Below are 233,871 nucleotides of genomic sequence, written 5' to 3' on the forward strand. Positions count from 1 at the left end.
TTCTCTGTTTACTTTGGTGCAGTAATGGACCCAAATGCATCCTTCAGGCTCCTGGGAGCACTTAGCCCACACTTCAGTCGCAGCCCTTTTGTGTTTGCTGCATTTGCAGGGCTGGCTCTGGGTCACATCCCCAGCCTGATGCCGTGCCACGGGCTCCCTGTTCACGGCCCTGTGACTGCTCAGCTCTGCCAGGGGCAGCTGGAGGCTTCAATATCTTTTAGGGTCAGATCCATCACCTTTAGTCCCCGCTGTTTTAAGATTTGCAGGCCTCTCACCAGGCATTGTTTGAATGCCCAGTGATTTCATCCCGAAGACAGGAGCAATAAAGGACATTCAGAGTTTCCTAAATTCTGCCCAGTCATCCATATCCCAGCCCTTTCACAAGGCTGAGTGCAGCACCACATGTGCTGCTCTGAGGGATTTTTAAATTACTCCATCAAGGTTCCTCTGAAGTCAAGGCATCTTTAAATCACATTCAGTACCAGCCAGACCCTGTTTGGGGAGGGATCCTCCCTCCTTCCCAGGAAGGCAAAGGTGGGAGCAGGACCCCAATGAGCCAGAGCTGGAGGCCCCAGCCCCGTGGCATCATTGGGTGACACTGCATGAGTCACTGGTGGCTGGGTGGAGGTTTGGGATCAACAGTCCCTCATTCCTGGATGACATTTGGGATTTTGGGGGGAGGGCTTCACCTCGGGGCACTGCTCTGCACTTTAGGCTTTGTTTCTTGCTGGCTTTCCCCCCCAATTCCCTCCCTCCACCTTTTTTCTTCCAGCAAAATGAGTTACAGGCTCGTTCAACAACACAATTAAGGGTTTAATCACAAACTGCTCATTGCTCTGGATCCCCCCGGATGCAGATCCATGTCTGCACATGCTCCTGCACGGGGGGCTTTCTGTAGGAGCCTGGGTCCCACCCAGGGCTGAGCATCTCCAGGAGGGGTCCAAGGGCTCCTCTGTGCCAGAGCAGAGCTGCCCATCGGCTCTCCGGGGCAGGGATGATCTCCATCCCTCAGTGTGAACAACAGCCACCATGAGAGTGGTTTTGTCGAGGTGGTTTAATAAACCTTTGTTATATTTGTATAACTCCTGGGGCAATATGATCTGGAGTTAATTACTGGAGCTGGTTTTCTTTGTGAATACATCTGAGGAGTTTGTCCTTTGCGCTCCTGTTTAGCACAATACAAATTTGGGTGGTTTGGTGCAAACATTGGCACCAGGGGGGCTGGGACCTGACACTTGGAGACCTTAGGCACTGAAGGGGAAGGTGGCCATGAGCCCTGAGTGGCTTTGCCAGGGGCTTCATCTCTGCATGGCAAAATCCCTGTCTGGGATGTGTGTTCCTGGTGATTTTCGGGGTATGAATGCAAAGCTACACAGTGTCCCAGCCAGCCTGAGATTTGGAGGGAGAACACCAGGAAACTCCCAGTATGGAGCATGCAAGGCAAGGAGAAACCTGGATATTTAGGGATAGAAGCTGAGGCTTCACCAGCAGCCAGGGAGAGGAAGGAGGAGGAGGAATCCACTGCAAAAATGTTCTAAAACATGGTGGAATGAGGCTGAGTAGCTCCAAAAGTGAGACTCTGAGAGCAGCAATGCTAAATAAGGACAGGTAGTGCCTCTGTCTGAAGGGATATTTTTATTGGGATGGCAGCAGGAAACATAATTTTCTTTAGCTGACATGTATATCTGGAGTGTGCTGCAGTACAGAGTCAGCCAGTGTTGTGTTTTTTTAAAGAGGGAAATCATATTTCATAAAACATCCAGAAAAAAATCACTGGGAAGGGAACACAGCTGGAGGTGGGCAAGTGGCCACTGGCCCAGGGGATGCTGCCATGGACAATGGCAATTCTGATGAAAAATACCTGTTTTCTGGCACGTCCCCATCAGGGTTTGGACATGTTCTCCCCCTCCAAACTCTGCTGGTTTAAAAGAGGCATTTTGGTTTCTTTTTTTTCTACAGACATGAGCTATTATTCATGGCCAGAATGAATATATGTTTGTACCCATATGGCAGTAATTACAGTATTCTATGTGCATTCCATACAATGTATATATTGTATATTGTGCATTATACTGCTGGCAAGGCTGTTGTCCAGAGGCTGTTGATTCTTCAGCTTAAAGCCTGTTTTTTTCCAGAGGTTTCACTTCCCGTAAAAGTCTATTCTGGGCTGAAACTCCCTGTGCCAAGTCTCAGGCCAAGATTGAAATTTCTTGTATGAAATTTTATTTTGAGCCGGTTGGAATGTTGTTCCAGAAGGTGGATAAGGGCTCGGAGTGAAGGCTGTGTCTTGCATGGTGTGAGCAAACCTGACTCCTAAAGAACTTAAATTCTGGGTAACCATTTATAGAGGTGCAAAATGCTGCCCTTCTCAGCTGGGTTTTAACCCCTTTCCTTTATAACCGAGGACAGATTGCTCTTGATATTGGCCTGTACATGATCATCATGGCCTGGGTTGGAGTATTGGGAAGGTTCTGGTGTCCAGGAGGGTGCAGCTGCAGACTTGGAGCAGTAAATGCTGAAGGGAGTTGGGTTTTGCACAGTTTATTTTAGTCCCTCTCTGGCTCCCAGAAAAGGTAGGTCTCTAAATTAGGTGTTCTGAATTACTGCTAAAGGGCTTCCCTGGCAGGGAATCTGGGCTGTAGTGTTAGATGATGCAAATGCATCATCCTTGTGCTTTTCCACAGGTTTATTGATTCAGGCACATGGTTTCCAGTAAATACACCGTGTATCTCCTCAGCCTGCTGCCTGCATGAGAAAAACAGATCCAAACAGGAGCAAGAGATGGGCACAAGTGGGACTCAAGTTGGTTGAAAAGCAGATGGTAAGTCCAAAGGGAAATGTAAAATAATTTGGTTTTGTCTGTGCTTGACCTTGAGTGATTGATGTGATTTGGCTCCTGGTTCCCAAAGGGATCCACAGAGCTTTGATAAAAAAAGAAACAGTGAAAGAGCAGCTGCTTTACCTGAAGCTTCTGCATCAGTGCACAAAATCATTCCAGCGTTCCTGGGCTTCCTGAAAATTCTCTGCAGACTGGGAAGAGCAGTCAGAGCAGGCTCTTCCCAGCTGTGACAGAAAAGACAGAGCAGACAGAAGGGTCACATTCACCAAACTGAAACCTGAGAACAGTGTTCCATCTCTGGCCACTTATTTGTTGTCTTGATACTGAGCTTGTTCTCCCCTCTCTGCACAGCATAAGAAAGGATGGGCAGGACCTCCTGTGTTTCATTGCAAGAAACAGCCTGCTCTGATGGAGGCATCTCCCTCCTGCTCTGCTCCACATCCAGGTGCAGCAGGTTTTGTACAGGATGCACAGGGATGCTCCCAAAGAATTTGGAAATGGTCCTCTGTGATTTTAATGCTTACTTCTTTTTTTTTTTGTTTTGTTTTTCTTCTCTTTACTTTTGAAAGGCTGAGTCACACAAAGAAAGAAAAGGAAGAAAGGAAAGAAAGGAAATTCAGTCAGTCATGTTTCCTTTCTGGAATGTTTTCTTTCTGGATGAATTAATGCATTACCACTGCAGTGCATTGAACTGTGCTTCCATAATATCCTGTTTACTCAATTCCTTAGGTGAGCACCTGTGCACAACTTTCTTTTTCAGTGAAAGGAGACCCTTTAAACAGAAAGTGGAAGAAATGGCACAGCCTGGCAGGGAGGAAGTGCCATTCTGCATGTGCTGCTGTGGCTTTGGAGCTGCTCCCGATGTGATGCAGAATCCATCAGCCCAAAGTGATGAGGGCTGGAACAAAATGATCTTTAAGGTCTTTTCCAACCCAAATCATTCCAGGATTCTGTAATAAATCTTTGCTCAGAAGTGTAATCTGGACGGGTTTGTGGTGCCCACTGCTTGCAAACACACCACCCATCCCAATCTCAGTGCAGATTCCTTTTGGTCTGGAACAAATTACATCACCCTCAGCTTTTTGTGCCTATAAAGGGAGATGATGTTTAAGGCACCTGAGCACACAAGGCTGTTGTAAAAATGAATTAGATGGTGGTTTTAATGTGCTTTGAAGATGAAAAGCATCACAGTGCTTTAGGTGCTAATTGCTCTCTGGAGTTTCTCTGCCCATGGTGCAGGTTGGGTTTGACTCTCAGGTGCTGTGGTTGGTGGTTCTCTGGCTGCAGCAGCACCCAGGGCCAGGGGTGTCCCACCCATCTGACAGTAAAACACCTTTTAGGGGATGTCATCCTCCCATATGACACAGCCTGATGTTTTGGAGCACCCACGTGGGAAACCCTTCCCCTGCTTTGTGCAGACCCTCCACATTTCCTGGCCAGGAACTGTGCTGGGGGGCCATTGCTGCAGATCCTGAGCTCTGAGCTCTTCCCTGCAGGGACAGAGCTTGAGGTGAGTAAAGCTGGGAACCTCTTAGGGAGGAGTTGTTGGGCTGAAATATCTTAAACTCCAAGGAGTTCCAAACTTGGCAAAATCATGGAATGGTTTGGGTTGGAAGGGACCTTGGAGACCACCTTATTCCCACTCCTTGGAATGGGCAGGGACACCTTCCACTAGACCAGGAAGAAGTAGAATATGAATATGAGCACTTAAAACTTTTGAAGTATAAACAGAGACCACAACAAACATCAAAGCGACCAGAAGAATTCAGCCCCAGACAGGCTTCTATTCTGTGTAATGCTTGATGGATGAAGATAAGAAGTTTTGGGGTTTTTTTCTTAATTGAAGTTCTAGTTATGTCATTGTATTTATTCAGTATTCATAAGGCAAAACTGAAGGGCATTATTTAATTGGAGGGCTTTTACCTAATTCTCTTTTTTAAGGTGGGAAAAAAAAAAAAAAAGGAAGTTTCCATGAGATTTGTGCTGCTGTGGGGCTGCAGCACAGGGTGCTTGTGCCTAATGGGGGCTCTGGGACCAGGCTGGGGCTTGAATCCTGGATATTCCCAATCACTGCTGGAGGTGAAGGTGTGCATGGCTGTGATCCCTACTCCTGCAAACAGCGCTTCTCACTTCAAACCGTGCCGCGAGACTCCATCCTTCCTTCCAGACGAGGACACGGTCTCCTGACTGTTTCCAAGGAAAAACGTGGATTCCATACTGCGGTTACAGAGCTGTGCATCAGCACAGCCGGGCGTGACGCTCCTCAGGTGCACGAAACAACCGCGGACAAGGAATTCCAAAAATTCCAAACCCTCCTCCATCCTCCGCAGGGACCCCCGAGCGCTCGGTCCGAGGCGGAGCAGGAGCCGCGCGGGGTTTTCCCGAGCGCTGTGGATGCAGCGACTCTGCGGCAGAACCCGGGATGCTCGGAGGCACCGCCGGGGTTGATGTTGGGCTCTCAGCCCTTCCCAGCAGCTCGCAGGAGGCGTTTAGGAAAAACGAGCACGTCGGATTGCGCTCCCGGCGACGGGAACGGGGTGATTAACATCGCAGTGGGTTTGATCACATCCCAATGTCAGCGAAAGGATGGTCACGGACTCAGGCCCGGCCGGAGGGGGACAGGGACACTGGCCGGAGGGGGAATAACTCGGTGGGAACCAGCAGCCGCCCGTAAATGACAGGAATTCGGCGTTTGTATTCAGGGCAGCGTTTTCAGTGTTTTAATTATATTTTTGGGTAATGCAATAAAATCCTGGCGACCTCCTGGATGCAGGCAGGAGACGGCAGCACTGGATGGAGGGAGGTGGCTCCCACCCAGCCCTAAATCCCTGAGCCCCTGGGACTATTTTCCAGCCCCTTTCCTCTGCTCCTCAGCGAGGTTGTGCTGGGAGGTAGAATGGGGGTGTCCCTGTCCTGTCCCCAGATAGGAAGGGGTCTCGGGGAGGGGGAGGTCTCCTGGAGGATGGGGTCTCCGAGAGGGGGGATCCCTGGGAGGAGGGAGTCCTTGGAAGGTAGGGTCACTTGGAGGATGGGGTGCCTGGCAAGGTGGGTCCTCGGAGGATGGGGTCCCCGGGATGGGGGGGTCCCCGGGAAAGGGGTGCTCAGGAGGGATGGGGTCATCCGGAGAATGGGGTCCCCGGGAGAAGGAAGACCTCGGGAGGGGTGGTCACGCATTGGATGGGGTCACCGGGATGGGGGGACCGCGGGAGAGGTGGTCACCCGGAGAATGGAATCCCGAGAGGAGAGTCCTTGGAAAACGGGGGTCACCCGGAGAATGGGGTCCCCGGGAGGGGAGTCCTCAGGAGGGGAGTTCTCGGGCGGGGAGGGTGGGTCACCCGGAGGACAGGGTGCTCGGTAGGGGGGTCAATGGGTGGAAAAGGGGGTCCCGGGAGCGGAGGTATCCCCGGGAAGGGAGGAAGGTCACCAGAAGGGAGGGGGATGTCCCGGCACTAGCGATGGACACGGCAGCCCTGCCCGGGTGCCGCAGGGATGCGGGGCCGGGGGCGGAGAGTGGGGAGCCCCGCTCCATCCCGCTCCATCCCGCTCCATCCCGCTCCATCCCGCTCCATCTCGTTCCATCCCGCTCCGCTCCGCCCCGGGACAGCGGTCCGGCCCCTCGGAGCGCCTGGGGGGGGTACCCAGGGGTACCAGAGGTAAGGGGAGATACCAGAGGGTACCAACACCCTGTCGACCCCGCTCAGCTGCGGAGGAAGGCGGGACCGGGGCGGGGGGAACGGCCCCGCCCGGGGTGGGTCAAACGGGAAGGGGAAGGAGCGGAGAGGAAGAGGAGGAGTTGGGCTGCACCTGAAATGCGCGTCATTACTCCGGAGTACGGGCTGGGCTGGTGAGGGTTGTCCGTGCTGAGGTTCTGTGGCTGCGCGGAAAATGGTGAGAAAACCACGTTTAAAGGGGTTTGGGCTGGGGAAAAAAAAGGGAGAAATGGAAATCCGAAGGAGTGTCCTCCCCCCGAGACCTACGGGGGCCCCCGGAGGCGACGGGCTGGGACGCGGCGGGGATGCGGGAGGATGCTCGGGGATGCGGGAGGATGCTCGGGGATGCGGGAGGATGCTCGGGGATGCGGGAGGATGCTCGGGGATGCGGGAGGATGCTCGGGGATGCTGCGGGACCGGGAGCTGTGCTGGAACAGCCCGGCCTGGCTCTGCTCCGTGTCATTCCTTGACCCCGCAGTGGAACCAGGATGAGTTTAAAGGGAAGCGGGGCTCCCCGGGGCTGTGCAGCCCCAGGCACGGCTGAGCTTCCCCTTGGGGGTCAGATAAGGGGGAAAATTGAGCCCGGTTTTAGAGATCCATAAATAGAGCATCTCGCTTTATTATTGTATATTATTATATTCGCAATTTAAATAATTGAAGAGCAGTAAAGAGCACATCAGAGTTTTGCTTAAGTACCATTTCAGCTGCCGTCTTCTTGCAGCAAGATCAATAATCTTATTTTCTGACCCTTCTGCAGGTGTTGTTCACTGATAAGTTGTTTTTTCCTCAAGCCACGGCTCAATTAGCTGAGGCTCTCATCCTCCTTGTTTGGTTTTCTTTCAGTTTTCTTTTTTTTTTTTTTTTAGCTTAAAAGACAAGGAAAACATGATGTGCAGCACTAAGTCATCATCTGACCTTTAAAGACCGTTGCCAGGCTGAATCTGGGGAAGGGAGGAGAGCCTTCCCAAGTATCAGCTGAGCATTATTTAAGAAGCATTGGCATCTCCCATGTGGAATTAAAGCCTAAACCCAGTCATTTCCTTGAGATTGCTTTGATTGAGATGCCCACAAGCAGTTGTGTGTCACCTGCTTCCCTTGTCAGTGCAAATCATAAGTCTGTGGCTAAATTCGGGGAGCATTTCATAGGTTCAGAGTGTTTTCATTTTGTCCAGAATTATTCAATTAAATGCCTTGGCAGCTTTTTCTGCTCAGCCTACGTGCTCATTTTCTTCATCTGGAGTTTTATGGAGGATTTGGGGTTGTCTTTTTTATCCCAAATACAATTTTTCATCGTACAAGCGATGCTTCTTCAGTGTCCTTCATCATCATGTAGCTTCAGTTGCTTACATGGAGGTGGCAGGTGTAGTATGAAAAGTTAATTAACATACTTAAAATGACCCTTCCTCCAACCTAGGTGATATAAATTAAAGCGTGGCAGCGTTCCAGTGAAGATGTGGGAGTGTTTTGGTTTTTATAAGTGGATAGAAAATAATTAGAGAAACAGAAACTGGCACTGGTGATTGAATGTGATTAAATCATCTTGGCCAAATTTTAGATTTCATTAAAACAGAGAAGTGTGGCTGAGGGAAGGGGTTGCTGTGTCAGACCATCTTGTGGCTTTGAACAAGGACTTCACTGGAGCTTCTTCTCTGCTAAGTGCTTTTGAAATGTGCTCCTGAGAGCAAACAGTGGCAGTCCAGGCACTTGGAGGACGTGCTGTGAGCAGAGGGGAGAAAGAGAGTGTTTTTTATGACCTGTAAGCAATAACTGCTGCTTTTGATTATTTTGAAAACACTCTGCTGTCAGTGTGAAGCGTTCCTTCCTCGAAAATATCCGGAGGAGTTGTACTCATTTTTCCTGCAGGACTTAGTTACTATCACGGGTTGGTGCTTAAGCATTTTGTGGTTGGATTTTTCCTTTTTTTCTTTTTTTTTGGAGCAAAATATTATTTTTTTTTCCTTTAAATTTTATTTTCACGTTTGAAGTAGATTTGGTGTGACTTTAAGGGCAGCACTCCGTGCTGGAGGTGGGATTCTTTCCCAAGGCTTCTCTTTCAGCAGTGGGCAGCTGTGTCCCACGTGGGTCCTCGTGCTGCCGGGGGGGGGTCACTGCTCCCTGGAGGATCCCAAAATGCAGCCAGGGGAGCTGGGAGCAGGGGGGTTTGGTCCCTTTTAGCCCCTCTCTCCTCCCTCCTGCACTCAGACACAGGCTCTCAGTGCTGTCTGTGTGTAAGGTGTTGGTGTGTTTGAAGTTCTCCCAACTCAGCTCGGCCGTGCTGACATCTGAGCAACCTCTAGTGAGATGCTGTCTGGGCTCCAAAAATAGATTTCCGTATTAAAATACAGCCAGGGCAGGAAGTTTGAGCCATGTGGTGTCTAATAGATAACACAGAAACCAGGTCCTGCTGTTGCCAAATACCTCCAAAATCATTGGGATAAATAGAATCTCTAACACTGTCTTTTTAGTGTTAGAAAGCAAGGCGTTATTTTTATTTTCAGTGCTGGGCGTGTACGTGGCCAACAAAACTCCTGCCTCCACACAGACATCAGTACATCACTTTTCCACCTATTTGTACATTTTTAGCAAACAAAGAAATTAATGTTCATTGGTGCTTAATTACAGAATTCTCTTTCATTAGTTAGTATTCTGCCTTCTATTGGTTATTAATTTCTCAGTTTCTGTTCTAATTAAGGACACATTTGTAGTCTTTTTAGTATCTTTTTCCCCAGTAGGGACTTTCAGCACTTACACTGAATTCTTTGTTAGTTCTTTCATCTTCTGGTTTCTGCAAAAGGACCTTGTAGGTCATAAATCTGTGTCCCAAATGTCCAATATTAACAATACATCTTTCTCTCTCCCGGGCTTTGTCCATTGAAGCATATCAAGGTTAACTTTAGCAAAACTTAAGAGTTTTAGTACTTTTCCCAAGCTGTGTCCTCACAGAAGTCGCTCATGACAACTTTTTGCTGTGTGCTGGCTAAAAGTGATTTAAGGCCTGACACACAACCTGTGATTAATTAAAGGGGAGACCTCCTCACTCTCTGCAACTCCCTGACAGGAGGTTGTAGCCAGGTGGGGGTTGGTCTCTTTTCCCAGGCAATGATCAGCAAGACAAGAAGGCTTGGTCTCAAGTTGTGCCAGGGAGGTTTAGGTTAGATATTAGAAAGAATTTCTTTACAGAGAGGGTGGTCAGACATTGGAATGGGCTGCCCAGGGAAGTGGTGGATTCTCCGTCCCTGGAGGTGTTTAAGGACAGACTGGATGTGGCATCAGTGCCATGGGCTGGGAACTGCAGTGGGGTTGGATCAAGGGTTGGACTTGATGATCTCGAAGGTCCCTTCCAACCCAGCTGATTCCGTGATTCTATGAAAGCAACTTACCGATAGGTTAATTAGGGTCATTAAAAAGTTAGAAAAGCGATGTCATTTCCAACCGCTGCTGCAGAGCTGCCTGGAGCACGCAGGCACCAGGAACATCAACCCGCCTCTGGAATGAGTGTTGGTGGCTGCAAAGCCTGGAACATGGACGAATTCCTGAAATCTGCCCTGAGTTTTGGCCGAAGAGCCGAGGAGTGACTCAGTTGTTCTCTGGGGGTGTGTGGGTGGCACTGGAAGGGTGGCGGCCGCGGAGCTGTGCTGGTGCTCTGCTGTCCCTGCCGGGCAGCTCACGGTCGTGTTCCACCTTCACAGGTGAAATATTCCAACGTTCCCAGGTGAGGAAGCAGCGGGAGATGCGGATCGACCCATAACTCCAAACCTGAGGCAGCAAAGTGGTGACAAAACCGGGGAGAGAAACCTGCCTGGTGCCCGGCCCGCCGGCCCTCAGCGGGTATGTGCAGGCCGCTGCCTCCCGGGAAAGCCTTTTTTAATTGGATTTAAGCCTTTTCCCCTTTCCAAAAGGTTACCCTGGGCGCTGGTGTGCTGTGCAGCCGGGCTAATGAAAAGGTTAAAATGTAAGGGGAAGGGAACTAAGCAGTGCTGGCCGTGCTCCAGGATGGAAGGGGGTTACTCACGGTAAATTGAACAGCTCGCCCGGGGTGAGCTGGCTCTGGCTCTCGGATGCATCGCCCTGGCTGGATGCCCTCGGCTCCTGCCATGGATGCTGGAATTCTGCTCCCAGAGAAGTGCTTGGGTTTGTAGTTTATGTGGAAAAAAACAAGCCCGGGTTAGGTCAAGTCTGGCGAGCTCGCCTAGAGCTGGTCCTGCCCTTGGGTGGAGGGTTGGCTCAGGGGCATCCCGAGGCATGTTCTGCCTGGATTCCCAGCTGGATTCCCCGGCTCTAAAGGAGCATTCCCGATTTCCCCATGTAACAGACACCCAGCATATGTATCAGAAGGCATTTGACATATGAAAAACTGAAAATAAAACGCTTCTACGAAAATGTAAAAATAGGAGGCCCCGAAAGCTGCAACCGCCCGGCTTTGGATTTTTAAATTTTATTGTCGCTTAATATTGATTTATTTGCTTTTCCCAAACTAGTCTTGAAAAATGGCACCAGCTGCTCCCAGAGAAGCAGGAGTATGGAGACAGACCCGAGCTCTCCTGTTCAAGAACTGTCTTATTAAGGGAAGGACTAAGAAAAGCAGTGTCCAGGTAAGGGGGAGTCCTTGGATCCTGCTACTGGTGCATCCACAGTTATTCTGTGCTTAAATAACTCCCAAATCAGAGACAACACTCGCTTTTGTTGTGATGTTTACGAAGCTTCGTGGTCTGCATTGAATTTTGGGTTGAAATAGGCTTTTTCAGAAGATGTTTTGTGATCCTTTGGTTGAAGATGTATCCTAATGTGTAAGGCTTTATACAGGAAAAATAAAATTATAGATACAGGCAATATAAAAATATTAGTTAATGTGTTAATAACTAGTTAACCTATTAATACTATATATACTGTAGCATATATCTATACATATTTATAACATAATATAATTAATAGTAATTAAAATGTCCTTAAGTGTTGCCATCTTAGTGCACCTTGACAAGCATTTGTACCTGTAATTACACAGAATAGCAGAGTGAGACCTCCCCAAAAGATTTTTACCTTTTCTAACAGTTCAGCCCTGTGTGTGGGTGATGTGATGGTACTTGAGGATGAATGTTGAGAAGAAGAGACAGTGCAGTGCTTGGCTGGGCTCGTTTAGTGGTTCACAGCTTGTGTTTTGCCTCTTCTCAAAGAGCATGAGTTTGCAGATGTTTAAAGCTTGTTAGAATTGTCTCTTTGGGCCTTAAAGTGGCTTCTTAGGTTACTAATGCAGGTGATTAAAATCCTGCTTCAGCGCCAGGGAAGGATTTGGCATTAAAGTTGCTGTTGCATTGAAAACATCCAGGGAATTTCACAGCCAAGAAACTGAGCTCACGGTCCCTGCTCTGAGCTTGGTGCAGGAGAAACCCAGGGAAGGTTTTATTTCCACAGCTGCTCTTTGAAATGCTCATTTTTTTCCTTTGTGCAGGAGGTCCTTTTCCCCCTGTTTTTCCTGTTTTGGCTCATCCTGATGAGCATGATGCACCCGCACAGGAAGTACGACGAGGTGCCCAACGCCAACCTGGGCACCCTGGACACCTCCCAGCTGGTGAACTTCATCATTGGGTACACGCCACCCACCCGGATGGCACGAGAAATCATGAAGAAAGTGGCTTCTGATAACTTTGAAGATGGTATTCACACCCTAAACGTTGCATTTTTCTCCCTAAATCCCTCTCTGTGACTTGTGTTTGGAGAGGGAGCTCAAGGGTGCTGCTAGTAGGAAAAATCCATTTATTTTCCATCCGAGTGAAGGCGTTGGTGGGGGGGTTTTTTTGTTGTTTTTCCTTGAGTGACAAATGTTCTGGCACTGCCATCTCGAAGTGATTCCCATTCTCTTGGTGCAGCCAGTGTTGTGTGGCTGCAGGGAAAGGTTTGGGTACAAAAAGCCCCTGAGCAGCTCTAGGGCTGATTGACACCTGTCCTGTCACACCCTGGGGCAAGCTCAGGAGGTGGTGCTGTCCCAGGTTGTGTCACTATGAAAACAACATTAAAAATGTTTTTTAAATGCTTATTCTCATTAACACTTTGTCACCTCTTCTCTTGAAAGTGATTTTCCTTTTCTTTTACCTTTTTTTTTTCCCCTGATTGGTTTTTTCCCCCCTGTTTGTTTTTTCCTCTTTTTCTCCTTGTTTGTTTTTTTCCACACTTGTTTGGGTTTTCCTGTTTATTATTTTTCTTCCATTTGTTTGTGCTTTCCTTGTTTGTTTTTCCTGGGTTTTGTTTATTTCCCCCATTTATTTGGTTTTTTTCCTATTTGTTTTTCCGTTCGTTTGGATTTTTCTATTTGTTTGGGTTTTTCATTTCTTTGTGTTTTTCCATTTGTTTGGGGTTTTCTCCTTGGTTTTTTTTCCTTTTTTTTTTTCTCCAGTATTTTGCCTGCACACCTCACACATGTAACAGAAACTTATCTCTCCAAACCCACTGATGCATTTTTAGTTTGATATCTTTGGTTCTCCTCTTTGTGTTCCTCCTGCTTCAGAGGAACTGGACACTTGGACACTTCCAGCTTCTCTGGGCAACCTGTGCCAGGGCCTCCCCACCCTCACAGGGAAGAATTTCTTCCTAAAATCTATTCTAAACCTACTCCCTGTCAGTTTGAACCATTCCCCCTTGTCCTGTCATACATATATACATTTATATATCTCCAAACTCAAATGATTAATGATTAACACGATACTTCAAAACCGTTGCACGTTTTTTTTCTCCCTGCTGTGCCAATACCTAAATCAACATAATAATTTCTTAATATCTCTCAGGCATCATCACTGAGGAGTATTTGAGTGAGGAGGAGCTGCAAGAGGCCAGTGCTGTCAAACCCCCCAACTTTGTGGGGGTTGTGTTCAAGGATTCCATGTCCTACCAGCTGAGGTTCCACGACTCCATCGCCATGTCCTCCGTTTATACGGAATCCAGAGGTAAATGTGAGCTCTCTCACATGTGCTCTGCAAGGGGATGAACTGGAAAATCATTTTCTATTTTTGTTTTCAGGCCTGGTGTTCCATATATTGATTTATGGAGGTTGTTTGCAGCACTGTCGGGGGTGGCCTCGAGCTGCGCGCTGGGGACAGGGCAGGTGTAACTCTGGGTTTTGGCATTTTAACACAGAACCAGGGAATCTTAGAGTGGCCTGGGCTGAAGGGGACTTTATGGATCATCATTCCCTGCTTTATTCTGCAGCCAGCTGCTCCAACCTGGGGAAGGGCTGTGAGTCAGTGACCTACTGGAGCTCGGGATTCACGGCGCTCCAGGCCTGCATTGATGCTGCCATTATACAGGTAACTGGAAAAAAACATCGTAAACCCAGGGAAGGTCAGCTCCAGGGGCTGCCTTGGCTCTGGCTGCTTGTCTGATGTTGGCTGTTAGTTGTGGGAAAGGCCATCTCAGAAATCATCTGGACCCTGATGAGAAGGCAGAATGTTTTGGCTGTGCTTTGCTGTATTTTGTGCAGAATTGCTCTCGTTGGGCTGAAGAATGTGGATGTTTGTCTCTAACTGCATCCAAATGAGCCTGAACACCCATCACAACAGTCCTCAAAACACAAAGGCTCACAGTGCTCACCCCAAAATGCCATTTCAGGTGCTGTCCTAAAAGGGCTGCAGGATTTGCCTTATTTTGGTGTCAGTGTTGACCAGCAATTTTTCCCAATTCCCCTCCCCTCATCCCGCTCGTGGAGGGAGCAAATTTCATCTTTTCAAGGGCTAGAAATCTCACATTTGCTAATTTTGTCTCCAGGAGTTCAGATATTCTCCAGTTTTCCTGCTTTTGGATTGGGATTTGGGGTCTTCAGATCCCTCCCTGCCAGCGGGGATGGAGATGGAGCTGAGCTGGAGTCTGGGATGGGGCTGAAAAATCAGGAGCAATCCCAAAATAACTCTTCCTTCTCTTCCTTTCAGCTGAAGACGAATCAGTCGGTTTGGGAACAGCTTGAACTGACGAGAGCAGTGGTTATGGGAGAGGCTGCTGTGGTGGAAATAGATAATTTCCCCCGTGCAATCATTTTAATTTACCTGGTGATCGCCTTCTCCCCGTTTGGGTATTATTTGGCAATTCATATTGTGGCAGAAAAGGAGAGGAAGTTGAAGGAATTCCTGAAAATATTGGGACTCCATGACACTGCCTTCTGGTATGTGAGTGTTTAGTATAACTTGTTCTTTATAGTAGAATTATATATATATAAATAATTATTAAAAAAAAAAAACAACAAACACTTTCTAGGAAAACTCTTCCCTCCTTCATTTTTAAAATTATTTTCAGTCTGATTAACTGAAAACAACCAGAAAGGGAAATATTCTGTTATATCAAAGATAGAGACACTTGCAGTATCATGAAAATATGAATATTTTAGTAAGTAAACACCAGAGTAATACTGTTGCATTTATGCATGTAAAGCTGTGCCAGACTTAGAGGGATCAAATCTGATGATGTGTGAGATTTTTATGTAGGTTTTTCATTCTCTTTAAATATTTTTGGCTCAGTACCTCCTTTCCTAGAGGCTCAAGAGGTAACCTGCAGTCTGTTCAGAGCCTAGCAGCAGTTTCCCTGACACGTAATTAAATGAATCCAACTCTGTAATTTTAACAAGACAGAGTAGTCGAAGCAACAGGTTTTAATTTGTTTCCTTACCGTCATGGAAATTGTCCTGTGCAATACAATGTTTTATTTTTTCCCCACCTGAGAGGATGTGCTAATTTGAAATCACTGATAGCTGAGGAGATAAAACCAGGTCTGGCTTTGCCCTTTCCTGCAGCGTTTTCACATCTGTCCCCACTGCACCGAAACAACCACCTGGGCTTGTTGGAATGATTTTTTTTTTCTCTACTTCTGAGGAAATGTGTCATTTTTTTACTACCTGTACACAAACCACCCTTGCTTCCTGAGGTCAGAGTTGCTCACAGCTCTGCTTTTCAGAAGAAAAGGATTTTATTACCCTGCCCGGCGACTGGAATGACTAGTGGATTAAATTTTAAATAGAATTTCTTGAATTATTGAAACCTATGACTCTGTTACTCTCTTTTGGTTATACCAGGGAATTAACTATGCAAGTTTAAAAAAAAAAAAATAGTGAATCATCTAATTGTGTGTCTTTAGCTGCTGTGGGTATCTGTGTGTGCTCTAGTGCCAAGAACAATTCCAGGGGTGTTTACAAGAGCTCTTTTATTTGGGGGCTCTTGTTTTGTTCCAAGCTTGGCCTTTGGTGCAGCTGTCTGGAATATTAAAGAATGGTGGGTTTGGCTATTTGTGTGGCCGGTTCAGGCTGGGGATTCATTGCCTGGTTTCTGTTCTTTCCCCCCCTTTGTTCCTAGGCTTTCCTGGGTGCTGCTCTACGTGAGCCTGATTTTTGTCATGTCCATTCTCATGGCAGTGATTGCCACGGCCTCCTCCCTCTTTCCCCAGAGCAGTGCCTTTGTGATATTTCTCCTTTTTTTCCTGTATGGAGTCTCCTCAGTAAGTATTCCTGGTCTTGTTAAATTCAGCCACCCCATCCCTGTGGGTTTTGTTCCTTCCCCACCTGTTCTTGTTCTCTCTCCTAAAGCAACAAGCGTTGCTTCTGTAGGACCAAACAGTGCTGGGTGTCTGACCTTCCCATCCCCTTCCTTGGCTCTTCTCCAGTTCAGGATGTTCTACAGGTGTCACCCATCACTATGGGAAAGACATTTCCCTACTGAAATATCTGGGTTTAAAATAATCAGTCTTTGAGCTGAAGACGCTGTACAGAACCATTTTGCAGTCCCAACCCACATCCTCTTCAAAACATTTGTTGTTACTATATAGTGTAATGCTAAAACCCTAATTAAAGCTCAGAGAATTATGTTTGAATATGTTATAAATATATTTATATAGTCTGTCTGAATTTATAAGCAGCCAGTGCCCAAGTAGGTATTTGTTTGCTGTCACTGGCAGAAGGGACACTCACCAGGGTGGAGGTGCACACTCAGCTCTATAAAAGAAAAATTAGGAACCATCATTATTTTCTGTGCTCTGTCTCCTGGCATCTCTGGGGAATCTGTCCCTCCTGATGCTCTGGAGGGATATAAAAGCTGTGTAGATGTGGCACTTAAGGACATGTTTCAGTGGTGGCCTTGGCAGTGCTGGGGAAGCAGTTGGACTGGATGATCTGAAAGGTCTTTTCCACACAAAATGATTCCATAATTCTGTGTGGGTGACTATACCAGGAAAACGATATCAAGAGGCAAAATGGCATTTCACCTTAGTTTTTCTATACCTGTATTATTAGTTTTAAAACAGTACCTTCCTCTCTGTTTTTTTGCCCTCAGGTTTTCTTCGCCCTTATGCTGACACCTCTATTTAAAAAGTCAAAGCACGTGGGTATAGTGGAGTTCTTGGCCACGCTGGCTTTTGGGTTTGTGGGCCTGAACATTGTCCTGCTGGAGGATTTCCCCAAATCTTTTGTGTGGTTTCTCAGCCCTTTGTGTCAGTGCAGCTTCTTGATCGGTGTCGCGCAGGTAAAGAACCACCAGCTCCTCGTCATCCCCTTGTCATGTTATTTTATTTCTAATAAACTGATGATGGGGGGGGAAAATGCCTGTTTTAATAACTTCCCCTGGGAGTTTGATATCAAGCCCCATCAAGGAGCTGTTATTCTTGGTGTTTGTTGCTGTGATCTCAGTCACTTCCTCATTATTTTTGTTTCTTTTGCCAAGTTTACCCTGTGCTGTCCTGTCTTTCAGGCTGGCCCAGTGCTGGTGTGTAACATCTCCCTCTCCCTGTGCAGGTCATGCATCTGGAAGATTATGAAGATGGGGCAACATTTGCAAATATAAATGATGGTCCTTACCCACTCTGTATCTCTCTTATTTTGTTGGTGCTGGACAGCATCTTTTACCTGCTTGTAGCTGTGTACCTTGACCAGGTTATCCCAGGTATGTTCCCAAGAGCTGAACTGTGCAAGGATCACCAGTTCCTGCAGTCCTGAACCCCTCTCCCAGGCTGGTGGCACCTCTCCCTTAAATTCAGCTATGGAGAAAGGAGGTGATGCTGTTTGCACATAGATTTTTGTGCTGTGACTCAGAATACTTTAAGCTGAAATAATTTATTTTCTGTTAAAACTGTGAGGTGTGAGGGGGGGGTTTTGGCATGTTGAGAATTGCTGGCCCTAAAAAGCAAAATTTTTCCCTTTTTCTAGAGGAAAAACTTCCTTACTGGGCTAATGAACGCTTCAGCCTTTAAAATTTGCTCTTTGAGGGTTGAAAATCAAAGACTCCTCTGCCTGTTCCAGACCTTTCCCTGTGACATAAGTACTTTAACATGAAACACAGAATAAAGTTGTTAATCTTACGACTAAATCCTGGTTAAGCCCCTCAGCTCCGTTCGCCTCTGATCCCTCTGGATTTGTATTACTGTGTTTAAGTCACCATTTTTTCAGTCCTGGGGATTTTTCTTGCACAGAAGGAGATTTGCACATGTATTTAAACTCCTGGCCAACCTGGAGCCTGCCAGCAGTGTTGATGGGAGCGGTGGCTTAAGTGCAGATGGTTAAACTCTGCTGAAGGATATTGAGGTCCTGGAGCAGGTCCACAGGAGGGCAACAAGGCTGGTGAAGGGACTGGAGCACAAGTGCTGTGAGGAGAGTCTGAGGGAGCTGGGGGGGCTCAGCCTGGAGAAGAGGAGGCTCAGGGGAGACCTCCTCACTCTCTGCAACTCCCTGACAGGAGGGGGGAGCCGGGGGGGGTTGGTCTCTTTTCCCAGGCAACCATCAGCAAGACAAGAGGGCTCGGTCTCAAGTTGTGCCAGGGGAGGTTTAGGTTGGATATTAGAATTTCTTTACACAGAGGATAATCAGCCATTGGAATGGGCTGCTCAGGGAATTGGTGGATTCTCCATCCCTGGAGATTTTTAAAAAGAGACTGGATGTGGCATCAGTGCCATGGGCTGGGAACTGCACCGGTGTTGGTTCAAGGGTTGGACTTGATGATCTCGAAGGTCCCTTCCAACCCAGCTGATTCTGTGATTCTATGAGGAAACCCCTCTGGAACAGAGGTGCAGGGTGGCTCGTGGACCTCTCACGGGAGAGCTCGCGGCTTTTGGAGCTAAAACCCAAAAGCTGAGGAATATCTGATGGGAAGCTGTGGGTTTTCCCTGTGTTCTCCAGGGGAGTTCGGGCTGCGCCGCACCCCGCTGTTCTTCATGAAGCCCTCGTTTTGGTCCAAGCACAGGAAGAACTACAAGGAGCTGTACGAGAGCAGCATCAACGGCAGCTTGAGCTTCGGCGAGATCGTGGAGCCCGTGCCTTCGGAATTCCAGGGGAAAGAAGCCATCAGGTACAGCCCCACGTGCAGATGAGCAGATCACCTGGGTTCCCCGGGAATTTTTTTTTTTTTTAACGTGGGATTTGAAAAATCCCCTCTCAGTTCTGCGCCCGTTGGATTCAAATAGCATATGGTATGCATTGCAGAGAGCCCAGCGCGGCTCCTTCCCGGTCAATCCCCAGCATCAGTGGATGCTCTCCAAGGGTAAATCTCTGGGCTTAAAGGGAGGGTTTGTTTGTGGATGGTTTTCCTTTGATTGGAGTCCTCTCCAGCCCGGCTGGTTTTCCGTTCCCTCCGTTTCGCTGAGGCCACGGGCGGCGTAAGCAGTTGCAGATGTTGGAGCGTCTGCTCTGCTGGGAGGGTTTAGTTTCTGGTAACACATATTTTAGGACAAAGGGCCGAATTCTAGGGTTGTGTGAAGGCTGTGGTGTTCTCCACAGACCAGAGGGGAACTTCATGGTGGTTTTACCCAGCTGCCACATACGAGAGTGTAAAAGGAAACTGAGAAATAGATGTCCCCACTCTCATCTTTCGTGCTGTGCTGTGTGTCACCTGCTGTCTTGCATCTGGACTGTCATTGCTTTGTGGTGTTTCTCAGATGTTATTTTCAATGTCTTCCTTTAAGCCCTTGTTGCCATCATTTTCCAGTGGCGTAGCCTGATGGGAGATGGGGAACTCTGCATCTTTACTCCTGGTTGGCTCCACTAGTCTCAAATAAATATTTGAGCTCAGTGACCAGACTGAGTCTTGTTCACACCATCCATATCTCTTTGGGCACCTACCATGGGTTCAAGGGTCTGGTTTTAATCCTGATGTTCACATGAGAACGTTGTGACCGTTGTTGCATTAAGTCCATCCAGCCTGGACTCTTCCCATATCATCCCTTCAGCAGCTCTCTAGAATTTTCACACTATCTTGTCATCTTTTACATGTGCAGGTTTTCTTTTCTTTCATACCCAGTTCTCCTCCCTGCTTCTCAGCCATAACCCACTCCCATCCTCATTTCCAGGGCAGCCAGGCTTCCAAAGCCCATCCTGAAGGATGGGTGCCTTCAGGTTTTTCTCATTTGGGAAACCAGTGGGGCTGGAAGGAAGGTTTTTACCTTTCTTGGGGAGAAAGATACCTGCTTTCTTTTACCTAATTTTGATGAGGAGCTGTCAGTAATCACATCTTTGGAGTCTGTTCTACTAATACCTCTTTTCTATATCATATCTGTGGAGTCTTTTGTGGTATTGTGCAACCACTGGGGAGTAGCTGTTCCCTTTTCTACCTCGAGAAACCTCTAGTGTGTTGTTCTACCATGTGAAAGAGACACAGATTTTAAATAATTCAAGTTGTCAACAGAGGAAATACCTTAGAAGGTGATCAGAAAAAGCTTTCTGATGCCAGGGTGGAGATGGGCAGAGCTCATCAAGATGTCCTGTCTCTTGACATGCCTTGATGGGCCTTGAACATGTCTGGTGCCACTTTGATCTGATCATCTTGTTGTGACTGTTGCCAAGTATTGATCATTCAAAATGACATACTAAGATCCTGAAACAGTTTATACAATGACATGTCTTCTTTCAGAATCAGCTGTGTTCAGAAAACATTCAGGAAAAAGGGGGAAACTGTGGAGGCTCTCAGAAGTAAGAACATTTTAGCTTTTTAGCTGCTTGTCAGATGCAGAGGAGCAATAGCTGAATTGCTGAGTGATCTTTTGTGTTTCAGTTCAGGCTTTTTGGTTTCTTTTAGAGGGGTGGGACCTTGGAGTGTGAATGCCAGATGTGCCTGTGTGTGTATTCTCTCACAGCTTGGGCAGTAATCTTTAGAACAGTACCCCAAGAAGTGAACCCTTATCACTAAGGAAAACCTACTGGTATCATCCCTGTTATTCCTCCTGTGGTGATATGATCTTCCCTGCCCCTTCTCCCTGATATTTTCATTTTGTTTCCCTGTGTGGCTTTTAGATGTGGGTGCAGGGCCTATCCCATGCCCAGCCATGGAGGTAAGGTGTGCCCCCAGCAGAGTGTAAATGCATACCCCATATGTTAGTATTTGAATTTACCTCTGCCTTGGGAGCTGGCTCCAGGTGCCAGGAGCACATCCCTGACATCTCCTCTCCCTCTGCCCCGGGGACCAGATTTGTCCTTTGACATCTACGAGGGTCAGATCACGGCTCTGCTGGGGCACAGCGGCACCGGGAAGACGACGCTGATGAACATCCTCTGTGGGCTGTGCCCACCCACGGATGGTGAGTCCTCAGGGCTTTTGGGTGCCCTGCTTTCAAAACCAAAGCTCAGGATCTTTATTTCAGGGTGCACCAAACTTTGAAACAGAATCATAGAATCACTGGGTGGTTTGGGTTGGCAGGGGCCTTAAAGCTCATCTCATTCCAACCCCCTGCCTTGGGCAGGGACAACTTCCACTAGCCCAGGTTGCTCCAAGTCCCATCCAACCCGACCTTGAGCACTTCCAGGGATGGGAAGTCCACAACCTCTCTGGACAACCTGTGTCAGTGCTTCACTACCCTTATAATAAAGATTTTTTTCTAATATCTAATCTATCCCTGCCCTCCTTCATCTTAAGGTCTTTCCCCCTTGTCCTGTCACTCCCTGCCCTTGTGAAAAGTCCCTCTCCAGCCTTCCTGTAATGCTCCCTCAGACCTTATAAGGTCTCCTAAAGTTCACCTTCAATTCATAGCCACATTCACCTGCTCTCTGACTGTAAAGACCTTCTTCCTTGATTGCTCCTGGATTTGTTTTAATTCTTGTTTCAGGGTTTGTCTCTGTCTATGGGCACAAAGTCTCTGAGATCGATGAGATGCTGGAAGTGCGGCAGATAACGGGGGTGTGCCCTCAGTCTGACATACACTTTGATATTTTAACTGTGGAGGAGAATCTCTCCCTCTTTGCTGCCATTAAGGGAATCCCTCAGAATGATTTGATACAGGAAGTAAGTCACCTGGGCACAGGTGTTGTCTTATGTGTTCACTTCTAACCTGTAAATCAAAATATCCTTTTAGACAAGTGTGGAGGGAAATATTATTTTATGGTATAATAGACAAGAGGTACAGATATTTTGGCAAAGATAAACTGTTAATTTTTCCTAGGAGATTAAAATGTTCATGGCAAAACTTTAAATCCTGGCATTTGGGTTCAAGCATAGGCACCTTTAAACTTTGTATGCACAGGTTGTGCAGTTCACATACAGAATAAACTGGGAATTAGCAACAGTTAATTTGAATGTTAATCGTTCATAATCTGGTTTAAAAACACTTTACAGATTTATTTTTTTTAAGACAGTAAATGTGTTTCTTGTGTTTTCAAGGTGCAGAAGGTGTTGCTGGATTTGGAGATGCAACCCATCAGAGACAATCAAGCTAAAAAACTAAGTGGGGGGCAGAAGAGGAGGCTGTCAGTGGGAGTTGCTGTTCTTGGGAACCCCAAGGTGAGAGTGATGGAGTTGTTCCCAGCTTGGCATCACTGATACATTGATGGTTTGGTGTCTCTTGTCTAAACTAATTCATATATATAATAATATGTAAGATGCAGTAATTGTTACTCTCAGCATCTGTTGCTCCTTTTTTTTTTTCTTCATTTATGAAGAAAAAAAAAAAACTTAATTAAACAACTTTAATGACTCAACCTTTGTGCTCAAGGCTGTTAAAGGCTCAGGTAATGGCAGTAACTCTGGATTTGATCTCTTTGGGAAATAAACAGTGTGACAAGTTTTCTGTAACTTCTGGCAGGTAACATTTAGCCCCCAACAGTCAAATTGTTGGATACTTTCCTCACAAAGCCATCCAGGAGCAGGAATGGAGCCAGAGAGCTCTTTTGTGTTCCAGTTCTGTAATTTCTGGCCTGTGAGGATGAGGATTGCTTTGAGATCTGTATTTAAAAGTGATGTGTGTGACAGTTCCTGGGGATTTTAAAAACAGGTGTGTGTATTTAACCACCCCTTAGGAGAAAAAGTGAATCCACAGCTAAATTGTTAATTCTAATATGTAATTGTGTTAGAACCAGAATAGAACAGACTATGGCATTAAGTTATTATAGGGTTTTTCCATTTGTCACAACAGGAGATGGATTTATTCAAAGTGTAGTGGCAGCAGCTGCATTACTTAGTGTGGGATGTTCCTTATGTGTTTTAGAGGAATAACTAGCAGGCTTCAGACAAAACCCCCTGGATCTGTAGGGGTTCCTGAGGTCAGTGCACATGGATGTGGCTTTGAAAACACTCTTGGTTTTGCCCCAAGGTTTTGCTGCTGGACGAGCCCACGGCCGGGATGGATCCCTGTTCACGGCACATCGTCTGGAACCTCCTGAAGAACAGGAAAGCCAATTGTGTGACCGTGTTCAGCACCCACTTCATGGACGAGGCAGATATCCTGGCTGGTGAGATCTTGTGCCACCCTGGGTGCCAGCCTGGGGTGCCAGACCACAGAATGCACCTTTGTTTGAAATATGTCATTGAGCTTTGGGGGAAATTCTCGATCTTCTGCTTCAAAGGGGCCTTCTTGACTTCTGTGTCTAGATCGTAAAGCTGTGATTTCTCAAGGGATGTTGAAGTGCCTCGGATCTTCTCTCTTTCTCAAAAGCAAGTGGGGAATTGGTTACCGCTTGAGGTAAGTGCTTTGTGGTATTTATGTGCCATCAGCTATTTTCTTTTTATTGTTTTCTGTTGCAATCTCTTAAGATAGCACCCTCTGTCCCCTCAAAAAAGAAAATCCCTTTATCATCTTGAACGATAAAATTGAGTGTTTGGTGACTGTGGTGCCCTGCTGGCTGATTGTTGTAGTGCAGTGTCAGGAGAAGGTCAGGCTTTAACCCCCCAGTTTCTGGGGCTGTGTTTTTAGCATGCACATCGATGCCTATTGCAACACGGAAGCTACGACCTCTCTGATCAGGCAGCACATCCCTGCAGCCACCCTGATCCAGGAGAACGATGAGCAGCTCGTGTACACCCTCCCCCTCAAGGATGTGGACAAATTTGCAGGTATTGATGGGTTTTTGTGCTGCAGGGATGAGTGGCTGCAAAGGGGAATTCCATCAGGCGTGGCTGTAGCTGCACCTCTTGCTAAAGTGTCAATTCTGCAGTTACCTGTGATTATATATGTTATTATTTGGCTGCTGGTGAGTCAGTGAGGTCTTTCTCAGGTGAGTGAGGACCTTGTTGCCTCCTCCAGGGGGGCTGTGGTGTGTCAGAGGGATGTGGGTACCTGACAACAAGTGCTGGGCTGATGCCTCTGTGGTGAAGAGACCCTTTCACCCGACCATCCCTTTGTCCTGCAGAAGCATCATCTTGTTGCAGAGGGTTTTAATGGGCCAGGCTGGCCTCCAGTGGGAATCCAGCAAGCCCCAAATCCTACAAAAATCAACAACCCTTGTGTGAGCTGCAAAAGCAATCTGTGAAAGACAGTAAAATGATAACCTCTAAAACAGTAATGCTGTCCGTGTCACTGCCTTAAAATTCAGTGGTGAGAGGGAGCATGGAGCAGATGTGAGGATTTCACTAGATGGCAGCAATTATCTGATCAGTCCTGTGCAGAGCTCCTTGTTCACCTCCCAGAAATAAATGGAATAAACACTGTGTCCTCTGTGCCATGTGGAAAGCTAAGGGAGAATCAACACCGATGGGAATATGCAGCTGATATTTCATAAGTGGTTTTTTTTCCCCTGCTGCATTTGAGTTAATAATTTATTAGCCTTGCCTTTAGCAGCCACATCGTGTACTTTTGAAAACAGGCACCTTTTATGTAAGATGGAATCAATTCCCCCAAACTGTTGCAAGGAGAAGCCAAGGTTGGGAATGTGCCTTGGTCAGTGGGGCAGAAGAAATTGCAGAGATTAGAGCAGCAGCATCAGGGATCCAGCTGCTCTTCCCATTTTATACATTAGCATTTCCCTTCAGCCTGACCTTGGCTCTAAGCTCCTCATTTTAGGTCCTTTATTTTATAGGACTAACAAGAGCCCAATAGCATTTTTATCCAAGGATATTAATTAGTGCTCTTTCTGAATCTCTTGTTGGTCCTCAAGCTCTGCTTGCTGTCCAGTTAACCTTGCTTTACACATCTGGGAATTCTTTATATATGCATAAAAGTACCTATCTCATATAGATATCCAATTACTCAGTGGTTTTATTTGTAAAATCCCTTTGTGCCTGGGCAGGGATTTAGATAGGATGACCTGTCCTGCAGACACTGGGTATGATGCTACCAGGAGAGTGGCTCCTGAAGCTGCTCAGAGGCAGCTCTCAGCCCAGGAGCTTTAGGATGCTGAGGTGATTTTCATCAACACCACAGCTTCAGGAAAACCTGCCATGTTTCCCTGACCACAGAGATTGAAGTTGGGTGCTAAAAGGAGCTTATCCCAACCTTGATTCTCAAGCCATGACCTGCGTCTTCATCTTTAAACATCGATATTTCTATGTTAGTGCTTTTTCCGAGGCTTTAGGGATGTGTCTGGTGTACTTGGAGCTCTCTCAGGAGGTGGTGGAGCACAACTGCAGAGTTCTTATGTGTCATGTCTGTCCCCAGGCTTGTTTTCTGACCTGGACACCCACTCCCACCTGGGTGTTATCACCTACGGCGTGTCCATGACCACGCTGGAGGACGTCTACCTGAAGCTGGAAGTTGAGGCAGAGATCGACCAAGCAGGTGGGGTGGGCCAGGAATGTTCTCTTGTTTTAGTTTAGTCTCATGTTTGTTTTAATCTCAGTTAGTGTGGAATTGTCACTGCCAGCAGGAGGTAAGAGTAACAATTCCCCTCCCAAGGTGCTGCAACGAGGTGGGGTTCCTTTGGCCTCGTAACATTCCAGGCTGTTGAAATATTTAATGTGAAAACTGGGAAAAAGCAGTGAATTGGGCAGGAGGTGGTTCTGGGAGGATCCAGGGGAAAAGCTTTTCACTTATTAATTTTTCATCCAGCACACTTACATCTGACTCCTCTGCTTTACAGTCACACATTTAATGGCTTGCTTTTTTAAAATGTCCTTTATTTTCCTAATGGACTTTTTGCTTTCAAGAATTTATAAATGCACAGCGTGAAATTAATTTCCAACTTTCTGCAACATTAGTGGCTGCACTTAAGGCTGAAACAGCTCAACTTGTCTCAATTCTCCTCCTTTGAAATTAACTTTCAATTCAAATGATAAGCTGAATAGGCTTAATATTATTCCAGAATTAATAAATTCTTTTTTTTAATGTTAACTTTAATCGTTTAAGCTATTTTCATAATTCTAAAGCTTTCTGTGTGATACAGATTTACTAGTATAAGTAAGTATATATACTCTATAGTGTATATATAGTATACTGATATATAAACTTACTAAGTAAGTAGAATTACTACCCTGCTCCACAAACTGTGTGAGTGTGGGAGGGTTTAACAGCTGAATATGCTGGTGCTGAATAATACAGGTGCATACACAGGCCAGTGGTATGAAACTGGGGCAAGTCTGCACCTTTTGAGTGGCAAAAATTTGTCATCTGCCTTAAGTATCTGCCATGTGTGTGATGGGGGTGGATCAGTGTCAGTGGTCTTGGGATTAAGTTGAGAAATTGGGATGGGGTGGGATGGGATAGGATGAGATGAGTTCTTCAGTAGGAAGGACCACCTGGCTCCTCCACCTCTCCCATTTCAACCCTGTAGCTCTGTCAAAGCATCGACTCTGTAGAGTTCTCCTCTCCCCTTTTTCAGATTACAGCGTGTTCCATTCCCAGCAAGTGCAGGAGGAGGTGGATAACAAATCCTTGGATGACATGGAGCAGAGCCTGCTGATGCTGTCAGAGACAAAGGCTCCAGCCATGAGCAACACAGCCCTGTGGAAGAAGCAGGTTTCCACCATAGCCAAAGTGCATTTCCTTACCCTGAAGAGGGAAAATAAATGTGTGAGAGTTATGTAAGTATTGAGATACAGAAGTCTTAAAACCTGTTTGAATGACACCAGAGAAAGGGCAGGATTTGCTTAATTTTTTTCACATACTTACTGTGTTTTAAATGTAAATATGAAGCTGTCATTTCTGTTGAATACATTCTCTTTTGGGGGGTGAGGGAGATGTTTTAATAACATGCACATAAACTGGGCTGGCTTTCGCTGGATTTTAATGAACCCCAAACTTTTTATTTCTTTTCAGGTTGTTGCTTTTTCTGATATTTCTTGTCGTTCAGATTTTATTGTTTTTCATACACCACATCATCAAAAATTCTGTAGCTGCTATCAAACTTTCCCCAGATTTGTACTTGCTGAAGCCTGGAGAGAACTATCACAAGTACAGGAGTCGACTCCTGCTGCAGAACTCCACAGGTAGGGGAGCAGCTCCTGTCTCCACCTCTCTCTTCAGTGTAGCTACTTTGGGATTGGGGACAAAATTTTCCTGCCAGTTAACCCAGATGAACAGTTTCCAAGTACCCAGAGATGACAGAGAGTGAATATCATTTGTGCCATAGGGTTTAGTTCACAGATCTTCCTCCTCCTCCCATATCCAGTAACCTTTTTCTTGCTGTGTCAGAGGATGATCCATATGAAGGAACTGGCCAGAGAGATTTAGATAATCAGCATTAAAATCCTGCTATAAAACACTTGGGAAAATTTGCTTTTTGTTTCAATTTAAGATGTTTTAAAAGTGCACAGCAGTAATCCAGGCAATGGAAAGAAGCATCTGTTCCAGCTGTTGGGAATTTGTGCTTAATACAATTTACTTTTCCTGCTTTTTATTTTTTTTTGCTAATTCACTGTTCAACTCAAACTTTGACTATCCTGATAATGCTTGTTGGCAACTCTGCTCCCTCACTGCTGCACTTGAGTTGCACAAACTAATTGGAGAACACAACAAAAAAATTTTTCCTGAGTTCTTTGGAGGCTGTTGAGCGGGAAACCAAAATAAAATAATCTGTTTTGTTCAGAATAGCAGAGGACTCTCTGGTGGGCATGAGTGAAAGGAAACAGTGATCCTTTATGGGGTTATATCAGTGAGAAAATGCATCAATAATTTTGTGTAAAATACTACAAACTGGTGATAAGGAAGGATTTCAAAGTCGTGGAGATGTGGCACTCAGGGACATGGTTTAGTGGTGGGCTTGGCAGTGCTGGATTAATGATTGGACTTGATCTTTAAGCTCTTTTCCAACTTTAGTGATTCTGTGTTTTCTCTGTTCTCGCCAGAATCGGATATCAATGACATTGTCCACTCCCTTGGGAGCATGAACATACTCCTGGAGATGTTCAATGACAGTGATTATGTCTCAGCTGCACCCCACAGTGCAGCTTTAAACGTGTTTGCCCTTCAATCCAGGCAGGTGAGATGGACAGACTGGCTGGGTTGTGCCCCAAAGAGCCCCCAAGCAGCTGCTGGGGGCTGGTTTGTGATGCTCTTACCTGAAAAAACAACTATTGAGTCAGAGAATCAAGTAATATTACATTGTATTCCTTATACAAAAGGCCTGAAAAGAGGACTTGTATTAACAGAATGGAAATATTAACAAAATGAATGTTCTTCCACAATTATAATTACAGTAGGGCAATCAAACTTCCATCCTCCTTTCTTCCCCAAAATGACACAAAAAACCAAGAGAAATGTTTTATTTCACAAGGGACCTGACACAGGAATTCTTTCATCTTTTTTTTTTCTTTTCCTTGTACTGACTGAATTACACAATCTGACAGAAGTACAATTCTGTGGTGCTCTCATGTGTAAAGAAAAACGAGTTTCATGGATTGTACGTGCTCTTTTCCGTATGGTCACTGAAGGGCTGTTGGGAAGATGTGAGCTTTGGGGTTGTATTTAATCCCCAGCAGAGGAACTGCTTTGCAGTCTGCCAGCTCTGGCTCTTGTTCCCATTTTTGCTCATTGACACTGCTCCCATCAGTGTGCCAGTGCAGCTCCTCAGCTCCTGTAAATTTTTGCCTGTCTGGTTTTTAAATCCATTAGCGAGAACATCCGAGTGTGGGTCCTTGTGTGTTTTGTTTTTTCAGGCTGTAATTGCATGGAGTGTCATTTGTCATAGTGTCACTGTTCCATAAAACATGCTGGGAATTTATTCCAAATAATTTGTTCTCTTTGTGAACATGACTGTTTTCCTGAATTAGGTTATGTGTTACAACCACTCTGAGCAGCCCAGAGCTTCCTGCAAAGCAGACTCAATTATGCAAAGATTTTTCCCAATGCTCAGGTTTAATTAAGGAGAGCCCTCTCAGGGAATTGCCCTTCGTGCAGAAGAATTAATACAGCACGTACTTTTCCTCCTAGAATTACGTTTTCGCTGTCATATTCAACAGCACCATGGTGCATTCCCTGCCAGTTCTGATGAATATTGTCAGCAACCTCCTGCTGCGCAGTTTAAATGTGACTGAGAGCATCCAAATCTGGAGCAACCCCTTCATTCAGGTGAGCAGCACCCCAAAAGTCACCCTGAAACATGGGGTTGGGCGGCAAAGCATCCCTGGAGTGAGAGAGGGAGTGTAGAAACACCCCACAAAACAAGGGAAAAGCTGGTTGGGATTGTTTGAGAGCTTAAGAGGACATGAAAGGTGCTGGGGTTTTGCTCTGCAGGTTGTGGAAGTGGAGGAGAAAAGGGCTTGGAAAGAGGACATGGTGTTGGGAATTAAAGGTTGTACAGGGCTTGGAGTAACCTGGTTTAGTGGAAGGTGTCCCTGCCCATGGCAGGGGCTGGAACTAAGTGATCTCTTAAGATTCTTTCCAGCCCAAACCATTCCATGATCCCATGAAGCTGTTGTGGTTTGTTAGAGGTGACCTGCAGGTGTGGGTCTGCTGCCTCCTGTGCCGAGCTGGGGTGGCCTTTGGGAGAGGAGATGACCTGCAGCAGGAGATAAATGCTCTAGAAGTTCATTAGCTATTATTTATTCCTCATATAAATACTCCCAGAACTTCCATGGCTGTTTCTCTTCATGCTGCAGCTCAGGTGACGTTGCCATAGACAGAATTTATATTTTAGCATTTACAGTCACGTTCCAACACTTAAGGTGGTGTCTTGGTCCTGCACATGCTGGCACTGAAGAAATCTGGTTTATATTCCAGAATCTTCCAGACACGATTTTCAGGATGGAGATCTATTTCGAAGCCGTGTTGCTGGGGATCATCATCACCGGGATGCCGCCCTATTTTGCCATGGACAACGCGGAAAACCATAAGGTGCCTCCCAGGTGTTGAGCCAGAGACACACAAGAAGTTAAAAATCTTGGGATTTGGGGGGAAAACTTGAAGGGGGTCTAAAAATAGTGCCCTGAGAGGCAGCATGGATGGGATGGCTGTTTGCTGCCTGGGGTGGAGCAGGTTTGGGAAAAGCTAAAATTGGCAGTAACTGAGTAACACGGGGCCAGATTAACATGGCACTGATTTTAATTACTGTGCAATTAACACTGTTTTCTTCTCCTGTTGCAGATCAAGGCCTACACACAGCTGAAGATTGCAGGGCTCTATCCCTCTGCTTACTGGATGGGCCAAGCCGTCGTCGACCTCCCGCTGTTCTTCTCCATCCTCGTCCTGATGATCGGGAGCCTCTTTGCCTTCCACTACGGGGTTTATTTCTATGTGGGCAAGTTCCTGGCTGTGGTGAGTGTGGTGGGGAAGGGAGAGTCTGGTTACCTTGTTTTCTACGAGTGTTTATTTTTCTTGGGTGGTTCAGCTGAATTTTTCCAATGGATTTACGGGGAAAACACCCAAATAAAGCCGCCGGCGCTGAGGCTGCACCAAAGGCAAAACACTTTTTGTGGGGAAAATTGTTCAGATCTTGGAGTTTCATTCAGAGCTGGAGTAATAAAGCTTTAAAATACCAGCTTTTCCAAGGAAATGCTCCTTCCTTTTTTCCCTGTTTTCCCAGCCTGCTTTGTGCTCTTTGCTGTGACTGATAATTGCTCTGTTTGCATCAACGCGCTGCTAATGACAAGGTCACAGTGACTTTGAGCACAGCCCATCTCTGCAGTGAGCTGCAGCATGTGATTCAACTGAAGACACCACAAGACTTCGTGTCTTTGATATTCAGAGCGGGCTTCCCTGTGAGATTGGCTGTAATTGAGAGGAATCAGCTTTTCCTTGCTGCTTTCCCAGAAGCTCTGAGATAATCAGGTTTGGGATGTGCTGCAGGGCTGGTTCTCTCCCTTTGTTTTAATTTCTACACAAATGCCAAGATAGAATTCTTACTATTTGCCAAAATCTTGAGGTCGGCATTTATGGGATCCTGTGTTATAAAAAAAATGGGGAAGAGTTTAAAGGAGGGAGGTTCCTGCCTCTCCTCACACTCTTGCATTTGTGTCTCTAATAATATACTACCAAGGCAGCAAAATAAATCAAATTAAGTGACAAAGATGAATTCAGAGTTATGTATCACACCAAAGTCGTTCCAGCTGATACTTAAACAAGAAATTCTTGCTTCACATTCCTGAGAAACCTTCCCTGTGTTTGCAGATTTTTTGCCTGATTGGTTACGTCCCCTCAGTTGTGCTCTTCACTTACGTGGTCTCCTTCACCTTTAGAAAAGTCCAGAACACGAAAGAATTTTGGTCATTTATATTTTCAGTGGTGAGTAACTTGACCTTGAGTTGGGATAACAGGGAAGATTGGTGAGCTCCACAACAGCTTCCCAGTTAATTTATTTAACTGTCTGCCCTTAATGCACAGGAAATGTGAAACATTTACCAGCATCTCTGTCTTCCTGTCACATCCTAAATGATAAAAGCTTTAAAAAATATGCCTCAAATTAGTTAACTTACGCTTAGAGAGTCTGAACTGGATGAAAATGGACTTTTTTTCCTTTTCTTTTGTACAGACAGCCTTGCTCTGCACAGTTGTCACTGAAGTGGCCTTTTTTCTGGACTATTACGTGGTAACCACCATCCTGCATTATGTCTTCTCCATCTTCATTCCTATTTATCCCCTTATTGGCTGTCTGATTTGTTTTATAAAGGTAAGGGGGCACAGGGGATCCTTTTCAGAGCACTTGTAGCTGGCTGGGATTGGGTGGATATCTTTAATGTGTCATCTGTAGCCATTTAGCATGTGAAGAATAGCAATTGCTGGGGAAAAAACCCACCTTTTTCCTGTTAAGCAAAGTGTTTCAGTTTTAAAATGAGGAAAGCAGCAAGTTTTCCATTAAATTTTTTTCCAGTACCCAAAGGGAGCCTACAAGAAAGATGGAGAGGGACTTTTTACAAAAATGTGTAGTGACAGGATGTGGGGGCATGTTTTTAAATTGAAAGAGAATAGATTTAGATTAGATATTAGGAAGAAATTCCTCCCTGGGAGGATGGGGAGGCCCTGGCACAGGTTGCCCAGAGAAGCTGTGGCTGCCCCATCCCTGGAAGTGTCCAAGGCCAGGTTGGACGGGGCTTGGAGCAACCTGGGCTGGTGGAAGGTGTCCCTGCCCATGGCAGGGGGTGGGAATGAGATGATCTTTAGGGTGCCTTCCAACCCAGCCACTCCATGATTCCGTGATATCCAAAGGAAAACCATGTGTTTCTCAGTGAGCAAACCCCATGATGGGGTTTTGGGAGTTGGTGGCTTGAAACCAGGAGCAGCCCCCGGGGTTTGGATGGAGTTTTATCGGTGTCAGACTCGTGCAATCAGAGCAGAGCTCTGAAAGTGCTTGAGCACCATAACTTAAATAGCTGCTGGAGATTAAATACACAGCCTCTGGTAGGTGGTTATGTGTGTTTTTTTCCTGAATTTTCAGGTCTCCTGGAAAGGCAAGCGGAAGAGTGGGGGATACTACGACCCGTGGGACCGGCTGCTGGTGGCAGTTCTGGCTGTGAGCATGGCAATTCCATTATCTGCCTTATTTGCCCTAGGGAATTGCTGGCTCCTGCTGGGAGCCCCTTCTGTTCACATCTCTGTTAATAAAGATTTGATCTAGTGCTCAGCACTGCTGAGCCTGCAGCTCCTGCAGCCTGTTGCAGCACGAGCAGAGTCAGTAAACCTCAACATCTGCTGCCTCAGTGGCCTGAGTAACACTGCCAGCATTAATTCTGATTATTATGGGAGTCTGTGCTGATGGAGCAAGTACCCCAGAGCAGGGGCAATCCCTTGTCTCTCCAAACCCCCCAAATAATTGCCCTTAAATCTGAGCAGACTTTGATTGTGCATCCTCAGACGCGTTTAGTGATGTATTTAACATTCTTGGAAACACCAGCACTTCTGTGGTGGTGCAGAGCTGGAGCTTCTCGTCCCTCATCACACTGGTGGGGTCACCTTTGGGGTCACCAGCCCTGGAGGGCTGGCAGTGCTCCCAGTAACCAGTGTTTGTCTGCTTCAGCCCTATTTGCAGTGTGTCGTGTGGCTCTTCCTGCTGAGGTACTTCGAGCTGAAGAACGGAGGGAGGACGGTCAGAGAGGATCCCTTTTTCAGGTGTGTCTCTTAAACAGCCTTTTTTTATTATTTTAAAGCAATAGTGCAAAGAAGCTGCTTTTAAAGGTGCTGCTGGTGGTGAAACCGGAGTGTGCAGTGAAAGGAATACAATAACTTTCATTATATTCCATCCCAGGTGTCTGAAAAATTCGTTTTCCTCACTTCAGTTGTGTGAAATTCAGGCACAGAAGGGCAGAAATAGGGGTTTTTTTTCTTTTTAAGTTATTTCAGTGCAAAATCCAGAATTTTGTAAGCGTGTTCCCTATATGAAAACAGGGGGACTAACCCTTTCCCACTGCATGACTAGAGATGCTCAGCACAAAGGTGACACGGTGACAGTCCCTTTCAGCTCCTCCTGCTCTCAGATGAGCTGCAGGAATCTGTCCCTCCTGGGCTTGGCAAACACAAATGGCTTTCAGCATCAAAGCCCTGAGCCAACCTCAGCTCAGTGTTGTGTTCTTCCCCTTCAGAAAATGCTTTACAAAAGCCAGAACCTGGAAGTTCCCAGATGTGCCACATGAGGAGAACGAGGATGAAGATGTGAGGGCAGAGAGACTGAGAGTCAAAGAGATCCTGAGCAGCCCCAAAAGTGAGGAGGTAAAGTCCTGCACACCCCCAGGCACTACCCAAACCCCACATTTGGAGGTTTCCCAGAGCTGCTGGGATCTGCAGCCACTTCCCTCTCCCCTACTAGATGCCAGCAATCCTGGTCAGCAGCTTGCACAAGGAGTTTGATGAAAGGAAGGAGTTTCTTCTGGGGAGAAAAATAAAGAAAGTGGCAACAAAACATGTTTCTCTCTGCGTAAAAAAAGGTTGGAGTTCAGTGACTTGCTGCTGAGCTGTTCTATGTACAAAAACAACCCTTGGATCCGTTTATCTGACCTTGTGGGCAATGGTTTGTGTCATCCTTTCTTTAGGAGAAATACTGGGTTTGTTGGGACCCAACGGAGCTGGGAAAAGCACGTTAATTAATATGCTCGTCGGGGAGATTGAACCCACCAGTGGGCAAGTATGTTACATGCTACAAGTTGTATAAAAAATTAACTTTTATTTAGATTTTATTATTATTGTTATTTCGAGCATTCCTGAGTGCAATGTGCAAAACCAGTTTGGAAATCTGTAATGTTCTGGGGCGAGTTCTGTGCATTTTCCTTGCAGGTTCTGATGGGAGATTATTCTTTGGGGCTGAGCAGTGAAGATGACTCTGTGAAATTTGTGGGGTACTGTCCTCAGACAAACCCTCTCTGGCCAGATATTACACTGCAGGAGCACTTTGAAATTTATGGTGCTATCAAAGGAATGAGTCAGTCTGATGTTAAGGAAGTCGTCAAACGGTGAGTAGTTCATTTTAGAAATCCTTGAGGTTTAGCTGGATTTTTCTTAGGGTTTTTTCAGGTTTATTGCTGGAGGGGTTTTGGCCCTTTTATGGTGTTTTATTCTTCACCCCAAGTGCAATTTCTTTTTTTTTTTTTTCGTTTAAGTTGAATTGGATCTTTCCAGCAAACTCAGCAAGTGTGAATATTTAGGTGAGGAGATACAGGTTCAGCCACACAATTCAACTGGCATTTCTAATTTTTGTATATATTTTTTTTAAAGTTAGGAAGTGCTGACAATGACCTTTGGAGAAGCTGCAAGGGCAGGGAGTCCCAGGCTTGGAGCTGTTTCTGGGTTGTCACCACAGGCTCCTCCAGGACGTGGGGCAGGTGGCTTTTGTACGGAAGGGCCCACCTCCAATTCTGCATATTGCTCTGCTGTTTTTTTTGTACTTTCTATACAAATATTTGTAACTGAGCTTTTCAAACGGGGCTGTTTGCTCACTGGGATGAGGGGGAAGCTGAACCATCACCCTTTCTCTGGTCCTTCCCCTTCTGCAGCATCGCGAGCGCCCTGGATTTGAAGGATCACCTGCAGAAGACGACGAAGAAGTTGGGTGTGGGGCTGAAACGCAAGGTATGGAGGCTGTTTGGGCACCTGTGCTCGGGGTCAGCAGCACCACCCTGTCCTCACCCTGCCCCTTTGCCTCCCTACCAGCTCTGCTTTGCCCTCAGTATGCTGGGAAACCCCCGGGTCACGCTGCTGGATGAGCCGTCCACCGGGATGGATCCCAAAGCCAAGCAGCACATGTGGTGAGTGCCCCCAGGGCCAGGCTGGCCACAGGGTGCTTCCTCCTTGGGAATGTGCCTGAATTTGTAGAATTATCCATGTTAACACTAGGGAGAGCCATAGACAGGGAATCACAGAATGGTTTGGGTGGGAAGGGACCTTAAAGCTCATCCAGTTCCACCCCCTGCCATGGGCAGGGACATCTCCCGCTATCCCAGGTTGCTCCAAGCCCCATCCAACCTGGCCTTGGACACTTCCAGGGATGGGGCAGCCACAGCTTCTCTGGGCAACCTGTGCCAGGGCCTCCCCATCCTCCCAGGGAAGAATTTCTTCTAGTATCTACTCTAACCTGCCCTCTGGCAGTTTAAAAACATTCCCTTTTGTCCTGGCACTCCAGGCCCTTGTCCAAAGTCCCTCTCCAGCTCTCTTGGAGCCCCTTTAGGCACTGGAAGGTGCCTAAGGTCTCCCTGGAGCCTTCTTTTCTCCAGGTGAACACCCCCAGCTCTCCCAGCTTGTCTTCCTACCAGAGGTATCCAACCCTCAGAGCATCTCCATGGCCTCCCATGCTGCTCCAGCAGCTCCACATCCTCCTGTGTTGGGAGCCCCAGAGTTGGACACAGTGATCTGGGTGGGGTCTCACAAGAGGGGGAGAATCAACCCAACCTCAGTGCCAGGTGCACTGTATCTGTGTCCTTCCCCAGAACAACTTGGGGATTAAAAGCTTGAAAGCTGAAAGAAATCCTTAAAATAATACAAGGAGTACAGATTTGAGTCATCTTTGGAAAATTCAGGTGTTAATTGTTGCTGTGGGAGTAGCGTCAGTCCCTAGAAAGAGGGTTTGTGTTGGACCATCACAGCCTTCTTTTCCTACTAACCCAGGAATTACTGTTACCTGCCGAGTGTTTTGTTCAAGGATGTTTTTTGGCTGTGTTTTGTAGGAGGGCAATTCGAGCAGCCTTCAAAAACAAGGAGAGAGCAGCCATCCTGACCACCCACTACATGGAGGAGGCAGATGCTGTGTGTGACCGTGTGGCCATCCTGGTGTCTGGGCAGCTCAGGTACCACCAGAGCCTCCCGTGGGGCAGGGGGGACAGGACAGCTGTCAGCCAAAATATATTCCTTTGAAAATACAGATAGACAATTTTTTTGTACCTTAAATCCAGAACAAAATTAATCTTAAACTGCCAGAAGGGTCTGTTTGAAGTTCAACTGCTCCTTGAGTGTGGTCTAACATGTACAACTGGTATTTTCTCTCTGCAACTGCCAGATGTATAGGTACTGTCCAACACCTGAAGAGTAAGTTTGGCAGAGGATACTTCTTGGAGATGAAACTAAAAGAAACAGCAGATGTGCAGCAGGTGGAGTATCTGCAGAGCCAGATTTTGCACATCTTCCCCAACGCCAACCGCCAGGAAAGGTGAAGTTTGACAAACACGCAGAAAATTATGTTAATAAAAGCCTCTGATTTCTCAGCAGCAACTTGGCACCGGGCAGGGAATGTAAATATTTACACACAGCAAAAAAGAGGAAGGGTTTTGGGAGCCAGCAGAGCCCAGGCTGCCAGGGCAGGGCCGGGAGCCCGCGCAGATGTTCGGCACGGGGGAAGCAAAACTCAATTTCTGCATAGCTGTTGCCTGACAACTTCCTCCTTGGTCAGGGCCTCTGGGAACTGGGGAAAAGCAGAGTCACTGGCCCTTACCTAGAAAAGCCTGAGTGTTCTCTGGGGCATCTCAGAGTTTGAGGGTGGGCTGGTTGGTTTTCCACCAGCAGCTTTCTTTGAACTTTTGCCGTATGAACCCGAGGGTGACTGCTGACGAGTCTCTCCAAAAAGTGCACTGCAGGCATCATATAAGGAGTGTTCCTCAAATGTGGGGGATCTGGAGGGGGGAAAGTTCCCTTTTCAGCAGCAGATGTGTGGGGCAGAGCAGCTCCCTGTCCTGGAATCTGAGTTGTGGGAGCTGCTGTGTGGTGCAAAGTTCCAGGAGATGCTGTGACCTCTAAGCTCATTTCAAAGGAAAAAACCTCAGAACTTTGGGACTTCCAGGCAAAGAATCTTCCATGAGTAAGCAGAATAGGAATGGTTGAATCAAAGCTGAAGAGCATGTAAGTCATAGAACAGTCTCTGGGGATCTCAGCTGGTGCACCTGGACCTGCATCTCTGAGGTGAAAAACCAACTGGAGCTGCATCATTCCTCCTGTCTTTATGATCATGATGAGTCAAAATGCCCAAAGGAACGCTCAGAGAATGGGTTTAAATCCATTCAGTTGGATATTAATATTTTTACTTGGAATGATTTTGCTTGAAGCTAAATTAGTTTTGTCTCTTTGTTCCAGTTTTGCTTCTATTTTGGCCTATAAAATTCCTAAAGAAGATGTACAGTCGCTTTCACATTCTTTTTCCAAGCTGGAAGAAGGTAATTAAGCACTTGCCATAGTTCACATACAGAAATCCTTTTGTCTCCTATAAGTGACACTTTTGCCATGCAGTGTTGCTGCTCCATTTCTGTTCCACATTTATTTAATATACTTTTCTTTTATCATTGTTGTCCCCAACTCTGTTTCTTGTGAAATCACGAGTAAGCACTTGTACCAGCTTAAAATCCAGTTGTGTGAGATAGTGAAGTACCCTTAAACCTGCTCTTATTAATTTTTTCCACAGTAAAACACACCTTTAACATCGAGGACTACAGCTTCTCTCAGGCAACACTGGAACAGGTATGTTAAATGATATTTTGTGGAAGTAAACCCTGCCAGGTGAAGGTGTCAGACAGAGGGAAGGGTTAGATTGGATGTTGGGAAGAAGTTCTTCCCTATGAGGTTAGTGGGACACTGGCATAGGTTGCCCAGAGAAGCTGTGGCTGCCTTATCCCTGGAAGTGTCCAAGGCCAGGTTGGACAGGGCTTGGAGCAACCTGGGCTAGTGGAAGGTGTCCCTGCCCATGGCAGGGGGTGGAATGGGATGAGCTTTAAGGTCCCTTCCCACCCAAACCATTCCATGATTCTGTGGTGAAGGGCCCTATGCAGGCAGCTCATCCCCCATGCCTGGCTTTCAAGCCACTGGGGCCACTTTGCTGATGCCTGTGTGGGTATTTTTGGGAAACTGAGTTCCCCTTTTTCCAAAGTGAATAGGAATTGCCAGTTCCCCCTCTCCTCTTTATTCCCATTTTCTCCTTTAAAAATAAGATGCCAACTGCAGTGACTGGAGGAAAATAAATTTGTGGCATTAATGGGAAAGCTGCTCTGATTTATTCCGAGGTCGAGCATCGCTGTTCATGGCTGAAAAGAGGGTGAAGCTGAGGCTTGTTATTGCTTATTCTTGATTAATTATTGCTGATGATAAATGTCCTTCAGAATGTTCATTTTTCTTTTCACTGTGCTTCTAAAGAAACAAGGTGGGAGGGTACAAGCAAGGAGAAACCTCCCAAAATACTGAAAACTTGGAGATGAAGCGATGCTTTCAATGCTCCTGAGGTTTTTAGCATGAGTTGTATTTATGACTGAGAATGTTCTTACAAGGAGCACACGGGGTATCCATGTCCTCTCTATGTGTTCCAGGTGTTTGTGGAGCTTGCTAAAGAGCAGGAGGAGGAGGACAGCAGCTTTGGCACCCTGAACAGCACGTTGTGGTGGGAGAGGACGCAGGAGGACCGAGTCATCTTCTGAGCTCCTCGTGTCCAGATCTGCTCAGAAGCTGCTGGTGGTGCCAGCAGTGATCCTCTACACACACGCTGGGGCACGTGCCTGGAAAACACTGGAGCTGGGAAGGACAGGGAGAACAGTGTTTGGAAGCCCTGAGCGTGTCCCACCATCCTGGCCTTAGGAATAATGTCACGGTGTGAGCATCCCCAGCTGACCTGGAATTCCTCCTCCCCTCGCTGTTCCCTGGTCTGTGTTGGGCAAGAGGACACTGGTCGTCTCCTGGTGTTAGTGGCTGGTGCAGGAGCTCCCACCTGCCTTCCCTCAGCCCTCCCATGCCTGGTGGGTGCCAGAGGTTGGGCTGTCTTAAAGGAGACCCTGCATCTGAGCAAAGCCAGGTGCCACTGGAGCATCCTTCCCTGTGGGGCTGGTTCACAGGGTCCTGCTGTGCCTTGTACCCTCAGCTGGGCACTGCTGCCTGTCCCACAAGGTGCCCTGCAGACACAACCCTGCAAGGTCCTGCTCCTCCACCAGCTCATCCATCCCTGCTTATGCTTAGAAGAGAGGGGGGGAAAACCACTCCAGAGTAACTGCATCACTGCAGAGAGGGTCCTGAATTCCCAAAAAACCCACTCCAGAGTAACTGCATCACTGCAGAGAGGGTCCTGAATTCCCAAAAAACCCACTCCAGAGTAACTGCATCACTGCAGAGAGGGTCCTGAATTCCCAAAAAACCCACTCCAGAGTAACTGCATCACTGCAGAGAGGGTCCTGAATTCCCAAAAAACCCACTCCAGAGTAACTGCATCACTGCAGAGAGGGTCCTGAATTCCACCACGAGCTGGGCTTGGCGTCCGACCAACGTGAAAATGTTCATTTTACAGGCATAACATGGCACTTGTTGGCACTTCCATTCATTTCTCCTGCAGGTTGGCAGCTGTGGCTGAGCCCTGCTGCCGTTGTGGGTGGCACTGGTGTTTGTCCTGCATGCACTGGGGGTGGCAGGGGGTGCACAGAGGGGATCTGTTCCTTCCCCCGCCTGGGGAAAGTACAAAGACATAACTGTGTAGTCACGGGATTTGCAGAGATGTGAGTATTCCTTGTGTTCATTAAAAACAGCCTGATTCTTTCCTTGGGTGTAACAACATGTGTCCTGCCAGCTGCTCTCAGACACAGTCCTTTGGAGATGTTTTCATTCTCCTTGCCAGTGGATTCGTAAGTACATGTACCAGTGTTTCCTAATCCCTCTCTGTTGGGAGAGCAGTCAGTAACACAGGGACACTTGCTTCGTCCTGGCCTGGCAATTTGTCACTGACCTTTGTGAAAACCAAGCTCAAATGATCCCAATTCACAGCCTCACCCGCAGGAATGGTGCCTTTTGGTTTGCACAGAAGCACTGAGAGGAGTAGGATAGGTGATCCTTCAGCCTAAGAGATGACAGATGTATGTTGAAAATATTGTTTTGGTTTTTCTACACGAAGATATCATCTTTTTTTTTTTTTTTTTTTAGTTTTATAAGGTGAAATTAAAGGTTGCTCCCAGTTTGTGCTCTGCAATGAACAGGTACAGAGATGTGTTTATATTGAGATGCTGGCTTCATAAGTCATATCATTTATGTTTATTCAAAGTAAAGTTAGAAAAGATCTTTTGTTTTTCTTGTGAAAACTCAAAAAACTGGGTTAAGGTGGAGTTGTCTCAGCTGTTTGTAATTATCAGGCAATAATGTGTGTGACGTGTCTGATAATGGTTTATCATTGTGTTGAGCCAAAACCTGTTTTGATTAGTTTCTTAGTCCACTGTAGGGAGATGTGAGCTCTTTATGTACCACTTTGCTTCCTCTTCTTTTGTGCCTGTGCATTGCATATGAATGTGCAGCTTTGGTTTTGTGGTTAAAAACCAGCCCGAGCACTGCAGAAAGCTTGGACATGCCATTTCTTCCCCAGGCAACCACAGCCTGTGGTTCTGCCTGTTTTGGTGAGCCCTGGAAGTGAAACAGAGGTAAAGGGTGGCATTAAATCACCAACCTCTGAACTGCAGCTCCAGTGGAACCTTCTAGGGGTGAATCTTCCCTGTCAGAGAAGAAAATGCCCCAAATTCGGGTGTTTTGTTTATTTAGCCCCTGGGCCCCCCAGCCCATTGCTCCCAGCCTGAGCATTTTCCTTTATTTGGAGCAAAGGTGGGACCCAGGATTTTGTCTGGTGGTACTTTTCCCACGTAGGTAGGTACAAGTTCAGTGTGTCTTCTCCAAGTCCCACATTTCTTACTTTGTAAGTGGTGTGTCAGCCAAGTGTCACATCAGTCCATCAGTGCACAGCACGTTCTTGTCACGTGAACTTATGGAAGCCCAGTGTGACCTGTGAGCCTTGGTGTCTTCTTTTCTTTTTATTCTTTGACTTAGAGTTAATAGCCTGTAAAATAGTTCTGTACTGTCTGGGTGACAACATCCTGGTTTCAGATAGTTCCATATTATCTAACTTTTCAAATGGATCATATGAGAACTTGGCTTAGCAGCCAGATGAGCTCGGTTTGGTGCTGTTGTTTATCCTGGAGGAACCCAGGGGATGGTGGCACTGTATTTGTGCAGCTACATGGACAAAGATTTTTTGGCTCATATAAGTGACTGTGCATTTGGGTGGGATCTTTTGACATCGTGTGTCAGTGGGGGGTAAGATGCCACCCCCAAACATCACTGTCATCCTAGTGTGTTGTGTCAGAAGTGTTTCAAAGCGTCACACAATGTCTGTAATTGCCAGGACAGGGGGGAAACACGTGCAAAATTAAACCAGAGAATCCCCTGGAAACACAAGAGCTTTGCTGCTGTGCTTTTGAGTCCCTTTGTTCAGCTGTTATCAGTGACATACCAAGTCCCAGGTGTACAACACACACAGCGTGTGCTGTAGGAGATAAACTGGAGCCAAGGCAGCTGGATTTGGGGCAAATCCACCCCGTTTGGGTCACCATTCCCAGGTGTGATGGTTTTAGTTATCTTGCAGGGTTGTTGTGAGATAGTAGCTGATGCATCCAAAGCTTGGAAAAACACGTTTACTTTGTGGTGTTGTTACAAGGTTGTATTTTTCTATGGAGAATTTTATGTGTCTTGAGTTTTGTTTACACTCCTGAGAAAAGTCCTTATTTAAAAATATCTCTGTATAGTGAGTGAAGTCTATTGCATAGCCAACATCCAGAACTTTGGTAGCAGAAGCAGAAGGTGTTGGGCCTAAAGGTGCCACGTTTGTGATGCTCCTCCTGGTGTTGAACCACGTGCAGTTCATTTTATACACTTGCCTTTCTTTTACCACTTGGCTGTACTTGTAAAGGTACTTTCCCTGCAGAAAGTACTAGCAAAATAAAGATGGGTTGGATTGTTAAACGCTCGGCTTTCTGTCATGTGTGTGTTTTGCCAGAAACAAAGGGGTTGTTTTCAAAAGCTTTTGGCTGTTCTTGGGCTTCAGGTGAGTGGGCTCAGGCAGAGCATGGGGGGCCCCAGAGCTTGGCTTGGCTGGGAGGGCAGACTGTGTATTCTTAGCTGAACTTGGGGAATTTTTCAGGATTGCAACACTTGGGATTCGACCTCCCGCGGTTGTCTCCCGTTTTGCAGCCGGATTGATTCAGCCCAACTTGGGGTTGGAAGTGCCCCCCCGGCAGCTGTGAGCTCCTGGCACGGCACGTCCTGCATCTGCAGGGATGAATCACCTCCAGCCACTGGAAAATTAACCCCACTGAACAAAAAATAGTTCATTTTTCTGGTTGGAGCTGTGCCCCGGGCGAGCTCGCTGGGTGGGTGAGTGGGTGCTGGCTCTGGGGTAACAGGGAGGTTTGGCTGAAGATGGGACATGGAAACATGGTCTGCAGGGATGGAGGACCCTGTCTGCTCCTTGGATGTCCTCTGGGACTGCTGGCTCCCCAGAGTGACCCTGCTGAGGAGGAGGAAGAGGAGGAGGTCACCTCCAGCCCCGTGGATCAGTGAAGGGTGTAGCAAACTGAAAGAGGTTTGTGCTCTCCAGACCCATCACTGGAGAGGAAAATAACCCCAAAGAAATCTAATCTCATTTTGGTGACAGTTCCCAGAATTTCATACTTGTTTGTCTTGCATGGTGTGTAGGGGCAGTGTGCCATGTATTTTTTTTTTTTAAAAAAAGCTGTAAAATTAATTCATTCCTTTATAATGCTACCTTTAAGAGACCTTCAGAAAGTCCCTAATTTAACATGCAGAATTTCTCTTTGATAAGGGTTTCCCGGAGCTCTCACTGTTCCCTTTTCCTGCAATTCACAGCTTGGTATGTCCCTCTGGAAGGGTCTGGCTCCATTCCCAGCCCTTCCACTCCTCCTGGCAGATATAAAGGATGGTCCCAAGTCCCCTTCTCAGAAATCCTATGGAGCATCTGCTTGGGGATTTAATTAATGGTATTTTGTGTGTTCTCCTGCTGCTTTTCAGTGAAGCCCTGAGGGTTTGCCTTGGACTGGGGTCCAGCAGCAGAGCCATTCCCAGTGCCCAGGATGGGAAACCCCAAGAAACACTTTGGAGCAGGTGTTATTTTTATGTTGAAAAGCCTTTTCTGTAGCTGATGTGCAGTCATACCAGGGCTCCCCAGGGCTGGGTGCTGCCAGCACACTGTGGGCATGGTCAGAAACGTGCTATTTTTTAGTGAAGTGCATCTCAGAAGGGCTTTTTGCAGTCACGAGGAGCCTTCCCCATTTCCCACTTGTTGCCCAATGGGAAGTGATGCTGGAAAACACTCTCCTAAATGAGCTCATTTCTTGAAAATGAGTAAATCAGCAGCTGCAGCAGAGCTACAGACTTTTGTTAAGCAACAACCAGACAGCTCTTGTTTGGGTCAGCTCTGCAAATTAGATGCACAGTTCTCAAGCTGTTGAAATTCCAGGACAGTCAAATTAATTTAACTGGTTGAGTTATCGTGTGGCCATACACCCTTCCAGCTCATTTGGATTTCCTGGCTTATCTGATTTCCTCACCTCCCTGTTTTGAATGCAGATCCACTGGAAAGATGTTTTGTAAAAGCCCAACACATTCCATCCTGATTCCAGCTGTGTAGCAGCTGCTGGAAAAGCAATTAAAAGGAGTGGAAACAGGAAAAAAAATTTCAAAAATTACGAAAAACAACGACGAAAGGAGGAACAAGAACTGAAATCCCCTTGGTCCTGCAAGGCAGGATTCACCTCGGCAGAGGAAGGAGCGTTTGCTGAGTCAGGCTTTGAGCAAGATGGGGAGAAGGCAGCAGAATTTTCCCTCTGGAGAAGCTGGGGCAGTGAGGAGGTGGTTCTGCCGGCACTGAGGAGCTCCTGTTCACCCCACCTCAGGGTGAACCCCAACTCTCCTGCCTGGTGGAAACGTCGCTGTTGTATCGCACGCGAGGCGCATGAGTCGTGTCAAATCCTGCAAACTCTGGTGTGCAAACATCTCCAGGCTCCGGGCCAGCAGGTTGTAGGGATTGCTCCATGGCTGGGTCATCACTCCAGAAGTTCTGGAAGTGTTCACACCCCTGGGACAGGGCTGTGACGTCTGGAGAGGGGCATGGCCACCGGGCTGGGCTACGGCGCTGAGCCCTCGCCGGGGCTGCAAAGGGACCAGGAGCTCGGACACCTCAGAGCTGGGGGGCACCTAGTCCTGATGGAAAACACAACATCAGGTAAGGAACCTCATATTTATCTTTTTTTTTTTTTTTTTTTTTTTTAAGGAGAAATTGATTTAGAAATAGAAAAATTCTCCTCAGGGCGTTTTCATGCACAGCTTTTGTTTGGTGATCAATTTTTTGTTTCCTGATTATTTAATACAGTGTTAGACTGAATGCAGGGGAGCTGCCCCTTCCAGCTCATGTTCTCTGACAAATTTTAAGCTTTGTGACAAAATGTTTAAGAGGCAAAGGAGCAAAACTATTCAGCTTTTCTGGGTGTGTGTGGATTTTGATTCTCATCACGGATGTACTTTGGCTGCAGGTGAAGAGCTGCAGATTGATCACTGGGTCTTCCCAGATGATAATCACTCCCTCCACTCTCCTCCTCCTGCTTTGCTGATGCCACTAAAGCCATCTAAAAAATTAAAAACCCCAAGTTTCACTTCTCTGTAAGAGTTAAAGTGTTGAAATTTGACAAAAGGCAGGCTTGGAGTTGTTATTTTCAAGTTGAGAGTAGGAAAATAACCCGTTTCAAAGTCTGTGTGTTGAAGAGTGGAGTCGGTGCAAATCTGTCCTGCGTTTATCAGAGGGTCAGATGCAAACAAAAAAACTGCAATAACTGATAAACAGAAGGGTACAGAAAGAGCACATTCACCTCTGCACTCCCCATGTGCAGGGATTAATCCTTGGCTCCTGGAAAACCTGTGGCTCCTCTGGGAAGTGGGAGATGCAGCGTTCATTGCTTCCTCTATAGGCAGCATGGAGAGGCTCCTGACAGTGCTCCTGAAGATTTTTAGGAGTTAAAATCATCAACTCACAGAATATTTTGGGTTGGAAGGGACCTCGAAAGGACATCTAGTCCAACCCCCCTGCAATGATCAGGGACACCCTCAGCTAGATCACAAGAAGTTGATTTTTTATTAGAGGGAAAGAAGCCTGAGGAGGTGCCAAATAGGAATTCTCAGAGACAGTAAATAAAGGAAGGGGTTATATGGGATGTACCTTTCTGGGACAACCTTTGGGACAGCAGAGCTGCACACACAGGATCCCATGGAAGTTACTGCAACATCTAAGCAGTGTGTTCCTGGAGAGCAAGAAGTTTGGGTGTATTTAATGAACCCTCAGAAGGCAAACACTTCCAGACTCATCCAGTTTTCCAGGGGATGCTCTGAACTGGCTTAAAGCTTCTCAAACACTGCTGCCTCCAGAGAAAATTCTGATGGGTTTTATTTTGCCTTCTGAGCGTGAAGTTTTGTACCTCAGGTCTTGCCGAGGGTTCTCTCTTGCTTTACCTTTTTGATCATTATCTAATGACTTAATTACGTATCTAATTAAAAGTTAATAATATCTAGTATTTATTAAGTATCTAACTGAAAGTTAAATACCTCCTGATTATGTTCATAAAACTTTTCTGGGCAACATCACTTGTTTGAATTCCTGGCTTATGTTTGGCTTCCAGTGGTATTTGCTTCTTGCTCCACAGGAAAAAAAAAAAAAATTAAAACTGGTGGAAACTCAGTTGGAATTTTCTAAAAAGTTTTAGATGTGCTCCATCAGTTTTTAAATGAAGTGTTTGTCGTGCTTGTAGAGATTCGGTGCAGTTTGTACAAGACCATCATGTTTTCCATGAACCTTTGTTTACTGCCCCAGACATCCTGATTTCAGTTCACAGAGCCTGAAATCCAGATCTGGGCAAAAAAAGGTAACATTTCCTAGAAATCCCTTCCTATTTGTCTTTAACCTCCACTGCTGGCTGGGATGGGGAAGCACAGGGGAAGGGAGAGCACCAGGAGATAAGCCCTGTGATAACAGTCAGAGGGTAAACAGGGATTCTGGATCCATCACCCTTGGAGCAGGCAAATACGTAATTATTCCAAAAACAAGCAGGGAAGGGAACAAAGCAGTGGAACCATTTATTAACTCCAGCTGCCCAACCTGTGAAATCAGGAAGTGATGTCCAAGGGGAATAGAGCACTGTGCATTTGAGGCTGCTTTGATTTGGGGTTTCAGGCCGTTTGAAAGGATTAAAACACAAAAACATGCTGGGAGGTTCCCTGCCCTGCTCTCCTCCTGGGAAGGGGGTGAAACCTGTCGCTCTGAACTCGCTGCTGTTCTTGTGCAGGGAATTAAACTTAGAGCTGAAATAAACATCCCTCATAAAAGTATCCCCCAATAAATATTCCCTGCTCAGTATTTAGGAGCATATAAAGGAACACATGGAAGGAAGGAGGGGTGGGAGGAAGTTTTTAAGATGATTTTGCTTCTCGCTCTTTTCCTCTGATCCTGCTGGTCATAAATTTTATTAATATCCCCACTCAGAGTCTGTTTTGCCCGTGATGGTGATCAGTCAGTGACCTCTCCCAGCTGCCATCTCAACTCTGGAATCCTTTGTTGTTTTTCTCCTCTCCTCTACCCAGTTGCAGAGGGGAGGGAGAGAGTGGCTTTAGTGGGTACCTGGTGTCCAGCCAGGGTCAACCCACTGCAGCACCTTCAGCATCTCACCAGTGTTTTTGGTGGCCTCCCCACCATGGATGATGTGGAAAGAGGGCATGTGTGTAACAGGGATGATTTTAGGATTGGTTACAATACCTGGAGCAGGTGAGTGGTGGTTTACCAAAAAACCACATCTAAGGCAAGGCATAAATGCTCTTTCTGCAGTGAATTGTAGAAAGTGAACAGTTGTCTCATTCTACAAAGAGGAAGAAGGATGAATCTCTGCACGTGGAAGAGGCAGCTGAGCCCAACCCAGCTCTCTGTTCCCTTCCACGATCTTGGGCTATTTCCTTTGAACTTCACCTTTGTTGTCCAAACTGTAAAATGGAGACAAGTTCTCAACCTTTGGCGTGTTATTGGCTTCCCCCAAAATGCTGTTTACACAAGTAAATACCTTAACTTCCAGTGATCTGTTTCATTCTAAATTTTATAATTTTTCTTTCTCAGCTGGAAAAATGCAGGGGATACTCAAGAAAGCCTCAAAAATATTTCAGCAAACCCGGGCTCTCCTGTGGAAAAACATCCTTCTGGTGTGGAGGATGAAGATTCAAAGTTTTCAGGCAAGTGTCGGTTCTTCCAAAGGGAAATTAAGATTTCCACTACAAAGTGTTTTTTTTTTTTTTTTTTTACATTGCATGGTTTTTATGCAAGGGGGTATGAGAAGCCTCAGCTGGTAATGAGGTTCCCTGGGAAATGTCAGCAGTTGCCCTTCTTCCTGTGACACTGGAACATCCCGGCACAATAAGGCCTTGTGACAAAGCTGGATTTGTTGCTTTTGGTTGTTGCTCCCACCCTGCACTGGACAAAGGAACACAATGTCCGATTCATGGCTACGGTGTACAATTACCAGCAGACCTCCTTGGCTCCAGCACTAAGAAAACATGTTTTCCACTTGAAACGTTCCTCGTGTTTTCAAATCCCCCACACCTGTGGAATGTCCTCTCCCTCGTGTGAGGAGCGAAGTCACCCTGTAATGGAGAGAGAAATTCAACTACAACAACTCCAGCTACGACTGCTGCATTGAAGAGGAGAGACACTGCTGCCCTGAAAGTGGAAAGGATCTTTCCTTCTTCCCTTCTGGACTTTTACTGGAGGGAGAGGAGATTTGACCCAATGTAAATATTGCTTTACCATAGGAGAGATAGTTAGGATTGTGCATATAACGTATTATAATATTTATTTGTGTAATAATTGTGATATAATTCCCTTCCCCCCATACTGAGTCTTGTGTTGTGTCTGGAAAACCCCTCTCACACCGGGGTGAGTTGTGGGAGGGGGGCTTGGACTCGGAAATTGGATTTTTGGGGGTCTCAAACCACAGCCAGAGGAGCTGGACGGTGCAGAGCTGGGTGAGGAGGGGCCTGGAGGAACCGTCCCACACCCCCAACCCCTGGGCTCCACCTCAGCTCTGCGTTTCCCTCCTCCCCTCCAGGAATGGGTGACGGCGGCAGTTTTCCTCTTCATGCTCCATGAGACGGCGGATATGATATGGGAATATCCCAGGGCAGATTTCCCTTACAAATTCCTGGGGCAACTGGATGATCCAGCCTTTAATGCCACGGGAGTGACGCTCATGTACACACCTGTAACCAACACCACCAGGAGAATAATGGGCAGAGTGGCTTCGGATTCAGTGCTGAGGGGTAACGCTGCTCTTAAATCCCTGTTCCACGTCTGAACTGGCCCTGGGGGTGGGGAAAAACCTTTGGCCAGCGTGATTTTTGAGGGTACAAATTGTAGTGATGCCCATTTTCATGTTGTTGCCCGGCTACTCAGAGTTTTAGCTGTGATGGTTTTATTTTTATATTTTTTTTTAAATATTATTTATTTATTTTAACGACAGGTATAATAATAGAAGAGGTGGAAAATGAGGAAAAAATGGAAACGAAAGGAACTTTTGAAGATGAAGTTATTGGTGTTGTTTTCAAGGATAACTTCTCCTACAGCCTCAGACTTCAAATCAGCAAAACTGTGTTTCCAAATGATGTCTTTGACCACATCGGTAACAAACCAAATGTAACCGTAGAATCTGATTTTATATTAAAAGCTGCTTAGTTGGATCTTTGTGCTGCTGTGCCACTCCAAAGGGATGGAGCTTCCATGTGCTGAACGACTCCAGAAAGACGTTGATTAAAATCTGAGAGTCTGTTTCTTGTGAAAGGAAACAAGGGTCAGAGAAAAAAACTTCAGGAACAACTAAACCTTATCCACAGATATAGAATCGTGGAATGGTTTGGGTTGGAAGGGAGCTCAAAAGTTGTCCAATTCCATGCCCTGCTGTGGGCAGGGACACCCCCCACTAGCCCAGGTTGCTCCAAACCCCATCCAACCTGGCCTTGGACACTTCCAGGGATGGGGCAGCCACAGCTTCTCTGGGCAACCTGTGCCAGGGCCTCCCCACCCTCACAGGGAAGAATCCCTTCCCAATATCTAACCTAAATTTCCCTTCTTCCAGTTTGAACTCAATAATCCCCCTTGTCCTGTCACTCCAGTTCCTGATGAACAGTCCCTCTCTGGATTCCCTGTAGCCCCTTCAGGTACTGGAAGGTGCTGTGGGGTCTCCAAACAACCTTTTCTTCTTCAGCCCCAGCTCTCCCAGCCTGTCTCCACATTAAAACATAAAAGGCTGAGTAAAACTAAATCTTGATTTCCTGACTCTTGGGTAAAAGACATTTTCAACCCCACGCATTATACATAAGTATTTATACACACATACATATGGAAATGTATTAATTCAATTTTTTTTTATTTGTTTCCCCAACAGAATCCTGCGGGGATTATTCGGAAAGATACTGCAAAGTTCCTTTGTACTGGTACGGGGGTTTCCTCTCAGTGCAGTCCAGCATTGATGCAGCAGTCATAGAAGTAAGTGACCACGGTGGAAAACATGTTTTCTGTTCTTTGCAGAGTTATCTGTAAATTTAAAAAAAAAAAAAAACCAAACCAAACAGCAAAAAACCCACACAAAATCCTCCCCACCAAACCAGTTCATTTTCCCATCCCTGGAAGTGTCCAGGGTTAGTGTTTATTGCAAGACAGCACAAAAAGATACTAAATATTTGTTATTTACCACTTATAAACATAACTTTATTGACAAACTAATCGGTTTATTGCTTATATAAACCTGTTTGTTCTGATGCTGGCTCTTTCATTACAAAAACGAAATTTACACCTGGTTTCTTTTCTCTAGATGAAAACCAACCATTCTGTCTGGAAAGAAATGAAGTCAATCGCTGGGGTTCGTCTGAAATCACCCCTGATTAAACCTGTGTTTAGACTGGATTATGTTATGTTCATTTTTTGTGCTATATTGTGCTACTCCCCATTCGTGCACTTTTTATCAGTGAAAGTTCTAAGGGAGAAGAAGAAGCTCAAGGTGCTAATGGGAGCAATGGGTTTGCAAGATGTTGCCTTCTGGTGAGTCTGGCAGAAATTCGCTGTGTGATTACAGGGGTTACATTATCTAAGGTATGCAGGATGTGCTTGGAGCAACCTGCTCTGGTGGGAGGTTGGAATTAGGTGATCTTTGAGGCCCCTTCCAACCCAAACCATTCCGTGATTCTGTTTGCTGGAGAACCTCTGTTTCCAAGCAAGTTGATCTAAGACAGGTGGTTTTTTTTATTCTTGCTGTTTGTTATGCTCAGGTCTGCTCTTCTCCCCCCAGAAAAGGGGAAGAGCACTCCTCGTGTGTGTAGCAAGGCTCTTGGGCTTGAGGTGTTGTTTGCCTCCAGAAAATGGGTGGGTTCACACAGACAACACAAAAAGTGCAGAAACAACAGGTTTTGGAGAAAACTGCCAGCGATGAAGCACAGGAGGGACACAGGGTCTGTCCAAAAAGGCTTCCAAATCCAAATGTTTCACATCATTAGGAAAAGCTCACAGATAAGGGCTCCTGGCTGCAGATGCTCTGTCTCTCTTTGCTGGCATTGCTGCATCTGCAGAGACCTGGGGAGGTGCAAGACCTGAACGTGAGGAAGAACTTCTCTCCTGTGCAGTGACCCCTCACCAGAACAGGTTGCCCAGAGAGGGAGTGGAGTCTCCCTCGCTGGAGATATTCCAGAGCCATCTGGACACAATCCTGTGCCATGTGCTCTGGGATGACCCTGCCTGAGCAGGGAAATTGGACCAGATGATGCTCTGTGGTCCCTTCCAACCTGATCTTTTGAGTCTGTGATATTTGCACCTTTCCAGTCTGGAAGCTGTAAATACACTTAGAATTGTGAAACATTTGAATTACAGAGTGTGTCATCTCAGGGCCAAAAATAATTGTGCTTTCCTTTGTAGGTTATCCTGGAGTTTGCTGTACACTGTGTACATCTCAATATCAGCCAGTCTGCTGGCACTGATCACACTGACAGATGTTTTGAATCATCGGAGCTTTTTAGAGCTATATTTGTTTTATTTCTTTTATGGCATGGCTTCTGTAAGTCTGCTTTTGTCTTCTTAAATGATGCAACTTCTTTTTTTTTTTTCGGTTTCCTAATTAAAATATCTGAAAGTCAAAGACTGCAGAGTTCTCCAGGGCTGGGCATTATATGAGAAAGTAAAAAAAAGCTTCTCACTACTGGAATTTATTGTTATAATTTATATCTTTACATATTTAAACATATTATATACTTTATATATATGAAAATTCACCTATATTTTAATATAATTTCTAAATATATTACTCCCGTCACATTTTGAGAGATTCTGACTTGAAATCAGAGTAAAGAGAGGTGTAAACATGAGGCTGGGAGTGATTTGTCTGTCCCTATAAGGCTGCCCTAACTCTCAGAACTGTCTGCTAAATCACAAACTTTGTGATGTGCATCTTGTAGGGGACAACTGAAGCTCAGCTGGGTCTCTAATTTTGCTCCTATTTTCATATTTGTTTTGTTTTGTTTTTTTTTAATTACCAGCAGAAATGCATCCTGCTAACTCCTGGTTTTCTCTGCTGCAGATTCACTTCACTTTCATGATCAGCTCGTTGTTAAGGCAGCCAAATATTGTCAGTTTTGTGGGATTTCTCCTTCACATCCTCTTTGGGTCAGTGGGCTTTTTGACACTGTTCGACCTTTTGCCACCATCTGCAGAATGGATTTTGAATCTCTTCAGTCCTTTTGCCTTCTCATCTGGCCTTGCAACGGTAGGTCCAAAAGAAAACCAGTGCACCACAGAAGTTCAGCCCACAGCAATCCTGCTGCAGAATTGCACAGCACCACCCACAGTCTGTGTTGTCAGAACAACCCAGTCACACCCATCCATCCGCTCTAAATGCTTGGAAAGTTTTACTCCAAAAAGTCCATCCTAATTTGTAACAAAGATTGCTGGGCAGTCCACTGCATTATGCATTTTACAGCCTCTGTATATGCAGTATATTGAAATCTCTGTCATCACTGCAGCAGTGGGGTGTGCGTGGTGGGCACTGAGATCTTCAAGAACCCTGAGGTCTGGGAGTGCTGCCTTAGCAAACCCCACGTGCATCACTCTGCTGCTGTAGAAACTTCTCCACAGCTTAGAATTCAGCTTACTGAAGCATTTCTGATGCTTGTGGTCACAATAAAACCCTTGCCTCCTTGGAAACAGCATCGTGATCGTGAGTGGACTTGGGTGTTCAGTGAAAGTGGTTGTGATGACACAGCAGGAGGTTGCACATAGTGTTTCTGCCTGAAGGAAGTGTCATATCTGACCCTTCCAACTTGTCCTTTTTTTTTTTTTTCCCTTAGATGGTAAAATTAGAAAAACATGGACCAGCATCTAACCCCAAATTGTACCCTTTGTATAACTTCTACCTCGCACTGAGCCTTGACAGTGTCTTGTATTTCCTACTGGCCATCTACTTTGATAAGGTTTTGCCTGGTAAGTGGAAATGTGAGGGGGGGGGGGAAAAAGTAAATTTCCTTGCATTTTATTCTATAATTCTCTCCCCTTGTAGGGGGAAAGCTACCAAAGGGGTGGTGGGGTGAGAGAAGACTGTAACCCACGTGGAGCAACAAGAAAGGTGTCCTGGTAGCTGTGCTGGTCAGGTTGTGGAAGAGCATCTTAACAGCCTTGACAGGTTACATCAGGGCATGAAAATGGGATTTACTGCATTTCTCAGGAAATAAAGGGTTGGGAAGAATCCTGTTTGCCCAGAATCTGGGTGTGTGTAACTGCCTTGTTTGGCCCTGCCTCAAAAACAGGCTTAAACCCTGCAGGGAGGCACTGAGATCCTGTTCCCACAGCCCTGAACACTGGGTTTGGAAGGATATTGCAGGACTTGACCTGGTATTTTTGGACCCAAGAGGTTGCAAATGGGGTCTTTGCTGTGATTATCCTCCACCTGCATTTACAGATATGAATGAATGAGTGGACAACTTAAATAGCAGAATTTATCAGTTCTGTTACTCTGCTGAGAGTCTACATCCTGCGGCTGTCGAGGAAGAGATGGCTGGGCAGTTTGGGGCTGATATTTCACCTTCTCTGTTCCTGAATTAGGCAAGTATGGGGTGCCATATCCTCCTGCCTTCTTCCTGAGGCCCTCATACTGGTTCAAGCCCAGCAGTGGGTACGTGGGGGTGAGAGCTGGCAGTGAGAGCACCCACGACCCCGTTCTCAGCGGTGACGCCGAGCCGATGCCCCCGGGCTTCGATGGGAAGGAAGCAATCAGGTGAGGGCTCCTGTAGGCATGAAAAATACACCTCCACATGCAATATTTGACTCTAGAGAGCACAGTCATGTTGCACTGGTGAATGCTAGACTGAGTCATGTTATGTATAGAGATAAAGTTTAATAGCAATCGTGTGGAAGGGAGGGTTTGCTCAGGGTCTCGTTCTGCTCCAGAACTGGATTTGAACACTTATTGGACGTGGTGCATCCTCCAAGCCAGGGCCAAACTCACTGCCCTACACTTTCCTCTCTGCAGAGCATCAGCAGTGACTCTGTTCCCCTTCACCATCATCCTGTGCAGGGCTCAGTGGGACTCAATGATCCTTGTGGGTCCCTTCCAACTCAGCGCATTCTGTGATTCTGCGATCTTTAAGCACAAAGCTGATGGAGTGTGGTGAATAAAATACTTCTATGCACAACCTTCCAGGGCTAGTTGGGCTTTTTGCTGATGCTGCCTGTTGCTTGTTACCAGAACACAAACATAAATCTGCTAAATTAATAGCTAAGTCATCACTTTTAATTAGATAACCAGGAGTTATCTCGTTCCCTAGGGCCTCCTGCTTCCTTCACTAAGTGTTCCTCGAGTTTGGCTTGGAAACCTTTTAAACAGCTTTTAGAAAAGTAGAGTTGCTAATTCTGCTTTAGAGGTACAAGAAATGAATTCCATAAAGTGATTCCTTCAGAGTGAGCAGGACCAGTTCAGGGAGGAGGTTGGGAAATATTCTTCTATTAGGTTTCAAAGGTTATTTTGAGGAAACATGTCCAAATTGTGAGATTCCATAGTAATGGCTTGCTTGCCTTTCCTTTAGGTTAAACAACATCAAAAAGACATATAAGAAGAAGGGCAAGAGCACCGAAGCTTTAAAGGGTAAGAAGAGATTCTGTAATTCCTTTATTCCTTTTTCACTAGATAAGAACTCAAAATGTTTTGAAAAGTACTGGATGTACTGAATTTTGCCTCTGGTACTGTTAAATTACATTGTGCAATGGTTATTTCTGCTGGGGTAAATTACTGGCAAATTTTTACCAGCTTGTTTGTTATCACCCTTTTCCCTCCAGGAAAATCACTGTTTATTACTTTTTGCAACAGCAAAACTCTCCTTAAAAGCTGTTTGTTTTTTCCACCACTCTAAAAATCCCCTCTCAAACTTCCCTCTCAAAATATAAGTTATTTTGGGAAAAGAAAACTTGGGGTTTTTTGGTCCTGGCTGTGGCCAAATCTGCTGTCTCTGCCTGAGTTGAGCTCTCCAAGCACTTGCCAATGCAAATAGTTGACATAGTCACAGCATAGTTGTGGGGTATTTGTTAAATGCCTTTGTTCAACAGGAACTCCAAATGAAAATATAAAAAATGAAAAATATGAAAAATATTAAAAATATCAATATGGTCCCAAAAGTCTAAATTGAGTAAAAAAAACCCAACAAACCCAACCCAAACAACCCACAGAAAGATAAATTAAGTATTTTTTTAAAAAAAGAAAATGAGGTAGCAAAGTCTGGCTGCTTTGAAATCGCTCTTGAAATCTCCCATGTTGGGAAAGCTGTGGGATCTTCTCTTCCTATGGACACTCTCTTGAGCCACACTAAAATAAAAGGTTGTGAACCTTGTAGAAAACTGAAGTCAAAATTCTTTAAATATTGAGGTTAATACACTAGTTCCCTCAATTCAATAAAGACTTGGCAGGAGGTTCCTTACCAAGCCAAGTCCCAACTTTTGAAGACCCAACCTGTGCTTTTGGATCTGTGGTTTTGCCCCTCGGCTTCCAAACAAATGTCACTCTGTCACTCGTGGCAACAAGCTACAGGAACAAGTCCACTTCTCACAAACCTCCATCCTAATGTTCTATTTCTACTCCAGGTTTGTCCTTAAATATATATGAAGGCCAGATCACTGCATTGCTTGGCCACAGTGGGTGTGGGAAAACTGCCCTTTTGAATGTGCTCAGTGGATTTTCCAAGCCTTCAGCAGGTAAGATCACGGACCTGAGTGCTCAAGACAAGGAACTGTTTGGTTTTTTTCAAGTGTAAAGGGGAAATATGCAAAAAACCCCAAACAAACGAACAAACCAACCAAACAAACAAAATATTTTCCCTCATGCTGGTTTGTTTCAGTGCAAATTTCTCCTTCCACGTGAGCTCCAGGGATAATGTACCCTTTATGGGTATATTCACGTGTGTCAGCATGCACAGATGGTTGTTTCTCCATCTGGATGGCCTGATGCTTTCCAAGGAAAACACCTATAGGAAATATGTTTTTATTCTCAAGGGAGAGACCTGGTGCTCTGAAATATTTTTGAGGGGTGTTAAAGCTTTGGACTGCACAGTTATTTTGCTTTTTTAAAAATATTTTTAGTTTCTATTTTATCACTTGAGAAACACCCACAGTGCTGGGATTAATGTCAAAGGTATGAACACAAACCACTCTGTTTTCTCCTTGTAACTGGGAAACAAGATGAAATTTGTTTCCTTCACCCCCCTGTGCAGGTTCTGCAACGATATACAACTACAACGTTTCTGAAATACCTGACAGGGAAGGAATTCAGGCAATGGTTGGGGTTTGCCCCCAACTTAATTTGCATTTTGAAGCCTTAACGGTGAAGGAAAACCTCAGGAGTTTTGCCCACATCAAGGGGATTGAGCGGAAGGAAGTAGAGCAAGAGGTTGGTATGTGCTTGTCAACCACTGACTTCTCTTTTACAGCAAAAGATCATCACCAGCATCTGGTTCTGTGGAAATGAGAACAACCCTAATTTAGGGTGAAGTGCTTTCTCGGCTCTTTCTTATCCTCATGTCATGAGCTGGAACTTGGATTTGCAGCATTTCACTCTAAGAAAAGCCACTTAAAGTAGATAAGTTTGAAATCTTGAAGCTGTGCTCTCCTGTGCTGTGTGTAGCCGTCTGGGAATTAAAATGTGAGCAGTGCTTTGGGAATCTGACTCTTGTCTTTGTGTCTCACCAAGGTGCAGAAAGTCCTCGTGATGTTGGACCTCACTGACCTTCAGAACGTTTGTGCTGATGCTCTGAGCAGGGGCCAAAAAAGAAAGTTGTCTCTTGGAATTGCGATTTTAGGGAATCCCCAGGTAGGAATTTGATTTGTACACACACAGTGTGTACTGTTTGAGCACATAGCTTTGCATTTTGGCCTGGCACAGGGACAGGTGTAATCTTCTCCTGGCATTCCAAGGTTACTGACCTCCTCACTCACTTACTGGAAGGATGGAGGGATCTAGTTCAATGAGAACCACGTTTTTAATTAAAAGAGTGGTAATACTGCAGCAGGAGAAAGAGCAATAAAAATGGCTGACACTTGAGGATGCATTTCATTCTTCGAGTGAGATCATCAAAAGAATGAAATGGGGTGATGTGAACGTGGAACTGGGCCATGGGAACATGGTTCTGACCTTGGTGGCCTTTGCAGGTGTTGCTTTTGGACGAGCCAACAGCTGGGCTGGATCCCTGCTCCAGGCACCACGTGTGGAGCCTCCTGAAGGAACGCCGGGCTGGGCACGTGACACTCTTCACCACCCAGTCCATGGAGGAGGCTGATGTTCACGCTGGTGAGCCCAGACTTGCACCTTGTGGGTTTGCAGAAGAGGGTTTTCCATTGCAGAACCCACATGTGGGTGCCACCATGGTGCAGTCTGTGCCCACGGGGCACGTTCTGTCTGAGAGCAACCACCCAACCCAGGCTGAGCAAAGGCTAAACCTGGACTGATGTGTCCTTCCAAGACCTTGCTCGTGCTCCTCCTCAGGATAAAGCGCTTCCATGTCGTCTGGATATGTCTCTAACAGCACCCACAGACATTAGTGCTGCTGTTTGAATTAATATCTTTCCTATTTCCTTGTTATTCCCGTGCTGTGTGGGAAATTCTCCACGAGCCCAGAAGAATTCATAATTAAAAGGGTAACCTTGATGTTTAGGAGAAAGGCGGTGGTTTAAAAAGAAAAAAGACCTTCAGCACTTGGCCTGGTTTTACTCCTCTCAATATATTATTAATGTGTCTGTTGAGTTCAGAAGGAGCAGGGTGAGGTCAGTCTACTGCACTCTTGTAAATCCCCCTAAATCCTTTGGTTTTGTACCTCCTCAGATCGGAAAGCTTTCCTCTCTAATGGGAGATTACAGAGTGTTGGCTCATCCCTGTACTTGAAGAGAAAATGGGGAATTGGCTACCACTTAAGGTAAATCCTTTTCTTTTGGTCATCACTCTTTTTGGAATAAAAAAAAAAAAAAACAACTTCCAGTTCTCATGAGTGTTTTCTTGTAGAGTCTGTGTTTCTGTACAGTTTCTATGCAGAGTACTAGGAATCTCAACTATTCACTTTAAAAGACTTTTGAGGGTGCCAAAAATACCCTGCTTTGGGACAACAAGCTGCTTTTCTTTGGAACCCAATCCTGAAAGCTCTGAACAGGTAGCTAAAATGACTTTGCAGCCTCCTTTGCAGCTGAAAGGGGACCAGAGTGGAGGTGATCTGTGGTGCCAGAGTGATGTGCAGCAGCTTTAATGGGAAGCTGTTTTCCTTTGGATTTTAATTTCTGTGTTCTTGCTTTAGCAGTACTGGCCAGGATCATTATTCCCAACCTCAACTCTTTTTTTCCATGCATGGCAAAATCAGGGGCACTGCAGGCACCTATAAAAATTCCCACTGAAATGCTGCCCAGTTTTGAAGGTTTCCCTGGCTTTGGATTTGAAGCAGATGATGCAAACATTTTTTTTTCCCCCCTCACTTAACATTCTAACAATGTTTTTTTAACACAAACAGGATGCACACAAATGACCTGTGTGACCCAGAGCTTATCTCCTCCCTGGTCAGACAGTACATCCCTGATGCTGTGCTCAAAGGGAAGAAGAGGGATGAGCTGTGTTATATGCTGCCTCTGGAAAACACTGACAGCTTCCCAGGTAAGAAAACCTGTCACTGTGCCAGGGTTTTAAAGGGAAACCAAGTGGTGGGAAAAGCAGAGAGCAAAGTTGCTGTGAAGGGAGTAACTATTCCCTAGTCCATACTGTGTGGGATTAGGAAGCTGCATAAACATAAGTCTTGCAGAACGACTCCAATGCACATGTTAATATTAATAATGCAGAGGGTTAAAAGAAAATCCACCAACTAATCTCCAAACTAAAATCCACCAAGTCTCCTCTGTTTTCAGGATGGCCCACGTTAATCAAAACCTCTGAATTTTCCACTGCTTACCTCTAAAGAGCACGATAATGTTGTGATGGTTTTTAAGTTATGGAGATGAACGATGTGAATGCTGGAACACCCAACTTTAACCCTGCCAGTCTGAGTTTGTGCTCAGCACCAGCCTTGGCCACTGGGCTGAGCCTGGTTGTCCCTGTTGTGCAGATCTGTTCAGCCACCTCGAGAGCAGCCTTTTGCAGGGGGTTGTTAATTATGAGGTTACCAGGACAACCCTGGAAGATGTTTTCCTGAAGCTGGAGGGTGAGGAAGCCGTCGATGGAGAAGGTAAAGCACTGACTCCAATTTGCACGTGTGATATTATTAAGGTCCCACATACACAGATGTTTTAATTGAACACCTAATGAGTTTCTGTTAACTGTGAACTTTGGTAGGTCTAGAGTAGCAGCTGAATCCCACTTTCCTTTAGTGAAGAATATCTTCTTGGAGAAGTCTGGATGATTCAGTCTTGACTTCCCATAGGCTTTTAAGCACAAGGACTGAAGGCTGATGGCTGATGTTGGAAGGGTATTTACCTTTGAAGGGTTTTGCTGCCCAGACAAGGAGGTGGGAAGAGCTAAACTGGGCAGAAGGCACTTCACAAGGCCAGTGAAGATACTGGATGTGTTGCCATACAGGTCCAGCCAATCTGAATTCAGCAATGCAATTTACATTCTGGATAAATTATGGCCCCTTTTTACTGCCCTTGTTTCTTTTCTGACTTACAAAAAGCCAAAGCATTCCTCAGTTCAGAGCAGAAGATCCTTGTTTATTGTGATTAAAACGTGTCCTTTAAAGGCTCTTTGTGGATAATGGCATTTTTAAAACACAGGAGACAGAGACCTGGAGGAGAGGGACCAAAACCTCCCGGGGTTTCCCAGACAGGGGATCCTGGCAGGGAGTGGGATGGGGCTCTGGAGGCAGCAAGTGTGTGCTGTGATGAGAGTTCGCCTCCTCAAACTGCGGCACGACGGGAAGCTCCTCAGGGCCGTGTAAGTACAGGAGCTCTCCCCTGCCCTGCAGCCCCTGTGCTGGCTCAGTGCTCTCCAAGGGATTTGATCATTCCCTGCACTGACTCGTGGAAGGCTTCAGTACTGGTGGAGATGTTTGGAAGCAGAGGATTGGGTGGAAAACGTTTAAAAGCCGGGGTAATAAGGGCAGTCTGAATTTACTGGTAGAGCTCTGAATTGCTTAAGTTTTAAGTTTCCCCACGTATCATAATATTAGTTAGGTTGGAGTTCCCCTGGACTCGCTCATGGTTTGTTTCTCCACCTAGATTGCTGCTGTTTGGAACATTCATGCTTCCACTGATGATGATTGTAACCCTCATTCAACTGTGGCACAGCTCCAGCAGCTGGGAAATCACAGCTAGTCCATATTTTCTTCCCACTAGGGAGAAAATTCAAAATAAGTCCTCAAACCTTCTCATCCTCAACGACACAGGTAAAGAAGAACATGTGATGCTGACTCACTTTCTGCACCAACCTGAATCTTACTGCAGTTGACAGACCAACCTTGCCTTACTCTGTCTGTACATTCCTTTCTACATTTATGCCTTTGGGAGGTGTTTCCTTTTGGGCAAAAGCAAATCCATTCTTAGTGACAATAACTGAGTAGATGATATGTAAAAGAGTAATGAACCAGGCAAATTAAAAAAAAAATGCAATAAATAAGATAAGAGTGGAAACACACATTATATTTAATCAGTTTAATTAAAATAGAAAAAAATATAGCAAATACATGTTTGCTTAGAATCTCAGTGTTTGGGGTTTTTTTTTTAACATCCTCTGCTTTGCAAGTGGGAACTTGTTTGTATGAAACTGTTTATCTTTAAAGAAAAAAAACCCTCTCTAATTACTCTAATTTCTGTTCTTGACTTGATCTCAGGATCAGAAATGGAAGATTTCATTGCTGCTTTGAAGACTCAAAGCATAACCCCAGAAATAACTCTTGAGAAGAACATCACAAGCCTTCCACATCATAGTGGAGCTATAAAAGTATCCCTGGAAGGCAAGGTGAGGGATTTTTTTTATTTCTTTCATCCCATACACCAACAGGATCCTCTGAAAAGTACTTAAACGAGGTGCAGAGAAATAAACACACCAGGAAGGGAGGGGTTTGGGGTTTTTTTACCTATTAAATAATATTTAATGTTATCCGAGTGCTGCTCACGCTTCTCAAGGGCGTGAAGGTGACATCTTTTGCTCTCACACCTTCAGAGCTACCAGTTCACGGTCATGTGTGGTGCAGAACCCGTCAACTGCTACCCTCTGCTCGTGAACATCATCAGCAACACCTTCCTGAGGCTCTTCAACTCCACGGCACGCATCCGCCTCTGGAGCGAGCTCCTGTCCAGGGTGAGTGGCCTGGCCTGCCTTCCCTGCTGAGAACTAACGGGAATGCTGAAGAGATAAGGACTGTGCAGGTTGGAAACCTGGTTGGGTGAGCAAGTTCCAAGGGTTGGGGCCAGTGGTCTGACTGCTGCCAGTCCCTGGGGGATTTTAGGGACAGTTTCTTCTGCCGTGTTTGGGAGCTCTGTGGGGTTTCAGTGCCATGGCCTTCCAGCACCCGAAGGGAACCAGCAAGAAAGATGGAGAGAGGCTATTTACAAGAGCCTGGAGAGACAGAACAAGGGGGAATGGCTTCAAACTGGCAGAGATTAGGTTTAGAATAGATATTAGGATGAAATCCTTCCCTGTGAGGGTGGGGAGGCCCCGGCTCTGGACAGGTTGCCCAGAGAAGCTGTGTCTGTCCCACCTCTGGAAGTGACCAAGGCCAGGTTGGACAGGGCTTGGAGCAACCTGGGCTAGTGCAAAGTGTCCCTGCCCATGGCAGGGGGTGATGAACTCCAAGGTCCCCTCCAACCCAAACCATTCTATGATGATGAATATGGTCTGAATACAACAGTGATACTTGCAAACCCCACCTTTCTCCAACATCCATTTTGCAGGAATCAGCATCAAAAAGTTAGTCTCTTTTCTCAAAAATTTACAATTGTTCAAATACTTTTTGAAAATTCTAAGCTGGCAGACACCTTTTTTTTTTTTTTTAATTTACCTTGTTTTCTGTTTTTATCCACAAATGGTTTACCATTAGTGTTCTTGCTCACTTGCATGTTCAGCCATCCTACGAGCCAGATTTTCCCTGGATAGCTGTTGATTACGGATGACTCTGAATTTCTCTCCACAGGTAGAAAGCTCAGATTTAAAGAACTATATTTTTTTCAACTGTCTCAGCTACCTGCTGATTTTGGCTGCTGGTTTACCTCCTCTCCTTGCAGTGAGCAGCATGGAGGATTACAAGGTAAAGAGCACGAGCTGTAGACAATCTTACACAAGAAGTGAATGTAAATTCAATATCTCTGGAGACCAGTTAAAGATGGTGATGCCCTAGCACAGGTTGCCCAGAGAAGCTGTGGCTGCCCCTGGATCCCTGGAAATGTCCAAGGCCAGGTTGGACAGGGCTTGGAGCAACCTGGGCTAATGGAAGGTGTCCCTGCCCATGGAAAGGGGTGGAAAAAAATGGACTTTAAGGTCTCTTCCAACCCAAATCATTCTATGATTTCTAGAAATACAACCGCACAAGCAGAGTGTTGTACCAAAGTGCATTTCTCTGCATCCCAGGGAATCAGCTGGGGCTCAGAATAATTTGGATGTCAATAAAGATTTTGAGATCGGAACGATTTAATTTCATTTTTTTCCTTTTTAGGAACGATGTGGTTTTAAAAACAGCAGAATTAGAAATGCAAGTGCTTGGGAAGGGGAGGAAAGCTCAGCCAGGGAAGGGAGGAGCGGGAAAGGTGTTTTAGACTCTTCTAACTCAGCTCCCTGTTCCCACTGGCAGCTCCAGGCTCGCTCCCAGCTGCGGCTCTCGGGGCTCTTCCCCTCGGCATACTGGTGTGGGCAGGCCCTGGTGGACGTCCCGCTCTTCTGGACCCTGATGTGCCTCATGTTTGGGCTTTTGGTGGCCTTCAGCCGCACCTGCCCCTTGCACACCAGCACCACCCTGCTCCTGGTGAGCTCTTTGCATGCAGGAAAACAGGCAGACACAAATCCCCCTCCCTTCCTCCCTCCCTCCACAGCCAGCTTGTGCTTTGATTATTGGATTCAAAGTGGGCTGCTCCAGGCAGGTTCCCACATGTCCACATGCCCCTCCTTGTCACTGATGTTGCTCTCTCTCATTCCAGATCATTTGCATTATTGGTTATGGGGTATCTCTTGTCCTCCTCATCTATTTAATTGCCTTCAAAGTTGGCAGTGGGCGAAGCAACCGTCACGTTCGGTCTTTAGTCTTCATTCTGGTAAGTGAAGAGCATCTTCCCTCTGAAATATTTGGTTTACATGTCTTGCCACTTGAGGCTTCGTTTCAAATATATCAACACACAGCAGAATAAACCCAAATCAGTGACAAAGAGCCTGTTTTTTTAGCAACAATACATTGATGTTGGAAATTCTTTTTCCTGCATTGTTCCAGGTGAATTATGTTCTCTATATAATCAGTAACCAGGATGAACCAGTTTACTACACCTGTTGTTTGATTCCTGTGTTTCCACCTCTGGGCTGGATGATGTTCTCTTCACTAGTAAGTAAAACACATCCTACTAAATTCCATAATGGTCCTAATGGTGCAAACTGCAAAGCAAGAGGCCCTTTCCAAGTTCCCTGTCTCGAAGTGCCAACTGCCCAAAAGAGAGTGAGGGAAGACAAGAGGAGAGAGAAGAAAAGGTCTGGGCAGGGGAGTGAGAGAAGGAGCCAAGATTTGAGTTGTTAATCCTTCATTTGGTGGGGATATTTTTGGTTTGTTTAGTTACCAAGAGCTGTTTCAATGGCTGTATTTTGGTAGCATGGGAGGGGAAGGAGGTGGAGCGGGAAGACCCAGAGGGAGGAAGTGAAGCTGGCAGGAGGTAAAAGAACTGGGAAGAGAGAAGCAAGGATGGGGAAGGTCAATCTAACCTGATCTGATCTGAGGCCCCTCTGAATCACTGTGGCCAAGGAAGCCACAACCCTTTGAGCAGCATGAAGCAAAACCAAAGTGCAGCTCAAAGCTGCTTTATTCCATCCTGAAGAAAAGCTAAACATTCCTACCCCCCCCACTTGCCCTGACCCTGCACTCAGACACACCGTGCTAAGGAATTTTCCTAATTGAGTGACATTCTTTTCTTGTAGCACTTTGCAATTTTAGAAAATGACAAACTCCTTCGCTCCGGGAATCACATCTACATGGCTGTCTTTGCAGTAAGGAGCAGCTGGGAGATGGTTGCTTTGGAAAGGGTGGCTGTTGTGATGCAGTGGACTTGCACTGGGCTTGTATAACTCTCCCCATAAGTAAACCACGGGTTATGTGGTCAAAGTTTCACGTTAAGGGTTGGCAGGGGAGGCACATCCAAGGAATCATGGGCTTGTGCCTCATGTGGCCCCTGGATGCTGCACCTTCTGTGCAAAAACTGGGGAGGGAAGGGGGTTGTGAAGTGGAGCTCATGTCTAAGGGAGAGACAGTATTAATCAACTAATCAGTTTAATGCTGCTTCTACAAAAGAATGATGTGATCCCCGATCCTGTAGGATCTGTTGGGGTGCAGATTATCTGGGCTAAAGCTGCAGAAGGAAATCAAGGCTTTTGCAAAAGATCTGCATGTCAGATGGAAATGTATGGGAAGCATCAATCTAACTTCTTCCCCTTTTAAACCTTTTAGTTGAAATAAATGAGAGAGGTTCCTGCTTCCCCTTATCATTAATATTAATCAAGTGTGTTGTTACCTTGTCTCCATACCAACCTAATTAATTTCTGGTGTTTTAGCCATACCTCCACTGTGTGATTTTTGCTTTCCTCCTGCGCCGTTTGGAGATGAGATATGGAGGAGTTACAAGATTTGATCCCATCTTCAGGTGTGTCCCAGGGGTTCCTTGTGAGCCAGAAGTACCCCAATCTGCAGGGTGGGCTTGGTGCTGCTCCTGGCTCACCCCGACAGCAGGAGGAGAGGAGGGGGGAACTTAAAAAAACTTTGCAAAATGTGCATAAACCTTGTATTTTTAGTTTTAACCAGTTTATCTGAAGGGCAGAAAACTAAGGACAAGGGGAGGGGTTTTTAATTCCTTTGGGTCATTGCAGTTTACAGCTTAACTTACTGGAGTTTCCCTGAATGTGTCTGGTGGCAAATTCCCACCCAGTGTGTTGCAATAGAAGATCAGTTGAACTACAGTGTCCTTGAGATGATAAAAATTGTGATTTGAGCTTTTTTTTATTAAGGTTCATAGTCGAGGTTTCAGAACATTTCACTGCAGCTGGAAAAATTATAGTTACAAATCGAAACACAGCATTTTAATTCCTTTTCAAACATGTCAGTATTGCTCCTGGTAGGATGGAGACTCCCCCTGCCAATGGGGTTTAGTTTCTCCCCCATGGATAAATGTTTGAGCAAACACTGTCTGTGGAACAGCCCAGCAATCCTCGTGGATTCCATTCCAGCTCAGGACATTCTATGAGCTCCCTGAGCTCAAATAAATTGTGCAGTGGCTGCGTTGGCGCCGCCCTGGGAACAAACCTGGAAACACCAGCCTTTTTGGAAGTGACTCCCAGTGATGCCACCTCTCCTCCTCCACTTGTAGGATCCAGCAGAAGAGAGTGGCCCAGCAGAACAGGGACCACCCTGGGGAGGAGCCCCCAGAAGTCCAGGCAGAGAGGGAGAGGGTGCGGAGCTCGATGGTCTCCCTGCAGCAGGACGAGGTGAGTCCAACCCTCTTCCTTCTTCCCCTTTTCATTCTCCATCTCCAGGTTGCTTTCTTAGCTACTTTACCTTCATCTCTGCTTCCTGAGCTCGTGCACTCAGATGTCCTGACCTGATCTCACCCTGGCACCAGAAGGAGTTTAGCTGACATTATTATTTTTGTTCCCATTCTGCTTATTTCCCCCCCCTTTTTTTTTTTTTTTTAAATTCTCCCTGTTGCTCTCTTTCCTGGATTTTTAATTGAGAAATCTTCTTGTCTTTTTAGAGAGTCATACTTAATGGTAAGAACAGACCAGCTATCCCATGGGACAGGAGGAGAGTTTTCATTTCCCTCTCTGTCTCTTCACAGGAGTCCGTTGTCGTTGTCAACAGTCTGCGCAAGGAATATGAAGTCAAGAAAGCCAATTCCATCTTCAAGAAACAGAGGAAACTTGCTGTCAAAAACGTCTCTTTTAGTGTTAAGAAAGGTTCAAGTATTTGGCTGCACTCCCTATAATACAAATGACTAAAATCTAAAGTGAAGGTCATGTTTGGAGAAATATTTTCATCAGAATTTTCTTGTGGGCAACCAGACCCAACATCCCGGGCTCCTGCACTCAGAGTTTGAATTTATGGGGATAAGTTAATGGACAACCCCTTCCCCTACTGTATATTTAGATATTGCCCAGCACAGATGAAACAAGGTCTTATTAATAGTAATTATTATTAACAGTCGTTGCATATTTGTTCTAGGAGAAGTATTAGGTCTGTTAGGACCCAATGGAGCTGGAAAAAGCACAACTATCAACATGATTTCTGGAGAAGTAACAGTGACTGCTGGGGAGGTATGTGGTTCCTTTGGAGATACCCTTGATGCCTTTATAAATTAAGGATATGATAAGGCAAGTCAGCAACACAGCCCTTCAGTCAAGGAATTTATGGACATTTATGTGCAATTTATATACTCTGGATATTTACAGAAGTGAGAAGAAAGTGCTGATTTACTTCAAGCATGTTCTAGTTTTCATCGAAGTCAATGTTATAGATTTAAGGATCTGAGCTACAGAAAATCTTTGGTGGGCATTGGAAACCCACTGTTAAATTTCCCAAGCCCTGCAGGAAATGTTGCCACGTAAATAAAACCCCAAAATAACCCTCTCCATAAACAGCCTTGCAAAACTAGGAAATTGGAAACAAATGTGGACAGTGTTGGGCCAGTAACAATCCATCAATTAATTATGTGCAGAATGATTAATGGCATGTGCTGGGGGAGGGGAAATGCCATTGCTGTTACAGATTTGGGACTGAATGTTGGAAACAGAAAAGTACTACCAGGAAAAGGGAGTCTCATCTTGGTGCTATTAGCAAAGTTTCGTGGTAGTGAAAAGGCAGATGGAGCAGGATCCCTGGATCCCTGAAGAGTGATCCCTGTCCATGAAGCTTTCTGGGCAGCCACATGGTGACCACTCACCAGTGTCTGCTGACTGCTCAGCTGGCTACTGTTTGACTTGGCCAGGGCTAGTGGAAGGTGTCCCTGCCCATGGAAGGTGATGGAACAAGATGGGCTTAAGGTCCCTTCCAACCCAAACCATCCCATGATTCTATGATTAGGAAAAAATCCTTCCCTGTGGGAGTGGGGAGGCCCTGGCACAGGCTGCCCAGAGAAGCTGTGGCTGCCCCATCCCTGGAAGTGTCCAAGGCCACGTTGGAGCAACCTGGGCTAGTGGAAGGTGTCCCTGCCCATGGCAGGGGGTGGGATGAGAGGAGCTTTAAGCTCCCTTTCAACCCAAACCATTCTGTGGTTCTGTGACTCCCCCAGCCCCCAGCTGTCTGTGTGTGTGTGTCTGTGCAGGTGCTGCTCAGGGACCACGATGCAGCCCCCCTGTCCCCGGGGTGCCTGGGCTGTTGCCCTCAGCAGGACCCGCTCTGGCCAGACCTGACGGTGCTCCAGCACCTGGAGGCATTTGCTGCTGTGAGAGGGATGAGGAAAGAAGATGCAGCTCTTGCCATCAGCTGGTATGAAGCCAAATGATCTCAGCTCTTGGTTCTCCCTCCCTCCAGAGGCAGGGTCCCTCCCAGCCCAAGCCAAACCATGAGTCTATAGGGCAGGGAAAGGTTTTTTCCTGATAACAAACCTGGTTGGTGGTCACAGCACCAAGCCTGCCAGAGATCAAGGAGCATTTGGATGATACTCTCAGGCAGATGGGGTGACTCTTGGGGATGGTCCTGTGCAGGGCCAGGAGGTGGACTCAATGATCCTTGTGGGTCCCTTCAAACTCAGCATCTTCTGTGATTAAGTGACAGAGCCTTCAATGCCTCTTTACCTCAGAGAAATGGGATGTCCTGATAAGATCTGCTACTTTATACTCTTCTCAATCCCTTGTCAATGAAGATTTTAGCCTAAGTTTATCTAGAAAACTTAAGGAAAAAATTAAAACTTGCTCCAGTTCATGGCCAGTTATATGAGCAACTCATTTCTCTCATTAGCTGCACTTATTGCCTTGAATTCCTGCAAAAATTCCTTAATTTACCATCCAATTTAGGAGTAAAATCACCTAGTAACCCAAGGTGATATGTGTAGTCAACCAAGACGGGTATGTCTGGTTTCTCAGCTCCCCTCACCACAGTGTTTGCACAGAGAGATGGTCATTTTGGCATTTTCCCTTTCCATTTCCCACAGCATAGCCAAGGCCTTGGACCTCCTGAAACATTTCAAAACCCCAGCCAGGAGTTTATCTGCTGGAGAAGCCAGAAAGGTACGTGTTACCTTTGTCTTTGCTACCTGAGCAAACCCTGCTTGCTCTTCCTTGGACATTGTGCACAGAAAACCTTCAGCTGAGTGGATTCCTGGCATCATTTATTTTCATCAATAGCCTTGGAATTGAGCTTGGCAGGTTCCTCCCTCCCCTTCCCCCTACTCTCCCACACTGTGTGTTTAATAAGTGCTAACCACAAATTGGATTTACAAGGTAATCACCTCTTCATGCCCCACCATGTGCATCTGCCAGCAAATGGGATGGAAAAGCACTTTCTCATCTTTGGCAGGCTTAGGAGTTTTGGGGAAATCTGATTTTGAGAGATTAAAATGTTAACTGAGAACACCTGATGTGTTTGTTTTTTTTTTAATCCCTGTTCCTCCTGCGCTTTGGAATCAAGAGCTGCAGCCTTGAAAGATGCACAAGGATTAAGATATATCAGGACAACTCACCAGTTTTGCAGGTGAAGTAAAGCAGACCTGACCTCGTGCTGTTCCCATTTCAGCTGTGCTTTGCTCTGAGCATCCTGGGGGATCCGACAGTGATGCTTTGGGATGAGCCATCCGTGGGAATGGACCCGAAGGGGCGGCGCCGCATGTGGTGAGCGTGACAAAAAAGCAAAAATTCCTGTTTTCCTCAGAGAAAAACTAAAAATTATAGGCAGTTCTCCCTTTAGTCATTCAGCCCTCGTGTTTGCTTTGGCTTTTCACCAACAGTTTACACCAAAAGTGTAAAATTTGGAGGGGGTGCTGCCATGACAAACTGCAACATGACGCTGGCACCCACGACATCTTCAAGCGAGATAACTGAAGCCTTTTAAATAGTCGTGCTTTTAGGAAGGGAGACACATAAACCAGATTTTCTTTGGCTGTTTCTGGGAGGTAACTGTGATCCCTCTGTCCCCAGGAAGGTGATCCAGAGCTGCATGAAGAGCAGGGAACGAGCAGCCATCCTGAGCACGCAGTCCCCGGAGGCGGCGGCGATGTGTGACCGCGTGGCCATCCTGGTGTCGGGGCGCCTACGGTGGGCACTGGGTCACACCCAGCACCGGGATGGCACCTGGTTTTCAGTCTGGGAGGGGGCTTGTTTGGCTTTGTTTGGTTTTATTTCATTTTGCTTTTTTTTTTTTCCCCTTCCTAATCTAAGGGAAAATACTGGTTTGGATTGTGGCGAGTGTGTAACCAGCGGGTTTTGTGCGTTCCTGCTGCCCAACCCCAGCGACTGCTTTATTTGCTGATTGTGGTGGGTTGAGCAATGTTTTCCCTCCTCTGCAGGTACATTGGTTCCCCTGAGGATCTCAAGAGTAAGTTTGGCACGAGTTACCACCTAGAAATCAAGCTGTCAGACCCGGAGAAAAGCGATGCTCTCCACGCTGATATTCTAAACCTGTTCCCCAGCGCGGCTCGGCAAGGAAGGTGAATGTCCTGTGGGATTTGTGCTGGGATTCTCTGGTGCTCCCACTGACCTTGCTCAATAATTTACCTGGGAGCACAGTCGCCCTACAAGCCCCTCAAACGTTGATGCTGAGTTACAAAATGATGAATTGATTTTTTTTTTTTATTGCCTTTTCAGGACTTCCTCCTTGCTCATCTACAAGATACCAATGGCAGATGCACTACCCCTGTCCCGGTCTTTCTCCAAGTTAGAAGCAGGTAAAAGGAAACAATCAATTAAGTAAAGAGATGGCTTTCAAACTGTTTATATGGATTTGGGTTTTAAGGATATTTTCTCCACCCCTCTGCAGCTAAACAGAATTTCAGGCTTGAGGAGTACAGCTTGTCACTGAACACTTTGCAACAGGTACGTGGATGTGGGAGTTCCAGGTTAGAAACCACCTGTATAAAAGGAAGAAATAACCCATGACCAGCACAAAAACAGTCAGTCTTTGGCAATAATGGGGTTGCTTCCTCTGTGCCACGTTGCAGGTGTTTGTAGACATCACCAGGGATGCAGAGGAGCATGACCTGGATGCAGCATCCAATGGGGCTGTGGAGCAGAGACCCCTTCAGCCCTGACTCTTGGAGCCACAGTGAAAATATTCAGTGTATTTCATCAGTGTTCCTGATCCCTGTGATCAGCTGCAGCCCCAGAACTTGGTTACTCACGCCACAACACAGCCAACTCTGCAGGTGTTCTGCCTCACAAAGAGAAAAATAATTATTATTTTAATAAATAAAGCTTTTATCCTTTGACAAACTGATGCCTGACGTTCATCTGTACCCCTGCTCCGACTGACTTATTTGTTGTGCTGAGGAATAACCCTGCTGGGACGAATTGCTGGTCCCCAGGCAGAGAGGGAGACTGTGGCTGTGTGTGTGTGTGGGGGGGGGGGGCTTGTTCAGACTCAGAGGAGGCTCTGACACCTCACTCACCCATGGCAGGAGGGCAGCAGGGCTTTGCCTTGCTCAGTCCTGAAAAGCATCTCTGAGTGGTGTAATGTGGGGAGACTTTTGTGTTTTGACCCAAAAATCTGCTGTTGCTGTGTGTTCCAGCTCAGGTCACCTTGGAGCCTCTCTGGTCCCCACCACTGGAGACACAGAGACAAGGAAAGGACTCAGCAGTGCCTGGAAAAGTGTCATGAAAACTGGCAGCTCTTGTATCATCACCTGTAAAACCCCAATGATTATCAAAATGAGATGAGCTTTGACCCAAAGGAACAGTGCAGAAGGACAGCAGGCTGAACCTTGCTCTGGTCATTGAGAAGACAGGGTGGGCTTCTTGACAGCACCCACCCCTGGGGGAACTGGGGGGGAGAGGGGGGCAAGCCACCACCACCCTGACCCTGTCTGAGCAGATCAGCATCTCCTCTTAAACAACTGCCTGCCAGAACTAGCTTTGAAGAATAAATTTACAAGAAAAAAATAAATCTGAAGAAAAATGAAACTCCCTAAGTCCAGGCAGCCAGGTGTTTTCCCTGGTGCCCTGCTGTCCTGTCCCCCAGCATCCTCAGCCTCAGGGAACGGTGGGCTGGAGACCCACTGGAGGACAGGGGCAGTGCCATCCCATGGGATGGACAGAGCAGCAAGACCTTCACGCATCCCCCTGGTTCCTGTGGTGCTACAGGGATGGATGATACAGGCAAGGAGAAAGCAGGTGGTTCAGGCAGGCAGAGGTGCACGACCAGGCAGTGCAGGCAGGGATGTGGCCAAGCAGGTACCAGCAGGTGGCTGCCGTGGCTCAGAGATGGGCTGTTCCTGCCAGGAAAAATCCCCAAAGCAACCACCCACACCCCCAGAGAGCTGCTTTCCACGTGGATCTCCAAACATCAGGGCTCTGTCAAGGAGCTGGGCAGGGAAGTGTCTCTGCTTGAGGTTCACCGACTGGGAACTGGCATAGCCACCTGAGGGTTGGGGTTTTTTTCTCTTTGAAAGAAGTGGAGAAGGTTTGGACAAGCAGGAGATGTGCTGGGGACAGGTTTTAACCTCATTCTATGCCCTGACTTACTGCACCTCTGCACTTTGCCTCGCTCTGAAACATCGGAGTGTTATTTAAATCTCAGGGGTTGTTTTTTTTCCATCAGGCAGAGCAGAGGGAAGCAAATCCAGCTCCTCCACATCTCCAAGCCCAGCCTCTGTCCCAGCTGGTCATGCTCCCTCCCACCACGGGTCCCTCAGCCGTGCTGCTGCCGGGGATGCTGCAGTGGCACAGCCCGGGGATGGAATCAAACCCACCCCCTTCAGAAGCTCAGAGTTAGCCAAGGGAAGTTTGTTTCAGTGTTTACAACATATTTTTTAATCGAAAGAGCTGTTGCTATCCAGGAGGCAGCGCTTCACTGCTCCTCCTGCGCCGGGGCTGGAGGCACAGGAGCAGTTTTCCAACACAACCTTTGCCATTTGGAGAGGAGGGAGAGCCACCGTTTGCCCCCCTGCCTGTGCCGTGGTATCGTTGACTTCAGCCTCTCTTGCTGCACTGAGAAACACAATGGAGTTTGCCAGAGGAAGGTTTTTTTGTGTGGTTTGTTGTTGGGCTTGTTTGTCTTCCCTTGGCCAAGACTCAAGAATTTCCCGAGCAACTTTTCAGAGAATCCGCTCCAGGGACTCAACAGCAAAGTGCTCTGTTTGCTTTTTATAACACAAATAAAGCTGAAACTCTGCCAAGGAGGAAGAGGGAAGGAAGCCAGGGAAAAGAGAAGTGATGGTGTGAGGAATGCCTTTTACAGAAGTGCCTGAGTGAGGAAAGGATTGTGTGGACAAAGGAGCACTGAGAGCCACCAGGACAGCCAGCCAGTCCATCCCAGGGAGCCTCAGCATCCCCACTTCCACAGGCATACAGTGAAGGACAAGCTCTGGATCCCTTCCAAACCTTCCCCTTAAGGTAAGGCTTAAGTATTCTTCCTAAAGCAAATAAAAAAAAAAAAGTTATTTTAACGGTATGAAAACATCCAGTAAATCATAACCCCGTTAATAATACTGGGAGAGGATGTGTAGGTGGGGCACTGGGTATCTTTCTAACAGGCTGAGTTAAGCTTGTGATTAAGTTTAGGGGCTGTTTAAAGGCAATAGACTCTTTTTAGCCTTACTTTGAGATGAAATAACACACAAACAGAGCTCAGTGTACAGCAGAGGTTTATTTCCAGTGTTTCTGGGCATTAAGAGGATGCTGTAGGTTCAGCTCAGCTAAGTACTTTAATCCAGCACATACAAGAAGCAGGTTTCTTTCCCTACATGCAGTGTAAGCTAAAGGCTGAATTTTAAAAGCCCTGTCCATCTTACACTCTTAAAAATTCCCCCTGAAATACTGCAGGAGCAAAGAAATCAGTCCTACCTCATTTCCCCAAACTCTGCAGCAGTGGGGTCAGTCAGCACTGAGGGGTGACCAGGAGGGGAGACACGTGGGATATCCATGATGGGAACCTGGATCTCCTGGGTGTGTCAGCTTGTCGAGGTTACTCCATGTGACAGAACGAAGGACAAACTGGAAACCTGCTTTAGCTGTGACACAAACCCCTTGCCAGGGTGGAAATGCACAGGGGTGACACACGACATCCTGCACCTCCCTTCTGCTGGGCGACAGGGTGACCACGGATTTGCAAGTTTTATTTTGGTTTCCCCAGGGAAGTCTGGTCGTTGCTACACAGGCTAAATTCCAATTTTTATGCACTTGGATTTAGTGAGATCGTCTGTAAAAAAAAAAAAAAAAAAAAAAAAAAGCCAAAAAACTGTTTAGAGATGCTGGCAAAGGAGCAGATTCCTGCCCCTGAGCTGGGTCCGTGCCCTGTCCTGCTGTGCCAGTGCAAGTGTTTGCAGTGTGTGCCCTGGGAAGGACATTTGTTGCAGCTGCTTTTCCAGCATTTCCCTGCCTGCTGTGTCATTACTCGGGGATGTGCCTCTCCCAGCAGTTGAATGTAAATATTTGGGAGAAGATGATAAACTCCATCTTGCCTGTCAGCACTGTGAAGCATCATCCCCCAAGGGAACAGGAAAACACAAATCTTCCTTCAGTGTGACAGGAAGGCTTGAAAGGATTAGATCTCTAAACTGCTCTGGTATTTCTACCTGAGAATCACTTATAGAAGACAAGGATCTTGTTTGAAAGCAGATTTTAGCTACAGATGTGACAGCAGAGCAGTTTGGCTGTGTGAGTGGAGCCGTTTTGCGCAGGGGTACTTAATCCTTTCACTCATTAAAGGCACTAATAAGTATTTTACTCACAGTTAATATGCCCATATCTCAGCTGCAAAGCAGTCTGACAGCCAGCTTTGTACCTTCTTATTGCATTTTACACCACCAGCATTAATCCAGGCAAAAATCCCTTTTAATTTTTTTTTTAATCAGGTCTTTTTAAGGACGCTCCCATGTCTTTTGGAGCGACACACCAGTGCACGCTCACAACTACCTGTTTTTCTCTCATTTTTCATTAATATCCCAGCACTGACATCCCTCCCAACGCACTTCCAAGAATTTGTTCTCTCGTGGCTCCGAGTTGCCTTCGACTGACGCCGTGTTCCGAATGATCTCAGCTCACACCACAGCCAGGAGTTGCTCAACCCCTCTTGGTGTTGAGCCTGTAGCACATTAAAATGACATGCAAGAGGATTTTAGTGGCTTTAATTCACTGTGGTGTTGTCATTCCTTAGATACGAAGCCCACCCAAGCCAATTAGGTCATGTAGTATAATATTCCCTTTTTTTTTATTTCTTAAATAACTCCTCCCAACCTCACCATGCCACAGCATGGAAGCCTGGAATTCTGGTTATAAATCAGTGTTTGCTGCTGAGCTGGGAGGGCTGGAGTGTGTGGAGGGTGATGAGGTCTCTTGGACCCTGTGCTGCGGGGGTGGCTTGTGCTCAGCACACAACATCTGAGATGCTTCAGCTCTCATTTTTGCTGTAAAAAGGGAAAGAAAGTGTCACTGGGCACATCTGCAAGGACTGTGCAAATAAAAGCAATCTCTGCTGCTTTAGCAAGTAATTTTTTTTCAAAAAGAACTTGTCTGTAGGTTCAGAGATGAAGACACTGCAGAGAAATATGAGTGTATTCCAGCAAACGAAAATTCTCTTGTGGAAAAACGTCCTTCTCAAGTGGAGGATGAAGATGCAGAGCTTTCAGGTAAGAAAAAATTAAAAATGACAATAAAAAAAGAGCAGCTAAGCACTGAGAGTGGCCAATCCCTGCCTGCCCCTGGACACCAATTTCTTTAGGTAAAACTAGAAGTTAAAGTACTTTTGTAAGGCATGACTGGTAGTGAACACTTTGAGACTTTACTATTTTAACTGATGGTTTTTATGCCTGGTTTGTGACATGTGAGAGCTCAGATGGGCTCTTTGGAGTCATTTCCTGAGGTGATGGGCACAATGCAGAGAGAGTCTTGACATCTCAGAAACTGGAGTGACCGAGTTCCTCTGCTTATATTTTAATCCCACAAAGAATCTGCTCTTACCCTGCTGTATCTAATATGTTATTTATTTCTCCCCCCTGCTCTGCCCCGTGCCCAGGAGTGGATGCTGTCCCTGCTCTTCCTGCCCATGCTGTTCATCGTGTCCCATTTCATGGGGCACATGCAGTACCCTGAGGTGCCCTTCAGCCACCTCGGGCACTTGGATGATCCTGCCTATAACACCACCGGGGTCACCGTGGCTTTCACACCCAGCACTGCCACCACCAGGCAGATCATGAATAAAGTGGCCTCCAGCTCCGTCATGAGGGGTAGGTTTTGCTTTTTAACTGTTGAGTTTTGTCATTATTTAGCCTCAAAATATTTCTCCTCTAGTATTTACATTACTGGTGACACCAGTGTGTTCCTCTGAACTGTAAAGCTCTACCTTACCTGATATTCCCTAATTCTTTTAAGACATCTTGGTTCATTCTTTTGAGTTGCACTGCTTAACTGGTAAAGCATAAAGTATTTTAAGGTAAATATCTCAATGAGAACTGGAAAAAGAGGCGTTGAAATGCTGAAAAAACAGAATATACCCCCAATGCCCGTGGACACATTTCCAGACTCACAGAAACTCATTGAAACATTTTGCTTACACACCACAGGTATAAAACTGGAGGCACTGGACAATGAGAATGCCCTGGAAAAAGCCTGGATTTCAAATAATGAAATTATAGGGGTTGTATTTAAGGACAACTTCTCCTATCACCTCAGGTTTCCTACTGCAAATGTGATTCTTCCCAACGAAATCTTTGGACACATAGGTAATACAAAAGGAAAATTCTTGGGCTGGTCATTGCCTGGCATGGACAGGCATCATTTTGTCAGAATAATCCATTTATGTTCAGTGATTTAATAAACTGTGGGGGTTTCTTTGTTTTTGTTTTTTTTTTTTGTCTGTGTGTCACTGCCCATTTGAAGAGTTTCCCATAGTGCAAATGTATTCTTTCCATCCCCTTCTGCAGTGAAAATCAACTCCCTTTCTCTGCTCTTACCTGTGATGCCCTTAACCTTGCAGACAGCTGTTACAATTTCTCATGGACTCACTGTGACAGCCCAAAATACTGGTACAAAGGCTTCCTGTCCCTGCAGTCCAGCATTGATGCTGCCATCATAGAGGTAAATCCAACTTGGGAACTGATGTAGGCATCCTTTTATTTTAAACTTGACACAGGGAAGGCAAACTGTACCGTGGGAACAGCAAGGGGTGGGTTCGTCGGCAAATAAAGCTGCCTTAAAAAGTTGATCTAGGGAGGATGAATCAGAAGGTTCCTTATACAAATACATCCCACTGTAGAAAAACAAATGAAATACTGACACGTTGACCTTGAATTCCTTTAGGTGGTAGCAAATCACTCTGTTTGGGAAGAAATGAACTCAATTGCTGGAGTCCGGATGAAGTCCCGGAGCACCATCATCTCGATCACACTCGACTACGGTTATTTCATGATCACCATCGTGATGTGCTTCTTTCCCTTCATGTATTTCTTATCAATGAACGTCACAAGAGAAAAGAAGAAGCTCAAGGTACTGATGAAGACGATGGGGCTGCAGGATATTGCGTTTTGGTGAGTTCTTTTCCAACTAAAGTGAGTCTGCCAAAAAATCGGTATGTTCCAGGGCACTCGTGCAGTCAGGTAATAAGTTAAATGGGTTCATAAATTTTCTCCAGCACTCTAAGGACAAACCAGAGGGTTTAGCATGGCAGTGGTGTACCCTTCTCCTGTGGGTATTTCCTCCTAAGGTGGATCATGCTCTGTGTTCTGCCTTGGGATGTAAAGGAGTTGACCGTGGGAAATAACCAATATTTAAATTTAAAACGGTTCTGACGTGGCAGATGAAGTTATAACAACACTTCTTAATTAACCAGAAGTGTAATGGCCCCTCTCCATCCCCAGGCTCTCCTGGAGTTTGCTGTATTCCCTCTATGTGTTGATCTTCTCCTGCCTGCTGACAGCTCTCGTGCTGAGGGATCCATTCTACATCAGCAGCTTCCCTGCGGTCTTGCTGCTGTTTTTCCTCTATGGCCTGGCATGTGTAAGTCAAGCTTTAAAGCCAGATTTTCTCACCACATGATTTATCACCTTGCTGATATGCTGAAGTATTACTCCAGAGCTCTTTGCACAGTGCTTTGCACGGCCTTGCTGACTGAAGGCAGCTGAGTGGCTCCTGTGACTCAGCAGCAGTGATTTGATTTGCAGCCTGAAGGTCGGACAGGCAGTAGGTTGGCCACAAAAAGCCTGATTTGAAAGTCAGATCAACCCACTAAGAAAGACTTTATTGTGTTATACTAACTCACCAGAGACCTGCCTGCCTGGCAAACGGACGCGCTGCTGTTAAAGGTTTTTATTTCCTTCAGTGATTGAAGGAAACCTCTGTTCTTACAGATCCACCTGGTTTTCCTCCTCTGCTCCCTCTTAAGGACCTCCAAACTTGTCAGCTCCGTGGGGTTCCTCATCACCTTTATCTTTGGATGCCTGAGCCTGGCGGTGCTGGTAGAAAACGTCCCTGAACCTCTGAAGTGGTTTCTGGGTCTCTGCTGTCCTTTCGCGTTTAACGCGGGTGTTGCCAAGGTAAGGGCCCCACCTCTGCAGCTGAACCTTCCCCTGCTGGCAGAGAAAGGCACGGGAGGGCACATCCTCCTTTCAAAAGTCCAGCTGTAAAATCCCCAGGTATTTTTTCACTCAGATCCACGTCCTGTTTTGAAACCTCCCTGTGACCTGAGCTGCTGTCGGGCAGCAAAGAGGGGCTCCAGTGCCCCCCCCATCCCATCCCACCGTTTGAAAAGCAGATGAATGCAAAGGCAACACGGCCCTGGTCACAAAAAAATCTGCTGTTGTGCACTTCTGTCACTTCCACATGACCCCGAGGAGCCCATCCCTGCACACAACAGCCCCATTATCCTCGGGGCCGGGTCCAGGGGGGCAGGAGTCGACTCGGGGACATCAGGGACATCATCTCTTGGCTGCCCCATCATTCCCCTCTCTCTGCTGCAAGTCTTCCTGGCAGCAGAGACTGTGCAAATACAACTGGAGATCCCTGCTGCTGTCCTTCCTCCATCCCCACTTTGTGCAGCTCCCCAGATTTCCATCAGTCATATCTCCACAGCTCTGAGTGATGTTTTCTAGCTTCAGCAATCTAATATTTGATTTCCTGGTATATATATTTAAAAAAGTCTGCCTGGGAGAGGAGATTTATGGACCAGCAGAAAAAGAGACTGAATTTGCTGCTAATTTACCATATGGTTAAATCAACCACTATGTAAAATTATACCATTTTCATCGTGCCTCTGTCACATCGAGGGTGCCAAAATCATGTTTCTTGAATGATCTCCTCTAAAACTCTGTTATTTATTTCTGTTTCTAGATTATTCTGGAAAAAATCTGGATTAAAGCTTTAAGATCTCTGCACAGAGCAAATTTACCCCCTTAAATGTATTCCCCTCTAGAAAGTAAGAACAATTGGTCAATACTGCAGATGATTTCCAGGTTAACAAAGACAATTGGACCCATTGTTCGATGGCATGTGCATCATTTTCCAGCCTGAAAAATTTTTCTTCTTTGTCCTTTTTTTTTTTTCCTCAGATTTTCTATTTGGAAAAATATGGAATGGGTTTCTCTTTTTCCAACCTTATGGAGGAAGCATACTTTTTATTTTCAACTTACATTATGCTGGTCTTTGACTCAATCTTGTACATGCTGTTGGCTCTGTATTTCGACAAAGTTCTGCCAGGTAACTCTGATTTATGCTTGTGATCCTACTATCTTCTTTTATCTTTTATATTGGTGTGGATTGCATGGGATACATCAAGGAAATGATGGGCTGCTCTGAGTCAATCAAAATAGGGTTTGGGTTTTGACTGTTCTACCCCTGGCAGGTGCAAAACTCACAGAATCAAAGACAACACAGCATTTAGTGGTTTTTCTTTCTAATAATGCTGCTGTTGAAGTGATTATGAGATTACAGTGTAATAATGTGTGGGGCAATATTTTAATTCATTACACGAAGTATTGAATTCATTAAATAAACCCCTGAAGCCAAACTTCTTGTCTCTTCTACCTCTGCTCCAAACCTGTTTTTTTTAAAAGGACAAAGCACCAGTTTTGAGGCAGCCAAGCACTTACTAGTTTAGTTTAGTTAAATGTTTAGCCTTGGATGGTACCTTGGTTGTGGCTCTGGTTAATGACAGGTCATCTTTGCTTTCCTGGCAGGCAAATATGGCATTCCAGACCCTCCCCTTTTCTGCCTGAAACCCTCCTACTGGATGAGGAGCAGGAGAGGCTCCACCAGGGACATTCCCAGACCCACAGCCAACCCCGAGGAGCTCCTTGGTGATGATGTAGAGCCGGTGCCCCCCCAATTCCAGGGGAAGGAGGCCATCAGGTTAGGGAAGAAGTAACTGCTATCCATGCTTATTGAATTGGGTACTTGGGTTTAATGCTCCACAGATCCCAGAGCCTTCCATCAACTTGGGTTTGACTTATCCAGGCAGCTCTCATGTTTGTGAGGCTCTTGTAAAAACACTTGGTTTCACAGGCAAAAAATTAGAGACAAAATGCAGATGAGATAATTAGGTAATTCAGACTGGTGCTAATGGTGAAATTTAGATAAATTAATAAAAAAATAACAGGGTGGGGGTTTTTTTGTTGTTGTTGTTGGTTGGTTGGGTTTTTTTTTTGCTATGGACTTTAAATGTTCTTTAGGGACAAAAAGGAGAATGTAGAGAGCAATCCATTGGAAATCTGCTGCAATGGGTTTAGCCTTGTCTTTGCAAGGGTTGGTGCTCCATTATTGGTGCCAGACAGTGACATTCACACTTGAGCACAGGGGATGCCAAATCTATGAATCTCAGGGTTGTTTCCCAGTACCTCTTGTTATTTTTTATGCCATTTCTGTAATTTTAACTGAAGGCCTACAGAAATGTAAAGGGGCACCATGGAAATGCATTTACAGAAATCCCAAAATAATGACCTCCTTACTTTTCTTTAGACTCCACAATATTAAAAAAGCATATAAAAAGAAGGACAAGAAGACAGAAGCTTTAAGAGGTATGAGAGCTGTGATATTGATTCCTGTTAAAGACGAGGGAAAAAACCACTTGTGCACAAGCATTTCAGTCAGTCAATGAAATAAAACACTTGCATTACTTGAAAATTTAGACCAAATATTAATTGATGTGATTTATAAATATTTTTCTCAGTTTTTACCAAATCTTCCATTTTTAATAAAACTAAAAGGAAGAAGGATTTTTTTTTATTGTTGTATTTCTGTCTTTTCTGCTAAATTCAGAGCAACTTCTTAAGCCTTTAGTTAAAGGTTTGCAGAGCTTTTCCCTACACTGCTTAATGCTCTTTTAGCTAATTATTGTCTCTTACTTCTTGTGCTTCTTGACTTCTCTTGACTTTGACAATAAGTGGAGGCAAGTCAAACCTCATTTCTCCCCCAGCTTGATGTTGTTTCCATTCTAGGTTTGTCTTTGAATATTTATGAGGGGCAGATCACTGCCTTACTTGGCCACAGTGGGGCTGGAAAAACAACCCTGTTAAATGTGCTCAGTGGGCTCACCTTCCCCTCAGAAGGTAAGATGGAAAATGGGGGGACGGGGTGGCCCTGATTCAAAAGCTGTAAACACCAGCTCATTCCACCTCTTCATGTTTATTCCTGCAAACAGGCTCTGCCACCATATACAACTACAAACTCTCCGAAATAGGAGACAGGAAGGAGATCAGAGAGATGATTGGCATCTGCCCCCAGTTCAACACACAGTTTGAGGTCTTGACGGTGAAGGAAAACTTGAGAACTTTTGCAGAAATCAAGGGCATCAAGTCCAAGGAGGTGGAGAGAGAGGTGAGTGTGTGCTCCCCTGAAAAGCATCACCGTGCAGCAGCACGGGGCTGTTGGAGACCCCACAATTCCATAAAGGCTCCTTTTGCACTGGGAAGCTCAAAGAACCCACTTGGATGCTGTGTCTTCTGAAAATTGAAGCTCAGAGCCTCACCCAACCTGAACATGGACACTTCCAGGGATGGGGCAGCCACAGCTTCTCTGGGCAACCTGTGCCAGGGCCTCCCCACCCTCACAGGGAAGAATTTCTCCCTGATATCTAATTTAAATCTAAGTCTACCCTAATAAAGGATGAAAGGACAACTGTTGCTGAGAATGGACATCCTTTGTGCTGTTCTAGGTGCAAAACATTTTGGAACTGCTGGATATCAGTAACATTCAAGACACTCAAGCTGAGAAACTGAGTGGTGGGCAGAAAAGGAAGTTATCCATCGGAATAGCCATGCTTGGAAACCCCCAGGTAAAGCAGCAGGCACAGCTCTGTAATACAGGGAATATTCAGGTCCAACACAACTAAAACTTTGTCCATGTATTTGGCTACAAGTTATTGAAATTAATAAATTTAATGATTTATTTTTTTTAAATTCACAACCCACCTTGCTAGTGCAGTTTGGAAGCTGACAGAGAGTTCCCTGACCTCCCACAGCTCCCAGGACAGCTGCCCTTGCATAAGAGCTGACCCGGGTCTCTTGCCTTCGGGACCTGAGGCTTCCAGAACACCAAACCCAAGGGACGTGCAACTGCTCCAGGGATGGGGAATGCCTGATTTCATCCCCCCTGCAGGTCTTGTTCCTGGATGAGCCAACAGCTGGGTTGGATCCTCTCTCCAGGCACCAGGTGTGGAGCCTCCTGAGGGAGCACCGGGCGGGACGGGTGATCCTGTTCAGCACCCAGTTCATGGACGAGGCCGATATTCTGGCAGGTGGGAAGGGGCTCAGCCTGGGGCACCTCTGCAGAACAGCCCTGGAGCAGAAAGTCAGTGGTCAAAAAAGTTTGGGGCGACTGCTCTGCACTATAAACCCCTTTGGCTCTTCCTTCCTTCAGACCGCAAGGCTTTTATCTCGCACGGGCGGCTGAAGTGTGTCGGTTCCTCGCTGTTCCTGAAGAAAAAGTGGGGGATTTGTTATCATTTAAGGTACCTACTTCAGCTCCATGACCTGATATGTGGGGGACACCAGAATGAGTGTAAATGGTTGAGCAGGTGCCATCAAAACCAGCAAATTCACAGAATTAATAGTCAGTTAAATTAACTGAAACAGCGCTTTACCCCAGAGTAAGGAATGAATGAAGTATTCTGGAGTTTTTTTAATGCATCCTAGGAAATAATATGGTGGCTGTTGCTTGTTTGGGTGGGTTTTGGGGGTTTTCATTCCAAAACTAAGCATCTGTGTTTTTTCAATCCAACAGGATCCACGTCAGTGAGTCCTGTGACTTGGAGAATGTGACATCCCAGGTTAAGAGGTACATCCCCAATGCCACGTTCTCAGGACACAGTCAGTATGAGCTGAGATATAAACTGCCACTGGAAAACGTGAATAAATTCCCAGGTAATGTCTGCTAAAATAACTGAGAATTCCCCACAGAGAAAAAAATAATCACAACTGGGGGGAAAGTGAAATGAAAAGGGAGATTTTTCTACAGGGGTCACATCAGGACTTCAAAACTGTTGCATTTTGGCTTTTCTGCACAATTTTATCATCCGTGTGTTTAAGATCCAACTGTGCAACAAAAGATTTTTCTACTGCTTGTAATGACAAACCCAGCAGGCTAAACTGTGTCACTGAGAGTTCGTTTTTCTTTCTGTTAAATGAAAAGACAGCGATTAGGGAGAACCCCACAGAACCAGCCCCGCTCTGTGCCTGCAGTGGCACCAGGCAGACCCTCACCCACCCTGTCCACCACGTTCTGACCATCCCACAGCCCAGCTCCTCAGAGGATGCACAGCCTGAATGCTGGTGTTAAGCAGAAAAAGATCTCCAGTGGGCTGTGGATCTGGCAGTTTTGTGTTCCTCCAGACCTTCATTGCTCTGTTGTTTTCTCCCTCATGGGAGATGCTCCAGGTTGACTAAGCTGAACCAAAGTGGTCTGGAGACACTCCAGTGCTCATGCACTTGTTTCATCTCTGTCCTGCAGATCTGTTCAGTGGCCTCGACAGCTGCTCTGAGCAGGGAATTATCAACTATGGAGTCAGCATGACGACCCTGGAGGATGTCTTCCTGAAACTGGAGGAAGAAGACACGGCGGACCAAGAAGGTACAATCGTGGCTGTGAATACACAACCCACAGCCAAAGAGATCAACTCCTCTGAGATAACCCCTGGACAGGCCTCAGTTTTCACAAATGACAGCCCAGAAGGTGTTCTTAGCCGTAAATGTGCTCGTGGGGACTCTCTGCAGATGAGCACGTCCCCGGGGACGAGTGGGCAGAGGCAGGACCGCGAGGCTCCAACGAGGCCAAGCCAGGCTCCCTCCTGCTCTCGGATGCTGGGAAGGTGACAGTGGATGGCCTGGCTCTCTGGAGGCAGCAGGTCTCTGCCATGGCATGGGTGCACTTCTTAAAGCTCAAGAGTTCGGTGAAAAACCTGCGGTCAATGTAAGTACCGAAGTGAGTCTGCCTTGGAGACCTGGAGCTGGACACGGCCACACTTGGGGGGGCAATTTCCACGCCCCTGTTTTGATGGAGTTTGGCTTAATTGGTATCAGGTCTTTTGGGCATGGACGATCTGGGTAATCTACACTCAGAGGAGAGGAAAGCTTCTTCCTTTCCAGCACCAGGAACACAAAATCTCCCTTTTGTGTATTTCATTTCTGTATGAATAATTTATGTAAGAGAAATCCATTTTCTTTCTGAAGAAAAGAATCATTTAGAAACACTTATATTTCAGACGGAGGAGGGGGTTTTAAAATAAGCCAATGTGTACAGAGAGTACCTTCAGACTTCCTTTGCAATTTTTTTTCAATTTCTATAGTGTTGCCAGTGCCTAAACTCATTTGACCCCATTGGTGTTCAAGCTGTCATTTCCTGGTGGAGCACAAGAAACAAAAGGAAGATGCTCATTTATTAAAAACTTGTATCTAAAGGAAGTCTGAAAGGCATTTCATGGCCCTAAAAAGTTGGGTACTCCAGATCTGAGGTCCTCTCCCTGTTAAATTTTGTGTGTCTTTGTGAATGGTCAAGGTTTGAGACTTCTGGAAACAAAATTCTCCTCTCTGGTGACCAGTGACAGGACCCAAGGGAACGGCTGGAGCTGTGGCAGGGGAGGGTTGGGGTGGATCTCAGGAAAAGGTTCTTCCCCCAGAGTGTGGTGGGGCACTGAACAGGCTCCCCAGGGCAGTGGGCACAGCACCAAGGCTGCCAGAGCTCCAGGAGGGTTTGGACAATGGTGGGATTGTTGGGGTGTCCTGGGCAGGGCCAGGAGTTGGATTCCACAGTTATTGTGGGTCCCTTCCAACTCTGGATAGTCTGTTATGATTTTTACCAGAAGGAGTTTTGGGCAACCTGAACATCACCCACCAATTCCAATATGCAAATGCATTTCTGCCGAATGTCTGGTTTCAGAGTGTTTATTCATCTCTTTCTTAATGTAGTTTGCTGCTCTATGTGGTTTTTCTGCTTCCTCTGGTTTTGCAACTGTCCCTGGTCGCTGCCTGGCAGAGTGTGAGTGTCTGGGAGCTCTCGTCTGCACGGTACTTCCTGCCCCTGGGGAAGAAATCCTACCTGGAGACGACCACCCTCCTGGTCCACAACAACACAGGTGAACCTTTCCTCATCCCTCCCTGTTCTGGGGCTTCTTCTTATTCCAGAGAAAAATACCTGACAGAGCAGCTGGCTGTAGGATGTCGGGGATCTAAGGAGGGCTGAAGGTTTCCATGGCAGAGGAGCATGGGGATTGTCTTTGAAGGGTTGTGAAGGAAATCCACTTTGGCTTCAGCAGCTGGTGAGGTCCTGATGTGAGATGAGAAAAGGTTCATCAGAGCACATGAGGTTAGATGGGACACAGTTCTTTCCCTGCCTTAAATCCAGATCTGTATCCAAGAAATAGACACCCAGGCAACTTCTGCATTTTCAGAGTGTGGGACTCTCAAACCAGGCACCACATTCCAGAAAGGGCTCATTGATGCTGAGTCAAATTAATGGGCTACTTGCAGTTAGACCTTCAACATTCCCACGAGTGGATGCTATTTCATGTTACTTGGCCAGAGTGGGACACTCTTACCTTCATCAGACAGTCACAAAGGAGAATACATTTTGCAGCACCTCAGAAGAGGCAGGGGAAAAAATGACAGTGCAAATATTCAGTCAGTGAGACAGAAATCCATTAACTTCACAAAAGTTAATGTGCAATGATCCACCACACATGTGCTGGCTGATGTCCACAGTTATTAGAACTTCCCCTGGTTTCATTTGGTGGTCGTGGATTTGAAAATAAAATCAAAAGTCAAACCATCAAAGGCTCTTTTGTTTTTCAGTATTATGATTCCTCTGCTTTTGGCCTTCACACCAGGCACAGGCATTGACAGCTTCATCCACGTGCTCCAGAGCCAAGATCTTACAGTGGAAATAACCAGCGAGGAAAATATCACAGAGGAACTAAAACACAACGGGGCTATAGAGGTGTCTCGCGAAGGTCAGGTGAGGATTTGTCTTCTCTCCCTCCAGTTTCTTCCCAACAACTGAATAATAAAGCAAGATGCCTCCATCAGCTCTCCCTGTGGGATGGCCCTGTTGACTGAGGCTCACAGGTACAAAGATTAGAAAGTGTTTTAAGTAGTAAACTACATGCTAGAGGAGACCTCATCTCCCTCACTCTCCACCTCAAAATTTGCATTTTTTTAGCACAGACTTCTAACACCTCATAATTTGGTGTTTAGCAAACAAGGTACAAACAAAATTATTCCGGGCCTGGATTCTCCCCGTGTGCTCCTCTTCCACTGCTTCCCTGCAGATGAGAAAAGCCAAGAGTTTTCATCTTGTTTCCTTGCCCTTTGAAGAGCTACAGGTTCACCGTGCTGTGCCACTTGGAGGCTGTGAACTGCTTCCCTGTGCTCGTGAACGTCATCAGCAACGCCCTGCTGAGGACCCTCAACTCCACCGGGCACATCCGGGTCTGGAGCCATCCCTTTTTCTCTGTAAGTGATGCCAGAAGGGGTCAGAGAACAGTTTAAGGCCTCAGTAAACCTTCAGGTTTTAATGGGGAGCTGTGCAGGGCTGTCTGTGCCTGCAAACACATGGTCCTCACTGGTGACTGTTCGACACCAGGAAAACTGACTGATTTTTCCCTTGTGGGTCTCGAGGGCTGCTGATCAGAGAGGGTGGCTGGGAGGGCTTCTCCAGGACGTTCCTTATCCTCTACATCACATTTTTCAGGCTGTGGCTCATCCCAAGTCTGGGATGGAGGAGTAGGACCTGCACCACCCATCTCTCCTCACCAGGGGCAAGCACTTTGTAGAGCTATGGTTTGGGAAAACCTTCCTCCTCCTGCCACTGTTTGGTTTCAAATCCCACTTTTTGTTCACAGTGCCCTGTAACCCATGAGAAATGCAGTAAGATGAATGGTTGCATTACGTTGCAGACCATTTTCTCCAAATGCTTTGTTCTTCTGTTTTCAGATCTACAATCCACGATACTGGGACTACTTTATTTCCTTTTACCTCATTTATATGCTGTTGTTATTCCCCGGGTTTCCTCCTCACTTTGCAATGGGCTACATGCAGGACTACAAGGTAAATTCCTTGAAAAGGAGCATATTTGGGGTGGGGGCTACAACTGCATTGCCACAAGGATGTTTGAATATGGAAGCAGAGCATCGTTTAGGCTGGAATAGAATCATAGAATCATTCACATTGGAGTAGAAGCACAAAATCATTTAGGTTGGAAGAGAAGCACAGAATCATTTGGGTTGGAGTAGAATCTAGAATCATTTAGGTTGACTCCAAGGTCATTGATGGTTAGCTTGAAGGGTTTTGATCTGTATTGCCACGAGCAGCTTCGCAGCCACCACAAAATGTGAAAAGACAAAAAGAGGTCGAATTTTATTAGATTTTTTTTTTTTTTATTACCTTTTCATTTCCTGGAGCCACTCCCATGGGTGCAGTTGGCCAACCAGGCACTGACAGCAGACTCCCCTTTGCATTGTGCCTTCCCAGGTGGGAGCTCGTGCCCAGCTGAGGATCTCGGGGCTCTTCCCCTCGGCCTACTGGTGTGGCCAGGCCCTGGTGGACATCCCACTGTGCTGGATCCTGCTCTTCTCCATGTTTGGGCTCCAGTTTGCAATGAGCACCAGGACTACTGGGACCATCAGCATCTTCTTACTGGTACATCCCATTCTGGTGACTGCTGGTTCCCTGGGGAGGGACTGAGGGAACATTTGGAGGCAATATGAGTGGGGGCAACTGAGACACCATGGGGTCAGATGGTGCTGGAGCACCTCTGGGTCCACTTACTGACCTTCTCCTTGTTTCACCTCTTATCATTTGGGTTTCTCCAGCTGGAAATAAAAGGCAATAAATCTTGATGTACTCCTTTACACCTCGCAGTAAAATTGGGGTAATTACTAAATGACCTTAATATATGATCATTTACACTGAGCCCCATGGCTGTGTGTGGGTTTCTGATGGTTTAGATCACCCCATTTTCTCCAGTGAAAGCCTTTCTTTTCTGCAGGTCGTAGGGACGTTGGGTTATGGAATTTCTATCGTTCTCTTAATCTACTTGATCTCCTTCACCTCTCGCAAAGGATGGAACTGTGACCTTTGGTCTTTTATCCTCATAGTGGTAAGCACATGGTTGGATAATGGACTGCAGGCTTTACAGAAGGGTATTTTGAGATCTTAAGGATGAACTAGATGTCAAAACACCAAGTGTACACGTGGAACATAAATATGGGCATGTGTTTTGTAGCAGCCAATTCTGCATTAAACTTGTGCTGCTGTGTTCTGTTCCCACAATTCTGCTGTGACATGGGGAAATACTTGGGTCCATCTTGAGCTAGATCCTGGTGCAGGAATGGAGGCAAAAAAAAGGGTATTTATCACTCTGCTAAACACCTCCCATCCAAGAGATGTAAGGAGTTGAGATAGGAACCATCAGGTTAGACTCAGATCACCCGAGCCTGGAAGGAGATGGATTATTTGGCATGAATTGGAATGGGAATGAACAGAATGGGATCCCACACTTCATTCTTCTGCCTGAAGCAGCCCTGTGTCTGGGAAGAAGTCTCCCTAGCTGGCCCAAACCAGCAGCCTACTCCAGGCAGAGACAGCTGAGGACCTTCTGAACCATCACTGTTTCTCATCTTCATATATTTAATCCATTTTTATAAATTCCACAGGGAATTGCAAAGCTAGACCCACACAATTTTAAAGACCAGTGAGCATAACCCTTCCCACCAGCTAAGTTATCCTCCTGTTTTGTTTTCAGGTGTGCTTTATCTCTTTTGTAATCAGCAGAATCATGGATTTTACAACGGACTCTCGGAACTCCCTCTACATTATGTCTCTCTTGATTCCCGTGTACCCCCCGATGGGTTTTGTGGTCCATCAGGTAAGTGGTGCTGCTGGGCAAGGAGAGGCATAGAGCACAACTCTGGGTCCTTGGGAGCCAGGTCTGGGGGGCCTCATTCCAAGTGGGATTTCCCAAATGGACAGAGTCCATCATTAAATGACCTTTTCAGATCAGGTCTCGTTTTTCCAGCTGTTCATTAAGGGCTGGGGGGTCCTTCTCAGGCTGCTGAACTGTGACTGTGGGTTGGGTGAGCACTCTTAATTCTTTCCATGCAGAGTCACAGAATCACAGAACAGAAACATGGAATAGTTTGGGTTGGCAGGGACCTTAAAGCTCATTGTGTTCCACCCCCTGCCACGGGCAGGGACACCTTCCACTAGCCCATGTTGCTCCAAGTCCCATCCAACCTGGCCTTGGACACTTCCAGGGATCCAGGGGCACCCACAAAGTCAAGCAACTTGGCTTGAAAATTCACAGGAGGAAATCTGAAGTCACACATCTGACTTTGTATGGAAACAGAGTGAGAATTACAAATACTCACCAGGTGCTTTACTCTGTGTCAGCTGAGGGTGGTAGCGGAAAGTCAGCTGAGAATTCAACAAAACCCTCCAGCTCTGTGCAAGACTGCTTATAAATGATGAATGACTTAGGGGTGAAGTCCAAGTAGAAGAGACTCCTCCACTGTCCTGCCCCACTCACCTCCACCCCTTCTCCTCTGGGACCCAAAGGAGAGGAAACCAGCTGTTTTCCTGGGATAGGACATCACCCCTGGAAGGAGAGCCTGGTACACGTACTGGAGGCTGGGACATTTTCTGGTGTAGGACTGGGGTGCCCAAAGCCAAACTTCTGTATTTGTTCATCTGTATGGTGAATGTTTGGGGTTAATCAGAAGCTTTTGTACGTTTTTAAAAACATATTTTCAGTGTTACTGGATTACCCAGAATGATACTAAAGAATTATGGCTTTCATTGTGTACTTTTTTTTATTCTTACAGCTTTTTAAGGACTACTTTGACACGACTTCTGGCAATGATGCACTAGTCTCTGTCTTTGCAGTAAGAAAACATTGAACATTACTTTTTTATAGGAATGTGGGTCTCCTAACCAGCCTCCCTAAGTTATGAGGAAGCAGGAAAAACCTTGAGCACACAGGAGGAGGATCTGGGTGGGTCTGGCTGACAGACCCTGTGCTAAAATAACCTCATACTTTTGAAATGGGAAAGGGAGAAGGGAATAAACCCAGATCACTTACTGCTGCCCTGTTATTCTATGGTTTGGGGGGGCTTTTTCCTGCCCTGAGTATCTTCTGCAGTGTTGATAAGTGATAATAGAGTTCACAGCCTTCAGGATTACCCTGAGTTTAGATGGCAATGGACTTCATTTTCACATCCTGTGTTTTCCCCCATGTATTTTGTAGCACTGCCACCACCTCAGTGCCAGCTGCAGTAGTAGGGAAGGCAAGTCTGTTAATGTGGCAACCTCTTTTTTTTTTTTTTTCAGCCCTATGTCCATTCTGTGACTTTTATTTTTCTCCTTCGCTATTTGGAGTTAAAATATGGAAAAGCAGTTCTGAGAGAGGACCCAGTATTTAGGTTTGTATAAACACACACTCCCCACAGGCACATGTGAGATCTAAACTCCCACCACACTGCTTTTCCTTGAAGACATCATTGCTCTTGTGTCTTTATTTTTAAATAGAGTTTTTTAAAATACTGATGATTTTTTAATGACTAAAGTAGCCCCTTAAATACCACAGTGCTGTGATAACATAAAACAGCTCTCAAGCTTGTAAGTACTTCCACATGATGTTGTCTGTGCCCTGGGAGGTACCAGCTTGGTTCTTTGTACAACATAGAAAGATTATAAATATTTTAATAATAATAAGAATGATGATAATAGTAATAATTAATAATTTAAAAGTACAAGGAACATTGAGTCAGTGTGACATTCTCTCTTAGTCTCTCCAAAACACACTGGCAGAGAAAAAGGGTAAAGAACAAAATCCTAAGACAAATATGATGGGTTTTCAGGATTACCCCAAGAAAAGAAAGCAGCCACCAGCACCCCAAGGAGCTGGAAGAGGAAGATGAAGATGTTAAAGCTGAAAGAGAAGCTGTGAAAAATGCCATAGCAGCTCCAAGCCAGGAGGAGGTACAACTGACTGTTGTCCTTCTTGTTTTGTTTTATTTTATACCACAAACCACCAACTATCAATTAGAGCAGGTCAGTGCTCTGGCTGTGTTGTTCTCACTGGGAAAATAAAACTCCCAAAAGTACAGTGTGGGTTCCATCAGGGTAGAGGAGAAAACTGTTCAGGGAAAATGGACAATAAAGTGTCCTGTGGCACCTCATATTCCTGGTGAACTATAAAACAAAGATCTTTAGAAGATTTTCTGCCTTTTTAATGGAAAAATACTACTGAAGGATTAATGATATCCAAGATAATAAACTGATCTTGCTTCTTCCTCTTCTCCTGCAGAAATCAGTCATTATAGTCAGCAATCTGTGCAAGGAATATAAAATAAAGAAAGCTGGTTCTGTTTTTAAGAAGAAGAAGAAAGCAGCCACCAAGAATGTTTCCTTCCGTGTTAAAAAAGGTGAGAACTGGGACTGTTCTCCCAGACCTGTTTTAATCATACCCAGAGAGTTAATTCTCTGCAGCTTCTCAGTTATCTGAGCAAGGACATAAAGGTCAAACATATTTGCTCAGTCATTAAGGCAGGTTTGGTCTGTGTTAATGAACCATGTGATGGGGGTCCATCCTATTAGTTACCTTTGACTACCCATTATCTAAAATAAGGTAGATCCTGGAGAGAGAGTCCCCTTTAGCAGTGGCTTCTGGGATCAAAGCTCAGACTCGCAGCATCAGCTAGAGCTGGAATGCTGTGGGCTCTCAGAGCATGTATTGCATAAAATAAACCAGTTTATTTTATATGATCTTTGATATTTATATTTTTTCTCTTGGGGGACTGTGATATATTTCTTGGATGAAGACTATTCTTAAGAAATTAAATGTACTTGTTCCAGGAGAAGTATTAGGACTTCTGGGGCCCAACGGAGCTGGTAAAAGCACAGCTATCAAAATGATTACTGGAGAGACAACCCTGACTGCTGGGCAGGTAGGAGACATCTGGAGAAAAGGGATGGATCCGTGATAAAAGAGCAAAACTTGCACCTAAGCTAAGCTATAATTTTTGTCAAACTGATAAAGGTTTTAACTTAATTCACTGTGCCACCAAATTAGATAATGCGCTAATAAAAAATACTGAGCTACTTGTAATTTTGACAAGCAGCTGCACCTACCCCAGTTGGCCATGTTTGTACTTAAGAACCGTGCAAATGAGGGTTGTGAAATCACTCCTTGGGGTCTCCTCCCCCGAACCCCAGCGAAGCCCAGCGCTCCGAACACACCCCTGAGCCTGGGCAGGGCTGTGCGAGGGGAAAACCACCACACCGCCCCGGTTGTGCAGGTGCTGATGAAGAGGGGAGATGGAGGAGCAGCCCCCCAGGACCACGGGCCCGCCTTCCTGGGCTACTGCCCCCAGGAGAACCCGCTCTGGCCGGACCTCACCGTGCACGAGCACCTGCGGGTGTACGCGGCCGTGAAGGGGCTGCGCAAGGGGGACAGGGCGGCCGCCGTCACCAGGTACCGAGGGAGCACCCCCAACCTCTTACCCACTAAAGGGGAGGGCACCAGAAGGTCAAAATCCACCCTGAGCCACAGCAAACCTCGAAAGAAGCTCAGGAAATGCGGCGGCAAAAGTGGTTTTCGTGCCGAAAGCCGCGGTTGGGTGGGTTAAGGAAACTTCCAGTTTTGCCGAGGGCGTTCAGAGGGGATGTTTTTCTTTTCAGTTTAAATGTCCTTTTAGGGGTGTTATCTTTTACGTGTGTTATCTTCAGGCAGAGTTCTAAAATCTTTAATGTTACGGTTTGGCACAACAAGAAAGGGTTTTAAGCACTGCCTGCTCAGCTGACTCTGGCAAGGTGGAATGGATTTATGATGCTCTTGACGCTAATGATGGGTTTAGAAAAGAGCTTGTGGCTTATTCAGTACACTTTGCTTCAAATATTCACTTACATTTTAATAACAAAATAAATGTTTAATGAAAACAAGCAGGAGTCAAGAGCAAGGGGAAGAAAGTTCCTTTTCCTTGTCATTTTGGGAATCCTTGATGAGCTATTGATTTGAAATAACAAAAATGTTCTTTTTTTTTTCACTTGTTCCTTTTCCCCACAGAATAGTGAATGCTCTGCAGCTTCAAGACTACTTAAAAAAAAAAGCCAGAAAATTATCTGCTGGGATAACCAGAAAGGTGTGGGTTTGGTTTACCTGTAATGGGAACTGCAATGCTCACAGCACAAATTAAAAACCTCCTTCATGAGTGGAGGGGCCTACCTGCGCTCTGAGCCTGGGAGAGCATCGCGTTGCTTTCCCCATGGTGGGGTGATGGGAATAAGCCTTTTCCAAAACGACTTTTCCTATAAATCAGAACATTAATTCCCAAAAAACAGGCAAATTTTGTAGAGTGCCAAGGGTTGTCAAAGCTTTGACTGAACCCCTTTCCCTGCCCTAGCTGTGTGTGGCCATGTGTATGCTGGGCAACCCCTCCGTCCTGCTCTTGGATGAGCCCTCCACGGGCATGGACCCCAACGGGCAGCGCCGTGTCTGGTGAGTAGGAACTTTACCCCAGTGGTAAAGGGGTGGGAAACCAAAAAGCAGATGCCTAACTTAAGGTAAGGAGTGTTTTACCCCCTCCACAGTTGGTGCTGCTCAGCACGTGCCAGCGGTTTTATTGGAAACTCCCATGTTCTTGGTTCTCTCTGGATCAACCACGGGCAAGGAGAGAGAAGAACCATTTTACCTTCATCCTTTTTTACAGATTTAGGACAGTCATACGTGGGATTTGGAAGAATTTCTAATGACACTCGAGTCAAAAGTATTTTTTGTCATTATTTCAAAGTACTACCCTGTGCTCATCAGTCTAAACTCGCTGTATGTGAAGATTATACACTTGCTTTAGGGGAGAGGCATTTGGAGGGACAAAGGCATAGGGGAAAGTGTCTGATATTTCTAGGGAGCGTTAGACTTTAATTTTTTATCTTTTTTTTTTCTTTCCCCTCTGATCCTCAGGAAGACAATCCGTGATGCCCTGAAAACCAAGGAGTCGGGAGCCATCCTGACCACGCACTACATGGAGGAGGCAGAGGCCGTGTGTGACCGTGTGGCCATCCTGGTGTCTGGGCAGCTGAGGTGGGTGACAGCACAGCCAGCACGTGGCTGAGCTGGGAAACCATCCGTGTTCCTCCCCTGGCCTCACCTGCCCCACCCCATCACCGTGGGCTTTATGAAGTGCTCCCCGTGGTTTCCCCAAATGCACCATTTGGGAAGGAGCAGGCAGTGGGGTTGCAATGGTTTCACACCAACTTCTCTTCTTGTTCCTCCCTCCTTCCCCTGCAGGTGCATTGGCTCCATTCAGTACCTGAAGAACAAATTTGGCAAAGGGTACCTGCTGGAAATCAAGGTCAAGGATCCAGAGCATACAGATCTTCTCCACGCTGAGATTTTGAAGATTTTCCCAAGTGCAGCCCGCCAGGAGAGGTAACTAAAAAATACAGGATGAATAGTGGTTTCAACACTGCCTCATCCCTGAAAATATGCCCAGTGTGATGGCCAGACACAGGATGCCAGGTGGAGAAGGATGAACAGCTCAGAGTCCCAGTATGGAGACCTGATCTGATAAAGTCCCCACATCCAACCCCGCTGTGATCCCAGCAGCAAAACATCCAAACAACCATAAAGTTTTGATCCCAGAACCTTATTACAAAGCAAGAATCACATTTCCTTCTTTTTCTTGAAGGTTCCCCTCTTTGCTTGTCTACAAGGTCCCAATGGAAGATGCACTGCCCCTGTCTCAGTCTTTCTCCAAGCTGGAGGAAGGTAAGAGCAAAACAAGGCGACTTGTTGAAAGGGTGGAAAACACAGACTGCTGATTTTTGACTCTCTTCCCATTTCTCCACAGCCAAACGAAGCTGCAACCTCGAGGAGTACAGCTTCTCCTTGAATACTTTGACTCAGGCAGGTGATTTCAGGGCTAGTTGTGCTGCAAAGGCCTGAGAAGGAACAGAAGCTGCAGTGAAACCTGGGCTGGCGCAGTGGCAGCTCCACCAAAAAGCTGCCAGAGGGTGCTGGGTGGGGGGTTCTCAGATGGGAGAGTGGTGATCAGTGGTCTGGGATTTTTACTGCTGGGATTTTCCATGGTGGGAAAAAGTGTGGGTGAAGTCTCAGTCTCCACTCACCTGAGATAGGCACACATCACACCCAAGGCATGGATACCCCTGGTAGGTGCCCATGCCCAACCTCTCCAGTTTCTTTGGAAGCAGCAGGTTATTGCTGCTTGTACAGGGCTGGTGGCAAAGATGAGGAATGTTTATGTCAATTAATTGGTGAGTAAAACCTACCGTATGGATCTACCTATGGGCAGGTGGTTCCTCTCAGCAGGTTATCCCAGAGAACACGTTGAGTGTCAGCTGCCGTGTACCTGCTCCCCACATAAAGCTGCTTCTCACACCTCTCACAGGGGCTGCAGAGCTGTAAAGGAGCATCACAGCATCTAGTGAAAGCCAGGAAAATCATCTGAGCTTTATCTTGCACGTTTCAGGTGTTTTTGGAGCTCTCCCGAGAGCAGGAAAAGGATAATTTTGATCTGGCTTTGGACGGGACTTTCGAGTGGAAACAGCTTCAGCAGGAGGAGTGTTGAAGGCCCAGGATGCTCATTTATGCATTACTCAGTATTAACCAAATGCACATATTTACTGCCACTATCAGTGTATCACAGAGAGGGGGAACAGGCTCTGCCATTCCAGTGACCAGCAGCTGAGGGCTCCTCTCCACAGCAGAAGACATTCCACCTGGACTCTGCAGGCGTCTAAGCCCTATCCCAAGCTGCACTTCCAAAGGGTGGTTGATTAAATAGTGCCTGACTGGTGAGAGCTCTTGTCAAGCAGAGCAGGGTGCAGCCCAGGGACTGAAGGTTTGCAGAAAGGAGGGTCATAACCCATCTCTGGGGATGGAGTCTCTCTGGATCTGGGGGCATCAGGGAACCCCGACACGCTGCTGACCTTCTGGGCTCCTCCCCCACCAGTGTCTGGGACTATCTGCCTATGACATGTCCAAATACATCTTATTGAAATTTGCACTCTATTTTTATACCCTTCCAATAAATGTCTCTATAGAAACTGCAGTTACATCCTCATCTGTCATCATTGCTGGGGACCATCAGGAGCAGCTCAAACTCCTCCCCCTGGGGTGGAGGTGCTGCAGAGGGCTCGAGGTGATGGCCAGGTAGTTTTAGTCCATCACGTTGAACTATCTCTGGCTTGGCAAGTGCTCCTCCTGCCCCCTCTCCATGCTTGGGCAAGTGACTGTCAGTCCTTCCCCTGGAAACCCCCCCGGGCTTTTCAGCCTGGAGAAGATTCCAGGGATATCTCAGAGCCCCTTCCAGTAGCTAAAGGGTCTGCAACAGATCCAGAGAGGGATTTTTTACAGGGGCATGTAGTGATAGGACAAGGGGGAACAACTTCACACTGACAGGGGGCAGGGTTAGATCAGATATTAGGAATCAACTTTTTACAGTGAGGGTGGTGAGACCCTGGCAATAGGTTGTCCAGAGAAGCTGTGGCTGCCCCATCCCTGGGAACGTTCAAGGCCACGTTGGACAGGGCTTGGAGCAACCTGGGATAGTGGAAAATGGTCTTACTCACTGCAGAAGGGCTGGACTAGATGACCTTCAGTAGTCCCTTTCAACCTGAACCTCTGACTCTGTGATTTTCCTCCTGTTATCCCTGTGCCCAGATCATTTGCAAAGGTTAAAACTCTCACAGAAAATATTGACTTCAATTCTCTTCATCCCAGTGGTGGCTGTGTTGCAATCACTGCTTGTGTACGTTCCCCACTCAGCTTCAAAACATATTTTGGCAGTTGGAGGACACACATTTAGAGAGATCCTGGTTCTTTCCATCCCAGTTGCACAACAGCTCCCTTTCTACTCCTCAGCCCTGAGAAATGGGTAAGTGAAGTCATCAAACAGTTTTGTCACCTGTTCATACACTCAGCACCAGGAAATGGGAATTCTGTGCAAGGGAAAAGTTTTATTTAGTGCCCTGGGGATATCAGTGGTGCTGAGGAACTAAAGGCACAGGCCTCCTGAGATAAACACAGTTTATATGATCCATTGCTGTTAGGGGTTTTTTATCAGCATCTTATGGTCTGTGCCTCTGGAGATGCTGCTGGTGATGTTGGTCCCTTTGCTGCAGTGGCTGCTGGTTTGAGTGGACTTGTGAAATACTCTGGCTTCCCTCTGCTCTGCTCTCTGTGCCTCTGCCCTTACACAGAGACCCTCCAGGAAATCTCTTCTCTTTACCACCCAGCATGATGGAACCAGGACCCTTTGGAGGTCTTTGGATGATGCAAAGACCCAAACAGCACTAAAAGGCCAGGAAAACAAGTCCTGTCTTAGAGAGAACATCTCTGGAGCTGGAAATGAGGAGTTCCTTCTGACAGCACTTGGACAGTTGTGTCTTCCAAGGAACTGCCACCAACACCCTCCCCTTCCACAGGTTTGACTGACTATTCCCCATGATACTTGACATTTTCCATTGCAGAGGAAGATGAAGCAGCAGAGCTTGCTCCATCACATCTGCACATGGAGGAGAAGGAAAAAGACCCACAGGGAGTCCCCAGAGGGGAGCTGGTTGGAGCTGGGGCTTTGCATCAGCCTGGAGGGAAGGGGGACAGGGCTTGTGGCACTGCCAGCTCTCACTGGAGATTTCCATGTCCTGGCCCATGGCCAGTGCTTGGAGAAAGGGGTTCTGTCACCAGCACAAAGCAGAGCTTAGCTGGCAACGGGGAATGAACAAAAGTTCTCAAAAAGTTCACAAGGACTTAGCTTTTCCATTGGAAAGAAAAAAAAAAAAGAAACAAAAAAAAAGAAAAAAGAACAAGAGAGAGATTTCCTGGAAATGAACTGACTTATTGAATACTCCCTTTGGAGTTCCACCCCTCTCCCTTCCCCTGCCCGGAGCTGAAGGGCTGCAGGAGGAAAATCATCCCCAGCAGCTGTGGTTGCTCTACCTGCTCTGGGATTGCAGGGGCTGACAGTGTCACCTCCAGCACAGAAGCAGCCCCAGAACTGCCCTGCCAGCCTGGTTATTGCCCTTGTTTGGCAGCAGAGCAAGAGCCCCCCGTGCCCTTTGCCGCTGAACCCGGAGCAGAGCGGCCGTGCCAGAGGGTGTATCCATCATCCAGCACAGAGTGGGTGAGGCAGCTCCTGCTGCAGATGCCACATGTTCCCCACAGTAACTCAGGCAATAACTTGATCTTATTAACAGGAAGATTCTTATTTAATAGATGGAATAATGCCCCCTTTATGCAGCAAAGCGACGAAGAGCACAAAGGGCCATTCACCAGCTGCCTCCAGCTCTGATCCCCAGGCACCAAATCCCAAACAGGCATCCTGACAGCAAGGAGCAGCCCAAACCTTACAGGTTACTGAGAAAAACAAGGCCAGATAGTAGTTTTTGAGTGCTAGGGACCAGGGGAGCAAGGCACATGTGTGCTCAACATTTGGGAGCTTGGGGACAGTGTGTCACCCCAAGATTTGGGGAGCAAAGCAGTACTTGAAGTTGAAAGATAGTCCCTAGGAATGGACAGGAATGGCTTTCCAGGTCTCCTCAAAACTGTGATAGAGATGGACATTGTCTAGTTCAAAGGCTAATTAAGCAACTCCCCTTTAAGTGCAAGTAAGCAAAACCAGCAAAAAAAAGTGGTATTTCTGAGAATTCCAAGGAACTTCCAAGGAAAGCGGTGACACAACTTCTGTGAGTCAAACTTCTGCAGGGTGGGGGGAGGGTACAGCTGAGAGATGACAAGCAAAGGGCTGGTGTCCTGCAGAGGAAACCCAGAGCAGGGCTGTGAGATGGTGCCCTGCCTGCAGACACCCTGTGGGGTGAAGGAAACATCCCCCAGCCCTGAGCAGCTCCTCACAGCCCCTCCTGTACCCCCTTCCCAGCAGCAGTGCCACAACCATGGGTACCTCCTCTGGGCAGGCACCTCCAGATCTTGGAGCTTGGCTGGACAAAAAAAACATCCTTTTTTTTACAGAGCAACCCAGAGGGAAAAGAAAAAACAGGAGGCAGGACCAGCATCAAAGAGAAAGTTATTTGTGTGTGTTCTGGAAGGAAAGGCACCATGAATACGGAGTGTCCCCTGCCAGGATGGCAATGAGTGTCTCCAGCCAGGCTTCAAGAGGCTTCATCACAGGGCACACAGCTCCACTGGCCATGCGTGGCTGTCCCAGAGCAGAACCAGATGTTCTTCAAGCAGAAGAAATGAGGCAAGGCAGGTGCTGGCAACCTCGGCAGCACAGGAACCCAACTCTCTTTTTCCATTCGCTTGAGACAGAAGAGGAAGTCAGAGTTGGATCCCATCTCCACACGTGGAGGGGTGAGCAGGGTGTATCAGCTCCTCCAGTGGGACCCAGCACAGCACTGGAGCACCAGGGTGTTGTAACAAGCATCTCCCAGCATTTAATTTTTAAGGCCTTTCAGCCTGAATTACTGTGCACGGGGAAGCTGAGAGAGGAGGTTTTTCTTCTCTTGCACTGGTACTTCCTGATTCGACTCAGCACCTCAGAACCCTTTTGAGACTTTTCAGCTCAAAATAATTCTCCTCAGCAGCAGATGGATAAAATATCAGGCAGAAGACGATGTGTGGCTGTGACAGCAGCCAAACCCAACAAAATATTTGCTTCAAAGCAGGAAGAGGGATAGCGTGTCCAGCTGGAAAAAAGCAGGAAATGGTTTTTAAAAGAGTGAAAGAAGGGGACAGAGAAGGAGATGGTTGTGTAAGACATGATGTTTCAATTAGAGCAGGCCTGAATGATAACAGAAGTTCATGAACTCGTGTTCTAGGCAAAAGGGAGGGGTTTGATTTTTTTCCTGTGCATCTTCATCCTGGCACAGGCATCAGATGGTGTTTTATGGACAGGTAAATGGATGCAGCTACAGGAAATTATAATGCCTGTAAATAGGCAGCTCTTGGAGCCTGGCCCTTGCTTTGGGCAACTTCTTTCATTCTATCTATCTATCTATCTATCTATCTATCTATCTATCTATCTATCTATCTATCTATCCATCTATCTATTCCTCTATCTCTCTATCCCTCTATCTATCTCTCTATCCCTCTATCTATCTCTCTATCCCTCTATCTATCTATCCATCCCTCTATGTATGTATCCATCCATCTATGTATGTATCCATCCATCCATCTATTTATCTATCTTATCTTAATTAATTAACTTATCATAGTGCCCCAGGATGAGGGGAGGATTTGAGGCAGTGTTCAGCCTCACCTTGGACACCTCCTTACTGGCACTGGCTGCTGGCATGGGCTGCAGCTTCCTCCACCCACAGATCTCAGTTTTCTTTGGCCTCATTGTGAGAAATTCATTCCTTGTTCTACATGCAAATCCTCTAAAGGGTTCTCAGGATGCTAAGTAGGAATTCAGAAAGAACAACAGAAAGAAGTAAGAGGGGATTTTTTTGTTGGTTTGTTGGTGGTGGTGGTTTTTTTTTTTTGCTTTAATTTGAAAAATAACTGGCCTTGAAACCGCTGTTTGTTTCCCTCTGAAGACAGGAGAGAAGCCTCCTGCCAACCTCATGTCACAGGCCTACACCACATTTCACAGGGGGATCTGTGATTGACTCTCACGAGGGACTGAGAAGGAAAAACGGGCTCCGGTGAGTAAATTATTGCACAACATCCCCTACATCTGATTTCTTGCATTTACAGAACATCTGTCCCTGTCCTGGAGCTTTCCTGGAAGATGCTGCAGCAAGTACAGGGAGAACAGATGTGGGCTGTGAGTGGGAGGGTTGGAGAGCAGCAGCTCCGTGTCCCCCTGGGCACCTTCACAGGGGTGTCCTGCACCAACCCCTCCAGCCTGAGGTGGGAGGGCAGCACATGAAGTTACTGCACCCACGAGGAAAGCTAAAAGTTGAGCTGGCTTTAAAAAGCACCTGGAGAAACCCATGCAAGGAAAAGGCACCCCTGGGGAGCTGCTAAATCCTTCCAGCTTAGGGACCCCTGAGCCGGGCAGCAGCTTGGGAAGGGACAGTGGTCACTTGTCACTTGTCCTGTCCTCCTAAAGGACCCCAAAAAGCAGCCAAAGGAGGTGCTGGGTTGCAGTTCTCTCAGGACTCCATTAACTCACTGTGAACTATTTCAGTTAACTTTGGACACATGAACCCATAAAGGAAAAACTGGGAAGAAATTTATTTCTCAGGAAATAAAAATTTATTTATTGGGAAGAAATCACTTTTTTTCTTTTGTTACAAGCTGGGTGTGGGCTAAGTGGCCTGGTCCATGTTGGCCAAGTGGCCAAGGCCAGGCTGGATGTGGCTCTGCCTGATCTAGTGGAAGGTGTCCCTGCCCATGGCAGGGGTTGGAACAAGATGATCCTTAACGTCCTTTCCAACCCAAACCATTCTGGGATTCTGTTTTACCAACAATAGCAATGCACTTCAAAATATTTTTTATTTCAAGTGAAATATAGGCCATAACTTTCTTGAAGTGCAATGTTTCCAGCAGGAGGGCTGCAGGTCAAATGCTTCATTCAAAACAAACACTTCTGCTCTGCAATCATAGAATCATTAAGGCTGGAAAAGGCCTCTGAGATCATCAAGTCCAATTGTTGATGGCTGATCTCCTTCTTCTGCAGCCTCTGTTCTGCCTTTTCTAGGAAAGGAAAATTGCCATTGTTGAGAAAAAAAATGCTGATTTGCCATTTCCAGGTGTCTCACCTCAGACTCAGGTGCCCACAGAGCAGGGATTAAACATGTCCTGTGGGGAAAATGCTTTTGATCCCATGTGGATGGGATTCTCAGAGGCCACAGGACACCTTGTCCTCTCTGCTCCACGGAGCCCTCCCGGTGTTGTGCTGCTGCTGGATCTGCTTTTGCAGGACAAACCTCTGCGAGCTGCTGGCTGTTGATGTGCTACAAGCCACGAATGGAGTTCCCTCAAGGAACAGACCGCTGGGATTTGGAGCAGGGAATGAGGGCACCGGGGAGGGATCAGGAGTCAGTGGAGGCTCTGCTCGTGCGGGAAGGCCACGGGGACACAGGCAGTGGGTGTCCAACAGCTGCGTGCTCTCAAAGCAGGGCTCATTTTTGCCTTCTCTCCAAATCAAACGCGGAGTTCGTGCCTCTTCTTTTTTTTTTTTTTTTTTTTTTTTGTCCGTTTGTTTTCCGTGCGTGCGGGTTTTGCACAATGGCTTTCCGAGAAAGGAGACGCGAGACCCTTTTTCCTGGAATCCCGCCGCTCGCTTTTTGGGGGGTGCCGGGATGCGGGTCCAGCCCGGGATGCGGGTCCAGCCCGGGATGCGGGACCCGGCGCGACATCCCCGCTCGAGCTGTGCCACCTCCTGGTGACACCGGGCGGTGCACGCCCCGAGCATCCCTGCATCCCTTCCCAAAAACCGGCCACCCCACGGATTTGCATCTCTAGGGTTGTTTTGGGGGTTGTTTTGTTGGTTTTTTGGTTTTTTTTTTTCTCACATTTTACCAGCCGGATCCCTTGTTCTGCAGCTCAGCGCTGCCGTCCAAAGGCGTTGGATCCACACCGAGGGTTCACGGATGGAAGGAGAGGTCAAAAAGCTGGATCGTGGCTGATGTGGACGTGGCTGCAAAGACCTGGTCCAGGTTTGGAAGCAAATGGTTCCCGGGACTCCCCTTTGCCAAAGGGACACCTCAGGATCAAGTATATTGATGACACTGAAGAAAGAGAGAGAAAAAGTAAACAGGTGTTATTCCAATATATTCCTTTCTCTCCTCCAGGTGCCACCTTCACTGAACTGGCATGGCCATGCCAGGGGGCTTGGAACTAGATGACCCTTAAGGTCCCTTCCAACCCAAACCATTCCATGATTCTGTATGATGGAAAGGAAGCCCAGCACTTTTCTCTGCAGTTTGGGATGACAGACATCTGCAACCTTTAATCCCTGCTCAGCCAAGGTGTTTCTGGTCACCTGTGCCTCAGTGCTGCCAAATCACACTCTCTTTTTTTACAGTCTTAACACTCCACCCTGTCCTTCAGCAGCCATAAGTCTGTGCCTCCTTTCTCCTTCAAGGGGCTGAGGATGCTCCCAGTTCAGGGTAAGGGGAAGCATTTAATTGATACGAGAAGAAAAACGAGTGTGGGCACAGATCCGAACCCAGGATTTATTTAGGAAGATTTTCTGGTTATTATCTACTTAGGAACAGAGGATTTGTCAGAACAGATCAGAGCATTTTAATCAAATCTGGCATCCTGTATCTAGCAGAGATAGTGAGAGGGTGTCCAGAGGGAAAACTCTCTTCAGCCTCTCCCAGAAGTGCAAGTACAGAGTCCAAAGTTGTTGGAAGGGGAGCAGAGGCAACACTGGGTAGAATCAGAACCAGCAGCACGTGTCCGGTTCCTGCCATACTGGAACCAGTAAAGGCAGCTTCATCCTGCCCTGAGCCTCAGCCTGAGCTGTCCCAGTGGAAGCAGAGGGGATGCTCCCCTGCTGCAGGGTGGTGAGAGCTGGCCTTGGGCTACAGCACATAAACACAAATCCTTCTCCAGCTGAGCCCCAACACTGGCCACGTCCAGCTGGCTCGGCCAGAAGGACCCATCGGAGTCACATCTGGAGCCAGGCAGCACAAAATCCCCAGGCTCCACCAAGAAACACATTTTGGATATTCCCACTGGCATTCCAGTAACCATAACATCGTCTGAGACACGGAGTGCCTGGGAAATGTTTGGTTTACGAAGCAGGGCAGGAGCTGCTACAAAAACAATCCCTGTTTTTAAAAAGAAAACATTCCCTTATAAACAAGAGGAGAAAAACCATGTGTGTGTATCCAAAGGAAAGAACCCTGGGAAATGCCCTTTCCCTTGCAGGATGGGGCTCTGGCAGGGCTGTGGGATGAACAGCTCCATGGCAGAGGGTGAGGGAGCACCAGGGCCGTGGTGGCCACATGAGCCGAGCTCCTCGATGTTGCTCTCATTTATAAATAGAAAGGCAGTTCATTATTATTATTATTATTATTATTATTATTAGAGCTTGTTGAGTACCTAAAACCTTTCCAAAAGAGCTGCTTTCCAGTTCAAGCAGAGCCCCTGGGATCATGCCTGGAGCAAGGACATCACAAGAAGCACCTTGAGTCTTGGAGACCGATCTGGGCTGGTGTCGGAATAAAGGGCTTCACTGGGGTTGGTGTAGTGGCACCCTAAGGACAGTCTGCCCTCACCCCACTCTGTGCACCCATGTTTCCCATTCCTATAACAAGGCAGGGCATTAAAGAGCAACTTTTCTTGTGTTTTTTATCTCCAGCCCCTTCCCCAGGGACTCGGAGGACACAGCCAGCTCCTGCACTGTCACACCGTCCCCAGGCACATGAGGAAGGTGTTTCCCACACCAGGTACAAGGACACATTTTCATCACATCTTCCAGCTGCCCCCAAACCTCTGTGGGCTCAGGGATGGGCACGGAAAGAGGAAGATGCACACCTGGAAAACACAGGAGGTGGGTCTGTTCTCCCGGCTCCGGCAGAAGGAACACCATCAGGAATGTCAGGGTGGCTTTGTGTGGGTGTGTCCCACATTGTCCTTCATGCCCAGCCCCTGCCACCCTTTTCCAAACTTCTCCTGACAGCAGCACACAGGACTCTCAGCCACGAGTTTCTCCTAAAATCATGGAGGATGAGCTCTTCCAATGGCATTTTTCTCCTGAAAGATGCACGTGGGCACATCATAGATTATCTTATCTTGTCTAAGCTCCTCTGTACCCCCTGACTGTAGAGCTCCTGCTTTAATATCTTATTTTTCTTGTCTGCCTCTCTGTTGAAAGCCACGTTTTTCTTTTATCTTTACATTATACCTTCCAAAATATGTTCCTTAATCCACAAAACTGCACCCAGTAATGCCCAGGGATCCAGGACTGAAAGCATTTCCCTGGCAAATGTCCTTTACAGAGCCAGCAGTGTCAGAGGGAAAGGAAAACAACACACACATGATCAATATTTTTTAAAATAGGATTTGAAAGCAAAGCATGAGAAGCCTCTATCTGGTTTTAATTTCAACGGAAAAAAATATGGCTATTAATATGTGGTCATGTCACTCCACTGTAAGAACAAAGTGTAGATAAAACCTGCAGGCTTAATGAGGCTCAGGAAAAATCAAATTGAAAGCAAATCTTTGAAAATCTCTAGGTAATCTTTGTTCCATTTATCATGCTTTGGCAATCAGAAAGTAAAACCAGGCTTAACATAATGAGGAAAATCAAACAGGCTTCTTTTTTATTTTTTTTTCTTTTTTGTATTTTTCCCTGCTGCCTTAAAATCACAGAACATCATCATCACAGAAAGGGGAAAAAAGGAAGAACTCCTGCCCTCCTGCCAGTGCACAGGGAATCTAATTGCAAAGGTTTCTTCCTGCATGTCTGAGGAGATGATGCAAGGCAGGAATTTTTTAATGACGATGTTTAAGCTCTCCCTGGCGACACAGAGCTAAAGCAGTGGTTCTCTCCTGAGCTGACAGATGTGGAGGGAACAACGGTTGTTAACAAGCTGAAAATGTGAAAAAGCCAAAAAAAAATGACTTGCCTTGGCATCTCCACCTGGCCAGGTCAGCAGCACAGCACTGACCCTGGCCAGGCTGGGGGCAACAGTGAGTGGGTAACACTGAGGAGGAAAAACCTGTGGGTTTGGGGTGGGATGATTTCAGACCCCTGAATCTTCCAGGCACTGGAGGGGGATCATATCATGCACCCATGGAGCTGCCACGTTCCATCCTGGCCAAGCCCTGCCCCCCTTGCCCAGGCATTTTTGGGGTAGACAAGGGTGAAGCCCAAGGCATCATAGCCAGGACTCCTGGTGAGTGCTGCCCCCAGCACTGGTCATCTCTTGGCCCAGTGGAAAGGGCTGTGAGCACAGAAGGGAAGCTGCTGTTTGGGAATTAGGTCTCCAGAAGCCCCAGAAGGAACTGCTGGACTCTGGGATGGATCTTCCCAGTTCTGACACCACAGCTCCTGCAGAGCTGGAGGTGGCACAAACCCAGATGGGGTGTAGGATTCCTTTTAGCCCTGTCACCCCTTTGCCCTCACAGATTTCCCATCTAGACCCCTGAGATCTGCAAAACTGCAGCTGCAAAACAGACTCACAGCACCGTCCTCTCCACCTGCCTCCACAGTCCCACTGCTCTGTCCCATCTTTTATTCCTCTGGGATGCAAAGGGTCATGCAGGCACCACAAAGCCCTTGGGTTGGGGCTGCTAATACACCTTGCCTGGCTCCTCCTTTCCCTCTGGGGAGGGATGTTGAAGCAGAACACGATCCTGTGGCTGATCCATGGTCATGATGTCGTGGGTCAGGCAGGAGGTCCCTGTAAAGCTGGGCACAAGTCACTGGGTGATCTCACCAGCTGCTGGTCTGGCCTTTTCCTCCACAGTTCCCTGATGCTCTCCTGGGAGACTAATTATGACAATCCCAAGCTGGCTAAACCTGCAGCGATGTGATCTCTGTAAGCACCACCTGATCAAAGCACATAAAAAAATAAAACAGAGATATAAAACTGCCAGATGCCCACAGAATCAAATAAAATTAGTTCAGCTCAGCCTCCCCCATCTTTCCTGGGTAATAAAACCACTCACTATGCAAATATGTAATTTCAGGTGTGTAGGAAAGCAAGTCATTGAGCTCAGGGGTTGTGTGGGGCAGTGGGAGAGCTCTGCCCAGGGAGGGGTGTTCTGGGCTCTCTCATATCATATTTATATTATTTATATGACCCATAAATAAAACAACAGCTCTCCACCAAGAGATAGGCAACAGGAGTAGATCATGAGCTTTCTTGGAGCTGTGGTGGCCTCATGCAGCAGCCAAAAGTCTTCTCCTTCCCATCCAGTGGGTACCAGAGTCAGGGGAGGTTTTTCCTTCACCAGTGCACATCCATCCTCACCCTCCTCATTCCTCACCACCTTGCAGGACTGTGGAAGGTCCAGAGCAGCTGCCAAGGGTTGATGTGCAAAATATCCTGTGTGAACCAGGCTGGTTAATGAGCATCTCTCCTGCAGGTGAAGACCTGTGATGAGAACACGCTCTGCTCCACTAATGCTGGGGACAGAACAGCCCACCGAGGAGGGAGCTGGCAGGTGAAGTGAGACAATCATCTCCCCTCAGCCGGATCGCAGTTCCAGCCAAGTTCATCTGCATTAATCTTATGCTCATTAAAATCAGTTGTTCTCTTTCTAATTCAACCAGTGCTGCCAAGCTCAAGAATTAAAAATTGATGAGCCAATGTCCCCGGAAAAAAGAAAAAAAAAAAAAGAAGAAGTAAGTTCATCCTCTCTAGAGCAGTGTGGATTTTTAAAACAATCATAAAAAATGCCTGGCTGCTCCTTTGTGCTTGATGCTTTCATGAGGGATGGGGAAATGTCCAAAAGATGAGGCTGTAACAGAATTGGGTGATTCCAGAGGCTGCTGCTTCCTAGAGGCAGCCTCACAAATGGCCTCACTTATGGGGAAAACCAAAGACGGAGTCATACGGGACAGACGAGCTCTTTCAGTTCCTCTTATCCTGCCTCAAAAGCAGTGTGATTGCTGCAGTGACAGAGCCCACCCTGCAGAGCCCGGGCCAGGCTGTCCCCTGGGTTTTCCTGCAGCGAGGGCAGGAGCCTGGGAACGCTGTCAGCAGCATTTTGCAGCACACAGAACTCTTGGCCACCCCCAGAGCCACCAGAGCAGCATCAGACCTACAGCAGAGATGCAGGACCTGGTGCAAACCCAGCTCTGAGCAGTGGGAAAAGCAGAGGCACCACATCACACCAGGTCATGCTCTGGGTGGCCTCCAGCATCCACTTCACCCCTCGTGCCACCTCTGTGCCAATCCAGCTTCCCAGCACCCATCCAGTTATTCCTGCCCTTGAAGCCTCCGTGGATAACGAGGACTGTCCAGAGTGCAGAGCAGCACCCAGGAGGAACATGTGAGTTAACAGGAAAAGTAAATAATGACTTTCTAATTGTGTGTGTGTGTGAGTGACAGACTCGACATGATTTCTGGTGTGTTCCTAATTAAGGTCATCGATGACAATAGCTGGGGAGCTGCAGACAAAGGCACTAAACACCATTTATTGGAAGCAGACAAGAACTTGGAAAGGGCTCTCCCATAGCCAAAACTAATATTTCACAGAGAGCCAGAGCCTTCCCAGCTCACGAAAACACCCACAGTCTGCACTGGCCTTTGCTGACCCAGGCTGGAGTGATTATGCTGAGTTGTCTGGGTCTCTCTCCACAAAAGCTGACATTTTTCCCCATAAAAAAAAAAGCACCATGTTTACAAAGTAAAGCTCAAGTAGGAAAACACTGAGTCCAACCCTGGGAATAGGTCAAGATTAACTCCTCTAGAGCCCAGCAGAGTTTGTTTCCTGAAGAAGAAGGAGCGTAAGTAAAGATGGGTTGTCAGTTATCACAGTTATTTATAGCAGGCATTAATTTCCTTCACGATCTGGATAAATACCCATTAGCTTTTGAGGTGATGAATCAAGTATTAATTAACCTGCCAGGGGAAAAAAATAATGTGGATATTAATGTTTTAAAGGGAAGCTTCCAGCTGAGCAAAACAACAGAAGAGAATTAGTCTGAACTTTTCAAGTAAAACTTTATTTTATTAGAAAGGAGCAATGGGCAAAGAATGAACCTTGGCCCTCAGATCCCACCTTCCCTCTGTCCCACTCAGGGATCAGCTGAGCCAGCTCTCCAGTTCCTGTGGAGACCAGCGGGGCTCAGCTTGAAGAAATAAAAAATTAAGAAAGGAAAGAGAAATATTTCTGAAGAACGAGACTGTTTTCTAAGCAAAAATGCCAAAATGAGATGTGACACCAAACTGGACAGCAAAAAGAACCCAATTTCCTGGTGGCACCAATACAAGACCTGCAAGACCACCACACCATCCAGCTCCCTGGGACAGCCTGGCTGCATCCCTCCTCCTCCCTGCAGAGCAGGGCAGCTTCCAAGGGACGTAAATCAGAAGTTTGGATGATTATTTTGCAAACTGAGACACAGCCCTCCTGCAGTGAAGGGGAGTATGGTGCTCAATGAAGCACAAAATATCCTAGATTAGATGTGGTCTTCAGGATCACCCTCCTTTGCCTGTGTTCCAACCCCACAAACCTCAAATCTTTAACACCTTCAAGATCTTCCTTAATTATTTTTTTTATATATGGGGGGGGGGGAAAGCATATGCAGCCAGCCTGTTCCTGCCCATTTTTAGCTTTTTCTTTCCCTCTGCATATTTCCCAGCTCTCTACCCACACATACCCACACTACAGACAAACCATCCTAAAAAAAAAAATTGAAAGAGGTCTAAAAAAACAACAGCAATCCAGGGTGTCATCAACTTCCAGAAATGAAAACTGGCTTGTGAAACCACAACCTCTTTCTGTTGTTGTTGTTATTTTTTATATGGGGATTTTTTTTTTACAGTCTTTTACGATCTTGTTTTAAAAAATGGCACGAATTTGCTCCTTCCTTACCCTGCTCAGCCCTCTCTCTCTCTCTTTCTCTCTCTCTCTCTCTCCAGCTATATTCAGAGAGCATTTCTCGCCAGCCTTGCTCATCTCACATTTCAGGGCAGAGCAAATGTTTGTGCACCGAGGGGGGGCAGGGATGATGAGTCAATTAGACACCTAATAAAAATGTGATTTAGAAAATTCCCTTCCCGGCTGTGAGCGTGGCAGTCACCAACCAGCCCGCCCAGCGCCCCCCTTGCAGGCAGAGAATGGTTCCCTACGGTGAAACCTCTCTCAGCCTGCATTAAATGTCATGTAGGATGAGGCATCTGCCACTGAATGTGAGAGACACCATCACAGCTTAATAAATCACGCTGCCAGAAGGACTTTTGTGCCATCACCACTGCTCTTTTAACCAGCCAGCCTTCCCCCTCCGTATGCTCCCGTTCATCACCGTGCCCTGCAGCCCTCACGTGTTCCAGCTGATTAACTCCTCCTGGAAAAGGCAGCCAAGCTAAGCTCCCTGAGCCCTCTGGTCCTGCAGCCACCTCTTCTGTTGTTGCCATCACTCCAGCCACGACTTTCCAAGCCTCCAAGGAAAGCCCAAGGGATGGACCATTTGTCATCCATGTGCCACTTATGATCCTGACAGCACCCACCACTGCCTCTTCCAGGCACGCACTAAATTGGAGGGTGGATGGGAGGGATGGTGCCTATTCCTTCTCCTTGCAGATGGCCAGGCCACAAAGCACCCAAGCAGAGCCACATCCTTCCTTCCAACCTCCTCTCCTTGGACCGGACCCAAACCACCCACCAGTGGAGACGTGTTGGACCTGCACGTCCTCCCACGGTGCATAACCTTCTCTTACAGTCCACAGCCCTCTCTCCTAGTGCCTCCACCCTGGCAACACCTCGAAATGTGCTCATTTCCCATGCATGAAGTGCAATCTGAGCAGTTTTAGCATTTTAGGTTAGATTTTGATTCCGTGGGACTGGTCGGGTTTAGACGAGGAAATGTTCAAAAGCCTCCCCGAGCTTTGGCGCGTCAGAGCAGCATCACTTCAAGCAGAACACAGCACTGCAATATTCATGCCACCAGAAACCAGTTCCATATTAAAAAAGGGCTGAATTTTTAAAAATGTGACAGTAAAACCAGCCGTTTCATAACCAACACCCCTGCAGGATGCAACCCAGCTGGATGGATGTCACAAAGGAGCACAAAGGCACTTCTGGGGCTGCACCAGCCCCCTGTGAAACCTGCCACCAGGCACGTCAGCCAGCCATGCTCACCAGCAACTACTGGGGCCAGTAGCCAGCAGGACTGGGATGAGGACTGGTCTGGCTGTGCTGATCATAGTCTGGAGTAACCAAAATCACAGAGGAGTGGAAGGCCATAGGATCATGGAATGCTCATTTCCATCAACAGCTTTACACCCTTCCCACAATGGAGCTGGTGGTTTCCTTTGTAGGACAGATGATTTTGTTGCACCAGGAGGGCCCCTGTTTCATCTTGCTCTGGATAAATACGCCCAGTTTTGTGGCTGGGTAAAGTAACTAAACTCATTATTCAATCAAACTTGCCTGGATTTTTATTTTCCTTTTCCCCAGTGATCCCAGGGGACACCAGGAGGGGTCCAGGCAGGAGAAGGCTCTGAGAGGGCAGCAAACTGTGGCCAGAGGGCTCCAGACCCCAGACAGGATAAAGTTCCTGGATTCAGTGGCAATGCCAGGAAAACAGAACAGGGAGAGCATGAGCCAGGTAAGGATTTATCAGCCATCCCAGAATAATGCATGTATTTTCCAGTAGACAAGTCCCCTCCTTTCCCCAGCAGAGTCCAGCCCATGGGAGTGCTAGAACAGATATAAAACCCAGGCTTCTGGCTGCTTGCTGGAGATAGCACATCCCAGAGTAGCCAAATGCAGGGGAAGGAAGGATTCTGCCCTTGGATCCGTCCTTTGCAGCCATGAAAACAAGTTAATGTTGGTGCAATTAGAGAGTGACCATTATTTGCCATTGAGCTTCATAAAAACGTGAGGAAAGATGTATGCATTTTAATTAAGTTCTGGGAGAAAAAAATGTATACCTGGCTAGACTGCAGAGAGATGAACTCATTACTTCATCCATGTCTCAGGCTGCTGCCTATTTTCCCCTGCAACAGAACGATCAGCCTGGGCTGCAGACAGGGACTTTAAAAAGCAAATAATCCTCCTGAAAGAGCCAGGCCAGCACTCTGCAATTCCTGAATCCCTGAACTGGGAGTCTTCATACAGCCACATTTCTAGTGAGACCCCTGGGCAAGCACTCAGAAAGCCAAAGGGGGGATCTCCCCAAATCGGGGTGGCAGGAGGGGGTCACTGATGGAGCTCACTATGGATTTTTCCAGCAGCCAGACGGCTCCTGCAGCTGCCAGACTTTTCCATGGACTGGATTTGCCCAGGTCTGATTTTCTGCTACAGGACCAGCCCAGGCCTGAGCTGCCCTTTTCATCTCAGGAATGCACAGCTGCAAAAGTGAGGTCGAGGTTCCTCTTGCAGGACGTGGCTCCAGGAGTGGGGATTTTGTGCCCAAGCCGTTGGGGCCACGCTGGGATCACATTTGTGCTCGGGCTGCACACGATGGGAGGGATGGGCAGGTGGGGGGTGCAGACACCCAGCTGTCCCTGATTTAAAAAAAAAACCAGCAAAACCCATCCAGTGCTCGAACAGCGAAGTAAAAACAAGTCAAACAACCTAAACCCTCATCCAGAAAGTTTTTAGGGCATAAAGAAAGAAAGAGCAATCAACATCAGTCTCCTCTCCCCCGAGAGCCAGCTGAGCAACCTTCCATGCTGGAAAACACTCAGGCAGAACTCCTGTGAAAGGCACTGCTCCTCTAACAGTCACATTTGGTGTCTCTGGGCTTGATAAAGACTCAAAAATCTGTTTTCTGCTATTGCTCCTTGTATGATGAGACCAGAGCAGGCAGATCTCACGCTTTGAGGTGCCAGTCAATAGTCTCAAGTGTTGGGTGGAAATCCCATGTTCCCCTTGCTGGCATCACACAGCCAGACCCACCAAGACCCCCCCCTGTGGAAGTCAGTGAAACACATCTATATCCTTGGAGTTAAGCATTTCTTTAAGTGTTCTGCCAGAGTTTTGTGGAGCGAGGCACAAAGGGGGCCAACGGTGCCACAGCCTGGGGCAAAATCCCTCCACTTCACAAAGAGCTGACAAAACTGGGCAGCATCTGGTCTCTACCAGTGACATGGCCTTTGCAGGAAGGGAGTTGAAACAGTTCCTAGAAGCTGCAAGACCCGGGACCACAGCTCTGAGAGCTGCTGGCACGTCAAAGCCGCGGAGCTTCAGCCTCGCCTCGCACGGACAAGGCTCCCTTGCCTTCCCCATCCCGCTGGGAAGAGCTTGGCTCCAGCCCCAGAGGGCTGACCACAAACCCCATCTGCATGAATGTATTTGTTAAGACACTCATTCACGCTGTAGCCACGGCGCTGGCTGGAAGGACATACATCAGGCTTTTTGTCAAACAAAACCCATTCCAGCTGTCTGGGAGGACGAGGAAATCTGCCCTCGCGCTGCTTTGAAGGGTTTACAGTTCACTGCAGCACTTTATAGCTGCAGTTGTTTCCATAACCAAGTCCAAGAGAGCCTGTGAACAGGAAGGAATTAGGCACTCATGCAAAGACCATTAAAGTCAGGGGGAATCTTTCCATTGACTTGAGAGGGTTTGGCTCCCAGCCCTGGATATCAGGGTCTGCTGTGAGGGATTTAGAGCAGGAAATGGGAGCAGGACTTTGCAGGTTTTGTCAGCATTTGTTGTGGAGTTTAGCACAGGAGCTTCCTGGGCCCGTTTCCCTGCATGTAAACTAAGGAGTGAGTGCTCATTTGAGGTGCAAGGCCCTCAATGACACTTCCCAAGGAGTGCCTTCCCAGGAACCCAAAACTGCCAGCACATGAACCACAACACACTCGGGGAAACTTCAGGCTCTTTTAAAATACACCTGAGACTCTGATTGCCTGCTAAGAGGAGCAGTGGTGCTTCTCTGGGCTTGCAGGAAGAGAACTGGTCAGGTGAGTTCAGGGCAGGGCTGTGCCAAGTGTCTGCAAGTCAGGGTGGAAGGCACTGGCACCTGGGAGATGCTGGGTCATTTTCTGCCTCAACCACCTCATTATTCCTGGAGGAATAATGAAGGACATTTCTCCACTCCAGGTGCCATGGGAAAGGTCACACCACAACCCCAGAGGGAGTGAAATGAGGAGGTTTTGAGCCTGGCCAGCACTGCATTCCCATCATCCCAGGCTGTGGGTTCACAGGAGGCAGCATCCAGTGGTTAGAGTTGTCCTTCCCGCTCCTCATGGGCAGCATGTGCCTGGGAGAGGAGCAAGGCTGCAAAGAATGAGTTATTCAAACCACAGGCTTAGGAAAACCTCTGTCTCCTGGCAGATGTTCATTGCTTGGGCTGGGTTTGGAAAAATAGAGGTGACCAAGCCCTGCTTCAGCCTTCAGTGGGAAACAGAGAGACAAGAGTAGCTCAGCTGTGAGAAACTTGATCCCAGAAAGAGGAGAAAGGAGGGTGGAGAAGGAAATGCATCCTAAACCAAAACCAACTCGGTGACCCGAACGAGCTCTAATGGAGCCAGAGGGAACGGAAACACCAAAAAACCAGATGGATTGTGGTGGCTGCAGCCTCACACAGCCAGCAGGACAGGCTTCCCATGCCCAACAGGACAGGCTTCCCATTTCCAACAGGCCAGGCTTCCCATGCCCAACAGGACAGGCTTCCCATTTCCAACAGGCCAGGCTTCAGGCAGTGAGTGTCACCTTTCCAAGACGACAAGAGTGATGTGCCAACCCAAATATCATCTCTGTGGAGTGCTGGTGTCCAGGTTTCCTGTGCAGGAACATCCATCCCCACACCTGGAATCCCCCATCAGCCCGGAGGGAGACACGGCCGCCTCACCACGGGAAGTCAGGTGGGGCTTTTTTGCTTCCAGGGGGATGTGGTTTTAGGAAATGAGCTTTGCTACCACCTGCTGCAAGTTCACTGGTTTAGAGGGACAGGCTGCCAAATTCAGCAGGAACTGGGGTCTCATTAACATGACTGAGGCTTTGGCAGTGGGAAGCTCCTCCGCTTCCATTTACAGGACGCGCCGAGGCCGTGGCAGGAGTTCAAGGCACCGCTGCATTAGGGAGTCTAGACAGAGCCCTGCAAGCCTGGAGAATCCCTCTTCCCTGCCCTCCTGTGCTATTCAACACCCAGCAGCATTCCTCAGGCAGGAGGGATGCAGGGAAGTATTTCATTCCCTCCTTCAAACAGACTCTTCTGCGTCACTGTGCCCCTCCAAAAACCTCCTCCTCCAAAGCTCTGCCTGGAGAACAGGAGGTTGCCAGCCTTGCTGCACATGCCAGCATGAACCCTTGTTTGACCAAACCCTGCCAGGCTGCTCAGAGGAAGAGAAGAAAAATTTTAAAAACTGCCTAAACCCCATGTTTTTATTCCTACCTGGAATGAAAACAGCAGCTTTGGAGCGATTCTTGAAATATCTGCTTTTAGCTGGATTTATTCCTCCTTTTTTTTCACTCTGAGCTGAGCAGGGAAACCCACCTGCTGAGACTCCTCTGCCCCCAGAGACCTACAGGCAGTGCCCAAGCAGCTGTGCTCACTGATATCTGCCACCACCCTCAGAGGGAGCAGGAGACCTCTTGAACCTAAACCAAACATTAAAACAGAATTAATTTTAATTCATTGGAAGACTTCTGTTGTGCTAAATGGATTTTCATGGACTGAGGAGAAACTTGAGCTGGGAGAGCGTTCCAGAATCTCCTGCAAGACAACCTGGGAGAAGGCTGGGGGAAACTGGGCAGCATTTTCCTACCCATTGTCAGAAACTGGGATGAAATCTGGGCAACGTCTCCCCACCTCCAACTGCTCACCCTGCAGCAGGTCTGGTGGCAAGGACTCAGTCATTCAGCAGCAATTCAAAGCAAGAAAAATAGGATTTAGTGATGCTTTAGAATTTCCAGGCTGCCTTTTGCCTGCACAGAGAGCACATCCACGCTCTCCTAAGTGGATTGACAAGAGCTCTGAATCAGTATTAACACATGCCAGATGCTGGGGAATCATCTCCCACTCACAGCAATTACGAGGATGTCCCAGAATCCAATAAAGCAACTGAGAAGATGAGCATCTGGTGGTGGTTGTGGGGCTCTGCCACAGCGAGATAAATCTGTGTAATAAAGAGGTGTGATTTTCCTCCCCTTGAGTCAGATGGCATTTGGCACTGGAGGTGTGTGATTCCTCCTCCCCGTGGTGGCTCTCCTCGGGAGGAGATGAGCAGAGCATCCCTCCTCCAGCAGGGAGGATCCCCTTATCCTGCTTTTTCTCTGCTGATACCAGGGATCACATGCTGACCCCCCAAACCCCATCAGCATCCCCCAGCCAAAATTCTTCAGAGGGAACCATGAAAATCAACTCTTCACACCATCAAAGAGCATCTCCAGCCTGAGAAACCACCAGGTGAGACCTTCTCCCTCTCCCTGATCTTGTTCACTCCATGCTCCAGCCATGGCAAAACTCCTCAGCTCCAGATAAGAGAATCATGGAATCATGGAATGGTTTGGGTTGGAAGGGACCTTAAAGCTCATCCAGTCCCACCCCCTGCCATGGGCAGGGACACCTTCCACTAGCCCAGGTTGCTCCAAGCCCCGTCCAACCTGGCCTTGGACACTTCCAGGGATGGAGCAGCCACAGCTTCTCTGGGCAACCTGTGCCAGGGCCTCCCCACCCTCACAGGGAGGAATTTCTTCTTCATATCCCATCTAACCCTGCTCTCTTTCAATTTGAACCCATCCCTACCACTACAGCTCCTGATACAGAGTCCTCATAGCTCTCCACACAACCTTCTCTTCTCCAAAGAATCCGCAACATATTCAGATTTAGAAGCCACACAAAGTGGTGAAGCAGTAAAGGCTTCTCCCTGCATAAACCAGCCAAAAAATATTCCCAGTGCAGAGGGAACACTGTGGATGACACAACAGTGATCCCATCTAGCACAAACACGGGCGACCGTGCTGCTGAACAGCGCCTTGAAAATGAGGATTCCTGGAAGAAAGAGCCAGCACATTTTATTTGTGGGAAAGGCAGCAGAGCTGAGCTCCATTTAATGGAGGGAAGAAGATAAAAGTAATCCCCAAGCATCTGAAAATGCAGGCTCTGTGTTGGGATAGACTTCAGCACATCCTCATGCAGTAAATGCCAGGGATGTTTCTCTCGGCGTGGGCAGCAGTTCTAGCAGTTTGGTTTTAAGATCAGAAGCAGCCATTAAAGCATCTCCTGTGAGCTTCTCTTCACCACAAGCCAAAATGTTTCATCCAATAACTGAAGAGGGCTGAAGGTTTGATAACTTAGAGCTGTTTGCAACGAGTGACACAGCACAGGCCAGGGCCAGCTGAGCTCCAGCCACTCCTGCCTCCAGGGCCCTTCTCCCTCCTTAATTCATTCCCTGCCCTCACAGACAATTTTTACTCCCATTTTCCTTCCCAGAGCTTTCTCAGACAACATGGAGAAAATGAGCTGAGGGAGAACAGCACGAAGCAAAGTCTGAGCAAACGTGGGGGACCCTCAGTACCAGCAAACATCACCCACCTGGGACCACTGCTCACCTCTGGAGCATCCTCCAGACTCCCAAACCTCCCACCCTGCTGAAATCCTCCTGCCAGGAAGGCTTCCAAAAGACCTCCAGACTCAGTGGTCCTTGAAGAATATGCTCCTTCTTTTCATTTCATTTTCCTTCGGGCTTTTCCTAAAGAAGAGCTTTTTAATCCACATAATTTCCCACAAACATCTGAAAAACAAACACGACCGGAATCTGTTGTAGCAGCAGCATCCATTTAAAAAGCATTGAGCGGCCCCAAAGTCACCCAATATACTTACACAATGTCACAATGTTAACACTGAAATAATTTTACAAGTCGATTTTTATGTAAATTGGTGCTCACTGTTTACTTCTGCTAAGATTAAAATGCTTGGCATCAGCTCCGGGTTTTCAGGACTGTGGATTCAATTTGCAGGGGGCACCTGGGAGAGAGGGGGGATGGTTTTTTTTTCCTGGGGAATAATAGTGCTTGTTTGAAACATCTTAAAGGCTATGAAACCATCATTCCTGGATCCTGGCTTGTGAGAAAGCCGAAGTTTTTAAAACAAAATTACATTTGGAGTCAAACTCACCTTTTATTCCTTTTTAAAAGATGCTGCTTTTCTTCTTAAACCTTTAACTTTGACCCTTTTGTGTTTGAGATCTTCCTGTTTCTGTGTCCCCAGTACCTGGGCTGAGTTCCCCTTCTATCACTTGGGATCTTAGCACAGAATTACAACTATATCAACTCCATCAAATATACTTTTAATGTCCCCACTAGGGGACTTTAAAAATGAGCTTTAAAGTACGAATTTAATGACTTAGGATAAAATTTAGTTCATATGCAGTATTTGACTCTAAAAGCTCGTGTAAATATTTAATCAATTCATGCACCAAGTCCCCTTGCAGGGAACACAGTTAAGATATTTTGGCTCCTATTTTTTTGGGAGGTAGATCTGTGATAGAGCTTTCCTAAGGGTTAGTCAAAGTGCTGCCAGCAACACCAGCTGCAAGGCTGTGCAGAGAAAGGTGCTGGTTTGGGGGGCCAAAAAGGTCCCAGTCACAGAAGCCCAGGGCCAAGTCACACAGGAACCCTCAGTTTAACTAAACCCAACCATTTCACCTGGTTTAGGGACTCTACACCATTTAATAAACTACTTTTTCATATAATCACAGAAATATTTAGGTTGGAAAAGACCTCCAAGACCATCAAATCCAGCTTTTGACCAATCCCCACCCTGTCCTCCAGTCCAGAGCACTGAGTGCCACGTCCAGTCATTCCCTGAACACCTCCAGGGGTGGGGACTCCACCACCTCCCTGGGCAGCCCATTCCAGTGCTTAACCATCCTTTCAGTGAAGAAATTCCTCCTGATGTCCAACCTGAACCTCCCCTGATGCAGCTTGAGGTCATTTCCTCTTACCCTGTCGTTCTAATGTGCCTTTCTGCACTGTAACTTTTCTGTCATTAATAACAAAAAATACCCTGCTGATGTGAGCAAAAATGAATGAATTCCCAGCCTCCTACTCCAGCCATCTTCAGCCCTTCCTCCCCACCATCACCCAAAATTCCTAAACAACAACATGGATGTGGCCAAACCCAGAGTTATTTTTGCATTGCTAATGCCTGTGCCAGCACCCAGAATAACATGCAGAATATAACAGGAGAAGGCAGAGGCCAGACAAAAGAAAGAATCAGTTGTCACCTTATTTTCAAGGACATTTTGCACTTATGCTTCCCTTACTTAACTGTGCCTCCAGTAAAGCTAAACATTGCCACACCAGCAAAAAAACCCAGCCCTGAGGAGATCTGGATACTTGAGGATCTCATAAAATGACAGCAAGTTCAGCTATAATTATTGCCCTGTAATCTGCATGTCATGAATAAGTTGGTAATTCAGCAATAGCTGCAATCACTGCACACAGTTATTTGCTCCTTGCATTGAACTAAAGTGGAGGGGAAGATGGACAACAATTGAGTCCTGTGTAAATATTCATTTTTCAACCCTTTTTGGTCAACAGACCCTTAACATTTTTATTGTGGAGGCCCCACACAACAAAAGGAGGGAAGGAGTGCAGGGTCTTGCCTCCCTGAGCTGTTGTCTGCACACCCCAAAACCACCCATCAGCCTCAGTGTGAGCTGAGGGCTGGGAAGAAAGGTGGATAATTTGGAAAAGGGAAAAAAAAATAATCTTTAACCACAACTAAAATTGAGGCTTTTCTCTTGCTGTTCTTTGAGCCATTTGGTTCAAAGATGTTTTTAACAGCCTTCAGAGTGTGGGAGTCAGAGCCAGCAGGGCACCCACAACATGGCCAAGGGGAAAACTTGCTGTTCTGATCTCATTTTGAGTACATGGACTAAATGTTCATGTTTTGTGCACGGAAAAATACTGAAAAAGTTGATTTGGAAACCACAAGTAGCCCCATCTGCCCACACAGTGAATGGATGGAGTTCCACCAGTGCCAGGGTGGAGAAGGAAAACAAACACCTCTTGTACCTCCCAGATCTGATGGAGGAGGTTGTTGCTTCGAGCTGCCCAACATATTTTTGCACATCAGGTTTGCTCCATGACTTTCTTTTGACAAAACAAGTCAGGTTATCTCTGCAGCCAAACTCAGCTCTAGAAATGCTTGAGCCATTGGTACCTTCACAGAAGTGAGTTTGCTGTAGGGTGACAGACAGACCCAGGGGAACATCTGGAGCAGCAGAAAGCAAAGGGACAATTTCAGCAGCTTGCAGGAACAGCTGGGGCTTCTCTCACTGCCAATTAAACAGTTTCCATGGCAGTTTCTTATATAGATTAACCATCCCCACACATCAACGTGGACACAAGGAATGAGAGCTCCACAGCCTTTTGCTTCCCACCACCACAGAAAACCAACTGCCAAGGGCAGGAAGAACCTTATATATAAAATAATAACCTCTGTGGTTATTGCACACAGCAGATGAACAAATCTAGTTCATTAGCATTTGCCTCTGGATGAGTAACAAAGGCAAAGGAACAAAACACCCCAAGGACAAGCACAACCCCCCCCAAAAGAGCCCTTGTGTTACACTCAGTAGCTCACTGGAGAAATGTGATACCATAGAAATGCTTTGGCTCCAGCTGAATCCATGTGTGAACACGAATTAAGTGGAATAATTCACTGTGCACTGACTTTCACCACAGGCTCTAAGATTCAAATCCATGTTCTTTCCAAATTGCTGTAATTTCCAGCCCATCTCCTGTGATGAGGTACATACAGCCAGCCTGAAATCCCCCCCTGGCACTTTAATAAAGAGTTTAACCTGAGATATAAATTACTAAGAATTTAAATGTGTGCTCAGGAAGATCTATTTCTGCTGCAGGAACTTGGGCTAAAATTGGCATCAGCTCCCTCCAAGGTTTTCTCCACGGAGCACACTGGGCTTGGATGGAGAAGTCTACCTGTGCCCTTTCCCATGGACTGCAGGGGCTTGAAAATATGGAGAGAAACAAGGTCAAAGATGTTTGCCACTCTTGGAGGTCCCAACACCCATCCTGGCCCTTTCCTGTGCACTCCAGTCCACTCCAGTCTGTTGTTCAAGATTTTTTGTCTCAGGGGCTGTGAGGATGGGGAGGCCCTGGCACAGGTTGCCCAGAGAAGCTGTGGCTGCCCCATCCCTGGAAGTGTCCAAGGTCAGGTTGGACAGGGTTTGGAGCAACCTGGGCTAGTGAAAGGTGTTCCTGCCCTTGGCAAAGGGTGGGACTGGACGAGCTTCAAGGTCCCTTCCAACCCAAACCATTCCATGACTCTATTAGGAAAACCTGCTAATTTGTTGATGTGACTGAAAAATCAGAGCAGTTCAAGCAATTCAAGTCCTTCTGTACTCACCTGATTCTCCAGACCAACCTTTTCCCTTCAGGCAGTGACTCCCTTTCTGCTCTACACAGCATTCCCTGCCCTGGGGCTCATCCTTGGTGACAAGGGGTTAATAAGGAAGGCAAGGAAGGACAGAGTGGGAAAACAACTGAATTTTCTGCTGATAAGAGACTCCTCCTCCTGAACCTCATTAAAACTACCCTGATTATTTTCTTGCTCCAAAAAATATCTTGCTGCTGGTTCTCCAGCAGGACAGTGAGTTTTCTGGTGTGAAAGGGGTGAATCGACTGTAAGTGACCCCTAAAGCAGTCCTGGAGGGCAGATTAAGTCAAAGACCATTGCTCTGGTGCAGGAACCCATGTTTAAAATGCTGGAGGCATTTTACACAGAGACAATTGATCTACATGAGGTCCCAGTGCCATAATTTCATCTTAATTTGATATGCACACACGATTGCGCTGCAGACAGATAAAGACCCCTGGGAGAACACACCCGGGCTCAGCAGCTCTCCTTTAGTGCAAGGCCTTAACTGGTCCTCCTGATTTTGTATCCTACTGGTGAAAAAAAGCCCTCAACACTGGGGCTGACTTCCAACAAAGTGAGAAAACAGGAAGCAAAGCTGACAAGCAGCTAAGGCCCAAATATTTCAATATTTGATGGTAAAAAAGACAGAGGAGGAGGCAGGTGATCGATCTGGGTGTCGATTGCCCAGATCCAGCAGGCACATCCATCCTGGAAACACTAGGAGTGGAGCAGTTGCCCTCTCAGGGTCCTTCCTAGCTCTTTCCATTTGTTCTGATTTTTGTTTTATTCATTTCTAATTTATGCTGCATTTATTGCAGAATAAGCTGTTTAACAAATCCCCGCCGCGCAGCTCCCTGTGCGAGCTCCCTGCTCCAAAATCGTTGCTTTTATTACCAAATACTGTGCCCACAGAGAGCTCCCCCAGCAGGGCTAATGCCAGCAGCCCTTTCCCAGAGCCAGCACAGAGCCAAGGTTAAGATGACCCCGAGATTAATATGTCAGGAAGGGGAAAAACAAATAGAAACACACACACACCAAAAGAACCCCTCCGGAAAAGCTGGGCAGGGATGTGGTGCCACAAAAGCTGTCTGGGAAGGGGAAGGATCTTCCCCACTGGCTGATATTGTGGTTATAACCACACCTACAGCATCTTTACTAGTGGGAAGTGACATCTTGCTGCTCTGAAGTTTGCTTTTGACCATCCCAATTTACTGGTGCTTTTTAATGAACAATTTCAACTGTGGATTGAGCATAAAAGGGCTTCTCCCCCTCCTCTTAGTATAATAAACACTGAAAACCAGTTTTGATTGAGAAGTTCATTCCCTTTCCTTTTCTTCCCTTCGTAGTTTTGAAACATGAAGGCATTTCCAAAAAATCAATGTATATATAGAGGTGCTGGAATAAAACACCAATGATACTTGTATTATTAGTATTATTAGTATTAGTATTAGTATTAATATTAGTATTATTGGCCCTTCTAAAGCCACCCAAGGTCCTTCTCAAATCCATGATCTTGCCCATAACAACATGCCCCCAGGATATCCATCCTTCCCTGCTTTAACAGTTCTACTTTATCTTCCTGCTAAAAAAACAGCCATAATTTCCCAGCCTGTCTGCCTGTGGTTTTCCCTGGGACAAGATGCACCATCATAGAGCAAACAGCAACCAGGATTGTATATTTTCCTCTAAATAATTGAAATCAGTGTTCTTGCAGACACAGAGGAGTCAGCCAGCCTCCTCCATGGAGGGATCCGATGTGCAACAACAATTAACTCATGAGATACTTATTAGCTACTGATAAATTAATGCTGCCTTTTTTTTTTTTTCTCAGAGTATTTACTCTTGGGGATAAAGGTGTCCCATCTTCCATCACAGCTTCCAAATGGGAGATTGGCTGTTCTCTTTTGTGGTCTGGGTGAACTGGTGCTGGGCTGAGAGCTGGAAGTTTGGGATCCATCTGTGATTTTCCCATCGATGGGAGGAAGTACAGAGCCCTTCATTTTCTCTGCTTTGTAAACTATCCTTGTCCCATCCACTGTCACGCTTTCAAATTATTATACAGAGAGTCCCACACCAGCCTTCAGTGATTTTACTGGGAAACTGGTGGGCAGAGGAGCTATTGCAAGTCTTGGAAAATGTTGCAGCAGCTTTGGAGGGAGGTTCAAACCCTCTGCCTTGGGTTTGGGTGCCTGGCCCAGCCAATGGCAAAGGGAACATCTGTGCCTCTTCCCAGCCCTTCTGCTCGGCTTCCACTGCACTGTCTGCTAAGAATAGACCAAAAAAATAATAAAATTTCCTCTCTCTGAAAGCCACTAAAATAAAATAAAAACCCTTCCGCAAACAATCTGCATTTTATCTTCTTAATGCCTCTAAAGCCTCCACTCGTCTCCAAAAATAATTGCCATCAGCAAGGGTCGAAGAATATTCTTTCCAAATCATGGACCAGATGTTCCACTGAGACCACTACACAGTTAACTCCCAATAAAAGTAATTCAACAAACTAAACACTGATTAAATAATGTGCACACACAGCCCGGCACGAGAAATGTGATTTGCTGTTATTTAACCTTTAACGACACCGACTGTTCCCTTCCTCCTTGCCAAGGGCGAGTCTGGCCATTGGACAGGGTTGTTTTGGGTTTTTCCTATCTTGGAAATCAGGTCTTATAAACTCAACACAAGCTGAGCCACTGCCCGGCCGGCCAAAAACCCCCCCAGTGTTGCTCAAGAGGTCAGCGCTGTTTTCCAGCCCATCCCAGCACGTCCAAGACAAACAGCCCCGTGTCACCCGCTCTGCAGGGACGTGCAGGCAGCCCTGCCCTTGTGCTGGCTCTGTGCAGGTCACCACCACCTTCCTCCACGAGCTCTGCTTGCTGCAGAACTTTTTTAGGCCCCCAGGGTTGGTGTCCATCCGTTGGATTTCAGGTGGGAGCGTGGGGAGCGCAGCGGAGCCTCCTCATCCCCCACACACCGTGAGAGGGCTCACGGCTTGCTCATCCTCTCGGGACAACATGCTGTTGGGATTGATCATGGGAAGCTGCCACAGCCCCTCAAGGCTTTGTTCTAAACAACACACCAGCTCCAGAGATGCTTAGAGGGAGAGAGGGAGGGGGGAAGCAGAGCTGTGCTGGAGGAGGCGGCCCCGGCACACGACGGCCGCTCGCTTGGACCGTGGAGGTGGATTCCTCCGGTTTGTGCTGAGCAGTGCAAAAGCTCATTGCCAACTGGGATAGCAACCACCCAGCCTCCTGAGCCTGGAGCAGCTGGGAGCTTGCTGAGGCCAAGGGATGAGCCTGGAACAGCAGCTGAGCCTGGAACAGCAGCCAGGAGAGGTAGACGGGAGGGAAATGAAACCGCGAGTTGATGGGAGCTGCTGCCAGGGCTGGCAGGTTGGAGGGGAAGTGTTAGGGGTGTCATGCCTGGGGCACCTCTTACCTTCTGCCTTCCTAGTCCTGCAGCAAAGGAGGCTCCAGACTCATTCCCGCTTTGCATGTTTCTAAATGTTCCCTTTTATACCCTATAATTGCATTTTTGTACCAAAAAATCCCCTGGAGTGAACAGAGGCTTCCTCTCTCAAAAGACTCATCTCCAATGCAAGTGGAGAGGCACTAATTGCCCTATCAGGGTCTCCAGGGTTTTCCTCTGTATTGTTAGCTATCAAAAATGTGTTCTTAATTTCAGCACTTAGCCCAAATATTTCATTTTTAATTACAAGCCGAGGCAGAGCGTGAGACGGCCCAGAGCAGCAGCGAAGGCTTCTCCCACCAAGCCAGCCCAGCACAGGCTGGGGAGGGATCTCACACAACCCTGGTGGTGGGAAATCCTCAGTCCTGGGGGGTTCAGGCAGAGGGGACCCCACCAAATACCTTGTGAGAGACACCACCTTCCCTGGGAAATAAACCCCAGCCCTGGCACAAGGGTGGGAGATGCACTTTGGGGACCACAATGACCATGACCAACAAAATAACCACCACCACCACGACCATCACCACCATGACCATCACCACCATCACCATCATCACCACCACCACCATCACACAGGAAAAAGATGGACCTGGTTCTCTGAGTCCTGACTGGACCAGCCAGACCAGGAGCAGGACTGGAACTGAGGGATGTGCTTCTGGCACATGATGTGCTCAGACATATCTTGATTGTGGAGCAGTAAATGCAGAACTTGACTCCTCCAACTCGTGTTTTTATTTTGTCTGTAATGTTGTGTAGCTGCCTTGGTGTTTAACACTTGTAATTAATGTCAGTGAGAAAGGGATAGTTCTCATCTCCTCCCTTTTCCAAACATTGCAATCTGCAGGGTGGGACCAGGGCAGCCCTGCAGCATTTCAAGTGAAAAAGACAAAAAGCAGCAGACAGAGGAATTTACCTTTTGGCAAGTAAGAGGCATCTCTAAGGAAGATGATTTTTAAATCCACCCTGTGTGAAAGAATTCAAATGACATACTTACAACTCCAAATATTGTAAGTTGCGTGTCTGGAAAAACAAGAGGAATATCCTTTGTTAAAACACGACTCTGAAAAGGATTCCTGGTTCCTATCTGAAACACAAAGGGAGTCTTTTTTAACACGAGATGTCATCATACATTTATTTAAAGCTTTAATGATATGTTTTGGGACATCATCTACGCCTGAACATTCCTCCACTGCAGTTGTGTGGAAGAGGGAGGGTTTTTTCCCCCCATCTTTAAATAGTAAATGAGGTCAATTATCTCATGGTAGTTCCAAACGCTAATTTGGTTCCGCTGTAGCTGTCAGTGGCCTATCAAAGCAGCATTTCCAGGTTAATTTTAGGAACACATCCACCCTTTCCAAGCTGCAGAGCCCTAGAGTGGGGAGTGATGCTCAGCTGCAGCCCAGGGACTGCCGGGGCTACGCACAGACCAGGTACAGCCTGGCAGCAGAGCCACCAGCCAAGAAACCAGGACACAGAGAGATGCTGAGGGATGGAGACAAACTCCAGAGGGATCCCCCCTGCTCCCAAGGGACTCCGAGCCATGGATGGGCAGGGAAGCATCGCTGGGCAGGCACGGCCCAGGTAGCACTGCCATTGCTGAGTTGTTCTAAATAATAACAGTGATTTTGCATCCCAGCACGTGGGGAGCTGGCAGTCACTGAAGGCTTTGGGAAGGACCTCAGCGCTTCGATTTATTACAGATTAATGGGATTGATTTATTACTTTTTGTTTCTTTTTTAAGTGGGTTCATTAAAAGCGAAACGATCTTCCTGCGGAGCGTGCAAACAGCAGAGCCACGGGTCGGGCACTGCTGGTTCCTGGTGCCTTTGTTCAGAATCAGCCTTGCAAACCAGGCAAGATTTATTAATGGTTCCTGGGAGAGATTAGCAACGGGGAAACAGCTCAGGGAGGATTAGGAGCCAAGCAAGTATTAGCCAGTTTTTTTGATGGAGTGTTTGTCGAAAGTTGCTCTTTTGAGTTTGGAGTGAGGCAGTGAGTGCCCTTCAGCGGGCTGGCAGCCACGGAGCAGGCTCTGCTCCCGGTGATTCATCCGGGTTTGCTGAATTCCAAGGTTTGTTAACTTCAGCTGGTCAATCTTTTTTAATTTTTTTTTTTAAATAAGAATCCTATTGTTAGTCCCTGTTAGGCTGTTGCTTTGTATCGGGCTTATGATGACACTGGTTTGGGGAAGCTGCCAGGTCACCTGGAGGGACTGAGGACCTCGGTGTTCCCAGACAGAGTGTGCAGCTGCAGCACAACACGCTTTGCTCTCTCCTAAGCAACCTCACCAGAGAGCCAGAGATCATTTCCCCCCTTATTTACATCCAATTTTATATCCTGAAAGTTTCTTCTCTCCTTCTCTCCCTCCCTCTTCCACATAACTGCAGTGGAGGAATGTTCAGGCGTAGATGATGTCCCAAAACATATCATTAAAGCTTTAAATAAGCTCTCCACAGGATCAGCTCTGTGGCTTCCCACCCTGCAGACCCCAACCCTGCACCCTCAGCACCTCTGAGCAGAGCCACTGCCTGCCCAAGTGCCCCCCAAGCCTTTCCAATACAGGCAGGACCCTAAAATTTTCCCTCTTGATACCTCTTGTCTGGTTTGGAGCCTGAAGGAATCCGAGTGCAATCATTACACCAGTTTTGTCCCCAAAGGGCAGAGAAGGACAGGCACAGCCAGTGCCCCCAAAAGCCAAGCAGTGTGGGGAGCACCTCATTTGCTCCCACTGATCCTCACTGGCCACAGAAGCACCAGCTGCAGTTTGTGCTTATGATTTTTCTGACACTCTGTGGAAAACACATAAAGCTTGGTATTACAGAAAAAAAGTTTAGAGCAAACCCCAAAAACCTGAAACCCAAATATCAAAAGATGAAGGAATTTTGAAATTGCATTTCTAACTGAGAACAGCCCCTGACTTCCAAAGATCAAGAGACCCAGGGGACAGATGTGCTCCACCTTCCTCCAGCCACAATTCAGCCCGGGATCGTCTTCTCTCCCCTCCTCAACCAAAGGGCCCTCTCAGGCTCCAGGACAGATGCTCAGCCAGCAGGTTCACCCTGTTTGCACAGTCCCAACCCCTTGATCCCAGGACACTTCCCCGAGCCTCCCCTGGCCGTGCTGCACGCAGATCCGAGCCCTGCTCCAGCCAGCTGAAAACATAATTGGCTTTTTCTGCAGTTTATTTTTTGTTCTGCCTTCAGCACGGTGCTGGAGCCAGGCTAGTCTGGTCACGCTCCCCTTGTTTACAGCCAGTTTCTCCTCCGTTCCCCTCCCTTGGCCTGGTGCTCTCCAACCTGTCCCTTGCTGGGCTCCCCACCCCGCTTGAAGCCGGGCTCTCCATCCCTCCAGGATGAGCCCGATGGGTCCCAGCCCAAGCACATCCCCACGGCCCAGCCTCTCCCAGCGAACTGCAGGGAGGAGTTTCCTCAACTATATGGGGGTTTTTTAGGAATTAAGAAAATACAAGCAGTGTCTGAACCGTCCACCAGAGAGCACGGCAGGAGGGCTGCCAGCCCAGCTGTGGGGGCACAGACCCCCGTGGGGCTCAGCCCGCAGCCACACAGAGCTGTTCGAGCGCCCCATCCCCGCACCCACCGCGAGCCCTCCCCGCAGCAGCGACACCCGCCCCCCTCCCGCTCCTGCCAGAGGTTCCGCCGGGAGGGCTTCCCACCTTTCGGGAGAGGGGACGAAGCCCCCGAGGAGCCGAGGGCGAGGGCGACCCTCCACCTGCCCGGGGGGCTGCGCTGGGCGGCCGGGCGGTGCTCCGGGGGGGCGGGCGGCTCTGCTCGGTCCCCGCACCGCCTCGGGAGCATCCCCCCGCCAGCACCGCGACCCGCACCCCTCGCCGGGGGGTGACTCCCACGCTCCCGTCCCCCCCACCCCCGATCCCCCGCCCCGGGCCCCGAGCAGCCCAGCCCGGTCCCCGCCCCGAGGTGCCCGCACCCCCCGGCTCCGCCGCTCGAGCTCCCCCGTGCGCCCTGCCCCGGGAGCCGGCGGCGGCGCGCCCGGCGCTGTCCCCGTCCCCGTCCCCGTCCCCGTCCCCGTGCCCGAGCCCGTGCCCGTCCCTGCCCCGCAGCTCCCGCACCGGCCATGCCGGGGCCGCGCCGGGACCGCCCGGCCGTGCTGCTGCTGCTCGGGGCTCTGCTGGCCGCCGACCTCTACTTCCACCTCTGGCCGCGGGCGCGGCGGGAGCTGCAGGGGCAAAGGGTTCCGTCCCCGTGGGGCTGCCCCTGCCGCCGCCGTCCCCCCTCCGCCGGGACCCCCGACCCGCGCCCGCCGCCCCGCGCCCGCGCCGCCCCCGCGCTGCGCCGCCTCTTCGCCCACCCGCTGTACCGCACCGCCCCGCCGGGCCCCGCCGAGCCGCTGCTGGGCGCCCGCGAAGCCCTGCGCTACTACCGGCGGAAGGCGGCTCGCTGGAACAGGTGCGTCCCGCCGCCGCGGCACCCCCGCTCCGGGCACCCTCTGCGCGGGCATCCCCTGCGCGGGCATCTCCTGGGCACCCCTTTCCTGGGCACTCCCTTCCCGGGCACCTCCTGCGCGGGCATCTCCTGGTCACTCCCTTTGCAGGCATCCCTTGCATGGACACTCCCTTCCCGGGCATCTCCCGGACACCCCTTTCCTGGGCACCCCCTTTCCAGGCACCTCCTGGTCACTCCCTTTGCAGGCGCTCCTTTTCTGAGCACCCCTTTCCCGGGCGCTCCTTTCACGGACACCTCCTGCATGGGCATCTCCTGGGCACCCCTTTCATGGGCACCTCCTTCCCGGACATCTCCTGGGCACTGTTTTCTTGGGAACGTCCTGGGCACTCCCTTACCAGGCACCCCTTGCATGGGTATCCCCTTCCCGGGCGTCTCCTGGGCACCCCTTTCCCAGACACCTCTTTCCTGGGCATTTCCTGGGTACACCCTTCCCAGGCACCCCCTGCATGGGCATCTCCTGGGCACTCCTTTCCTGGGTGCCCCTTTTCCGGGCATCCCCTTCCCGGGAATCTTCTGAGTACCCCTTTCTTGGGCACACCCTATACCAGCACCACCTTCCCAGGCAATCTCTGCATGGGCATCTCCTGGGCACCCTCTTCTCGGGCCCCCTTTGCATGGGAATACACTTCCTTGGCATCTCCTGGGCACCCCTTTCTTGGGCACCCCCTGTGAGTGCATCTCCTGCACGGGCATTTTCTGGGAACCCCTTTCCCGGGCACCTTCCCTGCTCCTGCATCTCCTGAGCACTCCCTTCCTGGGCACTCCCTGTACAGGTGCCCCTGCACTGGCATGTCCTGGGTGCACTCTTGCCAGGCACTCCCTGTATGGGCACCTCCTGTACAGGTACCTCAGCTCTCCCAGCCCCCCCTCCCCTGCTTAAGCATTCCATGCCTGGGAATGGCAACAGAACCCCCTGGGTGTCCCCTGGCACCCCCAGTCGAGCTTGCACCCCATTTCTGGCTCTCTGCCCCACTGCCCTCCCCATCACCCCCCTCCCCAACAACCAGCCCCCCATGGACAGGCAGAGCTGGGAGGCACCTTCCTGGGGTGTGTCCTGCCCATCTCTGCTGACAGATTCCCAGGGAAAGGGATCCCCAGCTCAGTCCTCCTCCTGCTGCCTCTCCCAGCCCCAGCAATGGCTGCAGGAAAACTCCCCCATCTCCTACCCTTGGGGTGGGACTGTCACAAAGTGGGGGGACAGTGACAGTGACCTTCAACACCAACTCCAAACATCAACCACGTGAGCATGATCTGACCGCTGGGCCCTGGACCCCTGATCTAACCCCCCTTGCAGGAGGGCTGGGACCAAGCTGGAAACATTCAGCATCCCCCAGGACCCCCCAGCTCCTCCCTGCACCCCAGCAGCTTTTCCATTCATGCACAAACTGGGATACAACAGAGCACGGAGCTCCCAGTGCTCACAGCATCACCTCACCTGCAAAGGGACAGCAGCATCTCCTGGGAACCACCTCAAGGATCCCTGTCCTGGAACTTCCCCACTGCCAAGTTTGGTTTCCAGCACCAGAGCGGCCCCTGCTCCTCCTGCCACCTCTTTGATGTCTGCTGAGCTGAGTGAACAGGATTCCCAAGCTCCCACTTTCTCCGCTTCGGTACCTGTCCCTGCTGTTTCTGTGGGACTCACCCAGTGCTGGTTCCATGTGAGATTCGCAGGAGGAGATGATGGGAAGTGTTAATGGAAGGAAACAAACAACCTCCATGGTTCAGGGTCTGGAACTACCCCGTGTGCTCAGTCAGGATCACCCCTATGAGGCTCTTCCGTGGCTTGAGTCAGTCTGGAGCACGTTGGATCCTTCCTCACATCACTTGAAGTCCACAGATGGTGGGTTTGGGCATCCCTGGCTGTGCCACAGACCTGCCTTGGGTGCACCTTCTCAGAGCTGAGCAGTGCCTCCTGAAGACATCAGGATTTGGGTACCGAGATGGACATTTCCCAAGATGGGCATTTCCCAAGAAAAATCCTGGTGGGAACAGGGGATTTAAACTGAAACAGCTCACGGTTTGATGGCTGCACCATCAGAAACCCTGAGCCCCTGGTGCTGAGTTCTTTCTGCAGCACTGGCATTGTGTCCACACCTCACCTGCAGGACAGCCCTGGCTGTTCAGGTAGAAGTCTGCATTCCCTGATTTTATTTACCACTTTGTCTAAACGTGGTGTTTGCGATGAAGCCGTGGCTGCACCTTCCCTCTCGCTCCGAGGTTTTGGTTGTGACGTGTCCGGGAGGAACGTCGTGGTGCCGTTTGTCCTTGACTGACTTCACTTTGCTCCTCCAGGAAGGAAAGGGAGGCAGGGTATTGATTATTCCTCAGTCACCTTGAAATAAAATAGGTGGTGCTCATAAGCGGGTAGAAGCTCCGGGGAGCACGGACGGGCTGAGGTGACACAGAGCGACCTCTGCAACGACCTGCCAGCAACCACTGGTGCTGCAAATTGAACAGAGAATCAGGTGGCACTTGCCAGGGCTGGTGCTTTTCAGAAGACCATCAGTTTGCTGTGGGGATGGAGGAATTCCTCCCTCACCAGGAGCACTGCAGAGCCCGTGTCCTCTCCAGCTTGGTCAGGGAAGGAGCCATCTCTGTAATTGCTGAGAGCCAAGGGCAGTGTCCTCGTGGGAGCCAGGAATTCATGGCTTTCCCTCCCAATCCATGGGTTTAGCAAAGCTGCTGCTGCTGTTGAGGACTGAAGAGCGAAGTCCACAGCAGCTCCACACCCAGGCAGGAGAGGGTGAGAGCTGAGTGTCCATGTGGATCCTCTCCTGCAGCGTGAAGAGGTGACGGGGTGACAACACGTTTCTCCACCACCCGTAGGTCTGGCTGTTGGCAGAGCAGCTTTTGGAGCAGCAGGATGCTCCTCTTGAGTGGAACAAGCTGCAGCTTAACCTCCAGCACAGCGTGTCTGTCTTCATTTCTGCAGCCAGATGGACATCATCTGGCCGGGGACTCTGCCAGCTCCTGGAGTGGCCCCAGGACATGTCCCATTCGGATACCCGTGGCCAAGGGGAGCACGGCAGTGCTTGTTCCCCTCCACGGAGCTCTCTGGCTGCTGCCCATCACTGTGCTGTTCCCCAGCACTTCAATCAGGACCAGGAGTTTGATTGCAGGATGCAGAACCAGCTGCAGAGACTGATGGGGATGCAGGAAGGAAACGGCAAAAAAAACCCATCCACACCTCTTCAAAACCAAAAAAAACCAACCCAGAACCCTTAAAAACTCCAGAGATTATTTTTATCCTTGAAGGAGCAGCTTTGAAACCCCAAACTCAGCGCACTGGTGGCCTGAGCCCAGTGTCACCTCACTCTCAGCACCCCCCCCCAGCCCAGCTGAGAGCCAGGGCAACCCTGTGGCTATTTATAGCAGGGTAAAAATGAACCCTGTTTTTATATCATTATGCCTTTTTGCAGAGATCTGTTTTTACAGGGAAATATTTCAGGAATCCTGAAGGAAACAGGGAGGCAGAGGGAGCTGTATTTTGGGTTTAAGGGCTGGGAAGGGGCTGGCTCACCCAGGGCAGGGCCCATGTGGGTGCAGGGCTGGGATCTGCCTCCCCTTGCATAACCACTGCATTTTTTTCCCCACTGGTAATCCCTTGCTCACTGCCACCCTGGGGGAACAGCCTGTGTGCATGGGAGGCAGGAGAGCAAATATGGTAAAATATTTGGGCAGCTTCCCTAGGGAAAAATCCTGAGTCATTCTTCTACATCACACTGGGGTTTAATGTCCCTGGCTGTGGTGAGGGTTAAGGTTGTGCCTCAAAGAACTGTCCACGAGGAAACCTGGTGCAGGGCAGCAGCATGGAAGGGTCAGGGCACATCCACTGGAGCTGACAGCATTCCAGGGCCACATGCCTGTGCACAGGGGGGCTTCTGCCTCCTTTGCAGACAGCCTGAGCAAAGAGCTGGAGCAGGAGGGAAATGCTCCAGCACCATTCCCTCTGACCACACACACGTGGACTTCATGCTGTGGCTGACCTGGTCCAGTGGAAAGACAAACAAACTGGGAGAGGGAACAGGCTCCCGTGACCTGTACATGCAACCTGTCTCTCCAGTTCCTGGATGTTTCCCAGGATACTACTGAAATATGTCCCTCACCTCCGGAAGGTTCATCCCTTGCTTGCAGTTAGCCTGGACTAATCACGCTGTTTAACCTGCTTGGATGGAGAAAGATGATGGAAAAAACCACAACCACCACCCAGGAGCCCTTTATAATAATATGATAAATGCCTTGTGATAAATGCCTTGGTGAATGGTCAGCAGCATTTCCCAGAGCTCAGGCTCTGGCTGAGGTCTGGCCAGGCGTGTGGGACTTCCCTCTCTCCAGCCACTCCATCCCAGCCTGGGTTAGTGTCCCACTCCTTATCAGCCCCCAGCTCCTGTTTGCTCTCAGAGATGTGTCCTGGCACTTCCAGTGCAAACTGAACTTTCCCTCTGTCAGGAGTGGCTGCTCCATGCACGGCCTGGGCAGAGTTAATGGGAAACTGTCACTGCTGGGTGGAGTGAGTGACCTCTCAGTTCCAGAGTGTGGGTCCCAGCCTTGGAGGTCTTGAGGCTGAGGAAAATGCTGACTGATTGCAGAGATGGTTTTTGGATCATTGCTGAACTTGGGAAGCCCCTTCAGCTCCACCTGCCAAGAAAGGCCTGGGTAGGACCTTGATTTTAAGAGATGATGGGCAGGATGCTGCTGGATGGCCTTGTCACATCCCTACTCACCAAGCTGAGGGCTGTGAATCTGCCCATGGAATTGCAATTTGTGGCTCTCAGTGACTTTTTTCCCTGCCTGGGACCTCCAGCTTCAGGAAAAAATTCTGTCAGAGATGTAATGACTACAAAGACTGTCCTCTGTGGACAGACAAGACCCCGTTGTTCTCCTGGGCTTCCCAGACACCTCACTGAGCAGTCAAGACCCAAGTTACCTGCTGTCACATCACCTCCCCTCCTCGAACCCGGCCGGGAGCCTGTAGTTCCTCTGGGAAGCACTGCATCCATCCCACACCAGCTCTTTGTGATGCTGGAGATGCAGTTGAGCTCCATGGTCCTGCTGGGATGAGGAAAAGACAACAGAGTCCCTTGTGTTTCCCTGAGGTCGCTTTCCAGGGCTTTCCAGAGGCAGAAGGTGGCACAGTTTGTGAGACTGACCATCTCAATCATTGCTCCCTGCCTCAGTTTCCCCTCGGGTGGCACCCAGAGCCCTTATCCACCCCATGTCCCTCCAGCTCTGCTCCTGGCACCCTCCCCACTCCCCAACAGACTCCAGGCTCAGAGCACTCGGGTTTCCCATCCCGTGGCTCATCCTCATCACCCTGTCACTGCTCTCTTCCAGGAGACACAAGCTCTACAGGGAGGAGCTCAACCTGACCTCCCCGGCAGCGCCGGTGCCGCTCCGGCCAGAAGCCAGCTGGCTGCAGTTCCACCTGGGCATCAGCAGGGATGGGCTCTACCCACGCTCCAGCCCCGTTGTTAACAGGCTCCTCCGGGACATGCAGGAGTTCCCCACCATCAGTGCCGGTGAGCACCTTCCTGCCACAGGAGCTGGGATGGGCCTGGTGGGAGCTGCTTAGGGCTGGGGGGCTCCAGCCCCCACAGATCCCTTCTGCAAACCTTTGGAGCCTGGGAGGGGGGGGTCTGCAGCTGGAGATGGAGCCCAGCAGGGTCTCACCAACTGCTCCTGCCCTTGCAGATTACAGCCAGGATGAGAAGGCACTGCTGGGAGCCTGTGACTGCAGCCAGAGTGAGTGTGACACTTGGGGCTCACCCCTGCACCCCGTTGCTTCAGCTGGCCCCATCCCCAGCTCCTCCATCCCAGCCTCAGCCAGGGGAATGCAAAGCCAGGCAATGGCAGGCCCTTCTCCCTCCCATTAAACCCCTCCACCCCAGCAGAGGCTGGGATTGTAGACCATGGAATCCTTAAGGTTGGAAAAGACTTCTAAAAAATCATCCCTGTCCAACTGTTCCCCCAGCACTGCAAAGCCCACCACTAAAGCATTTCCTCAAGTGCCATGTTTAGATGGTTTTTGAGCCCTTCCAGGGATGATGATTCCACCACTTCCATGAGCAGCTTGTTTGATATCAGTGGGTACCAGGACACTGGTGTACCACTGGTTTCTACTGGGGAGGAGGAAAGAGCCCCCGGGGGGGACATAACAAAAGGCTGTTGGGAGAGGGGCTGGAAGGAAATCTCTGTGGTACAAGAGAGAGGGGGAGAGGAAAAATAACTAGAAAGAGAGGAGCAGCTGGAAGGGGTGATGGGATGCACTTGCTGGGGTGGAAAGCTGAGCTGTGCTGGAGTGTGTAACTGGGGCGTGCCCAGCCCATTGACATCTTGTTTCCTCCCCAAGTCGTGAAGCCCAGCGGTGTCCACCTGAAGCTGGTCCTCAGATTCCAGGATTTTGGGAAAGCCATGTTCAAGCCCATGAGGTAAGAACACCATCAGAGCCCCCTGAGCCCCCTGCAGAGGCAGAACCCTGCTGTGAGTGAGGGGTGTGAGCATCCTTGGCAGGCACAGCCACACCAGTGCCACACCTTCCCCCTGCTGCACTCAGCTACCTGGACAGCTGAGCAGGTTTAATTATTCTTGGCTGCTCACACCATCCCAGGAACACACGAGGGTAAATACCACTGTTCCCACACTGCTATTGATGTTGGATATTTCTCAGTTCACAAATGCCAGACTGCAAAGGACCTCAGGACACTTGTTCTCCTGAGAGCTTTGCCATTAGGGACTGCTCATTTCCTCCTCTTCCCCAGCTGACTTTGGGAGTTTACCTTGTTTTTCCTTGGATTCCCAAGAGTGTTTCCAAGAAACAGCCATCAGTCCAGCTCACCTCAAACAGTTTTAAATTGCTTCTGCACTTATTTGCAGCCCCTTGGGACTCTTCATGTCTGTTCCCCCTCACTTCACTGTCCATGCACGGGCAGGGCACCTGGCAGTGTGGTTTCCTCATTCAGAGGGCAGCCAGCTCCTCTCCTGTTGGTTTCCATCCACCTCTGCCCTGTGTCCATCAGTGTCCAACAGGTCCTGGAGGGGAAGGAAAGCATCCCTGCACTCAGCTGAGCCAGGAGGGCTCCACAATGCCCATGGGCTTTCCTGTTCCATGCAGCTGCTCGGGAGGCTGAGCATCAAATCCACGTGCTGCACATATTGGGCCACTGTGTGGCAGCCAGAAAACTGAATTAGGTGAGCTGGTTTCCCACCTCAGGGACATGAGAGCATCAAACCTGAGCCTTTCTCTGCCTCTCACAGGGTCAGGAGAGGCACAGCACAGCCTCCAGCACCCCTTGATGCTGTACCCACCTGAAAGACTGTCCCAAGGGGGTCTAAGCTCTGGCACAAGCAGATTCAAAGCCCACAATCAGCCCTTCTGCCTCCCTCACCCACCTGGCACTGAGACAGGGTGCAAGTGCTGCTCCCTGGCACAGCAGGCGATGGCTCCAGCTCGGCACTGGGCACTTTGGGTCCTGGCCTGGGCACCTGCAGCTCTGCCCCGTGGCCACACAGTGTCTGTCCCTGAGCCCACCTACTGCCCCTGTGTGCCACCAGTCTGTGTCCAGGCTGCCTGGCAGCTTGGTGAGGTTCACCCCCTGCTCCCTCCCAGGCAGAAACGCGAGGAGGAGACTCCCGAGGACTTTTTCTACTTCGTTGACTTCCAGCGGCACAACGCGGAGATCGCCGCCTTCCACCTGGACAGGTGAGCACCTGCCACAGCAGCGGCCTCCTCCTCCTCCTCCTGCTGCTACCAGGGCCTGCTCCTCTGCCCACGGAGAGCTTTGGCACGGGAAAATCCGTGCTGAGCCCTGCTTGGCCTCAGGGAAGGGATTGCTCTGGAGCACCGTCCGGGAGCTGATGTGTTATTTGGGGATGGGGCGGCTCTGGCTCTCACCAGAACCTCCAGGAGTCAGCTTTGCCTTGGCCACTGCAAGAGAATAGGTGAAGTCCAGGTTGGAACAGATCAGATACTCACCTGGCTGTCACACAGCTACACACACACATCCTTCCCCTGCAGCCAAGTGCAATGCTGAGCTCAGGGCACAGCCTGGGTGCCCTCCCAGTGAGGGAGTCACACGCTCAATCAGCAATCAAGATGTGTTTTGGATGGAGATAAACTGCAGAGATGCAGTTTTAAGCCCTCAGCTAATGAGCAATTAACCTGGCACCTCTTTCCAGCAGGGTTTGTGTTTAATAAAATCAAATACACCCTTCTCAGAAGATGAGGGCAGCAGCCTTTCTCCCCTCGGTGGGATGAGTACTGAACATCAAGGGAAGGTGATCCCTGATGGTGATGGTGGACAGGGGTCTCTAATTCCTATAGGATAAGCAGGACTAAGCTAAGTCCTGTAGCTCAAACTCCAAGCAAGGGAAAGAAGGGAGCTGAATTCCCTTCCCCGTTCTGCCCCGACATCACCACAGTGACTCTGCTTGACTCAGCTACCACCAGCTCCCTCTGCAGCTCCACTGCCACAAAAATGAGGCCAGACTGCTTTGCTGAAGTGCTTTGTGGTTTTTAGAGCTGAAAGATGCTGGATGAAAGCAAATATTTTTTTTTTCCCTTTAAATGTTGCTCAATAAGTAACAGGCTAAATCCTGTTTTGTGCCTGATTCCCAGGAGCAGAGGGCATTACCCAAGGAGCAAAGCAGAGCATTAGCTGGGTTCACCCCGTGTTACTGACTCAGCAATCAGCAGCAGCTTCCCACTCTCTGCCAGGAATGCCTTCCTGCCCCAGGCCCTGAGGTTTTTAAGAATATTTTAGAGGAATCAGCAGGGTTTGAGGGGGGGGGGTGCCTCCTCAGCCACATTGTACCAGGATCAACATCTTTTCTCTGTGTCAAACCAACACCGTAGAAGGGCCTGAAGGGCTGTTCTGGCCCCTGAAGGACCCCACTTGTGTGCAAGGGGATGGGAGAAACCGAGGCAAGACCTGTTAGGGAAAGAGACAGGAATCCTGGAGAACATCCAGATTGTTCCTGGCAGCAGCTGTTAAAATACCAAAATCCAAACTCAGCCACATTTTGGCCCAGAGAGGCAAAATGGCTTTTTGCTAGAGGGAATCTGGGAGAAAAAAAAACCCACATGGGTACAGTGGTCTGAAGGCTCCTGGTTCCCTGGCAGAAGGGGTGAGGGCAGCATCTGCCATCCCATTGTGCCAGCCTGTGCAGCAATGTCCCTTTGCACTGTGCCCTCCGTGCAGGATCCTGGATTTCCGGAGGGTGCCGCCCACGGTTGGGAGGTGGATCAACGTCACCAAGGAGATCCTGGAGGTCACCAAGAACGAGGTCCTGCAGAGCGTGTTCTTCATCTCACCAGGTGGGCCAGCCTTTGGCTGCTGCCAGCTGGGGTGGGGCAAGTTATGATCCAGGTGGTCTTTAAGGTCCCTTTCAACCTAAACCAAACCTCTGTGGGTCCGTGGTGGGAGGAAGGGCAGGACCTGCAGGCAGAAGGGGCCACAGGACTCACACTGTGGTGCAGAACTGAAATTCCTGGGTGGAACAGGTGCACAAAGACATGGTTACAGCAGAGGTGTCCCTCTCCCAGCCTGCAGCTGGAATCATCCACCAGATCTATTCATCTGCCCTCTTTTCCTAACCTTTCCCTTAGTGCGGGACCAGGTCTGTCCATCAGACAAAATCCCTGATTTGGCAGTTTCCCATCCCTGAGGTGGTTGTGTCACAGCACACACAGTCACTGTCCCACAGTGGGGAAGGGGTCAGCCCAGACCACCTCACAGCCTCCTGGAGATCACAGCTCCTTTCCCTGTTTTCTCTTCCCCTCCCAGCCAGCAACGTCTGCTTCTTTGCCAAGTGCCCCTACATGTGCAAGACGGAGTATGCGGTGTGTGGGAACCCTCACCTCCTGGAAGGGTCCCTCTCTGCCTTCCTGCCCTCCCTCAACCTGGCACCACGGCTCTCCATCCCCAACCCCTGGATCCGGTCCTACTCGTTTGATGGAAAAGAGGAGTAAGTGGGTAAATGATGCTGCTTCCCATAATATCTGCACTGCAGGGAGCACGTGGGGACGGACACATGGACAGAAACGGTGCAGGCAGAGGAAGGTTCAGGGTGCTCATAATTAATCTAATAACTCTCAAAGCCTGGGCATTGGCTGGGTTTGAATTCCAGCCTCCTGCGAGCACAAGGAGGGAGGTTTAAGTCCAGGCTTTGGGGGGCTCTTGGGACACAGCAGCTGCAGCTGAGTGAGTCTCCCCCTTCTCCATCTCCTGCAGGTGGGAAGTGAATCCTCTCTACTGCAACACAGTGAGGGAGATCTACCCCTACAGCAACGGCAACCGGCTGCTCAACATCGTGGACATGGCCATCTTTGACTTCCTAACAGGTATGATGGAGGGGGAAGGACATTCCTCCAATGTAGGCCTTCAGCATCAGTCTTCCTGCCCTCTCTCCCATGCCATGGAGTTTCTCAAGGCCATCCCTTCTCCTCCAGAGACAGTTTGGGGAGGCTGCTGTCTCCCCACAGCACCCCCCAGACTCACCCCGGCCCACTCCCCAGCAAGGTGAAAGCAGCAGCTCTGAGCATCTTAAACACTTCCAGCATGGCAACAAATATTCCATGTAGACCTGAAAGAAAACACAGGATAGTTTAGAAAACCACCAGGTCACAGGCAAGGGAAACTCTGTTCCTCTGTCTGCCCTTTGCCAGGGAACATGGACCGTCACCACTACGAAATGTTCACCAAGTTTGGGGACGACGGATTCCTCTTGCACCTGGACAATGCCAGAGGGTGAGGCTGCAGGAGGAGGGAGGGGAGGGGGGAAGGGGCTGGGCAGGCACTGAACTCTCTACTCTTTGCTTTACCCCCAGGTTTGGGCGGCATTCCCACGATGAAACCTCCATCCTGGCTCCGCTGTCCCAGTGTTGCATGTAAGTGCCAGCTTCGCCTTCCTCCCCAGGAACGTTGGTGTTCCTTCTGTAATGGGAACTGCTGGAAGTCACCCAGGCCTGGTTCCATCCAGCAGCACAGGGAAGACCCTGCTAATCCCAGCCAAGGGGCAGGCTGGATGCTGGAGCATGGGAATACAAGTGGAAAAGCATTCACTGATAAACCAGGAGACACTGCCCGTTGGATCAAGCCCTTCCAGAAGAGTCTCCTAGCATTTCCCAGCCCATCAACATGAAGTGCTATCAGAAAGCACAGAAATCTCCATCCAAAATTCTGGTGGAACTTTGATGCAGTTAATCAACTTTCCTCTTCCCACTGCATTAAGGGGAAGCTCAGAAATTTAACTATTCAAACCCTGTCTTCCCCCTTTATTAATTCACATAAATCATCAGCTGAAATCGAAATTTAAGAGACAGAAAAAGCTGCTCTTCCCTAAGGTGTCTTTTTAGGAAATGTGTAACCTCTTTCCTTGCTGTACCTGCTCCACTTCACCCTTGAGGTGATAACTGCACTATCCCTACACACCTCTATTACTGGGTCTAATTTTAAGAACTGTTATTTGCTCCAAGGAACCTTTTCATTTATAATTGCAGGCTTGCAGTGAATCCTCCTTCTGAGCTCTTATTTTGTGCAGTTTAAAACTAACTCTGCCTCTTAATTTGATCTGCAAACTGTAACATCCACAGGTCAGATCATTCTCATTCTTCCAGATCCACCTCCCAGAAACGAGCTCTTAATTTAATTCTCCTTGTAAAAGGCAGTGGTAAGAGAACCTGCAAGCTGCACCTTGTCATAAACCAACCAGGACCAAGAACAGCCTAAAAACAACTCGTGCTGCCTGAGGCAGACACGCAAACCCCTCATTTCCCACAAGAACCAATCTGTTTGGAGTGGGGGAGCATCCAAAACCGCTTGGAAGGGAAGTCAAGAGGTTTACTTGAGTAAGCACACAGAGGCCACAAATTTCAGCCTGCCCTGACCTGGACACAGCCCACAGAGTCACCTCCTTGCTCCTACACAAAGCCAAGCCATGTACATGTAAGGAGGAACAAACTCCTCCAGCCCCTCCAGACAGAGGGAGCACTGGAACCACAGGGATGCTGAACAGCTGCTCCTTTCCCTGTTAAACATGTCCATCTCCTTCCCAGCTGAGTTCTTCTCCAAGTCTGGCTTCCAGCAGATTTATCTCGTATTTTTAGTTGCCTTTCACAACTCCCATCCCAGCCCTTGTCCCACACGTTGGAGCCTGCAGGTCTCCTCTCCCAGCACAGTGAATGAGATGGTCTTTTCCCTGAAAGGGTCAAAACCCTCCTCGAGGCTCAGACAGGCCCTACTTAACCTAATGAAGTCCCTGGAAGGCTCTGGGTGAAATCTCCAGCAGTTCAGCACAGCCACGGGGTCACAGCCACCCTGTGGGAGCAGAGCGGGGCCGGCAGCAGGATTTCCAGCTCACGCTCCTCTCCGTGCTCTGTTTGTTGTGCAACTGCTGCAGCATTAAATCAGCCTTTCCCCACGGGGTCAGACTATCCCGTTCTCCACCTCCAAGCCCTGTCACTGTTGGGAGCAGAGCAAACACAGCTGGTGTTTACCCACAGCAGCTCTTCAGCCACCCGCTGCCTCCGAGGACAGCGCACAGATGCTCCTTCACATCTGCTCCCCGCACAGCTTCCTCTGGCAGCAGCAGCACCTCACAGCTGGGATTTGAAGCCTCGTTGCCAGCCTTCACACTTGATCAATTGATCATTTTTTTTCAGGAATATCAATGCAGGAGGATGATGGTTGCCCCCATGGCAGCTGGTCACGGCACTGTCCCCCCTCCCTCTTGCAGGAGGCATCGCTGACCACAGACACACACCTCGCTCTGCTGCTCCCAATTTAGATTGGATATTAGGAAAACATTTTTGTGGAAAGGGTTTTAAAGCAATGGAACAGCTGCCCAGGGAAGTGGTGGAATCACCATCCCTGGAAGCGTTCAAAGAACATGTGGATGTGGCACCTGAGGATGTGGTTTAATAGTGAACATGGTGGTGGCTGGGTTGATGGTTGGATGTGATGGTCCTAAAGGTCTTTTCCAACCTTAACAATTCCATGATTCTCCCCAGCACTTGGTACAGCCCAGTGGCTGCCAATCCAGGCACAGCCACAACCCTTTCCCAAACAGCACATGGCCCGTTACAGCTGCAGAGAGCCAGATCAACATTCCCAATCAATGCCCTGGGTAAACAACAGCCATACAGAGGCAAATTCTGGAGCTGCCCAAAATGGATCTGACTACACCTTTTTTCCATCTGAAAATTCTGGCTCAGCTAAATCCAAATGGTTCCACAAACATGGCCCACTTTGTTTCCAGAATTTAAAGGGCAATAATTAAAACCACTGATTAATTCCAGTATTAGAGATGCTGAAGTCAACACACTTTTTCTGAGGATTAAACAAATGATTTCAGAATACTTAGTTTCGTGCCCAGAAGTGCTCCAAGACTGTAGCTTTTTATCCCATTTTCTGTCAAAAGGAAATCATATTTAAATCTCAGTACCTCTTAAGGTGAAAAGTGACAGTTACATCAGTTCCAGGAAATACTTCCTCTGTTTCTTCGGGGTTTTGACAGAAGATATTTTCTCATTTATGCCTCTTCATTTACTTGCTCCTCTGCTCCCATCTCATGAATGTCATCCCTGGGGACATGGCACGACCCTGCAGGAACATGGGGAGCTGGTTTGTCTCTGACTCAGAGGAAAAACATTCACTACTGAGAACTTCAATCGTGTTTTCCTCTCTGGTGACAGAAATCAGCAGTACAAACACTCCAGAAAAACAAAGGAAGAAGCAGAGCTTTCTGCAAAAAATTTCGTTTCCTTCCAAAAGGGAAAGATATTGTTCCAAAAATGTTCAAGTTTCCTCACCCATCTCTGCCCTCCCTCCTTCCCCTGCTGCCAAGGGGCTGGTTTTTCCTGGGATGCTGCAAGAGGTTTGCATTGAGGTGTCCAATTCCTTTTTTTCCAGAATAAAGAGGACGACGTTACTGCGGCTCCAGCTCTTGGCCGAGCCCAAGTATCGGCTCAGCGACGTGATGAGGGAATCCCTCCTGCAGGACCCCCTGGCCCCCATCCTCACCGAGCCCCATCTCCTGGCCTTGGACAGACGGCTGCAGCTCATCCTGGAAGCTGTGAGGAAGTGCATAGACACCTATGGAGAAGCCACTGTGGTGGCCAACGACACCACTCAGCCCCAGGCTCCTGCGTCAGACAGAGCGAAGCTGGACACTTAAACAGCCCTGAACTCGTGCTCAGAGGTAGGGAAAACCCCTGCAAGGCAAGTGGCAGGTTTAACAGCTGGTGATTTCCACCTGCAAACACTTGCAGAGACTGGGAGGGGAAACTCTTCAGAAGATCCTCAAGAATCGCGCTGGGCTTCTGTGCTGGTGCTCAACCAGAGCTGCTGTGCTTGGCCAAGGTGTTGGTGTGACTGCAGCAGATCTTTGCACCCCAAACACCAGCTCTGTGGTGGAAAAGCAGTGATCTGCTGTTCTGGAGTTGGTCCTGCCCTTGGGAGGGTGGGGGAACACATGGCCTTGGTTTGCTCAGCCTGCACGGGGATGCCGGTCCTGGTGAAGGACACAAACAGATGGGGGTTGAATAAAGAGATGCCAGGAGCATTTTCCTCTTATTTGTTCTGTAATCAAGACTGTGTGTGAGAAAAGAGCAACATTACTTCACAAAGGCAGTGCCTGCCACTGAGACAAGACAACACACAGCTTGGTCAGACCAAGGAGCACTTGCACTTACCCACCATCAGCTCTGTGCTGCCTCTTGGTCTCTTCATCGGTGATCAACCCACTCCACCTCCATCTGTACCTGCCACACAAAGCCCATTGCCTCACACAGCAGTAAAACCACTTCTTTTACCTGTCTCATGAGTGGAGGAGCCAGTCTGGGTTACAAAAGAAAGGCAGGTGTGTGCTGCCTTTGACCTCAAGGGAAAAAAATACCAAGCCAACCAAAAACAACCCCAAAAATCAAACTGCTCTGAGGCACACGACTGTATTTACAATTCAGGAACCCACCCATTCCTGGTAAAAACATTCTGCCAAAGAGGGGGGGTGGAATCTATCTCAAGTCATTTCCTTTTAAATCATTTAAATGATAACTTTAAAATTATTTAAGTTGCCATAATTCCCTGGAAAATAGAAACTGTGTCCTGCCCCCCCAATGCATTTTGAGGAGATGCAGTAGAAACTGGAGACCAAAAAAGCATGAAGGGTTATGGTAGGTATTTCAGTTTCCAGCTTTTCCACAGTCTCAATCAGAATTCTTGACACTGGGGACTTACAGACCTTTCTACTCCTGTGGACAGATGAAAATAAGAGGATTTAACTCCCTCTCAGCATGTTCAGTGTGTTGGTTTTTTTCAGTACAGCACAATGAATTACCAAAGTTTTATCTCCCTCTACCGGTGACTTTTTGTGCTCTCAACACACAGGACGAGCCCAATATTAACTCAGTTGTTGTCAGGGGATGGTGACTTGGCTGCTCCAACAGGAAAAACGTGGCAACAGAAGATAAGCTTAAAAGTAACATTATAGTTATATAGTGTATAGTTATAAGGCTGGAAGTGGAGGTTTTCAAGTTTCACTTTAGGTGATAAACGTTCTGCTTTCAGCCTGGGTTTTTTAGGTAATAAAAATCCTGGTTTCAGCCTGGTTTTTCTTCAATCAAGGGGATGTGGAAAGAGAAGACAGGGTGAAGGAAGCAAACCCATGGATATTTGAATGGCTGCTACACTAACAGGGTTGCAAGGTTGCTTTCTTCTCATTTTCACTCTCTTTTACATTATAGATACATTTTTAATGTATCTTCAAACTCAGGTGATCCAGTCAGGATCCAGCTTTCTCAGAGCTGGATGTAAAACACATCCAGGCTGAGCTGCTTCAGGTCACCACTCTTCAAATGTTTCCCTACTTCATCACGGCTGAAAATCCCCCTCTTCCCCTTCCCACTGTCTGCCCACCAGAAGTCGTCCATGATTAATCACCCCGTGCTCCAAACCTTCATTAAGGGTTTCCAGAGATGGGAGTGGCCAACTTAGGGCAGCTTCTGAGCTCCAGTAATTGTGTCTGGGCTGGGAATCACCAACGGGAAGAGATCAAAGCAGCACAAGTGGCTGAGACACTCAAACCAGACACAGGGGCCTTCTCACTGCAAAAACCAGTCATGCCAGAGCTCCAGAGGAATTCCCAGGCTGGCACATGGAGACCAAGCTCTCCACAGGCTCCGAGGGGAAGGTTCAGGACCTGGACTCAACCCTGTGGAGTTAACACCAAACTAATCCATTAAGCTGCTTAGTTTCTACTGCCTCATTCATGACACATCCTCTAAAGCCAAGGGAAAACACAATGCAGGGATGGGAAGAAAATAAGAGAGGCTGATTGCATTTAAGAATTTAAATCATTTTATTGCTTTACCTGCCATTAGGACAATCTATAACAAAAGGAATATAATATAATATATTAGCACATACAGTAAATCAGACTTATAGAGTCAGGTAACAATACAAAAATGGTCCTCTGGTTGACTATAGCTTCCTAGGGCAATAGACTTCATCAATTTGCTGAAGATAGACTAGCAAAAAATTACTTCTAAAGCCCTGAATGTTAGCTAAGGCAAAACTATGCCAATTGTGGTTTCCAACATATTGAAATTGCACACAAAGGTAAAGCTATAACTGTGTTTAATATTTAACTCAGACTTAGCTGATTTATCTTAAAATCTTGTAGGTAAAACTACAAAAGGGAGTAAACAGCAAGCTAAAAAGATGCAGTAGTGAAACTTGATTAGAAAGCCTTATATAAAAAAAATGTGCATTTTTTTTTCCTGTGGAGCTCTAACTGGTTTACACAGTTTTTGGTGCTTTAATGTAACACAAAGAACACATATGAAGAAAAATCCTGCAGAGAGTCAAAACTAAAGAAAAAATTTTTTACCAAAAACAAAGAAAACAAAGAACAAAAAAAAGGTAGCTTTTGCTTATTCCTTAAGGACTCTGGCAGAAATCCTCTACTCAACATCTCCTGAATAGAGAACTCAAAACCACAAGCATTTCAATCCCCTTCCTGGGATTTCAGGTTCAGAAATGCTCTGAAACCTTTTGTAAAGGCTTGATACCTTCAGTATTATTCTGCATCAACAAGCAGACTCTTCCTGATTCTCTACATGCCTGGGAGAATGTTGGATTTGAATCCCTATCACCTCAGAAAGGAAATAAAAGGAGGGCTCCATCGTTAGAGTAGTTGCACAACAAATGCCAAACTGCTTGCTGTCACTCCCAAATACAAACCTATGCTACTTTATATAAATTACAGTTTAAAGGAAACCTTAAAAATTGCCTACAGTTATTGAACCGTGGAATTCAGTAAAAACTTTTGGGAAGTCTTGGTGCACACAGAGTAATGGAACACGAAGCTGGGAAATACTGAAATACATTTAAGACTCTGCAACAGATTGAACTTGGGGAAAGAAAAAATAAAAAAAAAAAAAAAAAAAGGAGTATGAAACACGTGTGGTGGAAATTCCATAAGCAAGAAAAGAAATCCAAAGACTTCTTGGATTCAAACTAGGTTTATAATGAACCATTTAAAAAAAAAAAAAAAGATGAATCAACAGGTTTAAAAACTTAAAACAACGGAGTGTTGCAGGAAAGTTAAAACATTCAGTTTTTCTGCCTCACATTCTCTACCAAGAATGATGGATCTCTACAGACCAGCCACCTGCAACTGATGCTGGCCAGAAATACTCAGCATTTATTTTTCCCTGGTAACAAAGGGTCACCTGAACTGATGATGATTATTTTTAAAGTCAACTGAGGATTAACAAAACAAGTCACAGGGAAAATCAAATGTTTGCTTTCAACTTCTACACCAATCTAAGCACTCAAAACATTACTAACAGCTGGACAGCTGCACATTCTTACACCAATCTATGAACTAGAGACCAGTCAGGCATTGAATGTAACATTTGGTTCTTGCCACTTGGAACAGGAAGAGTTTTAAATGGCAAATCTATGGCTGAAGGAACAACAAGAGAAAAAGATCAGGTGCAGCAAGTCAGCAAATGAATTAACAACTGCAGTAGTTCACCAGAACTATTAACTTTGAAAGCTTTTGATTTACACTTGACAAAAACAGAACTAAGCAATCTTAAACCAGTGGACACAGGTACAATTATACTGGTAAATTCCAACTGTGGCTTTCTTAGCAGCTGATGCCTCACGATTGAACCCAGGATTACAGTACCCAGAAAATGAAAAACAAAACAAAAAAAAAAAAAAAAAAAGAAACCCAGAAAACCCCAAGCCCCAAGAAGCTCAATTACAAGGGCAAGTTCTCATGTGAAAAGAAATACAGCAGGTGATGACCACAGCCTTAAAACCTGTCCAACAATTTGAGAAACACCTTTACAAGGATTCTTTTCCCCTCCCTTTCCTGTCACCTCCTTTCTCTATGGCAATGGCATGGTGCCAGGAGGTCTCTCCCTCCCTGAAGCAAGGCTGCACTGGCCTGAGTTGGACACTGGTGCACAGAGAGAAGCAAAACGTCTCCATAGAACTTTTGCTATTAATTTAATGGGACAGAGAGCACAGAAATAATATGCCCTAAATTAATGACAGTGCCATGATAAGCAGTTAATTTTTTTATCTTATTTTTTTTTCCTTTCTCTCTCTCTCTTTTTTTTTTTTTTTTTTTTTTTTTTTAAACCAGACAGGAAAGCTGCAAATGCCAGTGGCAACGTGGCTCTGCACAAGGGGAAATAAAGCAGTCTGCATTCGTGAAGCATGGCTTGGACAGGGAGGAAGGTTTCAGACAGACAGTGATACAAAACTGTTGTACTGCTGGATGTTCCTCTTGAGAATGTCCGAGCAGGGGCCCAGGACACGCTCGAAGCGGGGCCGGTCCAGCTTCACACATTTCAAGGGGCCCCGAGCGACGACTGTGGCAGCACGAGGACGGTTCATCAGCAGAGCAATCTCACCTGGGACAGCAGAAAGTGGGGACAGTGTCACAAACCAGCAGGCAAAGAAACCCCCCTGTTGCACTGCAAACTGCAGGGAAGGTAATTCCCGCTTCGACGCCGCTCAGAACGACTGTCTGTGTGGTCACGTTAAAAGCAATTGTTTAAAAGAACTACTCGATGATTTTGTTATTAGTAACCCTGTCCACATTCAAGTCTCTCTGAAGAAAGCCTAAAGAATTTTCAGCACTGGTTCTATCTGAGAAAAGGTCACGTTTCAATTTACCACATAATTTTCCTAGTCAACAAGTAGTTATTTTTCTAACAGGTAAAGAATGTTACTGCTCGGTCCTGGTATTTCTAGGAAACTTAGGGCAACACAACCATGGGATTGAAGTAAACAAACAAACAAACAAACAAAAAACCCACTAATGCACAAGACAAGCCTTTAACCCACAGGTGGCCAAAATAAAGAATTGGACTTCACCATGGGGCTGTGGAAGACGAGATACTTGAAGTCTCACTGGATTCCCATTTCATAAGTTTTGCACAAACGTGCCAAAAGCTTTGTCTCAACTGCTAAACAACATATTTGGAAATGAAGTTTTCAACAAGCCCCTGTTTCTGTTGGTGATAACAACCCCCAACAATCCCAGCAACAGAGTGGAAGAAACCACAGCAGCAACTTTTGGGTTGGATTGCTTGTATTCAAGCAGTTGAGCTGGTTCTCTTCATGTTCAGGACTGAGGAGAGAACTCAGTGCTCCTTGGAAAATACTGTGTTATCAGAAGGGATGTTCAAAAAAAATGAGAAAAAAAACTTTTCCTCTGTGCCCAATTAAAGCTCCTGAACTCACTGGCCTCCAAAAAACAGGCTTGCTAAAGGATAAGGAGGTTCTAAGGGAGAGTTAAACCCCTGAGGGGACAGCTCTGCAGCACCTGAACACGATGGCTGGGATATTATTTAGTTCAGGAGTGGGAAACTCAAGAGAACATCGAGGGAAATATCAGAAAATACTGAAATGACATACACAGAATGAAGTCTAGTCCTAGATCCTGAGCTAAGCAGAGCTTTAGGCAGAGCCAGTGCACCTGAGTCCATCCCACTTCAGGCCTTGCAACAGAGAACTTGCTGATTTTATCATCTAAAGAGCTGAAAACCTGGACAATCAAAAGGTTTTAGCAAGGGGAAAGAGTACTAAGGAGAGAGGAACTACCTTAAACATGAGATAAAAAGTTAGGGGTTTTGAGAGAGGGGGGAGAGGGCAATATTTAACCATTAAATTGTAGGTTCTGACCAGGTTGTTTTCTGACCTGGAGGAGAGAAGGCTAAGGAGGGAATCTGATTATCTTATTGCTGTGCTCTGCTACATAATGAGTGACTACAAAGACAAACCCACACTGCTCCCTGCACAGTGAAAGGCAGAGAGAAAGCAACAAGCTGCAGAACAGGAAATTCTTGCCAGGCATAAAGAGAAAAAAAACTCTTCACAACACGACTGGTTAAACAGCAAAAGAAATTGCCCAGAGAGGTTGTGGGATCTCCATCCCTGGAGACACAAGAGACTCAACTGGACACAGCCCTGAGGACAATGATGCAATTTCAAATTTAGCTCTGCTCATGGCAGGGAGGTCAGACCAAATCACCACCAGGCCTCTGCTACAGAAAAGTACTCTGGAACAATCACATCCTGTGATCTGTGTGCACACCTGAATGCCAAGTGACTCTGGTACTCACCTGACACTGGGAGAAACCACAAGAGTCCTAAGAGGTAATTAAGCAAATGCATCTCATTTCTACCATCCACACAGCACAGGTAAAATGATGTTACCACAGTTGTCACTATGGGACTCACCAAAGTAATCAGAAGGTCCCAGCCTGCCCACTTCCACAAACTCTTCGTTTTCTGACCGACGCTGTAACACTGCAGCTGTGCCCTGCAACAACCAAACCACAGCAGTCAAACAGCTGGAACTGTTTCATTCCAACAAACTCCAACATTAACTTCAATAAACTGTTTAATTCCAATCAACTCAAAACACTGAAATCCACCCAGAATCAGCTGCTTTGCAGAAATAACTGTTACAATGCCTCAGTTAAAAAAACACTTCATAGTCCTTGCACAGTTCACCCAACTGCTCTGTAAGAGCAGCTGCTCCTTCCTCCTCTCTAAGTATAAAATGTCTTGGGTGTTTATATGTCCACAGCACCAATTTCTTCCTGGTTTTCCTCATAACAGTAAGAATATTCTGACTTGCAAAAAACTCCCAAAAAACACCAGACAGAAGACAATGAAACGTCTAGCAAGATATTAATGACTATCCAGAACAGGTCTCTACTATGCTGAGAAATTAAAACTGGTTTCAGCCAGAAACTTGTTACTTTTTTCCTGGAAGTGCCATTTGTAAAAATAGCAAAACTAAATATAAGCTTTTGCATGTCCAGCAAGAAGATATTTCTTTAGGGATCCTCTGTAAGGACATTCTTGTGTTTTGTTCTTCTCTAAGTGTTTGTTTAGGGATAGAATTAAAAAAAAAAAAAGTCAAGTTCTGAGCTTTTAATTTTGACCTCACTTACCTCCAAGATAATGAAGAACTCATCTCCTGGCTCTCCCTGGACCACAATCTTCTGCCCATCCTCAAACTGTACCGGTTCCAAAGCATCAGCTACAGTGAGACGCTCCCACTTGTCCAGAGATTCTACAGAGTTAACAGTTCATTAACAGAGTGTCTTCTCAAGGCACAAATCACACTTTTTGCTCTGTATTTATACAGAGGTCAAGGTATTTCTGGCTACATTTGTGCATCAGATATCAAGATCTGAATTAAGTGTCATTTTGGACTGACGCAGAAAAGCAATGCAGGGTTTGCAGCCACTTGTAATGAATAATCACAACAGCCTGTAATCATCATAATGTTGGGTAACAGCTTCATTACAATTTATTCCACTTCAGAACAAAAATCTTCTCACTTACCCAATATAGATACTTTACTAAGGAATTTCTCATACATATTTCTCTTTCTCAAAGTATTTCCCTACAAAACAAAAAAAAAAAGTAAAAACCAAGCACACAAAGTAAGTTTTCTTTCTGCTTCAAATAAAACTCAGGACAAAAATAAATTTAACCAGACATACTGCATCCTGTCTCACAGACCCCCAAACCCACAAGATTAAGTGTTTTGAAATTAAGTTATTTCAGTAATGTTTCAGTTGAGCAACATTGATAAAGTACCCAGCATTTACTGCAGCCTTGTTACATTCTCACTTAATACTGCACTGGTATTGTTTTGCTCACTAATGCAAGATTCTCCCTTGCCCTGTGCCTGAGGGATGCATGTTGAGTAATCAGCTTTCTGATTACAAAAGAGATAGCAGGATTTGGAATAAATAATTCCAGCAAAGGACAGGCACAGGCAGAAGGTCAGATGACCAGCGTAAGTCAACCCAAAAAGCACAATTCCAGGTTCTGAAGGGTACTTGCCATCAGGATCCTCCTGTAGCTGTCTCTGTCGATGCCCCACAACTTCACATTCGTCTTGGCTTTGACGGTTGCAGCACGAGGGGTTCCATAAATGAGGGCAAGTTCTCCAAAGCTCCCACCCTCACCAACACTGGTGGCCCACTCACTGTTCACATAAACCTGAAAGGCAGAGCATCCTGTGGTCAGAGACACCCCATGTCCCTGCTGCCCTCTGTTTATAGCACAGGGAAATTCCCACATCTGTACCCCTGACCATTCCAGGGCTTTATCAGCACTCCCAGCCCCAGCACTATTTTTACTTTCTTTGTCTCTCCTACATCACATGCACAGACTCTACCCATGTGAACTCCTGAGACCCTTTGATAGGAAATAAAATCCCAACAAGGTCTCTGTCAGATAGAGCTACAAATTAGTTGGACTGGAAAATAAAAAGCCTGTCCCACACCTCAGCCAGACTCCACCCTGCACTTATAAAACACTTCTATTGTGTCCGTATTGAAAATCACTCATTTTCAAACCCAACCCAACTCACAGTCTGTGCAGCCAGACTGAGCCATTAAGGAGCAAAATAAGCTTCTACAAGTATGAGAGAAGCTGCTAAAGGCAGTGCCTGTAGAAAAGGCCTGCAAATATCAGAGTATTCTTCTGCTAGGAATGAACATATCGTTAATAAACTATCAATAATGCTTACATCCATTTCTCCTTGATCAACAACGTAGAAGTTATCACCTTCATCACCTAAAGAAGGAAAAAAATTGAATACACACTAAAAGGAGTAAATCTCTGCAAACATTCACATTTCACAGAGCTGTCATCTCTGACAACTGTGATGTTTAGACTCCAATAAGGATGACACATTTTTGCACAGCTTGCAGGGTGAAATTTCACATTTTGCTGCTTTCACACTCCTCACAGCCCTGTGAAAGGGGACATCTACTGGTATCTGGGAGATCAGCAGGAATTCCAGGAGTACTGGATCCATAAACTGACATAACATGTTCTACAGAGTCATCAAATGATATTCCCAACAGATAATAAATGCAATGAAACCACATCCTTGCTCCATTCACTTCAGTATGAGCTGTGCTTCAGGGAACACAACAAGAAAGGGTCACTGCAGCCAGACAGTGTTTTTGTATTTCAAAAAACCCCAAAAACTAACAAGAGCACCAGGCCAGAGTCTGCTCCCCATCCTCAAATCATCCACCAGCGCAAACACTGTGACTTACCTTGCTGTATGACAGTCTCTCCTGCGATGTAAGTGACAGGGAACATGGCATCAAAGATGTCACTGAAGGAGAGGACCCCAAAATTAGACAAAAGCCTGGACAACTCCACACATTCACATCCTCCACCTGTACCCCCCACCCACCAAAACTGCTCCTGTAGCCTCTGTATGGTTGCACTGACCATTGGCTGTGCAGTTTTGGACATTGTGACACATCCATTCTGAAGTTTGCCCTTCCAGAAACTTTTTAACACTCCAAAGATTCCCTCCTACCTTCTTTCGTTATCGTCGAGATGGGTGAACAGCACATTCTTCTCAATAGCTTTTGCCAAAGCAGCCATAGTCTTATAATCTTTTGGAATAACCTAGGACATTGTCAGAAAAAAGTAACTGATTCATTTTTTCATGACAAATTTGTGCATTTCACAAGGTAAATAAATTATTTCAACAGCTACAAAACACTGCCTGAATACTTCCAGTTTCTTCCAAGCACTACAGATATAAACCCAAACACAGTCAATGTTTACAGCCAGTTTGACCACATAAATAGAATCTTCTATTATGTTATGCATCTGTAAAATCATCATCCTATTCTCAGTTCATAAGTTTTTTTGCAAGAGGACAAGTATCTGTTCAACCAGTGTTTTCCTGTGAATAGCAGCAAGTCTGCTCTGCCATTAGGCATTTATGTCAGTGCAGTTGTTGAAACACTTTGTTTATATATAATATATATATATGTGCATCTAATTATATATCACTTCAAAGGCAACAGGTCTAAGCAATGCATAAATGTTTTAACTGTAGACAATTTATTCTATCCACAGAAGTCTGCTTTTTATTTACTTATTTATTTAATACTCTGGGCAGAAGGCGGGTTCAGATAAACCCTTGGCCTGCAGATGTAATTCCTAGCAACGTTTAAAAGCCTTTTAGACACCTTTCTAACATAAGATGCAGCATCCTCTTCTGTGTAGACTTCTGCACTGATGGCCCCACGTCGTGATCGATACTTCACCACAGGGTTCAGAGGAGGAGGAGGAGAGATTTCATCCTCCCGGGAGTCTGAGCGAGAACCAGACTTCAGCTGATTCAACAACTGCTTTGTTTCCTCCTAAACAGGAAGGGAGACATGTTTGTGTCACTTAATCCAGCAAAGAAAAAAAAAAAAGAAAAAAAAAAGGGCAGTCATATATCATGTTCCAGTTTCTCCTGCCAACCCGAGGGAGCTTCCTGTGTACTATTATTCCCACATTAAGGCAAACAGGAGACTGCAGCATCCAAGATCAAAGGCCTTCCAAAATAGATGGTGGATATGCCTCTCATTCATAACAGTCATGTCACAATGGTGTTTCTTTCAGTCAGTCATACTTAATTTATTAAACTATCAGTGTAAACAAGTCGATTCTACTTTCTGCCAAGACATTGCCATCATCTTTCTGATGAAGACATTCCCCAAATGCTGGAGGCACGTCCCCAGCTGCAAACCCCACAGTTCCTCCCTCAGCTGAGAGGTGTTGAAGCCTTTTGGGATTTGAAAGACAGAGGAGCAATTCCTCAGAAATCCACGTTACATGAGAAGCTTTTGAAACAGGTCGAGTCATGGACCAACTTGATACTCATTAACCAATGTTTATTTTAGGAGAAAGAAACACCAACAGCACTTACAGAAGAGCTGGAGGAAGGATGCTGAAGGCCAGTCTTGGATTTTTTTTTTATGGAAGCCACAGATTTGTCAATTTTGCACAACATTATATGTTTTCCTTATTTCCCTCAGTTACCTGTCATGTTGCAGTGATACTGTAGAAAACCAGGGTACTTACAATAAAAGAAAGTCTAACTTGACACACAGAAATTTGATTCTTCAGAAGATTCACCTTAATCAACTAAAATCAGATTAAAAACAAAATCATCCACCCCTGCAGTCAGAGCATTTGCACCATAACAGCTCAGATGACACTCCCAGCATTAGGAAACAGAGTTTTGGGACATTCTGTAAAAGAACAAGGAGTCTTCTGTTCTCCAAGAGCTCCAGCCCTTGTAAAAGCTGGGTTTGTCCCAGCGTCCTTGATCCCAGCTGGGCAGAGCTGCCTGGCTCCGGAGGTGCAGGGAGGCCATGGATAACAACACCACTGAGGGAAGGGCCATCAGGAAACCATTCCCGGATTTACATTCCAGCTCTCCCGGAGCCAAGGAGCAAGTGCTGCTCCATCGACTCACGTTTCACTTCCTGCTTTCTGCCCATTGATAAAATGGTGCCACATTTCAGCACGGTGGGAGCAAAAGGTATTTTAGAACTTGTTTCTATCCTCTGGTTTTAGAGGAACAAGTCTCGACAGAGATGAAATTAAAAATAGCCTGAGCAGTAATAAGTGTTTGGTTTAAACTGCCTCTCCAGAGTGGAAAACACCATCAACCACAGAAACATGTTTGTTCACATACACAAAAAAGGACACTTACTTAAAAAGTGAATACCAGCTGCTGTGTTTTTCCCAGTATCACATAAAATATTAACTATTGTGATCAGAGATTGAAGTACTTCAGCAGCATTTAGTGAGGGAGCTGTGTATCCAAACACTACTCAAGAGACTCACCAGGGCAATGCCCCACTCAGGGCAAGAAAACTGCACTGACAGAAAAAATACAACTGGTAACTTCTGCCTGATACAAAATTTAACATTAACATACTTCCTTTTAGTATATTAAGGTAGGGCATGGACACAGAAACAAGTTAGAGGTGGGTAAGAATGTATTCATTTAGAATATACCTGCTATTCTAAGTAGTCTATTTACACACTCACCAAGAGGAAGGTTTTCCCTGGATGAGACAAATCATAGAACAGAACCAGAAAATATGATGAAAAAGATCTCCAAGATCATCAAGTCCAAACACCACCAAGTCAACTAAACTGTAAATCTCCAGATATTCACATCATACATTGCAAGACTACCCTGTGCCATGGAGTGACACCCTAAAATCTCATATTTCCTAATTCCAGCGTTCTCTAAAGCCTAATATGCACATAACTGTACTGCACATATGCACTTATTTCAGAGGACAATCATGTCCAATATCCAGGATTCATCTGCCAGGCTGCACTATTGATCTCTACATTAAATGTCCATAGCTGAAGCTACATTACACAGCCAAGCCCAGCACTGGGGAGCTATTAGAGCTTTTAGCATGTATTGGTATTACCAGACATTGGCACAGCAAAAAAAACCAGAGGCCTTATTCCACCAAACCAGATAAACCAAAACCATTTATACAATCAATGTGTAGTAACTGGATTCACCTAACAGCTCTCATAACCCAGAAGAGGATATTTGAATTCCTGTAGTAGCTGTAACAACCTTGGAGGCAAGCAATTTTAATGTTTCTGAACAGAAATTCTGAAGTGTGTTTAAATGTCTGCAACGTATTTTAATAACATGCCAATGAATCAGCTCTGTTTGTGTGCAGTGGGAGAGATGACTTGTCAGGAGAACAGAGGGGAAAATAGCAGCCTCACTTCAGCTTTCAGTGGTGTTCCCTCAAAAGTCAATCTTGAAAAAACAGACTGGATGAAACTGAGGTGGAGACACAGTAAAACAGCTGAACAGATTTAGAAAGCATATTGAAAAGTTGCTCTGCTTTAATAAAGATGTGACAGACATGACTTCTGGAAGGTGAGGCAGATTCAGTTTCAATCATTTTTGCTCTACCAGAGCTAATTACTGGGTTGGAGCTGGTTAATGAGAGCACTGAGCATTTGTGCTTTCCAGACACGGATGTCAGGGAGTTTGGAGCCAGCACAGGATGTTCAGTTCCGTTACTTGACAGCTGTGAAGGTACATTTTACCTGGGTAAACTCACAGCAGCACATCAGGCTGGCTGAGGAAATCACCCACAGAAAGCTGCAGCAATTTTTAAATTCAAGAAGAGAAATGCTCCACTTTCACTTGTAGCTCCAGCAGCACTGCTGGGTTGTACAGCCCATGATAACAGACCCTGACCAAAATTGTAAGAGTGATTTCAGGGGAAAAAACATGACCTAACCAGTTTAATTTTCAGCTTCCTTGTAGGCTGATGGAGTACACAGACAGCCAGTTTGCACCAGAATAAAATCATCAACTTACTCAATTCCAGCATATATGTCATTAAATTCAGAGCTGGACTTGTCTTGCTAAAAGAAAATTTAAATTTCCTTCAATCTTAAATATTCTATGTTGATTATAAATCCACTACATTTTATATCCCTATGTATGAATTGGTTTACAATTTATTCTAAGCACAGTAATGCAGTTTACTTTGTAAAAGTTTGTATATCAATACCTGTGGTGATGTGTTACAAATTATTAACCTGTCAGTACTTCCAAACCCTAGAATCCAAGATGAGGAAGGAGGCAATGGATTTTTAGGAACCTAATGATTAACTGCTGCAACTACACACACACACAAAAAGAAAGTCAGAGCTTTTGTTCATTTCATAAGCAAAACGTTCCTCAAATACATTGTGGTTATAGCAGGTTAGTTTGCACCTTTTGGTCATTTTCTAGTATTTACCTTGAAAACTTCTATTAAAACACAATTTCCACTATATATATTCATGCTCTCTAGTGTTAATGTCTTTTATTCACATCTGCAATTAGCAGCGACCTAGAATTAAAAAAAAAAAATATGAAAAAGGTATAACTCCCATGTACAGCAAATACTGAAAGCAGCACTTGCAAACACTGCTGTACAAGGTCACAGCTGCATTATTTACAAATCCCATATTCTGAGTACAGTCATTGTACCTTTCCTCTGCACAAGACTTTAAACTTTCCATTTCCATTGCAGCTTCTTTTCCAACCTGCCTGGATATCAATATATAAAATTTAACAGTTCAAAAGAATGGGAAATCACTGTTTCAGCTGTGAATGGTTCCCCTTCCCAACATCCCAGAATGCTTACAACAACAACAACAACAAAACCACCAAAGAGATCTCAGGACAAATGCAAGAGGAACAACAAAGCAGAACACTGAACTCCCTAGAGAAGGCAGGAACAGGCTCGCTCTTCCAGAGATCTGGAATGCAAATACTTCTATTTGACTTCACTAGGCCTGGATAATGCCACTGGCACCACTTCTGTGCTCTATCCCAATTACTGGAAACCAGTTGTCTCAATGTAAGAAGCCAAATGACATCAGCAGTGTCCATCCAAGGTCAGACTCCACAGTCATCCAGCCACAGACACCCTCGTGCACGCTGACAATCAGCTCCTATGAGTAAGCACTGGACTGGCATTACATCTGCATCCCAGCCGGATAAGTCTCCTTCTCAGCTTATGCTCTGTCCTACATGCTTTGGTATGACAGAGGTGTACAAACTACTGGAAAACATGATTTCTTTTCCAAAAGCACCATTTCCAATTTCAAACAGCCAGCACACGGACACTGGTCAAATCTGCAGCTCAGCCCCTAAATCAAGAGGATAGATTTAAATTCAGGTTGTTCCACTCTCCTTCCCTCCCATCCTGTATTTTTTACCTTCTCCAATCTTTCAAAGTACTCTCTGATGAATCCCATGGGTCTCTCAGGTCTGACTGTGCATAACTGTACAATGCAATCCTTCAGAAGCTGCTGGATGTTGTGTTTTTGGATGTAAAGTTCACATTCCCGAAGGCTACGCTCCTCCTCGCTGCTGCTGCTGCTGGAAGCTGCCATTGCTGAAGGGAAGAGAAAGAGAAGGTTAAATAACGAGTGGAAACAAAGATGCAGCTGCCTCAAAGAAAGTTATGCTGCTTTATCTTGCTGATATCACAGCATAAAACCACCTTTACCTGCCAGAGCAGTAACTAAGCTAAACTGTGAAAGGCTGGGAACTTATTTGGTTCAGCTGAAAAAGCTTCACCAACCCAAGCCCTGTGAGCACTCCAAGTCAGGGAAGATTCCACCTGAAGTTTCTGCTGCTTAAACTGAGTATCTTGTAGGGCTGGAGGATCCCACCAGAGAGGTCTGTGTGGGGTCAGGGGGATGGTGGCCAGGAGAGAGGTGGGTGGAAGCTGGAAATCTGAGAGGCCAGAATGGGAAGTATTCGGAAGTGAAACATGTTAAGGTTGAAGCCAGAGCCAGTTCTCCAAATGCCAAGGCAGAGCCTGCTAACGGAAGTTATGGAATTAGAAGCAGCACTCCTAAAAACCCCCTCTCCGGTTTAAACTGGTCCCTCCTTCATAACTTATTTCATGGATACACTGCAAACCCAAAAATACTTTTTCAACTATAAATAATGAAGAGTACAGCTTTGAACACATCTGTGATGGTGCCAGGTTTTTAAAAGACATTATGGAGGCAGCTGAGACACTTCCAAGAATGTTTGTAGGCAGTTTTTTCCCCCCTTTCAGGTTTGTATTGGGTTTGGTAGTGGGGGGGCTACTGGGAGACTTCTGTGAGAAGCTGTTGGATGTTTCCCCCATGTCCAATGGAGCCAATTCCTGATATCTCCAAGATGAAACTGCCCCTGGCCAAGGATGAGCCCACCAGGGACAGTGGTAGAGCCTCTGAGATAATGTATTTAGGGAGACAGGGGGAAATGGATACTTCAGCTGGAGAAAGAAGTGGGAATATGTGAGAGAAACAGCCCTACAGACCCCAAGGTCAGTGCAGGAGGTGCTCCACAAGCTGGAAAAGGGATTCCCCTGAAGCCCATGGAGGTCCACAGGGGACAAAGATCCACCTGCAGGCTGTGGAAGTCCAGGGTACAGAGATCCACTTGCAGCCTGTGGAGGTCCATGGGGGAGCAGAGATCCACCTGCAGCCCCCAGAAGGGAGGAGGGCAGGAAGATTTGGCTTTATTTCTCATTATCCTACTCCAATTTGATTGGTTTAATTTATCACCAACCTCCTCAAGTCAAGTCTGTTTTGCCTGTGATGGCAACTGGTGACTTATCTCAATCCATGAGCCTTTCCTTGTATTTTCCTTCCCTTGTCCAAATGAGGAGGGGAGTGATGGAGCAGCTTTGGTGGGCACTTGGTGTCTAGCCCAGATCAACCAACCACAAGGTTACAGAACCATTTTTAAACATATATTTACATATATATATATAAACATACATATATGTGTTAATACACATATATATACATACAGGCATTTCATATAATTTTTTTTCCTAAGGAAATTAACACTGTGAGATCTAAAGAAACAGGAAAGAACTTCTCAGGGCATTTTTGATGAAATACAAAGAAAGTTACCTGGTACAGGGACCGTGGCAACAGCTTATTAATATGCAGGAAGATATGTTGATCCCGGGATCAGCTTTGGAAAGGGGGAAAAAAAGAGATTCAGTCAAAACACCTTTCAGAAATGACAAGTCACCGAAGGCACATCACGGGTTTTATCCTGCTGAGGCAGCAGCAGAGAAACTCAGGGCACAGAGGCAACACAACGCTGTGCCCCTGCAAATTCTGCTGCTGGAGATTATGGAGTTAACCCAGAACTGCCAACGCTTCGGACAGGTTTCATTCCTGTCACACTTAATCCCTGCTCAAGCACATACACACGTGTATTTTGCGTTGCATAAACACTAAAAGCGTGGCCTTCTCAGGGGCTGGGAAAGCGCCGAAAACTTCTCCAGTGGCTCCCTTTGTTTCGCAGGCTCGCACTGAAGGTCAGCGCTAATTAAACAGCCCCGGGGACACCCGGTGACCGCCTGCAAATCACACCCTGCGAGCAGCACACGAGCCGGGCAACCCCGGCACAGAAAACAAAGTACCACGGACAGGACGAAACCTTCAGTGTTTCTACGAGGCATTTTTTTTCTCCCTGCTTATTCCCAAAGCCTTCCCGACCCCCCCACCCCACCCCAATGGCGCGGCTGCCCAGCCCAGCCCAAGACCCGGGGCCTCCAGGAAAGCCCCGACACGGCCCGCCCGGGGCTCGGGGACGCAGAGAAGGGGGACACAACCGGCCCCGCGCCTTCCCGCAGCCCCGGGGAGGCCCCTCGGCCGCGGGGCCGCGAAGCCGCCGCTGCCCCCGCGCAGCCCCCGGGGCCGCTCCCGCCCCGCCCCAAGGCCGCAGCCGCGCTCTCCGCGCCCTCCCCGCCCGGTTCCCGTCCCCCCCCGGCCCAGCCCCGCCGCCCCCCGGGACCCCTCCCGGCCTCTCCCGGCCCTCACCGGCGGCGGCTCCGCGGGGCCCCCCCGCCCTCACGGCCCGGCCCGGCCTCGCTGCAGCCGCGGCACCGGAAACCCACCGGCCGCCCGGGCCCCGCCCGCGCTGACGTCAATGCGCCTCGCTCTCGGCCCCGGCACGGTCGCCGCGGTAACCTTAAAGGGGCAACGGAGGGAGAGGGGCGGGGATGCGATGGGGGAGAGGCAAGGGAGGTGCTGGCCGCTTTAAGGCGATGGAGGGGAGCGGGGGGGGATGCTCGGGGATGGGATGGGATGGGATGGGATGGGGTGGGATGGGATGGGGTGGGGTGGGAGGGGAGGGGATGGGATGGGATGGGATGGGATGGGAGGGGATGGGATGGGGTGGGAGGGGAGGGGATGGGATGGGATGGGATGGGATGGGATGGGATGGGATGGGATGGGATGGGGTGGGGTGGGATGGGATGGGGTGGGGTGGGATGGGGTGGGGTGGGGTGGGGTGGGGTGGGAGGGGATGGGGTGGGATGGGGTGGGGTGGGATGGGAGGGGATGGGATGGGGTGGGAGGGGAGGGGAGGGGATGGGATGGGATGGGATGGGATGGGATGGGATGGGGTGGGGTGGGATGGGATGGGGTGGGGTGGGATGGGGTGGGGTGGGGTGGGGTGGGGTGGGAGGGGATGGGGTGGGATGGGGTGGGGTGGGATGGGCTGGGATGGGGTGGCTGGGCTGGGATGGGGCAGGGTGGGGTGGGATAAAAATGGGATGGATGGATGGGATGGGATGGGGTGGGATGGGATGGGATGGGGTGGGAGGGAGAGCGGAAGGTCTGAGAGGAGCAGGATGGGACAGGATGGGGCAAGCAGGATCCCCTGGGGGGAGCAGGATGGGATGGAAGAGCAGGATGGGATGGAGGGAATGGGATCCCCTGAGAGGAGCAGGACCCCCTGAAGGGGAGTGGGACCTGCTGAGGCATCAATTCAACACCGACACAGCCACGGGCGCTGCTGAACCCCGGCCTGGAAAGGGCCTGGTTAAGGGATCAGAGACTGCTGAGGGTGGAAAGAAATAAATTCATATTCAAGTTTGGCCAAGATTTCACTACAATTGCTTTAAATCCACCTGTGGAATTATTTCACATGTGTTTACAGCTGAGATGAGCCCTTTGAGTCCCCTCACTTCATGTACTTAAAGCTTAAGAAGTCACTTAACTTATTTACTTAAAGTAAGAAGTCACGGAACGTCTGGGCTGTGCTGGCAGGGATGCAGCCCATTCCTGGGCTTGGGAAGGAGAAACGATCCCTAAAATGAACCCTGAATTGTGCATCTGCTGAACTTATAACTGAGAATAAAACTCAACTTTATAAGTCAGTGTTACAACATTTTGACCAACATTCAGCAGTGCTGAGCTCATTTGGGGTAATCATGGATTGTACAACTGAAATAATTCCAATAGCCAGAGTTATGTTTTGATATGAGGAGAAATAGGTGCTTGTGCAATGACACATAAGCCATCAGGAACTACCTGCTTTTGTAGGTTTTATTTACTAGCTCTCATATTAAAGAAATAAAGGGTAATAGCTTGGGTGTAGATCTTGGATCTGCATTTCTGATAGACCCAATCCAGCCCCTGAGCTCACATCCCTCAAATCTTTGGTAATTCCTGTTAATTTGAAGCCAGGGTCCAGGGTTTTCTGACACTAAGCCAAAAGCTTTACAGAAAATACAAATAGGGATCATTAATATTTGTGAAATACTGTCAGAGTACAGTGTCAGTAAACACCAAGTCTTGCTCACCTGGTTACAATATGTCTGTAAGTGGAAACTACCAGAAGTTTCTGAACACTAGAAAAAGTTTTCTGTGTTCCCACCTACACGTTTCTTTTTTGGCTTTTTATCTTCTCTTTTTTTTTTTTCCCACAAGCTGCCTGCTATTGTCACATCTCACTCCTCCTTGTCTGGGCAAGCCCCGGTGCTGTTTGGGGATAGATCCCATCTGGAACAAAGCTCAGACCTGTGTGTAAAACCTGTTCTGCCACTGCTCTCTTTATGAGGAAAACAAGCATTCCGTTGTGCAGCAGTGGTGCAATCCCGAGCTCTGGAGCCAGCGAGGCAGGAGAAGAAAGAAGGGAACAGGACCAGCTTTCAGGAGGAGCCTTGTGATGCCAACCCGAGGTCCCTCCCGTTCACTGGGCACAACTACCCCGCGAGTCAGCACTGATTTAACTTTCCAAGTTAAATCCTGCTTCCATAAGTTTGTGTTCCTGCATTTCCATGTGTTAATTCTCACACTGCTGAAGACGTTAAGAGAAATTCAAAACCAAACAAAGCCCTGTTCCATTTGGTCTGGTCTGAATTACAGTCAGACCCTGCTCTTAACCGTCTAATTAAACATTCCTGAGTGAATAACTCGCGTTGCCGTCAGCGCTATTCCCACAACTTTCATTTCAAACAACTCCATGCATCAGTTTTTCATGGAGCAATCCACTGCCCGGGGCTGTGGCTGCTGGAGAGCAGAGGAGAGGTGCCCAGGCTGCCAGGGAACATACAACAGGCATGAGAGACATGGTGTGATACAGCCCACGAAGAGGGGTAAGGTGAGGACTGTACTGGCTGCTTCTGGTTCCATTCAGTAGCAGATCCATAGAACCATTTTTATAATTCAGTTTTTTTCCTTATCCTGCAGCCAAAGCACCATTGTATCAGTTTTTTAGACAAATCTAGTTCCTGGTGGCAAAATCCAGTTCCCAATGGGAAGCACTGTGGGTTGGCATGAAGTGGTTCCAGTGACAGTGCCCACCACATCTCCATCCTGGTGGGACATCCAGTTTGACACTGGGTGAGAGGAGATGAGTCCCCAGGTAGGGGCTGTGATTCCCCACATGTCACAGCATGGACTTGCAGGTAGGATTTCCTAGATTTTATCAACCTGATTGCTCTCCTTTTTAAGCCAAGCAACACTGCCTGAAGAATGGTATTTCTAGGCAGGTTCTGGATGAAAGTGTCCAGAGACACTTAGAGCCCTGCAAGTTAAGAGGAGTTGGCTACCAAAATGCCTTGGAGATCCTGGACCAGCATGTCCTCTCATTTTTGTTAAGTCCTGTCAAGTTTATGTATTTAGCCATTTCTGCTTCAGCCCTGTAAGGAGTCAAAAGCACTTTTTTCATGATTAAAACCAGCAGCCCTCTTCAAGATCATGACAATTCCTTCACCAGCTGAGTGATAATGCCACCTCATCATTCTTAGGCATTTGGCTCCTCTCCATTTTGCATTAAGTCATGTAGGATACATATTCCTGGTCTCATATAAAAGAGCCATAAATCTGTCTGTGCAAAGCATCTGAAATATCCCAAGCGGGAAGATAATTTGTTTGCTTTTTAACAAAGCTTCCCAGAAGTTCTTACAAAGACTGGATTTATTACTCTAATTTTTATAGTGCTATTTATCAACCTGGGGATCAACATTAATAGAAGCTAAGAATGGTGCTGTGGGGTCTCCACACAACCTTCTCTTCTCCAGGCTGAGCAGCCCCAGCTCTCCCAGCCTGTCTCCACACGGGAGGGGCTCTGGTCCCATTATCAACTTCATGGCCTCCTCTGGACTTGCTCCAACAGTTCCATGTCCTTATGTTGGGGGCACCAGACCTGGACACAGTGTTCCAGGTGGGATGTCATGAGCAGAGGGGGAGAATCACCTCCCTAAAAGTAAAGGATTCACATTCTGCTCCCCACCACGCAGTGATGTAAAACCCCACAGAGATCCTGACTCAGTGTTACCCTGCAAGCATAAACATGGCAGCATCCACAGAGGAAGTGAATCTGAAAGGAAAATGAGTTAAAAAAAAAAAATAAAAATCATAGATCACTGGGCCAGAAAAAACACCTCCATGAGCAACAGCACTGCCAGGAATAACAGCAGGGCAGTGACTGGGGAGCTCAGGGGGAAAGAGCTGTGTGAGTCAAGATGGGAAATAGGATGACAGACGTCATCTACCCCCACCGTGTGCATGGAACAGAAAAAACTGCTTGAAAGGTATGTTAGTGGCAGCAAAATTAACAGTGTTTGTGGGGAACTGGAATGCTAGGTAGGAGCTGGAGTACCAGGGGCTTGTGCTGAAGGTACCACCCCAGCTTAGTACCATGTTCTGGGAGGAATCATCATCTCAGACCACTGGGGTTGAAAGGAGATGAACTGGACAAGTTTGAAGCAGCCAGTGTTTGTGTCACACAGAGTTTTACACATTAAATCATGCCCATCTACCACCCTTGATGTACAACTGTGGCTCCAGAGAGGCACAGCACAACGTGGGACATTCCTGGCCGGGGTGACTGTTGCATGTGCACTGTCTTGGGGTGGGGTGAATGGGGAATGAAGAAGTTTTAGTGGCACAGAAAGGTTTCTTCTGCCAACAGAAGCTGCATTTAGCCCCAACAGCCCTAAAGCCCACATCAGAAAGTCTGTGGAATTAAAACCTGTGGGCTGTCTGTGGACTGTGACATGTCAGAGGTAGAGTTCACGCTCTGTCCTTTGGGCATGTCTCCATGTATTTTGTTTAAGCCTTAACTAGCATAGAAAGTAACCATCCACTGCTGCTGCACCCCTTGTCTCACTGCAACGTGACAGTCTGATTCTTAGGAAGACCCATAGATTAGGAGCCAAAAGACAAAAAAAATGTATTCCTGTTTAACAATAGACTGTTCAAGGGCTTCTGGGTTCCAGGCCAAACTCTGGATGCTGTAGGAACTTGACACCTCAGTGTACCTGCATGCAAGCACAGAAGAAGGGCACTTGCCACCCTGTACCAAGCAATGCACAGTGTTTTGTCAGGGAGCCCAAGCCTCTGGATGAGTTACAGTGTAAATAATCTGGTATCAATATCTGTAATTTTGCCACATGAAAGGTGATAGAGCAACAGAGCAAGGAACTGATATGATCCAAAAACATACAGTACTTGAGCTTCCTGCCCTAACCCCATCGTGATCTGTGGGCTGAAAACCTCTCTGGGCCCCAAAAGATGGTGTGGGGAAGCTTTGGTGGCATCAGCTGGGCAGCCAGTTGTGTGAAATGGTCCCCACAGTGCAGAACATTTGCTGTGAGCAGATCCCAAATCGTTTCCATATGTTACTTTGAAGAAGAAAATGACTGGTAAGACTCAAAACAGAGGAACCAAGAGCCAAGGAAAAAAATGCCCTGAAGTGCCCAGATCTTAAAGATAGACCAGTCTGGGGAATCCATTTCCATGTGCCAGACGTGCCTGCTGCAACACAGCCCGGCAGACACCCAGCGTGCTTCCCAGCTGGAGGGATCCCAGCACCCAGGGGGCAACGTTGGGAACATTTTACCTCCTGAGTCAGTGCTGAGGAGCTCATTGTGAGGGAGGGGTGTCATCATTATCTGCAATATGTCACACAGTTCTCCTGTGTTTGCTTAACAATGGGCTCAGTGACATTTGGAAAAAGCCACTGATTAAATCCCGACACTGATAATGGTGCCCTTCCTGCCACCCAGCCATGCTGAACTCGAACTCAACGTTCTCTCTTCTCACCTCAGGAGTTGTGTCTAAGCCAGTGATTAACCTGCACCTCAACAGAGGGGTAAGAAGTTTCTGAGCACCCTCCTGGCAATATTCATTGGGAACTCCTTGCTTAGATGTCTGTGCACAAGCTGAAGGACTTCAAGGGCTCTCCCTCTCCTCAGCTCCGAGTGAGGACAGGGATTAGCACAGTGGGAGGCAGTTCCAGCTCCACAAGAACTGGGAGATAGAAAACAGCATCTGAAGCGGGGCAGAAAAAGCCCCTGCGAGGCTGATGTCTCCAGAGAGAGGGAAGATCAGGTCTGTGCCTCCTGCAGTTTGGATGTGAACAGTCTTTGTTCTGCATCGTTTACTTTACACAACCTCTGGGCAGCTTCAGCAGTTCATGAACTGCCCAAGCATCTGCAAATGTGATTCTTGACTTCGGGATCTCTCTGACGCAAACCAAGTTAAAGAGCAATGAGATACTGTGCAGCTACTGTTGACTTCTTTTCTGGGAATGCATGTGAAATCCTACCAGTGTTTCTTTTGTAACAGAATGTAAATATCCCCAGTGAAAAGAACCCTCAGTTCCCGTGCTTTTAACACAGCCCGGGGAGAGCTCCCTCTCTGAGCATCATCTGTGACACAGTTCTCTTGCAAGATAAAGGCACATAAAAGCATTCAAAGCACTCATTTGCTTATGTGCTTTTCCCTGAAAGCAGGTGGCAAAGTAAACACACGGGTCAGATCCACTCTCCTTGGTCTGGACTGACATCCAAACAATGTCTGGACCGACATCTGACAAACTGGCTACAGAATCAAGCCATTTCTGATGCAAGTTGCTGCTTCCCTCCCCCCAAGATAATAGAACATTTTCCCAGATGGAAGGAACCCACTTGAAAAACAAAAGGTCTTTGAAATGTCAGCTCAGGCTTGCTTGGCCTGCGCTGTGTGCCCACAGGAATATGATAGAGCCTTTCTTCATTCTCCAGCTGTAACACTTACGTCTGAAGCAGCAAGAAGATTGAGAGATGTAGCTCTAGTTTCCTGCTCTGCTACTGATTTCCAGCCTCTCCCATGGAAGTCACTGAGCCTTGCTCCATCTCCAGCAGAACGAGGATAAAAACACCCTCTAGGCTGAGGATGAATCCAAGCTCATGAGAGGTTTGCCTGCTCCAATAACAGGGATCAGTAACTGAATTACTTGAACAGGCTTTGGGCCATTCACAAGAGAACTGATTCCAGTGTGGTTTGCAAAAGAAGTCAGGAAGCTGCATCCACATGAACTGGGAGGATATGGCTGGCCCTGGCTATGGATACCTTGGCTCTGTGGACACCACAGTCCCATGGACATGTAGATGACTCCCTGCACTCTCTGAACAAGAACCAAGTTGTTCCTGCTACGAATCCACAGAATGTTTTGTGACATTTCTCCTCCAAACCCCTCCTTGCATCCTCTAGAGAGGAGAAAGTCCCCCCAGGTCATGAATCTTTCGTGTGAGGAGCTTGGGCAGTGAGTTATCCCTCCACAGCTGCTCCTTGGTCTGGTCACACCAGGCTGTGCAGGAATCTGATGTTCCTCTGTCTGCCAGGACCTCCTGGTGCTCCCCATCTCCCCCCTGCAATGTTACTCGTTCTGAGCTCTCACGTCAGAACATTTTTTGATCTTTAGATAATTACAGAGGAATTACACTTAGTACTATATCCAAGAGTTAAAAGGAAGGCAAAAATGTCTCTCTCCCCTTTCCAGTTTTAACCCCTTTGCTCCCTGTGGTACAGGTCTTATGATTCTCAGCTGAAAATGCTCCAAGGCTTTGAAGAGCTCAGTTTGCAGACCAAAGAGACAGGAAGACAAGCCCCCCTCAGTGTGTTCCCCTCCTGTGAGCAGTGTGTCAAGCCCCTGAGATAATCCATGACCAGGGCAAGTGTGATGTCCTAATGCTACTTAGGGAAATGGAGTATTTGCCAGAGCCAGGACAAGATAAGGAGCATTAATCCAACTCACAAGGAAACACAGCATTAGGTTGCAAGCTCTGCCTTGACCTTGTCAAGCACGTCTGAAAGGGCTGCTCAAACACAGCTCCCTCTATGGCAGGATCTGGGACAGGGCTGGAATCTAAAACCAAAAGGAAAAAACTACCAGAAGCAAAGCTCTCAGAACCTTGGTGACATCCAGACTGACTGCTCCTGCCCTTCCCTGACTCCGCTGGTGTCAGTGCCAGCACGTGGCTCTCAAGGTCTCCATGAATCTTCCCCAGTTTCTGTACCTTAAACAGAGTGTGACCAGACTTCTTGTGTGCACATGGCACACACACCTCCCCTGTGCACCCCTTCCCCTCCCCACACCAAGTAACCTTCTGTCCAGACAATTTAGCAAGACAAGCCAGTCTGCTGGTGACTGTCACAAATATGTTCTGTCCATTGCTATTTTCTTTCCCACATTTTTATATTTGATACAGGAATCATGATATCCCCCCAAAAAGTCTTTGAAGTGATGACTTCTTCAGTGTCTAGATCTTGTTCTGCCAAACTCAGATTGGCCTCTGACATATCAATCCATCTCTCTGTTTCCTTCTCCCATTTCCACTGTATAAGAGGAAAAAAAAACCCAAACCTAATCTGTCCTGACATAAACAAGAAGTAACTCATCAAAGCAAGAGGGGAGTGCAAGGTATAAATGTCACTTTCTTTTCTATAGCATTCTATTAGCAGAACTGCTCGATTCTCTCTGATGTCAGTGTTTTCTCCTGCTAGTGGAGGTGCAGGTAATCCATGGGATAATCCCAAGAGCAGGATGTAACGAGCCCCGTGTGGAAGCATCACCGTGCCCCGATGCCGGCCCGGAACGAACCCCTTGTGCAGCCGGGCTCGGGGCACCAGATGGCAGCATTTATTGACAGTCTGGAGATCCTAAAACAGCCTGGACTGGCAGTTTAGTGCTCCACAGTTCGCGCTATCAAAGCCCCTAAAGGTCGGGCTGCAGCCCCTTCTTCCTCCTCCACCTCCCCCATCACAATTCACTCAGGAAGTGGGACAGAAAAGAGCAAAGAAAACGCCTTTGTGCCACCTCTTCCCACTCCTTCCACAGGCAAAATGTGGTTTCCCTGCTCTGAGAAACACTTGCTCTCCTTATTAGACATTCACCTTTTGCCTGTTCCCTCCTGCCTGTTTTTCCCCTGGAAGTCTCAAGTTCCTCAATGGGCTCCCAGTTATCAGGAGTATCAGTGAATATTTAACAGATTTAGCTCTGCCAAGACCCTTTTTTTAACTATTATTTTATGGCAGATTTAAAATACCAAAGACATCAGTAGGAGCAGACTTTTCTACCCGAGAGGGAAGAACTTAGCTGGAATTTGAACAGTGAGCCAGGGAAAAGCCTAAAAGCCATGGAAAGGTACCAAAGCCTTCCCACGTGGAATGGCAGCACACAGGATACTGTGGCTGGGAGAGGCCCTTCTGGGCACAGCACTGGTTTCCCAGCTCCTTCACCTCTGTTTCCTCTTTAAGGCTTCAGTGCAATCACCCAGGGTGGGGATCACAAACCAGCATCTGTCACACCGTGTTGTCAGCACTGAGAAATATTCACAGTCAGGTCACACTCTGGACTGGGTTTAGAGTTAATGACTGAGTTGAGGTTGTTACTGTCAATAGTTGCTGCAGTCACAGGATTGTCAGGAAAGGGAGGCCAGCTCCTGGTATGTTCTTCCCAGCAAACACATGCACCAGAGCAAGGACTGTCCCTCTGGTGTCTGGCATGGCTCTCTGCTGCCTTTGCCAGACCATTTTCCCAAGGTGTGACATATACCCAGATCCCAAGAAAGATCCTGGGATTTAGCTGCTACCCTAATTACCACCTCCCTCCAAAGCTGGATTCCTGAAGAATCACTTTAGCTGTTTCTTTGTGATTGAGGCAGAGACACCTCATTTCTTTACCAGAAACATTCACAGTTTCCACACAGAGAACCTCAGCTCCTGTTTCACACCCAACACTCAAGTGCTCCAGACTTCCAAAGCACAGATCCTGAGACTTCCAAGGGCTCTGTGAGGCTTCACCAGCACACAGAAGCTATTCCAGCCAAACCAGCAGCTTGTCCTGATGGTGGCCCTGCTCTTACAGCCCCATCCATGGAGGTGACACAGCTCCACCCAACAGCAGCTCCTGCTCCAAAACACACCAAAGGTTTTCATGCTGTAGCAGAGGACAAAGAACTCTCTGTTTCTCCCACCTCTGCTGCTTAAACAGCCACTGCAGTGGTTCCAAAGAAGATTGACCAACATGGTTGCATCAGTAAAGCTACAAAAACTGTGTTGCCCAAGTCTCAGATGCCTTATCAAGGTTTCATTTTAAAACCATGGTGATTGCCCAAGCAGCAAAATCCAACTGCAGCCATTGCTCAGAAACTGCTTTTTGAAACACAAGGCACTGTCTCCCTGCTTTTGTTTGTTGGAGGGGGCTTCAGTTTGTTTTTAAACTTCTTCCTACTCCACAACCCTGTTTTCTGTCTGACAGCCCTGTTTCAAAATCAAACTATGATGTTCCACAGGGACAGTTTCAGCACATTCAAAACCAGCTTTTCTGTTTCATATTTTGGGTTTTATTAGAACTTCCTACTAGGCCCCTTTGAATAGAAGATGTTTTCCCTCCCAAAAATGATGTATTTAAAACTATGCCCCTGCAGTGTCAGTCCTGTGCTTTGTGTCCTAGGGATGATCCACCATCCACCTCCCTCCAAAGTGGTGTTTTGAAGCTGTGTGTTTTCATACTTCCTTCCCAAAAATCAATCATATTCTCAGTTGCAGGTTTCAAACGCTATAACAGGGGAACATTATGCACACTTGAAGGCCCACATGCTGCAAAGGGGGATTAATTCGGGCAGATAGATGTGTCCACATGGAATCTGCCTCATGGAGATGGTATTGCCTGTGGCTCTTTTTCCAAGAGCCCTGCGGTGCACATCAAGTGATGTGGGGCCAATGACTTCAGCGCTCACATGAGCGTTACTCATCTAATGAGGGGGTTTGCAGGCTCTGCCCCTGCGTTTCCGTGCGCTGTTAAAGTCACCGCCCTGGCTTGTGGAATATTTGTCATTCAGTGACCGGCCCCGGGGTTTGTTTTCCTTGGTGTTTCCCCTGGAAGATTCGACCCCACAAGGCAGCGGCGGCGTTAAGCACAGGGACGATGCACAAAAGCCATTAGGGTTATGATGTCAACGCCGCAGAAAGGGGGGAAAAAACTAAACTCCCCAAAGCGCTGTTTACCCAAGGAAGCTGAGACTGTTTATTTTCCGGGCAGCGGCGTCACAGGGGCGTCACCGCGAGTTTTCCTCGCCCACCACTCCCCTAACGGCAGTCCCGGCCCCCCCCTCCCCAGGGCAGGACCCCCCTTGTCCCGCCCTTGCCCCAGATGTGCCGCCCAGATGTTCCCCCCTCCCCAAAACCTGCCCGCGCGCGTCTGATGCAACCACAACATCACCACGTGGCCCCGCGCGGCCGCTCCCCCGCGCCAGCCAATCGCGGCCCGATCCGTCAGTGCCGGGGGCGGGACCTCCCCGCTCGCCCCTCTCCCATTGGCCGCTCGGCGCGTCCATCGGCGCGGCGCGGGCCAATGGGCGGCGCGGCGCGGGGCGGGGCAGGCGCGGCGGCCGCGGGGGCCGGAGCGGCCGAGGCGCCGCGCCCGCTCCATGGAGGCCGCGGCCGAGGCCCCGCCGGCGCTCAGCTGCTTCTCCTACAACCAGGACTGCACGTAAGCGGGGCGGGAGCCGCGGGGCTGGGCGGGAGATGGCGGCCGGGCACGGCGGGGGCGGCCCCCGCGGCCCCGGAGCGCGGCGGGTGCCAGCGCCCCCCCTGGAATGGCATTCCCGGCGGGATGGACCCCCAACCCCGATGGGCGAGGCGCTTCATCCCCCCCCGGCCCCACCCGGCTCTCGGTGAACACCCCCCGGCGCCCCCGGCCCGGGTCCCCAGGGAGGCGCAAACCCAGAGGGATCGCCGGGTTTTGCCCTCCTCTCCCTCTCCCCCCGCAGCTCGGGAAGCGTTTTGGGATGGGCAGAGCAGTGACGTTGTCCCGGGGCTGTGTCCGCGCACCGCTGCGTGGCCACTTCGGTTGCCCAGGGCCACCAAAAGCCGGCTGTTGGCGAGCATCCCGCGCCAGGGCGCGGCGGGTTTCCCGGGAGCCTCCCATCCCCAAACCGTCGCTAACCTGTGGTCCACCTGCCCCAAGCTTAAGAACCCTTTCCCACAGGGACAACGAAGCTCCCGTGGCAGTGCAGCCACACACGGCCCTGGCAGTCCCAGCCCAGGTCCTGGGCAGCGAGATAAGGATCAGAGATAACCGACCCGGCACCTGGAAATATTGTTTCCTTCGCAGCCCTGCTTTGCATTGGTGTGTGCAAACAAAGGGTGCTTTGAGGGATGTCGAGGTGCTGCTGACATGAGGCTGCTGGTCACTGCCACCAGCACAAATGCTGTGCATTAGTATTATGGGCTGGCTGTTTTGAGACCTGGATGTTGCTGCTTTCTGCATCTGGATCTGAGCAGAGACAGCACCTCTAACACCCTTAACAGTGAGAGCAAAGCTTCCACAGCCCTGGCAAGTCGCTGTGTCAGTATAGGTGGATCAGCCCTTTTTGTGTCCCAGTGGTCCTGTCTGCAGCCTCCCAGGTAGATGTCAAACTGTTTGTTCCTCCAGCAGCCACAGGACCATGGCAATGGAGGAGTTTGCTGTCTCACAGGGATACCTGCCTTCTGTAGGCTACAACAGCCTCAGATGGAAAACTGGGTTCTTGGGTTTGTTAATTTGTGTGATTTAAATTGAGAGGGGGAACTGAAGTTGTGCCTTCACGGACCAATCACTGTGCCAGGAATGACCCAATTCCCCTGTGTCAGGGTCTAACCCCAGCCAGCTCCTCACTCCCAGTGAGGTGGAGAGAGACACAAAAGGGTAAAAGTGAGAAAACTTATGGGCTGAGATAAAGCTAGTTTAAAGCAAAACCCACACACAAGCAAAGCAAAGCAAACCAAGGAATTCATTCCCACTTCCCATGGCAGGCAGGTTCTCAGCCATCCCCAGGTCAGCAGGGCTCCATCATGGATAACAGGGAAAACAAATGCCATCACTCCAAACTTCCTCCTTTCCTCCCTTTTCCCCCCACCTTTATACACTGAGCATGACTCCATATGATCTGGGATAACCCTGGGGTCAGTTGGGGTCAGCTGTCCTGGCTGTGTCCCCTCTCCCAGCTCCTTGTGCCCCCTCAGCCTCCTCACTGGTGGGGTGAGGAGCAGAAAAGGCCTTGACTCTGTGCAAGCACAGCTCAGCAACAATGAAAACATCCCGCTGTTATCAACACTGTGCTCAGCACAAACCAAAAACACAGCCCCACACAAACTAATATGGAAAAAAAGACTGTATTCCAGTCAAAACCAGCACATCATCCCTGCAGGGACTCCTCCTGTCACCTTAAGATCTGAACTAGCAGGTTTTTGCTTTGTCTTTGCAGCTCCCTGGCAATTGGAACCACAACTGGATACAGACTTTTCTCCTTAAGCTCTGTGGAAAAACTGGACCAGGTCCATGAAAGCAGTAAGTGTCCTGTTTCACTGTGGAGGAGTATTGACCAGCAGCACTTTAAACTTGTGGGAGTCCTTCACCATTGTTAGAATTCAGCTTCTTTTCCACTGCTGTCAGTCTGGCAGCAGCACTTTGTCCTGAAAACCAGCATGCAGAGGTAGCTTCCCACTAGCATGTTTGAGATACAGGGACAGGAGACCACAGGCTCCCAGCACAGCTGCTGGACAACTCACAGGCTTTTAATCCAGTGTGGTATTTACAAGCAAGATGTTTTTAACAGGTTTCCCGTGTAAGAAGGTCACTCACAGCAGGCCTGCAGTTATTAGCTGTGCTCAGAGCAGCATGCAATGCACTTAACAGCCCCAAACGAGTCTGGCCTCATGGAGCACGGACTCCAGTCTGGTTCAGGCCAGAAGTGTTTCAGCTGAGATGCTCTAAAGATAACATTCCCCAGCTGGGATAGGCTCATCTCTCTCCAGTGGCTATAGAAGGAGCCTCAGCAACCAGACAGAGCTGCATCATCTCAGCAGAGTCCAGGTCTTTGCCTCACAGGCTGACTAAGCTGCTGTACAGCAGCAAACTGTAGATTTATGTCAAAAACTATTTAGAAGTTTGGATTGTCCCCAGTCAGGCCAAAGAGAAACATCCCTGCTGGTGTCACACTCAGGGTGATGGGCTGAGGCACAAGCAGCCCCACATCACAGCTGTGGGGCAGCCTTTGGACCTCAACACAGCCCAAACTGAGCATCATTCAGGGCCCCTGCACTGGACATCACAGTCCCTGAGGATTTGGGTGCAGGTCCACCAGGACCACTGCAATGGTGCCTTCTCAACACAACAGGAGTTATCCCAAACAACCTCTGCAAGACTCACCAAGCCACTGTTTGCTCCCCTAAGGAGGCTGAGAGAAACCAGACACCACCCAGAATAAACAGGGAGCCACACACAGCTCATTCCTTACCTCAGCAGCCATGGCCTGCACACTCCCTCCAGGAAAACCCCTAACCAGACTGAGTGAGCTCCTCTTTTTATATCCCATTCCCAAGGATTAACTGCAGCTGGAGGGCCCAAGGTACCTTCAGCTGGAGAGGCACAACAGCACTGTCTTAATTTTAACCTTCAGGGGAATGTTCATTAACCCCCTCCTGCTCTGACCTAATTCCTTTGTGCCAGGTATGAGACACTTATCACAAAGGCAGGTGTTGAACACCTTAGCACTGAGCCTTCCAACCCCACTCCCTCTTGTTGCTGCCCTCAAACCAACCACCAGCCAGGCTAAAGGCCCTGCTGTGCTTTCCTTGTGTGCCCAGATGAAATCCCAGATGTTTACATCGTGGAGCGTCTGTTCTCCAGCAGCCTTGTGGTTGTGGTCAGTCATGCCAAGCCACAGCAAATGAATGTCTACCACTTCAAGAAAGGGACAGAGATCTGCAACTACAGCTATTCCAGTAACATCCTGTCCATCCGGCTGAACCGGCAGGTGAGAGGCACTTGGGAGGGAAGGGGGTTATCCAGAGTTATCCCGCTCTGGCTCTTTGCTGGCGCTGCCTTTCCAGCTGGGACCAGCCTGGGGAGGTTTGCAGGGACACTGTAAGTGGCACTGGAGGGGTGGGTGCCTGTCCTCTCCCACCAGCTCCACTCCAGACTCAGTGACAGGAGCAGGAGCTGTGCATATCATCTGCCACAACTCTTCCCTTCAGTCAAATGAAGCCAAGTCCTTGTTTTCGTAGCAGTGACACAAAGGCTTTTTGTCATCTGCCTTCTTGCCTATTCAGGATGCAGCTGTGCCAAAAAAACACCTTTTCATCTCCCTTCCCTCCCATAGATTCCACATCCTGACTCCAGGCCCACCTCTGCCCTCTTGGTTGCAAATAAGACCTTCAAAGTTGGTGACAAAACCCAGGAGTAACTTGAACTCTGTGGATGAGGCAAAAGGCTGCTTCTCAAGTACTGCAAGCAGCCTTGTTTTGTTTTTAAGGGTATAAAAACCATCCAGGCCACTTAGAAGAAAGCTTTTAGGGTGTTATTCTGTGAATTGACACAGCCTCATGCAGCCCTGAGCCCTTTTGGAGGTTTTTAAGTCATCTTTTCTTTTTGTCCATAATTATTTTCCAAGTATATGCCCTAAGAGGCAGAGGACATTTTACAATGAAGAAATAAGCAGTCTGGGTAATTGTATATAATCAGCTCTCCTCAGTTAGCAACAGTGAGACCTGCAGTAAGACTCTCTGGGTTGAGCTTCCAGTAAAGCTGCCTTTGACCAAGAGTTCCTGTACTACAATTAAATCTGTCCTAAATTGATTTTTTTCACTTAAACTTACAATGGAACTGGCAAAAGAAGGACTTCCTTTGAATTGCAGATAGCTGTATGTGTATAAAAATAAACTGGGAGGTTCTGCTTAGCAGCTCTAGGAGATTAGTGTGAATAAAATAAGTTCAGGCTATTCCCCATGTGCTGCTCTGGAGTTTGCCTGAAGGTGATGCACAGTCCCAGCCTTGCATTCATGTTCTTCAGCTGCATGATGAGCTTGGGTTCAAATCCTGGGCTGAGCTCATCCTCTGGCTGTAACACAGGCACACCTGGAGAGATCTGAAGATGCTACAGATGCTTAGAAACATGGAATATGAGAGTCATTTGGGTTGGAAAAGACCAGTAAAGACGTGGAGTCCAACCACTCCCCCACGTCCCCAAGCGCCACATCCACATGTCTCTTAAATCCCTGCAGGGATAGGGACTCCACCACTGCCCTGGGCAGCCTGTTCCAATGCTTAGTAACCCCTTCCATGAAGAAATTTTTCCCAAAATCCAATCTAAACATCCCCTGGTGCAATTTGGGTAGATTGAAGTCACTGTTTCAGTCTACATTCAAGGTTTAACCTGATGGCTGTCAGGTTCACCATGTGCTGTGACACCTGAGCCCTTGCCTGGGCTTCTGTAGGAAACCTGTGCTCCATTGGAAGTCCACAGAAGGACAGATCCCATACAAAGCATTAGCACAGGAAAATAAACAAATAAACCAGGAACAGGTCTCAAACAAACAGTGCATATTTCAATTTGATCTCTCTGTGAAAAAGTCCTTGTTGTGCAAACAAGTCCCTCCGTTGTTGTTGATCCACGGGAATTCTTTGTTCCAAGCTCCACGATAACTGAAGTGTGTTAAGGTGTGATTTGTCTCAAGGTGGGGAGCAATCTGTGCTGTGCAACCAGTGAGAAGCTGCTGGAACCTCCCCGGGGTTTCATTCACTGCTGAAACCCTGCTGAGCTCTTTGGAGAGGTTTGAGGTGTTTTTCTGTCTGTGTCCAGACCCATTTCAGCCCTGAAAACACAGCTCAGTTATCCAACCTGATCTGTGTCAATCTAAGAAAAATCTGGTGAGATTTCTGTACAATTAGCAGTGCCTCAACCCTGGGGAGCAATCACAGCACCAACACCTCCTCTGAGGCTCCATCTATGTCCACAGAGAGGATAAATCCCATCCCACTGACCTTAGCATGGAGGGCAGGAGAGCAGCAGCCCCCTCCAGCTCCTGGTGAGCTTGTCCAGACCTCCTTTGCCTCTTCACCTCCCAAACCCATCACTTTCCTGGATTTTGTCCCTGTGGGTTCCAACATCTCTGGCTGCTGCTTTGCCATCCTCTGGAAACCTCCCTTCACCTGGACATCAATAGCAGCCCATTCTGGGAAAGCACATGGTGGCTTTGCTGAAATCAGCTATATAAATATTACACTTCTTGCAAGTTGATGGCTGTTACTGGAGAAAAGGCAAAGTCTTCCTGGAAATGCAAAATGGCTCTGACACAGCCCCAGATGCTGTGGTTAGCAGGAATAGAAGTGGGAAAGAGTTTGATCTGAGAGTAATGGTGGAGCAAGGCAAAGATTTTCTAATGTGGGTGTTTCAAGTTAGTGACTAAGCTCCACATTTAGATACTAAATAAGTGGCCTCATTTCTAAAGAGGTGGAGGCTTCCTGTACATGGATTTGGGTGCTCCAGCTTGAGGAGCCTGGATGGAGTCTGGCCTTTGGTGTTTATTGGGAGGTTTTCAGTGTTTCTGGACACTTGGCACTAACAGAGGTGAAGCTGTGCACTTGCTGGACTTGGGAGGCACAACCCTTCAGCCAGACCCAAAGCCTTGGTCCCAAAAAAAGCCTCTGTGCAAAACCTCTCCGTGGTAAAACGGAGAGATCTGGACCAAGATCTGAGACCGAGACACAAAGCTGAGTGGCCGTGGAGATGGTGGCCCAGTGCTGAGGTCACTGCATCAGGCTTCCCTCCTCCTTTCTGCCTCTCCTCCCCTTGTCTGATTCCAAATGGGAAAGGAACATCCCCAGTGAGAGGGGATGGAGAAGCAGAGATCCCGTTTTTGTTACATTTTGGTGTGTGAGAAATTCCTGTTGAGTTTTTCTGACACCAAAGACTTGGGTTGGTGCACTGTGGGAGCAGCAGACAGAGGCACCATGACCATGTTGGTGAGGTTCTGTGCATGTCCCTTGTGTCCTTGCAGAGGCTGGTTGTTTGCCTGGAAGAGTCAATTTACATCCATAACATTAAGGACATGAAGCTTTTGAAGACTATTCTGGATACACCTCCAAACACAACAGGTAAGTGTGGAAGAACTGTGTGAAAGGGAGCTTTGTAGAGCCACAACACTCAGGTTAGAATTTAAACCAGGCTGTGGCTTGTGTATCCTAATTCAGTACTGGGGAGCCAGAAATGGAGGGAGGCAGTCCATGGGCTTGGGAGAGCAGAAACCTGGCTCTGTCCTGAGCAAAACCCAGCTCTGTCCTGAGCAAAACCCGGCTCTGTTTGGAGCAAAACCCAGCTCTGTCCTGAGCAAAACCCAGCTCTGTCCTGAGCAAAACCTGACTCTGTTTGGAGCAAAACCCAGCTCTGTCCTGAGCAGAAGCATCAAAGGGGAGCAGGGGTGAGCAGCAGGGTTTGACTTCCCCTTGAGGTCAGCTCCCAGAGCCATCAGTGCTGGAAGATCACCCGGGGCAGAACCCACAGCCAGAACCCACAGCACTAATTCCCAGCCGGGGAGTTCCCGGGAGCCCTGGGCTGCCACCTGATATTATTCCAGGGATGCAGCAAACCCGAGGGACAGGGCAGGTGGCCTCAGGACAGATCCTCTCTGTGCAGCCCAGGGTGAATCCGGCTTTCCTGCCGCTGGGAGAGGAGCTATTTTTAGCTGTGCAGAAGGAGCCTTGGCCGGGTGCCCACGGCAGCGCTGCCGTGCGTGGCTGTGACATCCCGGCCCGTCGCAGCTGCAGCATCATTTCATGGGCTGTTGGTCGGGAAGTTGCTGATGTGCTCACGCTTGGCTTCTGGGCTTTCAAGGGATGCTCTCCCAGCAGCTCCCCTGACCTACTTCAGGTCTCAACAGATGGCCTCTCCCTGAGGATTAAACATACTAAACGCTACAAATATAATTAAAGTTTAAAACCTTCCCGAGAAGGCCCGGCAGCGGCAGGGTGGGCAGGGATACCCAGGCCTGGAGCTGCTCTGCAGTGGGGCTGGAGGACTAGGTCATGGTTTTAGAGCAGCAGCAATCAGCTGGGGCAGGACTGGGCTGCTGAGGATCATAAGCTTCATATGGGCTTAGTGCTTTAAAGCCCTTTTACTGCAGCAGCTGTCACTGAAATGAGCTGAGTGACCAGCGTGGTGCCACGCCTGCTCCTGTTGTCCCGGGGCCATCTGCTTTGGTCCCAACTCTGACCCCAGGGATGGTGTGTCCAGGAGGTCAGGGCAGTCCACTGCTCTGTACAACCCTTTTTGGAGTGGGGGTCTGTGCCAAAGGGATGTAGGAGCACAAAAAAGCCACCACTCCTAAAGTGTGTGCCCTGAGCACAGTAACACCAGCACAGGGAGGACCAGGGTTTGCTGCAGCACACCAGCCAGTCCCTGTGAGATCTCTGGCTGTTCCTGGCCAGCACCTGGCTCCCAGTTCAGCCTTCTCCATGCAGGAGAGGAAAACACCCACGCTGGCCAAATCTGTTGTTTTTCATGTGGTTCATCTCAGGGGCAGGATTTGCACTGAGGAGATCACAGTGCTTGTGGTGACCTGTGCCATCTCGGGAATGACTGCAGATTTGGAAACCACCTCATGTGGCTCCCCCCAAGCCCCAGATGTGCCTGGACCTGCTGACCTGGGGGCAAGGCCGGGCTTCCCAGACACAGCATTGTTTTTCCATGCTGCTTGAGGAAGGCACCTGTGATGTGGCACTCCCAGAGATGCCATCCTGAGCAGTGCCTGCCTGCCTCCTCCCTCCTGGTGCTGCAGGTACCAACCTTCATCATGGCTGTGTGGCTGCCAGAGGAGAGGAGAGGAGTACCTTCAAAGGCTGCCCGTGGCCCTGGTGATCCTTGTTCTTTGTGTGTCCCTGAGGTCAGCCCAGTACACTCACATCTGTGTTTTCCCCTGGCCTGGTTTCCCGCCCGCCTCTCCCGGCCAGGCGGGAGCAGAGGGAGCGGGTGACTCACACCAGCCGCTCAGAGCTCGCTTTGTTCCGCTCCAGCCTTCCCTAAACCCTCCTCTGAGAGAAAGGGCTGTGCTGATCCCCCCCGTGCTGCCTGAGCTGGGGGAACACCATCCGGAAAAGACAGGATGCTCCTCACGAGCAAAGTCTCTGGGCTGTCTTTGCCTTCCTCCCATCCCTCCCTCTTTAATTGCCTTTTAATTGCCTGCACTTTGCCGCCGCCGCGCTCCTCGTGCCTCTCCCCGGTGCGCCATCCCTGGCACGGTGCACACGCCTCTGGATCGACGGCGAGTGGATCCCTGGGGCCCCTGGCTGATCCTGCAGCTCCTGGCTGCGCCGCGGTCTCTTTGTTTAGTTATAAACAATGACCTAAAGCGAGAGATCCTTCCCCGAGGCTGGGCCGGGGCCAGGGCCGTGTCCTGACCCAGGGGGTTGCACGGCAGGACAGTCCGTGTACGTGCAGCGTGTGGGTGTCCTGTTTGGGGCCGTGGCAGCACCCCCGGTGCCTTTAACCCCGTGGCTTCCTCCGCACGTGGGACGAGGGGGGACCCCCGGCGCGGGTCAGGAAGCTCAGGTCGTGCCGAAGCCTTGAGTCGGGTTTGGGAGGACAGTGAGCACGCAGATGTGGCGCAGGAAGCGAGTGAGACATGTTCTGTATGTGACAGGATTCACCGGGATGGATCCTGGGCCAGCAGCAGAAATGAGAGGCAGGAAGGGATGCTCTTTTCCGAGGTCACCTGGGGGACAAGCGGGTGGATGTACCCACACACGTATCCATCCATCCCTGTCTCATCCTGTAGTTCCTGCTCCCTTTCAAAGGGGCGTTTGGGAACCTTTATGCTCGTGTTGGCACAAAACCAGATGGCTCTTACGGGGAAGAATTCTCCCCGTGCTTGAAATTTAGCTACGTTCGAGTTCCTTGTCAGCCGGAAACTCCCTGCACAGCTGGGGCCCTTCCTTTGTCTTCCTCTGCTTCCCTTTTCCATTCAGAGCAGAAGGAAGCGGCACTGCCTTGCCCTGCCAGCCTTCACATGCCAGGCTGCGTGTCGGGGCTGCGTCCGTGCCGTGCTGCTCCTCTGAGCCTCCAACCCGGCACCCACGCCCTGTGCACATCTTCCTGCCTTCTCCAAGGAGATGATGGACAGGACCTGGGCTCCTGTGCAGTGTCTGGCAGGAGGGTGGCAGGGCCCAGGCAGCCGTTCTGTCCCGTGCCACCAGGTGTCCCCACGGCCGAGGCATTTCCAGCGCTCCACACCCGGTGCCGGACGGTCCCAAACGAGACAGAGCCTGAGCCCCCTGCCGTGCCCATGGCCGGGGATGTGCGTTCCTCCTCCCCCAGCGCGCAGCCTGAGCCGTGTCCCTCTGTCCCTGCCAGGTCTGTGCGCTCTCTCGATCAACCACGCCAACTCCTACTTGGCTTATCCCGGCAGCGCGACCAGCGGAGAGATCGCGCTTTACGACGGAAATACTTTGGTAAGTGCGAAGCCCGGCCTTTGGATACCGACTGAAAACAAACAGAGCCACAGCAAAGCCAACGGGGCCCTTGGGAAGGATGAATAAATACGCTCCACCGAGCTAGGCTGCGAGGGAATTGCCTGGGAGGCACATTCCCCGTCCCCCGTGCTCGGAGCTGACAGCATCTGAGATCAGGGCATCTCCCAGTACAGATATTCGGGAAAACATGACCCACTGCCCTGCAGCCCCAGGGCCGCTGCCAGGCTGGCACTGGGGTTCCTGCAGGAGCGTCAGCAGCGTATCCCACGGGAGTGATGTTACTAGTGTGGCTCAGGAAGCGTTGGAGCTGCTCCAGGCACAGCACAGAACCTGGAGCAGTGGCTCTGCCACAGGCTGGAAGGGATGCTGGACCCAAAGTCATGGAGAGGGCAAAGTGTCCAAAGTCCCCTCAGGAAATCTGTCCCTGGCTGGATGCAGGGTCATGATTATCTGCTGTTTATGCCAGGGCTTTGGGTTACATAAGGCTGTGGCTCCATACATGCAACGGGAGCCGAGGATCTGCAGCAGGGGAGGAGCAGAGCACAGGGGGAAAACACTGTCTCTGCTGCTGTGAGAGGTGCAGGGAGGGCCGGGGCTCCCTGCAGGCACCAGGGAGGTGTTGCTGCAGCAGGATTCGCTGTGCAGCACGGCGAGATGCAGGGAGGCCAGCTCTGATCCTCACATACACATGCCAGGCTTCCAGGAGGGCGCAGTTGTGATCCCGAAACCTGGAGAGGCGGGGAGCTGAGGTTCTCTGCCCCTGAGGTGAGCTGTCTGTAATCACAGTGGCCACAGTAGGTGGGGAGTGAGCACAAGGCAGGGCAGAGATAAACTGCTGAGGATGTGGAAGAGATACCATCAGCACAATACTATCCCATGAATCCGTATCAGCAGGCCTGGATAGGGTGCGAGGCAGGGAACGCCCTGCCCTCACACACAGTCCAAGGAGCAACGTGTCCCTCTGCACTCACTTTACCTTCTGCCCTACAGAAAACAGCCTGCACCATCCCTGCCCATGACGGGCCTCTGGCTGCTCTCGCCTTCAACTCCACCGGCTCCAAGTTGGCAAGTGCTTCTGAAAAAGTGAGTGAGTGTGGCTGCAAGCACCCTCCCTCTGCCCAGGGCTGGCAGGGGGTCCCAGCCAGCTCTGCTGTATCAGGACCTTTGAGCTTAAACACAGCCAAGAGAGAATGGGCAATGAGGGATGCACTGCCAGCGTGTCGGGATCAGATTGAGCCCAGCTGGCAAACAGGAGGAGCCTTTGCACGTCCTGAGTTTCCTGGGTGTGTCAGGGAATGGGCTCTTACTCCTTGGCCTGCTCCTGCGTGATATTTCCCTTTGCATTTTTTGCAGGGCACAGTCATTCGTGTATTTTCCATTCCTGGGGGGCAAAAGCTCTATGAATTCCGGCGGGGGATGAAAAGGTCAGTTCATTCTTCTGTGGGTGACGAGCACACAGAGGGCTCCCGGAGCCCAAACGTAAACAGAGGGGCAGGGCAACGTCAGATCCTGGTGCCTTTGGCATCTTTTGTAGAAGGAAAACAAGAGCAAACATATCAGCTCAAAATGTCACTGTGCCAGGCAGCCTCAGGCCAGCTCAGTGATTCCCTGTGTGTCACAGAGCAGGGCATGGCAGGGAACAGAGATGGAGTCAATCCATTTACTCTGGCTTTTTGTTTCTCACTCGAAATAATGAAATCCCCAAAATTATCAGACCCCCCGTCCCTGCTCAACCTGTGCAGGGGATGCTGTATGTATCTCACTATCCAGCACTTTGGATGTCCTCCCTGGCCTTTGCAGGACCAGAAGGTTTAATGAGGCCAGCACAGATGTTCCCTCCACAGGCAGCTCTGTGAGCAAGGACATTTCCACCTCTCTGGCTGTTTGTCACTCGCTCGAGGCAACCCCCAACTCTGCTGAGCAAAGGGATTAGGGAACTGCTGGTCCCTGAGCTCACAGGCTCTGCAGCAGCTAGGCAGGGTGGATGGGTCTCCTTCCTCCCCATCCTCTTCCCTGTGAGCCAAACCCAACAGTTCCCTTGAGCAATGTGCCACGGAGTGACCAGCCCTGTCCTTGCTTGGCTGCAGGTATGTGAACATCAGCTCCCTGGTGTTCAGCATGGATTCCCAGTTCCTCTGTGCTTCCAGCAACACAGAGACCGTGCACATCTTTAAACTGGAGCATCTCACAGACAGGTGAGGAGATTAGCCTGGCTTAACCTGCCTGGCCCTGCTTCAGAGGTCTGCTTCTCCACAGCTGGCCTCCATGTCCTTTCCATGAGCAATACCAGCTGCAAACTCTTTGGCTTTGTGTCCTCGGGGACTCAATCCTTGAAAAGCCACAACCTGCATCCCTGCTGTCAGGCTCTCTGGGCCTGCTCTGGCTTTATTAGCTTCCACTGTCCCTCCTTCCTGTGTATCCAGCCAGTCTGGTGCACAACGTGCAGGTGCCCCAAATAAACCCTCCACCAGTGTGAGATCAGGATGATGTGCTCTGTTCCTGATGCTTTGTCACGCTGACTGTGGTGACCCCACTGATGCTGCTCTGTGACCCCCTCAGCCGGCCAGAGGAGCCTCCAACCTGGAGTGGTTACATGGGGAAGATGTTCCAGGCTGCCACCAACTACCTCCCTGCTCAGGTGTCGGGCATGATGAGCCAGGACAGAGCTTTTGCCACTGTCCGCCTGAACATCTCCGGGCAGAGGAACATCTGTGCCCTCTCCACGTACGTACTGACACTGCACCCCCGTGCCAGGCACAGCCATCTCTGCCAAACACCACCACCCTGGCCCCTTATCTCACCCCTGTGCCTGCAGGGCACACGGTGTGGGTGCTGCTGTGTCTGTGTGTGAGGGTTTTTTGGGGGTCTCATGATGCTTTTCTCACCAGGATTCAGAAGCTGCCTCGGCTGTTGGTGACTACGTCAGATGGACATCTCTATATCTACAACCTGGACCCGCAGGATGGAGGGGAGTGTGTCTTAATTAAGAACCACAGGTAACTGTTCCTCCAGTCACACCTCATGCAGAGGCTGATCTTTTACATACTGAGGGGAAATCTCACCTGACAGCACAAAATGGAGCTGTAGGAGCAAGAACGTTAGAACTGACTTTGTGATTTGAGTGCTTGACCTGACGGATGTGGGTGGGAACCACATCAGCAGGCAAGGACAAGGGGCTTCTTGCAGAAGAAACCAGAGACATCTCAGATTCCATGGCAGCTGTGGGATATCTCAGCCCAGACAGCAGAAGTGGGCAGGCTGTGCCTTAGGAGATGCCTCTGGCAGAGAGCACCGACCGTCATGGTGGCAGGAGAGCAGAGTATCTTCTCCAGGTGTGAGTGGGAGCTGGAAGGCTGATTTTGGGGGTAGGATGATCTGGAGTGACACTGGGAACTTCTCCAGTGCCAAAGCAGAAGGAGTTTCTTCACAGAAAGGGTGGTCAGGCATTGGAAAGGGCTGCCCAGGGAAGTGGTGGAGTCTCCATCCCTGGAGGTGTTCAAGGAACGTCTCAGTGTTCTGGTTTAATTGACAAGGTGGAAATCAGGACTCAATGAACTTGGAGGTCTTTTCCAACCCCAGTGATTCAGTGATTCTGTGAAAGCAGAGCCTGTTCTGTTCGTATGCAAATTCCATGGAGCACGTAACCCCTCCCCTGCACACATCTGGGCTCCTTGGCTCCAGATGTGAAGCCTGTGGGGTGGGGTGCGATGCAACATGTGCTCTGAGCCGGGAGGTGGCTGCCAGCCAGGGAAATGCCAGCAGCTTTTTGAAAAGCCACAAAACAAAAGCACTTCAAAGCTGCGCTGTCCAGCGCACGCCGGCCGCCCGCCTGCCCCCAGCTTTGTCTTGTGGGCTCCTCTGAGCATCAGAGGACTGAAAAGGGCCCTTGGGTCATGAGTTACATTACATCATACGATATCTCTGCTCAAACTCCGTCCTAAACTAGCCAGGGCTGCTTTTCCCATCTAGTCCTCTCCTGTTGGAAGCCCTTTGGAGCCCCCCCTGTGATTAGAAACACTGTTTGCCTTTGTAACCTAAAGCTCTTGTGGTCAGCCTGTTCCCTTCTGTTCCTGTGCCAGCATTGTCCTCCAGCCGAAGTGGTGCTTTCCCTATCTCCTGCTTCCCCTCTGCTTTCCTTGTGGAGCACAATGCTCCCCTTCTGCAGCACTGCTAGGGCTGCAGGCAGAGCATGGATGTGGTGGTGTGGATGGGTGATGCTCTTCAAGGAGATGTGGATGCATGGGCTTGTCTTATCTGGAGCTGGGGAGGAACAGCTGGGATCAGAACTAACTCTTCTTCCCTCTCTTGCTCCTGTACAATTAGTCTGCTTGGCTCAGGAAAGATGGAAGAGAACAAAGAAAATGACCTTCAGCCTCCAGTACCTCAATCTTATGCAGCAACTGTAGCCAGGCCAAGTACAGTGCCTTCAACTTCGACCATGCCAGGTAAGCACATCTGCCTGCCTTGGGCAGAAGCCACAAGGCCACCTGGGGCAAAGTGGAAAGTGTGCAAGATTCCAGGGGTTCAACCTTTTGGGCAGCAGGACTTTGGAGCTCACCTGGTTCATCCCCTGTGACAAAAACAGGCTGGGCGTTTTCTGCTCTGCTTCCTGGGAGCCTGTGCCAGCACTGCTTCTCCTGGTGCAGAGCTATGCCACAGATGGGCCCAAGGCAAAGTAGGAACCACACCTGAGCTCCAGTTTATGAGACAGCAGCTGCTGCCAGGTGGTTTCCAGGAGTTGAACCCCTGGGTGTAGAAGTCAGGTCTCGCTGTTTTTGTGGCGACGTCGCTACAGATTCTCCAAATCTGTTATACCTTACCCACAAAGCCAGCGCTAAACTGCTGCAGGGAAACACTGGGTGACTGTCTTATTATATTCTCTAGTCTAAGGTCCACTTAACAGAGGTAGATCTTACTCTGAAATTGGTGCTCACATTCGTGGCAGGAGGAGGAAAGCTGCCATTAGTCCATCCCTAATCCATAGTGTCGACGGAGATACCTTCCTCTCCCTTGGTCCCCCAGAGCTCTGTGCTAAAGAGGTGATGACACGGTGTCTGCTTTTTGTTTCCATCCATTCATCCACAACATTCTGTGGTTTTCCTTGGCCAGGCTACTCGGAGGACGGCGGGGCCCTGCGAGGAGAGGTGATCCCAGAGCACGAGTTTGCGACGGGACCGGTCTGCCTGGACGATGAGAATGAGTTCCCTCCTGTGAGCATTCGGGACCCCTAGAACTGCAGCTCAGCCCTCATGCTAAGAAGGAAGTAGTAACCTCTTACAGAAGAGATCCCATTGCCCCCTCCTTGTCCCAGCTCGCTGTGAAGCCTAAAATAACTAAATTAGTTGCAGGGACAGTGCCAGGAAAGTGACACCCCCACCAAGTGGCATCTGGGGATGGGGCAAAGATGATCAAACCTACTAATTAGAGATGGATCTGAACAAACTAGCTGTGTCCAGATCCAGAGCTAGCCTTTGTGCCTTAAGCAGATTTCTAGTATTCCCAGGACTAGTTTTAACTGGAACAATACCATCATTTAGAAATAAAAACTTAATACTCCCTGTTGCATTTACAGTCAGTTGTATTAGTTTATGGAATGCAACTGGAACATACCTGAACCTCACCAGTCTCTTCATTTCCAAGCTAACTGAGAAGGAAACTCCTTTTCCAAGTACAAAGATGAAAGGAATAACAGAGTTTGAAACCATTTTATGATTTTTATATGGCACTTTCTCAGTTACCATTGGAAGGAGAATCTGGATTTTTAAATCTAACTCAAGCCTGGCAGTGCCTTTCTGGCTTCTTTTTCCTATTCCACACTCATTTATTGTGTTAAGTGTCTAACCCCTAACTGGACAGATGTTGGCCTGTGCTGTGATCTGGTTGTAATCAGTGGTGTCTTCATAACAGTAATGCATTAATACAGCAGAATATTGTAATGGATTTCAGGTTGCAGCCTTGGCAGGCTCTGGAATCCTGTACTTGGTTTTTAAATATCCTGCTGTTGGAGTTTTGCCTGAAAAGGAGGAAGTAAAAATTTTATCCCAGGATTTGTTCCATGTGCTGAGCTGACCTCTGCGAGGCACGTTCCTGTGAACTGATGCAAAGTGTTATTTAGATAAAAGGTGACTGGCTCATAACTCCCTTTGAACCAACACCACCTAAAGCCAGCTCCAGTCACACAACCTTCATATTCCTTCTCTTTCATTACCTCTAACTTAATCTGCTGCAAACTGGGAGCAGGAGTTTCCTACTTGTCCCACACCATTAGCCAAGAAGGAAATTTAAAATGTCTCCCTCTGGTCAAATCGTGTGGCCACGGAGAAGCTGGAAGGAGCAGCAGGGCCAGGGAGAAACCCTTTGTTTCCTCCTGCTCTTGAACCTGTGGTTCAGGGACGAGCGATGGCCAGCGAGCAGGAATCACGCTGCTCCTGAATGAGCCTCCCTGCCGGGGCTGGGCTGTACAAAAGCAGCCCCAAACCCCTGCTGCACCACAGCAGGTGCTTCGTTAAATGAACTTTGATCTCCCCAAACCCCTGTCATTGACCTGACAGAGCAAGTGAACATGTGTAACGCTGGGGAGGAGGAGGCGTGGGAGGGAAGGCGCTTTCCAGAAATACTCCCTGATACGGTGGCTTAGCGAGTGGACCTTCCAGATAAAGGCCCTGCACTCGGGTTTTGGGTTTGCCCCTCGCAGGGTGAGTGCACAAGGAGAGCTGGGCAGGATGTTTTGATGCTCTGAATTTCACTGAACTTGGCTGTTTTCTCAGCACTGAGACATTCGGTCTCGATGACGCGTCCAAGGGGGGTTTCAGGCATCGGTCACCACTCCTGTGTGGAGAAGGAGGGACAGAAAACCTGACCTTATCCAACAAAAATGTTTTGACAGCGTTCTGCTTTGCGGAAACATGGGAAGGGTTTTGTTTGTTTTCCAGCGTGCAACAAAAAGACATTTAAAAACCTCAAAACTTGTGACAAAATGGAATATTCACCCGCAGCCCACGGTATGGCTTTGAACTCAGACATGGTTCTGGAGAAACAGCAGTGCTCAAACCCCACAGTTCCTCTCCATTTTGAAACGTCTTGTCTTCCCTTGACCTCAAGCGAGACTTCAGAGGCTCAGCTCTTAAAGAGTGAGGAAAAACAGCTTCAGCCTGACATGAGGTCTGTCAAAAACTGCCTCTTCATTAAATGGAAGGAGGGACAGATCAGAGAAGAGATAAGAAGCCCAAGGAGGACTCATAAAAAGTGGCTTCACAGGAGGGAACGTGGATGTTGCTGCCGATTGTGCCAGGACTGCGGAAGGATCCCGCGGCAAGAGGTTAAACCAGTTCAATGACATCTCCTGCATTGATGGGGTGGATCAAACACTCCCAAGTCACTGTTGCTGTGAGGCAGGAAGGACTGAGGTGTTATGGAGGTGGACAATGGGCTGGAGCCCGGGGTGAGGAGCAGGTGCCACACAGGATGTGCAGGGAGGAGGCTGCGGAGCCCTCGCCCTGCAGGGCCAGAAGGTTTCACGGGGTGGGAAGAGTCAAACTCAGCTCTGGCTGCAAATGGTTGTGGCAATTACAGCTGTTTTTCTGGTCAGCTGCCCCTGTTCTGTGGATGTATCAATGAGGGAGGTTTCCAGTGGCGTTGGGAGCTGTTGGTGTGTGTGTGTTGGGCCAGGCAGGGCATCACTTGGCCGGCTCTGTTTTTGGGACCCAGTGTAGTGGCTGCTCCCACCAAGGCATGGTCAGAACAGTTCTGGGATAGTGCTGTGAGCTTTGGCAGATGAGATCCTGCAGGATTCTGCAAGCAGCATGGCCTGTGTGCAGCTGAGGAGTGCAGCCAGGGAATCTTCTTAAATATCCTGGGATTCAGTAGGAAAGGCAATTTCTTCCAGCAGGTTGCTCGGTGCTTTTCCAGGCCAACATGATCCATCCTGCATTTGGCTGCAGGGGCCAGAGGTGATGAGAAGGCTTTATCAAAGAGCCATTTCATTAAGTCAGGTGACATTACATACAGTGGTCACCTCTTCAAAGGCAGCTTCCCCTCACTGATACTCTGTCACTCTTAAAAACCATCTCTTTCACATCGATTTTTGGCTACTCCAAAATGGTGTGGGCAGTTTGCTGTGCTGCCAAAGGACTCTGCTGCCTGTACGAAGGAGAAATACAGGGGGGAGTCTGCAAGGGGGACAAATCAGTGCCCCAGCATGGGGTCCACCCACTCCTCTGCTGCTCCAAACCACGGAGCTTAATACAAGAAACGAGGTTGCAGATACATCTTTGGCTCCGTGGTTGCCCAAATTCCTCCTTGCTGTTTGCTGGATGGAGTTTCATTCATCCTGTTGCAGGGATATGGACACTAATTACTTTAAGTGATTTTTTTTCGGGCAGCTGGCTGTTAGCAGAGGAAAGGCCATAGGTTTTTCCAGTGAAGCTCTACTTGTAATTATGTTTCGTGGGGGATGAGTGAGTTTGGCAGGGCCTGAATGGCCTCTTGCTCCTGCTCTGGTAGCTCAGACTGGCATTTTGGGCAGCAGGGGCTTGCAGGATTAAGCCCATCTTATCAATACGTTATCTGAGGTCCCTGGGGAATCATGCAATCCTGTGTCAATGCCTCAAAACCAAGCGAGTGATGGTCCTGAAACTCCAGGAGAGACAGATCCTGGGAGGAGGAGCTGGGAGAGCCCAGCTGGGGCTCCAGGTTCACATCCCTCATGGTCATGTCTGGCAAGGCTGGAGCTGGGAAAGGGGGGATCTGTGAACAACTCAGGGTTGGTGCCCACAAGCACCTGCCTGAGGTGCTGCAGCAGCCCCACAGTGCTGCCCAAGCCTCATCCAGGAGCAGGGGCACATCTTACCCTGGGGTCTCCATGGCACAACTGGATCAGGGTCCTTGCTGCTGCATGTTCTTCTCTGCTCCTGCTTCACTCTTTCACTCAGAGGCTTTGCTGGTCCTTAGGCTGGGCTTTCCCTCTCCTAATCCTGTCTAACACATGGGTGTTTAACTCTGAGATCCATCCAGAGGGATGCAGTGATGCCCAGCACACGCCTGTCCTCTCCTGCCATGCCAGAGCCAAGCTTTTTGGGAGGACTCAGCGAGGCAAACGGGCTTCACTCCCACAAACGTGGCTGTGCTCAGCCCAATGCCAGCCAGAGGCAAGACACACTTATCACCAAACCAGATGGTTCCCGTTCCCAGGACTGTAAATTTGGGGGGGGGGGGGAAGCAGAGGGAAGAGTAAATAAATAAACCTCTCGCAAATCTGCCTTTGAATGGAAAGTAAAACACTGCGGGACATCCCTCCCCCTTCTCCTCCCATGTGCGTAAAACCAACTGGAAACACTCCCTGTTGCTGGGAAAAGTAAGGCAGCTCTGTTTTGATTTTGGTAGATAATCTTGTGCCGTGGAGGTCAGCCGGGCAAGGCGAAGAGGTCGTGATGAGGAGCAAACATCCCTGGAGGACAGCTGCTGGGAGCGCTCTGGAAAAGCCAGGAATTTCCAGGAACACATCTGAGAGTCCCCAAGATGAGAACAAAAAAAAAAAATATAAATCTGAGGTGGGCCACGCTTTCTCCTACAGTCTGTGTGAGTGAGTACCTGGCCCTGTCATAGCCCCTGTTTTAATTTGTGTTGGGTGGGGTGTCAATGTACTGTATGCACATCACTCTATTTAACAGACTCTATGTTAGAACCACAGTGTAAATGCTAATTTAATCAGATTTGTATGTAACCAGAATTTTATATACCCATTTGTCCCTTTTCTAATTTATGCTGTTTTATGTGTATAAATGTACTTATAGGAAGAGATATTAAACTTATGTATTTGTACAGTATATACATACTATTTTAACCCAGGCAAAGTATTTTTGGAGTGATATTAGAGAAGATGCCATTTGCTATGTTCAAAGACAGAATAAAGTCACAGTCTGTCCCTGGCAGCTTCTGCTGTTCTTTGTGGGGCCCTAAAGATGTCAGTCTGCATTAAGTTTTGGGAGTGGGAGAGTGGGTTTGGGAGCTGGGGGTAGGACAGCTGCTCCCACAGGACCTGACCCACCTGGCCAAGTCCACACAAGTTCACTTAGGCCTGGCCAAAAAAGGATCTGGGTGTGTAAATCAGAATCCAAAATGGTTTCAGAAAACCCTCACTCAGCTGCTGAGAAATCCCAGTGGTTTCTTAAGTTTCAGTTGCACCTTCGTTTCTGCCTTTGCATCTCCCCAGGCCTTTGCACCTGCACAGAAATGGCCCTGTAAGAACTGTTTCACCCCACCTGTGCCCCTGGCATCGCCTCTTCCCCCACACCTTCCCAGAAAAAGCCTTTCCTAAACACTGGGACTCGGGTGTGTGTCACAGCACAGTCCCTGAGCTCTGCTGTGCAGGACAAGCTGAGCATCCTGCCCACACGGAGAGCAGCTCTCAGAGACAGCCCAGGACCCCTTTCCTCCCACAGAAAGTTGGGTCTTACTGTGGCCCCACTAACAAACCTCACCAGGCAGCTGGGGGGGCAGCTGCTCCATTTCCCAGAGCACTCACCTCGTGCCAGCCGGGAATTTTCTCTCTGCAGCCACAGACTTCCAGGTTCTCAGCACCAGAAGGGATGTTTGCTCAGAGGCCCCGTCCTCCCGTGCCCTGTACTCCCACAGGGAGCTCCTGTAACTCCCATTTTAGAGGGAAAGCCAAGTATATTTCCCAGAGGAATTCTCTCCCAAAGCCAGCTCTTACAGAAGGTAGTTTTAATCCAAGACCTGGCTCTTTCCCAGCTAAAGAGCCCTACAAAAAGCCTTCCCACGTGCCCAGAGCCAGCAAGGTACTGAAGTGCCCTGCTCTGCAGCAAAGGGGACCCTCTGTGTGCTGCCCCAGAGCCACAACCAACTCACCTCCCTGCTTCCTACACGGAGCAAAGGTGACCCAGCCTCCATCCGTGGCCAACCTCCAGCCTGGAGCCAGCACATCCCATTCACAGACACCACACTGGGGAAAGGAGCAGCCTGAGCAATTATTTGCTTTAGAGACAAAGCCGTGCTGTTCTTCCCTCCGTGGGAAGGTCCGGCGTGGCCGCGTGAGCCCCGTGGCACCGGCAGGCCACGTGCTGCGCGTCGCAGCAGGGAATCACGGCTGGATCCTTGGAATAATCTGCAACCGAGACGTTGTCGGCTGCAATGTCCTCCAGAGCTTGGGTGTAAGCCCTGCTGATCACGGGCAGCACTGCCTGGTACTCCCTGGATGCCACATCCAGAGGCTCCTGCTCCTGGATGTCGCGGTCCAGGTTGAAGATGAGGGGTGGTTGGTGATGCTCAGCCAGCCCTGTGCTCCCATCACAGGCCATCGCCCCTCCTAGGGAGGAAATGAGGGAAAAACCCTGGGGTTATGGGCTGCCCAGGGATCACCTCTGTGTTCCTCACAGCCCAGGCCTGTCCCAGCTCTTAGTCCAAGAGTGTTTCTGGGGCCAACAACCCCGGGGCTGCAGAGCTGGGTTGGCTCTTGCTTGAATTAACCTGAGTTGGTTTCCACCTGTATCTGTAGGGATCCAAGAATTCCAGAAGTTTTTTTCCCAGACTTTAGGATCTCTGGAAGGGACACGGTACCTGTGGTGTAAAAGGCCTTGTACTGAGCCAGCCTCAGCGCCTCGATCTCGCCGACCTTCCCAGCTGCCCCACTGTTGGGGTGGAGCAGAACCTGAAGGAAGGACAAAAAAGTGCCTGTCAGAACATGGCAGGGAAAACCTGCTCCACCTGTGCACCCATTTACAGCCACCATTCAGCCCCTGGACTGAGCAAGCAACAGAGTTTTGATTGCTGAAGGGTGGGATGGTGGCAGAAGAACCCAAGGAAACCCCAACATCTCCCTTTGCCTTCCTGGTTCTTCAGGATCCTCTGAATTTACCTCCCCAGACCAATTCTGCCAAGAAAGTGATCACAAAGGGGCAGAGGCTTTCAGCAGAGCAGGACAGAATATCATAGGATCATAGTTGGGGTTGGAAGGGACCTTAAAGACCATCTAGTTCCAACCTCCTGCCTTGGGCAGGGACACCTTCCACTAGCCCAGATTGCCCCAAGCCCCATCCAGCCTGGTCTTGGACATTTCCAGGGATCCAGGGGCAGCCACAGCTTCTCTGGGCAACCTGTGCCAGGGCCTCCCCACCCTCCCAAGGAAGAATTCCTTCCTAACATCTAACCTAAATCTCCCCTCTTTTCACGTAAACCCATTCCCCCTTGTCCTACCACGGAATGCCTGTGTAATATTTGGGAGCTGGGTGCTGTGTGTCACCCACTCCGCGGGTGCTCCAAGGGAGCCAAATCCCTGCCTGGAGCCAGGAGCCAGCCCCGAGCTGAGGGTGAGCTCATGCAGAGGCCACACGGGAAGGTGAGGTGCTGGAACATCATCCCGTGTCCGTCTCCGCCGCTGACTCACCCCGCTGTGCGAGGGCTCCCTTCCCTGACAACAGCACAGGGAACGGGCTGAGAAGGAAGGGAAGGAGGGAAGGGTGGGTCGAATCTCTCCCCCCCCCCCAATATTTAGAACACTTGATCCACAGAGGACAGCTGCTCTGGCACACGGGAGCGAGGAGACAAGTGAGCTGGACGGTCCAGCGGCTCCTCTGCTCAGATCAGATCTGCCGCGGAGCCAACGGCTTCACTGAGGGATGAGTCACTTGAGGTTTCCTCCCTGGGATTCGAGTTTAAAAGTGATTCAAGAAATTTCCACTGTGCTAAAAAATTAGAAACATCTGCTGGAGTTGTAGGCAGCTGTGGTGCCAAGTTTAGTAACAGCACTCACAGCTGATGAGCGTGGCAATGCCTTAGCAGGTGCCCGGCACAGAGCACCCAGATGTCCATCCCACAGTGCCCAGCACGGAGCATTCCAGCCCCCCTGGGCACCCAGAGATGTCCATCCTGTGCTGCCCAGTCTGGATGTGGCCACTGTCTTCAGGGCCCAGCTGGTACCTCATCCAAGAAATGCCAGGATTCAGGGTAGGGGGTGATTTCCAAATACTCTCAGTTTCCTTTATTGCCCTCCATTGCAAGGCAAATTTAAAAAAAAAAATCACCTTTTGGAACTTGGTTTAATATTTATGTTTTAGGGGAAAAAATAGAAGGGTGTAAAGTGGAAGAGGTGGTGCAGTGTGAGCTGCTGCAAGGAGGAACCTCTGCAGCAGAGTCCCCTTCTGCTGACACTCCCTGGTCAGGATAAAACAGCTCCAAAGCAGGAATCAGCAAATATTCAAGGCCCCCTGAAGCCAAAAATGGGAACTGAACCAATTAATCTGCCTCCAGCTTTAAAGCTTTGCCTACACCTTTAGCAGCACAGCTGGGATACTGCCAGCCCTGTGTCGGGGCACTCAAACTTCCCTTCCTACCAACAACCACATTCCTAAACCTCTTAAAACCCCTCACTAAGGAAATCTGTTATAATTTGCTGCATAATTAAGAAGCTTGTTTCGATTGAGCCCTTTCAAGAAACATTCCCAGGTCTGGAACTCTTCCATTAAGCTGTGACTTTGTTATAATAATAAATAAAAAACTAGAAAAAGGGGGTTGGGAAGCCTTTTCTCCCTAGAAAACCCATTGCCTGAACCCGGTGCAGTTGTGCATCCCTCTCCCATTCAGCCCTGACACCCAGCAAACCACTGCTCCCAGCAAACCATTGCTCCCAGCAAACCATCATTCCCAACAAACCATCACTCTCAGCAAACCACTGCTCCCAGCAAACCATCATTCCCAGTAAACCATCACTCTCAGCATGCCATCGCTCCCAGCAAACTATTGCTCCCAGTAAACCATCACTTCCAGCAAACCATTGCTGCCAGCAAACCATCATTCCCAGTAAACCCACCAGTCCCAGCAAACCATCATTCCCAGTAAACCCACCACTCCCAGCAAACCACTAGTCCCCCCCTCCCAGCACTGCACGTGCAGAGGAGGGTTAATCCCAAGGAACACAGCAGAGCACACTGGCCACATCCCATCCGCTTCCCTGCTTCATCTCCCAGTTCAGCAGAGGGTTCCATAAATACAAAGCAAATACCAAACCCCTGATGGACACAGAAAGCAAATCCAAGATCCCGCTGGGAGCTGGCTCACGGTGCTCGCAGGAGGGTGGACTTTAAAAGCAAAATCAGGATTTATCCATGAGACTGCTATTAAAGTGTCACTGGGGGGGTGGCTCTGCCTTACCTTGTGCCCCTCATCCGACCACCCGAAGAGAACTGGGGACACATCCAAGCCATCAAAGCGCCTGTTCGGGGGCAGCGCCGCCCCAGCCAGGGCCACCAGCGTGGGGAAGATGTCCAGGGTGCTGGGGAAAAGAGGTGGCTGCCATCAGTGCAAGGAGCAAGAATCCCTGGAGGGTCCCTCCCAGCCCAACCTGTGCCCCACTGCCCCTCGAAAATGCCTTGCAGGGGGGAAGCTGCTTCCCAGCACCCACCCCAACAACTGAAAAGGTTAAACCCGGCTTCCAGGGGCGGCTCAGGCCCTGGCAAGCCCCAGCTTCACGTGTCTCCCACCCCCAGCCGGCTGCTCGCCAGGCGCTGCGGGTTCAGCCAGGATGTGCCTCCCCCCGCGCCCGCGGGGCAGGGACAGGGGCACGGCGGGGCAGCCCCTCCTGAGCCCCCCGGGCACGGGGCAAGGCAGCGGGTCACCTGCGGAGAAACTGCAAGCGCAGGGAGTTTTCACGCCAGTGACAGCACATCCCGCCGCCCCAGGAAAACGCGGTCTTGGCTTTTGCGCGGAGCAGCGCGAGCGGGAGCGCCGGGATGGAACAGGAGCGCAAATCCCACCCGACCCCGACGGCGCTCCCACCGACAGCCCCCCGCGCCTGCAGGGCCTCAGACACAACCACTCGGGGCTCCCCCGGTGTGGGGGGACACGGGGAAGGTGACCCACAGTCCCCCTGGCTCCGTGGGGATGCACAGAGGGACAGTCGCTGCCTCCCTCCCTGCTGCCTGTGGCTCAAAGCAGAGCCTGGCCGTGGCAATTCCCCACCTTCCAGCACATCCCTGCCGTGTGGAGGTCGAGCACCATCGTTGCTGGAGTGGGAAGGGATCACCTGGCCCTGCTGCCAGCCCTTCACAGCCTGGGCACAGACTCCCCCTCCTCGGTCCCCCTCCTCCCACTGGGGACCGGACTCGACTCCAGTGGGATGGGGACATCCTGCTCGCAGTTCCCACATCCGACCCTCACCTCCCTCATCCAACAGGACACGAGTGTCCGTCCCCCCCATCACCAGGAGCACACCCCTCCCTCTCACAGACACAGTCACGGGGTGATCCCACACCTCTAAAGGGAACCAGCCGAAGCAGGGTGTCCCATGGCCCCAGGGGACAGCAGGACATCAGAGTGGCCAAGTGACACTTCTCAGCCCTGCCCTTCCTGGGGACAGGGCTGTGACACAGGAGCTGAGGAGCTGGCAGTGCTGAGTGGCGATGGGGACTCAACTCACACCCCTCTGGCTACAAAACCCCTGTGCTGGCAGCTCCAGGGGGGTCAGTTTGGGCAAGGAAATTCCTGGAGGAGGAGAAAGCACCAGGTCCCCAACCTGAGGGCACCAGGAGAGCACCACGGTCCTGCCATGGCAGTCCTGCCCCCACTACGATCCTGTCACTGTGTGTCTCCTGCCCAGAGCTGATGGCAGCCAAGTGGAGAGAAAAGAGCCCTGGGCTTAACAGCCCCCGGTTCTCCCATTCAACAAGTTTTAATTTAGCTGCTAAGAGACGGAGAGAACAAATAAGAACAAACACTGCTGCTCACGGAGCCGGGAGGCGCCCAAAGAAATCCTGGCTCCCCTCTGCATCCCTGCAGCACCTCGCCGGGGTCACACCAGGTCCCCCCAGAATGGCAGCTCACCTGGGCAGCATGCCCCGGGTCCCGTGGGTGCTCAGCACCCTCAGGATCTGGCCCCCAGCACGGTGCATGTGGATGCTTCCAGGGCTGGACCAAGCAGCCCCAGCACAGCTGATGGGACCTCTGGAAATCGTCACCTCATGAGGTCAAAGGACAGTGTGACTGAGCACAGAAGCAGTTGAAGATCCCCCCAGTCATAGGTAAATGTAACCCAAAGAAAGAGGCACGAAAAAGTAGGATTTTGGTCAAACTTGGCATCAAAGCAAAGGCCCCACTAGCAGGCACATCCCAGAAGCCAAGCTAGGGAAGCCGTGCTTAAGGGAAAGTGAAAGCCACACTGCCAACCCCTGTCCTGGCCAAGAGAGATTTAACAAATAGAGTTACCCCAGCACCCTGCTGCTGCCTGAACACCGGGGAAAAGGGCCCAGGCATCAGCAGCTCCCTGCCTGTGCCCCACAGGGCAGAGCTGTGTGGGGTGATGGACATCCCAACATCCTGGGCAGGACGTGCTGGGAGCACTGCCCTGCCAAGGTGATGAGCATCCTGGCATCCTGGGCACAATGTGGCAGGGAAGGCTGCCCTGCCCAGAGATGAGGGGGTGCAGGCAGCTGCAGGCAGCTGAACCAGCTCTCCTTGCACTCTGCCAGCTCGCCCAGCCCGCCCAGCCCCACGCCGCTGGCACAGCCAGGATGGTGCAATCTGCTTCTTCACCACCCTCCTGACCTACTTCTTCCATGCCCTACTTTGGGCTGGGGCAGGGAAGGGCAGAGGCACAGCGGGTGGCTCTGACAATTAAACGTAATTAAGAAAAGCCGACAAAGTAGTTTTTCTGCAGAAACCAGCGTGCAGGTGCAGGTCTGTGGCGGTGCATCAGCACTGCCCTGCTGGCTCCAGCTTCCCCTGCCCCTGGGCACACTCACCTCACTCACCTCCCTGCTCCCTGCTCCGGGGAGGACGTGGAGCCAAGAGGTCCTGCCCAGTCCTGGCAGGCTCTTTGCCCAGGTGGCAAAGGCTGTCAGTGTTTCCATAACCCCAGGGGCAGAGGAGGCTCATGTGGATGGATAACGCCTGCCCCTGCCCAGCCCCGGCTCTTCCTGGGGATCCCACCAGGCAGAGGTCCCTCTGGGTGTGCAGAGGGCTCCCAGCCACACCTGCACACAGGTTTCATCCCCTCCCCAGCTTTTTGGTCTTCCCCATCAACTGGGGGAATTTCAGCTTCCCTATTGCACGTGCTGATCTTTGGGGGATGTCCCCAAGGGTGACTCAGTGCAGAGAAAAGCCACCTGTCCTGACACACTGTGAGCACCAAGAAACTCCTGCCCTCCACATCCCTCCATGTCCCTCCACCTTCCCTGTCCATGAGCTCAGGCCATGGCTGGGACCAGTGGTGAAACCTTCCTGAGCTTGACCCATTGCTCGTGTCCCCCATGCTGGCTCTGTGCTGCCTCCTGAAGAGGGAGTGCCTCATCCCACACAGTTGGGCACAGCCCCTTGGCAATGCCAGGCTGTGCTGGGGGGATCCTGGCTGTGCTCTGACTCCTGGGGAGCTGCAGTCACTTTCCAAGCAGTGCAGCACAGCCCCTGCCTCTGCTGGATTTCCAGCTGTCCCACCTGCCAGACCAGAGCTGAGAAATGCAGGAGATAAGGTCTATGAGGAGATAACCTGGGCTTGAGAATTCCAGGGCTTGGAGGCAGGGCTGGAAGGGAGGCTGGTGGGACAGGGGGATGGGGACAGGCACTGACCCTGCAGGTGCTGCCCTGGCTGCCTGAGCAGGCAGGAGTTGGCAGCTCTGCCCCATGTTCTGTGGAGGGGAAGGGTTTGGAGGTGAATCCATGGGGTGCTACGTGCACCCCATCCCCTCTGCCAGACACCCATGACTCAGCTTATGGCTCAAACCTTCCCGTGTCTGCAAAAATCCAGCTCCCAGAGCTGCCCTCGGGCCACGTAAGGAGTGAGTGGCTCCAGCTTATCTCAAGGACCTTAGAAACACCCAACACCTCCCCAGGGCCCACCAGCCAGGACCTGCTTCCAGCAGCTGGGGTGTTCTTTCCCAATGCCCAGCCACGCCCTGGCCCCACCGCCCCGACCTCCGCCCCGACCTCCACCATGCTGTGCTCCAGGGATGAAAGGAGATGGGGCATCCCACCACAACTGCTGGAAAAGGAGGGATGCAAGGAGAGGCACAAGTCCCACATGGAGGGGTGCAGTTGCTGCCTGCAGAGGTGTAGTATTGCTGCAATAAGGACCCCCCCCCATGCCACCCTCCCCAGGGAGCCGAGGCCTGGGGGCAGCAGCCCTTCCCCTCTGCTCCTGCCGGATCCCGGCCCGGCCGCATCCTGCAGGGATTGCCAGCGCCATCTCCCCGGCCAGCCTTTCCCACAACCGCACCCTCCTCCACATAAAGCCATTCACAAACCACAAAGCCTGAGCCTGCTCCTTGGTGGGGAGAGAGAACATCGTCATCTTTTAATTATCGGGAGGCCCTCGGCCACCGCGGCCAGGAGGCACACGGAGCCCGGTGGCTGCTCACGCCAACCCACCAGCCTCACAAAAAGCCCTTTCAAACTCCTCTTTGCTGAAGCATTAAGTCTTGGGAGAGGACAAAAGTACAGTCTGGCACGAGGCACGGAATAACTAGTGCAGGCAGCTGCTGCTGCCAAAACCCAGGTGGTGACCTGGGGATGGTGGATCCTCCCAAAGGGGGTGGAGGGGCTGCCCTGCTCCCCGACGGGCTCTTACCTGAGCAGAGCACGGCTCGTACGCTTGGCAGGGACGTGGCCAGGCCAGTACACCACTGCTGGCACACGGTGCCCTCCTTCCCAGGTCGTTTGCTTTGCTGAGCTCCCGCCTGCAAGAGAACAGGGCAGCGCTCAGCACCCTGCTGAGATGGGAAACCTCCTGACCCCGGAGTTTCCCTGGCAAAGGAACCGTTCAGGGGTGTAAATTGCCCCAAAAGGAGGGTGATTTTGCTGGAGAGAATCTGGGTCAGGGGAGGGAGAAGAGTTACAGGAGTTTTTCAAAGAAACAGGGAAAGGGGGGGGGGAAAGGGGCTCAGTTTGGCACTGCTTTGTGTTTCTCCAGCAAGTGATGAGAAATGCAGCTGCTGCCGGAGCCGTCGCATTTCCATCCACTTTTGATGTCAGGTGAGAAAATGGAGCAGGCAGGAAATGTAGGAATTTGTTCCAGGGACTGCTGCCCTCAGCGAGGTACAGCACTGACAGCCCCCCCTCTCCCCCGCCTGCTGGAAACCTGCCTCATTAAAAATACCATCCTGCTAATAACCCTCCTGTCAGCTAATGAACCTGATCCATCATTTCCCTGACAGCACCCAAAGCACCCTTGCTCTGCCCTTGGGTTTGAGATGCTCTGCATGGCACGGGGAAGCTGCCCAGTCCCTTCCTCCACCTGGAGTGCTGCACACAGGGATGGGGGTGCTGAGCACCAAAACGCAAGGACTGAGTATCTAAACGGGTGGAAGTGTGTTGGAGAGCCTCTCTCTGCCTTGGCTGCAGCCCAAAGTGCCCCAGGCAGCTGAGGCGGGGGAAGGGGCTGGGAATGGGGCAAACAGAAAATCCCAACGCGATTCACCGAGCAAACTTCCCAGGAGCAGCCTTTGTCCTGCGCCTTTCAGCGTGCACATGGCAACGGCGCTCGCCCAAAGCCATTTCCTCCGGGCACAGCCAAGAGAGGCACGGCCACCCCGCACTCCTCTGAGCCCCTGTGCCGGTCCCCAGCCCAGCCCAGCCTCTCCAGGAGTCACTCCCTGATCCGACAGGCTGATGCACCCACAGGGACACACAGGGCATGGATGCTGCAGTGCTGGTGCCACAGGGGCTAGTCCTAGTTTCTGACCCTGCTGCCCGTTCTGCTGGCACATCCTCAGTCTCTCCCCTTCCCCATCTAAACTTTTGGTGTTTCCCCCCAGAGGACATCTCCTTGGGGCCTCCAGAGTGGGACACAGCCAGCACTGGGATCTCTTGTGGCTATTGGAAACGTAACAGTGCTTCTAACACACATCATGTATGTCTAAAGTGAGGTGCCTCCCCTGCCATCAGACACCCCAGGAAACCACAGCAATTACAGCAGTTAATATCAATCCCCATCTCTGCACACATATTAAATAACTCGTCCTCCTGGATGCATTTCCACAGCTTTTCCATGCATGGTCAGGGGGCTCTGGCAGGACAGCAGAGTGGGGGAACCCCCTCCAGCCACCCCAGTGCCTCTGGCTGGTCAGGACATTGGAGCAGCCCACAAATGAGCTCACGTTAACACTTTTGGGCAGTAAATGGGGCTGAAACACCCAAACCCAACCAGGGAATTTTCTCCAGGGTGGGGATGATGCAGCCCTGTTGCTGTGGGGACTTTCCAGGCTTTCCAGGAAAGCTGAACTGTGCATTCCCGTGGCGGGATGAAAACCTTGGTCCCACCACACACAGCAGGTCCTCAGCACAGGGACACCAGGTCTAGAGGCTCCCAAACCTGTCTCAAAACATGCCCAGTATCACGTCCCCAAAATGTGTATCTCTATCCCAGTATCCCCCCTCGCTGGGCTCTTGGCCACAAGGTGGGAAACAAGTTTTTGGGGTGGGCTGAGGGCTGTGGGAAGCTCCCCAGCCAGAGAAAGGGGCAGCACATATGGATATGTTGCTTTCTCTCAGTGAGGACCAACTCCAGTTACCACCTGATATCAATGGAAAACACCCCTGGAATTTGGGTTGGAGCCTAAAAGGAAACACCAAGCTACGTGAAACACGGAAAGCTCGGAGCAGCCTGTCCTCCCTTGCCCTCCCCACTCCTCGGGGGCTTTTCTGTGCTGGGGGATGATTCCCTTGGGATGGGACGGCCAAGCATCCCACCCCAGCAGCACCCAGGGGCAGGTGTTTGTGGTGCCAGCCCTGCCAGCAGCAGCCCCGTAACGCCGGGCTGGCTTTCCAAACATCCGTGCAACAGCCAGCCCAGGGATTTCCGAAGTCATCCTTCCAGCCGGTGTTTACAGCCAGCTCCGAGTGCCCTGCCAGCCCGACCTCCTCCCCAGCCTCGGCCACGGGCAGGATCCGGGTGTTTTCCCAGGGCGGCGAGGGGCTGGAAAAGGGGCCGTGTTTTCCTCACCCTGTTCCCGAACGCCCGCACTGCCTGTACCATCTGCTCCGGCTTGTGACCGGCGGTTGCTCAAGAGCAACCCGGGTTTGTTTACTAGAAAATTAAGGTTACGGATTTCATTCCCGGGGCCAGCCCGGCCAGCCAGCCAGAGGAGGAAGGGCTCTGGGAACGGGAATGGGAACGGGAACAGGCGAGCCAGCCCGCCGGCAGCGCTTGCCCAGGGAAGTGGCCACGGTCGCATGGCCTGGGTGTCAGGAAGCGGAGGAGGGATGAGGCGCTCCCGCCCCGCTGACCCCGGGGCATGGGGGGAACCGAGCCTGGCACGTTACGCTGCGTAACACAAGCAGAAGTGGGAAACGCCTGACTCATGAATGTTTTCTGGCCGAAATAAACCCACCGAGCAGATGGTTTGGCCGGAAAAGGAGGAAAGATGGAAAAAAAAAAAAAAATTAAAAACACACACCCCAAGAAAACGGCGGAGAGAAAGAAAAGCAAAGTCCCCGGGGCGCGGGGAGGGTGCTGGGCAGGATGGGGCTTGGGGCTACAAGACCCTGCTGGAGCTGATGGCAACATCCAGTCCCCGAACCAGCACCAGTCACCTCAAGTTCTGGGGTAACAGGGACCCCATCCCTCCACCCTCCCAGGAGCGGTTTTAGGGGAAAACTTGACTGTTCTGGGGTGTGTTCAAGCCCAGGGCAGCAGCCAGGGAAAGGCTGGGGGTGGAATGCTCCCCACGTCCCCCTCGATGGGCAATGAAGGGATTTGTGGAGCACCACCCCTGCACCCCTGGGGACTGGCAGACCTCCCCCTCCCAACTCTGCCAGGTTACCTCGCTGCCTCTGCCAGGCCCCCACGAACGGCCCCAGGCGTCCTGCCAGCTCACACTTCTGTGCCCAGGGGCCATTGTCACCTGCAAGAGAAAGAAATGTCTCCATGAGTGACACCAGGACCCAGAGGGTGGGAGGGGACACCTCCACAGTGGGGCGGTGGGCAAGGACAAGTCACCCTTCCATCCCTCCTTCCCATCCCTGTGATGCCTCCCCACACGGGCAAGAGCAGCAGGATGATTGATTTTGATCTCTAACAGTTTGTTTCCAAGGGATGAGTCCTGGGGGAGGGGGTGAAGGGGAGCGGCTGCCACCAGCTTTGGGCGCTAATGAGCGGCAGAGCGGTTCCTGTCGTCAGGAGCAAGACATCCTCATTAGGGAGGCTGCTCAAAGAGAGCGGATTTGGGCTTCTTAATGAGCGAGGATTTATGGCTTAATTAGGCACGGCCCCGCCGGTTCAGCCCCGCGGCCGAAGGGGGGTGGCAGGGCGGGCACCCCACTGAGTGGCCACAGCACCCTGGGACCCCCATCCCTACGAGGGGACTGCTCCCTGTCCGTGGAGCAGCGGGAGCATCGAGGGCAGGGCACAAACACAGGTCCTGCCCCCAGACCCACCTCCACGCCGGGGCTGGTGTGGGGCAGTCACCAGTGTCACCCCCAGCTCCGCAGCCGCTTTTCCTGCCGTACCTGTGAACCACAGCAGCGTGTTGCCCTTCCCGTGGCTGTCGGCCACCTCCTTTATCCGTCCCACCAGGGCATCCATCTCGCTCAGGGAGGCTCCGTAGATGCCCCTGCCCGAGGGGGGGCCTGGCTGGGGGTCCCACAGCGGGACGTGCATGTGGGCCAGAGCCAGGTAGAGGAAGAAGGGGCGTCCACTCTCGCTGCACAGGAGAGAGAGGGAGAGTGTTCAGCCCTCAGGGCAAGGCAGTGGCAGGAGGTCATTGGGGTGGTGGCACTGCCAAGCCTGGGGACACAGACCGGTGGCCCTTCCACAGCTCCTGGGAGAAAAACACCCTATGTGCATTCAGCTGGCTGCAAACCCTTGGAGGGGGGGATGCTTGGCCTCTGCTCCCACTTAAACCTCTCCCTGTGGCCCCCCTCATTGTCAACTGTCCTCCTCTTTGGGACAGACTCGCCCCTTCCTCCATCTCCACTGGTCAAACACCCCGCGCTGGTGCATCCCAGGCACCCACCCACTCCCTCCCCTCCTTCAGGGGCCCATTTCGGCCCTTTGTTCCCCTCTCCAGCAAGTGCCTGGAGATCTGACAGTGATGGGCAGAGGATGAGCCACAGCAGGACACCCACACCAACCCCAGGCACGGCCTTGGCACTGCCAAGCAGCCCAGGACAGGGAGCGCGGCACGTTCGCCCGCCGTGCGCTGCCCCACTGCCTGCTCACTCCTAAATCATCAGAGGACATGTCCTGTTTGCTTGTTTACAGCTATATTTATCTCCTCCAGCGAGTCCTGCTCTTCCTCAGGGACCTCCGAGGGGAAGGGTGGGATGGCCAGCGGCGGGGAGGGGCCGGATCCCGGGGACGTGTCCCAGCCCGCGCACGCGCCCGGCTCCGGCCGCCCCATCACTGCCTCCAGAAAGCTTTCGGGGCCCCTCTGACGTGTGTTTCGGCATTTCCTTCCTTTACCCGTCACCTGGGATGGAAAATGAGTAAAACCCATCCCACCTGGAGCTGCCCCGTCCTCCCCCACGGCACTGGAGCCCTGCAAAGGGCTGTGCACAGCCCCTTGCAAAAGCTGTGAGAGACCTTTTCCCACGGGATGCCAGAGACTCTGGAGCAGGGAAAGCCGCTTTCCCCAGCTTGCATCCCACCACTCCAGCATCCAGATGAACTCATGGCTGCGGTGTTCAGCTGAACATCCCACTTGCTTATCACAAGGACACCTCAGAATTGTCCCAGATGGAGATAGCTGAGGACAGGAGTCCCTGACTTTTGCTCCCACGCTCGCTGTGCTCGAGCAGTGCCACCTCTCACCGTCACAAATTGCTCAACCTTGACACGACTGGTTAAAAAAACACCGAGATGGCAAATCCGGTGTTCTTTTGTTGCCCTGTAATGAGTGAGTCAGGCAGGGGAAAACTGGAATAAGCCATCAAAGGGAAGGAGAGAAAAGGCAGGCACCTGCTTAATCCTGTTCTCCGTGAACGCAGATAACCCCAGAACACTTCTGGGAGTTTAAAGGTTTTTCCTATTAAACTGGAGCTCACACACTTGGTTTCACAGCCAAACAGCATCCTGGAAGCCCAGAGGGCTTGGACAGGAGGGGGGATTGCTGCTGTCCCACAGCCCAGAGCCTGAGTACCCTCAGCATCCTGACCACTATAGATATTGTGCAACAAAACCACACCCAGATTTATAAGGAGCCATTCCCCACAGGCTGCTCCCTGCCCAGCCTTTTGTTCATCCCCATCACACAAACCTAACCCCCAGGACCCCACTACTGTGGCCCTTCTGTGGGTCTGTGCTATCCCTGGATGCAGACATGGGATGGGCTGGGACTGCCCGGCAGCGCTTCCTCTCCTCGCACTGCAGGGAGGCATTTTGCAAAGTCACAGCTCGTAATCCGCCAATAATGGGGATTAAAGTTACACAACCCATCCCCAGGACTCGGCCGTCATTTGGAGGAGCCACTTTGCTCCTGAGGAACGAGCACACCCGGGCACCTCGTGTCCTGTGAGCCCGGGGGAGGCAGAGCTTGAAGCCCAGGGATCTTGGAGTGCTTTATCCTCAAAATAGATTGAACTCCTCGCACAGGGCAGGTTCAAACCCCTCTGGGTGCTGTTCTGGTCCCACTGCCAGAGCTGCCATGGGCACCCATTTCAGCATCTCTCCCACACCCCTGCCAGCACTTCATACCCAGGGAGGCACCTCCACTGCCCCGCTGCCACTGCAGAGATGGAGGGATGGAGGACGGATGGAAGGAGGACAGACAGATGGAGGAGAGGGATGACAACATTTCCCTCCCTCCGATGCCCACTAGCCAGGACCCTGCTGTACATTCGCCCCAGGAAGGAGGCACAGCCCAGCTCAAATGCTCTGACCTGCCTCATAAATGGTGGTTTTACAAACACCGTGTCCCCTCACCTGGCCCGCCGGATGAACCGCGCCGCCTCCTCCGCGTAGCGCGTGGCCAGGCTGCCGAGGGCCACGGGCTGCTGGACGATGGTGACGTTCTCAAAGAGAGGAAGAGCGACCTCGGTGTAACAGTCCTTCCTCGCCACCCTGCTGGGAAGAGTCACCAAACACTTGTAAACGGAGTAGGGACCGGTGTGGGAGCAGGCACGGAGCCTGGAGGTTTTCCTGGCCTTCCCAACCTGCACCCTGCTGTGGGGTGCACAGGGGTCAAACTGGGTACATGGAGTATGAGGGGAGGTGACCACAGCAAAGGGCAGCTCTCGGGGCTGGGGACACTGATGCAAATCCCCACCTCCCTGTGCCAGCACTCGAATCCCTCACGGCCCCGTACCTGGCAGCCGCGCCGTGCCGCGGGCAGGGTGGGCAGGGTGGCACGTTGTACCCAGGGGTGTCCGTGCAGCCCATGTCGTGGCTGTAGGGGATCCCAAAGTAGTAGTCGAAGCCTGAGAGGCGAGCGAGGGTGTCAGCGGGGTCAAGGTGACCGCAGGGCCCTCAGCTCGCCCCCGCTGGCACAGCCTTACCGCGGGAGTTGGGGTGATGGCGGCCGTGGTGTCCCAGGTGCCACTTGCCTGCATGGAAGCCACAGAACATCATTTCAGAGGTTACACAGCCACAGCCATCACCCACGAAGTGCCCACAGCGCTGGGGGTTTTAATCTTGCTACAAGAAAGGTTCCTTGTTTGTGCTGGCTGCGTTTCCAGAATGCCGTCTATTTTTGCAGAAACCCAGAAAAAAATGCATAAGGTATCCCATGCCTGTGCAAAGCGAGTGTTTCCAGCCTTAAAAGGCTCTTTCATGTGTTTGTGTTCTGAGCAGACGGCTTTCTAACCCCCCCTAAACAGCCAGCTTCACCCTCTGACCTCCGGCACACGCTTGCTCCCACCGAATGCACCGATCCAAGAGGGAGAACTCCAAAAACTGTGGGGCAATGGTGAAACCGAGGGATTTTCTGCCAGCACGACCTGTGCACCAGCAGGAGCTGCAGGTGCAAAGGGCTTGTGCTGGCTGGGGGGACCCACGGTGACAGAAAGGTGCCCTAAATCACAGGGGCAGTGGCACCGACCGTGGCGTGGGATGCAGGATGGCAGAGCTGCCGAGCACAGTCGTGTTTGCTCAGGAAAACCCAGCACATTCCTTGTGAGGTGAAGCAATTAGAGCTTAAATGGAGAAGTCTGGATTTTCAGGCAGCATCATGTGTTTGTAAAGGAAGATTTTAATCTTGGGATTACGTAATCCAAGGGAGATGTGTGAAATCCCTCTCATGTGATCCTTTAGACTCTCCTTTCACTGCCAGCGCTCCAATTAAGTACCTGCAGCCACCCCCCTGCAAGGGATGGACACGGGTGTCTTTGCCACCCCTTGTCACCCCCCCCCCCAGCCCCGGCTGCCCCCTTGGCATTTTGGGCATTACCTATAGCCCCTGTGCTGTACCCAGCCTCCCGCAGGACCTCAGCCAGGGTGGTCTCGTTCAGGGGGAGGCCGCCGACCGACGTGATGGCGAAGTTGTGGGTGACCCCGTTGCGCACCCCGAGGCGCCCCGTGAGCAGCGAGGCGCGGGACGGGGAGCAAGTGGATGCGGCTGAGTGGAAATCCACGAACCTGGAAGGTTAAAGGACCCTTTGCTCACAAGGCCCTGCGTGCTCTAACGCTGCCCCATCCCTCCCTGCTCCCCTGCATGCATCCCCTTCTGCCCCAGGGATGAGGGTTGGGAGTGGGGGATGAAGCTCGCAGGTCTCACAGGGATGGATGGACCTGCACTGGTCTCTGGCAGCCCTCCCCGTGCACCCAAACCCACATCCATTAAATCCCTGCCAGTCCCATGGGAGTGAATTCCCCTTTGTTGCAGGACAGAGTAACCAGGGATGCTAGGAGAGGGCAAGGAAGGGGGACAGACATTACCTTGTCCCTTCGGCAGCCAATTGATCCAAGTGCGGGGTCTCCTTGGTCTCTGCCCAGTTGGCCCCGAGGTCCCCCCAGCCCACATCATCTGCCAGGATGACGATGAAGTTGGGCTGCCCATACACCCCACGGGGAGCCCAGAGTCCCACCAGCACCACGGCGAGCACCAGCACTGCCCGTGGGGACGGGGTCCCCATGGTGCCACACGTCCCCTCCCACCCACACTGCGGCACTGGCGGCTTCCTCTTCCCCAGACTCCCTCCCCTGAGTCCCTGTGGATCCAGCTGAGCTCTCCACAGGCCCTTGCAGCGATGCCAATGTCCCCTCCTCAGTTGGTCCTGTGGGGCCGGGGGTCTGGGTTTGCTCCCTTGGCTGCCGACCGAGCTGCGACACCTCCTCCGTCTTTCACACCCAAGCACAGCTGATATTCCCGAAATCGGCGCCAGCAAAGGTGTTATTCTTAGAAGTCAAAAACACCCTTTGAAGTCACTGTCACCCTATTTATATCTTTCCTTCCTTCCTGGTAAATATCTAATTAGACACCAAACCAAAGCGGTATTTTCCCCTCCAGGAGCGGTTTGATCTGCGGCAGCGGCTCCTCTCCCCTCACCACGGCCCAGGGGGGTGTTTATGTCCAACAAACGGCTCCTTCCCTGAAGACTGAGCCCCTCAGCCTGGCCTTCAGGTGGAGAAACAACTGCTGGGGCTGTGTCAGTCCATCCTTCTCCTCACACGGCTACAGCATCCCCTGTGCAAGAGAAACCAGCCGCAGTCAGGACGTGCCCAGTGCTCCTGCACCCCGGCCCGGGGCAGGACGCCTTCTCCACACGCCGAGGCTTTGCCTTTGAAGTTGTATTTTTTGCTGCCTGGCTCACGATGGCTCAGCTGGAAAGGGCTGGGAATAACCAGGGCCCCTTTCCCACATCCATGGCTGGGGCGGGGATGGTTTCCCGTGCGCCTGCCGTCCCCGGGAGCAGCGCTGCTCCCTCCCGCCCTGCCAAGGGCTGTCTCCCGAGCATTGCAGGGTGCACAGCACTACAGTGGGGGCCATGCAGGGCACTGCCTTCATTTGTGACAACTGACAAGTGTCTGAAGCTCATTTTCCAAATTTAGTTCTGCTCCTGCTGCCCCACTGCTGCCAGTGCACCGGAATAGGCAGTGCAGCCCAGCTGCCAGAGGGAGCTGCTCCCAGAGACAGGGATGCAGGAATCCAGACAAACCCAGAGGCAACAAACCCCAGGAATACCCAGGCTTACAGGATTAAGCGAATCTGGCTGCTTAGGGCAGGATTTGGCCTCCAGTGGTGGAGAGGTTCAAGGATAAACCCCCCAAAGACCGACGGCAGAGCTGGAGCTGTGCAACACGACCCCTTGAGCACAAAGTTATGGCCAAAGGGAGATGAAGTGGCAGAGATCTGCCAAAACCCCACTGAGTCCTGTGCCAGGAGCTCTGCACCAGCCCATGGGGATGGTGTGGGGACCTATGCCTGGGCTGGGGACAACCAGGACCCAGTTTAGGCCAGCACTGCAGCAGCTGTCCCCAGTTGGTACCAACAAGCTTGGGAAAGGAACATGCCATGAAGGATGCAGCTCCCATGGGATGGTCAACACAGCCAAGCAAGACAACATCCATTAAGACAAACCATGAGGGTGAGTAGAGAAGGCAATACTGGGAAACAAAAGAGAAGGCAACAAGAGGCAGGAGAAGGAACAGGATGAGCCCCATCTGTAGGCCGAGAGGTTTGTGGCTTGCAAAGCAAATCATTCCCAGGTTTTGCTGTTCACATCCTTAAAAGCTTTGGGCTGTCTCTCGGATCAGCAGCTCCAGGGCTGTCAGTGTAGCACTGAAGTGATCAGGGATGTGACTCCATTCATAATTCATAGCTCACAGTGTTAATTTATGAAGCCTGGAGGCTCTTGGTACATCAGCTAATGGAGGTGGGATGTGGTGGGTTGTGGGGCTGAGCCATGGGAGAGGCTGCCCAGACCTGCTCCAACAAAGCCTATGAGCCCAGCTCCTGTTCTGCACCCTCCTGCAACCCCACAGCTTGTCCCTCCTGCTCCAAGAATCAAGATTAGGTATCTGGACATGTTTGATGGTACTAAATCGCTTTTGTTTTCCAAAAAAACTTCCCTTTACAATTTCTGTGGAAAGTCACTGGGATTTCTTCATAGATGGGCATCTGAAGGGAGCAGCCCTGCTTTGGTCCAACACCCCCTGCCCAGAGCCTGAGCCCAGCTGGGCCAAGGACAGCACAGAATTGAGCCACCAACTTCATAGGAACATCACGGACTAACCTGGGCATGGCCAGGGTGAGCCCAGTCCCATTTCTGCACCAAACCCCTCAAAGCATCCTCCATGCAGCACCATCCTGGACCCCATCCAATTCATGAGGGGTGGCCCTGCATCCCACAATGTGCACCTGCAGCCACTGGAAAAGCTGAGCAAACCCCAAGGGAGCCAAACCCATGTCCACCCACAAACCTCCGTCCCTTCCCTTTACTTTGGGGAGAGATGCCAGGGCTAACAATTTTCAAAGGACAGTCTCTTCTCCCTAAATTACAGGGAAAGTCATCCAGGGCTGAAATTTATGCATTAGCATCAGACAAAACATCTTGATCCCTGACGCTCAGAGGCTGTTTGAAGGAGAGGTGGAACCGTCCACATCCAGACCACATCCCAACCCTGGCAGGGCAGGAGGCCACCCCTTTGATGCAGGAGGCATCAAATCCATTGCCCTCTCCTCCAAGCCCTTTGGCAGGGTCTCCTCTCTGACCCTTTTTGGTTGGAATTCCCAGCTGAGTCTGGGCTGTGCCAGCTCTGCCCCTGTGCTGTGCAGTGCCCCGGCAGTGCCCAGGTGGATGCAGGAACTTCCCTGGGATAAGCCCTGGTGCCCATTCACTGCCACACCAGGACCTGCAGCATCTCTGTCCCCCTCCAGCTTTGCTACAGCCAGACACACCCAGAGCTGAAGGACCAACTTTTAGCTATTTTTGCAAAAAAACCAATGACTCAGAAGAGATTCCCCCGGGCTGACTATGGCGTGAACGCGGCTGTGGAGGCACCTCACCTCATGCCAAGCAGGAAATACTGCACAGGTGGTTACAGCTGGATGAGCCACCTGGGAGGAATCACTCCAAGGATCCAAGGCCTCGGGATAAATGGCATAAGCACCGTGCTGGGCATCGCTCTGAGTGCACAGGGCACACCTGGGCGTCACAGCACGCACCTTGTCCCAGGGCAGGATTAAACAAATAAGTAAAGAGCATTTTGCAAGCCACACAAGGCGGTTCACAGAAACTCGGGATAAGTCCAAACCAGACAAACCAGTTTAGAAAAGCCCCAAACCCTCTCCAATCAGGACACCCTGGGGTTGGCCCCGGGGGCAGAGGAGGGGAGATGCCTCTCCGGGATGTCACTGCTGGTGGTGCCACCGCGGTCACCCACCCGGCACTGGCAGTATCTGTCATGTATTTATTACACATTAACCAGAAAGTTTACAAATCTTGGGGCCAGCAAGATCATTTTCACATTTTTCACATTCTTTCACATTTTCACGCCTGCCTGGAGAGCAAAGCAGTGGCCGGAGCCCAGAAAAACCTGACGCCCTTTGAAGCACGTCCAGCTGTGCCGTCCCCCGCTGGCACCCGGGGCTCACACCCCACCCGGGGTGTCACAGCTCTGATCTCCTGCCCAAACCCACACTGATGGCCCCGTTCTCCTGCTGGAAGTCGCAGCAGGCATCCCCATCCTGGCTGCAAGGAGCAGGGAGATAAGGACACATCAGGGGATGAGAAATTCAAACTGGAGCAGGCACCCACTGTTATCAAGGACCACTCCAGGGGCTCCCAGCATTGCCCCTTGAGCCAGCCAGGGGCAGGGAAACTGAGGCAGGAGAGCAGAAGTGATGGCTCAGGTTGTGCACTGACCCCATGGCTGCAAAGTGATGCAGGATGGGGACACATCCCCATGGTGTGGCTCCTGACACTGACCCTGACCCCGCTGACAATGCCCAACCACAGCCTGGAGGGGATGGATATTGAGACAGACAGGCTTTCAAAGGGGAGAAAATAAACAAACAAAATAAAAAATCTATGTTTTCTTTGCAAATTAAACTTGCACAGATTTTATGCTTGATTCAAGCACAGAGAAGGGCAGCAGGTGCCTCGTGAGGGGTTTATCCATGGGGCAGAGGGTACAGGAGCTCTGTGCCTGCTCCATTGGGCCTCCTCAGTCCTAACATGTTTACCAGCTAAGCTCCATTCCTGGTACAACTGTCCTGACAATGCTCTGAACAGAGTCAGGACTTTATTCCAGGAAGAGGTTTTCTGCTGGAATAGTTTATACTAGTTCCCCTAACAGAATAAAGCAGCACCGACAAAAACATACTTCTGCAGATTTACCAGGATTTCTGCCAGCTCCTGGGACAGGAGAATGTTTTTCACCCATCTCGCTGCTGGGTCTTTCAGAGAAAACATTTCACATGCCGAGCAGGGCCGGGCAAACCCCGGCAGAATAAATGAACTGGAAGTCCCGGAGCCATCCGGCGGCGCAGCTCAGGGGCCCGCGCTCCCCTTCCCTCCGCAGCCCGCCCTGCTTCCCAGCTCCCGCCTGATTTATGCCCACCGACAGGAGGCTCGCTCTGCTTCCCTGGGGATTACAGAGCTCTCCAACACCAGCCACGCTCCCGGGCTGCAAAAGTCCCCGGGATGATGGAGAAGCACGTCCCGGTGCCAGCGCTGCCAGGGATGGGACGGACCCACAAGGGATGTGCCGGGGCAAAGAACCCTGGCAAGACACAGCCAAGCCAAGCAGCAGGGAAATCCCTCCAAAGTGGGCGAGCAACTCAGGAGGAAAAGGATTTTACAGCAGGGCTGGGAAGCCCTGAACTGGAGAGCCTGCAGCCACCATCCCCCTTCCCCCCACAGGGCCCCTCCAGTCCCCATCGCTCCCCGAAGCCTTGTTGCTCTTGGAAGGCCAAGAGGAAAGAAATGAGAAGGTGAGGCAGAGACAGATGCAAAGGACTGACAAGAAATACCAAGGAGTAAATCGCTTTGGGTTTTTCATGCCAGAGATATTTGCATTCTTATTTCTCCCCTGGAGGCACAAACCTCTTTTGTTGTCCCATAACCACTTGCACTGTCGATGCCAGGAAGAATTTCAGCATGGGGAGGGTGACCCATTTCCAAGGAAAAGCCTGTATAACGGGGATATCAGCTCTGCAAGACCAGAGGGGTGGTCACCCTTTATCTGTGCCCCTGAAAGGCAAGATATGGATAAAGTGCAACCACCTCAGAGGAACCTCAGGTTTCCTTGGAAGAAGGGGTTTTCCTGTGGGACAGGGTGATAGGAGGTTCCCAAGGACACACAGGACACAGTCTCATGGCCCAGTATTTGGATTTCAGCCTGTTTAGGGACTGTGAGGAGTGAAGCTGCTGGAATATCCCTCCAGCACTTGCTGGAGGCAGTGGCTCTTGGACCAGCATTGCTGTGAGAAACCAGTAGCAGCTTTCCCAAAGTTCCCAAACGAAAGCAGTAGCTAGTTTGCCTCATTTTGGGAGATTTGCAGAATTTTGCCCCCACTGCCCTTTGCTGTGCCACCCCACTAGCCATCCCATTGTGACAAAAGAAGGGAAAAGCAGGAGAAGGGACTCCAGCCAAACCAAACACAGCAGCCCTTGCACTGAAGGAACATTTTAACCTGGACACTGTTTCCAGGGGTGTGAACCAGGATCCCCGGTTCCACATTAACCCACAGCAATCTGTGGTGGGGTCCCGGGCCAGCACAGTGGGCAGACCCCAGGAGGGCAGGTGAGGAGGGGTCTGCTCACTGTCCCAATCTGAGCCCTCTGTTATTCCCTGCAGGCAAAAGTCACTGGCCCACAAGCCACAAGGAATGGTGCAAGGCTCCAAAACCCCTTGGCAGCATCCATCTGTTGCACTGGGATGCAGCAGCAGCAGTGGCTGTGGCACAGCGAGCCCCAGTGCTGTCAGGTTTTTTCCTCCTTTTTACTGATTTCAAGGAAATTTAGAGGACTTAAGTTAGTTGCTTTAGTTCCATCCCTCTTTGCCAAGCACTGCTGGGCACGGGAAGAAAAATACAACTAAAGGAGATGGTTTCCCCTAAAAAGTCAACTAAGGGAGATGCTTTCCCCTAAAAATTCAAGCAAGGGAGATGCTTTCCCCTAAAAGTACAGCCAAGGGAGATGTTTTCTCCTAAAAACGCAACAAAAGGAGGTGTTTTCCCTTAAAAATGCAGCTAAAGAACATGCTTGTCCCTAAAAATACAACTAAAGGAGAAGGTTTCCTCTAAAAAATGCAATTAAAGGACATGTTTTCTCCTAAATGTGCAACTAACAGAGACGGTTTCCCCTAAAAATTCAACCCAGGGAAATGTCTTTCCCTAAAAGTACAACTAAGGGAGATGTTTTCCTTTAAAAAATGCAGCTAAAGAACATGTTTTCCCCTAAAAATGCAACTAAAGGAGATGGTTTCCTCTAAAAAAATGCAATTAAAGGACATGTTTTCTCCTTGAAAAAAATGCACCTAATGGAGATGGTTTCCCCCTAAAAATTCAACACAGGGAGATGTTTTTCCCTAAAAATCCAACCAAGGTAGACCTTTTTCCCTAAAAACTCAACTCAGGGAGTCCTTTTCCCCTAAAAATTCAGCCAAGGGTGATGTTTTCTCTTAAAAGTGCAGTTAAGGGAGATGGTTTCCCCTAAAAAATTCAACCCAGGGAGACAGTTTCCCCTAAAAAAAATCAACCAAGGGAGATATTCTCCCTCAAAAATGCAACTAAAGAACACGTTTTTCCCTAAAAATACAACTGAAGGCGACTGGTTTCCCCTAAAAGTTCAACCAAGGGAGATGCTTTCCCCTAAAAGTACAACTAAGGGAGACGGTTTCCCCTAAAAAATTCAACCCAGGGAGACGTTTTCACCTAAAAACGCAACGAAGGGAAACGTTTTCCCTAAAAACACAGCTAAGAAACACGTTCCCTCTACAAACGCAATGAAGGGAGACGTTTTCCCTAAAAACACAAACTGAAGGACATGTTTCCCCTAAAAACGCATCATGCGCTGCACTCAAAGGGGACAAGGACACTCTGGCACCCTCAGGGCGGGGGTACTTCCATATGCGCTCACCCCACCCGCATCCCCATCCGCGGGGATGCTCCAGCGGCGCATCCCGGGGACCCGCTCGGGCACCTGCTCCCCGCGGGGCGCGGGTCCCTGCGGCAGGTGCGGGGCTGGCTGGGGATCTCTCTGTGTCTCCCTGTCTCTCTGTCTCTCTCTGTGTCCCTGGAGGAGCGGGGGGAGCCGCTCCCGCCGCCTGCACCGCCCCTCCCCGCACACGCGGTGCCGCCGCTGGGGCGAGCCGGGCCCGGCGCCGCGCACATGGGCGCTGCGGAGCCGCCGGCGGAGACCGGCTCCAGCCGGTATATAAGGGCTGGGAGCGAGCACCGAGCAGCAGCAGCAGCCGCCGCCGCGGGCAGCGGGAGCAGCAGCGGCCGGCGGGGCAGCGGGGGCCGCCTCCTCGCCGAGGGTCGCCCGCCCGCTCGCCCTCCCCGGGCCATGGGCAGCCCCTGACCCCGCCGCAGCACCGGGTGAGTGGGGCTCCCTCCCTCCCGGGGGAGCGGGGTGGGGGAGGGCTTTGTTTCTCTCTCTCTCTCTCTCTCTTTTTTTTTTTTCCCCCCCTCCCTTTCTCATTTTTGGCCTCTTTTAAACATTATTCCCCTCTCCCCTCGTCCGCATCCCTGTATTTTTAGCCCGCGGCCCCGGCGATGCAGGAATCAGGGCTGAAATGTTGGGAAAGTGATGCGGGGAAGGGGGGGCCACGCAGGGCCCCTGCGCGCTCCGGCTTCTTAATTTTCAGCTATTTTCCCCCCTCCATCGCCATTTCTTTTAATCTTTAAACGTACAAAACACACGCTCCAGGTTTGCGGTTTCGGGGCTGTTTTTTCTTCCTTTCCTTTCCTTTTTTTTTTTTTTTTTCCCCCTCCTTTCTGTTCCTAAGCGTGCTTCCTCCTAAACCTACTCTCCCCCAGTTCCTCGTGCGGTGACACAGAAATTCACGGCAGCCCCGTCCCCCTTCTCGGGGGTCTCCAGGCACTTCCCACAAAACTTCGGGCCGCCGCCGGGGGTCCCGCCCGTGCCCCTCGCCCCGGCGCGGGGCTGCAGCAGAGCAGCACCGCAGGGATGCAGGAGCCCACGCCTCGCTGCATCCCTGGCAGAAAGGATCCCAAGGGAGCCGCGCACCCGCCATGCAGCACCGCACGGGGGGTCCGCGGGCTGCGGGGACCCCCCTGCCCCGCTCAGGGACCCCTCGCGTGGGCTCCCACCCCCGCCGCGCTCCCGGTGGGCGCCGGTGTCTCGCACTCGCCTGGTCCGCCGAGAGAAGTTGCCCGGGGCGGGGGGCGCTGGGGCGGCGTGGCCGGAGCCGCTCGGGCTCCGTGCGCCGAGAACGCGGTGCCGAGGAGATCTGAGCAGAAAATGGAGGAGGGAAATGCCTGGTGGCTGCCGGGGCCGGCGGCGCGGGGGGAGAACGCGCAAAGAGCCGCCGGGTCCGCGCGGTGCCCGGGGCAGCCCCCGGGAGGGACCCCCTCGGTCCCTGCCCTGGGGTGGCTGCTGGGAGCCAGCGCTGGGCCGTGACCCCGGCACTGCCGTGTCCCCCCCACGCAGGTGACACGGTGACACTGGCACACGGGTGTGGCAATGACCCCGGCACGGCGACCCCGGCACGGTGATCGTGGCACTGTCCCCCTCCCTGGGCAGGTGTAGCAGTGACCCCAGGACTGTGACCCTGGCGCTGTCCTCCCCCCCATGCAGGCATGGCACTGACCCTGGCACTGTCCCCCTGCAGACTTGTGGCAGCGCTGGAGTTCCACAAGGAGCTCCGTGTGGGACAGAAGCTGCCCCTGCACACCCACAGCCCCTGGTGACACGGAGAAGGGCTGAAGAGACCCCCCTGGCATATGGGGTGATCCCCTCCAGCCCCCATTCCCTGGGGGGTGTAAGTGGCCCCAAGGGCTGCAGGGGAGCTGGTGGCAGCAGGGGGTTGTCCCTATCCCCTGTTTTGAGGTGTGGGCAGCTCTGAGCTGCCCCTTTGGGGGCAGACAAGCTCCCCAGGAGTTCCTGTCATCCCAGAGCCAGCGGCTGCGGGATTCTGGACACCACAACATGTGACAGTGGGTTCTGTCACTGACTGATCCTGCGGCAAATGAGTGTCACCGAGGTGTCACCGGGCAGGCAGGGGGTGCAGGGGGGAGGACGGGTGCCTCGGGGAGTTCCTGCAGCTCCACCAGCCCACACTGGGTTCTGCGGTGGATCTTTCACGAACTGCACCCACCCACCCCCTCACACCGACAGACAGATGACAGCTCCCGGGCTTGGCTGCTGGGAACAGCCTGCCCGGGTGCTGAGCTGAGACTTTCTGGTCCTGGGCTCGCAGGGCACCATCAAGGAGGAGCCCGTGGGGTGACAGAGGCAGAAATATCAGCCCAGCTCCTCTGTTTAATCCCTCAGCAGCACAGGGACTGGCTCGTGGTGCCTTCGGGAATGCTGCAGCTCCTAGACTGTGCCTCTTCAGCAAAATTCAGCTTAAACTCATGTCTGGCTCCCTGTCCCCTCTTTTCCAGGTCCAAAATGACGGTCAAAGCTGTAAAAATGCCGTGCACCTCTGCAAACGTTTATACTAAAGTGCCTGACGGAGGATGGGGCTGGACAGTTGCTTTTGCATTCTTTGTTGTGGAAGCCCTGACATACGGCATCATAAAATCATTTGGAGTCTTCTTCAATGATCTGATGGAAAGCTTTGACGAAACCAACAGCAGGATATCATGGATAATATCCATATGTGTGTTTGTGCAGACCTTCACAGGTAAGAGGAGCAGGTGCAAGGGGCAGCCGTACTGCTGACTCAGCAAACAAGGACCTGGCACCTGTGACTTTCGTGCCTCTAATGGCTCCACTATAAATTAAATAACAGCCATAAAGCTCAGAGGCTGCATGAAATGCTAAGAAATGTCTGTCTCACCCTTTGAGCCCTGACTCATGTCCTTGCATGGTGCAGGGACATGGTCCATGTCACTGGCCTCGGCCCAGCTGTTCAGGTCTCGCCAGCAAGGGGCAAAAACCGGAGTTTTGAAACCAAACTCTGCAGTGAAAAGGATTAGAAGCAGCTGGAGCCTTGCTGAAATCCGCTGGTGTCTGGGGATGTGGCTGCAGGTTTGTCCCAGGCTCCCACGCACTCGTCTTTAAGTCTCTTGTGACGATTTTTTTAGCACGTCCTAAGTGCCACGAGAGCTGTGCAGCGCCCCAAGGATGGCCCCGGGGTGACGCGGTGCTGTGCGGGGAGGGGGCACAACAGGGGGACCTGGGCAGGAGTGTGAGAAGAGCCTCTGGAGGAGACGTGGCTGGTGAAGCTGCTGCGTTGGGTGTTGACTAGGGCTCTCTCCCTCCCCAGCTCCTCTGTCGACGGTGCTCAGCAACCGCTTCGGTCACCGCTTGGTGGTGATGGCCGGGGGGCTGCTCATCAGCACCGGGATGGTCATCGCCGCCTTCGCCCGCTCTGTCGTGGACATGTATGTCACCATCGGCATCATCTCCGGTGAGTCATCCTCTGCTCTACCTGGCCAACGCTCCCCGTGCTCTCCTGCAGCTTCCCGCAAACCACGGGGGTTTTACCCCCCCGTGACAGGGGGAGTGCTTAACGCTGCTGCCCCTCCGGAGCTGACCTCGCCCTCCTGGGAGGGGGGTTAAGCTGGGCTCTGGGCTTGGCTTTGTACCCTCTCACCCTGGGTTGTGGTCCTGTGCTCATGCAGCTGTACTGGACGCTTCTCACGGACTGGGATCGCTGGGGAGACCAAACTGCTTGTGGGGTCAGATCCTCTTAACCTCTGCCTCTTTTTTTTTCTTTTCCTGATACTTTTCCCCCTCTCCAGCCTGGTCTGGGTGTCCTGCTCCCATCTGTGTCCAGGAGCTTGCCTTGCTTAGGGGAACAGTTGCTACAGCCTCAAACTCTTTAGGCAGATGAGGTCCTGAAAGTGGACTCCCCCTGGCTGCTCTGTAGCAGAAGGCATTATCTGGCAGGTTTGGGAGGCTGGGTCTCTTGGGTTTTTACTTTCCTCTTTTCTTTTTCTTTCCTCCCCCCTCCAATTTACAAAAAAAAATAACATTCTGGTTTCCCCAATGATTTTCTTCCAGGGTGACTTGCTGAGTTGGCCGAAATGATACTGTGTAATCACCACCGGGAAAGCCGACTTAAGGTGTTCTTGCATCGGTGTTTCCCCCTCCTTTACTTGTTGTTATGGCAATTTTTGGCATTTATTCACAGGCCTTGGATACTGCCTCTCCTTCCTCCCGACTGTCACCATTTTATCACAGTATTTTGACAAAAGGCGCTCGCTGGTCACAGCAGTGGCATCTACAGGGGAGTGTTTCGCCGTCTTCTCCTTCGCACCAGGTACAGTTGCCCACGTGCTGGGAGTTCACATGTGCACGCCTAAAGCTCAGCACTGCTCCCGTCTCCTTCTCCCAAGCAAATGGGAGCCAGAGGGGACCGAGGGAATGGGTGCCCGGGGACCTGCTAAAGCCCACAGGTTGTTGCTCACGTGCCCATGGCACTCGTGCCCTGCAGGCAGGGTGACAAATGATCCTAGAGCCGGGTCTAACACTGCCTCTAACACTGCCCGAGCCGTCCCCAGCGGGATCTGCCAGCGCAGGACATGCCTGGCTGATACACAGCCCGATGGGCTCCCTATATAGATCTGGCAGGCTAAAAATAAGACAGAGAAACTTCAGCTATTTAAAACACACACAGTGCACACATAACTGCCCCTAAAGGTTAGTGGGCTTGTGCTTAGCACGGGCTGCCGAGCTGCTCCAGCCTTTTGGGGACCTGTCCCCAGGCAGCACGTCCCTGTCCCCACCTGTCCTTGGCTGCTCAGGTGGTTCCTGCTGTGCATGTGTGCTTTCAGCTAATCCCCAGTGCAAAGCTGCTTTGGTTGCACGTGAAGGCTGGTAATTCAGCAGTGACATGCACCTCTGAGTAGGGCTCAGGGACTTCCTCTGGTAGCTGGTTTCAGGGTGGGGTCAGCTGAGAGAGGAAACTCGAGTGTTGAGTTTGCGCTCCTTCACTAAAAATAACCCCCCCTTCATCCCCAAATTCAGAAGGGGCTGCCTAGAGGGTGGCTTCTGCTAGCCAGGCGGTAAACACAGCTTCTAGCTTTTGTCTGCCGCAGCTGAGGGGAGGAAGGTGGGTGCCAGACCCCTGAGCAGGAGGGACCCCCTGCTCAGCCTTTGCAGAGCCAAGGTGCCTGGAACCCTCCAGTGGTAAAACTCGAGTGACTTCCCCGGCTGTAAATTCAACTCCTTGATGTAACTGCAGGCTTTCCTAGTTACACTTTCTTCTTCCTCTTGCCCTCTTCCCTCAGCAATCACAGCTCTGAAGGAGCAGATTGGCTGGAGATACAGCCTGCTTTCTGTCGGGGTGCTGCAGCTTGGCATCACCGTCTGCGGGTCGCTGCTGCGACCCATCATCATCAAAGAGCAAGAAGAAGTGAAAGCACAGCCTCCAGAAGAGTCCACCGAGACAAAGTACATGCTTGAAAATGAGCAAACATGCACCTCAATAGAGTCCATAGACTCAGGAGTCGATATAACTACCTCACCCAGCAATGTGCCTGGAAAAACCAAAGCAGAGCCGAAAAGTGAAGAACCAAAGCAACACGGACAGATTCCCGTTGAAAATAACAGCACCCCTCCAGAACCAAAAACCAAACTACTGGACTTCTCTGTGATGAGAGACTATAGCTTTATCTGTTATGCATTCTTTGGCCTGTTTGCAACCCTGGGCTTCTTCGCTCCCTCCCTCTACATCATCCCCCTGAGTCTCAGCCTGGGCATCGGCAAGGACCACTCGGCGTACATCCTGTCGGCCATGGCCATCGCCGAGGTCTTCGGGAGGATTTTTGCTGGCTGGGTTCTCAACAAGAAGCCCATCCGCAAGATCTACATCGAACTCATCTGTGTCATCCTGCTGTCTGTAGCATTGTTTGCCTTCCCCTTTGCCTCCGAGTTCTGGGGCTTGATGACATGTAGCATTTATTTTGGGTTCATGCTCGGCACGGTGGCGGGCACACATATTCCCCTCCTGGCAGAAGACGATGTGGTTGGCATTGAAAAGATGTCTTCTGCAGCTGGAGTCTACGTCTTCATTCAAAGCTTAGCTGGGTTGGCTGGACCACCCATTGCAGGTAACTCTCAAACTTTGATCTTAATTTGTTTTTTGAAATGTTTGACAGCTGTTGGTGCTGATCTCTGCCTAGAAAGGGTTCTGGCAGCGCTAATCACAGCACTATCCTAAGAGCCCTGCAACTACTATTAGAGACTCTGGGAGCCAGAAGACTGCTGCAATGCAGCTCTGCAGAGTCCCACGGATGAGGCAGTCTCCACTGAGGAACCTCAGAGGGAAGGGAAATACTGCAGTGCTACCCTGATCCTGTTAGAAACCCAAACCTGGCATCACTTCAGGCTCTAGCGACCAGCAGAGGCGAATCCCTCTTGCTGTGCCTGTGTCTGTGCCACACACTGCAGAGAGGGGAAGTCTCTATCAGAACAAACAGATGCTTGATGCATCTCGGGCTTAGAGTCCCTGCGGTGCCCAGAGGCTTCTGACTTGCCTGAAGATGACACCACGTACCCCTGAACACAGTGGGTTTACTTTTTTAAAGTGGCATCTGTTTATCACTGAGTTCTGCCTGCAGATGAAGCGATGCAGAGGCACCAGGATAAAAAATCTGCAGGAAGGACGGCTGGGCAGGGGAGAGGGGGAGTTGGCTGGGTCTAACTGCTGTGATTGTTTTTTGTAGGTGTCTTAGTGGATACGACAAAGAACTACAGCTCAGCCTTCTACTCCTGTGCTGCTGGCATGGTCCTGGGGGCCGTGTTTCTGGCCCTGGTGAGGCCGTGCAAGACTGGGCTGTGCCGCCGCCACCGCCACCACCAGCAGCAGCAGCAGCAGGTGGAGGAGAGCCCACCAGGGCCCCCACCAGAATTACCAGATGACTTTATAGACATGGATATTGGAAAAGCAGAAAATTCAGGAAAAGGCTCTGACAGCGTGGTATAAAAAAAAAACAAAAACAAACTCTGTTCCTTTCTCCATCTAATGTACTCGGCGTAAGGCTGGGGAAAATGTCAGCTCTGCTCCACGTTTTAAAACTACATTCTAAAGGGAATGTGAAATTTTAAATGTGAACAGTTGCTACCAACAACTTTTTTTTTTTTTTGTTAAATATTAGACAGAACTTTTTTAACCAACAATGGAAAGCTCCATAGAAAATATGGATAGCCACGTAAAAATAACTCCTGTCTAGCATGAAGATGTGATGCACACTCTTGCTTTCCTGATAACAAGCATAGGTAAAGGTTCAACTGATCCCATAAATACTGACAACAGCAACAGCAGAAGCAGCTCAGCCTCTGACTGTCACCCATCCCCTACCACAAATTCCACACAGACCAGAAACCGATGATACGAACTGGAGACAAGCATTTCATACACCACCAGTAGCCAACTGAATCTTCTGGAGGGATACAGACTCATGTTTTAGCTTTGAGGAGGAGGCTAGGCTAGATAGCTGACACTTAGAAACCATTGCTAATGATCTTAACTTGAATGTCACAAATGCTGGGAAATCAAAGGCTCCGTGTCTCTTTATGGCCAGTTTTTACTGCACGTATTTTCCTGAGATCATTTTTCTTCTCCTGATTGGGATCCCTAGAACTGTTTTCTATTGATAGTCAGATCTGATGTACTGTTTCTAATTTAACTAGTATTTATTAATTTATTCTGAGGTTGTTAAAGGAGGTTAGCTTAAATAACTGGAGAGGAAAAATGATCTTCTGCATAACGGAAAGCTGTCTTTACATCATTCTCTTCAATGCCTATCTTGTATTGCTTGTGAAATTGTTGGGGAAATTACTTTTACAGCATAAAGTGTAGCTGTTTTCAATAGGTAAGTCTTAAGTAACCCAGTTATTTAAAAAGGAAAAAAAAAATAATAAACTACAGATCCAGCATCTCTTTCCACGGAAAAAGGCTCAGCAGGTGCCAGTGGACGTGGCACCACTGCAGAACCAGCCCACCCCGCAAGGAGGATTTGGCCCAGTGTGTCTTAATGTACCCAAAACCCTCGCTCACAGGTGCACCAGGAAACCTCTGCCTCACCCCCGATGGAATGTGGACCCCCACGTCACCCCCTCACTCCCCACATCTGTGGGGTCACGGGGCGGCCGGGCCGAGCTGCACCCCCTTCCCCAGCTCTCCCTGCTCCCCCAAAAAAGGCAGCAAGAGGCTTTGTTTTGGTTTTTTTTTTTGCTGCTGACATCAGTGAGAAGCGAAGTGGAGCCTGTGCACCTCGATGACACGAAGGGAACGACAAAAGACAACGGAGGAGCTGTTCATTTAGTCTTAACAGGAGAGATTCCTGCTCACGGTGACACGAGCTTGCTTACCCCACCTATATGCATCTTCTCGCCTCTAGGCAACTCAGGGGGACAAATCAAAACAAGTCTGTTTCGGTTTGGAAGGAAAGCCAAACCACCATTTCTGTGTATTTCAAGTGGAAGTGGCATCATCCATTAACTGCTACGCTGACCTGTCTGTGTTTTACCAGCCATAAGAAATGTGGGACAATCTGTGTAAAAAAAAGAAAAAAAACAAAAAAAAAAACCAACAACAAAAAAAAAAGAGAACAACCTCTTTTTGGGAAGGTGCTTGATTTGTTTTTTTTTTTCTGTCTTAGATGTCCGGGGAAAAAAAAAAAAAAAAAAAAGAAAAAAAAAAAAAAAGAGGAAAAAGAAAAAAAAAGAAAAAAAAAAGAAGAGAAACAGGCACTCTTGCAAGTGGCTGGAGCAATTCATCCTCACTGCCCGAGACCCGCGGTCTCGTGTCCTTCCTCTGCCTCAGCACTTTATCACGGCCAGCAGAACCTCGCTGCGTTGCACCCAGGACTGGAAGACCCCCCCTTACAGAGAACTAAGAGTTGTGTGAAAATCAGCGATTAACGAACAAGTAACCACGTCGCGTTAAAAAAAGATGTGCTTTTTTTTTTTTTTATTTATTGTTTTAATTTATGATACTTCAAGCGTTTTGGTAAACGTTCTGTAGCCTGTAATTGTAAGGTTATTGAAGTCTTTGTGACACGAGACCTCACTACAGCACTTTGCTATTCCAACTGCTTGGAAGTGGAAATAAGGCCTCCAGGTTTTGCGTGTGTGTGGAAGCTCCCTGTTCTGCAGATTTGCGAGGTTCTACTGTAACTTAGGTTTGGTTGTTTTGGTTTTTTTTTTTTACAACATTTTCCAATACAGATCAAATAATATGTATGTCACTGACCTCACAGTCCATTTCTGTTCCTGTCTGTGTAGCAGCACGAGCAGGGGAGCGAGTGATGAGTATGTGTGTGTGCGGGCGCAGCAGACCCACAAGCAGGATTTACTGATTTGTTTGTAACGTACCCAGTGGACTCTGGAAATACTCTAAACACTGAGACTTGCAATAAACTCTTTCTTTTTTTTCTTGGGTTTTTTTTTCCCCCCTTTCCTTCTTTTTTTTTTTTTTTTTTAAATAATAAACACGGTGAAGAAACTTTCCTCCTCTCCCTCTTCTCCATCCCCGGGGTGTCCCAAAGCCTTCTCCCTGCGGGTTTGTTGCGGGATCAAGCCCGTTGCATCCCCTCCCAAAGTGCTCTCCCAGCGTGGCTGTCACAATGCCACTTCTCCAGCCTGAAGTGGCTGTGCTTTCCCTGCACATTGGGCAATCCGAGTTCTTTAAATGAGCTGCCTGGAAGCTGTGGATTAGCGCTGACCTCAAGGGTGCTCTTGTAAACTCTTACCCGGGGAGCCCTGATTAGAGGGAGCCTTTTCTTCTCCTGAGTGGTGCCTGAATTGGTGGCACTTAGGAACATTACCCTCGTGCCTTCAAGAAGCACGCAATCATGTAATTATTTTATCATCTCTGAATTGCTGAATACTTTCCCCATGCCAGGCTAAGCAACTTGTGTATCAGAAAATCTACTTAAAAAAAAAAAAAGCCACTAAATAGCAGAACAGTCACACTAAGGAGCAATTTTCTCTCCCTCAAACCTAATTTCTTTTTACGCCAGAGAGAGACGCCCTTCCCCGCTTACCCCGCGACTCCCAACATCACCAAACCCTCCAAGGAGTGACTGCCACAGCCCAAATATCACTGCATGCATTAGATTTGCAAATGAACTACTTGCTGAAGGAATCATCACAGCCGCTGATGTGTGTTAAGAACGATCTGTTTTCGTTCTGGTTGCAAAAGTCCTAGAACAGAGGTGATCCGTCCATGCAAGCAGGGCAGACTCCAGCACAAATACCAAAGTCTCGGGAAGCTAATCTGTCCAAATTTGACTCTGACTCAACTGCAGCAGTGAACAAACATTATTTGCAACAGTTTCCTCTAAAACAACCCCCTCAAAAAAAAAGGCGGTACAAAGGCTGCACACAGTTCACATAAATAAAAGCAACATTTAACTGTAGCACTATCAGATGTCTCTGCCTGCACAGAAAGATTTTAGAGTCGTTTTTCCCACCTGGTTTACATTAATTGCCCGTGACCTTCTCTGTTATCCTGGTACAAAGGCATTAAGGCCAGAACAAAATAGGATAAGAACATATTTATTCAAGTAGCACTGCATGTCTACTTTGTACCAGGGTAAATAAGAGGAGAATGTGAGGCAGGACTTGCTTCAGCAGTCCTTGCTATTCCTCTCCAAAAGGCTTGTATAAACTCTTGCAGTCAATGAGGCCAGTGACAGCCAAATGTAAATAGAGGAAATTACACAAGGTCAGCTTGGGGGAGGCCAGAAGCCCTCAGACCGTAGGTATCTGTCCTTTCTAAAGCAGAAAGGAAGCTGGAAAGTGGGGGGTTGTTTGTGGGTTTGGGGTCTTTAAAAAAAAAAAAAAAAAGAACAAAAAAACCCACCAAAAACCAAACAAAAGACAAACCCCCTTTTTCCATTTGAAATTAAAAGGAAGGGGAGCCTCTTGTTCTTTTTGCATTTATTTTGGCTAAGTTGACACCAGGTTCTTAAGGGGACAAATGAATCTTTAAAAATAGCTCAGCTGGTTCTGGAAAGAAAGCAAAGTAGGTGCTTACAAAACAGCCTGAATGTTATAACGCGTCCCTTCAGATGTTACTTGTTACCATCTGAGATCATCGTGTTCCAGCTGCCTGTAGTAAACATGACCTGAATTCTCACAGTGATGCAAGCCCAGCAGCAGCCACCCCGTCCTTCCTTCCTCTTCAGAACTCATCCTAAAGATGCTTCACAGGTTGGGTTTAGGGAAACACCCCTTTAACTTCTGGCTTGGTTTGAGGGCTGGGGGAGCAAGCGCTGCTGCCCAGAGGGATTGTGTTATACGTGATGCCCACATCAAAAGACAGGACCCTTCAGGAAGAAATTCAGGAGGAATTTCTTCATGGAAAGGGTGGTCAGGCCTTGGAAGGGGCTGCCCAGGGAGGTGGGGGAGTCACCACCCCTGGAGGTATCCAAGGAATGACTGACTGGGCATGGCACTCAGTGCTCTGGTTTAACTGACATGGTGGTGTTTGGTCAAAGACTTGATGATCTGGGAGGTCTTTTCCAACCCTGGTGACTGTATTCTGTGATTCCATGACCCCTGGTTCCCACTGGGACCCTGCACCAGACACACACAGAAAAGGCTCCTGGGCATTCCAAGCTGCTGTTGGTTCCCAAAGCCAGTTTGCAGCTGTGATGCCCTTGTGCTTCCCACCAATCCAGGCCTCCTCTGGGCATCCTGGCAGCAAACCACACAGTTTCCCCCTCCCCAGTTTCATTCCCATGGACTTCTACTTGCAGGATCTGCAAATCTGCGGCCGCACCAGCATAAAGCTCACTCTGCAAATTGCAGTAAGTCATCTAATAAATCAAATGCAATCCCCCCCTCCCTCCCTCCCTACTGCAGTCGACGAGCTCCAGTTACAACAATTTGTGGTAAAATATTACTCACCAGCACTTTGGCCCGTGCGAGGCAGCTCTGCCTCGGTACAGACAGCCCCTAAATCACAGCTTTGTCACAGAAGCCACAAGCATAACCAAAAGACTTATTACACGCAGACACTCTGAGGAGAAGGCCAAGGAGACAATAGTTCCCTTCGCTTCCTTTTGTCAGAGCTTTCATTAATGTCGTGAACGTCTTTTTTCTGCTTTGTGCACTGCTGGGTGCTTGCCACACTCAGCCTGGCACAGGAGCAGCCCAAACCAGCCCCAAGGAGCCTGAGAGATGGCAAACTAGGGTGCTGAGCATCACCCTGTGTTCCTGCTCTCCCAGCAGGGCTGGTACCCCCAGTCCTGCCCCTCTGCTCCCCTGGTTCCCTTTAATCTCCACCAGTTTGCCCATGTGCTACGGGAAGTTATGAAAATTAGGCATTTTTAGCACTTCAAGGCTTTTGCCTTTTGCTGTGATGTGGCTGATAGTTTGGGGTTTTTTTCACATGTTGCAAAATGAGACGAAGACCCAAAATCACCAGTGAAGAGCAAAGGCCATTTTTGTGATTATACCTGGGGTTGGAGGATGGCAGGAGACAGGCACGGGGGGCACAGGGCAGCACCAGCACTGCCAGGGGGGGCTTTCCATTCCCACTGCTGCCCATGCACAGTAACAGGGGGATGAACCTGCCTACACTGAGCACCCTCCTAAAATCCTGCTGAGCACCCTCCCAACCACCACCCTGGGATTGAGGGAACAGGGTCAACTCCCCTCACCCTTTCCTAAGCCCCTCACTCCACCTCCCTGCCATGATGAGAAGAAAGGTTTCCCTCAGTGGGTATAAACTGTAAATTAATGACTAAGTAATACAGTGACAGATGAAGATACATGAAAAAGTCCAATTCTGACATCACCACTCACACAAACGTGCCACTGGAGCTTTTTATCTGCTCCAGGCACAGCCCTTGGCCAGAGCCACCCAAACCCTTCCCCTCACAGGTCCTCAATCTCCCTTCCTTTGCCAGCAGTGACCACCCCATGGCCGTGTGTCCCAGCCAGAGCACAGCAGTGACATGGGGACACCACGACACACGAGGCCATTCCTGCTCCAGATGCTGTATCCACAGGCAGGAGCTGGCACAGCAACTACTATCCTTCCCCATTCCCACACTGCATCCTCCTGGAGAACCAGGAGTGAAAGCAGGTTCTGGTTTGCACAGAGAGGAGGGAGGAGCAGAGCAAGGTGCCCTCCACATGCTGGCACCAGAAGCCAGGCTCGCTGCGGGATGGGATGAGTCCCTGTGGATGCAGGACAGGATGTTCCTCTGCTGCTCCTCTGAAAGCAGCACTTTTGGCACAGCTCAGCCTTTGCCAAACACCGCAACGTGCACACCAGGAAAATGAAAACTGGAAACGTGGAGCAACAGCTTGGAGCTGAACCCCAGAAAAGCCAGCTCCTTCCCACACACTGCCGGGCTCCCTGCCTGCCCTGAAATCACTCCCTTCCCCTCCTCCTGCTGCAGCCCCAGGGCCCTGGTGTGAGCCCCAAGTTCACTGTACCCAAAACCGGCCCCAAACACCCCGTGGCAGTATCTCCCTCACACACATCCCCGGGCTGCAGCCACAACACTTATCAGCCCCGGTCAGGCACAGCCCTGCCCTATGCCAGGGCACCCCAGGGCTATCGGTGGCCACAGACCTCCTGCCCCACCACGGGGCACCCAGGGGATATTGGGGGCCCTGCTGGACTGGGCTCCTGCCAACTGGTCCCACTGTCATCCCCCGTGGGTGAGAGTGGGGACACAGGGAATGTCCCACCCTGCCCGCTCAGTGCCACCGGAGGGGGCTGATCCCAGCCTCCAGTGAGCCCTGGCACAGCACTCAGGCAGCCCTTCCCTGCTGCTCACAAACACAACCCTTTTCTGCTCAATACCACCTGCTCATAACCCAGCGAGGGGCTTTGCTTTGCCCACACAGAAACCCCTCCCAGAATCCCCCAACCACACTTTCAGAAAATCTCGTGTCCTCAGAGAACTGCTGGCCCTGCACAGCTCCCCCATCCAGAAAAAATACACATTAAACAAGCTGTACCTTGGAAGGAGTCTGCAGGCACAGGAACTTCTCTGCTTCTTCTCCTCCTGCCTCGTTGGTGAGGGGTCAGAGCCCTTCACAGCTGTGGCCAATATCACAATCACAAAGGAACCAGCAGGTGAACCCACTGCCCCATCAGCACTCACAGCAAACCCTGGTGCAAACAATCACCCAAACTGTTAAACACAAAACCACCTTGGAGCTTCAGTTCATCGAGTGTTTTCATTGAGACAACCCCGGGTCAGTGCACTGGCAGTGTCACATCTCAAAGGTTTTTTTTCAGCCTCCTTCGTGCAGCTTTCAGTGAGTCAAGAATTTCAACCTTCAAGGACAAGGCACTGACCCTGCAGCCCGACCCACCTGTGGAGTTCTCCTTGGTTAAAAGCACTCTCAGCACAGCAGAGAGGCCAAACTGGTCAGGGTGGGAAGTGGAAACAGGACATAAACTTTAGAACTATGTCAAATTCAATTTTATCAAGCAAGGAAACAATAGAAATAAATATTAAAACACAGAAGCGATTCCATTTCGAAAGAGTAATTTTTTTAATGTATACAGATGCACTCTGGTGTGGGCTTTTAACAGCAGATAATTCACAGGCTTTAGAGAATTTAATTGCTCACAGTGTGTAAGGGCAGGAAGGGAGAACAAAAGCAGATCTGTGAAGCAGAGAGGAAAAATTAGTCCTGAAAATTGTGCACAGTGGGAAACTTTCCCCTGTCAGCCCGATTTGGGGCCCAGGTACAGGGGAGCCCATTTGCCAGCACAGAGCAGGAAGTGTCCTACCTGGATGAGGTAAAGAACGGAAATCTACCCAAGCCCTGCTTACTGCAATTACAAATAACATCCTGACACAGGAAATTAAACCTCTCACACAAAGCACCAATTAAATCTGTGAACCCGATTAAAAAAAAAAAAAAAAAAGGAGAGAGAAACCATGTAAATAACCTGGATTAAACTCAAGGCATCTTCTCTTAAACATCATGAAATGCCTTAGATGGAACCAGACTTGTCTCCTCTCCCTGGAGCCCACACTGTGGGCAGATCCTGGCACCTGCAGACACCCTTTTACTCCTACACAGGGACTCTCGCCCCTGCAATTTTATTATTAGTCTTATAAAACACAAAGAATTAAACTGCACCGCTCTCCTGCAGCTGTGTGGGACACAGAACACCCCAGACTCGATTTAGGAGCATTCAAGAGTGATGAAGACAAACATTCCTGGATACAGGCGGCACCAGCACAGACCAAATACTGAGCATCATGTTAGCAACCGGTGTCAGCCAAGAGATACAAACATTAGCTTTTCAGTGAAGAATTTTTAGTGTGCTGGTAGTTCCCTGTCAGACAGTAAATTTTAAAATAGTCCATAGTAAATGGCAGAAAGTAACCCTTTAAATACATGAGCTCTTCTGCATGTATTATACACTCTGCTTATATACTTCAGTCCAGCAGCACCTTGAGGCATTTTAATAACCATTTGTGGTTCTCCTCGAACACTTGTAGGGTTTTGGTGAACACATTTGGGTTCCTGCCACTGTTTCTCTATCATCTTCGTGCATTCCTTGATAATAAGGTTTTCAAGACACAACACACAAAACAAAAATGAAAAAAGAAGCTTGAAAGATTTTAATGTTGAAAGACCAAAGCAAAATCCTTCTTCTCTGTCCCCTGTGTTCTGCTTCTTGTGTCTAAAAACAATATGATTAACACTGGTGAGAAGGTTTTCAACCCCCAACCCTCTGAGCAACACAACCCCGAATATCCTGACTCTGTAACACCTGCTTCTACTTAGCAAAACAAATAAACAGTCACTAACCACGAGTGTAACTCTCTACCACTGACATTTCTTTGCATGTCTCAGACCACAGTTTCCTTTAGAAACCCTGAACTTATGTGCTCCTACAGTTTTTTACGTCTGTAAGGCCGTAGAAAGATGAGAAAAACAAGCAAAGGCTCACAGGCAGAAGCTGTGGTATCCTACAGCAACAGCTGAGACACAAACCAACACAGGGGTTGTGAAATGCATCCTACAAGGAAGTCAGAAACTGGGGCTGGCTGGTGCACTGCACGGTGGTGAAATCCAAGCTCAGGCTCCCAGGCAGAGGTGACACCAGCAGGGACCAGGCACCTACATCCACACATCCAGCTGGGCATCCAAAGGAGCAGAGTGGCCAGAAACCTGCCCAGAGCATCCTGCTGATACCACCCTGCTGCTGGACACCCTTGGCTCCAGGAGGCCTTGGGAATGGTGACGCTGCTGGATTGGAGATGTGCTTCTCACAGCTGTGCCACTGGTTTCTGCAGGGCAGGGGGTGACCTTCGGCCCTGCAGAAGGGGAGGAAGGAAACAGTTGGGAGCAGCTTGTGGGACTGCCCTGCTCTGTGCCCTGTATTTGCTGCCACACAGAGCCCATGGCAGCCTGCAGCTTGCTGTCAGGAGAGGTTTAGGTTGGAGCTCAGGAAAAGGTTCTTCCCCCAGAGGGTGGCTGGCACTGACCAGGCTCCCCAGGGCAGTGGGCACAGCCCCAAGGTGCCAGAGCTCCAGGAGGGTTTGGACAGCGCTCCTGGGGACAGGGTGGGATTGTTGGGGTGTCTGTGCAGGGCCAGGGGTTGGACTTCAGTGATCCCTGTGGGTCCCTTCTAACTCAGGATATTCTATTCTATTCTATTCTATACACAGCCTAGGCAAGGTGCAGGGACACCAGTCCCATTCCTGCAGGTGGCTGGAGCCCTACATCCCACCCTGCATCCCCTGACCGCGACCAGGACCAAAGCCACGCCCGATTCCCTGAGCCAGAGAGCGATAAAGAGCCGGCGTTAGGGAAACCATTCCCACCTGCGGGCCCGCATCTCCCCGCGGGACGGGGCTGGGCTCTCTCCCCTGGCAGCGATTCAGAGGCGGAGGGTGCAGAGGGGCCATCGGGGCGGGGGGAAGGTGCCCGTGCCCACCCCCCTGTCCCCGCCGTGTCCCCCCTTTGTCCCTCCCCGTGTCCCCCCCGATCCCGCAGCACCGCCCCGGCTGCGCGGCCCGCGCGCGTCCCCTGCCGGCCCCGCGCGGAACTGCACCGGGACAGCCCGGCCCGGGATGGGATACAGGGATGGGATACAGGGGATGGGATACAGGGGATGGGATACAGGGATGGGATATAGGGATGGGATACAGGGGATGGGGATACAGGGATGGGATACAGGGGATGGGATACAGGGATGGGATACAGGGGATGGGATATAGGGGATGGGATACAGGGATGGGATACAGGGATAGGATACAGGGATGGGATACAGGGGATGGGATACAGGGGATGGGATACAGGGATGGGATATAGGGATGGGATACAGGGGATGGGGATACAGGGATGGGATACAGGGGATGGGATATAGGGGATGGGATACAGGGATGGGATATAGGGATGGGATACAGGGGATGGGGATACAGGGATGGGATACAGGGGATGGGATACAGGGATGGGATACAGGGGATGGGATATAGGGATGGGATACAGGGGATGGGATACAGGGATGGGATATAGGGGATGGGATACAGGGGATGGGATATAGGGGATATACGGAATGGAGATACATGGGATGGGGATACAGGGGATGGGATATAGGGAATGGGATATAGGGGATGGGATATAGGGGATGGGATACAGGGATGGGATATAGGGATGGGATACAGGGGATGGGATATAGGGATGGGATATAGGGGATGGGGATACAGGGATGGGATATAGGGGATGGGATACAGGGGATGGGATACAGGGGATGGGATACAGGGGATGGGATACAGGGGATGGGATATAGGGGATGGGATACAGGGGATGGGATACAGGGGATGGGATACAGGGGATGGGATACAGGGGATGGGATACAGGGGATGGGATACAGGGGATGGGAATACAGGGAATGGGATACAGGGGATGAGGATACACGAGATGGGGATATACTGAATGGAGATACAGGGGATGGGATACAGGGGATGGGATATAGGGGATGGGATACCACCCTGCTTCAGGACAAGGTACAGGACAAATCATTCTGCCCTGAGGGGAGGTGTGAAATTGAGTCTCTCAACTTCTCAGGAGTTTCAGGATCCCTCTTTTCCCTGATTTATGTCATTTTGAAATGCTCGAGATAATAACCCTAACCCTAACCCTGGGTATCTGCTGGACCCAAAGCTGCTGAGTGAGCAAGGCTGTTATATTTAGTGCTCAGATGTTCCTGGAATCAGTGCTGGGCTCAGATCATGGCACAGGACCATGAACATGGATCATGGTTCTCCCTCCACCTTGTAGCTCCTCCACAATGTTTGATCTGAAGCTTCAAACTGTTACGGGCCTGAAACACAACTGGGTGCAGAGAATAATCTTGCCATGTAAGTCAAGCAAAGATCTCCTGATTCTCTTATTAATACATTCAGCTCTGAGGTATTTTTCCTGAACATTGCATTAGGAGCCCTCCCCAAGCAGTCTGGGACATCAGGATGGGGTGACATTTGTGTTCCACAAACAGAAATCCATAAGATGGAGGAAAAAAATCAGCCTGTGCTAAAGAAACGTGTGAGCCAAAGAGCTCCAGTTATGGAAATGGGAAATTACATTCAGTTT

The 233,871-nt window shown here is 49.2% G+C and overlaps 8 protein-coding genes and 1 long non-coding RNA gene across 24 annotated transcripts; 6 read left to right on the plus strand and 3 right to left on the minus strand.

The window, feature by feature from the left end:
* The first annotated feature begins 6,591 nt into the window (after nt 1-6,591).
* ABCA5 (ATP binding cassette subfamily A member 5) lies at nt 6,592-42,278 on the plus strand. 3 transcript variants are annotated; one of them, XM_051797716.1, is made up of 40 exons: nt 6,592-6,727; nt 10,262-10,377; nt 11,028-11,141; nt 11,996-12,200; nt 13,326-13,484; nt 13,747-13,844; nt 14,463-14,692; nt 15,873-16,014; nt 16,845-17,033; nt 17,303-17,450; nt 18,680-18,848; nt 20,406-20,464; nt 20,959-21,069; nt 21,595-21,770; nt 22,146-22,265; nt 23,074-23,212; nt 23,352-23,442; nt 23,674-23,813; nt 25,354-25,473; nt 26,513-26,714; nt 26,950-27,119; nt 27,978-28,111; nt 29,062-29,199; nt 29,851-29,964; nt 30,214-30,384; nt 31,237-31,350; nt 31,598-31,735; nt 32,501-32,575; nt 33,080-33,171; nt 33,642-33,768; nt 33,866-33,983; nt 34,089-34,180; nt 34,330-34,505; nt 35,046-35,121; nt 35,203-35,297; nt 36,213-36,332; nt 36,542-36,691; nt 37,609-37,688; nt 37,934-37,989; nt 38,829-42,278. In XM_051797716.1, the coding sequence occupies exons 3-40, from the start codon at nt 11,037-11,039 to the stop codon at nt 38,934-38,936; spliced, it is 4,947 nt and encodes a 1,648-aa protein (XP_051653676.1). In that variant the 5' UTR covers nt 6,592-6,727; nt 10,262-10,377; nt 11,028-11,036; the 3' UTR covers nt 38,937-42,278. The 3 variants fall into 3 exon arrangements, with proteins under 3 accessions (XP_051653676.1, XP_051653674.1, XP_051653675.1); XM_051797714.1 differs by having other exon boundaries at nt 6,593-6,727; nt 10,239-10,377; XM_051797715.1 differs by lacking the exon at nt 6,592-6,727 and adding an exon at nt 10,005-10,142.
* Nucleotides 42,279-43,749: 1,471 nt separating this feature from the next.
* Nucleotides 43,750-70,480, plus strand: LOC127475683 (ATP-binding cassette sub-family A member 9-like). Of its 4 annotated transcripts, XM_051797717.1 has the most exons (39): nt 43,752-44,557; nt 47,483-47,595; nt 48,468-48,678; nt 48,879-49,037; nt 49,800-49,900; nt 50,226-50,452; nt 51,320-51,458; nt 51,978-52,163; nt 52,744-52,876; nt 53,495-53,666; nt 54,475-54,533; nt 55,523-55,633; nt 56,149-56,324; nt 56,625-56,744; nt 57,083-57,221; nt 57,753-57,843; nt 58,426-58,565; nt 59,011-59,130; nt 59,675-59,834; nt 60,119-60,285; nt 60,730-60,857; nt 61,062-61,199; nt 62,032-62,145; nt 62,686-62,856; nt 63,029-63,142; nt 63,316-63,423; nt 64,008-64,076; nt 64,638-64,726; nt 65,447-65,564; nt 65,915-66,032; nt 66,298-66,389; nt 67,397-67,560; nt 68,225-68,300; nt 68,806-68,900; nt 69,207-69,323; nt 69,575-69,715; nt 69,873-69,952; nt 70,045-70,100; nt 70,226-70,480. In XM_051797717.1, exons 1-39 carry the CDS (start codon nt 44,443-44,445, stop codon nt 70,313-70,315), a joined length of 4,917 nt encoding a protein of 1,638 aa, XP_051653677.1. In that variant the 5' UTR covers nt 43,752-44,442; the 3' UTR covers nt 70,316-70,480. The 4 variants fall into 4 exon arrangements, with proteins under 4 accessions (XP_051653679.1, XP_051653677.1, XP_051653678.1 ...); XM_051797718.1 differs by lacking the exons at nt 43,752-44,557; nt 47,483-47,595 and adding an exon at nt 48,058-48,150; XM_051797720.1 differs by lacking the exons at nt 43,752-44,557; nt 47,483-47,595; nt 48,468-48,678 and having other exon boundaries at nt 48,915-49,051.
* A 1,529-nt stretch (nt 70,481-72,009) lies between these two features.
* LOC127475684 (ATP-binding cassette sub-family A member 10-like) lies at nt 72,010-95,781 on the plus strand. 2 transcript variants are annotated; one of them, XM_051797723.1, is made up of 39 exons: nt 72,010-72,614; nt 74,726-74,848; nt 75,235-75,445; nt 75,782-75,940; nt 76,195-76,295; nt 76,518-76,744; nt 77,075-77,213; nt 77,564-77,749; nt 78,761-78,908; nt 79,388-79,559; nt 80,166-80,224; nt 80,645-80,755; nt 80,848-81,023; nt 81,361-81,480; nt 81,804-81,942; nt 82,065-82,155; nt 82,428-82,567; nt 83,154-83,273; nt 83,417-83,612; nt 84,608-84,774; nt 85,525-85,652; nt 86,012-86,149; nt 86,630-86,743; nt 87,167-87,334; nt 87,684-87,794; nt 88,440-88,562; nt 89,518-89,577; nt 90,023-90,114; nt 90,553-90,673; nt 91,002-91,119; nt 91,550-91,641; nt 91,993-92,168; nt 92,760-92,835; nt 93,097-93,191; nt 93,654-93,773; nt 93,981-94,121; nt 94,381-94,460; nt 94,543-94,598; nt 95,182-95,781. In XM_051797723.1, the coding sequence occupies exons 2-39, from the start codon at nt 74,747-74,749 to the stop codon at nt 95,278-95,280; spliced, it is 4,872 nt and encodes a 1,623-aa protein (XP_051653683.1). In that variant the 5' UTR covers nt 72,010-72,614; nt 74,726-74,746; the 3' UTR covers nt 95,281-95,781. The 2 variants fall into 2 exon arrangements, with proteins under 2 accessions (XP_051653683.1, XP_051653682.1); XM_051797722.1 differs by having other exon boundaries at nt 74,739-74,848.
* A 5,087-nt stretch (nt 95,782-100,868) lies between these two features.
* On the minus strand, nt 100,869-127,955 carry LOC127475703 (uncharacterized). 6 transcript variants are annotated; one of them, XR_007906290.1, is made up of 6 exons: nt 127,737-127,955; nt 126,656-126,852; nt 117,034-125,147; nt 114,602-116,942; nt 104,112-104,330; nt 100,869-102,352 (listed from the first exon to the last, which is right to left on the minus strand). It is a non-coding gene; the product is annotated as an uncharacterized LOC127475703 (long non-coding RNA). The 6 variants fall into 6 exon arrangements; XR_007906294.1 differs by having other exon boundaries at nt 114,602-114,807; nt 116,835-125,147; XR_007906291.1 differs by having other exon boundaries at nt 114,602-114,807; nt 116,761-125,147.
* A 67-nt stretch (nt 127,956-128,022) lies between these two features.
* On the plus strand, nt 128,023-147,315 carry FAM20A (FAM20A golgi associated secretory pathway pseudokinase). Of its 2 annotated transcripts, XM_051797736.1 has the most exons (12): nt 128,023-128,487; nt 133,879-134,063; nt 134,236-134,286; nt 134,894-134,972; nt 136,151-136,243; nt 137,742-137,857; nt 138,327-138,507; nt 138,774-138,883; nt 139,208-139,289; nt 139,370-139,429; nt 142,452-142,740; nt 147,202-147,315. In XM_051797736.1, the coding sequence occupies exons 1-11, from the start codon at nt 128,156-128,158 to the stop codon at nt 142,714-142,716; spliced, it is 1,554 nt and encodes a 517-aa protein (XP_051653696.1). In that variant the 5' UTR covers nt 128,023-128,155; the 3' UTR covers nt 142,717-142,740; nt 147,202-147,315. The 2 variants fall into 2 exon arrangements, with proteins under 2 accessions (XP_051653696.1, XP_051653695.1); XM_051797735.1 differs by lacking the exon at nt 147,202-147,315 and having other exon boundaries at nt 142,452-146,100.
* Nucleotides 144,874-160,383, minus strand: PRKAR1A (protein kinase cAMP-dependent type I regulatory subunit alpha). Its single transcript, XM_051797743.1, has 12 exons — nt 160,293-160,383; nt 159,372-159,435; nt 157,671-157,849; nt 153,098-153,271; nt 152,434-152,525; nt 152,162-152,223; nt 151,624-151,670; nt 150,933-151,091; nt 150,426-150,486; nt 150,029-150,150; nt 149,307-149,388; nt 144,874-147,472 (listed from the first exon to the last, which is right to left on the minus strand). Exons 3-12 carry the CDS (start codon nt 157,845-157,847, stop codon nt 147,300-147,302), a joined length of 1,149 nt encoding a protein of 382 aa, XP_051653703.1. The 5' UTR covers nt 157,848-157,849; nt 159,372-159,435; nt 160,293-160,383; the 3' UTR covers nt 144,874-147,299.
* An 11,016-nt stretch (nt 160,384-171,399) lies between these two features.
* Nucleotides 171,400-191,246, plus strand: WIPI1 (WD repeat domain, phosphoinositide interacting 1). 2 transcript variants are annotated; one of them, XR_007906225.1, is made up of 14 exons: nt 171,400-171,522; nt 173,279-173,361; nt 174,660-174,829; nt 177,852-177,948; nt 181,199-181,296; nt 182,308-182,400; nt 182,671-182,741; nt 183,405-183,512; nt 183,877-184,041; nt 184,206-184,313; nt 185,641-185,762; nt 186,427-186,527; nt 188,250-188,635; nt 190,699-191,246. XR_007906225.1 is itself a non-coding variant. In XM_051797303.1 (13 exons), the coding sequence occupies exons 1-13, from the start codon at nt 171,461-171,463 to the stop codon at nt 190,744-190,746; spliced, it is 1,326 nt and encodes a 441-aa protein (XP_051653263.1). In that variant the 5' UTR covers nt 171,411-171,460; the 3' UTR covers nt 190,747-191,246. The 2 variants fall into 2 exon arrangements, 1 of the variants encoding a protein (XP_051653263.1); XM_051797303.1 differs by lacking the exon at nt 188,250-188,635 and having other exon boundaries at nt 171,411-171,522.
* A 382-nt stretch (nt 191,247-191,628) lies between these two features.
* On the minus strand, nt 191,629-213,525 carry ARSG (arylsulfatase G). 2 transcript variants are annotated; one of them, XM_051797302.1, is made up of 12 exons: nt 213,238-213,525; nt 208,127-208,874; nt 207,639-207,826; nt 206,749-206,796; nt 206,559-206,670; nt 206,177-206,314; nt 203,764-203,957; nt 203,079-203,159; nt 199,886-199,994; nt 195,481-195,601; nt 192,892-192,982; nt 191,629-192,640 (listed from the first exon to the last, which is right to left on the minus strand). In XM_051797302.1, exons 2-12 carry the CDS (start codon nt 208,321-208,323, stop codon nt 192,312-192,314), a joined length of 1,608 nt encoding a protein of 535 aa, XP_051653262.1. In that variant the 5' UTR covers nt 208,324-208,874; nt 213,238-213,525; the 3' UTR covers nt 191,629-192,311. The 2 variants fall into 2 exon arrangements, with proteins under 2 accessions (XP_051653262.1, XP_051653261.1); XM_051797301.1 differs by lacking the exon at nt 213,238-213,525 and adding an exon at nt 211,197-211,437.
* Nucleotides 213,526-215,545: 2,020 nt separating this feature from the next.
* SLC16A6 (solute carrier family 16 member 6) lies at nt 215,546-224,718 on the plus strand. 2 transcript variants are annotated; one of them, XM_051797299.1, is made up of 6 exons: nt 215,546-215,735; nt 217,767-218,008; nt 218,594-218,737; nt 219,464-219,592; nt 220,563-221,384; nt 222,000-224,718. In XM_051797299.1, exons 2-6 carry the CDS (start codon nt 217,774-217,776, stop codon nt 222,257-222,259), a joined length of 1,590 nt encoding a protein of 529 aa, XP_051653259.1. In that variant the 5' UTR covers nt 215,546-215,735; nt 217,767-217,773; the 3' UTR covers nt 222,260-224,718. The 2 variants fall into 2 exon arrangements, with proteins under 2 accessions (XP_051653259.1, XP_051653258.1); XM_051797298.1 differs by lacking the exon at nt 215,546-215,735 and having other exon boundaries at nt 217,259-218,008.
* The last annotated feature ends 9,153 nt before the right edge of the window (nt 224,719-233,871 follow it).

This window comes from Manacus candei, unplaced genomic scaffold (assembly GCF_025592945.1).
Source record: "Manacus candei isolate 608988 ecotype Guabito, Panama unplaced genomic scaffold, ASM2559294v1 h1tg000047l, whole genome shotgun sequence".
Lineage (NCBI taxonomy): Eukaryota > Metazoa > Chordata > Aves > Passeriformes > Pipridae > Manacus > Manacus candei.

Coding starts and splice junctions, on each gene's coding strand:
- ABCA5 (XM_051797716.1), top strand. CDS start 11,037: ATGGCACCAGCTGCTCCCAGAGAAGCAGGAGTATGGAGACAGACCCGA. Junction 12,201..13,325: donor TTCTGATAACTTTGAAGATG/GTATTCACACCC, acceptor AATATCTCTCAG/GCATCATCACTGAGGAGTAT. Junction 16,015..16,844: donor TCCTGTATGGAGTCTCCTCA/GTAAGTATTCCT, acceptor TTTTGCCCTCAG/GTTTTCTTCGCCCTTATGCT.
- LOC127475683 (XM_051797717.1), top strand. CDS start 44,443: ATGGCCACCGGGCTGGGCTACGGCGCTGAGCCCTCGCCGGGGCTGCAA. Junction 62,146..62,685: donor GCAGCATGGAGGATTACAAG/GTAAAGAGCACG, acceptor TCCCACTGGCAG/CTCCAGGCTCGCTCCCAGCT. Junction 68,901..69,206: donor AAGGGGCGGCGCCGCATGTG/GTGAGCGTGACA, acceptor CTCTGTCCCCAG/GAAGGTGATCCAGAGCTGCA.
- LOC127475684 (XM_051797723.1), top strand. CDS start 74,747: ATGAAGACACTGCAGAGAAATATGAGTGTATTCCAGCAAACGAAAATT. Junction 88,563..89,517: donor TGGGTTTTGTGGTCCATCAG/GTAAGTGGTGCT, acceptor TTATTCTTACAG/CTTTTTAAGGACTACTTTGA. Junction 93,192..93,653: donor AACGGGCAGCGCCGTGTCTG/GTGAGTAGGAAC, acceptor TCTGATCCTCAG/GAAGACAATCCGTGATGCCC.
- FAM20A (XM_051797736.1), top strand. CDS start 128,156: ATGCCGGGGCCGCGCCGGGACCGCCCGGCCGTGCTGCTGCTGCTCGGG. Junction 136,244..137,741: donor GCCGCCTTCCACCTGGACAG/GTGAGCACCTGC, acceptor CCCTCCGTGCAG/GATCCTGGATTTCCGGAGGG. Junction 137,858..138,326: donor CGTGTTCTTCATCTCACCAG/GTGGGCCAGCCT, acceptor TTCCCCTCCCAG/CCAGCAACGTCTGCTTCTTT.
- PRKAR1A (XM_051797743.1), bottom strand. CDS start 157,847: ATGGCAGCTTCCAGCAGCAGCAGCAGCGAGGAGGAGCGTAGCCTTCGG. Junction 152,224..152,433: donor CTCGACGATAACGAAAGAAG/GTAGGAGGGAAT, acceptor CCTCTCCTTCAG/TGACATCTTTGATGCCATGT. Junction 149,389..150,028: donor AGTTCTTCATTATCTTGGAG/GTAAGTGAGGTC, acceptor TGGTTGTTGCAG/GGCACAGCTGCAGTGTTACA.
- WIPI1 (XM_051797303.1), top strand. CDS start 171,461: ATGGAGGCCGCGGCCGAGGCCCCGCCGGCGCTCAGCTGCTTCTCCTAC. Junction 182,401..182,670: donor TGGCAAGTGCTTCTGAAAAA/GTGAGTGAGTGT, acceptor CATTTTTTGCAG/GGCACAGTCATTCGTGTATT. Junction 184,042..184,205: donor AACATCTGTGCCCTCTCCAC/GTACGTACTGAC, acceptor TTTTCTCACCAG/GATTCAGAAGCTGCCTCGGC.
- ARSG (XM_051797302.1), bottom strand. CDS start 208,323: ATGGGGACCCCGTCCCCACGGGCAGTGCTGGTGCTCGCCGTGGTGCTG. Junction 206,315..206,558: donor CGGCACGGCGCGGCTGCCAG/GTACGGGGCCGT, acceptor TCTTCCCAGCAG/GGTGGCGAGGAAGGACTGTT. Junction 192,641..192,891: donor CAAGGCCTTTTACACCACAG/GTACCGTGTCCC, acceptor TTTCCTCCCTAG/GAGGGGCGATGGCCTGTGAT.
- SLC16A6 (XM_051797298.1), top strand. CDS start 217,687: ATGCTGCAGCTCCTAGACTGTGCCTCTTCAGCAAAATTCAGCTTAAAC. Junction 218,009..218,593: donor GTTTGTGCAGACCTTCACAG/GTAAGAGGAGCA, acceptor CTCCCTCCCCAG/CTCCTCTGTCGACGGTGCTC. Junction 218,738..219,463: donor CACCATCGGCATCATCTCCG/GTGAGTCATCCT, acceptor ATTTATTCACAG/GCCTTGGATACTGCCTCTCC.